Source organism: Ranitomeya imitator, chromosome 5 (genome assembly GCF_032444005.1).
Source record: "Ranitomeya imitator isolate aRanImi1 chromosome 5, aRanImi1.pri, whole genome shotgun sequence".
Classification (NCBI taxonomy): domain Eukaryota; kingdom Metazoa; phylum Chordata; class Amphibia; order Anura; family Dendrobatidae; genus Ranitomeya; species Ranitomeya imitator.
Window position 1 is genome coordinate 652286524 of NC_091286.1, and position 288358 is coordinate 652574881.

Below are 288358 nucleotides of genomic sequence, written 5' to 3' on the forward strand. Positions count from 1 at the left end.
AGGTATAAACCGCTTACACTGCCTATTTAGGATGTTCTTAAACATTTCCCATTTATTATCTGTATTATTAGTTATGAGGATATTGTCCCAGTCTACCAGATTAAGGGCATCTCTAAGCTGGTCAAACTTTGCCTTCCTAAAGTTCAGTGTTTTTGTGACTCCCTGACAAGTCCCCCTAGTGAAAGACAGGTGAAACTGTACAATATTGTGGTCGCTATTTCCTAGATGCCCGACCACCTGCAGATTTGTTATTCTGTCAGGTCTATTAGATAGTCCTCGACTTCTTGTTGGGGACTTGGTGTGGTTGTCTTCTCGTTTTGTTCCTATGAAGGTCTCTTCTCCTAAGTTCAAGCCTCGGTTCATCGGTCCCTATAGGATCTTGGAAATTCTTAACCCTGTGTCGTTTCGTTTGGATCTCCCGGCATCGTTTGCTATTCATAATGTGTTCCATCGGTCGTTGTTGCGGAAGTATGAGGTACCTGTTGTTCCTTCGCTTGAGCCTCCTGCTCCGGTGCTGGTGGAGGGTGAATTGGAGTATGTTGTGGAGAAGATCTTGGATTCTCGTGTTTCCAGACGGAAACTCCAGTATTTGGTCAAGTGGAAGGGTTATGGTCAGGAGGATAATTCTTGGGTGATTGCCTCTGATGTTCATGCTGCCGATTTGGTCCGTGCTTTTCATAGGGCTCATCCTGGTCGCCCTGGTGGTTCTCGTGAGGGTTCGGTGACCCCTCCTCAAGGGGGGGGTACTGTTGTGAGTTCTGTTTTTGGGCTCCCTCTGGTGGTTACTGATGGTACTGGGTGACTTGTGTTCTCTGCGGTCTCTGGTGTCCACCTGTTCCATCAGGTTATGGGAGTTTCCTATTTAACCTGGCCTTTTTGTCATTTCCTCGCCGGCTATCAATGTAATCAGCGTGTCTTTTTACCTCTGCTCCCTGCGTCTGTTATCTTCAGGACAAGCTAAGTTTTGATTTTCCTGTTCCACGTTTTGCTTTATTTTTGTCTTAGTCTAGCTTGCAGATATGTGATTCCTTGCTGCTGGTTGCTCTAGTGGGCTGAAATTACTCCTCATGTTCCATGAGTTGGCACATGAGTTCAAGTAATTTCAGGATGGTTTTTTGAAGGGTTTTTCGCTGACCGCGCAGTTCACTTTTGTATCCTCTGCTATCTAGCTTTAGCGGGCCTCATTTTTGCTGATTCTATTTTCATAACTACGTATGTGCTTTCCTCTCATTTCACCGTTATTACATGTGGGGGGCTGCTATTTCTGTGGGGTGTTTCTCTGGAGGCAAGTGAGGTCTGTGTTTCTTCTGATAGGGGAAGTTAATGCTTCGGCTGGCGCGAGACGTCTAGGAATCATCGTAGGCACGGTCCCCGGCTACTGCTAGTTGTGTGTTTAGGTTCAGGATCGCGGTCAGCTCAGGTTCCATCACCCTAGAGCTTGTTTTGTTTTTGTGCTTGTCCTTTTGTGATCCCCTGCCATTGGGATCATGACAGTTATCCTGGTTGCTTGTGCACCTTTTCCTACCACACTTTTCCTTCCACTCAACTTTCCATTAATATGCTTGGATACAGCACTCTGTGAACAGCCTACTTCTTTAGCAATGACTTTTAGTGGTTTACCTTCCTTGTGGAGTGTGTCAATGACTGCCTTCTGGACATCAGGTCCAGTCAGGTCAGCAGTCTTCCCCATGATTGTGGAGCCTACTGAAAAAAGCTAAGGGACCTTTCTAAATGCTTAGGAAGCCTTTGCAGGTGTTTTTGTTAATTAATTTAACTTACTGAGGTGACTTATGGGTTTTCATTGGCTGTAAGCCATAATCATCAACATTAACAGAAATAAACACTTGAAATAGATCACTCTTTAATGACTCTATATGATATATAAGTTTCACTTTTTTGTGTTGAAGGACTGAAATAAATTAACTTTTTAATGATATTCAAATTTTGTGAGAAGCACCTGTATCATTCACTGGTGGTAGGATTTCAGCCATATATGTTTTATTCTGGAATGCTGCCGAATTGCAGGGAAAAACTTTAGGAGCAAGTGAGAGAGAAAGGAGAGCTGAAAGCAGAGATTTAGCAGAATGATCATAGTGTAGTTGGAAGCTGCAGATGTATTTCAATTATAAATATTGTTTCAATTTTCATGCAGAAGCAAGCCAACAATATTGCCAGAAGAAAAAAAAATTTACACAATGAACCAAGTCAAGGATGATGATTGATGGAGGATGGTGATAATTGTGTGGTTGACAGGACTTGGGAACTAGATCGAGGTGACAAGGAGGTGATACAATTAGGAAAGTAGCAAGGTGTTGGTGATAAAAAGTGAAGCCACTATGGCTCTCCATCAGCATGTAAAGTAACACCACCTACTCCTTTTGAAAAGCAAGCTGTGGACTTCCCTGCAAAATAGATTTAGAGTCATCATCCCATGAACAAACACAACTTGTTCATGAGGAAAAAGCACCTTACACTGACGGAAGGGATGTAGCGTTGCTGACTAGCTTCATTGGCCGAGGGTGCTACAACCTTAAGGGACGTTTTGTAGTTAGTCCAGGCTTGCAAATGCATGGTGGTTAAATGTCTATGCATGCAACTTGTATTTAGACTTTTCAGATTCTGACCTCTGCTTAAAATAGTTGAACATTTTTGACAGATGACTTTGCGCTGATCAATTGGATGTTGTTTAAAAAAATGCCAGACTGCACTCTTTCTAGCATCGGATCCCTTTTCAGGCATTGCAGACTGAGCTTTAACCGGATGGCCACGCTGTCCTCCAACAGGTTTTGGCTTTGCCACGCGTTTTGTGCCATCTACGGGCCCGGCAGATGGAACCTGTTGCGATGTTGATGCCTGCTGCAGCCCCTCCTCCTCCGCTTCAGAACTACTGCCGCCTGCACCCTGTTCCCCCAATGGCTGCCAATCGGGGTCAACAACTGGGTCATCTATAACCTCCTCTTCTAGCTCGTGTGCAACTTCATCTGTGTCACCGTGTAAGTCGGTGGTATAGCGTTCGTGACGGGGCAACATAGTCTCATCAGGGTCTGATTCTGGATCAGTACCCTGCGAGGGCAATGTTGTGGTCTGAGTCAAAGGAACAGCATAGTAGTCTGGCTGTGGCTGTGCATCAGTGCACTCCATGTCAGATTCAACTTGTAATGGGCATGGCCTGTTAACTGTTTCACTTTCTAAGCCAGGGACGGTATGTGTAAAGAGCTCCATGGAGTAACCCGTTGTAACATAGTAACATAGTAACATAGTTAGTAAGGCCGAAAAAAGACATTTGTCCATCCAGTTCAGCCTATATTCCATCATAATAAATCCCCAGATTTACGTCCTTCTACAGAAACTAATAATTGTATGATACAATATTGTTCTGCTCCAGGAAGACATCCAGGCCTCTCTTGAACCCCTCGACTGAGTTCGCCATCACCAACTCCTCAGGCAAGCAATTCCAGATTCTCACTGCCCTAACAGTAAAGAATCCTCTTCTATGTTGGTGGAAAAACCTTCTCTCCTCCAGACGCAAAGAATGCCCCCTTGTGCCCGTCACCTTCCTTGGTATAAACAGATCCTCAGCGAAATATTTGTATTGTCCCCCTATATACTTATACATGGTTATTAGATCGCCCCTCAGTCGTCTTTTTTCTAGACTAAATAATCCTAATTTCGCTAATCTATCTGGGTATTGTAGATCTCCCATCCCCTTTATTAATTTTGTTGCCCTCCTTTGTGTGTCGCCTGCTGCATCCTTCTCTCTTGTTGTTGTTTTTGCTGAAGAGGACAAGGAAGCGACTTGTCCCTGACCGTCAACATCCACTAATGACGCGCTGCTTTTACATTTACCAGTTTCAGAAGAGGAGGCAAAAGAGCTATAGAGGCTGAGTCAGCAAGGTAAGCCAAAACTTGCTCTTGCTGCTCCGGCTTTAAAAGCGGTTTTCCTACTCCCAGAAAAGGGAGCGCTTGAGGCCTTGTGTAGCCAGACGACGAACCTGGCTCCACAGCTCGAGACTTAGGTGATATATTGTTTTTCCTACGACCACCTGATGCTCCACCACCACTACCATCATTACCACCTGGCAATGAACGCCCACGGCCACGACCTCTTCCACCAGACTTCCTCATTGTTTTAAAAACATCACCAAACTACCGGTATTTGTTACTGTCAAACAACTTACAAGGTGAACTCTAACTTCTGTATGATTTAGATATCCCTTTATAGGTGGGTGAGACCGCAAGGAAAATCAGGCACGATGTTACACACTGTTTTCTGTGGCACCAAATGAGAGAGATGCCACACACGCAGGACTGTCACTCAAGCACAAAGGCCAATATTAATCTCCCACTGTTTTTTTTTTTTTTTCAGGGAGAATTTAGATACCAAATTTTTTTAACAAAAAAACTAGGCTTTCTGTGGCCCACTATTTAAGAGAGATGGCACACTCAGGACTGGCAGACAAGCAGAAAGTTAAATATTAATCTCCCACGTTTTTTTTAATTTTTTCTGGGAGAATTTAGATACCAAATTTTAACAAAACAACTAGGCTTTCTAGGGCCCACTATTTAAGAGAGATGGCACACTCAGGGCTGGCAGACAAGCAGAAAGGCCAATATTCATCTCCCACAGGTTTTCTTTGATTTTTTCAGGGAGAATTTAGATACCAAATTTAAAAAAAAACAAAACTAGGCTTTCTATGGCCCACTATTTAAGAGAGATGGCACAATAAGGACTGGCAGACAAGCAGAAAGGCCAATATTAATCTCCCACAGGTTTTTTTTTTCAGGGAGAATTTAGATACCAAATTAAAAAAAAAAAAACTAGGCTTTTTATGGCCCACTATTTAACCCCTTTCTGACATCGGACGTACTATCCCGTCGAGGTGGGGTGGGCCCCTATGACCACGGACGGGATAGTACGTCCAGCGCGATCGGAGGCGCTCATGACATCCGGCACTATGTGCCAGGAGCGGTCACGGACCGCCCCCGGCACATTAACACTTGGCACACCGCGATCAAAGATGATCGCGATGTGCCGGCGGTATAGGGAAGCTTACCGCAGGGCGGGGGCTCCCTGCGGGCTTCCCTGAGCCCCCCGCAGCAACGCGATGTGATCGCGTTGCTGCGAGGATCTTACCTCCCTCCCTGCTTGCTCCAGGCCCGGATCCAAGATGGCCGCGGATTCGGGTCCTTCAGGGAGGGAGGTGGCTTCACAGAGCCTGCTCAGAGCAGGCACTTTGAAGCAGCCTGCACTGCTATCAGATCGGTGATCTGACAGAGTGCTATGTAAACTGTCAGATCATTGATCTGTGATGTTCCCCCCTGGAACAAAGTAAAAAAGTAAAAAAATTTTTTTCCAAATGTGTAAAAAAAAATTAAAAAAAATATTCCTAAATAATGAAAAAAAAAAAAATATATTATTCCCATAAATACATTTCTTTATCTAAATAAATAAAAAAAACAATAAAAGTGCATATATTTAGTATCGCCACGTCCGTAATGGCCCGACCTATAAAACTGGCCCACTAGTTAACCCCTTCAGTAAACACCGTAAGAAAAAAAAAAAAAAAACGAGGCAAAAAACAACGCTTTATTATCATACCGCCGAACAAAAAGTGGAATAACACGCGATCAAAAGGACAGATATAAATAACCATGGTATTGCTGAAAGCGTCATCTTGTCCCGCAAAAAACGAGCCACCATACAGCATCATCAGCAAAAAAAAAAAAAAGTTATAGTCCTGAGAATAAAGCGATGCAAAAATAATAATTTTTTCTATAAAATAGTTTTTATCGTATAAAAGCACCAAAACATAAAAAAATGATATAAATGAGGTGTCGCTGTAATCGTACTGACCCGAAGAATAAAACTGCTTTATCAATTTTACCAAACGCGGAACGGTATAAACGCCTCCCCCAAAAGAAATTCATGAATAGCTGGTTTTTGGTCATTCTGCCTCACAAAAATCGAAGTAAAAAGCGATAAAAAAATGTCACGTGCCGAAAATGTTACCAATAAAAACGTCAACTCATCCCGCAAAAAACAAGACCTCACATGACTCTGTGGACCAAAATATGGAAAAATTATAGCTCTCAAAATGTGGTAAAGCAAAAAATATTTTTTGCAATAAAAAGCGTCTTTCAGTGTGTGACGGCTGCCAATCATAAAAATCCGCTAAATAACCCACTATAAAAGTAAATCAAACCCCCCTTCATCACCCCCTCAGTTAGGGAAAAATTAAAAAAATGTATTTATTTCCATTTTCCCATTAGGGCTAGGGCTAGGGTTAGGGCTACGGTTAGGGCTACGGTTAGGGCTAGGGTTAGGGCTAGGGTTAGGGTTAGGGCTAGGGTTAGGGTTAGGGCTAGGGTTAGGGCTAGGGTTAGGGCTAGGGCTAGGGTTAGGGCTAGGGTAAGGGCTAGGGTTAGGGTTAGGGTTAGGGCTAGGGTTAGGGTTATGGCTAGGGTTAGGGTTAGGGCTAGGGTTAGGGCTAGGGTTACAGTTTGGGTTGGGGCTAAAGTTACAGTTAGGGTTTAGATTACATTTACAGTTGGGAATAGGGTTGGGATTAGGGTTAGGGGTGTGTCAGGGTTAGAGGTGTGGTTAGGGTTACCGTTGGAATTAGGGTTAGGGGTGTGTTTGGATTAGGGTTTCAGTTATAATTGGGGGGTTTCCACTGTTTAGGCACATCGGGGGCTCTCCAAACGCGACATGGCGTCCGATTTCAATTCCAGCCAATTCTGCGTTGAAAAAGTAAAACAGTGCTTCTTCCCTTCCGAGCTCTCCCGTGTGCCCAAACAGGGGTTTACCCCAACATATGGGGTATCAGCGTACTCAGGACAAATAGGACAACGACTGTTGGGGTCCAATTTCTCCTGTTACCCTTGGGAAAATACAAAACTGGGGGCTAAAAAATAATTTTTGTGGGAAAAAAAAGATTTTTTATTTTTACGGCTCTGCGTTATAAACTGTAGTGAAACACTTGGGGGTTCAAAGTTCTCACAACACATCTAGATAAGTTCCCTGGGGGGTCTAGTTTCCAATATGGGGTCACTTGTTGGGGGGTTCTACTGTTTAGGTACATTAGGGGTTCTGCAAACGCAATGTGACGCCTGCAGACCATTCCATCTAAGTCTGCATTCCAAATGGCACTCCTTCCCTTCCGAGCCCTCCCATGCGCCCAAACGGTGGTTCCTCCCAACATATGGGGTATCAGCGTACTCAGGACAAATTGGACAACAACTTTTGGGGTCGAATTTCTCCTCTTACCCTCGGGAAAATACAAAACTGGTGGCTAAAAAATAATTTTAGGGGGAAAGATTTTTTTTTTAATTTTCACAGCTCTGCGTTACAAACTGTAGTGAAACACTTGGGGGTTCAAAGCTCTCACAACATATCTAGATGAGTTCCTTAGGGGGTCTAGTTTCCAAAATGGTGTCACTTGTGGGGGGTTTCTACTGTTTAGGTACATTAGGGGCTTTTCAAACGCAACGTGACACCTGCAGACCATTCCATCTAAGTCTGCATTCAAATGGCACTCCATCCCTTCCGAGCCCTCCCATGCGCCCAAACAGTGGTTTCCCCCCACATATGGGGTATCAGCGCACTCAGGACAAATTGGACAACAAAGTTTGGGGTCCAATTTCTCCTGTTACCCTCGGGAAAATACAAAACTAGGGGCTAAAAAATAATTTTTGTGGGAAAAATTTTTTGTTTTATTTTTACGGCTCTCCATTATAAACTTCTGTGAAGCCCTTGGTGGGTCAATGCGCTCACCACACATCTAGATAAGTTCCTTAGGGGGTCTACTTTCCAAAATGGTGTCACTTGTGAGGGGTTTCTACTATTTAGGTACATTATGGGCTCTGCAAACGCAACATGGCGTCTCATCTCAATTCCTGTCAATTTTGCATTGAAAAGTCAAACGGCGCTCCTTCCTTTCCGAGCTCTCCCATCCGCCCAAACAGTGGTTTACCCCCACATATAGGGTATCAGCGTACTCAGGACAAATTGTACAACTACTTTTGGGGTCCAATTTCTTCTCTTACCCTTGGGAAAATAAAAAATTGGGGGCGAAAAGATAATTTTTGTGAAAAAATATGATTTTTTATTTTTACGGTTCTGCATTATAAACTTCTGTGAAGCACTGGGTGGGTCAAAGTGCTCACCACACCTCTAGATAAGTTCCTTAGGGGGTCTACTTTCCAAAATGGTGTCACTTGTGGGGACTTTCAATGTTTAGGCACATCAGTGGCTCTCCAAACGCAACATGGCGTCCCATCTCAATTCCTGTCAATTTTGCATTGAAAAGTCAAACGGCGCTCCTTCCCTTCCGAGCTCTCCCATCCGCCCAAACAGTGGTTTACCCCCACATATGGGGTATCAGCGTACTCAGGACAAATTGTACAACAACTTTTGGGGTTCAATTTCTTCTCTTACCCTTGGGAAAATAAAAAATTGGGGGCGAAAATATAATTTTTGTGAAAAAATATGATTTTTTATTTTTACGGTTCTACATTATAAACTTCTGTGAAGCACTTGGTGGGTCAAAGTGCTCATCACAACTCTAGATAAGTTCCTTAGGGGGTCTACTTTCCAAAATGGTGTCACTTGTGGGGGGTTTCAATGTTTAGGCACATCAAGGGCTCTCCAAACGAAACATGGCGTCCCATCTCAATTCCAGTCAATTTTGCATTGAAAAGTCAAATGGCGCTCCTTCACTTCCGAGCTGTGCCATGCGCCCAAACAGTGGTTTACCCCCACATGTGGGGTATTGGCGTACACTGTTGTGAATTCTGTGGCAGAGCTTCCTCTTGTGGTCACAAGTGGTACTTCGGCTGATTCTCTCTGTGAGCTTCCGTTGGTGGAGGAAAGTGGTACTGCGGCTTCTGAGTTTCCTTCCTCAGGTGATATGGTGAAGTCGTTAGGTGCTGCTCTATTTAACTCCACCTAGTGCTTTGATCCTGGCCTCCAGTCAATGTTCTAGTATTGGACCTGTCTCCTCCTGGATCGTTCCTGTGGCCTGCTGCTCTGCATAGCTAAGTTATTCTTTGCTATTTGTTTGCTGTTTTTTTCTGTCCAGCTTGTCTATTTGTTTTTTCCTGCTTGCTGGAAGCTCTGGGACGCAGAGGGTGTACCTCCGTGCCGTTAGTTCGGTACGGAGGGTCTTTTTGCCCCCTTTGCGTGGTTTTTGTAGGGTTTTGTGTTGACCGCAAAGTTACCTTTCCTATCCTCGCTCTGTACAGAAAGTTGGGCCTCGATTTGCTAAATCTATTTCATCTCTACGTTTGTCTTTTCATCTTAACTCACAGTCATTATATGTGGGGGCTGCCTTTTCCTTTGGGGATATTTCTCTGAGGCAAGGTAGGCTTATTTTCTATCTTCAGGCTAGCTAGTTTCTCAGGCCGTGCCGAGTTGCATAGGGAGCGTTGGGCGCAATCCACGGCTGCCTTTGGTGTGGTTTGAGAGGATTAGGGATTGCGGTCAACAGAGTTCCCACGTCTCAGAGCTCGTTCTTGTTTTTTTGGTTATTGCCAGGTCACTGTATGTGCGCTGACCTCTATGTCCATTGTGGTACTGAATTACTTTTCATAACAGTACTGGAGGCCAAAAGTACTAATGATTCTCAATAGAGGGAAAAAAGAAGTTCTGAGACCATTTTTTTTTCTTTGCACTGTGTTTTGCCTTTTTTTTCCCCTAGATATTTGGGTAGTTCAGGACACAGGTGTGGACATGGATATTCAGGGTCTGTGCTCTTCATTGGATAATCTCGTTATAAATGTACAAAAGATTCCAGATTTGGTGGTTCAGAAGCCTATGTTAGAACCGAGAATTCCTATTCCTGATTTGTTTTATGGTGATAGAGCCAAGTTTGTGAATTTCAAAAATAATTGCAAACTTCGCTCTTCTGGTGATCCAGTTCAACAAGTGAGAATTGTTATTTCTTTTTTGCGTGGCGATCCTCAGGACTGGGCATTTTCCCTTGCGCCAGGGGATCCTGCATTAAGTAATATTGATGCGTTTTTCCTGGCGCTCGGATTGCTGTACGATGAGCCTAATTCAGTGGATCAGGCAGAGAAGAATTTGCTGGCTCTGTGTCAGGGTCAGGATGAGATAGAGGTATATTGTCAGAAATTTAGAAAGTGGTCTGTACTCACTCAGTGGAATGAAGGTGCGCTCACGGGTATTTTCAGAAGAGGTCTCTCTGAAGCCCTTAAGGATGTCATGGTGGGATTTCCTATGCCTGCTGGTCTGAATGAGTCTATGTCTTTGGCCATTCAGATCGGTCGACGCTTGTGCGAGCGTAAATCTGTGCACCATTTGGCGGTATTACCTGAGCTTAAACCTGAGCCTATGCAGTGCGATAGGACTTTGACCAGAGTTGAACGGCAAGAACACAGACGTCTGAATGGGCTGTGTTTCTACTGTGGTGAGTCCACTCATGCTATCTCTGATTGTCCTAAGTGCACTAAGCGGTTCGCTAGGTCTGCCACCATTGGTATGGTACAGTCAAAATTTCTTCTGTCCGTTACCTTGATCTGCTCTTTGTCGTCGTATTCTGTCATGGCATTTGTGGGCTCAGACGCTGCTCTGAATTTGATGGACTTGGAGTATGCTAGGCGTTGTGGGTTTTTCTTGGAGCCCTTGCAGTGTCCTATTCCATTGAGAGGAATTGATGCTACGCCTTTGGCCAAGAATAAGCCTCAGTACTGGACCCAGCTGACCATGTGCATGGCTCCTGCACATCAGGAGGTTATTCGCTTTCTGGTGTTGCATAATCTGCATGATGTGGTCGTGTTGGGGTTGCCATGGCTACAAGTCCATAATCCAGTATTAGATTGGAAATCCATGTCTGTGTCCAGCTGGGGTTGTCAGGGGGTACATGGTGATGTCCCATTTCTGACTATTTCGTCATCCACCCCTTCTGAGGTTCCTGAGTTCTTGTCTGATTACCGGGAGTTATTTGATGAGCCCAAGTCCGATACCCTACCTCCGCATAGGGATTGTGATTGTGCTATCGATTTGATTCCTGGTAGTAAATTCCCAAAAGGTCAACTGTTTAATTTATCTGTGCCTGAGCACGCCGCTATGCGGAGTTATGTGAAGGAGTCTTTGGAGAAGGGGCATATTCGCCCGTCATCGTCGCCATTAGGAGCAGGGTTCTTTTTTGTAGAAAAGAAGGATGGTTCACTGAGACCTTGTATAGATTACCGCCTTCTAAATAAGATCACGGTTAAATTTCAGTACCCTTTGCCATTATTATCTGATTTGTTTGCTCGCATTAAGGGGGCTAGTTGGTTCACCAAGATAGATCTTCGTGGTGCGTATAATCTTGTGCGTATTAAGCGAGGCGATGAGTGGAAAACTGCATTTAATACGCCCGAGGGCCATTTTGAGTATCTAGTAATGCCATTCGGACTTGCCAATGCTCCATCAGTGTTTCATAGTAACATAGTAACATAGTAACATAGTTAGTAAGGCCGAAAAAAGACATTTGTCCATCCAGTTCAGCCTATATTCCATCATAATAAATACCCAGATCTACGTCCTTCTACAGAACCTAATAATTGTATGATACAATATTGTTCTGCTCCAGGAAGACATCCAGGCCTCTCTTGAACCCCTCGACTGAGTTCGCCATCACCACCTCCTCAGGCAAGCAATTCCAGATTCTCACTGCCCTAACAGTAAAGAATCCTCTTCTATGTTGGTGGAAAAACCTTCTCTCCTCCAGACGCAAAGAATGCCCCCTTGTGCCCGTCACCTTCCTTGGTATAAACAGATCCTCAGCGAGATATTTGTATTGTCCCCTTATATACTTATACATGGTTATTAGATCGCCCCTCAGTCGTCTTTTTTCTAGACTAAATAATCCTAATTTCGCTAATCTATCTGGGTATTGTAGTTCTCCCATCCCCTTTATTAATTTTGTTGCCCTCCTTTGTACTCTCTCTAGTTCCATTATATCCTTCCTGAGCACCGGTGCCCAAAACTGGACACAGTACTCCATGTGCGGTCTAACTAGGGATTTGTACAGAGGCAGTATAATGCTCTCATCATGTGTATCCAGACCTCTTTTAATGCACCCCATGATCCTGTTTGCCTTGGCAGCTGCTGCCTGGCACTGGCTGCTCCAGGTAAGTTTATCATTAACTAGGATCCCCAAGTCCTTCTCCCTGTCAGATTTACCCAGTGGTTTCCCATTCAGTGTGTAATGGTGACATTGATTCCTTCTTCCCATGTGTATAACCTTACATTTATCATTGTTAAACCTCATCTGCCACCTTTCAGCCCAAGTTTCCAACTTATCCAGATCCATCTGTAGCAGAATACTATCTTCTCTTGTATTAACTGCTTTACATAGTTTTGTATCATCTGCAAATATCGATATTTTACTGTGTAAACCTTCTACCAGATCATTAATGAATATGTTGAAGAGAACAGGTCCCAATACCGACCCCTGCGGTACCCCACTGGTCACAGCGACCCAGTTAGAGACTATACCATTTATAACCACCCTCTGCTTTCTATCACTAAGCCAGTTACTAACCCATTTACACACATTTTCCCCCAGACCAAGCATTCTCATTTTGTGTACCAACCTCTTGTGCGGCACGGTATCAAACGCTTTGGAAAAATCGAGATATACCACGTCCAATGACTCACCGTGGTCCAGCCTATAGCTTACCTCTTCATAAAAACTGATTAGATTGGTTTGACAGGAGCGATTTCTCATAAACCCATGCTGATATGGAGTTAAACAGTTATTCTCATTGAGATAATCCAGAATAACATCCCTCAGAAACCCTTCAAATATTTTACCAACAATAGAGGTTAGACTTACTGGCCTATAATTTCCAGGTTCACTTTTAGAGCCCTTTTTGAATATTGGCACCACATTTGCTATGCGCCAGTCCTGCGGAACAGACCCTGTCGCTATAGAGTCACTAAAAATAAGAAATAATGGTTTATCTATTACATTACTTAGTTCTCTTAGTACTCGTGGGTGTATGCCATCCGGACCCGGAGATTTATCTATTTTAATCTTATTTAGCCGGTTTCGCACCTCTTCTTGGGTTAGATTGGTGACCCTTAATATAGGGTTTTCATTGTTTCTTGGGATTTCACCTAGCATTTCATTTTCCACCGTGAATACCGTGGAGAAGAAGGTGTTTAATATGTTAGCTTTTTCCTCGTCATCTACAACCATTCTTTCCTCACTATTTTTTAAGGGGCCTACATTTTCAGTTTTTATTCTTTTACTATTGATATAGTTGAAGAACAGTTTGGGATTAGTTTTACTCTCCTTAGCAATGTGCTTCTCTGTTTCCTTTTTGGCAGCTTTAATTAGTTTTTTAGATAAAGTATTTTTCTCCCTATAGTTTTTTAGAGCTTCAATGGTGCCATCCTGCTTTAGTAGTGCAAATGCTTTCTTTTTACTGTTAATTGCCTGTCTTACTTCTTTGTTTAGCCACATTGGGTTTTTCCTATTTCTAGTCCTTTTATTCCCACAAGGTATAAACCGCTTACACTGCCTATTTAGGATGTTCTTAAACATTTCCCATTTATTATCTGTATTCTTATTTCTGAGGATATTGTCCCAGTCTACCAGATTAAGGGCATCTCTAAGCTGGTCAAACTTTGCCTTCCTAAAGTTCAGTGTTTTTGTGACTCCCTGACAAGTCCCCCTAGTGAAAGACAGGTGAAACTGCACAATATTGTGGTCGCTATTTCCTAAATGCCCAACCACCTGCAGATTTGTTATTCTGTCAGGTCTATTAGATAGTATTAGGTCTAAAAGTGCTGCTCCTCTGGTTGGATTCTGCACCAATTGTGAAAGATAATTTTTCTTGGTTATTAGCAGAAACCTGTTGCCTTTATGGGTTTCACAGGTTTCTGTTTCCCAGTTAATATCCGGGTAGTTAAAGTCCCCTATAACCAGGACCTCATTATGGGTTGCAGCTTCATCTATCTGCTTTAGAAGTAGACTTTCCATGCTTTCTGTTATATTTGGGGGTTTGTAACAGACCCCAATGAGAATTTTGTTACCATTTTTCCCTCCATGAATTTCAACCCATATGGACTCGACATCCTCATTTCCTTCGCTAATATCCTCCCTTAAAGTGGACTTTAGACAAGACTTTACATAGAGACAAACCCCTCCTCCTCTCCGATTTTTACGATCCTTTCTAAACAGACTGTAACCCTGTAAGTTAACTGCCCAGTCATAGCTTTCATCTAACCATGTCTCGGTTATTCCCACTATGTCAAAGTTACCTGTAGATATTTCTGCTTCTAGTTCTTCCATCTTGTTTGTCAGGCTTCTGGCGTTTGCGAGCATGCAGTTTAGAGGATTTTGTTTTGTTCCAATCTCCTCACTGTGGATTGTTTTAGAAATGTTCTTACCTCCCTTCTGAGTATGTTTTCCTGGGTCGTCTTTGTTCGAGTCTAATGTTTTTCTTCCCGTCCCCTCTTCTTCTAGTTTAACGCCCTCCTGATGAGTGTAGCGAGTCTTCTGGCGAATGTGTGTTTCCCAGGTTTGTTGAGGTGTAGTCCGTCTCTGGCGAGGAGTCCATCATACCAGTAATTCACACCGTGGTCCAGGAATCCAAATCCTTGTTGTCTGCACCATCGTCTTAGCCAGTTGTTTGCATCAAGGATCCTGTTCCATCTCCTGGTGCCATGCCCGTCTACTGGAAGGATAGAAGAAAAAACTACCTGTGCATCCAGTTCCTTTACTTTCTTCCCCAACTCTTCAAAGTCCTTGCAGATTGTCGGTAGGTCCTTCCTTGCCGTGTCATTGGTGCCAACATGTATCAGAAGAAATGGGTGGACGTCCTTGGAGCTGAAGAGCTTTGGTATCCTATCGGTCACATCCTTGATCATCGCACCTGGAAGGCAGCATACTTCTCTTGCAGTTATGTCCGGTCTGCAGATGGCTGCTTCTGTGCCTCTCAGTAGTGAGTCTCCCACCACCACCACTCTTCGTTGCTTCTTGGCTGTACTTTTTGCTGTCACTTGTTGCTGTGTGCCCTTTTCTTTTTTGCTTGCTGGTATTGCTTCATTCTTAGGTGTGCCATCTTCATCCTCTACAAAGATTTGATATCGGTTCTTCAGTTGTGTGGTTGGTGATTTCTCCATGGTCTTCTTGCTTCTTTTGGTCACATGCTTCCACTCATCTGCTTTTGGAGGTTCTCTGACACTTTTTTCACCTTCTGTGACCAGTAGAGATGCTTCTGTTCTGTCTAGAAAGTCTTCATTCTCTTTGATGAGTTTCAAAGTTGCTATTCTTTCTTCCAGACCCCGCACCTTTTCTTCTAAAAGGGCCACTAGTCTACACTTCTGACAGGTGAAATTGGATTCTTCTTCTGGTCGATCTGTGAACATGTAGCACATGCTGCAGCTCACCATGTAGGTTGTCACATCTGCCATGTTGCTCCTAGATCCTGCTGACTTGCTGTGTGTTTTCCTTCTTGTGTAATCTACTCAGCCAAGCTCTCTTGCAATAATGTCCTACAGGCAAAAATTCTTACGGCGCGCGGTTTGGTGATGCTTTCGAAGCAGCTGGTCCCGGCTGTACCCAACGATCTTCTAGCTTAGGGAGACTTCGCTTCTCCCAGAAGGCACCTGGAATATGCAAATTAGCCTCCTAAAGCTTGAATCCCTGGTTTGGTGATGCTTTCGAAGCAGCTGGTCCCGGCTGTACCCAACGATCTTCTAGCTTAGGGAGACTTTGCTTCTCCCAGAAGGCACCTGGAATATGCAAATTAGCCTCCTAAAGCTTGAATCCCTGGTTTGGTGATGCTTTCGAAGCAGCTGGTCCCGGCTGTACCCAACGATCTTCAGTCCTTTATGCATGACATCTTCCGAGAGTACCTGGATAAATTCCTGATTGTGTACTTAGATGACATTTTGATCTTCTCGGATGATTGGGAGTCTCATGTGAAGCAGGTCAGAACGGTGTTTCAGGTCCTGCGTGCTAATTCTTTGTTTGTGAAGGGATCAAAGTGTCTCTTTGGTGTCCAGAAGGTTTCATTTTTGGGGTTCATCTTTTCCCCTTCTACTATTGAGATGGACCCTGTTAAGGTCCAAGCCATCCATAATTGGACTCAGCCGACATCTCTGAAAAGTCTGCAAAAGTTCCTGGGCTTTGCTAATTTTTATCGTCGCTTCATCTGCAATTTTTCTAGTATTGCTAAACCATTGACCGATTTGACCAAGAAAGGTGCTGATGTGGTCAATTGGTCTTCTGCTGCTGTGGAAGCTTTTCAAGAGTTGAAGCGTCGTTTTTCTTCTGCCCCTGTGTTGTGTCAACCAGATGTTTCGCTTCCGTTCCAGGTCGAGGTTGATGCTTCTGAGATTGGAGCAGGGGCTGTTTTGTCGCAGAGAAGTTCTGATTGCTCGGTGATGAAACCATGCGCCTTCTTTTCCCGGAAGTTTTCGCCTGCTGAGCGAAATTATGATGTGGGCAATCGAGAGTTGCTGGCCATGAAGTGGGCATTCGAGGAGTGGCGTCATTGGCTTGAAGGAGCTAAGCATCGCGTGGTGGTCTTGACTGATCATAAGAACTTGACTTATCTCGAGTCCGCCAAGCAGTTGTATCCTAGACAAGCTCGTTGGTCGTTGTTTTTTGCCCGTTTTGACTTTGTGATTTCATATCTTCCGGGCTCTAAAAATGTGAAGGCAGATGCTCTGTCTAGGAGTTTTGTGCCCGACTCTCCGGGTGTATCTGAGCCGGCGGGTATCCTCAAAGAGGGAGTAATTGTGTCTGCCATCTCCCCTGATTTGCGGCGGGTGCTGCAAAAATTTCAGGCTGATAAACCTGATCGTTGCCCAGCGGAGAAACTGTTTGTCCCTGATAGGTGGACGAATAAAGTTATCTCTGAGGTTCATTGTTCGGTGTTGGCTGGTCATCCTGGAATCTTTGGTACCAGAGAGTTAGTGGCTAGATCCTTTTGGTGGCCATCTCTGTCGCGGGATGTGCGTACTTTTGTGCAGTCCTGTGGGATTTGTGCTCGGGCTAAGCCCTGCTGTTCTCGTGCCAGTGGGTTGCTTTTGCCCTTGCCGGTCCCGAAGAGACCTTGGACACATATCTCTATGGATTTTATTTCAGAACTTCCCGTCTCTCAAAAGATGTCAGTCATTTGGGTGGTCTGTGATCGCTTCTCTAAGATGGTCCATTTGGTACCCTTGTCTAAATTGCCTTCCTCCTCTGATTTGGTGCCATTGTTTTTCCAGCATGTGGTTCGTTTACATGGCATTCCAGAGAATATCGTTTCTGACAGAGGTTCCCAGTTTGTTTCGAGGTTTTGGCGAGCCTTTTGTGGTAGGATGGGCATTGACTTGTCTTTTTCCTCGGCTTTCCATCCTCAGACTAATGGCCAGACCGAACGAACCAATCAGACCTTGGAAACATATCTGAGATGCTTTGTTTCTGCTGATCAGGATGACTGGGTGTCCTTTTTGCCTTTGGCTGAGTTCGCTCTTAATAATCGGGCCAGCTCGGCTACCTTGGTTTCACCGTTTTTCTGCAACTCTGGGTTCCATCCTCGTTTCTCTTCGGGGCAGGTTGAGTCTTCGGACTGTCCTGGTGTGGATACTGTGGTGGACAGGTTGCAGCAGATTTGGACTCATGTAGTGGACAATTTGACCTTGTCCCAGGAGAAGGCTCAACATTTCGCTAATCGCAGACGCTGTGTGGGTCCCTGACTTCGGGTTGGGGACTTGGCTTGGTTATCTTCTCGTCATATTCCTATGAAGGTTTCCTCTCCTAAGTTTAAACCTCGTTTTATTGGTCCGTATAGGATTTCTGAGGTTCTTAATCCTGTGTCTTTTCGTCTGACCCTTCCAGATTCTTTTTCCATACATAACGTATTCCATAGGTCATTGTTGCGGAGATACGTGGCACCCGTGGCTCCATCTGTTGATCCTCCTGCCCCGGTTTTGGTGGAGGGGGAGTTGGAGTATATTGTGGAGAAGATTTTGGATTCTCGTGTTTCTAGACGGAAACTCCAGTATCTTGTTAAGTGGAAGGGTTATGCTCAGGAAGATAATTCCTGGGTCTTTGCCTCTGATGTCCATGCTCCCGATCTTGTTCGTGCCTTTCATATGGCTCATCCTGGTCGTCCTGGGAGCTCTGGTGAGGGTTCGGTGACCCCTCCTCAAGGGGGGGGGGGTACTGTTGTGAATTCTGTGGCAGAGCTCCCTCTTGTGGTCACAAGTGGTACTTCGGCTGATTCTCTCTGTGAGCTTCCGTTGGTGGAGGAAAGTGGTACTGCGGCTTCTGAGTTTCCTTCCTCAGGTGATATGGTGAAGTCGTTAGGTGCTGCTCTATTTAACGCCACCTAGTGCTTTGATCCTGGCCTCCAGTCAATGTTCTAGTATTGGACCTGTCTCCTCCTGGATCGTTCCTGTGGCCTGCTGCTCTGCATAGCTAAGTTATTCTTTGCTATTTGTTTGCTGTTTTTTTCTGTCCAGCTTGTCTATTTGTTTTTTCCTGCTTGCTGGAAGCTCTGGGACGCAGAGGGTGTACCTCCGTGCCGTTAGTTCGGTACTCAGGACAAATTGTACAACAATGTTTGGGGTCCATTTTCTCCTGTTACCCTTGGTAAAATAAAACAAATTGGAGCTGAATTAAATTTTTTGTGAAAAAAAGTTAAATGTTCATTTTTATTTAAACATTCAAAAAATTCCTGTGAAGCACCAGAAGGGTTAATAAACTTCTTGAATGTGGTTTTGAGCACCTTGAGGGGTGTAGTTTTTAGAATGGTGTCACACTTGGGTATTTTCTATCATATAGACCCCTCAAAATGACTGCAAATGAGATGTGGTCCCTAAAAAAAATGGTGTTGTAGAAATGAGAAATTGCTGGTCAACTTTTCACCCTTATAACTCCCTAACAAAAAAAAATTTTGGTTCCAAAATTGTGCTGATGTAAAGTAGACATGTGGGAAATGTTACTTATTAAGTATTTTATGTGACATATCTCTGTGATTTAATTGCATAAAAATTCAAAGTTGGAAAATTGCAAACTTTTCATAATTTTCGCCAAATTTCCGTTTTTTTCACAAATAAGCGCAGGTACTATCAAAGAATTTTTACCATTGTCATGAAGTACAATATGTCACGAGAAAACAGTGTCAGATTCACTGGGATCCGTTGAAGCGTTCCAGAGTTATAATCTCATAAATGGACAGTGGTCAGAATTGTAAAAATTGGCCCGGTCATTAACGTGCAAACCACCCTTGGGGGTAAAGGGGTTAAGAGAGATGGCACAATCAGGACTGGCAGACAAGCAGAAAGGCCAAAATTAATCTCCCACAGGCTTTTTTTTTTTTTTTTCAGGGAGAATTTAGATACCAAATTTAAAAAAAAAAGAAGGCTTTCTATGGCCCACTATTTAAGAGAGATGGCACAATCAGGACTGGCAGACAAGCAGAAAGGCCAATATTAACCCCTTTCTGACATCGGACGTACTATCCCGTCCATGTGGGGTGGGCCCCTATGACCATGGACGGGATAGTACGTCCAGCGCGCTCGGCGGCGCTCACGGGGGGAGCGCCGCCGATCGCGGCCGGGTGTCAGCTGCCTATCGCAGCTGACATCCGGCACTATGTGCCAGGAGAGGTCACGGACCGCCCCCGGCACATTAACCCCTGGCACACCGCGATCAAAGATGATCGCGATGTGCCGGCGGTGCAGGGAAGCACCGCGCAGGGAGGGGGCTCCCTGCGGGCTTCCCTGAGCCCCCCGCAGCAACGCGATGTGATCGCGTTGCTGCGAGGGTCTTACCTCCCTCCCTCCCTGCTCGAGCCCCGGATCCAAGATGGCCGCGGATCCGGGTCCTGCAGGGAGGGAGGTGGCTTCACAGAGCCTGCTCAGAGCAGGCACTGTTAAGGCTGCAGCGCTGCATGTCAGATCAGTGATCTGACAGAGTGCTGTGCACACTGTCAGATCACTGATCTGTGATGTCCCCCCCTGGGAAAAGTAAAAAAGTAAAAAAAAAAATTTCAAATGTGTAAAAAAAATTAAAAAAAATATTCCAAAATAATGAAAAAAAAAAAAAATATTATTCCCATAAATACATTTCTTTATCTAAATAAAAAAAACAAAACAATAAAAGTACACATATTTAGTATCGCCGCATCCGTAACGGCCCGACCTATAAAACTGGCCCACTAGTTAACCCCTTCAGTAAACACCGTAAGAAAAAAAAAAAAACGAGGCAAAAAACAACGCTTTATTATCATACCGCCGAACAAAAAGTGGAATAACACGCGATCAAAAAGACAGATATAAATAACCATGGTACCGCTGAAAACGTCATCTTGTCCCGCAAAAAACGAGCCGCCATACAGCATCATCAGCAAAAAAATAAAAAAGTTATAGTCCTGAGAATAAAGCGATGCCAAAATAATTATTTTTTCTATAAAATAGTTTTTATCGTATAAAAGCGCCAAAACATAAAAAAATTATATAAATGAGGTATCGCTGTAATCGTACTGACCCGAAGAATAAAACTGCTTTATCCATTTTACCAAACGCGGAACATATAAACGCCTCCCCCAAAAGAAATTCATGAATAGCTGGTTTTTGGTCATTCTGCCTCACAAAAATCGGAATAAAAAGCGATCAAAAAATGTCACGTGCCCGAATATGTTACCAATAAAAACGTCAACTCGTCCCGCAAAAAACAAGACCTTACATGACTCAGTGGACCAAAATATAGAAAAATTATAGCTCTCAAAATGTGGTAACGCAAAAAATATTTTTTGCAATAAAAAGCGTCTTTCAGTGTGTGACGGCTGCCAATCATAAAAATCCGCTAAAAATCCCGCTATAAAAGTAAATCAAACCCCCCTTCATCACCCCCTTAGTTAGGGAAAAAAAAATGTATTTATTTCCATTTTCCCATTAGGGCTAGGGTTAGAGTTAGGGCTAGGGTTAGGGCTAGGGTTAGGGCTAGGGTTAGGGCTAGGGTTAGGGCTAGGGCTAGGGTTAGGGCTAGGGTTAGGGCTAGGGTTAGGGCTAGGGTTAGGGTTAGGGCTAGGGTTAGGGCTAGGGCTAGGGTTAGGGCTAGGGTTAGGGCTAGAGTTAGGGCTAGGGTTAGGGCTAGGGCTACAGTTTGGGTTGGGGCTAAATTTACAGTTAGGGTTTAGATTACATTTACGGTTGGGAATAGGGTTGGGATTAGGGTTAGGGGTGTGTCTGGGTTAGAGGTGTGGTTAGGGTTACTGTTGGGATTAGGGTTAGGGATGTGTTTGGATTAGGGTTTCAGTTATAATTGTGGGGTTTCCACTGTTTAGGCACATCAGGGGCTCTCCAAACGCGACATGGCGTCCGATCTCAATTCCAGCCAATTCTGCGTTGAAAAAGTAAAACAGTGCTTCTTCCCTTCCGAGCTCTCCCGTGTGCCCAAACAGGGGTTTACCCCAACATATGGGGTATCAGCGTACTCAGGACAAATTGGACAACAACTTTTGGGGTCCAATTTCTCCTGTTACCCTTGGGAAAACACAAAACTCGGGGCTAAAACATATTTTTTTTTGTGGGAAAAAAAAAGATTTTTTATTTTCACGGCTCTGCGTTATAAACTGTAGTGAAACACTTGGGGGTTCAAAGTTCTCACAACACATCTAGATTAGTTCCCAGGGGGGTCTAGTTTCCAATATGGGGTCACTTGTGGGGGGTTTCTACTATTTAGGTACATTAGGGGTTCTGCAAACGCAATGTGATGTCTGCAGACCATTCCATCTAAGTCTGCATTCCAAATGGCGCTCCTTCCCTTCCGAGCTCTGCCATGCGCTCAAACGGTGGTTTCCCCCAACATATGGGGTATCAGCGCACTCAGGACAAATTGGACAACAACTTTTGGGGTCGAATTTCTCCTCTTACCCTCGGGAAAATACAAAACTGGGGGCTAAAAAATAATTTTGGGGGGAAAGACTTTTTTTTTTAATTTTCACGGCTCTGCGTTACAAACTGTAGTGAAACACTTGGGGGTTCAAAGCTATCACAACACATCTAGATGAGTTCCTTAGGGGGTCTAGTTTCCAAAATGGTGTCACTTGTGGGAGGTTTCTACTGTTTAGGTACATTAGGGGCTCTGCAAATGCAATGTGACACCTGCAGACCATTCCATCTAAGTCCTCATTCCAAATGGAGCTCCTTCCCTTCCGAGCCCTCCCATACGCCCAAACAGTGGTTCCCCCCACATATGGGATATCAGCGCACTCAGGACAAATTGGACAACAAATTGTGGGGTCGAATTTCTCCTGTTACCCTCGGGAAAATACAAAACTGGGGGCTAAAAAATAATTTTTGTGGGAAAAAATTTTTGTTTTATTTTTACGGCTCTCCATTATAAACTTCTGTGAAGCCCTTGGTGGGTCAAAGCGCTCAGCACACATCTAGATAAGTTCCTAAGGGGGTCTACTTTCCAAAATGGTGTCACTTGTGGGGGGTATCTACTGTTTAGGTACATTAGGGGCTCTGCAAACGCAATGTGACACCTGCAGACCATTCCATCTAAGTCTGCATTCAAATGGCACTCCTTCCCTTCTGAGCCCTCCCATGTGCCCAAACAGTGGTTCCCCCCACATATGGTGTATCATCGCACTCAGGACAAATTGGGCAACAAATTTTGGGGTCCAATTTCTCCTGTTACCCTCAGGAAAATACAAAACTGGGGGCTAAAAAAATAATTTTTGTGGGAAAAAAATTTTGTTTTATTTTTACGGCTCTGCATTATAAACTTCTGTGAAGCACTTGGTGGGTCAAAGTGCTCACCACACCTCTAGATAAGTTCCTTAGGGGGTCTACTTTCCAAAATGGTGTCATTTGTGGGGGGTTTCAATGTTTAGGCACATCAGTGGCTCTCCAAACGCAACATGGCGTCCCATCTCAATTTCTGTCAATTTTGCTTTGAAAAGTCAAACGGCGCTCCTTCCCTTCCGAGCTCTCCCATCCGCCCAAACAGTGGTATACCCCCACATATGGGGTATCAGCGTACTCAGGACAAATTGTACAACAACTTTTGGGGTCCAATTTCTTCTCTTACCCTTGGGAAAATAAAAAATTGGGGGCGAAAAGATAATTTTTGTGAAAAAATATGATTTTTTATTTTTACGGTTCTACATTATAAACTTCTGTGAAGCACTTGGTGGGTCAAAGTGCTCACCACACCTCTAGATAAGTTCCTTAGGGGGTCTACTTTCCAAAATGGTGTCACTTGTGGGGGGTTTCAATGTTTAGGCACATCAGTGGCTCTTCAAACGCAACATGGCGTCCCATCTCAATTCCTGTCAATTTTGCATTGAAAAGTCAAACGGCGCTCCTTCCCTTCCGAGCTCTCCCATCCGCCCAAACAGTGGTTTACCCCCACATATGGGCTATCAGCGTACTCAGGACAAATTGTAAAACATCTTTTGGGGTCCAATTTCTTCTCTTACCCTTGGGAAAATAAAAAATTGGGGGCGAAAAGATAATTTTTGTGAAAAAATATGATTTTTTATTTTTACGGTTCTACATTATAAACTTCTGTGAAGCACTTAGTGGGTCAAAGTGCTCACCACACCTCTAGATAAGTTCCTTAGGGGGTCTACTTTCCAAAATGGTGTCACTTGTGGGGGGTATCAATGTTTAGCCACATCAGGGGCTCTCCAAACGAAACATGGCATCCCATCTCAATTCCAGTCAATTTTGCATTGAAAAGTCAAATGGCGCTCCTTCGCTTCTGAGCTCTGTCATGCGCCCAAACAGTGGTTTACCCCCACATGTGGGGTATTGGCATACTCAGGACAAATTGTACAACAATGTTTGGGGTCCATTTTCTCCTGTTACCCTTGGTAAAATAAAACAAATTGGAGCTGAATTAAATTTTTTGTGAAAAAAAGTTAAATGTTCATTTTTATTTAAACATTCAAAAAATTCCTGTGAAGCACCAGAAGGGTTAATAAACTTCTTGAATATGGCTTTGAGCACCTTGAGGGGTGTAGTTTTTAGAATGGTGTCACACTTGGGTATTTTCTATCATATAGACCCCTCAAAATGACTTCAAATGAGATGTGGTCCCTAAAATAAAATGGTGTTGTAGAAATGAGAAATTGCTGGTCAACTTTTAACCCTTATAACTCCCTAACAAAAAAAAATTTTGGTTCCAAAATTGTGCTGATGTAAAGTAGACATGTGGGAAATGTTACTTATTAAGTATTTTGTGTGACATATCTCTGTGATTTAATTGCATAAAAATTCAAAGTTGGAAAATTGCGTAATTTTCGCCAAATTTCCGTTTTATTCACAAATAAATGCAGGTACTATCAAAGAATTTTTACCATTGTCATGAAGTACAATATGTCACGAGAAAACAATGTCAGAATCACCAGGATCCATTGAAGCGTTCCAGAGTTATAACCTCATAAAGGGACAGTGGTCAGAATTGTAAAAATTGGCCCGGTCATTAACGTGCAAACCACCCTTGGGGGTAAAGGGGTTAATCTCCCACAGGTTTTTTTTTTTTTTTTTCAGGGAGAATTTAGATACCAAATTTAAAAAAAAAAACTAGGCTAAATAAATTAATCCAATAGTTAAACTGCATGAGCAGAAAATTAATAAAAGTTCCGGAAATACGATTTTTTGGTTGCCACAACAAAGCAACAAGAGGTGATAAAAATATCATATCTACCCTAAAATTATATCAAGAAAAACCCCAACTCACGGCACAAAAAATAAACCCTCCCCCAGCACGAGATCCCGAAAAATAATAATGTTACGGGTTTTGTAAAATGGCAACTCCAACAACAAATTTTTTATTACTAATTATTGATTTTTTTTCTCACCATTTAAATAATAATAAAAAGGAACTATACATGTTCGGCATCTGCGTACTCTTAGAATTTGTTCCCCTGCTTTCAGCGCACTAAATGACAAAATGGATGGTGTCATTCAAAAGTACAACTTGTCCTGCAAAAACAAAAATAGCCCTCATACTGCTATGGGGACAGAAAGCGAAAAAAGTTATGGCTCTTGGAATAAGAGGAGGGAAAACAAAAGCGCAAAAACGGAAAAACGGAAAATCCCATGGTCATGACGGGGTTGAACATAAAGAGAAAACCTGACATAATTTTGGGTGCTTTAATAAATATGGGCAAATGTTACAAATGTGCTAAAAACAAAAATCAATATATAATTAACAACGTTTTATAATTCAGTATTTCATTAATTATAAAAACTGTGAGATACAGGGGTCAGCAGTGCACTAGATGGCCAGGAGGTGGCAGTATATCCCCACGCAACGTAACTGATAAGGCGCTAGTTAGTGTAACTATACCTGCAAAGAAAAGGGTGCAGGACATGAAATAAAGAAAACAATAAAAATAACTTATTTATGCACAAGTTTAAGTAAAGCAATATAAAAAAAGCATCTACAATGTCAGACACAAAAAAACGCTATCAGACGAGGCTGCATTTCTCCAGATGAGGAAACACTAGGTATTTACTATATATGCCCAATTCCTTATTGCATTTCCAACATTTTTTGTAGAGTTTTTCACATTTTAACCCTATGTTTGTTCTTCGTCCAAATTATTTTCCGTTGCGCCTATTTCAAAGAGGTTGTCCGACAACATTCGCTGTGGATTTTCTTCATTTAACGTAAGCGTATGGGGAAAATCCGCGCAGATAAGTCGGCGTTCCCGCAAATAGAAAGTGACATGTTGCGGATTTAAAAACCGCACCCCGCAAAGAAACACAAGAGATTAATCCCATCAACTTTGCTAGAACTGTAAGACGCTGAGTTTTGACGCTGCAAAAACACGCAGCTTCGAAAGCTCATCATGGGAAAAAAGAAAAATGCAAAAGACGAAAACAAAGAACATTTTTAATTTTTGGGCAAAATTCCTGAACTTGCGCATGCCATATTGAAGATTTGCATCGAAAAAAACGGCATCAAATACAACAAGACGAAAAAGAAAAGTGACTTAGAGAAGCTACAAACAATGAATTCGGCCCAATATGTGTGTTTATAAATAAAGTAATAGACATAGCGCCTAATTTATCATTTACATTTTTTTTTTAAAGCTAGGCAGAGAAGATGAACATGACCTTGGGCATCGCCTAGTGGACTTTCCCATAATGCCTTGCAGCTGTCGCGTCACAATGTGTAGCACAGTCAGTCAGGTCAGACTATCATAGCCTCTACTAAAGGAGAGGCAGGGAGCAAAGACGCTCGTAATTTAGCAATAGTGCTATGGAAAGAAACACATGATACAGTGAACAGCTGATATGCTTTCCAACTCACAGGCAACATGTACAGGTGCTTCTCACAAAATTAGAAAATAATCAAAAAGTTAATTTAGTTCAGTTCTTTAATACAAAAAGTGAAACTCATATATTATATAAAGTCATTACAAACAGAGTGATCTATTTCAAGTGTTTATTTCTGTTAATGTTGATGATTACAGCCAATGAAAACCCAAAAGTCATTATCTCAGTAAGTTAGAATACTTTATAACACCAGCTTGAAAAATTATTTTAAAATCTGAAATGTTGGCCTCCTGAAAATGTATGTTCAGTAAATGCACTCAATACTTGGTCGTGGCTCCTTTTGCATCAATTACTGCACCAATGCGGCGTGGCATGGAGGCGATCAGCCTGTGGCACTGCTGAGGGGTTATGGAAGCCCAGGTTGCTTTGATAGCAGCTTTCAGCTCATCTGCATTGTTGGGCCCGGTGTCTCTCATCTTCCTCTTGACAATACTCCATAAATTCTCTATGAGGTTAAGGTCAGGCGAGTTTGCTGCCAGTCAAGCACAGTGATACTGTTGTTTTTACACCAAGTATTGGTACTTTTGGCAGTGTGGACAGGTGCCAGGTCCTGCTGGAGAATGATATTTCCATCTCCAAAAAGCTTGTCGGCAGAGGGAAGCACGAAGTGCTCTAAAATTTCCCGGTAGACTTCCAGCAGCTTGGATTGTGGCCTCTCCACTCTTCCCGCAGACTCTGGTACCTTGATTTCCAAATTAAATGCAAAATTTACTTTAATCTGAAAATAACACCTTGGACCACTGACAACAGTCCAGTTCTTTTTCTCCTTGGCCCAGGTAAGACGCTTCTGGCATTGTCTATTGGTCATGAGAAGTGTTGAGCGATACCGTCCGATACTTGAAAGTATCGGTATCGGAGAGTATCGGCCGATACCCGAAAAATATCGGATATCGCCGATACCGATATCCGATACCAATACAAGTCAATGGGACATCAAGTATCGGAAGGTATTCTCATGGTTCCCAGGGTCTGAAGGAGAGGAAACTCTCCTTCAGGCCCTGGGATCCATAGGGATGTGTAAAATAAAGAATTAAAATAAAAAATATTGATATGCTCACCTCTCCGGCGGCCCCTGGACTTCACACTGCTAACCGGGAGGCTTCTTTGTTTAAAAAGCGCGCCTTTCGGACCGGTGAATGACGTCCCGGCTTCTGATTGGTCGCGTGCCGCCCATGTGACCGGCACGCGACCAATCAGAGGCCGCGACGTCATTCGCAGGTCCTCAATTCCTAGAATTAGCAGTTTTGTGAATGAGAATGACGTCGCGGCTTCTGATTGGCCGCGTGCCGGTCACATGGGCGGCACGCAGCCAATCAGAAGCCGCGACGTCATTCTCATTCACAAAACTGCTAATTCTAGGAATTGAGGACCTGCGAATGACGTCGCGGCCTCTGATTGGTCGCGTGCCGGTCACATGGGCGGCACGCGACCAATCAGAAGCCGGGACGTCATTCACCGGTCCGAAAGGCGCGCTTTTTAAACAAAGAAGCCTCCCGGATAGCAGCGTGAAGTCCAGGGGCCGCCGGAGAGGTGAGCATATCAATATTTTTTATTTTAATTCTTTATTTTACACATCCCTATTGATTCGATACCGATACCCGATATCACAAAAATATCGGATCTCGGTATCGGAATTCCGATACCGCAAATATCGGCCGATACCCGATACTTGCGGTATCGGAATGCTCAACACTAGTCATGAGTGGCTTGACACAAGGAATGCGACACTTGTAGCCCATGTCCTGGATACGTCCGTGTGTGTTGGCTCTTGAAGCAATGACTCCAGCAGCAGTCCATTCCTTGTCAAGCTCCACAAAATCTTTGAATGGCCTTTTCTTAACAATCCTTTCAATTATTATTATTATTATTATTATTTATTGTTATAGCGCCATTTATTCCATGGCGCTTTACATGTGAGGAGGGTTATACATAATTAAAACAAGTACAATAATATGGGGTATACATAATATGTACAAGTACAATAATCTTAAACAATACAAGTCATAACTGGTACAGGAGGAATGAGGACCCTGCCCGCGAAGGCTCAAAATCTACAAGGGATGGGTGAGAATACCGTAGGTGAGGGTAGAGCTGGTCGTGCAGCGGTTTGGTCGATCGGTGGTTACTGCAGGTTGTAGGCTTGTCTGAAGAGGTGGGTCTTCAGGTTCTTTTTGAAGGTTTCGATGGTAGGCGAGAGTCTGATGTGTTGTGGTAGAGGGTTCCAGAGTAGGGGTGATACGCGAGAGAAATCTTGTATACGATTGTGGGAAGAGGAGATAAGAGTGGAGTAGAGTAGGAGATCTTGTGAGGATCGGAGGTTGCGGGTAGGTAAGTACCGGGAGACGATGCTGCGGTTATCCCGGTTGCTTGTGCACCTTTTCCTACCACACTTTTCTTTCCCCTCAACTTTCCATTAATATGCTTGGATAAAGCACTCTGTGAACAGCCTACTTCTTTAGCAATGACCTTTAGTGGTTTACCTTTTCCTTGTGGAGTGTGTCAATGACTGCCTTCTGGACATCTGTCAAGTCAGCAGTCTTCCCCATGATTGTGGAGCCTACTGAAAAAAAGCTAAGGGACCTTTCTAAATGCTTAGGAAGCCTTTGCAGGTGTTTTTTGTTAATTAATTTAACCTACTGAGGTGACTTATGGGTTTTCATTGGCTGTAAGCCATAATCATCAATATTAACAGAAATAAACACTTGAAATAGATCACTCTTTAATGACTCTATATGATATATAAGTTTCACTTTTTTTGTATTGAAGAACTGAAATAAATTAACTTTTTGATGATATTCAAATTTTGTGAGAAGCACCTGTATCATTCACTGGTGGTAGGATTTCAGCCATATATGTTTTATTCTGGAATGTTACCGAATTGCAGGGAAAAACTTTAGGAGCAAGTGAGAGAGAAAGGAGAGCTGAAAGCAGAGATTTAGCAGAATGATCATAGTGTAGTTGGAAGCTGCAGATGTATTTCCATTATAAATATTGTTTCAATCTTCATGCAGAAGCAAGCCAACAATATTGCCAGAAGAAAAAAAAAATTACACAATGAACCAAGTCAAGGATGATGATTGATGGAGGATGGTGATAATTGTGTGGTTGACAGGACTTGGGAACTAGATCGAGGTGACAAGGAGGCGATATCATTAGGAAAATAGCAAGGTGTTGGTGATAAAAAGTGAAGCCAATGTCCTTTGGTCAGTTCAGAAACAGGTGATGCCACAACTGCTGTTTGTGAAAGAGGCTTGAACAGTGCTCGAAAACTTTTTTTTATATTCTTTAGCACATTGGCTGCTGATAAATGTGTTGTAGTGAGCAGGTCGTCTAGGAGGAAAATAAACCTTAAATGTCCAGGCTCGAAAAGACTAGCAACTATGGCTCTCCATCAGCATATAAAGTAACACCACCTTTTGAAAAGCAAACTGTGGACTTCCCTGCCAAATAGATTTAGAGTCATCATCCCCTGAACAAACACAACTTGTTCATGAGGAAAAAGCAACGTGGCCAGCAATGAGAACAAGGAACAAGCCGTCCTCCTACCCCGTCTTCTTGAGCTCATCTTTCAGGTATCCAGGCAGCATACTTAAGTAGTATTAGGTTGGTGTCTTCCTTATCTTTTGCTGCCTGTTATACTCAGACCACTTCTATTCTATTACACCATCAGCTATCCATTATATAATATGTCTGGGCCCCCCTCCCTGCCTTGCATGCCACTTACGATGAGGGCATGGGATCTCTGAAGCCCTGGGCTCTGAGAAGCAGGCCAGATTGCCCTCATTATCACCACCTTAATAGTGGGGGCATACATAGAGTTCACAGGGCACCTTAGCAAAAGTTCTATTTGGGCCCCCACACCTCTAAATATATATATATATATATATATATATATATATATATATATATATATATACATATATATATATATATGTATATTCAGTATATATATATATATATATATATATATATATATATATATATATATATGCTCCATTAGGATTCGGCTCCGATGAGCCCAACCATGTATATATTATATTAAATTACATGTCTGGTATCCCTATACCATCTGGTATCTGATAAAGGGCTATTCGCCAAATAGATCAAGTTATCCCCATTCTCGATGATAAGAGTTAACTTATTGACTTTTCAGGGACTGAACCCTGGGACCACCAGCAATCCTGACAGCAGGACTCTGCAGCTCAGACATGAATGGATTTGGGGGGGGGGCGCCCACTTGACTTCTGCTCTATTCATTGTCTATGGAATCGATAGAAATAGCCGAGCGCAGTGCTCAGCAGCTCTATAGATAATGGAGAGAGCAGAGGCCAAGCATGCACAACTCTGCTCCGTTCAGGACAAGATTGCAGACCCCTGTTCTCAGAATCTCTGGGGGGGCATTGGTTGGATCCTATAGATCGGAGATAACTTGATTATTTGGTGAATAATCCTTTAAAGAGCAGGGTTAATTTTGCTATTCTTTACAATTACAGTATCATACATGAACCAAAAACAAATATGTTCACATATGCACAAACACACTCATGCATAAAAACATACATATGTATAGACACACGCATACACATGGATAAACAGATTCACATGTAAAGCTCCATGAAATACATGGTGCTATAATAATAATAATAATAATAATAATAATAAAAAATAACAATAACAATACATACACACATGCATAAACACAGATACATGCATACACACATGTGTAAATACACGCACACATGCACAGACAGACATACAAGGCCGCCTCCAGGTTTTCGTGGGCTCCGGGCGAAGAGTCTCAGTGGGCCCCTTTAACACATACCACAATTCATGATGCACAGATACAGCAGAGAAATATATAGGTACAGTACAATGTCAAAGATTTTACTTCTTACATTACATGAGTGATATCTATTTTAAAGTCTACAATACCATATAGCAGAGGAGTTTCAGGTGATTGAGGATCTACAGGTTTCAGGGTTTCTATAACTGTAGTATTAGAGGTAATCGATGTATTGATAAATGTACTCTACCAGTAGACATTTTCCTCAGCAGTGAACACTTTACAAAAGTCAATTTCCTCCTATATAGTCCTCCATACAACATAATGAGCCCCATATATTGTCCCATACAGTATAATGAGCCCCATATATTGCTCCAGACAGTATAATGGAGAAGATGGCAATCTGCAGAGAAGTTCTGTGGATGTGAAAAGTCATTATTGTAACACCTCAGGGTCCTGGTTGTTACCATGGCATTGTTTTCCTCATGGGGAGAGAGATGTCAAACTTGGAAGCGAAGGAAGATCTTTATCAGATAACCACAAGCATACAACATATTCACACTCCAGGCCAGAAGGGGGAGCCCTGATTCAGCTTATGGGTGGCTCCTACATATATATATATCTGGAGGGAAAATGAGTTAGTTCCTGTCAGAGAGACAGAGGAGAAGGATGCTGAGGGGCTGTGCAGTCATGAGAAGTGCTACAGCTTCTGGATAGAGAGAATACAGAGAGAGGAACACATTGTAGTGAGCATGCAGGAGAGAGGAACACAGGTGAGAGAGAACTCGGGAGAATAGCTGCGACTGAGCTACCTCTTTGTAGAGCACAGATAGCGGTAGCTGGAAGACCGAGGTTGTGTCAGACTCCACGAGGCACAGCAGAAACCGGCAGGCCAGCTGGACTACACGTCACCTGTCCACCCTGAACACAGCGGTTCATAGAGCCCGGGTTGTGAAAGAGACCCTATAAAAAAGGCTCGAGCCACCTGTCATACAGGTTAGTGTCCTACCCTTTAAGGAGGCAAGAGAGAAGAGTGAGGACCTTGACAGAAGCCACAGGCAGCAAGGGACTTCAATACCACCGTGCTAGTAGGAAGGCTTCTAACTCCACCTGGTAAAGGGGACTCCGAACTCGCTTGCAAGCCGGCCGGACCCTGCCTGTACCCATGATTGGTGCCCTGGACTGTGGCTGCCTGACATCTTCAGTAAACCATGTAAAGAGACTGCAAACCAGTGTCCTCCGTTTCTTACTGCACCACCCACCATCTCCATCTACACACCGGGAGCCCCGTGGACCCAACTTCACCTGTGGGAAGTTATACCATCCTAGCTGCCATAACATCACCCCAGAGGACCCCTTTAAGCAGCATCGGTCACCTATGACCAAATACCACAGGCAGCGTCATGAACAAACTGATTCAAAGCCCTTTAAAGATATTCCCTTTTACTTGGGCGCCCAGGGTCACGGACCGGGTCAGAGCCACCAGGACCACCCCTTTAATAGTGACCGGACCTGGAACTGAGTACCACAAGGCCCTGGTGGGCATTCCATTATGGCATCTGAAGAAGATGGAGAAGAAAATAAAAAAAAAGAATTGCCCAGTCAGAGATGTCCCCTGTAAAAGGTACATGGGTGCAATTGTTTATTTCTGATACTGACTGTTTCATCATTTGGCTGGGAGTAACTTCCAGCATCTCCTTACCATTGTTAAGGACATAATGGGAGTTGTAGGGTCAGTTGTATATGGGGATGACCTGACATTACAATTGATTGCTGTACTAAGTTTGACAATGTTTAATGAATTGATGATGGTTCTGGTGCTGTATTTATGTGCTGAGGATGGTTCTGGTGCTGTATTTATGTGCTGATGATGGTTCTGGTGATGTATTTATGTAATATTGGTGGTTCTAGTGATGTATTTATGTGCTGAGGATGGTTCGGGTGCTGTGTTCCTTTATTGTTAATGGTTCTGATCCTGTTCAAATATAGCGATCCATAACCGGTCATATAATGTAATACGTGGCTATGTTGAAGAACTATTGTGCTGTCCAACAAGTTAAAGTTTACCACATCTGTATTTATGTTAGATGCATTAACAATAAATTAAGCACTGTAGCATGCTGAATTCTACGGACTGTAATATACTCAGTCAGGATTTGGCTCTGCTTTCTGATTCCAATAGTCTTCACATGACCATCATGTGATTTCCATATTTTGGATATGTGCACACAATGACTTTTTCAGGAACCTGCCTGAAAATGCACTAAAAAAAAACCCACTACAAAGCAAGGTAAAAATTATTTGCTGTGAAAATGTTCCATCTGTTGTTGCTTTTAACCGGTTCATGCTTCGATAGCTGGGAAGCCGTTATAAAAAAAGAAAGACACTTCATGAAAAACACTGCAGGCATTTTGATGTGTGATCACCTGGGAAAACTCAGTAGGGATGCCGGAGTCTAAAGATGTTATATGTATATACCCTTACGATCATGTGCCAACTAGTTTCTCTTCCTGCTTCTCTCAAAGAAGGGGCTGCAGTTTTTCACTGAGCATTAGAAGAAGTAGGAAGAGCAGCTAGCCAGACGTGACTGTTTTTATGCAATTTGCATACGTACAAACACATGACAACTACTCAAACTGCGTACGAAAAGTATTCAGACCCCTTTACATTGTTCACTCTTTGTTTAATTGCAGCCATTGGGTAAATTCAAAAAAGTTCATTTTTTTCTCATTAATGTACACTCTGCATCCCATCTTCACTGAAAAAAAGACAGAAATGTAGAAATGTTTGCAAATTTAATAAAGAAAAATTGAAATATCACATGGTCATAAGCATTCAGGCCCTTTGCTCAGACACTCATATTTAAGTCACATGCTGTCCATTTCCTTGAGATGGTTCTACTCCTTCATTGGAGTCCAGCTGTGTGTAATTAAACTGATAGGACTTGATTTGGAAAGGCGCACACCTGTCTACATAAGACCTCACAGCTCACAGTGCATGTCAGACCAAATGAGAATCATGAGGTCAAAGGAACTGGCCAAGGAGCTCGGAGGCAGAATTGTGGCAAGGCACAGATCTAGCCAAGGTTTCAACAGAATTTCTGCAGTACTCAAGGTTCTTAAGAGCACAGTGGCATCCATAGTCGTTAAATGCAACCATTAGAAGTCTTCCTAGACCTGGCCGTCCAGCCAAACTGAGCAATCGTGGGAGAAGAGCCTGGGTGAGAGAGGTAAAGTAGATCCCCAAGATCACGGCGGCTGAGCTCCAGAGATGTAGTAGGGAGTTGGAGAAAGAACACATACCAGCTCCAAGACGTGGGGGCGACAGACTAGCCTCCCTCAAACATTGGGAGGCCTATTGGATTCACACCCTGGACACCTTACATCCTAAGGGACTAAATAGGGATTACGACCTTCTTAGTTTCATGGGATAGATTTACACCACTAACATGCCATCCAGATTCGGTTATATACACCTCACCACATCTGAGGTCTGTCCCCTGTAAATGACGACACACTTGTATAATACTTGTATAAAATTTATTGTTCAATGATTTTATGCTCTGTTATTAGGTTCAATGCCTTTATACTGTTTATTAGATGCAATATACTAACACTGTTGTCTGTCTTTCTAGAGTCACCTTTACTGAGGCTTCGCTATTATATCTTCGCCTCCCACTACCTTGGATGGCACATAAATTGTCTTAGAAATGGTCACCACGGTCACAGCCTTCGCAGCACTCTGAAATACACTATGCGCAACATAGACCTGATCACTGGCACATTCATATGCAGCACCTTCTCTTTGTCCCGCCCCGCACCTCTGCTCCTATCTCCTCATTGGCCGACTTACATATGCCAGTCTCTGCTTCTTGGTGATGCACTTCCGGTGCGTCACTTCCAGCCAGCTCCCGGCGCTCACAAAAGGGCGCGCTGTCAGCGCCTCTTCACTCCGGCACGCACACACAGACTAGCGGTGAACACCGCGTCCAGCACCGGATCTAATAAGGTAACTTCAGCATCGCCATCCACACTTAAGCGCCACTATCACCTGGCTGTACCGGACTTTGGGCTGATCTTATAGCGTGGTCCTCAGTTCTTATCTGAATGCTTCCTCTCTCCACAGCTTACAGCCTATTCTATTTACAAGGCACTGGCACCCCAGGTAGAATGGATCTGATTAAGGCACTTATGACACCTGGCCTTTTATTACAAATAACACTCATATGCACGCCCCCCCTTTTTCCTTATTGAGTCCAAGTTGACCTACCCACTACGCTCACAAAGTGACAGGCTGTCTACTCAAAACACGGTACGCTAGCCCTTCCTTTTCTCCTAGCCTCCACTATAACGTGACATACTGAGGGTATAGGATATCTCTGTGGATTCCATGCATTGTCTTCATATGTTTCATATGTCTGCACCAAGATATGACCCATTTTTGTACATTGTATATACTTTTGTTCTTTTATATTTTGTTTTTTATATTTTGGTTATTCATTTTTTTATGTTTATTTTCACACATTGTAGTAACTGAAGAAGGTCATGTGAGACCGAAACGTTTTTGTTGGTTCTACACAATAAAATCCCAAGCTACTAGCATAAGTTGAGTGCGGGGTTTATTTTTACATATGGTCTTAAGGTGCGGGAACCTACCCGGGCACCTCCGTAGCAGTGCGCATGTCTTTGTCCACCACACTCTCTTCAGTGCAAGACATATGAAAGCCCACATAGAGTTTGCTAAAAAACACATGAAGGATTCCCAGACTATGAGAAATAAGATTTTCTGGTCTGATGAGATGAAGATAGACCTTTTTAGTGATAATTCTAAGTGGTATATGTGGAGAACACCAGGCACTACTCATTACCTACGCAACACAATGCCAACAGTGAAACATGGTGGTGGCAGCATCATGCTATGGAGATGTTTTTAGCTGCAGGGACAGGATGACTGGTTGTCATTGAAGGAAACATGAATGCGGCCAAGTACAGAGATATCCTGGATGAAAACCTATTCCAGAGTGCTCTGGACCTCAGACTTGGCTGAAGGTTCAACTTCCAACAAGACAATGACCCTAAGAACACAACTAAAATAGCAAAGGAGTGGCTTCAGAACAACTTTGACCATTCTTGACTGGCCCAGCCAGAGCCCTGAGCTAAACCCGATTGAGCATCTCTGGAGAGACCTGAAAATGGCGTCCACCAACGTTCACCATCCAATCTGATGGAACTGGAGAGGATCTGCAAACAATAATGGCAGAGGATCCCCAAATCCAGGTGTGAAAAACTTGCTGCATCATTCCCAAGATGAGTCATGGCTGTACTAGCTCAAAAGATGCTTCTCCTCAATACTGAGCAAAGGGTCTGAATACTTGTGACCATATGATATTTCAGTTTTTATTTTTTAATAAATTTGCAAAATTTACTACGTTTCTGTTTTTTTCAGTCAAGATGGGGTGCAGAGTGTACATAAATGAGAAAATAAATGAACTTCTTTGAATTTACCAAATGGCTGAAATGGTGGTGGAACCTCTATGCCATGGTCCAGGGAGAGCCTTGAGGGGCATGACTAGGCGAATACCTGACTCTTTGATAGAGCACCTGATGGTGGGGTTAGGCTTTGCTCCAGATGGATGGCAGGTACAACTCCAGAACGGAACAGGGATCAGTGGCAGCTGACCCCGAAAGGGGCAGGGAAGCAGGAACTGGATAAACAGAAAGGAAAAGGCTGGTAGGCAGATGAGAAATCAGGTACTGGAACAAGGGACGGACACAAGTGCGGGATCACTGGTGCAGATTCACTCGGATTAGGACGAGGAGCAGGCAGGATGGATACGGGTATGGGATAAGCAGGACAGACTGGAACAGGTGCAGACAGGGTGGGCAGGATCAAGTAAACAGGACAGATAGGAACAGAGTGCAAGGGTACCAAACAACTAGCCAGCAGAATATTGACTGATTAACTAAAGTTTCTAAAGCACCTCCCAATAGGGGAGGGTATTTTATATCTCCCAGCTATTGGCTGAGGACATCTTTAGAAGTGCGCGCTGGCCCTTAAAGAGTCAAGTAGCGTGCAAGCCTTAAGCACAATCCCAGGAGATCTGCGTGCAATGTGCTGGTCCTGGTGACAACAGAAACTGAGGGAACGCGAATGGGTAAGTGCACACACTGACATCCATGCAGGGGGAGGGAAAGGACACATACAGGGTTGCCGGCACTTTTCTAGCACAAATTGCTATTTTTGGCAGCTGATGAGGGATGCGTTTCTCCTACTGAATTGCTCCAAAGCCAAAGAGGCTACAGTACTAAATGTGTCAGTTGGGCTTTCTGTGGCATCAAATCCGTAATTCTCAGTATTTACCATCAGGTGCGGAATTATGGTGGTCCCAACACAGTTGGTCTTCTCCAGTGCATGGCGGTCAGCACTCTGATCTCAATGTGAACGGTGTGGAAAAAAATGTCCCCTCCATCGGCACAGAAGGGGAACTGAGCACTTGCTGTTATGTCCCCTTAGTGTTTTATGTGGATTCCAGAAATAGAAGGCAAAGAGACCACCTTATTACTAGGACAAAGTCTGCACATGACATAGAATGAGGTACTTCTGTCTGTGATGGTAGTGCCCATAATGAAGATTGCAATAATAATAATATTTATTTATATAGCACCAAATATTCCATGGTACTTTATAATTCAGAGGTGACACGTACAAAGAATATCAGACATTTGACAAATCAAACAAGAGGGGCGAGGGTGTTGCTTACAACAGCTTACAGTGTAGAAGCTATGAGGAAGTCTACTATCTAAATGCTGAGTGTATGATTACAGCATACATAACTATGGGCTAACAATTAATAAATTGGATGACCCCTTAAACATATAGAGAACAAAGGTTTGGAAGAGAAAGAATAAAAGTGTTCCTCCTTCCCGCCTTCTGCTGGATGTTTTTATTTCCCATAATTTGTAGACACTGAAAAGTAAAAAAAAAACAAAACAAAACAAAACAAAAAAGAATTAGAAACAATGAATAATTACAGGATAATAAGTTTTGTTTTCATTATTTTTGGGTAGTATCAGATTTTCTATGTAGCACCTTCTATATTTTCATGGTCCTTGTCTTCACTGAATAGATTTGTTGCCCACTAATCTCTGGTGGATTTGTAGACTGACCTACATCCATGATGGGCCTCTAAAGTTGACTCGATTTGGTTAAAATTATAATATTTAACACTTCAGGAGAGACCCTGGTAATAAAGACACACAATATAGCTATGGGCTAGAGAGTGAAGGAAATAGACGACTGTGAGACATCTGTGATGACCCTTAGAGGTGAGTGACATGTGCAGTTCCACAAGCTGTATAAATAGCTGATTTAAATATGGAATTATTGGTGTTGATGTATACACATGGACTATAAAGATTAATAGTGGATCTAGCTAACATTTCTCTAATTTACATCAACTGCACCGGAGAAAAGTAGAGCAACCATAGACAATAGATTTATATTTGTGGGTACCACATCATGTCTACGGAGCATGTCAACGAGTCCTTTAATATCTATAGTTGGTATTTTTAGCCATCTGAGAACAAATGCTAAACACTTACCAGTGATATAAGAGGCTGTAAATGTATTGGAGGTGGAACTAGCTGTGTTCACAAACTCTACGAGCATGTTTCGCCCAGAAGAAACCAAAGGTGAGATTAGCCCAGATCCGTAGGTTCTGTCCAGCAGGACAGGTGATGATTTAGAGACACCATCATAGACTTTAACATAGTCGGTGGAAGCGATTTTAAGATAGTTAAACAGCAATACAACCTGGGACAAAAATAAAAAAGTGCTATTAGCTTGGACGAATTTAAAAAAAATCCACAAATATCTAATTTTTATGCTCAATGATATTTTTCTGCATTCATTTTACCTTCATGGATGGGACTTGAATAAGCCAGAGACAGTTTCCGCCACCTTGGTTTGCCATGGAACTGTTTCCAGAAAGAGATCCTGAGGTCTTCACCAGCTTTGCTCTACAGAGGTCTTTTTTGTGGTAACAAAAATGGACAAGGTTAGTGAGGAGTGTAAAGTTCACATCAAATGACAGATTAGAATAATTAGGATTTCAGAGAAGACATCAGGCAAAGGAAACTTACTGCAGCCATAGTTGGCATTGATTTTCTTCACGTCCAGACTGCTCATTCCTGATCTTTGTCCAATTGGCACACTAGGATCAGGTTTTGGAACTATAGTAGGCAAAATATTGTTTTTGGAGTAGGCATAACTATTGGAAAAAAAGAGAGTGAAGATGTATTTTGCATAGTAATGGATGTATGCATAAGTAGTCATTCATATTTTCATTACACATAGTGTGCTTTTCTCAGAGTTAAGGTACCTTCACACTAAACGAAGCTGCAGCGATCCAGACAACGATCCGGATCGCTGCAGCGTCGCTGTTTGGTCGCTGGAGAGCTGTCACACAGACAGCTCTCCAGCGACCAACGATGCCGGTAACCAGGGTAAACATCGGGTTACTAAGCGCAGGGCCACGCTTAGTAACCCGATGTTTACCCTGGTTACCATCCTAAAAGTAAAAAAAACAAGCGCTTCATACTTACCTTCCGCTGTCTGTCCCCGGCGCTCTGCTTCTCTGTACTGGCTGTGACGTCACCGCTCTGCTTTCCGGCCGCTGTGCTCACAGTGAGTGCAGGAAAGCACAGCGCTTGAGGACAGACAGCAGAAGGTAAGTATGAAGCGTTTGTTTTTTTTACTTTTAGGATGGTAACCAGGGTAAACATCGGGTTACTAAGCGTGGCCCTGCGCTTAGTAACCCGATGTTTACCCTGGTTACCAGCAAAGACATCGCTGAATCGGTGTCACACACGCCGATTCAGCGATGTCAGCGGGAGATCCAGCGACGAAATAAAGTTCTGGCCTTCTAGCCCCGACCAGCGACATCACAGCAGGATTCTGATCGCTGCTGCGTGTCAAACTGAACGATATCGCTAGCCAGGACGCGGCAACGTCACGGATCGCTAGCGATATCGTTTAGTGTGACGGTACCTTAAGTTACCATCTTGAAATTGCTAAGTAAAACTCTGCCAGGAAGACGTTTCGATGAAGAGCCGTCAATGGGATACAATAAAGTTGAAAAAGTACAAAATTATCTGGGGATCTACGGTTAGCTTAAAGAGAGGTCATTGTGAAACAACCACTTTATCAACCAGGGTGAAGAAGCATAAGAAAGCAGTTCTCCATCTGGCAGATTTGTATTAACCATTTCGATGAGCCCTACTAAAATTTATTTGCCTACCGATATCAGTAGTTGGACTTCTAGCCATTTTCTACAGCTAATACTTCTCTATAAAGGGTTACATTCCAAGCTGACATACTAATAACTTTCTATGTGTTGACCACTACAGAAACAATAGGAGCAGATGGGAATTTAAGGGAAAAGTGTCGCTCAATCGTCATCACTTGGACAGACTTATTAGCAGCGATGAACAGCTGATAGTGGAATGACCCTATACACTCTTTATATAAATCTTTTTGGCATGGTTTAAGGTTTGTAGAAGGGGTGTTGGTATCAAGGTACAATGGGGGTGCCACAAACTCATAATCACCCGTTGAGGGTGTTTAAATATTCTGAATAAGGTGTTTAGAGTCAACACGAGTTCAAATTTTGCCTCCCTACACCTCTGCTCAGTATCTGCATAGGGAATACCTCTAACAATATAATGAAAATTTTACTTTCAGAAGTCCAATATTACAAAATATATCAAGGGTTTTTTTCTTACCTGAAACGTGACATTGTAATAAGAAATAACAGTAAATGGAATAAGGGACAACGAGTTACATTAGTCATCTGGACTTACTTGTTGTAATGCATCACTGAGGCATAGTCATAAGGAATGCTAAAGGTGTTTCCATCAGCAACATCAAAATTACTGTAGTAAGCTGGAAGAGATGAGAACAAGGTTATGTATTTAAGAATGTTAAGTAAAGATTTAGCAGATTCTCTCTAAGGACAATGTAGATATTGGTTGAATGATCCTCATACATGAACCCACTCAAAGGATTGACCACCAACATTTGTAAAACTTCTCACCTTTATCCATGTTCTGCCATAAGATGTCAATGTAGTTATCTCGGTCCATTCTGGTATGTTCATGGAAGAACCCAATATTGTGCATAGCTTCATGTTGGATCACACCGTACACCATACAGCTTGGCCTGGCCAGGCTTACGGTCTGTTTGCCTAATATTCTTCCAATGTAAGACCAGCAGCTATGTATAAAACATGAACAGGAGATCTTACATACTTGTCGTATTGCAATATTAGTAAGATGAACATTTATCTAAGTAGACAAATTTGTGACTCAATTTGCATAAATTCCCAAAGAAATGCCCTGCACCATTTCACACTTTGCCTAGCATTCCACCAGCTAGAGAGCAGCAGGCTCACATGACGTTAAAAAGACTTCCACGTAATGTCTTACATTACATCATATGGTCTAGCACAGCCAATCAGGAGGAATAATCATAGCCACTAAAAAAGAGAAGGCAGGGAAATCAGCGACTATTTTAGGGTGTTACAGACTAGGGAGAGTAGATCAGAATGCACAACACGTGATTAGTGTTTTGCTCTGTTCACCTCTTCCGCCATGATTACACTTAATGTTTTATATAGCAGACATTCAATTAGGGGCAGTACTCCAAAGGCCAAGGAAGAGGTTTCAGCATCAACAAGTTCTTCTAGATAATTTATTGGAAGAAAATAACAGTTAGCCTTATTAGGCAGATGTCTCCAAACAGAGAAAACTGTCAGCTGTATCACGGATGATGGTCCTGTTGTGGACAAGAACTGGGAACCAGATAAGGATGTCGCTGAGGTGATATCATCAGGGGAGGATGGGTGTTGGCCTTGGAAATACCCATTTTGAGGAGCTGGCCTTATTCCAAAGACTACTGTACCAATGGACGTTGAGCGAAATCCATGGCTGTATGGGATGCGGACTTTCTCCAGCGCAGAGCACCAGTTACATCAAACTAATTTTTTTGTTTTATTAGAGATTTGCTTGAGGTGTTTCATTAGAAATTTGCTTGCTCGTCAGCTTAAGTGTACTAATTTCACCTGGAAAGTGTTCACCTCTGGAATCAATGTTTCCAATCAGTGACAATAAGCAAAGGAAGACATGCTGATTGGATCTAATGTACACAGAAGATAAAAATTAAAAGCACTCATTCCATTACTCTTGATCGTGTCTCAGAGGCCTCAGTTGAGCCATTGTTTCATACGAGACTGTACGTTGACTCTTGTATTTTTTTTGTGAATGCATGCTCATTACATAGTGCATCAGATCACTGCAATTTACTAACCTTCAAAGCTTAAGATAAATATGCAGATTATTTGAACAATCGGACAATGAAGTCTCACCTCCCTCACCCTCTTCCTGTGGAAGTACGTCCTGAACGGAAGCGGTGGATTAAATAAAAAGTCTCTGGCTCCCTTTGAAAATAGACCCTCTTCAGGAGCAGGCCAATGAACCATGGCTCCTTCTGGTGGAATACAGGTCTGCTCTTCTGCCCATGACTGAACCCACAATGACATTTAGAGAACCTCGGTTGGGATTGTGCTATATGTAGTTGCCGACTGGAACTTGATACATGTGCTATGGTCATGATATCTATCGTCTGGGTGAGGAACTATCTTAAGGACTGTTGCCAGCTCAGCTGGAGTGGGAGACGTGCTACAGTCATGGTTTGGATCATGGTCTGTGACTAAAGACTATGCTGGGGGGAGATACAAAAGCTGTGGATCAATCAAAAGGCCCGGGATGAAATATTATGGACTTGGAACATTGCACTGCAACCATCTACTCATACTTGCTGTAAGACCACGGATTTAAGGAATACAAAAATTATTGCATTGTTAATCTGACTAGGTGATTATTACAGCCCACATCCTCAGATCATCATACCACTTGAAGGCAACATGAGGCTAAAAGATCCTCCAAAGCAAATTTTGCTTCTTTGGTGTTCAGCTCTGAAGCAGGTGATGCCACACGTGCTGTGGGTAGAGGAGGCTCAACAGTGCCTAAAAGCTCTCGTCACAGTGGGGATAAGTTATATGTACATGTGATAACGGGCATTATTGGTGTGGGAAATCTAATCCACATTGTAGACAGAAGAAATATTTGACAGCATGCAGAAGAAAATGAGGTCCAGGCTTGAATATTTTAAGAACCATGGTTCTCCAACACAGAACGTGACATCACCTGTTCATGTGTGAAAAGTGTGTGAGAAGAAGGAGTTTGAGGACAACTTGAGGCTCTCTAATTGATGGCCTTGTTTCATCTTTGTCACCGACACTGCACCCTCAAGTAGTAACTGGTCAGTGTTCATCATTTACAACGACTGACTATCATTTTTCAGCTATTTATCCTTTACACCTATTGATATAGATTCCAAATTGTATGCCTGTATCCTCTACGTACACTTTTTTCACCGTGTTGCAACTTAACTCCCACCTGATCAAGATGCTGATGATGCAGATGCTGTCATATCATACAGTACAGTCTATTACCTTTCAAGAAATGATGGTGTGAAGATGCCCAGCCAGCATTATTCTCGCAGAAAGTGGTGCCTCATGGATGCGCTTATGTGCAGGAAAACGTTCTCTCAACAAACTGCAATGCACCATAGACACATGGAGCAGCAATTGGGCAAGAACAATGTATTCGGTTTTCATGGAAAAATTGGATGAATGTTTTGAGTGGGAGTGATGCATCAACATAACCAGGGCAGGTGGATAAACTTACGCTACTGTGAACAATGTCTGCTTTCACTGCCAGGAAGTGGATATCCTTCTCCTCTTATACTTGATCCAAATCCTTCTCAAAAGACATGACTGAATAAACAGTCCCAGTTCACAGCATTGATTCCACCCACGACCTTCATTCTATTTGTTCATGCTAGATAAAGTTATTTTACAGCTTGACAGCATGAAGAACAAAAGCCATACAGTGAAGGAGTTTGTGCTTCAAACAGCCAATTTCATGCTGAATGGTTCCCTGCCAGTTGAAACTGAGTATTGACATGAGGCCGGTTTCTCACTTGCATTCCCCTGATGTGTGGCGGGCTGCGGACTTCCTCCGTGAAGCCCCGCCCTCGGCCGCACCTCCCCGCATGCGACCTGCGTACCTATATTTAATATTAGGTACGCAGGTCGTGCGGCTGTATGCCGATGGTGCCGCATGCGTCGTTTTGACGATGTGGCGACCAGCGGAGACGCAGCCATGTAGCATTTTTTTTTTGCCGCATCGTCAAAACGATGCATGCGGCACCATCCGCATACAGCAGCACGACCTGCGTACCTAATGTTAAATATAGGTACGCAGGTCGCATGCAAGCCGCATGCAGATGTAGGCGGAGATAACAGCGGAGATGCGGCCGGGGGCGGGGCTTCCCGGAGGAAGTCCGCAGCCCGCCGCACATCAGGGGAACGCAAGTGAGAAACCGGCCTGAGTCGGAACATTTTGACCGCCTTACGGGCACAGGCTGTGACTGAGGATCACATAGTGAAAATAATGAAGGCAATGATGACGCTGGCCATGACAATCAATTGTCACAACTAGGTGTGGAAAGTGAAAGAATGGGGCAGTCAGTTGTGCTGGTGAGCATAGCAAGCGGTATGCTGCAATGCTTGTGGGATTATTATCTGCTTACGTCTACCCAAGTATGAGTTCACTGACATTGTGTAAGAGCTTGAAAGGTGTGTTCACTACAGTCCTAGGAATCCTCAAAAAGTGATAGACTTGTCTGAGCATTTAAAGTCTTAGCAGTACTCGTGATTTGCTGCAAAGAGACTCATTGCAAATTGAAACTTAATTAAAAATTGTCAAACTAAGCAAATCTCAATCTCTAATATAAAACAGTCATGTCATCGATTATAGACAATAGTCAATAGTAAATATTACCACTTACCCCGTTCCTGGCTCTATACTGAGATAATCCGCTTCAGAGATCCGGTTCACAAACTGCACACAGGTCATCACCTCAAATTCCTTCAAGGCGTCATTGATCAGAGATACTTCTGATGCCGCTGCAGATAAGAAGATTGCATAAATCAGATTTAAAATAAGTAAAATCAGGAGGAGCCGTGTACACAGCGCCTTTAGAATGGCACACAGTGATGCTTGAAAATGTTTGTGAAACCTTCAGAATTTCACATAAGTCCTAAAACGTAAATAAAAACTAACAAAAACTGCAAAAGGATATAAAAAATTGGACTTTTTTAAATGAAGAAAGTGATCCAATATCACAAAAATTTGAATGTGAAGTTAAAATCTAGTATTTTCCCACCAATTTGGATGACAATCATGTGTGAGTGGCAGACCTGCTCTTTATTAAGTCTATATTGGCATGTATCCTTTGAATCTATTTTATCTGATTCTTGCCAATAAAGGATATTTTACTTATTTCATCCTTTTGGTGAATTGCGGCCAGACTTTTGCAACGGTTTTTGCTCCACATGGGTGCTGGCCACTACCAGCATGGAGCTGGTACTCACTGCTGCTGTCAAAGATTGAACGTGTTGAGAGGCCATAAATGTCTGAGTTATCACAAACCCTTCTGGCTTATGGTTAGTGAGTACTATGTAATATTTACAGTTTACCCATTCACAGTACTATCTATCTAAAACTGAACAAGTTCTTGCAGCTGCATCCCATTCACATGGATAGGAAATGCATTTAACTGCAGTACTAGCTACAGCCACAACTGTGGGTGGCGCTGTGCCTGGGTACACAAAGTGGACAATGATCAGCTGTGGCTTCGCTATTCAACTGTCCCAAGGATAATTCATCAAAAATTAAAGTTTTGGAAGACCCGTTTAATACTATTGACATTAGTTTTGTTGCGCCAAGTAAAACAATGAGAAACCAAATAGGAGGCACTTACAGTACTGAGAATCTATGGTATATGGGACTGGGACGATTCCATTGGCGTTCTTCGGCCACTTGCATGTGTTACATTTCCTAGCATTACGTCTGAGGTCAACGGCTACATCACCTTCTTTCAGCAATAAATGAACATCTAATATGGAAACGGATTTAATTTTTTATTTTTTCGCACTAGATATTAGTAAAACAAGTACAGTTGTGCATACAGCTTATATACAAACTTGTGCCTTTATTATTACACTCCTAAACCTAAGCCACCCATGGACATTGGGCCAAACATAGACTACCCCTATATAGAGGGAAGACCCCATCTCTGGATTCCCCTCAATGAACTAGACTGGAGATATACTAACAAATCATCTCACTCGGCGAGATCATGTCCATATTTTAATTTTAGCCACCACCATGTAAAGATATATTTCACCTGCAGTGACCGGCTTTTCTCAATCATTAGAGTTTCGGTAAAAGATGGTGTCTTGATTAGATGTCCTTTCAATATTCTGGTATTATCCATGATGTGATCTATCAATCCTTCATGGACTAGTCAAAGGGAACTTGTCCAGCTACTCTGGAACACTTATGACTAGTGTTGAGCATTCCGATACTGCAAATATCAGGTATCGGCCGATATTTGCTGTATCGGAATTCCGATACCGAGTTCCGATATTTTTGCGATATCGGATATCGGAATTGGAAGTTCCTATAAGTTCCCAGTCATCTTTGGCGTGTGCGGTGCGTATGGTTCCCAGGGTCTGGAGGAGAGGAGACTCTCCTTCAGGCCATGGGATCCATATTTATGTAAAAAATAAAGAATACAAATAAAAAATATGGATATACTCACCCCACCGACGAACCCTGGCTGTCACCGGTGCAAGTGTCTGCCTCCATTCCTAAGAATGCAGAGAGTGAAGGACCTTCGATGACGTCGCGGTCAGGTGACCGGTCACCTGACCGCTCACCTGACCGCGACGTCATCGAAGGTCCTTCACTCACTGCATTCTTAGGAACGGAGGCAGACGCTTGCAGTGGTGACAGCCAGGGTTTGTCGGAGGGGTGAGTATAGCCATATTTTTTATTTTTATTCTTTATTTTTTACATGAATATGGATCCCAGGGCCTGAAGGAGAGTTTCCTCTCCTTCAGACCCTGGGAACCATCCAGGATCACTTCCGATATTTGTGTCCCATTGACTTGCATTGGTATCGGGTATCGGTATCGGCGATATCCGATATTTTTTGGATATCGGCCGATCCCATCCGATACTGATACTTTCAAATATCGGAAGGTATCGCTCAACACTACTTATGACTGAAAGACTTCTGCTCCCAGGAGGAATGAAGTTCACTTACTCCTGAATGACCCACTTTCAGTACATCTGTCGCGCCCTTACATAACCCTACTAACCTGCAGATTAACCCTATATCTCCAGAGTAACAGCATTATCCAACCTAACTAATTTACTTTACTTTTTTTTTTTTTAACACAACAGTTACGTATATGTTCATCAGACAAATAAAGCAATAAGTCAACTTTTTGGATTAATTTTGAAAACTTTACCTCTGTTTGCTGCCTGGATGACTTCAAATACAGTGGGGTCCTGGCGAGAATTACTGTCATCTGTAGGAATAAAATAGGTTAGGTTAAGGAGCCATCGCTATGAACACATCATAATATGATGAGCCCATACAGATTTGTGGGATTATTATATCTGATGAGGTAAAAACTATCCCTTGACATATATAGAAATGTACCAGAGCGGAGTTGGCCACATTCACAGAAGCAAAGCCGAGTTGGTCACTTATCGACAAGCAGCTCTGGTCATTGGCATAAATTAGAGTCATGTTTAGAAAATAGGAGCCTTGGTAACATTTCCAACAAAGGACTGGCAACCTAAATTCACAGACAAGGCTAGGTTCACATTAATACTCTCTGATGGGCACTATGTTGGTGTTTCTGTTGGAATCCCTAAAAAACATTTTGACAAGACCCCATACAGAGTCCCGATGGCGCCATTAACTTAGAGATATTGACACTGTCATTTGTCCTGAGTGTATTAGCCTTTTCCAGACATCCACAAAAATGTGATTTATCAGTTTTTGGGGATTCATATGAGAATCTTGCCAAAGGATGATGTATTGGTACGAAAATAGTCTAAAGTTATCACCGAACTAGACCACCATAAAATATTCCCTTAACTAATTCATTTCCTTAAAGGATGAAAACAAAAATGGAGACCAAGGTTCTCCATTTATCTTGTTACTTGGGTCCTATTTTAAGTCACACTGGTCCTGCAAGGAGGGGACTCATATACATAAATCAGGAGGTAAAATGCAAGATCATTTCAAACATCTGTGGGAGATTTTACTATATACAGACATTAATATTCTGAAAATATGGAGAACTTACCCTGAGAATAAGGTTCATACATCTGTCAGAGGAAGCAAAAAAAGTGACCATTAGTTCTTAGAAGAGAGTTGAAGCCATTCCAGAAAGTGATCCCAGCATGAATCCATGCATTACAATGTGGTACTTGCAAGCATTGCATAAATCCTAGCACCCCAAAGTCATAGGGAAAATAGGCAAGTGGATTAGGACTTACCGGTCTGGGCAGAACTTGGCCAGCCAAACACAGCCAGAAGGCCACCTTCATCAGCTCCATGGTCTTGTACTGTGTATTTATTGACTGGTGAAACACCTGTACAAGATGCTGCATAGATGCTGTATATAAACCCCTCCAGAGGATGAGATCAGCCAATCATTATGCAGAACCATGGATGGTGATGATGGTCCTCGGACCCCTCCTTTACACGCTGATTACTCTAATTATATATTAAAGGAATCACGGAATCATAAACAATAAAAGGGGGCAGAGGTTACCGCTACGCCCAGACCCTAGTGCTTGAGGCAGCCCTTCTGGCACATAAGAGAGCAGTACTATAAATGTCACCTGCTGCTATTAGCCTGGCTACGGTCCTGCTAAATATTTTAGAAAAATCAGGTTACGTATTCTATATGATATATACTATATTGGGGCTGGATAAACACCAAGCTCTGTTGATTTTGCATTGATTTCAGAAGAACTCATAATAAAGAAATGCACAGTAAGCCAGGTAGGGACACCTATTGGGGGAACAAGAGACAATTAGCTTTACATTAAGGAATGTGACAAGTTTAGTGACAACCCGAATGCCAGGGCAGACTGAATATTCCAAGAACACCAGACCTTGTGCTGACCGGTGATCTCCATATAAAAGGTTAAAGCCGCTGTTATATTGTGTCCAGTTTCAGCATTTACACTAAATAGCTCATCCTCTGATCACAGATTACATATGGAAACTAATGTGATGAGGAAAGTGGGAGATTTTCACAAATCACACCCTATAGGCCCACTAAACAGACTCTAATTTATCAATGTTTTGTAACTTAAACAGGGAAAATTAGTTGCCGCATGTGTAACTGTCCGATCTATCATGATATTTCCATCACATTGTGAATGCGGAAAACAAAATCTTAATGGCAGGATTGTATTTTTTCTATTCACCTGACAAAAAAAACTGAAAAAAAAAAAAACTCACCAGAATGTAGAATATACACCAAAATGACAATTTCTCAGCCCAAGCTTCTTAGCCAAATTTTTCTGTAATATTAAATTATCCTCTTCTATGTTGATTACTTTGGGAGAGGTGATTCATTGTGGAATTTCAATGTTAATAAATATATTAAAATGAAGAGGGCCCAACACTGACCTCTGTGCTACCTCTTTATTAACTGGAAACCAATCATCATGTATTACATTAATAATCATCCTCTGTTTCCTATCACAGAGCTGGTTGGTAACCTTATTCTACAATTTTTATTGTTTTATGTACTAACATTTTATGCAACACCATATTGAATGCCTTTAAAAAGTTAACACAATATCCACAGCCTTACATTGGTTATTTATGAACTTACTCCCTTGTAGCATAGCATAGTAGCATAGTAGAAGATGATCAGTTTAGTTTGACAGGACTGATCTATCAAACCCATGTTGAGGCTGGGTTGTAAGTTTATTTTTAATGATAAACTCCAGGATAGCATCGCTCAAAAAAATAACCCTCAAAGATTTTGTCTCTCCCACTGAGGGGAGAAGAAAAGGAACCGCCCACAAAGATGGGTGTGGTGCAGAGAAACCGCGGGACGCAACGCCAAGGAGGCAGAACCGGAAGTCAACATGATGGAGGAAGGTGAGTGGACACCGGGGAGCGGGATGGAGTAAGAGGACTCTCCCAGCCGGGACCCACAACAACCATACCCATCACCGTCGATGAACCCGGACCTCCTGCAGAGAGAAGTGGAGGCGCTGACCCGGCAACTCACGCGCCTACAGCAGGAGACCATGGCCGGGTGGAGAGAGGCCTTCATAGGAAGTCTCGTCAGACGACCGCTGCATACACTGACTGGTCCAGAGCCGAAAAGCAGTTCGGGAGCTCTGGAGGCAGAGGTAAGAGGCAAAACCCTGATGACCTCGACAGTGAAAGGCCCGACAGATGCCGCTGACTCACCTTCTCTGCGATATGCACCACCCGACCAGGGGTACTAGGTCCTCGAGGACACACCACCCTACCTCAAGAGAATCCCAGCCACCAGCTCCATGCCGGCCCCAAGCCTTGACGACACCTTGCTAGGCCCCTTTCCGGTCCCGCCACACCTACACCTGGGCGGGCATGCCGCCGACTACCACGGGACGACAGCATCCAGAGACAGATGACATCTCCACTTATCCCCGTAAGTGAATCCCAGGCTAGCTCCCCAGAGCCCATGCTGTTTGCAGGGGGACCCGCAGGGGAGGACCTGATTGCGCTCCAGGGGGAGATCCCCATGATTACCTGACAGGAGAACTGCAGGCACTGAGAGGAGAGGGAGAGACAGGAGTCCTTGGCCTGTGCAGCGGCGTTTGAAGAGAAAAATCTGGCAGGGAAGGCCCATGTACGTAAGATCCCACGGTCAGAGAGAGGACCACTGCGGCTGGGGGAATGTTGTGAATTCTGTGGTCAAGCTCCCTCCTGTGGTCATGAGTGGTACTTCGGCTGGTTCTGTCTATGAGCTTCCTCTGGTGGATGTAAGTGGGGCTGCGGCTTCTGAGTTTCCTTCCTCAGGTGACGAGGTTAAGTCGTTAGGTGCTGCTCTATTTAACTCCGCCTAGTTCTTTGTTCCTGGCCTCCAGTCAATGTTCCAGTATTGGTCTTGCTCTCTCTCCTGGATCGTTCTTGTGGCCTGTCTGCCCTGCATAAGCTAAGTTTTGCTTGTGTTACTTTTGTTTGCTATTTTTTCTGTCCAGCTTGCTATATTGGTTTTTCTTGCTTGCTGGAAGCTCTGAGACGCAGAGGGAGCACCTCCGTACCGTTAGTCGGTGCGGAGGGTCTTTTTGCACCCTCTGCGTGGTTGTTTGTAGGTTTTTGTGTTGACCGCAAAGCTATCTTTCCTATCCTCGGTCTATTCAGTAAGTCGGGCCTCACTTTGCTAAAATCTATTTCATCTCTGTGTTTGTATTTTCATCTTTACTCACAGTCATTATATGTGGGGGCTGCCTTTTCCTTTGGGGAATTTCTCTGAGGCAAGGTAGGCTTATTTTTCTATCTTCAGGGCTAGCTAGTTTCTCAGGCTGTGCCCGAGGCGCCTAGGTCTGGTCAGGAGCGCTCCACGGCTACCTCTAGTGTGGTGTGATAGAATTAGGGATTGCGGTCAGCAGAGTTCCCACGTCTCAGAGCTCGTCCTATGTTATTAGTAACTATCAGGTCACTTTGTGTGCTCTTAACCACTAGGTCCATTGTGATTCTGAATCACCAGTTCATAACAGTACTGGAGGCCCAAAGTACTAATGCTTCTCAATAGAGGGAAAAGAGAAGTTCTGAGACCATTTTTTTTTCTTTGCACTGTGTTTTGTCTTTCTTTTCCCCTAGACATTTGGGTGGTTCAGGACACAGGTGTAGTGATGGACATTAAACGTCTGTCTTCTTGTGTGGATCATCTCACTGCAAGAGTACAAAATATTCAAGACTTTGTGGTTCAGAATTCTATGTTAGAACCAAGAATTCCTATTCCTGATTTGTTTTATGGAGATATAGCTAAGTTTCTGAGTTTTAAAAATAATTGTAAACTGTTTCTGGCTTTGAAACCCCGCTCCTCTGGTGACTCAGTTCAACAAGTTAAGATCATTATTTCTTTATTACGTGGCGACCCTCAAGACTGGGCATTTTCCCTTGCGCCAGGAGATCCTGCATTACGTAATATTGATGCAATTTTTCTGGCGCTCGGATTGCTTTATGATGAACCTAATTCAGTGGATCAGGCAGAGAAAAATTTGCTGGCTCTGTGTCAGGTTCAGGATGAGGTAGAGATATATTGTCAGAAGTTTAGGAAGTGGTCTGTGCTCACTCAATGGAATGAATGTGCGCTGGCAGCAATTTTCAGAAAGGGTCTCTCTGAAGCCCTTAAGGATGTCATGGTGGGATTTCCTATGCCTGCTGGTCTGAATGAGTCTATGTCTTTGGCCATTCAGATCGATCGACGCTTGCGTGAGCGTAAAACTGTGCACCATTTGGCGGTATTATCTGAGCATAAACCTGAGCCTATGCAATGCGATAGGACTTTGACCAGAGCTGAACGGCAAGAACACAGACGTCAGAATGGGCTGTGTTTTTACTGTGGTGATTCCACTCATGCTATCTCCGATTGTCCTAAGCGCACTAAGCGGTTCACTAGGTCTGCCACCATTGGTACGGTACAGTCGAAATTTCTTTTGTCCGTTACTTTGATCTGCTCTTTGTCATCCTATTCTGTCATGGCATTTGTGGATTCAGCGCTGCCCTGAATTTGATGGACTTGGAGTTTGCTAGTCGCTGTGGGTTTTTCTTGGAGCCCTTGCAGTATCCTATTCCATTGAGAAGAATTTATGCTACGCCTTTGGCCAAGAATAAGCCTCAGTACTGGACCCAACTGACCATTTGCATGGCTCCTGCGCATCAGGAGGATATTCGCTTTTTGGTGTTGCATAATCTGCATGATGTGGTCGTGTTGGGGTTGCCATGGCTACAAGTCCATAACCCAGTATTGGATTGGAAATCAATGTCTGTGTCCAGCTGGGGTTGTCAGGGGGTACATGGTGATGTTCCATTTCTGTCTATTTCATCATCCACCCCTTCTGAGGTCCCAGAGTTCTTGTCGGATTACCGGGATGTATTTGATGAGCCCAAGTCCAGTGCCCTACCTCCGCATAGGGATTGCGATTGTGCTATCAATTTGATTCCTGGTAGTAAGTTTCCTAAAGGTTGACTGTTTAATTTGTCTGTGCCTGAGCACGCCGCTATGCGGAGTTACGTAAAGGAATCCTTGGAGAAGGTCATATTCGCCCGTCGTCGTCGCCATTGGGAGCAGGGTTCTTTTTTGTGGCCAAGAAGGATGGTTCGCTGAGACCTTGTATTGATTACCGCCTTCTAAATAAAATCACAGTCAAATTTCAGTACCCCTTGCCGCTGCTGTCTGATTTGTTTGCTCGGATTAAGGGGGCTAGTTGGTTCACCAAGATAGATCTTCGTGGTGCGTATAATCTTGTGCGTATTAAACAGGGCGATGAATGGAAAACAGCATTTAATACGCCCGAGGGCCATTTTGAGTACCTGGTTATGCCATTCGGGCTTTCTAATGCTCCATCAGTATTTCAGTCCTTTATGCATGACATCTTCCGAGAGTACCTGGATAAATTCCTGATTGTATACTTGGATGATATTTTGGTCTTCCCGGATGATTGGGAGTCTCACGTGAAGCAGGTTAGAATGGTGTTCCAGGTCCTGCGTGCAAATTCTTTGTTTGTGAAGGGGTCAAAGTGTCTCTTTGGTGTTCAGAAGGTTTCATTTTTGGGTTTCATTTTTTCCCCTTCTACTATCGAGATGGATCCGGTTAAGGTCCAAGCCATTTATGATTGGACTCAGCCGACATCTCTGAGGAGTCTGCAAAAGTTCCTGGGCTTTGCTAATTTTTATCGTCGCTTCATCAATAATTTTTCTAGTATTGCTAAACCATTGACTGATTTAACCAAGAAGGGTGCTGATGTGGTCAATTGGTCTTCTGCTGCTGTGGAAGCTTTTCAGGAGTTGAAGCGTCGTTTTTCTTCTGCCCCTGTGTTGTGCCAACCAGATGTTTCGCTCCCGTTCCAGGTCGAGGTTGATGCTTCTGAGATTGGAGCAGGGGCTGTTTTGTCGCAAAGAAGTTCTGATGGCTCGGTGATGAAACCATGCGCCTTCTTTTCCAGGAAGTTTTCGCCTGCTGAGCGTAATTATGATGTTGGCAATCGAGAGTTGCTGGCCATGAAGTGGGCATTCGAGGAGTGGCGTCATTGGCTTGAAGGAGCTAAGCATCGCGTGGTGGTCTTGACTGATCACAAGAACTTGACTTATCTCGAGTCTGCCAAACGGTTGAATCCTAGACAGGCTCGTTGGGCGCTGTTTTTCTCCCGTTTTGACTTTGTGTTTTCGTACCTTCCGGGCTCTAAAAATGTGAAGGTGGATGCCCTGTCTAGGAGTTTTGTGCCCGACTCTCTGGGTTTGCCTGAGCCGGCGGGTATTCTCAAAGAGGGGGTAATTTTGTCTGCCATCTCCCCTGATTTGCGGCGAGTGCTGCAAAAATTTCAGGCTAATAAACCTGATCGTTGCCCAGCGGAGAAACTGTTTGTCCCTGATAGGTGGACGAATAAAGTTATCTCTGAGGTTCATTGTTCGGTGTTGGCTGGTCATCCTGGAATCTTTGGTACCAGAGAGTTAGTGGCTAGATCCTTTTGGTGGCCATCTCTGTCGCGGGATGTGCGTACTTTTGTGCAGTCCTGTGGGATTTGTGCTCGGGCTAAGCCCTGCTGTTCTCGTGCCAGTGGGTTGCTTTTGCCCTTGCCGGTCCCGAAGAGGCCTTGGACACATATCTCTATGGATTTTATTTCAGATCTTCCCATCTCTCAAAAGATGTCAGTCATTTGGGTGGTCTGTGATCGCTTCTCTAAGATGGTCCATTTGGTACCCTTGTCTAAATTGCCTTCCTCCTCTGATTTGGTGCCATTGTTTTTCCAGCATGTGGTTCGTTTACATGGCATTCCGGAGAACATCGTTTCTGACAGAGGTTCCCAGTTTGTTTCGAGGTTTTGGCGAGCCTTTTGTGCTAGGATGGGCATTGATTTGTCTTTTTCCTCGGCTTTCCATCCTCAGAAAAATGGCCAGACTGAACGAACCAATCAGACCTTGGAAACATATCTGAGATGTTTTGTTTCTGCTGATCAGGATGATTGGGTGTCCTTTTTGCCTTTGGCTGAGTTCGCCCTTAATAATCGGGCCAGCTCGGCTACTTTGGTTTCGCCGTTTTTCTGCAATTCTGGTTTCCATCCTCGTTTCTCTTCAGGGCAGGTTGAGTCTTCAGACTGTCCTGGTGTGGATACTGTGGTGGATAGGTTGCAGCAGATTTGGACTCATGTGGTGGACAATTTGACATTGTCCCAGGAGAAGGCTCAACGTTTCGCTAACCGCAGGCGCTGTGTGGGTCCCCGACTTCGTGTTGGGGATTTGGTTTGGTTGTCGTCTCGTTATATTCCTATGAAAGTTTCCTCTCCTAAGTTTAAGCCTCGTTTCATTGGTCCATATAGGATTTCTGAGGTTCTTAATCCTGTGTCTTTTCGTTTGACCCTTTGACCCTTCCCTTCGTTTGACGTATTCCATAGGTCATTGTTGCGGAGATACGTGGTACCTGTGGTTCCATCCGTCGATCCTCCGGCCCCGGTTTTGGTTGAGGGGGAGTTGGAGTATATAGTGGAGAAGATTTTGGATTCTCGTATTTCGAGACGGAAACTCCAGTACCTGGTTAAGTGGAAGGGTTATGGTCAGGAAGATAATTCCTGGGTCTTTGCCTCTGATGTTCATGCTGCCGATCTGGTTCGTGCCTTTTATTTGGCTCATCCTGGTCGGCCTGGGGGTTCTGGTGAGGGTTCGGTGACCCCTCCTCAAGGGGGGGTACTGTTGTGAATTCTGTGGTCAAGCTCCCTCCTGTGGTCATGAGTGGTACTTCGGCTGGTTCTGTCTATGAGCTTCCTCTGGTGGATGTAAGTGGGGCTGCGGCTTCTGAGTTTCCTTCCTCAGGTGACGAGGTTAAGTCGTTAGGTGCTGCTCTATTTAACTCCACCTAGTTCTTTGTTCCTGGCCTCCAGTCAATGTTCCAGTATTGGTCTTGCTCTCTCTCCTGGATCGTTCTTGTGGCCTGTCTGCCCTGCATAAGCTAAGTTTTGCTTGTGTTACTTTTGTTTGCTATTTTTTCTGTCCAGCTTGCTATATTGGTTTTTCTTGCTTGCTGGAAGCTCTGAGACGCAGAGGGAGCACCTCCGTACCGTTAGTCGGTGCGGAGGGTCTTTTTGCACCCTCTGGGTGGTTGTTTGTAGGTTTTTGTGTTGACCGCAAAGCTATCTTTCCTATCCTCGGTCTATTCAGTAAGTCGGGCATCACTTTGCTAAAATCTATTTCATCTCTGTGTTTGTATTTTCATCTTTACTCACAGTCATTATATGTGGGGGCTGCCTTTTGCCTTTGGGGAATTTCTCTGAGGCAAGGTAGGCTTATTTTTCTATCTTCAGGGCTAGCTAGTTTCTCAGGCTGTGCCCGAGGCGCCTAGGTCTGGTCAGGAGCGCTCCACGGCTACCTCTAGTGTGGTGTGATAGGATTAGGGATTGCGGTCAGCAGAGTTCCCACGTCTCAGAGCTCGTCCTATGTTATTAGTAACTATCAGGTCACTTTGTGTGCTCTTAACCACTAGGTCCATTGTGGTTCTGAATCACCAGTTCATAACAGGGGAAGTCGTGATCCTTAACAAGCAACGAGGCTGGGGCTGTATTAAGGAAGCTGGCATAATCAATGAGATTTTCATTAACCTGAGGGATGTGGAATCTCACCTAATAGAAGGACACCCTGATAGGGACCTGAATATTGGTGACTGTGTGACCTACACCCGTCACATTGGAGAAAAAGGATGGTATGCACTAGCCTGCAAAAAGTGTGCACCACCCTCAGCCCCTGTAAAAGTCGCAGCCCAGGCCAGGCCAACGCTCAACGTGACCAGTCTACACAGACTCCAGTAGTAGAACTAGCCAACAGATATTGGTGTGCAGTACCTATGGGGAGGTATGACCCAGAGTGTCCTCGACCAGGGAGTGACAGCCCTACCCAGCTACTTTGGAAAATGAAATAAACAGTTTGTTCTCTAATTTGAATTTAAATATGACTACAGAAATTTCTACCTTTGTGTTCCAGTTTGGAAGTTTCATTAAACCAGATCAGGTTTCCAGTTATAGAGTTCATTTGTTTAAAAAAAAAAGACAATAGGATCATGAACAGTGAATGATTCACAAACTGTACTATAAATAGTTGGCACTTCTTAAGGTGCCTTCTACTGGTTTTACGTAGAACCTTTAAGAAAACTGTTCCTAAGTTGCCTTAATTGTTGATTGTTTACATAAAGACCGAAGCAAAACCCGTTGACGTAGCAGAACATTGGGTCTGGATACGCCTTGTAGCCCGCCCAAGTACTATGTTGGTGGTTGATAACTGGTCCCTCACATCATTCCTGCTGTTCAAGAATGTGATTGTTGGACTTGAATATTGATTTAAATAATACAATTACACTACCTCAGAGTTGAGAAAAATTAGAAAGTTAGAATTAATTTTGATATGGTAGAGAGTTTTGTAGATTAAAGTATGCACTTGTTGACCAGTTAATGTATTGCATTTTTGAATAATATATATATATATATATATATATATGTATATATATATATATATATATATATATATATATATATATATATATATATATATATATATATATATATATATGTGATGTAGCATACCTGAAAAGGTAATTGATGTTATGAGAGAAGATATGCACTCAAAATTGTGAAGATGGTATACCCTTAGAAGGTGACTGCATCATGTTTGAAAGTAATTGATATTGCTAGAAGCGACAGATGGTGTTACATAGTCAGAAAAGCTAATGATCGTTTTTGCACGGTAATTTAAGGAGAATTCTGAGTAGTATACCTGCAGGTGCAGTGCCCCAGGGTCCTGGTTGTTGCAGTAATGTCATTCTTCCACCAGGGGGAGTGATGTTACGTCTGAAGGCAATAAAGGAGATCTCTTTACCAGGTAAACACAATGCATGCAACATGTTCACACTCTAGGCCAGAAGGGGGAGCTCTAAGCCTGTTTAAGGTGAACTCCCCTATAAAACATCCTGATGTGGAGGGAAAAGGGGTTCAGAGTTCAGTTCCTGTCAGGAGGACAGAGGGAGAGTACGGAGTCCTGGAGTCTGAAGTGCTGCAGCTCCTGGAAGAAAACACTAAAGTGAACATATTGCAGAGAGTGTGCAGGAAAGCAGAGCACAGGAGAGAGATATCAGAGGGAGACTGTTGTGAATTCTGTGGCTGAATTCACTCCTGTGGTCACAAGTGGTATTGCAGCTTCTGAGCTTCCTCCCTCAGGTGTTTTGGTGAGCTCGTTGGGCGCTTTGTTATTTAACTCTGCCTGATTCTGTCTTCCTTGCTCCTTGTCAATGTTCCAGTGTTGGATCTAAGCTTCTGGATCTTTCTTGTGGCCTGCTGCTCTGCTTAGATAAGTGCTTCTTTGCTTTTGTTGCTACTTTTTCTGTCCAGCTTGTCAATTGGTTTTGCTGGTAGCTCTGAGACGCAAAGGGTGTACCGCCGTGCCGTTAGTTCGGCACGGTGGGTCTTTTTGCCCCTTTTGCGTGGTTTTTTGCTTTAGGGTTTTTTGTAGACTGCAAAGTTCTCTTTGCTATCCTCGCTCTATCTAGAATATCGGGCCTCACTTTGCTGAATCTATTTCATCCCTACGTTTGTCTTTTCATCTTGCTAACAGTCATTATATGTGGGGGGCTGCCTTTTCCTTTGGGGTATTTCTCTGAGGCAAGTCAGGCTTGTTTTTCTATCTTCAGGCTAGTCAGCTCCTCAGGCTGTGCCGAGTTGCATAGGTAGTGTCAGGCGCAATCCACAGCTGCCTTTAGTTGTGTTTAGGATAGGTTCAGGTATTGCGGTCTACAGAGATTCCACGTCTCAGAGCTCATTCTATTGTTTTTGGGTTATTGTCAGATCACTGTATGTGCTCTGATTGCTGGCACACTGTGTCACTGGATTGCCTACATAACAGTACAAGGAGCCATCCTAATGATTCTCAATAGAGGGAAAAAAGAAGTTCTGACATCATTTTTTTTTCTCAGCTCTGTGTTCAGTCTTTTTTTTCCCCTAGACATTTGGGTGTTTCAGGACACAGCTGTGGACATGGATATTCAGGGTCTGTGCTCTTCAATGGATAATCTCGTTACAAATGTACAAAGGATTCAAGATACTATTGATCAGAAATCTATGTTAGAACCAAGAATTCCTATTCCTGATTTGTTTTTTGGTGATAGAACTAAGTTTCTTAATTTCAAAAATATTTGTAAACTATTTCTGGCCTTGAAACCTCATTCTTCTGGTAATCCTATTCAACAGGTTTTGATTATTATTTCTTTTTTGCGCGGCGACCCTCAGGACTGGGCATTTTCTCTTGCGCCAGGAGACCCTGCATTGAGTAATGTCAATGCGTTTTTCCTGGCGCTCGGATTACTTTACGATGAGCCTAATTCAGTGGATCAGGCTGAGAAAAATTTGCTGGCTTTGTGCCAGGGTCAGGATGATATAGAAGTATATTGTCAGAAATTTAGGAAGTGGTCAGTACTCACTCTGTGGAATGAATCTGCACTGGCAGCTTTGTTCAGAAAGGGTCTCTCTGAGGCTCTTAAGGATGTCATGGTGGGTTTTCCTATGCCTGCTGGTTTGAATGAGTCTATGTCTTTGGCCATTCAGATCGGTCGACGCTTGCGCGAGCGTAAATCTGTGCACCATTTGGCGGTATTGTCTAAGATTAAACCTGAGCCTATGCGCTGCGATAGGACTATGACCAGAGTTGAACGGCAAGAACACAGACGTCTGAATGGTCTGTGTTTCTACTGTGGTGATTCCACTCATGCTATTTCTGATTGTCCTAAGCGCACTAAGCGGTTCGATAGGTCTGCCGTCATTGGTACTGTACAATCCAAATTCCTTCTGTCCATTACCTTGATATGCTCTTTGTCATCGTATTCTGTCATGGCGTTTGTGGATTCAGGCGCTGCCCTGAATCTGATGGATTTGGATTATGCTAAACGTTGTGGGTTTTTCTTGGAGCCTTTGCGGTGTCCTATTCCATTGAGAGGAATTGATGCTACACCTTTGGCCAAGAATAAACCTCAGTACTGGACCCAGCTGACCATGTGCATGGCTCCTGCACATCAGGAAGTTATTCGCTTTCTGGTGCTACATAATCTGCATGATGTGGTCGTGTTGAGGTTGCCATGGCTGCAAACCCATAATCCAGTATTGGATTGGAACTCTATGTCGGTATCCAGCTGGGGTTGTCAGGGGGTACATGGTGATGTTCCATTTCTGTCTATTTCGTCATCCACTCCTTCTGAGGTCCCAGAGTTCTTGTCTGATTATCAGGATGTATTTGAAGAGCCCAAGTCCGATGCCCTACCTCCGCATAGGGATTGTGATTGTGCTATCAATTTGATTCCTGGTAGTAAATTCCCTAAAGGTCGATTATTTAATTTATCCGTGCCTGAACACGCCGCTATGCGCAGTTATGTGAAGGAATCCCTGGAGAAGGGACATATTCGCCCATCGTCATCACCACTGGGAGCAGGGTTCTTTTTTGTAGCCAAGAAGGATGGTTCGCTGAGACCGTGTATTGATTACCGCCTTCTTAATAAGATCACTGTTAAATTTCAGTATCCCTTGCCATTGTTATCTGACTTGTTTGCTCGGATTAAGGGGGCTAGTTGGTTCACTAAGATAGATCTTCGTGGTGCGTATAATCTGGTGAGAATCAGGCAAGGAGATGAATGGAAAACTGCATTTAATACGCCCGAGGGCCATTTTGAGTATCTAGTGATGCCGTTCGGACTTGCCAATGCTCCATCTGTGTTTCAGTCTTTTATGCATGACATCTTCCGTGAGTATCTGGATAAATTCCTGATTGTTTACTTTGATGACATTTTGATCTTCTCAGATGATTGGGACTCTCATGTGAAGCAGGTCAGAATGGTTTTCCAGGTCCTGCGTGATAATTCTTTGTTTGTGAAGGGATCAAAGTGTCTCTTCGGTGTGCAGAAAGTTTCATTTTTGGGGTTCATCTTTTCCCCTTCTACTATCGAGATGGATCCGGTTAAGGTCCAAGCCATCCAGGATTGGACTCAGCCGACATCTCTGAAAAGTCTGCAAAAATTCCTGGGCTTTGCTAATTTTTATCGTCGCTTCATCTGTAATTTTTCTAGCATTGCCAAACCATTGACCGATTTGACCAAGAAGGGTGCTGATTTGGTTAATTGGTCTTCTGCTGCTGTGGAAGCTTTTCAGGAGTTGAAGCATCGTTTTTGTTCTGCCCCTGTGTTGTGTCAACCAGATGTTTCTCTTCCGTTCCAGGTCGAGGTTGATGCTTCTGAGATTGGAGCAGGGGCGGTTTTGTCACAGAGAGGTTCTGGTTGCTCAGTGTTGAAACCATGTGCTTTCTTTTCCAGGAAGTTTTCGGCTGCTGAGCGTAATTATGATGTGGGCAACCGAGAGTTGCTGGCCATGAAGTGGGCATTCGAGGAATGGCGTCATTGGCTTGAAGGAGCTAAGCATCACGTGGTGGTATTGACTGATCATAAGAACCTTACTTATCTCGAGTCTGCCAAGCGCTTGAATCCAAGACAGGCCTGTTGGTCGTTATTTTTTGCCCGCTTCGATTTTGTGATTTCGTACCTTCCGGGCTCTAAAAATGTGAAGGCGGATGCTCTGTCTAGGAGTTTTGTGCCCGACTCTCCGGGTTCATCTGAGCCGGCGAGTATCCTCAAGGAAGGAGTCATTGTGTCTGCCATCTCCCCTGATTTGCGGCGAGTGTTGCAAAAATTTCAGGCGAATAAACCTGATCGTTGTCCGGCGGAGAAACTGTTCGTCCCTGATAGGTGGACTAGTAAAGTTATCTCTGAACTTCATTGTTCGGTGTTGGCTGGTCATCCTGGAATCTTTGGTACCAGAGAGTTAGTGGCTAGATCCTTCTGGTGGCCATCTCTGTCACGGGATGTACGTACTTTTGTGCAGTCCTGTGGGATTTGTGCTAGGGCTAAGCCCTGCTGTTCACGTGCCAGTGGGTTGCTTTTGCCCTTGCCGGTCCCAAAGAGGCCTTGGACACATATTTCGATGGATTTCATTTCTGACCTTCCCGTTTCTCAAAAGATGTCAGTCATTTGGGTGGTCTGTGATCGCTTTTCTAAAATGGTCCATCTGGTGCCCTTGGTTAAATTGCCTTCCTCCTCTGATTTAGTGCCTTTGTTCTTCCAGCATGTGGTTCGTTTGCATGGCATTCCTGAGAATATTGTTTCTGACAGAGGTTCCCAGTTTGTTTCAAGGTTTTGGCGAGCCTTTTGTGGTAGGATGGGCATTGACCTATCTTTTTCCTCGGATTTCCATCCTCAGACTAATGGCCAGACCGAACGAACCAATCAGACCTTGGAAACATATCTGAGATGTTTTGTTTCTGCAGACCAGGATGATTGGGTGTCCTTTTTGCCGTTGGCTGAGTTCGCCCTTAATAATCGGGCCAGCTCGGCTACCTTGGTCTCTCCATTTTTCTGCAATTCTGGGTTCCATCCTCGTTTCTCTTTAGGACAGGTTGAGTCTTCGGACTGTCCTGGTGTGGATTCTGTGGTGGACAGGTTGCAGCAGATCTGGACTCAGGTAGTGGACAATTTGACCTTGTCGCAGGAGAAGGCTCAACTTTTCGCTAATCGCAGACGCCGTGTGGGTCCCCGACTTCGTGTTGGGGATCTGGTTTGGTTATCTTCTCGTCATATTCCTATGAAGGTTTCCTCTCCTAAATTTAAACCTCGTTTTATTGGTCCGTATAGGATTTCTGAGATTCTCAATCCTGTGTCTTTTCGTCTGACCCTCCCAGACTCCTTTTCCATACATAATGTATTCCATAGGTCGTTGTTGCGGAGATACGTGGCACCTATGGTTCCATCTGTTGAGCCTCCTGCCCCGGTTTTGGTGGAGGGGGAATTGGAGTATATTGTGGAGAAAATTTTGGATTCTCGTGTTTCTAGACGGAAACTCCAGTATCTGGTTAAATGGAAGGGTTATGCTCAGGAAGATAATTCCTGGGTTTTTGCCTCTGATGTCCATGCTCCAGATCTTGTTCGTGCCTTTCATGTGGCTCATCCTGGTCGGCCTGGGGGCTCTGGTGAGGGTTCGGTGACCCCTCCTCAAGGGGGGGGTACTGTTGTGAATTCTGTGGCTGAATTCACTCCTGTGGTCACAAGTGGTACTGCAGCTTCTGAGCTTCCTCCCTCAGGTGTTCTGGTGAGCTCGTTGGCTGCTTTGTTATTTAACTCCGCCTGATTCTGTCTTCCTTGCTCCTTGTCAATGTTCCAGTGTTGGATCTGAGCTTCTGGATCTTTCTTGTGGCCTGCTGCTCTGCTTAGATAAGTGCTTCTTTGCTTTTGTTGCTACTTTTTCTGTCCAGCTTGTCAATTCGTTTCGCTGGTAGCTCTGAGACGCAAAGGGTGTACCGCCGTGCCGTTAGTTCGGCACGGTGGGTCTTTTTGCCCCCTTTGCGTGGTTTTTTGCTTTAGGGTTTTTTGTAGACTGCAAAGTTCTCTTTGCTATCCTCGCTCTATCTAGAATATCGGGCCTCACTTTGCTGAATCTATTTCATCCCTACGTTTGTCTTTTCATCTTGCTAACAGTCATTATATGTGGGGGGCTGCCTTTTCCTTTGGGGTATTTCTCTGAGGCAAGTCAGGCTTGTTTTTCTATCTTCAGGCTAGTCAGCTCCTCAGGCTGTGCCGAGTTGCATAGGTAGTGTCAGGCGCAATCCACAGCTGCCTTTAGTTGTGTTTAGGATAGGTTCAGGTATTGCGGTCTACAGAGATTCCACGTCTCAGAGCTCGTTCTATTGTTTTTGGGTTATTGTCAGATCACTGTATGTGCTCTGATTGCTGGCACACTGTGTCACTGGATTGCTTACATAACAGGAGACCAGCCAGGAGCAGACTGCTTCCTTCTGAGGCGCAGGAATCCGGTAGCCAGAATACCGAGGGAGTAAGGATCTCTATGCTTTACTTCAGAGACTGGCAGGACAGATAATTCCACGTTACCTATCCACACCTATACCCAGGAGGCACGGTGGCAACTTGGGGGGCAGGGGCGGGCTAGAGTACCTGTAAAAAGCCTCAGGCCATCAGTCATACGGGTTTGTCCTATAGATCTGGGGGACAGAGAGAGAGACATAACATCTACAATAGTTGTGAGGACCTTACTGAGAAGCTCAGCAGGAAGGGACTACAACAATCAGGAGCTAGAGGAAGGCTACTGATTTCCACCTGGATAAGGGGACTCTGGATTTGCCTTCATACCGGCTGGACTCTGCCTACCCTGTGATCTGGTGCTCTGGACTGTGGTTGCTGAAGCCTTTGTTATGGAAATTTGGTTTGGATAAATCTATCCTGTGTGTGCTGCGGCCGTTCCCAATAAAACTGAATATTTTGAGCGCTCATCAAGAATGGACTGTATATAGAAAGGAGTGGTTAGGGGTGGTTAGTTAATTATCATATTGTCTAGCTCCTCTGTTATTGGTTATCTAAATATATATGGAATATTGTGATTAATGCACATATGAATGCTGATTAAGCAAATAAAATTGAGCTGTCTGCATTTAGGACAAAGTTGAGACATCTCCTCAGCACTTAATACATCTGGCGTGGTTCTGCTTTTGCCTGGAAAACCCCATAAAGTCTGTCTGGCTTACATCAGTTTATGTCAGCAATTTTAAGCAATTGATTATAGTGTACATATGATTATAAAGGAGTATACATGCAAGTGAGATCTACATCATATATATATATTTCTATCACACCTTCAGTGAAGGTAAAGAGACTGCAACTTTGTATCCTCGTTCTTCACTCCGCCTTTCACTATCCACCATCTACACACTGGGAAGCCCTGGGGACACACTTCACCTGTGGGAAGGTATACCATCTAGCTGCCATAATATCACCCCAGTGGACCCCTAAGCAGCATCGGTCACCCTGACCGAATGCCACAGGTGGCGTCACGAACATTATCCCTTTAAAGACCTTTCCCCCAATTTACAACGGACGCCCCTAGGGCCACGGACCGGGTCAGCCACCTTGACATCCCCCATGAGAACCGAAGGGCCCGGCTCCGAGTACCAAACTGCCCTACTGGGGGCGATTCACAGGGGTAATAGCCATTTTATAGTAAATATGTTTGCAACGTTAAAGAAATAAATTCCTTCCATAAAGGGAAGCCAAAGTTACTATTAATTTGTTTTACCAGTTATCAAGCATTCTAAAAATGTTTTGTTCATCTTAAAGTAACCTGTTTATGTTTCTTTTCTTTTCCAAGTCCGGGAGTACTGGAGTTAACGGGGGGGAGGAGTGCAGAACCCCAGGTAGCCGGTTGTAGCAGTAATGTTGCCTTCCCTTCGGGGAGGGTGATGTCACTCTTGGAGGCAAGGGGGATTCTCTCCAGGTGGTGAAGACTACACAGTTTGGATGCTAGGTTTGATTCCAATGCCATGAAGGGCTTATCCACTTCCTCCCGCACATATATTTGTCAACAGACATCACTCCAACATCAACAAGGCAGATTATTTCATCCAGGGGCGGACACTAACAGCTTGGGGCCCCTGGGCAAGAAACATGTCTGGGCCCCCCTCCCTGCCTGGCATGTCACTTACGAGGAGGGCAATCTGGCAATGGGATTCCTGGAGCCTCAGGCTCTGAGAAGCAGGCCAGATTGTCCTCATTATCACCGCCTTGAATGCAGGGGCATACATAGAGTTCACAGGGCACCTTAGCAAAAGCCCCCACACCTCTAAATATATATATATATATACTGTATATATATTGATATATATTCTTTAAGGTACCTTCACACATAACGATATTGTTAATGATATCGTTGCTTTTTGTGACGTAGCAACGATATCGTTAAGGAAATCGTTATGTGTGACAGCGGCCAACGATCAGGCCCCTGCTGGGAGATCGTTGGTCGCTGAAGAAAGTCCAGAACTTTATTTCGTCGCTGGATCTCCCGTGGACATCGCTGGATCGGCGTGTGTGACACCGGTCCAGCGATGTCTTCACTGGTAACCAGGGTAAACATCGGGTAACTAAGCGCAGGGCCGCTCTTAGTAACCCGATGTTTACCCTGGTTACCATCCTAAAAGTAAAAAAAAACAAACAGCACATACTTACCTAACGCTGTCTGTCCTCCAGCGCTGTGCTCTGCACTCCTCCTGTACTGGCTGTGAGCGTCGGTCAGCCGGAAAGCAGAGCGGTGACGTCACCGCTCTGCTTTCTGGCCGCTGTGCTCACACAGACAGTACAGGAGGAGTGCAGAGCACAGCGCTGGAGGACAGACAGCGTTAGGTAAGTATGTGCTGTTTGTTTTTTTTTACTTTTAGGATAGTAACCAGGGTAAACATCGGGTTACTAAGCGCGGCCCTGCGCTTAGTTACCCAATGTTTACCCTGGTTACCGGCATCGTTGGTCGCTGGAGAGCGGTCTGTGTGACAGCTCTCCAGCGACCAAACAGCGACGCTGCAGCGATCCGGATCGTTGTCTGTATCGCTGCAGCGTCGCTTAATGTGAAGGGGCCTTTACTGAGATGGAGATATATAGCTCGATTAGGATTCGGCTCTGCTGAGCCCAACCATATATATTAAATTATATGCCTGATAGCCCTATACTATCTTGCATCTGATAAAGGACTATTCACCACATAGATCAAGTTATCCCCAATCCCGATGATAAGAGTTAAATTATTGACTTTTCAGGGACTGAACCCTGGGACCACCAGCAATCCTGACAGCAGGACTCTGCAGCTCAGACATGAATGGATTGGAAGGGGGGGGGGGGTTGCATGCTTGACATCTGCTCTATTCATTGTCTATGGAACTTATGGAAATAGCAGCGCTCAGCAGCTCCATAAATAATGGAGCAAGCAGAGGCCAAGCATGCACAACTCTGCTCCATTCAGGACAAGATTGCAGACCCCTTATTCTCAGAATCTCTGGTGGGGGGCATTGGTTGGATCCTATGGATCGGAGATAACTTGATTATTTGGTGAATAACCCTTTTAAAGAGCAGGGCTGATTTTCTTATTCTTTACAATTACAGTATCATACATGTGCAGCACCCCAGGTAGCCGGTTGCTGCAGTAATGTTGCCTTCCCTTCGGGGAGGGTGATGTCACACTTGGAGGCAAGGGAGATTTTCTCTATCAGGTAAGGCACTCACATTCAACACATCTGAATCTAGGCCAGGAGGGGGAGCACAAGACTGGGAATCAGGGGAGCTTCCTTGGACTTGATGTATCCTGGTCTGGAGGAGGGGCCAGTGAGTCTTGGTGAGTTGTAGAGGAGTGAGGAGAGGAGAAGGACATCTGGAGCAGATGTGGGGGCCAAGCAGTCACGAGGGAGCTGCTACCCCTGGAAAGAGAGATATCGTGAGGAGTTGAATTGTGAAGGAGCTTAGAGGGAAGAAACACAGTGGAGGAAAGGGCTCAGGAGGGGAACATTGTAAGGACACCCTCAGAGCCAGGGCACAGAAGTTGGGTACTGCGAGCCCGAGGTGGTGTTGCTCTCCAGGACGCGCGACAGAACCGGAGAGCATACTACTATATGTCAAATGCCTGTAACAAGTCTGACGTGAAGCAGTAACCCTAAGTGCCGGGTCATCTAAGAGATCCTATAAACAGGCTCAAACTGCGTATCGTACAGACATCTGTCTTAGGACAGGAGAGAGGGGACTCTGCCAGCAAGCTTTAAACCAGAGGGACCTTGCCATCTGGCGCAAGTAGGAAAGGCTTACTGACCTCACCTGGGAGAGGGATCTCCTATTGCCTCCAAGCCGGCCAGACTACAGCTACCCTACACCTGGTACCCTGGACTGAGGACTGCTACCATCAGTAAACCAGTTAAAAGACTGTAAACTCTGTGTCCTCCACTTATTTGGCAGCTTACACCATCTTGCTATACACTTGAGAAGCCCTGGGGACCCCGCTTCACCTGTGGGAAGCGTTACCATTTTGCTACAAAAACATCACCCCAGAGGACCCCTTAATGCAGAGTCGGTCCCAACTGACTGAACACCACAGGTGGCATCACGAACATAGACATTACAAATCCCCTTAAAGACCTTTCCTTTTAATTGGGCACCTAGGACCACGGACCGGGTCGCAGCCATCGTGACATCCCCTTTGAGAGCGACCGGACCCGGTACCGAGTACCCCGCTGCCCTGGTGGGCGCTCCCCATGAACCAAAAACAAATATGTTCATTGTTCACATATACACAAACACACGCATGCATAAACACATACATACTTATAGACACACACATAGATAAACAGATTCACATGTAAAGCGCCATGGAATAAATGGTGCTATAATAATAAATAACAAAAATACATACACACATGCATAAGACACATACATACACATGTATAAATACACGCACACATGCATAGACAGACACACAAGGCCGCCTCCAGGTTTTCGTGGGCTCCGGGCGAAGAGTCTCAGGAGGCCCCTTTAACACATACCACAATTCATGATGCACAGATACAGCAGAGAAATATAGGTACAGTACAATGTCAAAGATTTTACTTCTTACATTACATGAGTGATATCTATTGTAAAGTCTACAATACCATATAGCAGAGGAGTTTCAGGTGACTGAGGATCCACAGGTTTCAGGGTTTCTATACCTGTAGTATTAGAGGTAATCGATGTATTGATAAATGTACTCTACCAGTAAAAATTGTCCTCAGCAGTGAACACTTTACAAAAGTCAATTTCCTCCTATATAGTCCTCCATACAATATAATGAGCTCCATATAGTGTCCCATACAGTATAATGAGCCCCATATAATGCTCCACATAGAATAATATAACCCTTATATATTACTCCATACAGTATAATGAGCCCCATATTATGCTCCAGACAGTATAATGGAGAAGATGGCAATCTGCAGAGAAGTTTTATGGATGTGAAAAGTCGCTATAGCATCTGAAGAAGATGGAGAAGAAAAGAAAGAATCACCCCAGTCAGAGATGTCCCTTGTAAAAGGTGCCTGAGTGCAATTGTTTACTTGTGAAACTGACTTTCTCATCATTTGGCTGGGAGTAACTTCCAGCATCTCCTTACCATTGTTAAGGACATAAATGGGAGTTGTAGGTTCAGTTGCATATGGGGATGACCTGACATTGCAATTGATTGCTGTACTAAGTTTGACAATGTTTCATGAATTGATGTTGGTTCTGGTGCTGTTTTTATTTGCTTAGGATGGTTCTGGTGCTTTATTTATGTGCTGATGATGGTTCTGGTGATGTATTTATGTAATATTGGTGGTTCTGGTGATGTATTTATGTGCTGAGGATGGTTCGGGTGCTGTGTTCCTTTATTGTTATTGGTTCTGATCCTGTTCAAATGTAGCGATCCATAACCAGTCATATAATGTAATACATGGCTATGTTGATGAAGTAGTGTGCTTTCCAACAAGTTAAAGTTTACTACATCTGTATTTATGCTAGATGCATTAACAATAAATTAAGCACTGTAGCATGCCGAATTCTAAGGACTGTAATATATTCAGTCAGGATTTGGCTCTGCTTGCCGACTCCAGCAGTCTTCACATGACCATCATGCGATTTTCATATTTGATATGTGCACACAATGACTTTTTCAGGAATCTGCCTGAAAATGCACTAAAAAAAACACTACAAAGCAAGGCAAAAATTATTTGCTAGGCAAATGTTCCATCTGTGGTCACTTTTAACCGCTTCAGGCTTTGATAGCTGGGAAGCTGTTATAAAAGAAAAGCTGGCAGGAGACCCACAGAGATACCCCCCAACCAAAAAAAAAAAAACGCACCAAAGAATACACTTCATGAAAAACACTGCAGGCATTTTGAAGTGTGACCACCTGAGAAAACTCAGTAGGGATGCCGGAGTCTAAAGATGTTATATGTATATACCCTTACGATCATGTGCCAACTAGTTTCTCTTCCTGTTTCTCTCAAAGAAGGGGCTGCAGTTTTTCACTGAGCATTAGATGAAGTAGGAAGAGCAGCCAGCCAGACGTGACTGTTTTTATGCAATTTGCATACGTACAAACACATGTCAACTACTCAAACTGGGTATGAAAAGTATTCAGACCCCTTTACATTTTTCACTCTGTTTCATTGCAGCCTTTTGGTAAATTCAAAAAAGTTCATTTTTTTTCTCATTAATGTACACTCTGCACCCCGTCTTGACTGAAAAAAAACAGAAATGAAGACATTTTTTGCAAATTTAATAAAGAAAAATTGAAATATCACATGGTCATAAGCATTCAGACCCTTTGCTCAGACACTCATATTTAAGTCACATGCTGTCCATTTCCTTGTGATCCTCCTTGAGATGGTTCTCCGCCTTCATTGGAGTACAGCTGTGTTTAATTAAACTGATAGGACTTGATTTGGAAAGGCGCACACCTGTCTATATAAGACATCACAGCTCACAGTGCATGTCAGACCAAATGAGAATCATGAGGTCAATGCAACTGGCCAAGGAGCTCAGAAACAGAATTGTTGCACGGCACAGTTCTGGCCAAGGTTTCAAAAGAATTCCTGCAGTACTCAAGGTTCCTAAGAGTGCATTGGCCTCCATAGTCTTTAAATGGAAGAAGTTTGGGACCACTAGAAGTCTTCCTAGACCTGGCGTCCAGCCAAACTGAGCAATCGTGGGAAAAGAGCCTTGGTGAGAGAGGTAAAGAAGAACCCCAAGATCACTGTGGATGAACCCCAGAGATGCAGTAGGGAGAAGTTCCACAAAGTCAACTATCAGTACAGCTTTCCACCAGTTGGGCCTTTATGGCAGAGGGGCCCAACGGAAGCCTCTCTTCAGTGCAAGACATGTGAAAGCCCGCATAGAGTTTACTAAAAAACACATTAAGGACTCCCAGACTATGAGAAATAATATTCTCTGGTCTGATAAGATGAAGATAGATCTTTTTAGCAATAATTCTAAGTGGTATATGTGGCGAAAACCTGGCACTGCTCATCACCTACCCAACACAATCCCAACAGTGAAGCATGGTGGTGGCAGCATCATGCTATGGGGGTGTTTTTCAGCTGCAGGGATAGGATGACTGGTTGTCATTAAAGGAAACATGAAGGTGGCCAAGTACAGAGATATCCTGGATGAAAACCTTTTCCAGAGTGCTCTGGACCTTAGACTTAGCTGAAGGCTCCCCTTCCAACAAGACAATGACCCTAAGCACACAGCTAAAATAAGAAAGGAGTGGCTTTAGAACAACTCTGTGACCATTCTTGACTGGCCCAGCCAGAGCCCTGAGCTAAACCCAATTGAGCATCTCAGGAGAGACCTGAAAATGGCTTTCCACCAAGGTTTACCATCCAACCTGACGGAAATGGAGAGGATCTGCAAGGAAGATGGCAGAGGATCCCCAAATCCAGGTGTGAAAATCGTGTTGCATCATTCCCAAGAAGACTCATGGCTGTACTAGCTCAAAAGGGTGCTTCTGCTCAATACTGGAGCAAAGGGTCTGAATACTTATGACCATGTGATATTAAAGTTTCTTTTTTTAATAAATTTTCAAAAATTACTACATTTCTGTTTTTTTCAGTCAAGATGGGGTGCAGAGTGTAAATTAATGAGAAAAACAATGAACTTTTTTGAATTTACCAAATGGCTGCAATGAAACAAAGTGTGAAAAATTGAAAGGGGTCTGAATACTTTTTGTACCCACTGTATGTGGTCATGGATCCATTATGCCATGGTCCAGGGAGAGCCTGGAGGGCTATGACTAGGTGAATACCTGACTCTTTGACAGAGCACCTGATGGTGGGGTTCGACTTTGCTCCAGATGAATGCAAGATGAAACTCCAGAACAGAACATGGAGCAGTGGCAGCTGACCCCAGTGGCAGCGGACTTCTAGTGGTTCCAAACTTCTTCCATTTAAGGTCTATGGAGGCCACTGCACTCTTATGAACCTTGAGTACTGCAGGAATTCTGTTGAAACCTTGGCCAGATCTGTGCCTTGCCACAATTCTGTCTCTGAGCTCCCTGGCCCGTTCCATTGACCTCATGATTCTCATTTGGTCTGAGATGCACTGTGAGCTGTGAGGGCATATATAGACAGGTGTGCGCCTTTCCAGGGAAACAGGAACTGGATAAACAGAAAGGAAACGGCTGGTAGGCAGATCAGGAATCAGGTACTGGAACACGGGATGGCCACAAGTATGGGATCAATGGTGTAGATTCAGGCGGATTAGGAAGAGGAGCAGACAGGATGGATGCAAGTATGGGATAAGCAGGACAAACTGGAACAGGTGTAGACAGGGTGGACACAATCAGGTAAGCAGGACAGATAGGAACAGAGTGCAAGGGTACCAAACAACTAGCCAGCAGGATATTGACTGATCAACTAAAGTTTCTAAGGGAAATATGGGAGGGTGTTTTAAATACTAGACATCTCCCAGCTATAGTGTGGGGACGTCTTTAGAAGTGTGTAACACCCCAGGTTCCTGGTTGTTACAGTGGTATTGCCTTCCTCACAGGGCGGGTGATGCCATGCTTGGAAGTGAGGAAGGATCCCTTTAACAGGAATCACAAACATGTAGCATGTTCTTACTCCAGGCCAGAATTGGGAGCTCTGATCCAGTTTGTGGGTGGCTCCCCTATATATATTCTGGCTGGAAGGAAAGTAGTTAGTCTGTCAGAGAGAGTCTGCCAGAGGCAGAGACTTAAGGTACCTTCACACATAACGATATTGTTAACGATATCGTTGCTATTTGTGACGTAGCAACGATATCGTTAATGAAATCGTTATGTGTGACAGCGACCAACGATCAGGCCCCTGCTGGGAGATCGTTGGTCGCTGAATAAAGTCCAGAACTTTATTTCGTCGCTGGACTCCCTGGAGACATCGCTGGATCGGCGTGTGCGACACCGATCCAGCGATGTCTTCACTGGTAACCAGGGTAAACATCGGGTAACTAAGCGCAGGGCCGCGCTTAGTAACCCGATGTTTACCCTGGTTACCATGCTAAAAGTAAAAAAAAACAAACACTAGATACTTACCTACCGCTGTCTGTCCTCCAGCGCTGCGCTCTGCACTCCTCCTGTACTGGCTGTGAGCCGGAAAGCAGAGCGGTGACGTCACCGCTCTGCTTTCCGGCTCACAGCCAGTACAGGAGGAGAGCAGAGAAGCAGAGCGCAGCGCTGGAGGACAGACAGCGGTAGGTAAGTATCTAGTGTTTGTTTTTTTTTACTTTTAGCATGGTAACCAGGGCAAACATCGGGTTACTAAGCGCGGCCCTGCGCTTAGTTACCCGATGTTTACCCTGGTTACCGGCATCGTTGGTCGCTGGAGAGCGGTCTGTGTGACAGCTCTCCAGCGACCAAACAGCGACGCTGCAGCGATCCGGATCGTTGTCGGTATCGCTGCAGCGTCGCTTAATGTGAAGGGGCCTTTAGAGCAGTGAGGAAGAGAGGGGTCGTGCAGACGTGAGGTGGTGCAGCTCCTGGAAAGGAAAGAAAGGAACAGAACAGCTTGTAGAGAGCGTGAAGGAGGAAGGAGCAAGGTAAAGTAAAGAGCTGGAGTGAAGCTGCGACTTAGCTTTCTCTATGCTGAAGCACATGAAACCAGTAGCCGAAAGACCCAGGTTGTGGGGGTAACGTCATGCCCCACAGCAGAAACCGGCAGACAGCAGATTGCAAGTCTCCTGTCCACTATTAACACCAGAAGGCACAGTAACACATAAAGCTCGGCGTCATCTAAGAGGCCCTGTAAAAAGGCTCACGTTACCTGCCATGCGGGTAGTGTCCTACCAAAAGGGACAGAGAGAGAGTGAGGACCTTGTGTGAGGCCTAAGGCATCAAGGGACTTCAACACAGTGCAGAGAGGAAGGCTCTCAACCCCACCTGGCTAACGGGATTCCTGAATCGGTTCCAAGCCGGCCGGACCACACCAGCATCTGTGATCCGTAACCTGGACTGTGGCTGCCTTGCACCAGTAAAAAGATAAAGAGACTGCAACCTTGTGTCCTCTGCTTCTTTCTACACCATGTCTATCTGGACACCGGGAGCCCTGGGGACCCAGTTTCACCTGTGGGGAGCCATTCCATCCCTGCTGCCATAACATCACCCCAGAGGACCCCTTTACGTAGCGTTGGTCATTACTGAGCGAATACCACAGGTGGCATCATGAATGCTTTCATAATCTTTATTCCCCTTGTATTGGATGCCCAGGGCCATGGACCGGGTCACTGCCACCGTGACACATCCCCTTAAGAACCAGCCCAGTACCGAGTAACCCCCAGGCCCTGGCAGGCGTTACAAGTGGCCGGCCCTTAAAGAATCAAGCAGCATGCAAGCCTTAAGCACACTCCCAGGAGACCTGCAATGTGCAGGTCCTGGTGACAACAGACACTGAGGGAACGCGAATGGGTAAGTGCCCACAATGACATCCATGCAGGGGGAGGGAAAGGACACATACAGGATTGCCGACACTTTTCTAGCACAAATTGCTATCTCTGGCAGCTGATGAACAGGGAATGAGATGTGTTTCTCTTACTGAAGTCCTCCAAAGAGGCTACTCTACTATAAGTGTCAGTTGGGCTTTCTGTGGCATCAACTACGTAATTCCCCATATTTACCATAAGGTGCAAAATTGTGGTGGTCCCAACACAGTTGGTCCTCTCCAGTGCATGGCGGTCAGCACTCTGATCTCAATGTGAATGGTGTGGAAAAAAATATCCCCTCTATCGGCACATCAGGGGAACTGAGCACTTGCTGTTATGTTCCCTTAGTGTTTTATGTGGATACCAGAAATAGAAGGCAAAGAGACCACCTTATTACTGGGACAAAGTTTGCACATGACATAGAATGAGGTGGGGGCAACCCAATACTTCTGTTACGGTAGCACCCATAGTGAAGATTGGAATAATAATTATGATAATAATAATAATAATATTTATTTATGTAGCACCAAAATATTCCATGGTACTTTACAATTCAGAGGTGACACGTACAAAGAATATCAGACATTTAACAAATCAAACAAGAGGGGCGAGGGTGCTGCTTACAACAGCTTACAGTCTAGAAGCTATGAGGAAGTCTACTTTCTAAATGCTGAGTGTATGATTACAGCATACATAACTATGGGCTAACAATCAGTAAATTTGATGACCTCTTAAATAGAAAACAAAGGTTTGAAAGATGGAATAAAAATTTTCATGCTTCCCATCTTCTGCTGGTGCCTTTCATAGATGATGTTATTTCCAATCTTTTTTTTTACACTAAAAAGTAAAAAAACAACATCAAAGAATTAGAAACAATGAATAGTTACAGGGTAAAAGGTTTTAGTTTTTATTATCTTTGGGTAGTATCAGATTTTCTTTGTAGCCCCTTCTATATTTTCCTGGTTCTTGTCTTCACTGAATAGATTTGTTGGCCACTAATCTCGGGTGGAGGCCGACATACATCCTTGATGGACCTCTAAAGTTGACTCGATTTGGTTAAAATTATAATATTTATCACTTCAGGATAGACCTTGGTATTAAAGACACACAATATAGCTATGGGCTAGAGAGTGAAGGAAATAGACAACTATGAGACATCTGTGATGACCCTTAGAGGTGAGTGACATGTGCAGTTCCACAAGCTGTATAAATAGCTGATTTAGTAAATATGGAATTATTGGTGTTTATTAGTTTTGGGCGAGTGCACTCGTTGCTCCGGTTTTCCAGAGCACGCTCGGGTGATCTCCGAGTATTTGTTAGTGTTCAGAGATTACATTTTCATCTCCTCAGCTGAATGATTTACAGCTACTACCCAGCCTGAGTACATGTGGGGCTTGCCTGGTTGCTAGGGAATCCTCATATGTAATCAAGCTGTCTAGTAGCTGTAAATCATTAGGCTGCCGTGATGAAAACTTAATCTCCGAACACTAACAAATACTCAGAGACCACCCGAGCGTGCTCAGGAAAACCCCAGCAACCAGTACACTTGCTCATCACTAGTGTTCATGTATACACATGGACTATAAAGATTAATAGTGGATCTAGCTAACATTTCTCTAATATTCATGAACTGCACAGTAGAGCAACCATAGACAATAGATTTATATTTTTGGGTACCACTTCAGGTCTACGGAGCATGTCAACAAGTCCTTAAATATCTGTAGTCGGTTACCACAAGGATCGACAAGTTACATTTTTATCTCACGGGCAGAAGTGTTCATCCACCATCTATTTTCTCACCCTATACTTTGGTGAAGCAAAAGATGCTACTGGGATTGGTAGAGACAGTTGTTCATTTTGATCAAGATATTAGGGCCATTCATTTACCATTGGATGAATATTTTTGGACATCTGAGAACAAATGCTAAACACTTACCAGTGACATAAGAGGCTGTGAATGTATTGGAGGTGGAACTAGCTGTGTTCACAAACTCTACGAGCATGTTTCGCCCAGAAGAAACCAAAGGTAAGATTGGCCCAGATCCGTAGGTTCTGTCCAGCAGGACAGGTGATGATTTAGAGAAACCATCATATACTTTAACATAGTCAGTAGAAGCGATGTTAAGATTGCTAAACTGCAATGAAACCTGGGACAAAAAAAAAAAGTGCTATTAGTTTAGATTAAAAAAAAATCCACAAATATCTAATTTTTATGCTCAATGATATTTTTCTGCATTCATTTTACCTTCATGTATGGGACTTGAATAAGCCAGAGACAGTTTCCGCCACCTTGGTTTGCCATGGAACTGCTTCCAGAAAGAGATCCTGAGGTCGTCACCAGCTTTGCTCTACAGAGGTCTTTTTTGTCGTAACAAAAATGGACAAGGTTAGTGAGGAGTGTAAAGTTCACATCAAATGACAGATGAGAATATTTAGGATTTCAGAGAAGACATCAGGCAAAGGAAACTTACTGCAGCCATAGTTGGCATTAATTTTCTTCACGTCCAGACTGCTCATTCCTGATCTCTGTCCAATTGGCACACTAGGATCAGGTTTTGGAACTATAGTAGGCGAAATATAGTCTTTGGAGTAAGCATAACTATTAGAAAAAAAAAAGGGTGAAGATGTATTTTGCATAGTAGTGGGTGTATGCATAAGTAGTCATTCATATTTTCATTACACATAGTGTGCTTTTCTCAGAGTAAATTCCTTTCAGTTTGCATCATGAAATTGTTAAGTAAAACTCTTGGTAGTATGACATTCCGATGAAGAGCCATCAATGGGATGCAATGACGATGACAAAGTACAAAATTATCTGGGGATCTACGGTTAGCTTAAAGAGATGTCATTGTGAAACAACCACTTTATCAACCAGGGTGAAGAAGCATAAGAAAGCAGTTCTCCACCTGGCAGATTTGGATTAACCATGTTTTATATGGTCATTGCTGCCCAAATCGATGAGCCCTTCTTAATTTTATTGGCCTACCAATATCAGCAGATGGACTTCTAGCCATTTTCTTCAGCTAATACTTCTCTATAAAGGGTCACATTCCAAGCTGACATACTAATAACTTTCTATGTGTTGACAACTACAGAAACAGTTGGAGCCGATGGGAATTTAAGGGAAAAGAGTGGCTCAGTCGTCATCACTTGGACAGACGTATTAGCAGCGATGAACAACTGATCATGGAATAACCCTGAACACTTAATATAAATCTTTTTGGCATGGTTTAAGATTCGTAGGAGGGGTGTTGGTATTGAGGTACAATGGGGGTGCCACAAACTCATTATGTCCCGTTGAGGGTGTTTAAGTATTCTGACCAAGGTGTTTAGAGTCAACACAAGTACAAATTTTGACTCCCTACACCTCTGCTTAGTATCTGCCTAGGGAATAAGTCTAACAATATAATGAAAATTTGGCTTTCAGGAGTCCTATATTACAAAATATATCAAGGGTTTTTTTCTTACCCGAAACATGTGACATCGTAATAAGAAATAACAGTAAATGGAATAAGGGACAACGAGTTACATTAGTCATCTGGACTTACTTGTTATAATGCATCACTGAGGCATAGTCATAGGGAATGCTAAAGGTGTTTCCATCAGCAGTATCAAAATTACCATAGTAAGCTGGAAGAGATGAGAACAAGATTATGTATTTAAGAATGTTAAGTAAGGATTTAGCAGATTTTCTCTAAGGACAATGTAGATATTGGTTGAATGATCCTCATACATGAACCCACTCAAAGGATTGACCACCAACATTTGTAAAACTTCTCACCTTTATCCATGTTCTGCCATAAGATGTCAATGTAGTTATCTCGGTCCATTCTGGTATGTTCATGGAAGAACCCAATATTGTGCATAGCTTCATGTTGTATCACTCCGTACACCATACAGCTTGGCCTGGCCAGGCTTACGGTCTGTTTGCCTAATATTCTCCCAATGTAAGACCAGCAGCTATGTATAAAACATAAACAGGAGATCTTACATACTTGTCATATTGCAATATTAGTAAGATGAACATTTATTTGGGTAGATACAATTTGTGACTCAATTTGCATAAACTCCCAAAGAAATGCCCTGCACCAGTTCACACTTTGCCTGGCATTCCACCAGCTAGAGAGCAGCAGGCTCACATGACGTTAAAAGACTTCCCCATAATGCTTTACATCTATTACATCATATGGTCTAGCAGAGCCAATCAGGAGGAATAATCATAGCCACTAAAAAAGAGAAGGCAGGGAAATCAGCGACTATTTTAGGGTATTACAGACTAGGGAGAGTAGATCAGAATGCACAACACCTGATTAGTGTTCTGCTCTGTTCACCTCTTCCGCCATGATAACACTTAATGTTTTATATAGCAGACATTCAATTAGGGGCAGTACTCCAAAGGCCAAGGAAGAAAATTCAGCATCAACAAGTTCTTCTAGATAATTTATTGGAAGAGAATAACAGTTAGCCTTATTAGGCAGATGTTTCCAAATGGAGAAAGCGGTCAGCTGTATCACGGATGATGGTCCTGCCGTGGACAATGCCTGGGAACCAGATAAGGGTGTTGCTGAGGTGATATCATCAGGGGAGGATGAGTGTTGGCCTTGGAAATACACCAATGGCTGGCCTTGTTCTAAAGACTACTGTACCAATGGATGTTGAGCGGAATCCATGGCTGTATGGGATGTGGACTTTCTCCAGCGCAGAGCACCAGTTACATTAAACTTATTGTGTTTCATTAGAGATTTTCTTGCTCGTCAGCTTAAGTGTACTAATTTCACCTGGAAAGTGTTCACGTCTGGAATCAATGTTTCCATTCAGTGACAATAAGCAAAGGAAGACATGCTGACTGGATATAATGTACACAGAAGATAAAAATTAAAAGCACTCATTCCATAAAGGTACCGTCACACTTAGTGACGCTGCAGCGATACCGACAACGATCCGGATCGCTGCAGCATCGCTGTTTGGTCGCTGGAGAGCTGTCACACAGACCGCTCTCCAGCGACCAACGATGCCAGTAACCAGGGTAAACATCGGGTAACTAAGCGCAGGGCCGCGCTTAGTAACCCGATGTTTACCCTGGTTACCATCCTAAAAGTAAAAAAAACAAACACTACATACTTACCTACAGCCGTCTGTCCTCCAGCGCTGTGCTCTGCACTCCTCCTGTACTGTCTGTGTGAGCACAGCGGCCGGAAAGCAGAGCGGTGACGTCACCGCTCTGCTTTCCGGCTGACCGACGCTCACAGCCAGTACAGGAGGAGTGCAGAGCACAGCGCCGGGGACAGACGGCTGTAGGTAAGTATGTAGTGTTTTTTTTTTTTACTTTTAGGATGGTAACCAGGGTAAACATCGGGTTACTAAGCGCGGCCCTGCGCTTAGTTACCCGATGTTTACCCTGGTTACCAGTGAAGACATCGCTGGATCGGTGTCACACACGCCGATTCAGCGATGTCTACGGGGAGTCCAGCGACCAAATAAAGTTCTGGACTTTCTTCCCCGACCAGCGACAGCACAGCAGGGGCCTGATCGCTGCTGCCTGTCACACTGGACGATATCGCTAGCGAGAACGCTGCAACGTCACGGATCGCTAGCGATATCGTCTAGTGTGACGGTACCTTTACTCTTGATCGTGTCTCAGAGGCCTCAATTGAGCCATTATTTCATATGAGACTGTACGTTGACTCTTGTTATATGTTAGTTTGTGAATGCATGCTCATTACATATTGCATCAGATCACTGCAGTTTTCTAACCTACACAGCTTAAGATATATATACAGATTATTTGAACAATCGGACAATCAAGGCTCACCTCCCTCACCCTCTTCCTGTGGAAGTATGTCCTGAACGGAAGTGATGAATTAAAAAAAGAAGTCTCTAGATCCCTTTGAGAATAGACCCTCTTCAGGAGCAGGCCAATGAACCATGGCTCCTTCTGGAGGAAATAAGGCAGCACACTGCAGTGCTAAAACATGCAAATATGAAACACGAAAATTGAACTGCATTACTGCACTAGAAATATGAAAAATGAGAGCGTTTAGCGCATAAAAATGGCCAATTTTATGTGTACCTGGTAGCCACACAGGTACCCATTCAGATGGAGACGTTTATTCTCAGCGAGGAAAGGCAAGTGTAGGACCTGGTATAAGAGAGATGCCGTAAAGTGGATACCAGGTACACATAAAATTGGCCATTTTTATGCGCTAAACGCTCTCATTTTTCATATTTCTAGTGCAGTAATGCAGTTCAATTTTCGTGTTTCATGTTTGCATGTTTTAGCGCTACAGTGTGCTGCCTTATTTACTTGACTATATACGAGTTGGCGACTCTAGGTTCAGCACCTGTTCACACTTAGTCTATGTTTGGATGTGACGGTCAGTTTTTTGAAATGTATCCTTCTGGAGGAAGACAGGTCTGCTCTTCTGCCCATGACTGAACCCATAAAGACATTTGGAGAACCTCGGTTGGGATTGTGGTTGCCGACTGGAGCTTGATACATGTGCTATGGTCATGATATCTATCATCTGGGTGTGAGGAGCCATCTTAAGGACTGTTGTTGCCAGCTGGAGTGGGAGACATGTGCTACGGTCATGGATTGGAGCATGGACTGTGACTAAAGACTATGCTGAAGGGAGATACCAAAGCTGTGGATCAATCAAAAGGCCCGGGATGAAATCTTGTGGACTTGGAACATTGCACTGCAACCATCTACTCATAATTGCTGTAAGCATGAATGTAAGGAATTTACATTACAAAATAGTTGCACTGTTAACCTGATTAAGTGATTATTACAGCCCACATCCTCAGATCATCATACCACTTGAAGGCAACATGAGGCTAAAAGATCCTCCAAAGCATCCATGCTTCTTTGGTGGTCAGTTCTGTAGCAGGTGGTGCCACACATGCTGTTGGTGGAGGAGGCTCAACAGTGCCTAAAAGCTCTTGTCACAGTGGGGATTAGTTGCAAATCTCAATCTCTAATAGGAAACAGTCATGTAATTGATTATAGACAATAGTCAATAGTAAATATTACCACTTACCCCGTTCCAGGTTCTATACTGAGGTAGTCCGCTTCAGAGATCCGGTTCACAAACTGCACACAGGTCATCACCTCAAATTCCTTCAAGGCGTCATTGATCAGAGATACTTCTGATGCCGCTGCAGGTAAGAAGATTGAATAAATCAGATTTAAAATAAGTAACATCAGGAGGAGCCATGTACACAGCGCCTTTAGAATGGCACACAGTGATGCTTGAAAATGTTTGTGAACCCTTCAGAATTTCACATAAGTCCTAAAACGTAAATAAACACTAACAAAAACGGCAAAGCGATAAAAAAATTAGACTTTTTAAAATGAAGTAAGTGATCCAATATCACATGCCCGAGTGGCAAACGTATGTGAACCTATAAAATTAGCCAAAATTTGAATGTGAAATTAAAATCTAGTATTTTGCAATCAATTTGGATGACAATCATGTGTGAGTGGCAGACCTGCTCTTTATCAAGTCTATATTGGCATGTATCCTTTGAATCTATTTTATCTTGCCAATAAAGGATATTTTACTTATTTCATCCTTTTGGTGAATTGCGGCCAAACTTTTGCAGCGGTTTTTGCACCACATGGGTGCTGGCCACTTCCAGCATGGAGCTGGTACTCACTGCTGCTGTCAAAGATTGAACGTGTTGAGAGGCCATAAATGTCTGCGTTGTCACAAACCCTTCTGGCTTATGGTTGGTGAGTCCTATGTAATATTTACAGTTTACCCATTCACAGTACTATCTATCTAGAACTGAACAAGTTCTTGCAGCTGCATCCCATTCACATGGATAGGAAATGCATTTAACTGCAGTACTAGCTACAGCCACAACTGTGGGTGGCGCTGTGCCTGGGTACACAAAGTGGACAATGATCTGCTTTGGCTTCGCCATTCAACTGTCCCAAGGATAGTTAATCAAAAATTAAAGTTTTGGAAGACCTGTTTAATACTATTGACATTAGTTTTGTTGCACCAAGTAAAACAATGAGAAACCAAATAGGAGGCACTTACAGTACTGAGAACCTATGGTATATGGGACTGGGACGATTCCATTGGCGTTCTTCGGCCACTTGCATGTGTTACATTTCCTAGCATTACGTCTGAGGTCAACGGCTACATCACCTTCTTTCAGCAATAAATGAACATCTAAAATGGAAACAGATTTAATTTTTTATTTTTTCACACTAGATATTAGCAAAAAAAAAGTACAGTTGTGCATACAGCTTATATACAAACTTGTGCCTTTATTGTTACACTCCCATTTAGTCTGAATTTACAGTCACATTCTCTTCTATTTGTCCCCTGTTCCTTCACCAGCAGACGCCATCTCCATGTAGATGTAGCATTAAACCTAAGCCACCCATGGACATTGGGCCAAACATAGACTACCCCTACATAGAGGGAAGACCCCATCTCTGGATTCCCCTCAATGAGCTAGACTGGAGATATATTACCACAAATCATCTCACTCGGCGAAATCCGGTCCATATTATAATTTCAGCCACCACCATGTAAAGATATATTTCACCTGCAGTGACCGGCTTTTCTCAACCATTAGAGTTTCGGTAAAAGAGGGTGTCTTGATTAGATGTCCATTCAATATTCTGCTATTATCCATGATGTGGTCTATCAATCCTTCATGGACTAGTCAAAGGGAACTTGTCCAGCTACTCTGGAACACTTTGAACTGAAAGACTTCTGCTCCCGGGAGGGATAAAGTTCACTTACTCCCGGATGACCAACTTTCAGTACATCTGTCGCGCCCTTTCATAACCCTACTAACCTGCAGATTATTATTATTATTATTATTCATTTATATAGCACCATTAATTCCATGGTGCTGTACATGAGAAAGGGGTTACATACAGGGTTATAGATATAATTTACAGTAAACAAGACAGACTGGTACAGAGGGGAGAGGATTAACCCTATATCTCCAGATTAACAGCATTATCCAACCTAGCAGACTAAGGCTGGTTTCACATTTGCGTTTTTTTGGGTGCGTTTTTGCGGTAAAAAACGCAAAAAAACGCATGGTGAAAAAACGCATGTAAACGCATGCAAACGCTGCGTTTTTTTGACGCATGCGTTTTTGCATGTGGTGTAAAAAACGCGGCGTTTTACCGCGTTTACATGCGTTTTTTCATGCGTTTGCGTTTTTTAAGCGCATGCTGAGAAATGTGTGACAGCTGCCAATCATTAAAAAAAAGTAAAAAACCCACTATAAACAGAAATAGTTAGGGTTAGGTGTAGGGGTAGGGTTAGGGGTAGGGATCATAACCCTAACCCTAAAGGGATCCTAACCCTAACCCTACCCCTACCCCTAACCCTACCCCTAACCCTAAGGGATCCTAACCCTAACCCTAACCCTAACCCTACCCCTAACCCTAAGGGATCCTAACCCTACCCCTAACCCTAACCCTACCCCTAACCATAAAGGGGTTAGGGTTAGGGTTAGGGGTAGGGTTAGGGGTAGGGTTAGGATCCCTTAGGGTTAGGGTTAGGGGTAGGGTTAGGGTTAGGGTTAGGGGTAGGGTTAGGATCCCTTAGGGTTAGGGTTAGGGGTAGGGTTAGGGTTAGGGTTAGGGGTAGGGTTAGGATCCCTTAGGGTTAGGGGTAGGGTTAGGATCCCTTAGGGTTAGGGGTAGGGTTAGGGTTAGGGGTAGGGTTAGGATCCCTTTATCACCTTTATGTTGGGTGGTGGCATATTAGTGTGTTTTCAGGGTTTTTAATAAAAAACGCATGTGTTTTTTAACGCAAAAAACGCATGCACCAAAAAACGCATGCGTCCCCATTGACTCCAATGCATTTTTTGACCCCAAAAAAACGCATGAAAACGCATGCGTTTTTTTTTGGTCCAAAAAACGCTTCTAAAAATACTACAAGTAGCATTTTAGAAAAAAAAACGCATGCAGTTAAAAAAACGCATGCGTTGCAAAACGCGACCAAACGCATACACAAAAAAACGCATGCGTTTTCAATGTTAAATATAGGAAAAAAACGCATGCGTTTTTTTGAAAAAAAACGCAGCAGACAAAAACGCAAGTGTGAAACCAGCCTTAGGCCTTAGGCCTTTTTACGCATGCAGTAAAAAAACGCATGCGTTGCAAAACGCGACCAAACGCATACACAAAAAAACGCATGCGTTTTCAATGTTAAATATAGGAAAAAAACGCATGCGTTTTTTTGAAAAAAAACGCAGCAGACAAAAACGCAAGTGTGAAACCAGCCTTAGGCCTTAGGCTGGTTTCACACTTGCGTTTTTGTCTGCTGCGTTTTTTTTTCAAAAAAACGCATGCGTTTTTTTCCTATATTTAACATTGAAAACGCATGCGTTTTTTTGTGTATGCGTTTGGTCGCGTTTTGCAACGCATGCGTTTTTTTACTGCATGCGTTTTTTTTTCTAAAATGCTACTTGTAGTATTTTTAGAAGAGTTTTTTGGACCAAAAAAAAACGCATGCGTTTTCATGCGTTTTTTGGGGGTCAAAAAATGCATTGGAGTCAATGGGGACGCATGCGTTTTTTGGTGCATGCGTTTTTTGCGTTAAAAAACACATGCGTTTTTTATTAAAAACCCTGAAAACACACTAATATGCCACCACCCAACATAAAGGTGATAAAGGGATCCTAACCCTACCCCTAACCCTAACCCTACCCCTAACCCTAACCCTAAGGGATCCTAACCCTACCCCTAACCCTAAGGGATCCTAACCCTACCCCTAACCCTAACCCTAACCCTAACCCTACCCCTAACCCTAAGGGATCCTAACCCTAACCCTAACCCTAACCCTAACCCTAACCCTAAGGGATCCTAACCCTACCCCTAACCCTACCCCTAACCCTAACCCTAACCCCTTTATGGTTAGGGGTAGGGTTAGGGTTAGGGGTAGGGTTAGGATCCCTTAGGGTTAGGGGTAGGGTTAGGGTTAGGGTTAGGGTTAGGATCCCTTAGGGTTAGGGGTAGGGTTAGGGGTAGGGGTAGGGTTAGGGTTAGGATCCCTTTAGGGTTAGGGTTATGATCCCTACCCCTAACCCTACCCCTACACCTAACCCTAACTATTTCTGTTTATAGTGGGTTTTTTACTTTTTTTTAATGATTGGCAGCTGTCACACATTTCTCAGCATGCGTTTAAAAAACGCAAACGCATGAAAAAACGCATGTAAACGCGGTAAAACGCCGCGTTTTTTACACCACATGCAAAAACGCATGCGTCAAAAAAACGCAGCGTTTGCATGCGTTTACATGCGTTTTTTCACCATGCGTTTTTTTGCGTTTTTTACCGCAAAAACGCACCCAAAAAAACGCAAATGTGAAACCAGCCTTACTTTACTTTTTTTTTTTTTTTTTTTTTAAACACAACAGTTACGTATATGTTTATCAGACAAATAAAGCAATAAGTCAACTTTTTGGATCAATTTTGAAAACTTTACCTCTGTTTGCCGCCTGGATGACTTCAAATACAGTGGGGTCCGGGCGAGAATTACTGTCATCTGTAGATATAAAATAGGTTAGGTTAAGGAGCCATCGCTATGAACACAGGATAATATGATGAGCCCATACAGAGTTGTGGGATTATTATATATGATGAGGTAAAAAATATTTGATATATAGAAATGTACCAGAGCGAAGTTGGCCACATACACAGAAGCAAAGCTGAGCTGGTCACTTATCGACGAGCAGCTCTGGTCATTGGCATAAATTGGAGTCATGTTTAGAAAATAGGAGCCTTGGTAACATTTCCGACAAAGGACTGGCAACCTAAATTCACAAACAAGGCTAGGTTCACAATAATACTCTCTGATGAGCACTATGTTGGTGTTTCTGTTGGAATTCCTGAAAAACATTTTGCCGAGACCCCTTACAGAGTCCCGATTGAGCGATGAACATGAACAAAGCTGTGGACACTGGAAAAGACTAATACCGTCAGGACAAATGAGAGGCATCCACAAAAATGTAATTTATCAGTTTTTGGGGATTCACGAGAATCTTGCCAAAGAACAATGTATTGGAATGAAAATAGTCTAAAGTTCTCACCGAACTAGACCACCATAAAATATTCCCTTAACTAATTCATTTCCTTAAAGGATGAAAAAAAATTGAAGACCAAGGTTCTCCATTTATCTTGTTACTTGGGTCCTATTTTAAGTCACACTGGTCCTGCAAGGAGGGGCCTCATATACATAAATCAGGAGGTAAAATGCAAGATCATTTCAAACATCTGTGTGGAGATTTTACTATATAATATACAGACATTAATATTCTGAAAATATGGAGAACTTACCCTGAGAATAAGGTTCATACATCTGTGAGAGGAAGCAAAAAAGTGACCATTAGTTCTTAGAAGAGAGTTGAAGACATTCCAGAAAGTGATCCCAGCATGAATCCATGTATTACAATGTGGTACTTACAAGCATTGCATAAATCCTAGCACCCCAAAGTCATAGGGAAAATAGGCAAGTGGATTAGGACTTACCGGTCTGGGCAGAACTTGGCCAGCCAAACACAGCCAGAAGGCCACCTTCATCAGCTCCATGGTCTTGTACTGTGTATTTAGTGACTGGTGAAACACCTGTACAAGATGCTGCATAGATGCTGTATATAAACCCCTCCAGAGGATGAGATCAGCCAATCATCATGCAGAACCATGGATGGTGGTGATGGTCCTCGGACCCCTCCTTTACACGCTGATTACTCTAATTGTATATTAAAGGAATCACATAATCATAAACAATAAAAGGGGGCAGAGGTTACCGCTACGCCCAGACCCTAGTGCTTGAGGCAGCCCTTCTGGCACATAAGAGAGCAGTACTATAAATGTCACCTGCTGCTATTAGCCTGGCTACGGTCCTGCTAAATATTTTAGAAAAATCAGGTTACGTATTCTATATGATAAATGCTATATTGGGGCTGGATAAACACCAAGCTCTGTTGATTTTGCATTGATTTCAGAAGAACTCATAATAAAGAAATGCACAGTAAGCCAGATAGGGACACCTATTGGGGGAACAAGAGACAATTAGCTTTACATTAAGGAATGTGACAAGTTTAGTGACAACCCGAATGCCAGGGCAGACTGAATATTCCAAGAACACCAGACATTGTGCTGACCGGTGATCTCCATATAGAAGGTTAAAGCCGCTGTTATATTGTGTCCAGTTTCAGTATTTACACTAAATAGCTCATCCTCTGATCACAGATTACATATGGAAACTAGGGTTGAGCGAAATGGATCGGTCATTTTCAAGAGTCGCCGACTTTTGGCACAGTTGGGTTTCATGAAACCCGACCCGATCCCTGTGTGGGGTCGGCCATGCGGTACGCGACTTTCACGCCAAAGTCGCGTTTCAATGACGCGAAAAGCGCCATTTCTCAGCCAATGAAGGTGGACGCAGAGTGTGGGCAGCGTGATGACATAGGTCCTGGTCCCCACCATCTTACAGAAGGGCATTGCAGTGATTGGCTTGCTGTCTGCGGCGTCACAGGGGCTCTAAAGAGGCGTTCCCGCCGACCGCCATGTTACTGCTGCTGATCTGAGCATAGGGAGAGGTTGCTGCAGCTTCGTCAGAAGCAGGGATAGCGTTAGGCAGGGTCCATTAACCCCCAAACCGCTTGTGCTGTAGCTGTCCAACACCACCTTTTGTTTGCAGGGACAGTGGAAGCTAAATTTTTTTTTCCTCAGCGCTGTAGCTCATTGGGCTGCCCTAGAAGGCTCCCTGATAGCTGCACTGCTGTGTGTACACCGCTGTGCAAACCAACTGCTTTTTTCAAAGCACAAATCCTGTTGTTCCTTCCTTTCTGCACAGCTATCTTTTTTGTTTGTCCACACTTTTGATTTAATTTGTGCAGCAGTCCACCCCTTGTTATTGCTGCCTGCCATACCTGGCTGAGATTACTGCAGGGAGATAGTAATTGTAGGACAGTCCCTGTTTTTTTTTTTTTTTTAATTCTCCCTAAAAAAAAAAGTAGTGGGATATTAATATTGGCATTTCTGCTAGAGTGCCAGTCCTGTGTGCCATCTCTCTCAAATAGTGGGCCACAGAAAGCCTAGTGTCTGTTTTTGGTTTTTAAATTCTCCCTGAAAAAAAAAAAAACAGTGGGAGATTAATATTGGCCTTTGTGCTTGTGTGCCAGACCTGTGTGCCATCTCTCTCAAATAGTGGGGCACAGAAAGCCTAGTGTCTGTTTTGGGCTTTTAAATTCTCCCTGAACAAAAAAAAACAGTGGGAGATTAATATTGGCCTTTGTGCCATCCTTGTGCCAGTCCTGTGTGCCATCTCTCTCAAATAGTGGGCCACAGAAAGCCTAGTGTCTGTTTTTGGTTTTTAAATTCTCCCTGAAAAAAAAAAAAACAGTGGGAGATTAATATTGGCCTTTGTGCTTGTGTGCCAGACCTGTGTGCCATCTCTCTCAAATAGTGGGGCACAGAAAGCCTAGTGTCTGTTTTGGGCTTTTAAATTCTCCCTGAACAAAAAAAAACAGTGGGAGATTAATATTGGCCTTTGTGCTTGTGTGCCAGTCCTGTGTGTGCCATCTCTCTCAAATAGTGGGCCACAGAAAGCCTAGTGTCTGTTTTGGGTTTTAAAATTATCCCTGAAAAAAAAAACAGTGGGAGATTAATATTGGCCTTTGTGCTTGTGTGCCAGTCCTGTGTGCCATCTCTCTCAAATAGTGGGCCACAGAAAGCCTAGTGTCTGTTTTGGGTTTTTAAATTCTCCCTGAAAAAAAAAAATAAACATTGGGAGATTAATATTGGCCTTTGTGCTTGTGTGCCAGTCCTGTGTGCCATCTCTCTCAAATAGTGGGCCACAGAAAGCCTAGTGTCTGTTTTGGGTTTTTAAATTCTCCCTGAAAAAAAAAAATCAGTGTGAGATTAATATTGGCATTCGTGCTTGAGTGACAGTCCTACGTGTGTGGCATCTCTCTCATGTGGTGCCACAGAAAACCGAGTGTGTAACATTGTGCCTGATTTTCCTTGCAGTCTCACCCACCTATAAAGGGATATCTAAATCCTACAGAAGTTTGAGTTCACCTTGTAAGTTGTTTTACAGTAACAAATACCGTTACTTTGGTTACGTTTTTAAAACAATGAGGAAGTCTGGTGGAAGAGGTCGTGGCCGGGGGCGTTCATTGCCAGCTGGTAATGAGGGTAGTGGTAGTGGTGGAGCATCAGGTGGTCGTGGGAAAAACAATATAGCACCTAAGTCTCGAGCTGTGGAGCCAGGTTCGTCGTCTGGCTACACAATGCCTCGAACGCTCCCTTTTCTGGGAGTAGGAAAACCGCTTTTAAAGCCGGAGCAGCAAGAGCAAGTTTTGGCTTACCTTGCTGACTAAGCCTCTAGCTCTTTTGCCTCCTCTTCTGAAACTGGTAAATGTAAAAGCAGCGCGTCGTTAGTGGATGTTCACGGTCAGGGACAGGGACAAGTCGCTTCCTTGTCCTCTTCAGCAAAAACAACAACAGAGAAGGATGCGTCAGGCGACACAACGGGTTACTCCATGGAGCTCTTTACACATACTGTCCCTGGGTTAGAAAGTGAAACAGTTAACAGGCCATGCCCATTACAAGTTGAATTGGACATGGAGTGCACTGATGCACAGCCACAGCCAGATTACTATGCTGTTATTTGACTCAGACCACAACATTGCCCTCGCAGTGTACTGATCCAGAATCAGACCCTGATGAGACTATGTTGCCCCATCACGAACGCTATACCACCGACTTACATGGTGACACAGATGAAGTTGCACACGAGATGGAAGAGGAGGTCATAGATGACCCAGTTGTTGACCCCGATTGGCACCCATTGGGGGAACAGGGTGCAGGCGGCAGTAGTTCTGAAGCAGAGGAGGAGGGGCCGCAGCAGCAGGCATCAACATCGCAACAGGTTCCATCTGCCGGGCCCGTATCTGGCCCAAAACGCGTGGCAAAGCCAAAACCTGTTGGAGGACAGCATGGCCATCCGGTTAAAGCTCAGTCTGCAATGCCTGAAAAGGTATCCGATGCTAGAAAGAGTGCAGTCTGGCATTTTTTTTAAACAACATCCAATTGATCAGCGCAAAGTCATCTGTCAAAAATGTTCAACTACCTTAAGCAGAGTGTTGTAAATTCTGTTGTTGAACTCCCTCCTGTGGTCGTGAATGGTACTTCGGCGAGTTCTGTCCATGGACTCCCTCTGGTGGCTGCGAGTGAAGCTGCTGCTTCTGAGGTTCCTTTCACAGGTGACGTGGTTTATCCTTTGGTTGGCTGCTCTATTTAACTCCACTCAGATTGTTACTCCATGCCAGCTGTCAATGTTCCTGCATTGGTTCAGTTCGCTCTTGGATCTTTCTGGTGACCTGTCTTCTCCAGCAGAAGCTAAGTTCCTGATAGTTATTATTTGTTCATTGTTTCCTTGTCCAGCTGGTTATCATGATTTTGTCTTGCTAGCTGGAAGCTCTGGGATGCAGAGTGGCATCTCCGCACCGTTAGTCGGTGCGGAGGTCTTTTTGCACACTCTGCGTGGTCTTTTGTAGTTTTTTGTGCTGACCGCAAAGATACCTTTCCTATCCTCTGTCTGTTTAGTAAGTCTGGCCTCCCTTTGCTGAATCCTGTTTCATTTCTGTGTTTGTGACTTTCATCTTTACTCACAGTCAATATATGTGGGGGGCTGCCTTTTCCTTTGGGGAATTTCTCTGAGGCAAGGAAGGCTTTATTTTCTATCTCTAGGGCTAGCTAGCTCTTAGGCTGTGAAGAGGCGTCTAGGGAGAGTCAGGAACGCTCCACGGCTATTTCTAGTTGTTGTTATAGGATTAGGGCCTGCGGTCAGCAGAGCTCCCACATCCCAGAGCTTGTCCTGTGTGAGTTTAACTATCAGGTCGTGCCGGGTGCTCCTAACCACCAGGTCCATAACAGCAGAGGTCAGAATCTGAAAAGTCTAAATACAAGTTGCATGCATAGACATTTAACCACCATGCATTTGCAAGCCTGGACTAACTACCAAACGTCCCTTAAGGTTATAGCACCCTCGGCCAATGAAGCTAGTCAGCAACGCAACATCCCTTCCGTCACTGTAAGGCCACCATTTTCCGCACCACCTGCAGTATCTGTGCAGGTTTCGTTGCCAGGCCAAAGCAGTCAGGGTCAGGGAATCACCAGATTAGTAGTAGGAAACACTGCATCTAGGGCACCGGCGGCAAGAATACCGTCTCCAACCGTCTCTGTCTGCCATGTCCACCGGCACCCCCGCTAGTTCCACGATCTCCAGCTCTCCAGTCCAGCTCACCCTACATGAGACTCTCGTGAGAAAAAGGAAGTACTTAGCCTCGCATCCGCGTACACAGGGTTTGAACGCCCACATAGCTAGACTAATCTCGTTAGAGATGATGCCCTACCGGTTAGTTGAAAGCGAAGCTTTAAAAGCCCTGATGGACTACGCTGTACCACGCTACGAGCTACCCAGTCGACACTTCTTTTCCAGAAAAGCCATCCCAGCCCTCCACCAGCATGTTAAAGAGCGCATCGTCCATGCACTCAGGCAGTCTGTGAGCACAAAGGTGCACCTGACAACAGATTCATGGACCAGTAGGCATGGCCAGGGACGTTACGTGTCCATCACGGCACATTGGGTGAATGTGGTGGATGCAGGGTCCACAGGGGACAGCAATTTTGGGACCGTTCTGCCTAGCCCACGGTCTAGGAAACAGTTGGCTGTAGCCGTTCGCACCCCCTCCTCCTCATTCTCCTGCAGAAGAGAGAGCTCGTCCACAGACCGCAGTCGCACAACCACTCCATCCGCAGCTGCCACTGTTGCACACCAGGTGTCCCATTATGGGGCAGCTACTGCCAAGCGTCAGCAGGCTGTATTGGCTATGAAGTGTTTGGGCGACAACAGACACACCGCGGAAGTTCTGTCCGAGTTCTTGCAGAAAGAAACGCAGTCGTGGCTGGGCACTGTAGATCTTGAGGCAGGCAAGGTAGTGAGTGATAACGGAAGGAATTTCATGGCTGCCATCTCCCTTTCCCAACTGAAACACATTCCTTGCCTGGCTCACACCTTAAACCTGGTGGTGCAGTGCTTCCTGAAAAGTTATCCGGGGCTATCCGACCTGCTCCTCAAAGTGCGCGGACTTTGCTTGCATATCCGCCGTTCGCCCGTACACTCCAGCCGTATGCAGACCTATCAGCGGTCTTTGAACCTTCCCCAGCATCGCCTAATCATCGACGTTGCAACAAGGTGGAACTCAACACTGCACATGCTTCAGAGACTGTGCGAACAGAGGCGTGCTGTTATGTATTTGTGGGAGGATACACATACACGGGCAGGCAGTAGGATGGCAGACATGGAGTTGTCAGGTGTGCAGTGGTCGAAGATACAAGACATGTGTCAAGTCCTTCAGTGTTTTGAGGAATGCACACGGCTGGTTAGTGCAGACAATGCCATAATAAGCATGAGCATCCCCCTAATGCGTCTGCTGATGCAAAGTTTGACGCACATAAAGGAGCAGGCGTCTGCAGCAGAGGAAGAGGAAAGCCTTGATGACAGTCAGCCATTGTCTGGTCAGGGCAGTGTACAGGACGAGGTAGCGGGCGAACAGGAGGATGAGGAGGACGAGGAGGATGATGGGGATGATTACTTTTGTAATGAGGAAGCTTCTCCGGGGCCAATAGCAACTGGTGGCATTGCAAGGCCGGGGTCAGGTTTTTTTAGGGAGACAAGTGACTTAGATGTGCCTGAAACTGCCCCTCAACCCAGCACAACTGCAGATTTGACAAATGGAACTTTTGCCCACATGGCGGATTATGCCTTACGTATCCTCAAAAGGGACACACGTATTTGTAAAATGATGGCCGATGACGATTACTGGTTGGCCTGCCTCCTTGATCCTCGCTATAAAGGCAAATTGCAAAATATTATGCCACATGAAAACCTGGAACAAATATTAGCAACCAAACAATCAACTCTTGTTGACCGTTTAATTCAGGCATTCCCAGCACACAGCACCGGTGATCGTTATCACACGAGCTGCAGGGGGCAGCAGGCCAGAGGGCAGCATCAATTCAAAATGACAGGAGACAACATTTGTCCAGTATGGTTACTAACTATTTTTCATCCCTTATCGATGTTCTCCCTCAACCGTCATTCCCATTTGATTACTTGGCATCCAAATTAGACACCTGGCCAGAATTGGCAGAATATGCATTGCAGGAGCTTGCTTGCCCAGCAGCTAGTGTCCTATCAGAAAGAGTATTCAGTGCTGCAGGTTCAATATTAACCGAAAAAAGGACTCGTCTGGCTACCCAAAATGTTGATGATCTAACCTTCATTAAAATGAAGCACAACTGGATTTCGAATTCTTTTGCCCCACCTTGCCCGGCTGACACCTAGCTTTCCTATGAAAAGGTCTTGCTTGTGGACTGCTTTGACTGACTTTTCCAATCTCGTAATTTGCAGCAGCTGTTTGTCCAGCATACGTCATGTTTACACCTCCCTAAATGGCCAAACTCCCCCCACGGGGCCGTGGTCTCGCCACTTAGCGGAAGCACCCGTGAGAGTGCCGTTTGTCTGAAGAGGTGGGTGTGCACGCTTTTGGTCGACAGCACTGCCACTGGGTCCCTCATAGTACAATAAAGTGTCTCTGGCGGTGGTGGTGCGCACCCAACGTCAGACACACCGTTGTAACATGAGTGGCCCTGGGCCTGTACCGCCGGCCACAAGAGAGTTCCCCCCCCAGCTCAAACAGTGCTCTACCACTTGCAAAATTATCTCTCACAGTTCCACCAATGTTTAGTCTATGCGCTGACATCTTTCAATGCCTGGCACTGACAATACCAATGTGTTGACATATATGATGTTACTTAAAATAGTCAGGGGCATGTCCTATATTTACACCAGTAAATACTTAGCGCCAAATTACTAGGTATGAAACTCAGCAGAGGAGCCCACCCCTGTACCTTATTATTCCACCATTTTGTGTTTTGGTTTTGTTGTATTGCGAGACATTAACATCTATTTATTTTTTGTGAGTACTAACTGTCAGACTCTCATTACAATCGGCTTCCGCTGACAACACCAATGCTGCCTGTGTACCCCTGCAAGAGAATTCCAAGTGTCTACAGCCCACTTTTGTTATGTTAGGCCTACTAAGCCTGTCTGCGGTCCCTCCTTCCACTGGTCCTCCACTGACCAGACCACTGCTGTTCGTGTACCCCTGGAACCTATTTGAAAGTGCCTACAGCCTAATTTTGTTATGTTAGGCCTACTAAGCCTGTCTGCGGTCCCTCCTCCCACTAGTCCTCCACTGACCAGACCACTGCTGCCCGTGTACCCCTGGAACCTATTTTAAAGTGCCTACAGCCTAATTTTGTTATGTTAGGCCTACTAAGCCTGTCTGCGGTCCCTCCTTCCACTAGTCCTCCACTGACCAGACCACTGCTGCCCGTGTACCCCTGGAACCTATTTGAAAGCGCCTAGAGCCTAATTTTGTTGTTATGTTAGGCCTACTATGCCTGTCTGCGGTCCCTCCTTCCAATAGTCCTCCACTGACCAGACCACTGCTGCCCGTGTACCCCTGGAACCTATTTGAAAGCGCCTAGAGCCTAATTTTGTTGTTATGTTAGGCCTACTAAGCCTGTCTGCGGTCCCTCCTTCCATTAAAAGAGGTCTGGATACACATGATGAGAGCATTATACTGCCTCTGTACAAATCCCTAGTTAGACCGCACATGGAGTACTGTGTCCAGTTTTGGGCACCGGTGCTCAGGAAGGATATAATGGAACTAGAGAGAGTACAAAGGAGGGCAACAAAATTAATAAAGGGGATGGGAGAACTACAATACCCAGATAGATTAGCGAAATTAGGATTATTTAGTCTAGAAAAAAGACGACTGAGGGGCGATCTAATAACCATGTATAAGTATATAAGGGGACAATACAAATATCTCGCTGAGGATCTGTTTATACCAAGGAAGGTGACGGGCACAAGGGGGCATTCTTTGCGTCTGGAGGAGAGAAGGTTTTTCCACCAACATAGAAGAGGATTCTTTACTGTTAGGGCAGTGAGAATCTGGAATTGCTTGCCTGAGGAGGTGGTGATGGCGAACTCAGTCGAGGGGTTCAAGAGAGGCCTGGATGTCTTCCTGGAGCAGAACAATATTGTATCATACAATTATTAGGTTCTGTAGAAGGACGTAGATCTGGGGATTTATTATGATGGAATATAGGCTGAACTGGATGGACAAATGTCTTTTTTCGGCCTTACTATGTTACTATGTTACTATGTTCCACTAGTCCTCCACTGACCAGACCACTGCTGCCCGTGTACCCCTGGAACCTATTTGAAAGTGCCTACAGCCTAATTTTGTTATGTTAGGCCTACTAAGCCTGTCTGCGGTCCCTCCTTCCACTAGTCCTCCACTGACCAGACCACTGCTGCCCGTGTACCCCTGGAACATATTTTAAAGTGCCTACAGCCAAATTTTGTTATGTTAGGCCTACTATGCCTGTCTGCGGTCCCTCCTTCCACTAGTCCTCCACTGACCAGACCACTGCTGCCCGTGTACCACTGGAACCTATTTTAATTTGCATAGAGCATCCTTTTTTTAATAGTAGGCATACAAACTCTGTCCAAGGTGTTTTCCAGGTTTCCTCTCCATTGCTTCAATCTTAATGCTCTTGTTTAGTAGTTGTTGAAAAGAACACTGCATTAGGCCTACAAGTTGGGTCTGGGTTGTAGAGACGGTGTCTTCCACTCCAAGGTGTTACCCAGGTTTCCTCTCCATAGCTTCAATCTTAAAGCTCTTGTTTAGTACTTGTTGAAAACAACACTGCATTAGGCCTAAAAGTTGGGTCTGGGTTGTAGAGACGGTGTCTTCCACTCCAAGGTGTTCCCCATGTTTACTCTCCATAGCTTCGAGCTTCTAGCTCCCGTTTAGTAGTTGTTGAAAACAACACTGCATTAGGCCTACAAGTTGGGTCTGGGTTGTAGAGACGGTGTCTTCCACTCCAAGGTGTTCTCCAGGTTTCCTCTCCATTGCTTCAATCTTAAAGCTCTTGTTTAGTAGTTGTTGAAAACAACACTGCATTAGGCCTACAAGTTGGGTCTGGGTTGTAGAGACGGTGTCTTCCGCTCCAAGGTGTTCCCCAGGTTTCCGCTCCATAGCTTCGATCTTCTAGCTCTCGTTTAGTAGTTGTTGAAAACAACACTGCATTAGGCCTACAAGTTAGGTCTGGGTTGTAGAGACGGTGTCTTCCGCTCCAAGGTGTTCTCCAGGTTTCCTCTCCATAGCTTCGAGCTTCTAGCTCTCGTTTAGTAGTTGTTGAAACAACACTACATTAGGCCTACAAGTTGGGTCTGGGTCGTAGAGACGGTGTCTGCCGCTCCAAGGTGTTCTCCAGGTTGCCACATAATCGAAGCTGCATAGAGCCTATTTTGTAATTTTACGCCTACAAAGTCTTTCTGCGGTCCCTCCTTCCAATTGTCCTCCACTGAGCACACCAATGCAGACCGTGTACCCATGTAACCTTTTTTAAACCTGCGTCGAGCCAACTTTGTGGTTTAAGGCCTACTTGTAGTGTCTGCCTGCGCCACTCAATACAGCTGTCCTCTTTACAAAAAATGACCTACAATTATCTGGTTTTCAGCCTATCGGAATTTTAAAACTGCAGTGGGCCTACTAGTTGGGTTGGGGCCTTCTATCGGTGTCTGCCGCTCCTTGCTGTTCTCCTCCAGTTAACAAAGCTGTGCCGCCTGTTTACTACTGTTGCCAATTTTGAACTGCATTTATACTACTTACTGATTTGGGCCTACTCTCTGTATCAGCCTCTCATTCCAGTTGTCCTCCACTGAACAAAGCAATGCCCCCTGGTTAGTCCTGTTACCAATTTTTAACTGCATTTAGCCCACTTTATTCTTTGGGCCCATATCTGTTTCCCCCTCATCTTGCCCATTGCCCAGCCAGTGATAGATGAGTCTGCTGGTACATTGACCCATAACGCAACATTCCCCGTGCACGCTACACTGCAAGATTGTGACCCTGCTGAAAGTCAGGTTCCCCTTCCCGCATACCATACCACCTTACACGGGGACAAAGAGGAAGGTGCAGATGAAGGTGCAGGTTCCTTCATCTGGTGGGGGGAGGCGCCCCCGCCGTGCAAACACACCGCTGTACTTTGAGGGGCCCTGTGCCAGTGCCAATGCCAACGAGTGGCCCCCCCCCCGCTTGCTCAGGATCACAGCACTTGCAAAGTTGAAATACTTACCTCTCCCTACTCCGCTGCCGTGACGTGGTCCAGATTTCCTGGGCCCACTAAATACTTGAACCAGCCCTACCACAACTTTAGCCAAATGACCCCCAATTTCCAATGCCTTACTATTATTATAAGGTAAATTTAGATTGACAAGCTTCAGTAACAAGAATGTATGTTTTTTGCCATTAAAATGGGCACTGTAGGTGTTTTCCTGGCCTCCACTCACTGCCGACTATGCTCCCCCATTGACTTGCATTGGGTTTCGTGTTTCGGTCGATCCCTGACTTTTCGCGATAATCGGCCGATTCCACTCGACTCGACTTTTGAGATAGTCGGGTTTCGCGAAACCCGACTCGACTCTAAAAAAGTCAAGGTCGCTCAACCCTAATGGAAACTAATGTGATAAGGAAAGTGGGAGATTTTCACAGATCACACCCTATAGGCCCACTAACAGACTCAATGTTTTGTAACCTAAACATGGAAAATTAGTTGCCGCATGTGTAACTGTCCGATCTATCATGATATTTCCATCACATTGTGAATGCGGAAAACAAAATCTCAATGGCAGGATTGTATTTTTTTCTATTCACCTGCCAAAAAAATGGAAAAAAACAACTCATCAGAATGTAGAATATACACCAAAATGACAATTTCTCAGCCAAAGCTTCTTAGCCAAATTTTTCCGTAATATTAAATTATCCTCTTCTATGTTGATTACTTTGGGAGAGGTGAATCATTGTGGAATTTCAATGTTAATAAATATATTAAAATGAAGAGGGCCCAATACTGACCTCTGTGCTACCTCTATTAACTTCAAACCAATCATCGTGTATTACATTAATAACCATCCTCTGTTTCTTATCACGGAGCTGGTTGGTAGCCTTATTCTACAATTTTTATCGCTTTATGTTCTAACCTTTCATGCAACATCATATTGAATGCATTTTAAACGTTAAGACAATATCCACGGCCTTACATTGGTTCATTTTTGAACTTACCCCCTTGTAACATAGCATAGTAGCATAGTAGAAGCTGATCAGATTAGTTTGACAGGACTGATCTATCAAGCTCATGTTGATTCTGGGTTGTAAGCTTAATTTTAATGAGAAACTCCAGGATAGCATCACTTAAAAAAATAACCCTCAAAGATTTTGCCCATAATCGGAGGTTTAACTTGCTGGCCTATAGTTTCAAGGCTAAAGATGAGCAGGTTGGAATTCTACAGATCAACTTCAAGTTGAATTTTAAAATTCTTCATTCCTGGCTAATTTGAAAAATGTCAGATTTCTTTCGTGATGATCAGACAAGAAAAAAAAAATTAAGACTGCAGCAGCCAGGTATCAGGCTAGATATCAGAGGCCACGTATCTTTCTCCATTATGTCTTCAAGCTGTCATACCACCTGATCTAGCGCAGGATATCAGAGGGACCATCACGCAGATGCAAAGAATAAAGTCACCTAATCACTTATGCCGCACGATGAACTGCAAAAAAGAATAAAACCAATTATTCACATGCTGTTGACTTTTCATTCTGCCTCCCAAAGATCGAAGTAAGGCTGGGGTCACGCTTGCGAGTTCAATGTGAGAAACTCACAAGAGTCTCTCACATCAAGTCCCGGAACTGCCTCCGGCTCTCGGGACCAGAGCATTCATCTGCATGTATTTCTATGCAGCTGCACGCTCAGGTCCCAAGTGCAGGTGGCAGCGTCAGGACTTGATGCGAGAGAATTGCTCGAGTATCTTGCATTGAACTTGCAAGTGCGACCCCAGCCTAAGGCTCAGCTCACATTTATCCTGCGCTTTACACCAAGGGCGTAAGCACTAGGGTTGAGCGAAACGGATCGGACAAATTCAAGAATCGACGACTTTCGGCAAAGTTGGGTTTCATGAAACCCGACCCTAGTGTGGGATCGGCCATGAGGTCAGCGATCTTCGCGCCAAAGTCGCGTTTCGTATGACATTTTCAGCGCCATGTTTCAGTCAATGAAGGAGGATGCAGAGTGTGGGCAGCGTGATGACATAGGTCTCGGTCCCCACCATCTTAGAGAAGGGCATGACAGTGATTGGCTTGCTTTCTGCGGCGTCACAGGGGCTATAAATGGGCGTGCACGCCGACTGCCATCTTACTTCTGCCGATCGTAGCATAGGAAGAGGTTGCTGCAGCTTCATCAGAAGAAGGGATATAGTTAGGGAGGGAAGATTAACCCCCAAACTGCTTGTGCTGTAGCGATTTCCACTGTCCAACACCACCATTTGTTTGCAGGGACAGTGGAGTTTATATTTTTGTGCATCAGCTCTGTAGCTTATTAGGCTGCCTTGTAAGCCTCCCTGATAGCTGCATTGCTGTTTGGACGCTGCTGTGTAAACCAACTGCTTTTTTAAAAGCAAAAATCCTGTTGCTCCTTTCTGCACAGTTATCTTGTATATTTGTCCACACTTTTGTGTGCAGCAGTCCTTTTTATTGCTGCCATACTTTTCCTGAGATCATTGTAGGGAGATTGAAATTGTACTACAGTCCTTGTATTTTTTCATATATCTTCCAGCCACTTTCTGCCACTTAGATTGCGTTGTTTTATACACTGGGCCTGAGTTTTGGTTCAGTCTCCCCCCAAAATAGGGAGTTTCAAATTCTCACAAAGTGGATATACTGCAGTCCTGTTAGTTTGTCGTATATCAGCCAGCCACTTTCTGCCACTTACATTGCGTTGTTTTTTGCACAGGGCCTGATTTTTTGTTCAGTCTCCCCCCAAAAAAGGGAGATTTAAAATCTCAACACGTTTATATACACCTTCTACCTTGTTTTACAGTACCATATAACGGTTGTTATTTTGGTTAGATTTTCCAAAAAAGGAAGTCAGGTGGAAGAGGCCGTGGGCGGTGGTTGCCAGCTGGTACTGATGGTGGTGGTGCATCTGGTGGTAGTGGCAAAAGCACAATAGCACCTAAGGCTGGAGGTGTTGAGCCAGCGTCATCGTCTGGCTACACAAGGCCTCGAAGGCTCCCTTATCTGGAAGTAGGAAAACGGCTTTTAAAGCCGGAGCAGCAGGAAAAAGTTTTGGCTTTCCTTGCTGACTCAGCCACTAGCTCTTTCGCCTCCTCTTCAGAAATTTCCAAATATAAAAGCAGCGAGTCGTTAGAGGATGCTCAAGGTCAGGAACAAGACATTTCCTTGTGTCATTCACCCAAACCAAAAGTGAAGGATGCGTCAGGCGACACTACAGGTTACTCCATGGAGCTCTTTACACATACCGTGCCTGGGTTAGAACGGGAAATTGTTAACTGCCCTTTACAAGATGAATCAGACATGGAGTGCACTGATGCACAGCCACAGCTAGATTATAATGCTGTTCCATTGACTCAGATCACTACAATGCACTCGCAGTGTACTGAGCCAGAATCTGACCCTGATGAGACTGTGGTGCCCGTCCCGAATGCTATAGCACCTTACACGGTGACACAGAGGAAGGTGCACATGACATTGAAGAGGAGGTGATAGATGACCCAGTTGTTGACCCAGATTGGCAGCCATTGGGGGAAGAGGGTGCCACTGCCAGTAGCTCTGAAGCGGAGGAGAATGATCCGCAGCAGCCATCTACATCGCAACAGCTGTCATCTGTCAGGCCCGTATCAGGCCAAAAACGTTTGTCAAAAACAGTTTTAGGACAGCGTGGCCATCTGGTGAAAGTAGCACAGCGTGCAATGCCTGAAAAGGTATTCCATAGTAGGAAAAGTGCAGTGTGGCAATTTTTTAACCAAGATCCGAATGATCAGTCAAAAGTTATCTGTAAGAAATGCTCAAAGACCTTAAGCAGAGGAAAGATTCTTCAAAATTTAAATACAACGTGCATGCTTAGACATTAAACCAGCATGCACTTGCAAGCCTGGACTAACTACCAAACGTCCCGTACCATTGGTGCACCTGCTCAGGATGAAGGTATTCAGCAACGCTACATTGCTTCCCTCACTGTAAGCCCACCGGTTAGGACACCACCAGCAGCAAATGTGGAGGTATCGTTGCAAGGCCAAAGCAGTCAGGGAATCACAAGGTTCTTGATAGGAAACACTGTATGTAGGCCAACATCGAGAATACCATCACCAACCCTCTCTCAATCCGCCAGGTCCACCACCACAACCACCGCTAGTTCCACCATATGCACCTCTTCAGTCCAGCTCACCCTACAAGAGACTCTCGTTAGGAAAAGAAAGTACTCATCCTCTCATCCACGTACACAGGGTTTGAACGCCCACATTGCTAAACTAATCTCGTTAGAGATGATGCTCTACCGGTTGGTTGAAAGCGAGGCTTTCAAAGCCCTGATGGCCTACGCAGTACCACGCTATGACCTACCGAGTCGACACTTCTTTGCGAGAAATGCCATCCCAGCCCTCCACCAGCATGTCAAAGACCGCATTGTCCATGAACTGAGGCAATCAGTCAGTAGAAAGGTGCACCTCACAACAGATACATGGACAAGCAGGCATGGCCAGGGACATTACGTGTCCATCACGGCACACTAGGTTAATGTGGTGGATGCAGGGTCCACAGGGGACAGCCATAGTGGAACAGTTCTGCCTAGCCCACGGTCTAGGAAACAGTTGGCTATAGGCGTTCGCCACCCCCTCCTCCTCCTCCTCCAGAAGCGAAAGCTCATCCACAGAGCGCAGTCGCATGACCACTCCATCCGCAGCTGCCAGTGTTGCACACGAGGTGTACCATTATGGAACAGCTAGTGGCAAGCGTCAGCAGGCTGTGTTAGAAATGAAATGTTTGGGTGACAACAGACACACCGCGGAAGTACTGGCCGAGTATTTGCAGCAACAAACTCAGTCATGGCTGGGCAGTGTATATCTTGAGGCAGGCAAGGTAGTCAGTGATAACGGAAGGAATTTTATGGCTGCCGTAGCCCTTTCAGAACTTAAACACATACCTTGCCTGGCTCACACCTTGAACCTGGTGGTGCAGTGCTTCCTCAAAAATTATACGGAGTTACCAGCCCTTCTCCTGAAGGTGTGAAGACTTTGCTCGCACATCCGCCGGTCGCCCGCACATTCCAGCCGTATGCTGAACCATCAGTGATCGTTGAATCTTCCCCAGCACCGCCTAATAATCGACGTTGCAACAAGGTGGAACTCCACACTGCACATGCTTCAGAGGCTGTGCGAACAGAGGTGTGCTGTTATTAATTTGTGGGAGGATACACGGGCAGGCAGTTGGATGGCAGACATGGAGTTGTCTGGTGTGCAATGTTCGAAGCTCCAAGACCTCTGTCAAGTCCTTCAGTGTTTTGAGGAATGCACACGGCTGGTAAGTGCAGACGACGCCATCATAAGCATGAGCATCCCACTAATGCGTCTGCTGATGCAAAGTTTGATGCACATTAAGGAGCTGGCGTCTGCAGCCAAGGAGGAGGGAAGCCTTGATGACAGTCAGCCATTTTCTGCTCAGGGAGCTCTCCTGGAAGAGGTGGTGGATGAAGAGTAGGAGGAGGATGATGGGGATGAATATTTATGGGAGGAGGATGCTTCTCAGGGGGCAATACAAACTGGTGGCGTTGCAAGGTCAGGTACAGGGTTTTTGCGGGACACAAGTGATGTTGATTTGCAAGAAAATGCTCCTCAATCCAGCACAAGCAGTGAATTGACACCTGGGACATTGGCCCACATGGCTGAGTATGCCTTGCATATCCTAAAAAGGGACCCCCGCATTATCAAAATAATGACTGATTACAATTACTGGTTGGCCTGCCTCCTGGATCCGCGATATAAAGGAAAATTACAAAATATCATGCCACATGAGAACCTTGAGCAAATATTGGCTACCAAACAAGCAACTCTTGTAGACCGTTTGGTTCAGGCATTCCCAGCACACAGGGGCGGTGATGGTTCTCACATGAGCCGTAGGGGGCAACATGGCAGAAGTGTTAGAGGTGCACAAATCTGAAGTGGCGTTGGACAGAGGGGTTTTATGACCAGGTTGTGGAGCGATTTCGCAATGACCGCTGACACGACAGGTACTGCTGCATTGATTCAAAGTGTAATATAAGCCAGCTGGTAAGTAATCCAAGAAAAAGATATACAGTAGCTATAGCGGTTGGATACTAATAAAACTTGACCTTTAATGAATCTAGAATAAAAATAGACTAGTATTACATAACAACAACAAAAAAAGGGGGCAAAAAAAGGGGACCAGTGATTAATTGTGCCCTTAGCCCAACACAGAAGGGGTAAGACTGATAAACCTAATCACACAATGTTTAAAAATTGACTGTACTATTAGTCTCAGGGTCATATGGCCAACAGAGACTGAGGCATGTAGCAGATGATACAGAACACAGGGGAATGCCACTGTCTATGCATACACCTCGCCAATTTGTTACTGCAACAGTGTGGTATCCCATGTATACCATTAGGGACAATGCATCCACATAACGAATAGTAGAAAAAGAGGGTGTGTAGACTATTGGCCCCTGTTGTTGTATAGATATTGCTACAAAACACATCACCACCAACGGTTACTTTTTTTATATGCCAGAGTATACCGGGTTATAGTGCCAGTCAATAAGTATTAGCAGCACGTCACTAAGGCTTCAATATGTGAAGACAATACTAGCGCATAATACACTAAACCGCATATGCGAGGGAACCATACATCCTCATTTAAGTTCTCATGAGCGTTCCAAATGTGGTCAGTGTATTGATTATTCCTCCCTTTGTAGCTGAAGCATCCACTGTAGGTGCTCCCTTACACATTGATGCATGGAGAATGCACCATAAACACAGCCCACTACTGTGGGTAAATCACACCACAAATACGCCCACTGCTGTGGGTAGATCTCGCCAGCGTCTGGAGATATACTCTGCTATGGTAGAAACCCTTTGTGTGGTGGGATAATGATGAAGCCGTGACACTGGACAGCGATGACAAAATCATGTGCAGCATTTAGGGTATATAACACCTCCTGTCATTGTTAAGCAGGACGCATGTGAGATTTTTGTGTCCAGCTTACAGGTATATTTAATCACACAGGCTGTCTTTAGCAGTGAGCCTAGGATATTTTCAGGTGTGTGTTTTTTGTTCTGTGGCCATGTTGTAAAATCCGTTCCGCTATCTGGGAGAATTGTTCTTCTTTACTTATTTTTTGTTTCACTTTTTAAATTATTAATAAATATTATGATAATCTTATTATGATAAATATTGTGTTTTAGTCTTTTCTTGTGACTAGTGAAAGACTGATGTGTTGGATTTTTATAGTACTTTGTTGACACAATAATATAATTGGGACCCTTTGCTGTATTGTATTAATTACACTATTTCTGTTTATGACAGATGATCCGTTGTATTTGTTAATCATGGATATGAAAGCTAGGGAGACGGCCTGGATAACTAAAGCGTCAAGTATCTTTAAAGTTAATTCTTCTGGTATTTTTAATGATACTACTATTGCCCATAAAGACTGGATGAGACAATATAAAAATATGTTGTTACGTAAAACCAAATTGTGGTGGACAAAAACATCACTCCAAAACTATTGTGAGCGAAAAATCATCCCTAGGGGACTGCGTATCCAGCTATTTCCCACGTTTAATTTGGATAATGAATTATTAACCAAAAGATGGATCGAAGCAGCTGATTTATGTTCGTTCACTTTTATACAAATTATCATCGAGCATAATGAACTATGCCTTAAAAATCTGGATGAGGAGATCAATAATATCCTATCTAATATCAGAAAGGAAATACAAATAGAGACCTTGGAACAATATCTGAGAGATATTGAGAAAGATCTAGAAAAATATGAATCTAACACCAGCGATGGGAAAAGGAAGAAGTTTGCCTGGGATATCTCTGATTATGAGACAAACAAAGTATATAGGTGGCAGAACCTGGATAAGAAGGGGAAAAATCTTTCTGTCAGAAGTGAATCAGTGCATTCCCTGGCATCATCAGTTGAGACGCGAGGATCACATAGTGATATGGAAGGTGCCGCTGCCTCGGGGCCGGTGACTCGGTATGGCAACAAGAATAAATCCTACCAGCAGTCCAAACAGTTCAGAAAAGAACGAAATTTTGAACAGGATAGAAGCAAGGTAATTAACCTATCCTCTCATATCCTGACCTCCACACAACTGGAAGTTCTAGAAAAGGGTTTAACATTTTCTCCTTCAAACTCTATAGATCCGTTTCTAGCGGTTAAGGATATTCACTTATTTTCTCGGAAAATTATTTTGAAAAGGCTGCATTATAAAAATCCTCCTGGATCTTCTTTTGAAACTGGTGAAGAACTGGAAGCCCTAGAGGCTTTGGAGTCCTTGGTAAGTGAAAATGAGACTGCTTTGGAGTTTAAGGGTTTTCCTCAAAAATTACTCAATAAAACAAAAAAATTTCCTTCATTGAACTTGTGTCCAGCAGTGGACTTCTTTACTAAGATGGTTTCAGCAGACATTGAAAAATTAGCGGAGCAGAAAAACATCAAATTTAATCTCACAAGAGATCAGCAAAAGGCTCTGAAAGAAATGCAGGAATGGTCAGATGTGGTCTTTAAGGCCGCAGATAAGGGGGGGAATTTAGTAATATGGCCGACGGTACTTTATGAAGAACAAGCAGATAAATTGCTAAATGATAGATCCTGTTACCGTAGATTACCATCCAACCCCTTGCCAATGTACCAAATTGAGCTGATTAAAATATTGGATGAGGCCTTTGCTAAAGGGATAATCCCTAAACAATTAGTGGATACAGTACAAAAAATGATACCCAAACTCCCCACGTTTTATCTAATTCCTAAAGTCCACAAAAATTTAGAAAACCCGCCTGGGCGTCCAATTGTGGCGGGTAATGAAGGGCTTTGTGAGATAATTTGTGATACCTTGGACTACTTTCTCAAGCCATTGGTTACCAGTTTGCCGTCGTATATTAGGGACACCACATCTGCCTTGAAGAGGTTGGACAATTTATGTCTGACTGAAGACATGCTGATGGTCACGGCAGATGGGGAGTCCCTTTACACTTCTATTAGGCATGATGGCCTGGCGGCCTCCGAATGGTTTTTGAGAACTAGTAATTTGGACTCAGATTTGATAGATTTGTTTCTGGTCCTGTTGAGATTTATTTTAACTCACAACTGCTTCATTTTTAATAAACGTGTTTATCTACAAAAGCAGGGAACCGCCATGGGTGCTTCGTGTGCCCCATCCTATGCCAACTTATTTTTAGGGGCATGGGAAAGGGATATTTTCATCAGTAATCCCATCCCCGGCATCGATAGCGTACATCATTGGATGCGCTATATCGATGATGTGTGGTTCATTTGGGAGGGCCCCAGGCATCAGTTAGAAGCACTCATGGCGGTTCTAAACAATAACAAACTCAATATCAAATTGACTTATAAAGCAGGCCGAAATTTGGACTTTCTTGATCTTCAGATAAATGTATCGGCTAATGGAAATGTATCAACAGACGTATTTAGAAAAGCAACTGCAACGAACACATTGTTGCATGCAACCTCGTCCCATCCCCCCTCAGTTGTTAAAGGAATCCCGATGGGGCAGTTCCTTAGAGTAAAACGTATATGCTCGAATGAACATTCATTTGAGCGACAAGCAAAGGAACTAAGTACCAGATTTAAAAGTAGAGGATATAGCTGCAAAAACATTAGAATGGGATATCAGAATGCGAAACATAAACCTAGGAATGATCTGCTGTACAAAAATAATCAAAGTAATGGAAATGATTCTGAAGAAAACTTTTATCCACGTCTAATCGCCACTTACAACAACAGATGGCCACAATTTTGTCAAATTGTCCGAAAACATTGGCAAATTTTGCTGACGGACCCGATTCTTAAAAAATGTCTGCCTCCTTCTCCCCTCATTACGGCTAGAAGGGCAAAAAATTTGAAAGATATCCTGGTGCATAGCCATTATGAGCCAGTAAAAGAGAAAAAAGGAACATGGCTGGATACTAAAGGTTTTTACCCCTGTGGTCATTGCAAGGCGTACGAGAATATGCCAAAAAGTCAAACCTTTACAGATGCCAAAGGGAGTAGAATATACTCAATTAGGCATTATATTTCATGTGCCACCAAAGGTGTGGTTTACTGTGCCCAGTGTCCTTGTGGCAAAATATATATTGGACTAACAACCAGGGAGCTTCGAATCCGTACGAGGGAGCACGTTAGAGACATCGATAGAAGTAAAACAGTAGATGATCCGTCGGTGCTTAAAACGATACCTAGGCACTTTTTTGAACATCACAATAGCAATTCGAGCTTGCTAAGAATAAAAGGCATTGACATTGTTCAGATGGGATCTAGAGGTGGGAATTTGGCAAAGAATTTGGCGAGGTTGGAAAGTAAGTGGATATATAGACTAGGGAGCATAGCCCCTCAAGGTCTTAACGAGAATTTTGGTTTTTCAGCCTTTCTAGATTAATACCAACATATGGGCTTAGTGTATTTTTTAGGGGTTTTGGGACATTTAATGGTGATGGTATTTTAGGATTTAGTAGTTTTTTCTTCTTTTCTAGTTCTTATATTATATCTATACTATGATACCTGGACTTTGTGCAATATTCTTCCCCCACCCAAGCTGTTTTGGGACATTAATTGGAGCGGAGTAGTCGAATCGTTGATACATCTTTCAAGATTGAAGACATCTAATAATTTTATATTGAGATATTGCTATTTATTTCCTGTTATTACCCTACGAATTTATTCCATATGTATTTTGGTATAGAAGTTAATACACATATATAGTTATTCACTTTGTTCATCACTAGACCCATTTTATCTATTTTACACTTATTATATATTATTAATAATACTTATTAATTATAATTTATGATGTTTTGTTATAATTTGGAATTTTGATTCATAGTATATTTTTATTTAGCACTTCTCTTATTCAGGATTGATTAATCCATCACTACGCATAGTTCTAGGTTTACACTGTAGTAATTGTTATAGAATTTTGCACTTTATTTATCATGTACTGTTACAATATATATCATAATAGGGATTATGTATTATTTATTCATATATATATGGAGTATCTATGTATCTATTTATTATTCTTAGTTAGAGTATGGATTTTAATTGTACATATGTATTATAAACAGGATTATTGTATAAGCGATATACATTCTCTGCACATTATACGTCTGTGTTAGTCTGGTGACATGCGCTGCCTTCTATCTGGCGGGGCACTGACCTCGTACATCTCCGGCACTCGGGACTGGCTGACACGCACAGCGCTCTTTATTGAGCGCCTGAGTGTTTGCGGTCCACCGCCCGGGGATGGTGAGGTCATTTCCGGTGCGCGGCGGATGCTGTCAGCGCTCTCCAGTTTCCAGGACTACACAGACGCTAGCGTCCTGCATTTTAGTTTTGATTGGCGGAGGTTTTGTATATAAGTCCGGCGTCCCTCTACCCCGACACGCCCCCTGAGGAAGTGTTACGAAACGCACGTCGGGGTAAATGTTGTGAATTCTGTGGCCAAGCTCCCTCCTGTGGTCGTGAGTGGTACTGCGGCTGGTTCTGTCTATAAGCTTCCTTTGGTGGATGAGAGTGGTACTGCGGCTTCTGAGTTTCCTTCCTCAGGTAATGAGGTTAAGTCATTAGGTGCTGCTCTATTTAACTCCACCTGGTGCTTTGATCCTGGCCTCCAGTCAATGTTCTAGTATTGGTCTTGCTTCCTCCTGGATCGTTCCTGTGGCCTGTCTATCCTGCATAAGCTAAGTTCTGCTTATGTTATTTTTGTTTGCTATATTTTCTGTCCAGCTTGTTATATTGGTTTTTCTTGCTTGCTGGAAGCTCTGAGACGCAGAGGGAGCACCTCCGTACCGTTAGTCGGTGCGGAGGGTCTTTTTGCCCCTCTGCGTGGATGTTTGTAGGTTTTTGTGTTGACCGCAAAGCTATCTTTCCTATCCTCGGTCTATTCAGTAAGTCGGGCCTCACTTTGCTAAATCTATTTCATCTCTGTGTTTGTATTTCATCTTTACTCACAGTCATTATATGTGGGGGGCTGCCTTTTCCTTTGGGGAATTTCTCTGAGGCAAGGTAGGCTTATTTTTCTATCTTCAGGGCTAGTTAGTTTCTCAGGCTGTGCCGAGTTGCATAGGGAGCGTTAGGCGCAATCCACGGCTACCTCTAGTGTGGTGTGATAGGATTAGGGATTGTGGTCAGCAGAGTTCCCACGTCTCAGAGCTCGTCATATGTTTTTGGTAAATGTCAGGTCACTTTGTGTGCTCTGAACTTCAAGGTCCATTGTGGTTCTGAATTACCTGTTCATAACAGGTAAAGGAACGGAAACGGGCTCTTCAATACACCATGTAAGTTATGTGTTGCTCACTTGGATCAGCTTTTTGTGTGGCATTCAATTAGTTGTTTACTTTGGGCAGCTTATGTGTGAGTCATATGCCTCGGGCAATGACAAAATCATGTGCAGCATTTAGGGTATATAACACCTCCTGTCATTGTTAAGCAGGACGCATGTGAGATTTTTGTGTCCAGCTGACAGGTATATTTAATCACACAGGCTGTCTTTAGCAGTGAGCCTAGGATATTTTCAGGTGTGTGTTTTTTGTTCTGTGGCCATGTTGTAAAATCCGTTCCGCTATCTGGGAGAATTGTTCTTCTTTACTTATTTTTTGTTTCACTTTTTAAATTATTAATAAATATTATGTAAATCTTATTATGATAAATATTGTGTTTTAGTCTTGTGACTAGTGAAAGACTGATGTGTTGGATTTTTATTATCAAAATGATGACTGATTACAATTACTGGTTGGCCTGCCTCCTGGATCCGCGATATAAAGGAAAATTACAAAATATCATGCCACATGAGAACCTTGAGCAAATATTGGCTACCAAACAAGCAACTCTTGTAGACCGTTTGGTTCAGGCATTCCCAGCACACAGGAGCGGTGATGGTTCTCACATGAGCCGTAGGGGGCAACATGGCAGAGGTGTTAGAGGTGCACAAATCTGAAGTGGCGTTGGACAGAGGGGTTTTATGACCAGGTTGTGGAGCGATTTCGCAATGACCGCTGACACGACAGGTACTGCTGCATTGATTCAAAGTGTAATATAAGCCTGCTGGGTAAGTAATCCAAGAAAAAGATATACAGTAGCTATAGCGGTTGGATACTAATAAAACTTGACCTTTAATGAATCTAGAATAAAAATAGACTAGTATTACATAACAACAACAAAAAAAGGGGGCAAAAAAAGGGGACCAGTGATTAATTGTGCCCTTAGCCCAACACAGAAGGGGTAAGACTGATAAACATAATCACACAATGTTTAAAAATTGACTGTACTATTAGTCTCAGGGTCATATGGCCAACAGAGACTGAGGCATGTAGCAGATGATACAGAACACAGGGGAATGCCACTGTCTATGCATACACCTCACCAATTTGTTACTGCAACAGTGTGGTATCCCATGTATACCATTAGGGACAATGCATCCACATAACGAATAGTAGAAAAAGAGGGTGTGTAGACTATTGGCCCCTGTTGTTGTATAGATATTGCTACAAAACACATCACCACCAACGGTTACTTTTTTATATGCCAGAGTATACCGGGTTATAGTGCCAGTCAATAAGTATTAGCAGCACGTCACTAAGGCTTCAATATGTGAAGACAATACTAGCGCATAATACACTAAACCGCATATGCGAGGGAACCATACATCCTCATTTAAGTTCTCATGAGCGTTCCAAATGTGGTCAGTGTATTGATTATTCCTCCCTTTGTAGCTGAAGCATCCACTGTAGGTGCTCCCTTACACATTGATGCATGGAGAATGCACCATAAACACAGCCCACTACTGTGGGTAAATCACACCACAAATACGCCCACTGCTGTGGGTAGATCTCGCCAGCGTCTGGAGATATACTCTGCTATGGTAGAAACCCTTTGTGTGGTGGGATAATGATGAAGCCGTGACACTGGACAGCGTCTCCCGACGCGTTTCATCCTACTGGAATCATCAGGGGAGTAGCAGGGTCTGACTGAGCCGCCTCCCCTTTATTTGCCCCCTTTTTTTGTTGTTGTTATGTAATACTAGTCTATATTTATTCTAGATTCATTAAAGGCTAAGTTTTATTGGTATCCAACTGCTATAGCTATCGATTCAACGTGACAGGAGACAGCATTTGTCCAGTATGGTTACAAACTACTTTTCCTCCCTTATCGATGTTCTCCCTCACAGATCATTCCCCTTTGATTACTGGGCATCTAAAGTAGACATCTGGCCTGAATTGGCAGAATATGCATTACAGGAACTCGCTTGCCCAGCTGCTAGTGTGCTATCAGAAAGAGTCTTCAGTGCTGCTGGTTCAATACTGGCCTAAAAAAAGGACACGTCTGGCTACCCAGAATGTTGATGATCTAACCTTCATTAAAATGAACCAATCATGGATTTCAAATTATTTTGCCCCACCTTCTCCTGCTGACACGTAGCTTGCCTGAAAAATGTCTTGCTTTTGGCCTCCTCTTACTGACTTCTCCAATTCCTCCATTTGCAGCTGCTGTATGTCCAACATAGGCCATTTTTATACCTCCCTAAATGGGCTGACTCCCCCACAGGGCCGTGGTCACCACCTGGCGCAAGCACCCGTGCGAGTGAAGTTTGCCTGGACAGGTGGGTGCGCCCACTCTTGGGCGACGGCACTGGCACAGACAATGAAGTGTCTCTGACGGTGGTGGTGCACAACCAATGTTAGACACACCGTCGTAATATAAGGGGCCCTGTGCCAGTACCGCCGCCCACGAGAGAGTGTTCCCCCCCCAGCTCGAACAGTGCTCTACCACTTGCAATACTTACTTCTCCCTGCTCCACCACTGTGTAGTCTGTGCTGTTAAATACTTCCATGTCACTGCCAATACATATTTGTTGAAATGATAGATGATAGTTAAAATATACACGGGCCCTGGCCTCCATTTAGACCAGTTAATACTTTGCGCCTACTACCACTGTCTGCTACTCAGCAGAGGAGCCCACCCCAGTACCTTTCTATGCCGCCTGTTTAGTCCTGTTAAAAATTTTGAACTGCATTTAGCCAACTTTTTTATTTTGGGCCTACTAACTGTGTCTGCGCCACTCATTACAATTGTCTTCCACAGAACAAAGCTATGCCGCCTGTTTAGTCCTGTTACCAATTTTGAACTGCTTTTAGCCTACTTTTGTATTTTGGGCCTACTAACTGTGTCTGCGCCACTCATTACAATTGTCCTCCAATGCCGCCTGTTTAGTCCTGTTACCAATTTTTAACTGCATTTAGCCTATTTTTTTATTTTGAGTCTACTATCTGTCTGCGCCGCTCATTACAATTGTCCTCCACAGAACAAAGCTATGCTGCCTGTTTAGTCCTGTTACCAATTTTGAACTGCATTTAGCCTACTTTATTATTTGGGCCTATATCTGTGTTTTCTCCTCATCCTGCCCATTGCCCAGCCACTGCTAGATGAGTCTGCTGGTACATTGACCCAGACCACTACATTTCCCTTGCACTCTACACAGCCTGAATCTGACCCTGCTGAAATTTAGGTTCCCCTTCCCACATACTATACCACCTTACACGGCGACAAAGAGGAAGGTGCAGATGAAACTGCAGGTTCCTTCATCAGGTGGGGGGGCATACTCATTGGCACTGGCACAGGGCCCCTCATAGTACGCAAAAGTGTCTCTGGCAGTGGGAGGTGCCACCCGCCGTCAAACACACCGCCGTACTATGAGGGGCCCTGTGCCAGTACCAACTAGTGGCCCTCCCCCTTGCTTGCTCAGGATCACAGCACTTGCAAAGTTGAAATACTTACCTCTCCCTGCTCCACCGCCGTGACGTATTCCGCGTTTCCTGGGCCCACGAAAATCTTGAGCCAGTCCTACCCCCCCACAACTTTAGCCAAATGACCCTCTGTTTTCAATGCCTAACTATTATTATGAAGTAAATTAAGATTGGCAAGCTTAAGAAATAAGAATTGATGTTTTTGGCATTAAAATGGGCACTGTAGGTGTTTTCCTGTCCTCCACTCACTGCTGACTTTGATTCCCCATTGACTTGCATTGGGTTTCGTGTTTCGGTCAGCCCCCGACTTTTCGAAATAATCGGCCGATTTTACCCGACCTGACATTTGACAAAGTCGGGTTTCTGGAAACCCGACTCGATCCTAAAAAAGTAAAAGTCGCTCAACTCTAGTAAGCAGTACACAGGATTTCTGTGTAATTCTCAGAAACACATGATTCAGATGGAACCCCCTGTGGAAGATTCCCTATAAAGGCAGATGGAGGCACTGAGGATACCGTCTGGCCTGTGATCCGGCAGTGTCCATATTATTAGGCATGCTTAAAAGCACAGTCGGACACAGTTTTGTGCACTTTTTAGGAAAAGGAAACCACTGAACAGAGGACAGATGGAGTCCAGTAACAGTAACTCTGCTGCCTCATTATGGTAAATGGATTCCTCGGGGGTTTCATCTGAATTCCATCATTAGGAGATAAAGATGGAACCCCAAAGTAAGCGCTCAGCATACAGAGCAGGATGAATGTGATCCTAAACGTTTTGTAAAATATTCCCAATAAAAGCTTCAACTCAATGCACAAAAAAAAGTAAATTATCACTCAGGTCTGAGGAAATATTTGTGATCCACTACCATCCATAACTAGTGATGAGCAAACCCAAACTCACATTCAGGGTTCATACCTTACTCCTAGCATTTGTGCACAGACTTTTCCCTGAACTCAATCAAAATGTTAAAGGTTGCCAGCCGAACAAAAGCTTGTTGAAATTCAGCTGGGCATCCAAACAACAAGGTTTTAAGCTGTGGGCACTTCTGAAGCCATCACGGCCATGCCAAGTACTGGCATGGCTGTAATTGGCTGATATAAAAGGCACGTTCACAGTGTGGTTCTCTGTGCCATATTAACCTTGTGCTCTGTGCCTGAAAAGCCTGTCTGTGTGCCATGGGATAGAGGGCATCTCCAGATGGTGACTTGTGAGCAGCTCTACACAAAATAAGTGATCTGAATGCTCCTATTCTGGCCTTGGTTTTGAGATAATTTGAGTATGGTAAGCTGAAGACCAGATGATCCCAAAATATTTCCCAGAGCTGCACATTCCTTAACCTTCAATGTGCAAAAACACTAGTGCATGTCCTCATCTACCGCCTTGACTACTGCAACCTACTGCTCTGTGGCCTCCCCTCTAAGACCACTATAATCTATTATAAGCTCTACTGCCCGACTAATCCACCTGTCCCCCCCGTTATTCTCCGGCTTCTCTTTGTCAATCCCTGCACTGGCTTTCCATTACCCAGAGACTCCAGTTCAAAACCCTAACCATGGCATATAAAGTCTTAGACAGCCAGCTTGTCTCCTCCATACATCTGTGAATTCGTCTCCCGGTACTTACCTGCATGCAACCTCTGATCTTCACAAGATCTCCTTCTCTACTCCCCTCTCATCTCTTCCCACAATTGCATTCAAGATTCCTCCTGCACATCCCAAAAACTCTAGAACTCTCTACCACAACATAGACTCTCACCTACCATGGAAACCTTCAAAAGGAACCTTAAGACCCACCACTTCCAACAAGCCTTCAACCTGCAGTAACCACCGATCCACCAAACCACTGCACGACCAGCTCTACCCTCGCCTACTGTGTCCTGAACCATCCCTTGTAGATTGTGAGCCCTTGCGGGCAGGGTCTTCCCTCATGTACCAGTCGTGACTTGTATTTAAAAGTAATGTGCTTGTTTTTTTTACTATGTATACCGCTCCTCACATGTAACGCACCATGGAATAAATGGCGCTATAATAAAGAACTGACAAAGGAGGAGGCAAAAGTGTGTTGAGAGTGACTAATGCAAGAATACCAAATGAAGGCATTGTAGGAAATTCTGGTTCTTAATGTACTGAGTGTGGGGTTTATGTGGAAAAGCATTGGATGTTATACCAGTAATGAGGGCTGTGTGTTACTACTGTGAGGGATCAGAAGCTGAATCTGGCTCGTGACCCTCTCAAAGCTGAATGTGGCTCTCAAGGGCAGAAAGGCTCTAAACTAGTTGTCCTCAACCTAACAGCTGTGGAAGATGGGATGCCTCAGAGGAAGTTAAGCCCTTATATTTGGGTAATGCCCACAAGTTCATCTCTACAAAAAACAGTGAATACCAACACAAAAAATACCTGAGCAAACAAGAGGAAAAAATTAAAGAGACACTCAAAACTAATCTACCAAGCAACATCTGAAAACGAGTGCACACAAAGGTCTCATAAAAACTAACAGTTTATTAAATATATACTTAAAGATTTAAATACAAAAGACATACATATACTGTACCAAAACTGAACGTTCCTAAATGTGGTACAAGTAGCATGTACAAAGTGAGAGATATGAAGTAACAGGACAGATTCCAAATAGGACGAAGAATGTTTCACCCCTGACGAAGCCTCTTGAGGCTGGTGGACCAGGACACATGTACAACCCCCCTCCACCTTTTTTCACTGACTTACTATCTTGTGTAAGTACTTACCTTATGCATTTTTTCATCTAAATTATTTAGTGCTAGTCATGACACTTGTTAGTTGACTTTAATTATTATGTAGATGGGGTTGTAGATGGGGTTCTTTGTCCTATTTGGAATCTGTCATGTTACTTCATATCTCTCACTTTGTACATGTTACTGGTACCACCTTTCGGAACATTCTGTTTTGGATAGAAATAGGAGGCTCCCCATTTTGGCAGGGTTGATGGACCTAGACTGTTTTAATTTGGATATTCCACTCACAGTAGCCCTACATAGGATCTCCAAAGTGGCCCCAAAATGGAGATTACATTTTATATCAAAATTTGATTTCTACATTGCCTTTCATTGGATTATTTTGTGATACTACAAAGCAGACAGGTGATCTCAATTAGGAGAAAAGAGTGCAATTTGTCATGGGTTGTGGTTACAGTAGGGATGCTAAGGGCCAAATAATCCATGTACACCCTACATTATATTGACCATATGAAACTTTTACACCTGTTACATTATGTCCTGTTTTACCGTTTAATAAGCTCATTATCTAAATCACAAATTACACCTGGAAGCACTAATGTAATGCGACGAGAAAGCGTGGAAGAGCGACAAATTGCATCTTATAGACTCACAGTACAGAATGATTGTACATTGACACCTCGATATAAAGTGGGAAATCAAATAGAAAATAAGCGAAAATTTAAACAGAAAAAAATATAAACATATATTAGTCACAACCAGGGACCTACTAATCATTCGACACAAGGTAGTGAAAATTAAAAAAATAAAAAATTACGGGGCCTGACAGAGGCCCAGGAGGTAACTAAATCCTTTGTGGTGCACCAAAACTTAAAACTGGCAATTTATTTTTGTAATTCTCAGAATTAAAATCTTTATTTTCAATTTTAGGACATCATAGTCATGAGGCAGATGACATCAGCTCACTGGAATATCATCTGCACCCCATGTAGCTGAAAAACTGGCATAGTTGCCTATAGCAGCCAATTACAGCACAGCTTTTTTTATTTTTCCAAAGTCGTTAAGATAAAAGCAGAGCCCTGATTTGTTGCTCTTGGCAGCCAAGGTATTTTCTCCTGACTGCTTAGTTGAGGCCTTTTCACATTTTATTTATTTAGTTCACTTTGTGTTAGGGGCAACGCTTTTTGGATAGGGAGGCTTCTATTGTAATATTGCATTGGCTTTTTTTTTTTTAAACACACTTTCCCCAACTAGGCAATTATACTTTAGCCTTTCCTCCCCTTCCTCCGAAACATAACCTTTCATTAACCCCTTAATGACATGACGTACATGATGCCAATGTCACTATGCATCAATGGGCACATCAGTGACATGATTGCTGGCCACCGATGGATTGACAGTATGCTGAAAAACCCTATACCTGTCATGATGGTACTCTGAAGACCATCCATGGGCTGTTTATAATAGGACTGATTTTTACTATACAGGTCCTTCTCAAAAAATTAGCATATAGTGTTAAATTTCATTATTTACCATAATGTAATGATTACAATTAAACTTTCATATATTATAGATTCATTATCCACCAACTGAAATTTGTCAGGTCTTTTATTGTTTTAATACTGATGATTTTGGCATACAACTCCTGATAACCCAAAAAACCTGTCTCAATAAATTAGCATATCAAGAAAAGGTTCTCTAAACGACCTATTACCCTAATCTTCTGAATCAACTAATTAACTCTAAACACATGCAAAAGATACCTGAGGCTTTTATAAACTCCCTGCCTGGTTCATTACTCAAAACCCCCATCATGGGTAAGACTAGCGACCTGACAGATGTCAAGAAGGCCATCATTGACACCCTCAAGCAAGAGGGTAAGACCCAGAAAGAAATTTCTCAACAAATAGGCTGTTCCCAGAGTGCTGTATCAAGGCACCTCAATGGTAAGTCTGTTGGAAGGAAACAATGTGGCAGAAAACGCTGTACAACGAGAAGAGGAGACCGGACCCTGAGGAAGATTGTGGAGAAGGACCGATTCCAGACCTTGGGGAACCTGAGGAAGCAGTGGACTGAGTCTGGTGTGGAAACATCCAGAGCCACCGTGCACAGGCGTGTGCAGGAAATGGGCTACAGGTGCCGCATTCCCCAGGTAAAGTCACTTTTGAACCATAAACAGCGGCAGAGGCGCCTGACCTGGGCTACAGAGAAGCAGCACTGGACTGTTGCTAAGTGGTCCCAAGTACTTTTTTCTGATGAAAGCAAATTTTGCATGTCATTCGGAAATCAAGGTGCCAGAGTCTGGAGGAAGACTGGGGAGAAGGAAATGCCAAAATGCCTGAAGTCCAGTGTCAAGTACCCACAGTCAGTGATGGTGTGGGGTGCCATGTCAGCTGCTGGTGTTGGTCCACTGTGTTTCATCAAGGGCAGGGTCAATGCAGCTAGCTATCAGGAGATTTTGGAGCACTTCATGCTTCCATCGGCTGAAATGCTTTATGGAGATGAAGATTTCATTTTTCAGCACGACCTGGCACCTGCTCACAGTGCCAAAACCACTGGTAAATGGTTTACTGACCATGGTATTACTGTGCTCAATTGGCCTGCCAACTCTCCTGACCTGAACCCCATAGAGAATCTGTGGGATATTGTGAAGAGAAAGTTGAGAGACGCAAGACCCAACACTCTGGATGAGCTTAAGGCCGCTATTGAAGCATCCTGGGCCTCCATAACATCTCAGCAGTGTCACAGGCTGATTGCCTCCATGCCACGCCGCATTGAAGCAGTCATTTCTGCCAAAGGATTCCCGACCAAGCATTGAGTGCATAACTGAACATTATTATTTGTTGGTTTTTTTGTTTGTTATTAAAAAACACTTTTATTTGATTGGATGGGTGAAATATGCTAATTTATTGAGACAGGTTTTTTGGGTTATCAGGAGTTGTATGCCAAAATCATCAGTATTAAAACAATAAAAGACCTGACAAATTTCAGTTGGTGGATAATGAATCTATAATATATGAAAGTTTAATTGTAATCATTACATTATGGTAAATAATGAAATTTAACACTATATGCTAATTTTTTGAGAAGGACCTGTATATCCCATTAGCTGCATGCATACACAAAGTAATATAGAGGCAGAAAATAAAACCCTTAAAAATTCACAATTAACCCCTTTCTGACATCAGATGTAATAATAATCCATCCATGTGCCCTGGGCCTATTTGACCAGGGACGGATTACTCCGTCTGAGCGATCGCCCGTGCACACTGGAGATGTGTGGTCGATCGCCGCTGGGTGTCAGCAGAATCTGATGGGTGTCATGATGACATCCAGGTCACCAGACATAGGCAGCGTGCTGATCATGTCCAGTATATGATGAGCAAGTTTGTCTGCAGCATGGAGATGCTGCTTCATCTCCATACTGTAGAAGCGATCAGCCTGCAAAAGAAAAAAAAAAGTTTGTCCCATAGTGAAACAAAGTAAAAAATATATATATATTGTAAAGATATATTACAAAAACTATATAAAATATAAAAGATATTGTATCCATAAATATTTGAGTGAAAATAAAACAATAAAAGCGGGGGTGTCAAACTGCATTCCTCGAGGGCTGCAAACAGGTCATGTTTTCAGGATTTCCTTGTACTGCACAGGTGATAATTTAATCACCAACTCATTATTTGTGTAGGTGATTAAATTATCACCTGTGCAGTACAAGGAAATCCTGAAAACATGACCTGTTTGCAGCCCTCGAGGAATGCAGTTTGACACCCCTGATAAAAGTACATATATTTGTCATTTCCACATCCGCAACGACCCGACGTATACAACGGTCTCACTAGTTAACCCCTTTAGTGAACACCATAAAAAAACAAAAAAATGATGCTTTATCATACCACCGAACAAAAAGTAAAATAAAACGCAATGAAAAAGACAGATATAAATAAGCATGATACCGCTGGAAACGTCATCTTGTCCCACAAAAAACAAGCTGCCATAGAGCTTCAGCTTAAAGTTATAGCTTTCAGAATAAATCAATGCAAAAATAATTATTTTTCTATAAAATAGTTTATTGGGTAAAAGCGTGAAAACCTTTAAAAAAAAATTAAGTGATAAATGAGGTATTGCTGTAATCGTACTGACCTGAAGAATAAGACTGCCTTATCAATTTTACTACACATACAAGGAATGGCATAAAGCCCCCAAAAATGAAAAAAAAAATCATGAATTGCTGGTTTTTGTTCAGAATAAAAGGCAATCAAAGTGTCATGTACCCGAAAATAGTACCAATAAAAATGTCAACTCGTCCCGCAAAAAACAAGATCTCACATGACTCTGTAGGACAAAATATGGAAAAATTATAGCTCTCAAAATGTGGTGATGTAAAAACAGGTTTTTTTGCAATAAAAAAGTATCTTTCAGTGTGTGACAGCAGCCAAACATAAAAACCTGATGCAAGTCTGGTATCGCACCGACCTGGAAAATAAATTCACCTAATCACTTTTACTGTACGAGGAACGACGTAAAAAAATTGAAACCAATTCTTCACATACTGTTGATTTTTCCATTCTGCCTCCCAAAAATTGTGCACTTATGAAAAGAAGGACACGGCTGAAGAGAGGCCAGGCAGAGTCCAGAGTAAAGGCCCCTTCACATTAAGCGACGCTGCAGCGATACCGACAACGATCCGGATCGCTGCAGCGTCGCTGTTTGGTCGCTGGAGAGCTGTCACACAGACCGCTCTCCAGCGACCAACTATGCCGGTAACCAGGGTAAACATCGGGTAACTAAGCGCAGGGCCGCGCTTAGTAACCCGATGTTTACCCTGGTTACCATCCTAAAAGTAAAAAAAACAAACAGTACATACTTACCTACCGCTGTCTATCCTCCAGTGCTGTGCTCTGCACTCCTCCTGTACTGTCTGTGTGAGCACAGCGGCCGGAAAGCAGAGCGGTGACGTCACCGCTCTGCTTTCCGGCTGACCGACGCTCACAGCCAGTACAGGAGGAGTGCAGAGCAGAGCGCTGGAGGACAGACAGCGTTAGGTAAGTATGTACTGTTTGTTTTTTTATACTTTTAGGATGGTAACTAGGGTAAACATCGGGTTACTAAGTGCGGCCCTGCGCTTAGTTACCCGATGTTTACCCTGGTTACCAGTGAAGACATCGCTGGATCGGTGTCACACACGCCGATCCAGCGATGTCAGCAGGGAGTCCAGCGACGAAATAAAGTTCTGGACTTTCTTCAGCGACCAACGATCTCCCAGCAGGGGCCTGATCGTTGGTCGCTGTCACACATAACGATTTTATTAACGATATCGTTGCTACGTCACAAAAAGCAACGATATCGTTAACAATATCGTTATGTGTGAAGGTACCTTAACTCTGCAGCCTCATCTTATTGAATGGCTTCCTCAGGGGATTCATCTGAATCATGTCACTCAGAGATGTAGATGGAAACCCCAAAGTAAGTGGTCAGCATAGAGGGCTGGATAAATGTGATCCCAAACGTTATGTAAAATATTCCCAATTACAAAAAAGAGTCAGCGCAAAGCACAAAAAAAAGAAAAAAAGAAAAAAGAAGTGTGGGGTCCCCCCTATTTTTGACAACTAGCCTTGCTAAAGCTCACGGCTAGGGGCTGGTATTCTCAGGCTGGTAAGGGGCAATTCTGGTGCTTTGCCCGGCTCTTCCTTCTTAGGCTGGTTTCACACGTCAGTGGCTCCGGTACATGTGGTGACAGTTTCCTCACGTACCGGAGACACTGACTCACGTAGACACATTAAAATAAATGTGTATCTGCACATGTCAGCGTGTTTTCACGGACCGTGTCTCCGTTTGCAAAACACGGAGACATGTCAGTGTTCGTGGGAGCGCACAGATCCATGGACCCACTAAAGTCAATGGGTCGGTGTAAACACGTACCGCACACGGATGCTGTCCGTGTGCCATCTGTGTGCTTTCCGTGTGCGTTTTTCCTGTCATAGGGTTAAAATTGTAAAAATTGTTGCAATACACGGACACATGTACAGCACACGGACAGAACACGGACCCTAAAAACGTACTCACGGACATCACACGTATCCCACAAGGATGGCCTACGTGAGCACACGGACACAGATAACTCCGGTACCGTTGATGTCACCTTTGTATTGTCAGGTGACATCAAGCCCACGGCTTAGTAATGGAGGTGTCCAACACACCTTTCCTTTACTAATCCTATAGCTACATGGTAAATAAAGACACAGCCAGAATAAAGTATTTTATTAGAAATAAAAGCAGTTTTCTCTTTTATTTTAAAAACAAACATAGCTATACTCACCTAATGCCTTATTCCACATAAAGCTCTCGTCCTCCTGTAATAAACCAAAATGAAAAAAACCCCAAAAAATCCACAACCATACTTGTCAGTTTTTCTGTTCAATGCCGTAATCCATGTCTGGGGGCTAAATAGTTTTCAACCTGGACAGTACCAAGATGCGACCATCCAGGCTGAGAACCACTGACGAATGAGCTGCTGTGAACGCAGCATCAGTGAACAGCGGTGACATCATCAAGTTTACCGCAGGTCAGTGGGGCTGTGTTCCCAGCAGGGCCAAACAGCGGTGACCTCAGCACCGGGGGAAAAAAAAGTCAGTGAAGAGGTCACCGCAGTTCAAGCTTAGTGTCTTCACAGCAGGTCACTAAATTATGCAAGCAAATTTTGCATTCAAAAAGTCAAATGGCGCTCCTTCCATTCTAATCTTTGCCGTGTGCCCAAAGAGTAGTTTTCTCCCTCATATGGTGAAATTGGCATGCTCAGGAGAAATTATACAAATTTTGGGGTACATTTTTACTTGTCAAAATAAATTTTGGATCTGAACTAATTTTTTTGGGGAAAAAAAATAATTGATTCCAAAATTGTGCTGATGTAAATTAGACATGTGGGAAATGTTACTTATTTTGTGTGTAACATCTCTGATTTATGGGCATGAAAATTCAAGTTGGAAAAATGTGACGTTTTTCACTAAATTTCCCTTTTTTTCCCCACAAATAAATGCAAGTCATATCAAAGAAATTTTACTACTATCATGAAATACAACATGTCTCGAAAAAATTCTCAGAATCACCGGGATCCGGGATTCATTGAAGCATTCCAGAGTTCTCATAAAGGGACAGTGGTCAGAATTGTAAAGGATAGCCTGGTCATTAACGTGCAGACCACCCTCGGAGGAAAAGGGGACACGGACACACACAAAAACAGAAAATAAAAAATTAAACAGATAACCGTTAGGCCGTCCTCACACTCTGCATAAAAAAATACGGTCCGTATTTTACGGCCGTAATACGCCACAAAATTCAAAAAATGGTGATCCGTAAGTAAGGCAGGGTTTGTCAGCGTATTTTGCGCATGGCATCCTCCGTATGTAATCCGTATGGCATCCGTTCTGCAAGATTTTCTCGCAGGCTTGCAAAACCGACATACAATGGATCCATGTGCTCAAAAATTCGTAAAAACATATATACTGTCTATCTATAATATAACACTGGGATCGTCACTCTGTCCGAAGCCTTTATAGACTGTGCAAGCGCCGGCGCAGTCTGGACCCCACAGAGTGACGCAGCCCAGGAGATCGTGGTATGCGTAAGCACTGAACGCACACCGCAATCTCCAACGGAGAAGCAGGGATGTGCCAGGAGCATGAGTATGCTATATTCACCTGTCCCGTTCCAGCACTGCGCGCCGCTCCATCTTCCGGGTCCTCTGCCTGTGACGTTCAATTCAGAGGGCGCGATGACGCACTTAATGCGCGCCGCCCTCTCCTTGGGTATTGTGCTATATGTACGGGGTGATCCTATTTGTGTGATAGTACTCTTTCCTTCACCTCATAGCCATTCCCCTTGGGGTAATGTGGGTAGATATACTTTTCTGCTATGGCATGGTAGACATCCTGTGTATTTCTTTGGGTCATGTTAGCGCCTGATGTGCTTTATCCGCAGTACATTTCTCTTTCTGCTACCACTGTTTTGAGGATGGTTGTACCATCTTATTTGTACTCTTTTGATTGATTTTTTGAGATTTTCTATTGTATATCATTATGATTCTATTAATAAAATTTTGCTATATTGGATATTGCTCCTTCAGTTTCTCTTTTTGGTGCGCGCCGCCCTCTGACTGAACAGTCACAGCCAGAGGACCTGGAAGATGGAGCGGCGCGCAGCGCTGGAATGGGACAGGTGAATATAGCAAGTGTCGGGGGCCTGAGCTAGCGGCGACTCCGGCACCTGACCCCCACAGCGCGCCGTGTCCCCACCTGCTCAGGCCCCCCAGCACTTGGCGCCCAGCGACGATAGGTGAGTATGTTATTTTTTTTATATATATCGCAGCAGCATACGGGGCATATAATACTATGGAGCATGTTATGGGGGCCATCAACATTTATGGAGCAGTATACGGGGCATATACTATGGAGCATCTTATGGGGCCATCAACCATAACAGCATATGAGGCATATACTATGGAGCATCTTATGGGGGCCATCAACCATAATGGAGCAGCGTATGAGGCATATACTATGGAGCATCTTATGGGGGCCATCAACCATAATGGAGCAGCATATGAGGCATATACTATGAAGCATCTTATGGGGGCCATCAACCATATTGGAGCAGCATACGGGGCATATACCATGGAGCATCTTATGGGGGCCATCAACCATAATGGAGCAGCATACGGGGCATATACTATGGAGCATCTTATGGGGGCCATCAACCATAATGGAGCAGCATATGAGGCATATACTATGGAGCATCTTATGGGGGCCATCAACCATAATGGAGCAGCATACGGGGCATATACTATGGAGCATCTTATGGGGGCCATCAACCATAGTGGAGCAGCATACGGGGCATATACTATGGAGCATCTTATGGGGGCCATCAACCATAGTGGAGCAGCATACGGGGCATATACTAAGGAGCATCTTATTGGGGCCATCAACCATAATGGAGCAGCATATGAGGCATATACTATGGAGCATCTTATGGGGGCCATCAACATTTATGGAGCAGTATACGGAGCATATACTATGGAGCATCTTATGGGGGCCATCAACCATAATGGTAGAGCATACAGGGCTTATACTATGGAGCATTTTATGGGGGCAATCAACCATAATGGAGCATCTTATGGTGGCCATCAACCATAATGGTGCAGCATACGGGGCATATACTATGGAGCATCTTATGGGGGCCATCAACCATAGTGGAGCAGCATACGGGGCATATACTATGGAGCATCTTATGGGGGCCATCAACCATAGTGGAGCAGCATACGGGGCATATACTAAGGAGCATCTTATTGGGGCCATCAACCATAATGGAGCAGCATATGAGGCATATACTATGGAGCATCTTATGGGGGCCATCAACATTTATGGAGCAGTATACGGAGCATATACTATGGAGCATCTTATGGGGGCCATCAACCATAATGGTAGAGCATACAGGGCTTATACTATGGAGCATTTTATGGGGGCAATCAACCATAATGGAGCATCTTATGGTGGCCATCAACCATAATGGTGCAGCATACGGGGCATATACTATGGAGCATCTTATGGGGGCCATCAACCATAATGCAGCAGCATATGAGGCATATACTATGGAGCATCTTATGGGGCCATGAACCATAATGGAGCAGCATATGAGGCATATACTATCGAGCATCTTATGGGGGCCATCAACCATAATGGAGCAGCATACGGGGCATATACTATGGAGCATCTTATGGGGGCCATCAACCATAATGGAGCAGCATACGTGGCATATACTATGGCGCATCTTATGGGGGCCATCAACCATAATGGAGCAGCATACGGGGCATATACTATGGAGCATCTTATGGGGGCCATCAACCATAATGGAGCAGCATATGAGGCATATACTATGGAGCATCTTATGGGGGCCATCAACATTTATGGAGCAGTATACGGATCATATACTATGGAGCATCTTATGGTGGCCATCAACCATAGTGGTAGAGCATACGGAGCATATACTATGGAGCATCTTATTGGGGCCATCAACCATAATGCAGCAGCATTTGAGGCATATACTGTATAATGGAGCATCTTATGGGGGCCATCAACCATAATGGAGCAGCATATGAGGCATATACTATGGAGCATCTTATGGGGAGCATCTTGGATTAATAATGGATAGGTGTCATAATTGACGCCTCTCCATTATTAACCTGGCTTAATGTCACCCTACAATAGCAAGGTGACATTAACCCTTCATTACCCCATATCCCACCGCTACACGGGAATGGGAAGAGAGTGGCCAAGTGCCAGAATAGGCGCATCTTCCAGATGTGCCTTCTCAGGGGTGGCTGGGGGCAGATGTTTTTAGCCGGGGGGGGGGGCAATAACCATGGACCCTCTCCAGGCTATTAATATCTGCCCTCAATCACTGGCTTTACCACTCTGGCGGAGAAAATTGCGCGGTAGCCCTTGCCAATTTTTTCCGCGATTTAACCCTTTAATTTAATAGCTAGAGACCCCAAATTTTGCACATACACACTACTAACATTAGTAGTGTGGAATATGCAAAAAAAATGGATATGAGATGGTTTACTGTATGTAAACCATGTCTCATATCATGTCGGGTTTGGGAAGGAGATAGCAAAAGCCGACAATTGAATTACCGGCTTTTAAGCTATCTAGCGCTGTATGAAATATTAATATATATACATATATGTGTCTACTGACATATATATGGTATATATACCCCTATACTATGTGTAGACATTCTTAGCTATTCTATTCTAACCGGTCAGTGTGATTTTACTGTACACCGTACTGAATTGCCGGCTTTTCTATAGAACACCGCTGCGTATTTCTCGCAAGTCACACTGTTGGTCCATGTGTAATCCGTATTTTTCTGGCCCCCATAGACTTTCATTGGCGTATTTTTTGCGCAATACGGTGAAAAACGCAGCATGCTGCGATTTTCTACGGCCGTAGAAGACCGTATAATACGGATCAGTAAAATACGGCTGATAGGGGCATAGAGAAGCATTGTACCGTATGCAATCCGTATTTTAAGCACCTCTCTTAAAACACTCCGTAAAACACGCTAGTGTGAGGCCGGCCTTAGGCTGCCATCACTCTGTTCATTGTAAAAGTAGCCCATGTGTTTCTGGTTCTGCCATCATACTAGCAGTATTTGGTCAGTATTTTACATCAGTATTTGTAAGGCCGGCGTCACACTAGCGAGTTTTATGGACGTATGAGCGCATAAAATACGTTCGTAAAACACGCATTACACACGGCCCAATTATTCTCTATGCCCCAGCTCCTATCTGCCGTATTTTACTGATCCGTATTATACGGCTTTCTGCGGCCGTAGAAAATCGCAGCATGCTGCGTTTGTCACCATATTGCGCAAAAAAAAAATCGCCAATGACAGTCTATGGAAGCCAGAAAAATACCAATTACACACGGACCAGCAGTGTGACTTGCGAGAAATACGCAGCGGTGTTAGAGAGAAAAGCCGGCAATTCAGCGCCGTGTACAGTAAAATCACACTGACAGCTTACAATAGGTAGAATAAATGTGTACACATAGAATAGGTATATATATATATATATATATATATATATATATATATATATATATGTGTGTGTATATATATATATATATATATATATATATGTATATATATATATATGTATATGTGTATATATATATATATATATATATATATATATATATATATATATATATATATATATATATATATATATGACACATATACAGTGGGGCAAAAAAGTATTTAGTCAGTCAGCAATAGTGCAAGTTCCACCACTTAAAAAGATGAGAGGCGTCTGTAATTTACATCATAGGTAGACCTCAACTATGGGAGACAAACTGAGAAAAAAAAATCCAGAAAATCACATTGTCTGTTTTTTTAACATTTTATTTGCATATTATGGTGGAAAATAAGTATTTGGTCAGAAACAAAATTTCATCTCAATACTTTGTAATATATCCTTTGTTGGCAATGACAGAGGTCAAACGTTTTCTGTAAGTCTTCACAAGGTTGCCACACACTGTTGTTGGTATGTTGGCCCATTCCTCCATGCAGATCTCCTCTAGAGCAGTGATGTTTTTGGCTTTTCGCTTGGCAACACGGACTTTCAACTCCCTCCAAAGGTTTTCTATAGGGTTGAGATCTGGAGACTGGCTAGGCCACTCCAGGACCTTGAAATGCTTCTTACGAAGCCACTCCTTCGTTGCCCTGGCGGTGTGCTTTGGATCATTGTCATGTTGAAAGACCCAGCCACGTTTCATCTTCAATGCCCTTGCTGATGGAAGGAGGTTTGCACTCAAAATCTCACGATACATGGCCCCATTCATTCTTTCATGTACCCAGATCAGTCGTCCTGGCCCCTTTGCAGAGAAACAGCCCCAAAGCATGATGTTTCCACCACCATGCTTTACAGTAGGTATGGTGTTTGATGGATGCAACTCAGTATTCTTTTTCCTCCAAACACGACAAGTTGTGTTTCTACCAAACAGTTCCAGTTTGGTTTCATCAGACCATAGGGCATTCTCCCAAAACTCCTCTGGATCATCCAAATGCTCTCTAGCAAACTTCAGATGGGCCAGGACATGTACTGGCTTAAGCAGTGGGACACGTCTGGCACTGCAGGATCTGAGTCCATGGTGGCATAGTGTGTTACTTATGGTAGGCCTTGTTACATTGGTCCCAGCTCTCTGCAGTTCATTCACTAGGTCCCCCCGCGTGGTTCTGGGATTTTTGCTCACCGTTCTTGTGATCATTCTGACCCCACGGGGTGGGATTTTGCGTGGAGCCCCAGATCAAGGGAGATTATCAGTGGTCTTGTATGTCTTCCATTTTCTAATTATTGCTCCCACTGTTGATTTCTTCACTCCAAGCTGGTTGGCTATTGCAGATTCAGTCTTCCCAGCCTGGTGCAGGGCTACAATTTTGTTTCTGGTGTCCTTTGACAGCTCTTTGGTCTTCACCATAGTGGAGTTTGGAGTCAGACTGTTTGAGGGTGTGCACAGGTGTCTTTTTATACTGATAACAAGTTTAAACAGGTGCCATTACTACAGGTAATGAGTGGAGGAAAGAGGAGACTCTTAAAGAAGAAGTTACAGGTCTGTGAGAGCCAGAAATCTTGATTGTTTGTTTCTGACCAAATACTTATTTTCCACCATAATATGCAAATAAAATGTTAAAAAAACAGACAATGTGATTTTCTGGATTTTTTTTTCTCAGTTTGTCTCCCATAGTTGAGGTCTACCTATGATGTAAATTACAGACGCCTCTCATCTTTTTAAGTGGTGGAACTTGCACTATTGCTGACTGACTAAATACTTTTTTGCCCCACTGTATATATTAATATTTCATACAGCGCTAGATAGCTTAAAAGCCGGTAATTCAATTACCGGCTTTTGCTATCTCCTTCCTAAACCCGACATGATATGAGACATGGTTTACATACAGTAAACCATCTCATATCCCCATTTTTTTGCATATTCCACACTACTAATGTTAGTAGTGTATATGCAAAATTTGGTTGTTCTAGCTATTAAATTTAAGGGTTAAATGGCGGAAAAAATTGGCGTGGGCTCCCGCGCAATTTTCTCCACCAGAGTAGTAAAGCCAGTGATTGAGGGCAGATATTAATAGCCTGGAGAGGGTCCACGGTTATTGGCCCCCCCTGGCTAAAAACATCTGCCCCCAGCCACCCCAGAAAAGGCACATCTGGAAGATACGCCTATTCTGGCACTTGGCCACTCTCTTCCCATTCCCGTGTAGCGGTGGGATATGGGGTAATGAAGTAATGTCACCTTGCTATTGTAAGATGACATTAAGCCAGATTAATAATGGAGAGGCGTCAATTATGACACCTATCCATTATTAATCCAATTGTATGAAATGGTTAATATAAACACAAACACATTATTAAAAAGTCTTTTAATGAAATAAAAACACAGGTTGTTTGAATATTTTATTATTCTGGTAAATCACCTGAAGACCCTCACTCTGTGACAAAGAAAAAAATAATAAACCAACAATATACATACCTTCCGAGGATCTGTCACGTCCCACGATGTAAATCCATCTGAAGGGATTAATTTTTTTTACAGCCAGGAGCTCTGCTATAATGCAGCTGTGCTCCAGACTGTAAAACCCCAGCGAATGAATGGAAACTAGGTCAATGACCTGTAGTTACCTTCATTCGCGGTGAAGCGCCCTCTGCTGGTTGTCCTCATATGAACTCGAGCCTGGGAACTTTTCTGATTTTTTCCCACGCTCGAAGGACATGGTCTAAAGTATCAACTGCTCCCTTTGTGGCATTATAATCCAAAATAATGTCAGGCTTTCTGTCTTCTCTGTCACTTACGGCATTGTCATGGTGCATTGTGCTCATTAGAATTACCAAAGTTTGGAAAAGAAAAGAATAGTTGTAAAGATATGTATTCACAGCGTCAGTCAATAGACATTTTAGAAACATTTTTATCCAAGTTTTGAAAAAAAAAAAAAGAATACCTGTAAGGGCAGTCTCACACGTCCAGATAATTCTGGTACCGGAAAAATTGGTACCAGAATTATCTGTGTCCGTGTGCCCCTGCGTTCTGTGGCACATCAGTGTGGCACACGTGCGGCACACGTGTGGCGCCCATGTGCCCACTGGGTACCACACGCACCGTGCAGGAGACGGCGCTAAAGTTTAGCGCTGTCCCCTGCATCTGGTGCTGAAGCCACAATTAATATCTTCCCTGCAGCAGCGTTTGCTGTAGAGAAGATATGAATAATCGTGTTTAAAATAAAGCTCCATAGGAAGCTCCCCTATGGGAGGTGGAGCCGCATATTCATGATTGTAATCGTCGGCCCCACGTGACCGCTCATACAGTAGAAGGTGCGGCCAGGACAGGAAGCAGCGCCGGCCAGCGAGGGAGCCGGGTGAGTATTTTAATAACAGCGAGGGAGGGGGGGGGGGGGGCGCACAGGGGGTGGGCACATGGAGCTTTATTTTAAACACGATTATTCATATCTTCTCTACAAATGAATACACATATATGCACAAATAAATATGTAGCGTGCATTAAAGAATAAACAAAACCTACAACATAATGCACAACTCAAAAAATCATAATCAGCATAGTTTTTGTGAATATTAAAAATGGGGGTACATAACATATACAAAAGGGAAAACAAAAACCCGGTGGAAAAAAGTGCAGGATATCACAAAGGACCAATATTACTATATAATCTGACTCCTAAAGTCAGATAAAAATAAGGGTGTGTACCCATTAGACATCACAGGAAATCCTATATCAGCATCCACAGAGTATATGAGTGCCTGTCAGATCTGAAAAAAGGGCCACCATAAAAAGGATCATGTATGATCTCACAAAAAGTGGTTATAGTGCCAAAAGATATATGTTTATTTATCCAAAATACTATCATTAGATCAGTGATGCCAGAGTAATATTTGTTATATATAATGAAAAAAATCGGATAAACACAGAATGTCAAAGTTTCAAACCGTGTGCACAAATCAGTAGTATAACCAAATGCAATTGTTTATATGGCAACACGGCATAAAACAGTGCACGCTGGGTTAATATGGCAACACATAAGGGTTATTTATATACTAGTAGGATAAATAAAACAGCACACTAAGGTTGTATAAATCATAGCACATTGCAAGCAATGCAGTGAAAACAATACATATCAGATAGCATGGTAGCACAATGTGAGCACCTAGCGCTCATAAGACAGACTGATAAGGGAGACTGTACAATAAAGTGGAATACTTAACCATGTGTGTGGTCCAGTGGTAACCCGCACTTGCCCGACGCGCGTTTCGCCTGAGCTTTGACGATATGATTTATACAACCTTAGTGTGCACAGCTACCAGCAGCACGGCCTCCACCAGCACAGCTACCAGCAGCACGGCCTCCGCCAGCACAGCTACCAGCAGCACGGCCTCCGCCAGCACAGCTACCAGCAGCACGGCCTCCGCCAGCACAGCTACCAGCAGCACGGCCTCCGCCAGCACAGCTACCAGCAGCACGGCCTCCACCAGCACAGCTACCAGCAGCACGGCCTCCACCAGCACAGCTACCAGCAGCACGGCCTCCACCAGCACAGCTACCAGCAGCACGGCCTCCACCAGCACAGCTACCAGCAGCACGGCCTCCTCCAGCACAGCTACCAGCAGCACGGCCTCCGCCAGCACAGCTACCAGCAGCACGGCCTCCGCCAGCACAGCTACCAGCAGCACGGCCTCCGCCAGCACAGCTACCAGCAGCACGGCCTCCGCCAGCACAGCTACCAGCAGCACGGCCTCCGCCAGCACAGCTACCAGCAGCACGGCCTCCGCCAGCACAGCTACCAGCAGCACGGCCTCCGCCAGCACAGCTACCAGCAGCACGGCCTCCGCCAGCACAGCTACCAGCAGCACGGCCTCCGCCAGCACAGCTACCAGCAGCACGGCCTCCGCCAGCACAGCTACCAGCAGCACGGCCTCCGCCAGCACAGCTACCAGCAGCACGGCCTCCCCCAGCACAGCTACCAGCAGCACGGCCTCCCCCAGCACAGCTACCAGCAGCACGGCCTCCGCCAGCACAGCTACCAGCAGCACGGCCTCCGCCAGCACAGCTACCAGCAGCACGGCCTCCGCCAGCACAGCTACCAGCAGCACGGCCTCCGCCAGCACAGCTACCAGCAGCACGGCCTCCGCCAGCACAGCTACCAGCAGCACGGCCTCCGCCAGCACAGCTACCAGCAGCACGGCCTCCCCCAGCACAGCTACCAGCAGCACGGCCTCCGCCAGCACAGCTACCAGCAGCACGGCCTCCGCCAGCACAGCTACCAGCAGCACGGCCTCCCCCAGCACAGCTACCAGCAGCACGGCCTCCGCCAGCACAGCTACCAGCAGCACGGCCTCCGCCAGCACAGCTACCAGCAGCACGGCCTCCGCCAGCACAGCTACCAGCAGCACGGCCTCCGCCAGCACAGCTACCAGCAGCACGGCCTCCGCCAGCACAGCTACCAGCAGCACGGCCTCCGCCAGCACAGCTACCAGCAGCACGGCCTCCGCCAGCACAGCTACCAGCAGCACGGCCTCCGCCAGCACAGCTACCAGCAGCACGGCCTCCCCCAGCACAGCTACCAGCAGCACGGCCTCCACCAGCACAGCTACCAGCAGCACGGCCTCCACCAGCACAGCTACCAGCAGCACGGCCTCCACCAGCACAGCTACCAGCAGCACGGCCTCCACCAGCACAGCTACCAGCAGCACGGCCTCCACCAGCACAGCTACCAGCAGCACGGCCTCCCCCAGCACAGCTACCAGAAGCACGGCCTCCACCAGCACAGCTACCAGCAGCACGGCCTCCACCAGCACAGCTACCAGCAGCACGGCCTCCACCAGCACAGCTACCAGCAGCACGGCCTCCACCAGCACAGCTACCAGCAGCACGGCCTCCGCCAGCACAGCTACCAGCAGCACGGCCTCCGCCAGCACAGCTACCAGCAGCACGGCCTCCGCCAGCACAGCTACCAGCAGCACGGCCTCCGCCAGCACAGCTACCAGCAGCACGGCCTCCGCCAGCACAGCTACCAGCAGCACGGCCTCCGCCAGCACAGCTACCAGCAGCACGGCCTCCGCCAGCACAGCTACCAGCAGCACGGCCTCCGCCAGCACAGCTACCAGCAGCACGGCCTCCGCCAGCACAGCTACCAGCAGCACGGCCTCCGCCAGCACAGCTACCAGCAGCACGGCCTCCACCAGCACAGCTACCAGCAGCACCGCCTCCACCAGCACAGCTACCAGCAAAAAAGGAAGAGATGCAGCTTCTGTCCATCTTCCTGTGACAATAAGACTAATCTGACATGTGCTGGATGTTCAAAATATCTGTGTAAAGGACATGTGTCTTATTATTGTGTTCAGTGTAAAAACGCATGAACATGTTCAGTTTTTCTTTTTTCTTTCTAAAAAGGTTCAAGTATTTATGATTTTTCATTTGTTGATTTATAAATATTGTTTTCAAAAAGTTAAATTTCATGTTTTAGTAATAGTAATGTAAAGCTTCTTTGTTATTTGTGTGCAGAATGCCAACAATCAAAGATAATTGTAAAAAGCCTGTGTAACCTTTTTATGAAAAAAAAATAAATTATTAAGATTAAATTTAAATTTTTCATTTGTTTATGATCAACCATGTTCACATACAGTATAATAATGAAAAAAGTATTCAAATAAAACACTTAGAGTAGCTAAAAATCAAGAATTAATAGGTCGGGTCATATTGACCCGGGAACAGTACAAGAGTATAGCAAATGCGAACAGAACAGCAGGGTTAAATAATTAAGAAAACCCTTGTGTAATTTCCTTTACACTTCATAAATCCTAGCTACATTGTGTTATATCACAGATAATCCCAATAAAATTAACTTAAGATTGTGGGTGTAACGGGAAAAAATGTGGATGAGTTCACGGGGTATGAATACTTTTTCAATTCACTATATAGATTACATATATAAATGACACTAGTCTCCTTATAGTGTAACGGAAACCACAATAAAATCCCTTCATTAATGTGTTTGTAGGGCAGAATAATATAATTGTTCCAAAAATTCAATAAAAGTATTAACTGTTCCTACTAAAAAGCAAACCACGACACATCTCAAACAATGGAAAAATAGGCATAGTTCTCAGAATACAGTGTTTAAAAAAAAAAAATTAGAAAAGTGTTTTTTTTTTAACTGTTAAAATTTCTGTTCGCAGCAGAATATTAACTTTATTTTTTTTCAATCTCTTGAGATAGGAATATTGTTGCCTACCCCAATATGGTAAAAAAGTTCTGGACCTTGAAACATAAAACATGTCAGGTTCTTATTGGGTGAAGAAGATTCTTGCTGTCTGTGAATGAAAACACTGTTCACATGCTGCACCCGTGTACATAGCTGGTTCTGCTCTCAGCTATGGAATGACTTCGATTGTTAGGGTTCATACCCATATGTGAGAAAAAAAACCGGTCCGTAATCTGGACCGAAAAACGGATGAGTGTCATGCGAGTACAATGCGATTTTCACACCTAGCATCCGATTTACATCCGAGTGCATTGTGATTGCTATCCAATTGCAATGTGATTTTAACATGAGCTTTTACATACAGCAGTTCTCTATGTCATTTACACATCGTTTTCAAAGGAAATATTGGTCAAAACACACACATATACATCTAATCACTAGGGTTGAGTGAAACGGGTCGGCCATTTTCAGAAGTCGCCGACTTTTGGCAAGGTCGGGTTTCATGAAACCCGACCCGACCCCTGTGTGGGGTCGGCCATGAGGTCGGCGATCTTCTGAATCTGGTATCGGAATTCCGATACCGAGTTCCGATATGTTTGCAATATCAGAAATCGGTATCGGAATCCATATTTAAGTGTAAAAGAAAGAATTAAAATAAAAAATATTGCTATACTTACCCTCTGACGCGCCCTGGTACTAACCGGCAGTCTTCCTTCCTTAGAATCAGCGCTTGAAAGACCTTCGGTGACGTCGCGGCTTGTGATTGGTCGCGTGACGGCCAATGTGACCGCTCACGCGACCAATCACAAGCCGCGACGTCACCGAAGGTCCTTCAAGCGCTGATTCTTAGGTAGGAAGGCTGCCGGAAAGAAGCAGGGCGCGTCCGAGGGCGAGTATATTCTTATTAGGCCGGGGTCACACTAGACCGTAATACGGACAAGTGCAATGAGATAAAAAATCGCATAGCACTCGTCCCAATGTTAATCTATGGGGCAGCTCCCATCATCCGATATTTTCTCGGCCGTATTCAGGATCCGAGTGAAATCGCAGCATGCTGCGATTGTCAGCGTATCTCGACCGAGACTCGCCAATGAAAGTCTATGGGGGTGAGAAAAAAATAGCACAGAACACGGACCATCAGTGTGACTTGCGAGAAATTCTCAGGCATTAGGCAGGTGACAGGAAAGGCTCAGCCATTATTTGCTCATTTTGCAAGTGTGTGAGAAAATCTCGCCATACGGATGCCATACGAATGTCACACGGATGTCACACGGATCATTTGATGCGAGAAAATCGCATCCTCACACTGCACACGGATAACTGTTTTGGTAACATTTGTGCGATTCTCGTCCGTCAAAAACGGACCGTTTTTTAATACGTTGTGTGTGTCCCCGGCCTAAGGTATATACTCACCCTCGGACGCGCCCTGCTTCTTTCCGGCAGCCTTCCTTCCTAAGAATCAGCGCTTGAAGGACCTTCGGTGACGTCGCGGCTTGTGATTGGTCGCGTGAACGGTCATATGGGCCGTCGCGCGACCAATCACAAGCCGCGACTAGAGTTGAGCGACCTTGACCTTTTTAGAGTCGAGCCGGGTTTCGCGAAACCCGACTATCTCAAAAGTCGGGTCGAGTGAAATCGCCCGATTATGACGTAAAGTCGGGATCGACCGAAACACGAAACCCAATGCAAGTCAATGGGGCAGCATAGTCGGCAGTGAGTGGGGGCCAGGAAAACACCTAGAGTGCCCATTTTAATGTCAAAACCATCCATTCTTCTTAATGAAGCTTGTCAAGCGTAATTTACCTTATAATAATTGGAAGGCATTTGAAATTGGGGGTCATTTGGCTAAAGTTGTGGTGGGTAGGGCTGGTTCAAGTAATTAGTGGGCCCAGGAAATCTGGACCACGTCACGGCAGTGGAGCAGGGAGAGGTAAGTATTTCAACTTTGCAAGTGCTGTGAACCTGAGCAACCAGGGGGGGCCCACTCGTTGGCATTGGCACTGGCACAGGGCCCCTCAAAGTACAGCGGTGTGTTTGCACGGCGGGGGCGCCTCCCACCGGCAGCAACACTTTTGCGTACCATGAGAGGCCCTGTGCCAGTGACGTCGCCAACTAGTATTCTTCCCCCCACCTGATGAAGGAACCTGCACTTTCATCTGCACCTTCCTGTTTGTCCCCGTGTAAGGTGGTATGGTATGCGGGAAGGGGGACCTGACTTTCAGCAGGGTCACAATCTTGCAGTGTAGCGTGCACGGGAAATGTTGCGTTATGGGTCAATGTACCAGTAGACTCATCTATCACTGGCTGGGCAATGGGCAGGATGAGGAGGAAACACAGATATAGGCCCAAAGAATAAAGTGGGCTAAATGCAGTTCAAAATTGGTAACACAGGACTAATCAGGGGGCATTGCAGTGGAGGACAACTGGAATGAGAGGCTGACACAGAGAGTAGGCCCAAATCAGTAAGTAGTCGAAATGCAGTTCAAAATTGGCAACAGTAGTAAACAGGCGGCACAGCTTTGTTCAGTGGAGGAGAACAGCAAGGAGTGGCAGACACCGATAGTAGGCCCCAACCCAACTAGTAGGCCAAATGCAGTCTAACATTAACAACTACTTAACGAGCGCCTGAAAACGGAATTTCAGGACAGGAAACCAGGAGAACAGCAAGGAGCGGCAGACACCGATAGTAGGCCCCAAACCAACTAGTACGCCAAATGCAGTTGTTCCGTTTAACCACAATTTAATGAGAGCCTGAAGATAGAAGTTCAGGAAAGGCAACCTGGAGAACACCTTGGAGTGGAACACACCATCTCTCTACACCCCATACCCAATTTGTAGGCCTAATGCAGCGTAGTTTCCAACAACTACTAAACGAGAGCATGATGATCGAAGCATTGGCGAGGAAACCTGGGGAACACCTTGGAGTGGAACACACCATCTCTCTACAGTGGAACACACCATCTCTCTACACCCCATACCCAATTTGTAGGCCTAATGCAGCGTAGTTTCCAACAACTACTAAACGAGAGCCGGAAGATCGAAGCAATGGAGAGGAAACCTGGGGAACACCTTGGAGTGTAACACACCATCTCTCTACACCCCATACCCAATTTGTAGGCCTAATGCAGCGTAGTTTCCAACAACTACTAAACGAGAGCCGGAAGATCGAAGCTCAGGAAAGGCAACCTGGAGAACACCTTGGAGTGGAACACACCATCTCTCTACACCCCATACCCAATTTGTAGGCCCAATGCAGCGTAGTTTCCAACAACTACTAAACGAGAGCCGGAAGATCGAAGCAATGGAGAGGAAACCTGGGGAACACATTGGAGTGTAACACACCATCTCTCTACACCCCATACCCAATTTGTAGGCTTAATGCAGCGTAGTTTCCAACAACTACTAAACGAGAGCCGGAAGATCGAAGCAATGGAGAGGAAACCTGGGGAACACCTTGGAGTGTAACACACCATCTCTCTACACCCCATACCCAATTTGTAGGCCTAATGCAGCGTAGTTTCCAACAACTACTAAACGAGAGCCGGAAGATCGAAGCAATGGAGAGGAAACCTGGGGAACACCTTGGAGTGTAACACACCATCTCTCTACACCCCATACCCAATTTCTAGGCCTAATGCAGCGTAGTTTCCAACAACTACTAAACGAGAGCCGGAAGATCGAAGCAATGGAGAGGAAACCTGGGGAACACCTTGGAGTGGAACACACCATCTCTCTACAGTGGAACACACCATCTCTCTACACCCCATACCCAATTTGTAGGCCTAATGCAGCGTAGTTTCCAACAACTACTAAACGAGAGCCGGAAGATCGAAGCTCAGGAAAGGCAACCTGGGGAACACCTTGGAGTGGAACACACCATCTCTCTACACCCCATACCCAATTTGTAGGCCCAATGCAGCGTAGTTTCCAACAACTACTAAACGAGAGCCGGAAGATCGAAGCTCAGGAAAGGCAACCTGTGGAACACCTTGGAGTGTAACAAACCCTCTCTCTACACCACGGAAGGGCTGATTCTTAGGAAGGAAGGCTGTCGGAAAGAAGCAGGGCGCGTCCGAGGGTGATTATATTCTTATTAGGTATATACTCACCCTCGGACGCGCCCTGCTTCTTTATTTGTAATGAATGTTTATTTGCAATGTGGTTTTGACTTACTCTATTTTTTTGGTAAATAATGATTTTATTATTTTCATTGTTTTGCATCTTCTTGGCAATAATATAAAGAAGACGCGACAGGACAACACTCGGTGGATGCCATATCTGTGTTTAAAATTGAAAAAACCTTTCAGTTAACTACTTGCAGGAGAAAGTTATTGTAGCTGGTGGCCATTTTTAGTACTGTACCAGATTTTTGTTGTATGTGTTTGTTTTTAATGTTAAAATGTCTGCATTTGATATCTCTCCAGTATTTTCTTTTTTATAAGCAAAATACTTATTTTTATATTTTCTGATGTTGGTTTCCTGGGGTACACGGGCAGCAGTGGTGTGGTCAGTGGAGGCCTAGTGGAAGGAGTGACCACAGACAGGCATCGAAGGCCTAAAATAATAACACATGGCTGTAGGCAATTTTAAATTGGTTACAGGGGTACACGGGCAGCAGTGGTGTGGTCAGTGGAGGCCTAGTGGAAGGAGTGACCGCAGACAGGCATCGAAGGCCTAAAATAATAACACATGGCTGTAGGCAATTTTAAATTGGTTCCAGGGGTACACGGGCAGCAGTGGTGTGGTCAGTGGAGGCCTAGTGGAAGGAGTGACCGCAGACAGGCATCGAAGGCCTAAAATAATAACACATGGCTGTAGGCAATTTTAAATTGGTTACAGGGGTACACGGGCAGCAGTGGTGTGGTCAGTGGAGGCCTAGTGGAAGGAGTGACCACAGACAGGCATCGAAGGCCTAAAATAATAACACATGGCTGTAGGCAATTTTAAATTGGTTCCAGGGGCACACGGGCAGCAGTGGTGTGGTCAGTGGAGGCCTAGTGGAAGGAGTGACCGCAGACAGGCATCGAAGGCCTAAAATAATAACACATGGCTGTAGGCAATTTTAAATTGGTTCCAGGGGTACACGGGCAGCAGTGGTGTGGTCAGTGGAGGCCTAGTGGAAGGAGTGACCACAGACAGGCATCGAAGGCCTAAAATAATAACACATGGCTGTAGGCAATTTTAAATTGGTTACAGGGGTACACGGGCAGCAGTGGTGTGGTCAGTGGATGCCTAGTGGAAGTAGTGACCGCAGAGAGGCATCGAAGGCCTAAAATAATAACACATGGCTGTAGGCAATTTTAAATTGGTTCCAGGGGTACACGGGCAGCAGTGGTGTGGTCAGTGGAGGCCTAGTGGAAGGAGTGACCGCAGACAGGCATCGAAGGCCTAAAATAATAACACATGGCTGTAGGCAATTTTAAATTGGTTCCAGGGGTACACGGGCAGCAGTGGTGTGGTCAGTGGAGGCCTAGTGGAAGGAGTCACCGCAGACAGGCATCGAAGGCCTAAAATAATAACACATGGCTGTAGGCAATTTTAAATTGGTTCCAGGGGTACACGGGCAGCAGTGGTGTGGTCAGTGGAGGCCTAGTGGAAGGAGTGACCGCAGACAGGCATCGAAGGCCTAAAATAATAACACATGGCTGTAGGCAATTTTAAATTGGTTACAGGGGTACACGGGCAGCAGTGGTACACGGGCAGCAGTGGTGTGGTCAGTGGAGGCCTAGTGGAAGGAGTGACCACAGACAGGCATCGAAGGCCTAAAATAATAACACATGGCTGTAGGCAATTTTAAATTGGTTACAGGGGTACACGGGCAGCAGTGGTGTGGTCAGTGGAGGCCTAGTGGAAGGAGTGACCGCAGACAGGCATCGAAGGCCTAAAATAATAACACATGGCTGTAGGCAATTTTAAATTGGTTACAGGGGTACACGGGCAGCAGTGGTGTGGTCAGTGGAGGCCTAGTGGAAGGAGTGACCGCAGACAGGCATCGAAGGCCTAAAATAATAACACATGGCTGTAGGCAATTTAAATTGGTTCCAGGGGTACACGGGCAGCAGTGGTGTGGTCAGTGGAGGCCTAGTGGAAGGAGTGACCGCAGACAGGCATCGAAGGCCTAAAATAATAACACATGGCTGTAGGCAATTTTAAATTGGTTCCAGGGGTACACGGGCAGCAGTGGTGTGGTCAGTGGAGGCCTAGTGGAAGGAGTCACCGCAGACAGGCATCGAAGGCCTAAAATAATAACACATGGCTGTAGGCAATTTTAAATTGGTTACAGGGGTACACGGGCAGCAGTGGTGTGGTCAGTGGAGGCCTAGTGGAAGGAGTGACCGCAGACAGGCATCGAAGGCCTAAAATAATAACACATGGCTGTAGGCAATTTTAAATTGGTTCCAGGGGTACACGGGCAGCAGTGGTGTGGTCAGTGGAGGCCTAGTGGAAGGAGTCACCGCAGATAGGCATCGAAGGCCTAAAATAATAACACATGGCTGTAGGCAATTTTAAATTGGTTACAGGGGTACACGGGCAGCAGTGGTGTGGTCAGTGGAGGCCTAGTGGAAGGAGTGACCACAGACAGGCATCGAAGGCCTAAAATAATAACACATGGCTGTAGGCAATTTTAAATTGGTTACAGGGGTACACGGGCAGCAGTGGTGTGGTCAGTGGAGGCCTAGTGGAAGGAGTGACCGCAGACAGGCATCGAAGGCCTAAAATAATAACACATGGCTGTAGGCAATTTTAAATTGGTTCCAGGGGTACACGGGCAGCAGTGGTGTGGTCAGTGGAGGCCTAGTGGAAGGAGTGACCGCAGACAGGCATCGAAGGCCTAAAATAATAACACATGGCTGTAGGCAATTTTAAATTGGTTACAGGGGTACACGGGCAGCAGTGGTGTGGTCAGTGGAGGCCTAGTGGAAGGAGTGACCGCAGACAGGCATCGAAGGCCTAAAATAATAACACATGGCTGTAGGCAATTTTAAATTGGTTCCAGGGGTACACGGGCAGCAGTGGTGTGGTCAGTGGAGGCCTAGTGGAAGGAGTCACCGCAGACAGGCATCGAAGGCCTAAAATAATAACACATGGCTGTAGGCAATTTTAAATTGGTTACAGGGGTACACGGGCAGCAGTGGTGTGGTCAGTGGAGGCCTAGTGGAAGGAGTGACCGCAGACAGGCATCGAAGGCCTAAAATAATAACACATGGCTGTAGGCAATTTTAAATTGGTTCCAGGGGTACACGGGCAGCAGTGGTGTGGTCAGTGGAGGCCTAGTGGAAGGAGTACCTGCAGACAGGCATCGAAGGCCTAAAATAATAACACATGGCTGTAGGCAATTTTAAATTGGTTCCAGGGGTACACGGGCAGCAGTGGTGTGGTCAGTGGAGGCCTAGTGGAAGGAGTCACCGCAGACAGGCATCGAAGGCCTAAAATAATAACACATGGCTGTAGGCAATTTTAAATTGGTTCCAGGGGTACACGGGCAGCAGTGGTGTGGTCAGTGGAGGCCTAGTGGAAGGAGTGACCGCAGACAGGCATCGAAGGCCTAAAATAATAACACATGGCTGTAGGCAATTTTAAATTGGTTACAGGGGTACACGGGCAGCAGTGGTGTGGTCAGTGGAGGCCAAGTGGAAGGAGTGACTACAGACAGGCATCGAAGGCCTAACATAACAAAAATGTCAATACAATGGTATTGTCAGTGGCAGGCATTGAAGGATGTCAGCGCATAGACTAAACATTGGTGGAGCTGTGAGATAATTTTGCAAGTGGTAGAGCACTGTTTGAGCTGGGGTGGGGCGAAACTGTCTTGTGGCCGGCGGTACAGGCCCAGGGCCCCTCATATTACAACGGTGTGTCTGACGTTGGGTGCGCACCACCACCGCCAGAGACACTTTATTGTACTAGGAGGGACCCAGTGGCAGTGCCGTTGACCAAAAGCGGGCTCACCCACCTCTTCAGACAAACTGCACTCTCACGGGTGCTGTCGCCAAGTGTCGATACCACGGCCCCGTGTGGGGAGTTTGGCCATTTAGTGAGGTGTAAACATGTCGTATGCTGGACAATCAGGTGCAGAAAATTACGAGATTGGAAAAGGCATTCAGAATAGTCCACAGGCCAGACCTTTTCATAGGAAAGCTAGGTGTCAGCCGGGCAAGGTGGGGCAAAAGATTTCGAAATCCAGTTGTGGTTCATTTTAATGAAGGTTAGATCATCTACATTTTGGGTAGCCAGACGAGTCCTTTTTTCTGTTAGTATTGAACCTGCAGCACTGAATACTCTTTCTGATAGGACACTAGCTGCCGGGCAAGCAAGCTCCTGCAATGCATATTCTGCCAATTCTGGCCAGGTGTCTAATTTTGATGCCCAGTAATCAAATGGGAATGACGGTTGAGGGAGAACATCGATAAGGGATGAAAAATAGTTTGTAACCATACTGGACAAATGTTGTCTCCTGTCACTTTGAATTGATGCTGCAGTACCTGTCCTGTCTGCGGTCATAGCAAAATCACTCCACAACCTGGTCAGAAAACCCCTCTGGCCAACGCCACTTCTGATTTCTGCCCCTCTAACTCCTCTGGTCTGCTGGCCCCTGCAGCTCGTGTGAGAACGATCACGGGCGCTGTGTGCAGGGAATGCCAGAAGCAAACGGTCAACAAGAGTTGATTGTTTGGTTGCTAATATTAGTTCCAAGTTCTCATGTGGCATTATATTTTGCAATTTGCCTTTATAGCGAGGATCAAGGAGGCAGGCCAACCAGTAATCGTCATCATTCATCATTTTAGTTATGCGTGTGTCCCTTTTGAGGATACGTAAGGCATAATCCGCCATGTGGGCCAAAGTTCCAGTTCTCAAATCTGCGGTTGTGCTTGGTTGAGGGGCAGTTTCAGGCAAATCCACGTCACTTGTGTCCCTCAAAAAACCAGAACCCGGCCTTGCCGCGCCACCAATTTCCAGTGGCCCCGGAAAAGCTTCCTCATTAAAAATATAATCATCCCCATCATCCTCCTCGTCCTCCTCCTCCTCTTCGCCCGCTACCTCGTCCTGTACACTGCCCTGGCCAGACAATGGCTGACTGTCATCAAGGCTTTCCTCTTCCTCAGCTGCAGACGCCTGATCCTTTATGTGCGTCAAACTTTGCATCAGCAGACGCATTAGGGGGATGCTCATGCTTATTATGGCGTTGTCTGCACTAACCAGCCGTGTGCATTCCTCAAAACACTGAAGGACTTGACACATGTCTTGAATCTTCGACCACTGCACACCTGACAACTCCATGTCTGCCATCCTACTGCCTGCCCGTGTATGTGTATCCTCCCACAAAAACATAACAGCCCGCCTCTGTTCACACAGTCTCTGAAGCATGTGCAGTGTTGAGTTCCACCTTGTTGCAACGTCTATGATTAGGCGATGCTGGGGAAGGTTCAAAGAACGCTGATAGGTCTGCATACGGCTGGAGTGTACGGGCGAACGGCGGATATGTGAGCAAAGTCCACGCACTTTGAGGAGCAGGTCGGATAACCCCGGATAACTTTTCAGGAAGCACTGCACCACCAGGTTAAAGGTGTGAGCCAGGCAAGGAATGTGTTTCAGTTGGGAAAGGGAGATGGCAGCCATGAAATTCCTTCCGTTATCACTCACTACCTTGCCTGCCTCAAGATCTACAGTGTCCAGCCACGACTGCGTTTCTTTCTGCAAGAACTCGGACAGAACTTCCGCGGTGTGTCTGTTGTTGCCCAAACACTTCATAGCCAATACAGCCTGCTGACGTTTGCCAGTAGCTGCCCCATAATGGGAGACCTGGTGTGCAACAGTGGCAGCTGCGGATGGAGTGGTTGTGCGACTGCGGTCTGTGGACGAGCTCTCGCTTCTGCAGGAGGACGAAGAGGAGGAGGAGGGGGTGCGAACGGCTACAGCCAATTGTTTCCTAGACCGTGGGCTAGGCAGAACTGTCCAAAACTTGCTGTCCCCTGTGGACCCTGCATCCACCACATTTACCCAGTGTGCCGTGATGGACACGTAACGTCCCTGGCCATGCCTACTGGTCCATGCATCTGTTGTCAGGTGCACCTTTGTGCTCACAGATTGCCTGAGTGCATGGACGATGCGCTCTTTAACATGCTGGTGGAGGGCTGGGATGGCTTTTCTGGAAAAAAAGTGTCGACTGGGTAGCTCGTAGCGTGGTACAGCGTAGTCCATCAGGGCTTTGAAAGCTTCGCTTTCAACTAACCGGTAGGGCATCATCTCTAACGAGATTAGTCTAGCTATGTGTGCGTTCAAACCCTGTGTACGCGGATGCGAGGCTAAGTACTTCCTTTTTCTAACCATAGTCTCATGTAGGGTGAGCTGGACTGGAGAGCTGGAGATCGTGGAACTAGCGGGGGTGCCGGTGGACATGGCAGACTGAGAGACGGTGGGAGATGGTATTGTTGCCACCGGTGCCCTAGATGCAGTGTTTCCTACTACGAAACTGGTGATTCCCTGACCCTGACGGCTTTGGCCTGGCAAAGAAACCTGCACAGATACTGCAGGTGGTGCGGAAAATGGTGGCCCTACACTGCCGGAAGGGATGTTGCGTTGCTGACTAGCTTCATTGGCCGAGGGTGCTACAACCTTAAGGGACGTTTGGTAGTTAGTCCAGGCTTGCAAATGCATGGTGGTTAAATGTCTATGCATGCAACTTGTATTGAGACTTTTCAGATTCTGTCCTCTGCTTAAGGTAGTTGAACATTTTTGACAGATGACTTTGCGCTGATCAATTGGATGTTGTTTAAAAAAATGCCAGACTGCACTCTTTCTAGCATCGGATACCTTTTCAGGCATTGCAGACTGAGCTTTAACCGGATGGCCACGCTGTCCTCCAACAGGTTTTAGCTTTGCCACGCGTTTTGGGCAAGATATGGGCCCGGCAGATGGAACCTGTTGCGATGTTGATGCCTGCTGCGGCCCCTCCTCCTCCGCTTCAGAACTGCTGCCGCCTGCACCCTGTTCCCCCAATGGCTGCCAATCGGGGTCAAGAACTGGGTCATCTATTACCTCTTCTTGTAGCTCGTGTGCAACTTCGTCTGTGTCACCGTGTCGGTCGGTGGTATAGCGTTCGTGATGGGGCAACATAGTCTCATCAGGGTCTGATTCTTGATCAGCACCCTGCGAGGGCAATGTTGTGGTCTGAGTCAAAGGACCAGCATAGTAGTCTGGCTGTGGCTGTGCATCAGTGCACTCCATGTCAGATTCAACTTGTAATGGGCATGGACTGTTAACTGCTTCACTTTCTAAGCCAGGGACGGTATGTGTAAAGAGCTCCATGGAGTAACCCGTTGTGTCGCCTGCTGCATTCTTCTCTGTTGTTGTTTTTGCTGAAGAGGACAAGGAAGCGACTTGTCCCTGACCGTGAACATCCACTAACGACGCGCTGCTTTGACATTTACCAGTTTCACGAGAGGAGGCAAAAGAGCTAGAGGCTGAGTCAGCAAGATAAGCCAAAACTTGCTCTTGCTGCTCCGGCTTTAAAAGCGGTTTTCCTACTCCCAGAAAAGGGAGCGTTCGAGGCCTTGTGTAGCCAGACGACGAACCTGGCTCCACAGCTCCAGACTTAGGTGCAATATTTTTTTTCCCACGACCAGCTGATGCTCCACCACTACCACTACCCTCATTACCAGCTGACAATGAACGCCCCCGGCCACGACCTCTTCCACCATACTTCCTCATTGTTTTAAAAACGTAAACAAACTAACGGTATTTGTTGCTGTCACACAAATTACACGGTGAGCTATAACTTCAGTATGATTTAGCTACCCCTTTACAGGTGAGTGAGACCACAACGAAAATCAGGCACAATGTTACACACTCTGTTGTTGGTGGCAACAAATGAGAGAGATGCCACACACGCAGGACTGTCACTGAAGCACAAATGTAAATATTAATCTCCCACTGATTTGATTTTTTTTTTTTTTCAGGGAGACTTTAGGAAAAAAAAAAAATAGAATAAAATGATTTTTTCAGGAAGAATTTAGAAACCAAAGAAAATAAAATGATTTTTTCAGGGAGAATTTAGAAAACAAATAAAGCAAAAAAAAAAAAAAAAAATGGGCTTTCTATGGCCCACTGAGTGAGTGATGATGCACACAGGAGTCAGGAGTGGCACACAAGCCCTGAGGCCAATATTTTTCTCCCACTGATTGATGTTGTGATTTTTTCAGGTAGATTTTGGAACCCAAATCAAGCTAAAAAAAATAATAGGCTTTCTATGGCCCACAATTGGAGAGAGAGAGAGATGGCACACCCAGGAGTCAAGACTGGCACACAAGCAGAAAGGGCAATATTAATCTCCCACTGATTTGTTTTTTTTTTTTTTTTCAGGGAGACTTTAGGAAAAAAAAATAGAATAAAATGATTTTTTCAGGAAGAATTTAGAAACCAAATAAAATAAAATGATTTTTTCAGGGAGAATTTAGAAAACAAATAAAACAAAAAAAGGCTTTCTATGGCCCACTGAGTGAGAGATGACGCACACAGGAGTCAGGAGTGGCACACAAGCCCAGAGGCCAATATTTATCTCCCACTGATTGATGTAGTGATTTTTTCACATAGATTTTGGAACCCAAATCAAGCTAAAAAAATAATAGGCTTTCTATGGCCCACAATTGGAGAGAGAGAGAGAGATGGCACACCCAGGAGTCAAGACTGGCACACAAGCAGAAAGGGCAATATTAATCTCCCACTGATTTTTTTTTTTTTTTTTTTTCCAGGGAGACTTTAGGAAAAAAAAAATAGAATAAAATGATTTTTTCAGGAAGAATTTAGAAACCAAATAAAATAAAATGATTTTTTCAGGGAGAATTTAGAAAACAAATAAAACAAAAAAAGGCTTTCTATGGCCCACTGAGTGAGAGATGACGCACACAGGAGTCAGGAGTGGCACACAAGCCCAGAGGCCAATATTTATCTCCCACTGATTGATGTAGTGATTTTTTCAGGTAGATTTTGGAACCCAAATCAAGCTAAAAAAATAATAGGCTTTCTATGGCCCACAATTGGAGAGAGAGAGAGAGATGGCACACCCAGGAGTCAAGACTGGCACACAAGCAGAAAGGGCAATATTAATCTCCCACTGATTTGTTTTTTTTTTTTTTTTTTTCAGGGAGACTTTAGGAAAAAAAAAATAGAATAAAATGATTTTTTCAGGAAGAATTTAGAAACCAAATAAAATAAAATGATTTTTTTCAGGGAGAATTTAGAAAACAAATAAAACAAAAAAAGGCTTTCTATGGCCCACTGAGTGAGAGATGACGCACACAGGAGTCAGGAGTGGCACACAAGCCCAGAGGCCAATATTTATCTCCCACTGATTGATGTAGTGATTTTTTCAGGTAGATTTTGGAACCCAAATCAAGCTAAAAAAATAATAGGCTTTCTATGGCCCACAATTGGAGAGAGAGAGAGAGAGATGGCACACCCAGGAGTCAAGACTGGCACACAAGCAGAAAGGGCAATATTAATCTCCCACTGATTTGTTTTTTTTTGTTTTTTTCAGGGAGACTTTAGGAAGAAAAAAAATAGAATAAAATGATTTTTTCAGGAAGAATTTAGAAACCAAATAAAATAAAATGATTTTTTCAGGGAGAATTTAGAAAACAAATAAAACAAAAAAAGGCTTTCTATGGCCCACTGAGTGAGAGATGACGCACACAGGAGTCAGGAGTGGCACACAAGCCCAGAGGCCAATATTTATCTCCCACTTTTTTTTTTTTGTTCCAGGGAAAATTTATAAACCCAATAAAAAAAATAATAAATAGGCTTTCTATGGCCCACTGTCTGAGAGACAGAGAGAGATGGCACGCTTAGGACTGGCACACAAGCCCAAAGGCCAATATTAATCTCCCTTTTTTTTTTAAGGGAGAATTTATAAAACCAAAAAAAAATAAATAAATAGGCTTTCTATGGCCCACTATTTGTGAGAGAGATGGCACGCTCAGGACTGGCACACAAGCCCAGAGGCCAATATTAATCTCCCACTTTTTTTTTTTTTCCAGGGAAAATTTATAAACCCAATAAAAAAAAAAATAAATAAATAGGCTTTCTATGGCCCACTATCTGAGAGAGAGAGATGGCACGCTTAGGACTGGCACACAAGCCCAAAGGCCAATATTAATCTCCCACTGATTGATTTATTGATTTTTTCAGGTAGAATTTAGAACCCAAATAAAGCAAAAAAAAAAAAAATGGGCTTTCTATGGCCCACTGAGTGAGTGATGATGCACACAGGATTCAGGAGTGGCACACAAGCCCTGAGGCCAATATTTTTCTCCCACTGATTGATGTAGTGATTTTTTCAGGTAGATTTTAGAACCAAAATCAAGCAAAAAAATAAATAGGCTTTCTATGGCCCACTGAGTGAGTGATGATGCACACAGGAGTCAAGAGTGGCACACAAGCCCTGAGGCCAATATTTTTCTCCCACTGATTGATGTAGTGATTTTTTCAGGTAGATTTTATAACCCAAATCAAGCAAAAAAATAAATAGGCTTTCTATGGCCCACTGAGTGAGAGATGACACAGACAGGGATGGCACTCTAGCAGAAATGTCAATCTTAATCTCCCACAAAAAAAAACCCAAAAAACAGGGAGTGTCCTTCAATTACTATCTCCCTGCAGTAATCTCAGCCAGGTATGGCAGGCAGCAATAAGGAGTGGACTGATGCACAAATTAAATAAAAAGTGTGTACAAACCAAAAAGATAGCTGTGCAGAAAGGAAGGAACAAGAGGATTTGTGCTTTGAAAAAAGCAGTTGGTTTGCACAGCGGCGTACACACAGCAATGCAGCTATCAGGGAGCCTTCTAGGGCAGCCCAATGAGCTACAGCGCTGAGGGGAAAAAAAAAAAAATGTAGCTTCCACTGTCCCTGCACACCGAAGGTGGTGTTGGGCAGTGGAAATCGCTACAGCACAAGCGGTTTTGTGGTTAATGGACCCTGCCTAACGCTATCCCTGCTTCTGACGAAGCGGCAGCAACCTCTCCCTAAGCTCAGATCAGCAGCAGTAACATGGCGGTCGGCGGGAACTCCCCTTTATAGCCCCTGTGACGCCGCAGACAGCAAGCCAATCACTGCAATGCCCTTCTCTAAGATGGTGGGGACCAGGACCTATGTCATCACGCTGCCCACACTCTGCGTTTACCTTCATTGGCTGAGAAATGGCGCTTTTCGCGTCATTGAAACGCGACTTTGGCGCGAAAGTCGCGTACCGCATGGCCGACCCCGCACAGGGGTCGGATCGGGTTTCATGAAACCCGACTTTGCCAAAAGTCGGCGACTTTTGAAAATGAACGACCCGTTTCGCTCAACCCTAGCCGCGACGTCACCGAAGGTCTTTCAAGCGCTGATTCTAAGGAAGGAAGACTGCCGGTTAGTACCAGGGCGCGTCAGAGGGTGATTATAGCAATATTTTTTATTTTAATTTTTTCTTTTACACTTAAATATGGATCCCAGGGCCTGAAGGAGAGTTTCCTCTCCTTCAGACTCTGGGAACCATAGTAACCCATTGCAATGCATTGGGTTTCGGGTTTCGGCCGACCACGAATTTTTATAGGATCGTCCGATTTCACTCGACCCGACTTTTGAGAAAGTCGGGTTTCGTGAAACCCGACCCGATCCTATAAAAGTAAAGGTCCCTCAACCCTACTAATCACCAATGTCCAAACTGTATAGCTGGCACTTTAAAACACATGATTATCCTGTTCGGTCTAAAAAACACATGATTACCCTGTTCGGTCTAACCTATATAAAATAGCCGAAACAAAGAGATCCGGAATTAAATAAAGTCAACAAAGCTTTATTAAGACAAATATATAATGGTGCAATAGTGCACAGGCACCCTAACATAAGGTGAGAGGCTGAATAATAATATATGATGTAAAAATAACAACACTGGTAAAGAATACCGCAGAGAAATACATATATCCTTATATACTGCCTGGTACAACACTAGCTGCCTAAACATACATAAAGTGCATAAGTATTACAAATATATGTGTAGCCAGGAACAGTAATAATATCTACCTGCAGCAGATTCAGCGTCCCACCTCACCCCAACGCGCGTTTCGCAACCAGCTTCTTCCGGGGGCGTGTCCGGGGTGGGTTAGTGTGGAGTTTTATCATGAAGCTCATCAAGAGAATGCCAAGAGTGTGCAAAGCAGTCATCAAATCAAAAGGTGGCTACTTTGAAGAACCTAGAATATAAGACATAATTTCAGTTGGCTCACGCTTTTTTGTTAAGTATATAATCCCACATGTGTTAATTCATAGTTTTGATGCCTTCAATGTGAATGCACAATTTTCATAGTCATGAAAATACAGAAAAAGCTTTAAATGAGAAGGTGTGTCCAAACTTTTGGTCTGTACTGTGGATAGATAGATAGATAGATAGATAGATAGATAGATAGATAGATAGATAGATAGATAGATAGATAGATAGATAGATAGATAGATAGATAGATAGATAGATGCCAGTTCATTTTCACAATGTCATGAGTTCAGCACAGGTTAGGCTGTTAGGGAGCGCAGCTTCAGTGAAGTCACAACTAGTCACTGAAGCTGCGCTGGCAGCATCTCCTCATTCACCAGTGGTTTTCAGCTGGGGTGGTCGCATCTTGGTACCATCCTGGTTGAAAGCTGTATATACCCCAGATATGGATAACGGCATGGGATAGAATGACGGACAGGTATGGTATATTGTTGCTTTATTATTTTATGTTTATTACAGGAGAATGAGGGCATCGCAGGAATTAGGAGTACAATAAAGATGGGAAAACTGTGTTGTGTTTGAATTCATTAAAAGACTTTTCTGGCTGTATCTTTATTTAACATGTACCAACTATAGGATTAGTAATCCATTACTAAGGCTAGTTTCACATTTGCGTTTAAAATCGCAGCGCTTTAAACGCAAACGCAGGTGGTGAAAAAAGCATGTAAACGTGTGCAAGCGCTGCGTTTTTTTAGACGCATGCGTTTTTGCATGTGGTAAAAAAAATGCGGCATTTTGACGCGTTTACATGCATTTTTCCCTGCGTTTGCATTTTTGAAACGCATGATGAGAAGTGTGTGACAGCTGCCAATCATCAAAATCAACTAGGAAACCCACTATAAACAGAAATAGCTAGGGTTAGGGTTAGGATCTCTAGGTTTAGGATTAGGGTTAGGATCCCTAGGGTTACGGTTAGGGTTAGGATCCCTAGGGTTAGGATCCCTAGCGTTAGAATTAGGGTTAGGATCCCTAGGGTTAGGGTTAGGATCCCTAGGGTTAGGGTTAGGATCCCTAGGGTTAGGATCCCTAGGGTTAGGGTTAGGGTTTGGATCCCTTTATCACCTTTATGGGTTAGGGTTGGCTTATCAGTGTGTATTCTTGTTTTTTTCTATTGAAACGCATGCTTTTAAAAACGCAAGCAAACGCATGTGCTTAAAAACGCATGCGTTTACATAGACAGCAATACATTTTTTTGGCGCAAAAAAAACGCATGCTTTTTTTGCGGCAAAAAATCGCCTCTAGAAATTACTACATGTTGCATTTCCGCAACAAAATGCAAGCATAGAAACGATGCATGCGTCGTCAAAACGCGGAAAAATGCATGCAAAAAAATGCATGCGTTTTTAATGTTAAGTATAGAAAAAAAACGCATGCGCTTTTTTGCGCTAAAACGCAGCGGCAAAAAACGCAAGTGTGAAACCGGCCTCAGTCATGGGCTTGATGTCACCTTTCAATACAACGGTGACATCAACCCCACATTTATTACCCTGCTTACCACCGTTACAGAGCAAATGGGAAGAGGGAGGTTAAGTGCCAGAATTGGCGCATCTCAGAGATGCTCCTTTTCTGGGGCGGCTGAGTGCTGATTTTTTAGTCAGTGGGGGCAATATCCATGGCCAATTCATAGGCTATTAATATGAGCCCACAGCTGTCTGCATAGCCTTTGTTGGTTATTAATTATGCGGTAACCCCACATCACATTTGTGATTGTATCATACAATTATTAGGTTCTGTAGAAGGACGTAGATCTGGGGATTTATTATGATGGAATATAGGCTGAACTGGATGGACAAATGTCTTTTTTCGGCCTTACTAACTATGTTACTATGTTACATTTATTTAAATAGCCAGTAAAGGCTAAGTATACAGCTGTGATCTGATATTAATAGCCTGGGACGCTCCATGGGTATTACCCCCATCCCAGGCTATAAACATCTGCCCCCAGTCGCTGCCTTTCACTCTACTGGTTACAAAAATGGCGCAGGAGCCCACACCATTTTTTCAAAAAAATTACCTTTTACTAATTAATCACATGTCCAGTAATTTGTGCACACACTGTACTAATTGTATTTGTCACTGACATCTATATATCTACCTATTCTAAATGTATTTACTGTATGTAATCCATCTCTTCTATAATGTCAGCTCCTGCAGTGATTTTACAAAAGCTGGCAGATGGATTACCGGCTCTCCTTCGATCTTTCTTTCAATTCAATATATACATATATATATATATACTAGATGGTGGCCCGATTCTAATGCATCGGGTATTCTAGAATATGCATGTCTACATAATATATTGCCCAGCTACGTAGTATATTGCCCAGCCACGTAGTATATAGCCCAGCCACGTATATTGTCCAGCCACGTAGTATATTGCCCAGTGCCATAGTATATTGCACAGCCCACGTAGTACACAATACAGAGCCACGTAGTATATTGCACAGCGACGTAGTATATTGCCCAGTCACGTAGTATATTGCACAGTGACGTAGTATATTGCCCAGTGACATAGTATACAGCACAGAGCCACATAGTATATTGCACAGTGATGTAGTATATTGCCCAGTCACGTAGTATATTGCCCAGCCCACGTAGTATATTTCCCAGCCACGTAGTATATAGCCCAGCCACGTATATTGTCCAGCCACGTAGTATATTGCCCAGTGCCATAGTATATTGCACAGCCCACGTAGTACACAATACAGAGCCACGTAGTATATTGCACAGCGACGTAGTATATTGCCCAGTCACGTAGTATATTGCACAGTGACGTAGTATATTGCCCAGTGACATAGTATACAGCACAGAGCCACATAGTATATTGCACAGTGATGTAGTATATTGCCCAGTCACGTAGTATATTGCCCAGCCCACGTAGTATATTTCCCAGCCACGTAGTATATAGCCCAGCCACGTATATTGTCCAGCCACGTAGTATATTGCCCAGTGACATAGTATATTGCACAGCCCACGTGGTATACAATACAGAGCCACGTAGTATATTGCACAGCCACGTAGTATATTGCCCAGTGACGTAGTATATTGCCCAGCGACGTAGTATATTGCCCAGCGACGTAGTATATTGCCCAGTGACGTAGTATATTGCCCAGCCACGTACTATATTGCCCAGTTATGTAGTATACAGCACAGAGCCACGTAGTATATTGCACAGAGCCACGTAGTATATTGCCAGGTCACGTAGTATATTGCCCAGTGACGTAGTATACAGCACAGAGCCACGTAGTATATTGCACAGCGACATAGTATATTGCACAGCGACATAGTATACAGCATAGAGCCACGTAGTATATTGCACAGAGCCACGTAGTATATTGCCCAGTGACATAGTATACAGCACAGAGCCACATAGTATATTGCACATCGACATAGTACATTGCACAGCGACGTAGTATACAGCATAGAGCCACGTAGTATATTGCACAGTGATGTAGTATACAGCACAGAGCTACGTAGTATATTGCACAGAGACATAGTATATTGCACAGCGACGTAGTATACAGCACAGAGCCACATAGTATATTGCCCAGTGACATACTATATTGCCCAGTCACGTAGTATATTGCCCAGTGATGTAGTATATTGCCCAGCCACATAGTATATTGCCCAGCCACGTAGTATATTGCCTAGTCACGTAGTATACAGCATAGAGCCATGTAGTATATTGCACAGAGCCACATAGTATATTGCCCAGTCACGTAGTATATTGCACAGCCCACGTAGTATACAGCACAGAGCCATGTAGTATATTGCACAGCGACGTAGTATACAGCACAGAGCCACGTAGTATATTGCACAGCGACGTAGTATATTGCCCAGTCACATAGTATATTGCACAGCGACGTAGTATACAGCACAGAGCCACGTAGTATATTGCAGAGCGACGTAGTATATTGCCCAGTGACGTAGTATACAGCACAGAGCCACGTAGTATATTGCCCAGCCACGTAGTATATTGCCCAGCCACGTAGTATATTGCCCAGTGATGTAGTATATTGCCCAGTCACGTAGTATATTGCCCAGCGACGTAGTATATTGCCCAGTGACGTAGTATATTGCCCAGCCACGTAGTATATTGCCCAGTCACGTAGTATATTGCCCAGTCACGTAGTATATTGCCCAGTGATGTAGTATATTGCCCAGTCACGTAGTATATTGCCCAGCGACGTAGTATATTGCCCAGTGACGTAGTATATTGCCCAGCCACGTAGTATATTGCCCAGTTATGTAGTATACAGCGCAGAGCCACGTAGTATGTTGCACAGAGCCACGTAGTACAGTATATTGCCCGGTCACATAGTATATTGCCCAGTGACGTAGTATACAGCACAGAGCCACGTAGTATATTGCCCAGTGACGTAGTATACAGCACAGAGCCATGTAGTATATTGCACAGAGCCACGTAGTATATTGCCCAGTCACGTAGTATATTGCCCAGTGATATAGTATACAGCAAGCACAGAGCCACACGCACAGCGGCGTAGTATAATAATAATAATAATCTTTATTTTTATATAGCGCTAACATATTCCGCTAACATTATCATCACTGTCCCCGATTGGGCTCACAATCTAGAATTCCTATCAGTATGTCTTTGGCATGTGGGAGGAAACCCACGCAAACACGGAGAGAACATACAAACTCTTTGCAGATGTTGTCCTGGGTGGGATTAGAACCCAGGACCCCAGCGCTGCAATGCTAACCACTGCGCCACCATGCTGCCCTGAGATATCATTGAGATATACCACCACAAACCTGCCTATTAAGTGACTAAATATATCATTGACAAAGTGTTGAAACACAGCAGGAGCATTACTTAACCCAAAAGGCATAACCAAGTTCTCGTAATGTCCCTCTGGAGTATTAAACGCTGTCTTCCATTCATCCCCCTCCTTCATCCGAATGAGATTATATGTCCCACTGAGATCTAATTTGGAGAACCATTTAGCCCCCACAATTTGGTTAAAGAGGTCCGGAATAAGAGGGAGCGGAAAAGAATCCCGGACCGTAATCTGATTTAATTCACGGAAGTCTAAGCATGGGCGTAAACCCCCATCCTTCTTAACAAAAAAGAACCCGGCAGCAATGGGTGATGACGAGCTTCTGATATGACCCTTGGCCAGACTCTCCGTGATATAGTCCTTCATGGCCTCTCTGGGGCAGAGATGTTGTATAGCCTACTCTTATAGTACCTTCACACATAACGGTATCGTTAAGGATATCGTTGCAACATCACGCTTTTTGTGACGTAGCAACTATCCCGCTAATGATATCTTTGTGTGACAGCGACCAACGATCAGGCCCTTGCTGGGAGATCGTTGGTCGTGCGGAATGATCAGGACCTTTTTTTGGTCGCTGATCACCCTGCTGTCATCGCTAGATCGGCGAAGTGGTCACCTGTAACCAGGGTAAACATCGGGTTACTAAGTGCAGGGCCGCGCTTAGCAACCCGATATTTACCCTGCTTACCATTGTAAAAGTAAAAAAAAAAAAATATATACAGCACAGAGCCACGTAGTATATTGCCCAGTGACATAGTATATTGCCCAGTCATGTAGTATATTGCCCAGTCACGTAGTATATTGCCTGTTATGAACTGGTGGTTTAGGAGCAACATGGGATGAGCTCTGAAGGAGGTGGTACCTGTACTGACCGCAGTCCCTAAGCTCAACACAACACTAGAAGTAGCCGTGGGATGCTCCTGTCACTCCCTAGGCACCTCGTCACAGCCTGAGAACTAACTACCCCTAAAGATAGAAACAGGAAAACTATCTTGCCTCAGAGAAAATCCCCAAAGGATAGATAGCCCCCCACAAGTAATGACTGTGAGTGGAGAGGGAAAAGACATACGCACAGGAGGCCAGTCTAGCTAGATAGATAGGACAGGACGGAATACTGTGCGGTCAGTATTAAAAACTACAAAAATCCACACAGAGTTTAGAAAAATCTCCACACCTGACTAAAGGTGTGGAGGGTAAATCTGCTTCCCAGAGCTTCCAGCTTAACAGAATTAATCCATACTGACAAGCTGGACAAAACATAGAAAGCACAGAACGAATAAGTCCACAACCTGTGGACAGAAAAGAGCAAGCAAGGACTTAACTTTGCTGAACTGGTCAGGATATCAGGGAAATCCAAGAGAGATGTGAATCCAACCAGGAACCATTGACAAGTGGCACTGCTGAAGGAAAGAGCCAGGCATAAATAGCCGAGCAGAAAGACAATCAGTGGAAGCAGCTGCAGACTGCTAAATCCAAGGAGCAGCCATACCACTTAAAACCACCGGAGGGAGCCCAAGAGCAGAACTCACAAAAGTGCCACTTACAACCACCGGAGGGAGCCCAAGAGCGGAATTCACAACAATTGCCCAGTCACGTAGTATATTGCCCAGTCACGTAGTATATTGCCCAGTCACATAGTATATTGCCCAGCGACGTAGTATATTGGCCAGTCACGTAGTATATTGCCCAGTCACGTAGTATATTGCCCAGTGACGTAGTATATTGCCCAGTGACGTAGTATATTGCCCAGCCACGTAGCATACAGCACAGAGCCATGTAGTATATTGCACAGAGCCACGTAGTATATTGCCCAGTCACGTAGTATATTGCCCAGTGACATAGTATACAGCACAGAGCCACGTAGTATATTGCCCTGTCACGTAGTATATTGCACAGCCCACGTAGTAAACAGCACAGAGCCACGTAGTATATTGCACAGCGATGTAGTATACAGCACAGAGCCACGTAGTATATTGCACAGCGACATAGTATATTGCCCAGTCACGTAGTATATTGCACAGCGACGTAGTATACAGCACAGAGCCACGTAGCATATTGCTCAGTGACATAGTATATTGCCCAGTTACATAGTATACAGCACAGAGCCACGTAGTATATTGCACAGCGATGTAGTATATTACCAAGTAACATAGTATACAGCACAGAGCCACGTTGTATATTGCCCAGTGATGTAGTATATTGGCCAGCTACGTAGTATATTGCCCAGTGACGTAGTATACAGCACAGAGCCAGGTAGTATATTGCCCAGTGACGTAGTATATTGCCCAGTTACATAGTATACAGCACAGAGCCACGTAGTATATTGCCCAGTGACGTAGTATATTGCCCAGTGAAGTAGTATACAGCACAGAGCCACGTAGTATATTGCCCAGTGAAGTAGTATACAGCACAGAGCCACGTAGTATATTGCCCAGTGACGTAGTATATTGCACAGCCACGTATGTCACAGGTTAAAAAATAAAAAATAAACATACTCACCTAACGATCCGAGGGCCCCTTGTAGTCTAACATACTCACCATTCTGGTCGCTGCTCCTCAGCGTCCCGTCTCTCCGCCTCCTGGGATCCAACGGCGCTGTGTCGATGCCGCCATCTTCCGTTCCCAGGATGCATTGCGAAATTACCTAGATGACTTAGCGGTCTCGCGAGACAACTAGGTCTTCTGGGTAATTTCGCAATGCATCGCTGGGAATGGAAGATGGCGGCAGGTGCGAGCGGACAACGGAGGGTGAGTATAGCAGGTTTTTGTTTTTTTACTATTTTTAACATTACATTTTTTACTATTGATGCCGCATAGGCATGTCCCCATAGGTTGGGGACACAGGGTTAATGGCGGCGGTAACGGAGTGCGTTACCCATGGAATAACGCGGTCCGTTACAGCCGGTATTAACCCTGTGTTAGCGGTGACCGGAGGGGAGTATGGAGCGGGCGCCGGGGACAGTGACTGCGGCAAGCATGGAGCGGAGCACCGGGGACACTGCGGGGAGTATGGACCGGATCGCCGGGGACATCGACTGCGGGGAGTAAGGAGCGGCCATTTTCTTCCGGACTGTGCCCGTCGCTGATTGGTCGCGGCAGCCATGACAGGCAGCTGGCGAGACCAATCAGCGAATGAATAACCGTGACAGAAAGACAGACAGACAGATGGAAGTGACCCTTAGACCATTATATAGTAGATATACACATTATATATATATATATATATATATACACATATATATATATATATATATATATATATATATACACACATATATATATATATATATATATATTTACACATACATATATTATATATATATATATACACTATATATACATATACACACACTACTGACATCTATATATCTCTGTATTCTATGTGTGTATATATCTATTCTATCTTTTCTATTCCTAACATGTCAATGTGATTTTACTGCACACTGCAATTGAATTACCGGATTTTCAAAGGACACCAGTGCATAAAAAACAGACAGCACTCGCATGGTGCGAGTGCTGTACGTTTTTTCTTGCATCCACTGACTTGCATTGGCGACTCTCGGCCGAGATACGCAGCAAATCGCAGCATGCTGCGATTTTTTTCTCAGTCCGATTTCAGCTGAGAAAAAAAAAAATCGCACATGAGATGTAACTCATTGAATAATATAGGTCAGAGTGCAATCCGATTTTTTATCAGCTTGCACTCATCCGTTTTTCTCACAAATGTGTATGAGCCCTCAGTCTAGGTCAAGGGTCACAATTAGTTGTTGGATTAGCTCCTTCACGATATTTTATGTACATATAACCTGTTAAGACATGCCGGCACACGGGCGGTGTCATTCTATGCACCCATCAGCTTGCCCCTGACATGATCGAGGGGTGCCAATGGGTTGCAATGACAGTTGAGGGTCTGCTGATGACTTCCATGCTAGTCAGGAAGATCCTACTAGGAAAGTCAGCCTGCAGCTGGTGTTCATAAGAGATCTCGATTTTCGCTATACATAGCACTGCTGATAAACTTCTATGTATAGCACAGGTGAACTAAGGGGATTAACAAATATAGTAAAAGGTGAAATTTAAAAAAAAATATTAAAAACTTAAAAAAAACACAAGTTCAAATCATCTCATATAATAATAATAATCTTTATTTATATAGCGCCACCATATTCCGCAGCATTTACAGTTTATCTTTTTCAAAAACAACAGTCATAAGTAGTGTTGAGCATTCCGATACCGCAAGTATCGGGTATCGGCCGATATTTGCGGTATCGGAATTCCGATACCGAATTCCGATACTTCCCGCGTATCGGATACCGGAATCGGAAGTTCCCAGAATTCAAATTGAACGCAGCAGCCAATGAGGAATGAATGAAAGTGTGGGCACATCCTGTTTAGCATGGTGGGCATGTAAATACTGGCAAGGCTTGGATTGGCTGCTGAAATGATGTCACTCTGCACTATAAAAAAGCGCTGCCGCCATTTTGCGCTCACTCTGCTGTGATTTCAGTTAGGGACAGGACGCTGTGTTCTAACTGAGGGCCAGTTGAGCTTGCTAATTGCTTTATTTTCCTTTCCAAAGGCTAATTTAGCAAAACGCTGTGTGTTCTTCACTGTTCACCTTGCTCTTGCCTTGCAGCGCTGTTTTAACAGCGTTCTGCAAGGTCTCTGTGTGTGTGTGTGTGTGCAGCTCACTCTGTAGTCTGTGTGCAGCCATATACCCGGTTGTATTCAGCTCAGGGGGGGTTCACACTGCCTCACACAGTTGTTCTTTTTTGCTCTTAGTGCAGCCTGCTGCACATTTTTTCTCAAATTTCCTATTAGTGTTTTTCCACCAGTCTCCAGCTCTATTGTGGAAAAACACTACATAGGATAACCTAGAGGGGGTTTTTAGGGCCTTGCAGCGCCGTTTACGGCTGTCTGCACGGTCTCCGTGTGAGCCCAGCTCGCCCTGCAGTCTGTGTGCAGCCATAGCCGGTTGGATTCAGCTCAGGGTTCGTTACTGGCTCATACCTTGAGAAAAATTTTCCTTTTTTTCAAATAGTGCAGCCTGTTTAAAATTTGAAAAAAAAATTCCTATTAGTGTCTTTCCACTCGTATCCAGCTAAATAGTGGAAAAACACTATATAGGATAACCTAGAGGAGGGTTTTTTGGCCTTGCAGCGCCGTTTACGGCTGTCTGCACGGTCTCCGTGTGAGCCCAGCTCGCCCTGTAGTCTGTGTGCAGCCATAGCCGGTTGGATTCAGCTCAGGGTTCGTTACTGGCTCATACCTTGAGAAAAATTTTCCTTTTTTTTCAAATAGTGCAGCCTGTTTAAAATTTGAAAAAAAAAAAATCCTATAAGTGTCTTTCCACTCGTATCCAGCTAAATAGTGGAAAAACACTATATAGGATAACCTAGAGGAGGGTTTTTTGGCCTTGCAGCGCCGTTTACGGCTGTCTGCACGGTCTCCGTGTGAGCCCAGCTCGCCCTGTAGTCTGTGTGCAGCCATAGCCGGTTGGATTCAGCTCAGGGTTCGTTACTGGCTCATACCTTGAGAAAAATTTTCCTTTTTTTGAAATAGTGCAGCCTGTTTAAAATTTGAAAAAAAAAAAAATCCTATTAGTGTCTTTCCACCAATCTCCAGCTCAATTGTGGAAAAACACTACATAGGATAACCTAGAGGGTTTTTTTTGGGCCTTGCAGCGCCGTTTACGGCTGTCTGCACGGTCTCTGTGTGAGCGCAGCTCGCCCTGTAGTCTGTGTGCAGCCATAGCCGGTTGGATTCAGCTCAGGGTGCGTTACTGCCTCATACCTTGAAAAACAATTTCCTTTTTTTCAAATAGTGCAGCCAGTTTAAAATTTGAAAAAAAAAATTCCTATTAGTGTCTTTCCACTTGTATCCAGCTAAATAGTGGAAAAACACTATATAGGATAACCTAGAGGAGGGTTTTTTGGCCTTGCAGCGCCGTTTACGGCTGTCTGCACGGTCTCCGTGTGATTTAAACTAGCTCTGTAGCCCGATCTGCACCAAAAAAAAAGTTAAGTTCACCAAACACAACTTAACACTTGTGTAGGCCACATTTGAAAAATAATAAAGTTTAGTCCACAATTTACAACATTAGTGTTTCTTACACCTGTTAGGAGGAGCATTACAGGAATAAGCACACTAAGGCCTTAGTACTTTTCTGCTTATCTTTATCTGTCAACCAAGATGAAGAGGGCAGGGAGTAAGGCACGTGGGCGTGGGCGCGGAGCAGGGAGAGGAGCAGGGAGAGGACGTGGTGATTCTGTGCCTGCTGCGGGCGCCGGTGACTCGTCGTCACTCAGTTTCAGCAGGGAACAGTCCTTCATGCGCAGCTTTGTCGGAGAGCGCCGTGCACCGCTGCTGCGTGATGACCAAATTGAAGCCGTTGTCGGGTGGATGGCAGCTAACGCCTCGGCATCGACTTCAGTTAGTGCCACATCCTCTCAGGCACAGAGCACTGGAGAGCAGCCATCTGTCTCTTCACCACCTGCCAAATTGGCCAGGCAGTCAGAGAGCCCAGGACAGGAGCCGTCTCTACTTCTGTTCTCTGAATCTCTTGGCTTGGAAACAGGGGGCCAGCCAAGCAGCATTGGAGAAATGGAAGAAGAGGCAGTGTGCAGTGATGCCCAACACCTTTTTCTCTCTGACTCTGAAGAGGCAGGTGGGCCAGTGCCTCCGGTGACCACAGCGCAGTACGCATCTGATGATGAAACTCAGGTGCCGCTTTCTCGTGCGTACTGTGCTGCTGAGACTACCCAGGAGGAGCAGTTGGTGGCAGAGGGTAGTGGAGATGATGAGGTCCTTGACCCATTGTGGCGTGAGGAACAGGAAGGTGGTGGGAGCAGCTCAGAGGAAGAGCTTCCTCTTACGGGCCAAAGAGGGAGAGGGAGGGGGAAGACTGCGGAGCCTGTAGCCTCCACTTTGGCACCCGTTAGGAGCCTGTCTCTTTCCAAAGCCAAAAAGGGCGCTCCCAAGACTTGCAGTGCCTGGTCCTTTTTTGACACAGTTGCAGATGACATTTGTTTTGTCAAATGCAAGCTGTGTCATCATAAAGTAAAAAGAGGGAAGAATGTCAGCAACCTCAATACCACAAATATGTGGAAACATGTGCGGACCAGGCACGCGGTGGAGTTACAGAAACACACTGAAGATGTAGGCCAACCAACAGCGGCAGCTACCACCTCTTCAGCTCGTGTTGCCTCTTCCTCCAGCTCACGCACAGCTGGTTTGGCTTCCTCCCAGAGACCTTGTGTAATTCCACCCACAGCACCACCTTCCCAGTCATCCTCACACTCCCAGTCTACTCTACAGCCATCGGTAGTACAGGCATGGGAGAAAAGGCGGGCATTCTCGGCCAACCACCCCCGAGCACAGGCTCTGAATGCAGGCATTGCCAAACTGTTGTCCCTGGAAATGCTCTCGTTCAGGCTGGTGGAGACTGACAGCTTCCGTGACTTGATGGCATTGGCAGTCCCACAGTACAAGGTGCCCAGCCGCTTTTACTTCAGCAGGCAGGCTGTCCCTGCCCTGCACAGGCATGTTGAGGCAAACATAAAACATGCGCTACTGAACACCATCAGTAGCAAGGTCCACCTCACCACCGATGCGTGGACCAGTCAGCATGGACAGGGGCGATATGTTTCCTTCACTGCCCATTGGGTTAATGTTGTTGAGCCAGGTACAGATCGTGCGAGTGGCGCAGGACGTGTCCTGCCCACTCCAAGGATTGCAGGAATCCAGTCTGTACGCATCGACTCCTCCTCTTACACCAGTTCCTCTGATTCCTCTCTGCAGGATCCGTCACAGTCCACCCCCACATGGACCCGTGAACGTTTACCTATGACCGACATGAGCACAGCCGTGGCCAAACGTCAGCAGGCCGTCTTGAAACTAGTTTCATTGGGGCATCGAAGCCACACAGCGCAGGAGCTCTGGAATGCCATCAAGCAGGAGAGCGATGTGTGGTTACTGCCAGCGAATCTCCAGCCAGGCATGGTAGTGTGTGACAATGGCCGAAATCTGGTGGCAGCTTTGGCCCTTGGCAACCTCACTCACATCCCATGTCTGACACATGTGCTCAATTTGGTTGTGCAGAGTTTTCTGAGGGACTATCCGGATCTTGATGCCCTGCTGCACAAGGTCCGCCTAGAGTGTGCTCACTTGCGGCGTTCCAGCTTGGCCAGATCCCGCATTGCTGCTCTGCAGCGCAGATTCCGCCTTCCGGAACACCGCATCATATGTGACCTACCTACCCGGTGGAATTCCACGTTACATATGTTGGAGCGGTTGTGTGAGCAGCAGCAAGCAGTTATGGAGTACCAGCTGCATCAGGCGCAAAGAAGTCGCAGTCAGCGCCGATCAGACTTCACAACCACAGAGTGGGCCACTCTGAAGGACGTCTGCCAGGTTTTGCGTCCTTTTGATTATTCCACGCGGATGGCAAGTGCAGATGATGCACTAGTCAGCATGACTGTCCCCCTTATCTGCCTGCTTCAGCAAACTTTGCAAGGGTTAAGGGATGATGTGGTGGAAGAGGTGGAGGATGAGGAGTCACCTTTTCCATCAGCTTCTGGAGAGTCAGCGCCACGTGGTTCCTCACAAAGGGGTACGCAGGGGCCAATTTGTGAGGAGGATGAGGAGGAGTCAATGGACGAGGAAGAGCTCCGTCCAGAGGAGGGAGCGACACAATTGTCCAGTGGTCAGTGTGTACATCGAGGGTGGGGTGATGACGAGCGGGCAGAGATCATGTCTCAAGCAGGGGATAGCGTTTCTGGGCCGGTTGGCACTCTGCAGCACATGGTGGATTTTATGCTGCAGTGCCTGAGAAATGACTGCCGCATCGACCACATTGTCAACACGCCTGATTATTGGGTGTTCACCCTCCTCAATCCTCGCTACCGGGACAACGTCCAAAACCTCATCCCTGCGTTGACCCGGGAGCGTAAATTGCGGGAGTACCACGACACACTGGTGAATTCCATCATCTTCTCCTGTCCAACTGAGAGGAGTGCTGCTAGTGCTTTACAAAGCAGCTCAGTGCGTCGAGGCAGTGGGGGAGGCTCTGCCCAAAGAGGGAGCAGAAGCAGTGCCTCTGCCCAAGGCAAGCCGAGTATGGCACAACTCTGGCACACTTTTGTGTGCCCGCCCCAAATGTCTACACCATCACCGGCGGCTCCAGTCAGCAGGAGGCAACGGTTCCGTCAGATGGTGACAGACTACATGGCTTGCCCTCTTACTGTACTCCCCGACGGCTCTTCCCCGTTCAAGTTTTGGGTCTCTAAGCTGGATACATGGCCAGAGCTAAGTCAGTATGCATTGGTGGTGCTGGCTTGCCCTGCGGCTAGTGTCTTATCGGAACGTGTCTTTAGTGCCGCAGGTGGTGTACTAACAGACCGTCGCATGCGACTATCCTCCGATAACGTTGACCGGCTTACTTTCCTGAAAATGAACCAGGCATGGATCTCGCAGGAATTTGCCACTCCTCTGCCTGATTAATTAATTGGGTGTCATCCAGGTCTTCTGCTGTGTTCATCTTTCTACCACCTGAAATGCTATTCCTGGGCTCCAACACCGCCAGTTGCGGCTCAGAAGTGCAGGCTGCACAGTCAAAACATACGACCCAGTGTTATTGGGTTTCAGTAACGTCAGCTGATCCCCAGCTGTGTAGCCGGCAATGTGTCCTGCGACCGCTACGCTGGCACAACAACCTGAATGTAAGGGAACCTGCCCCCCCCCGTCGTTTGTTACCGAAAGAGCCATCTTGTGCAGCATTAATGCTGCACAAGGAAAAGGTAGCTATTTTTTTTGGGCTCCTTGCACACGCAGAACTTAACACTTATAAAATGTGTTCACTGATACCGTTATACCGTCCCAGAGCTGGGACTTTCCTTCGTAATGTGACGCAGCACAGCCGTCATTCCTACCCCCTTGGCGCCATGCGCTGCCTCCTCAGCGTTGTTTTAAGCTGTCACGGAGCCTGCGCTGTTCTGTTATCCCTTGGCCATGCCCTATTTGCGCTGCCTGTCTTCTGACATAATTTGGTGTCAGGCTGGCTGCGCCTGTGCGGCCGCGCTGCCATAGATCCCGCCTCGCAGTGTCTTCTGATTGAGTCACACTGCGGGCCTGGGATCCATGGGCATGCGCAGTGCATATCTTCCCCTCGGGCTCTCGCTCATTCCCCTTTGCCTTCTTTAGACTGTGCGCCGTCAGCTGATCCCTAATAGCATGCCACGGCCGTGACAACGCACAGTCTGAAGAAGAGGGAAGGAGGGGAGTGAGAGTCGAGGATATGCACTGTGCATGCCCATGGATCCAAGGCCCGCAGTGGGATTACGTTAGACGAGACTGCGAGGTGGGATCTGGAGCAGCGTGGACGCACAGGCACTGACAGCCTGACACCAAATTATGTCAGAAGACAGGCAGCGCTAATTGGGCATGGCCAAGGGATAACAGAACAGCGCAGGCTCCGTGACAGTTTAAAACAACGCTGAGGAGGCAGCACATGGCACCAAGGGGATAGGAATGACAGCTGTGCTGTGTCCCATTACGAAGGAAATTCGCACCTCCGTGACGGTTTAACGGTATAAGGGGACACATTTTTAGTGTTTACTTCTGTGTTTGCAAGGAGCATAATTAAAAGAGCAACCTTTTCCTTTTGCATCCTTAGCGCTGCACAAGATGGCTCTTTCAGCTACAAACGTCTTGGGGGGGGGTTAAAGGTTCCCTTTCAACTTGCTCCAATCAGGCTTCGGCCTACACTCTGTTCCTCTGCTCCTCCTGCTGTCCCTGGGCTCTAACACCGCCAGTTGGTGCCTGGAAGTGCTGTGTGCACAGTCAACAGTCGCTCCTCTGTTATTGGGGTTCAGTAACGTCAGCTGATCCCCAGCTGTGTGTGCGGTAATACCTCCAATCTGCTCCTCCTGCTGTCCCTGGGCTCTAACACCGCCAGTTGGTGCCTGGAAGTGCTGTGTGCACAGTCAACAGTCGCTCCTCTGTTATTGGGGTTCAGTAACGTCAGCTGATCCCCAGCTGTGTGTGCGGTAATACCTCCAATCTGCTCCTCCTGCTGTCCCTGGGCTCTAACACCGCCAGTTGGTGCCTGGAAGTGCTGTGTGCACAGTCAACAGTCGCTCCTCTGTTATTGGGGTTCAGTAACGTCAGCTGATCCCCAGCTGTGTGTGCGGTAATACCTCCAATCTGCTCCTCCTGCTGTCCCTGGGCTCTAACACCGCCAGTTGGTGCCTGGAAGTGCTGTGTGCACAGTCAACAGTCGCTCCTCTGTTATTGGGGTTCAGTAACGTCAGCTGATCCCCAGCTGTGTGTGCGGTAATACCTCCAATCTGCTCCTCCTGCTGTCCCTGGGCTCTAACACCGCCAGTTGGTGCCTGGAAGTGCTGTGTGCACAGTCAACAGTCGCTCCTCTGTTATTGGGGTTCAGTAACGTCAGCTGATCCCCAGCTGTGTATCCGGCAACGTGTCATGCGACCGCCACGCTGGCACAACTAAAATGTAAGGGGACCTGTCCCCCCCCCCTAGGCGTTTGTTACTGAAAGAGCCACCATGTGCAGCACTAATACTGCACAAGGGAAAGGTCGCTCTTGAAATTATGCTCCTTGGAAACGCTGAACTACACACTCATGTAATGTGTCCCCTCACACCGTCCAACCGTCCCAGAGGTGGGACTTTCCTTTGTAATGTGACGCAGCACAGCCGTCATTGCTACCCCCTTGGCACCGTGCGCTGCCTCCTTAGCGTTGTTTGATTCCGTCATGGACCCTGCACTGTTATGTTATCCCTTGGCCATGCACAGTTTGCGCTGCCCGTCCTCTGACATCATTTGTTGTCGTCCTGGCTGCGCCTGTGCGTCCACGCTGCCCGAAATCCCACCTCGCAGTGTCGTCTAATGTGATCCCACAGTGGGCCTGGTATCCATGGCCATGCGCAGTGCATATACTACCCTCTCATTCCCCTTCTTCATGCTTCTTCAGACTAGGCGGCGTCAGCTGATCCCTAATAGCATGCCACGGCCGTGACGCGGCACAGTCTGAAGAAGCATGAAGGAGGTGAGTGAGAGGCGATGATATGCACTGCGCATGCCCATGGATCCCTGGCCCGCAGTGGGATTACATTTGATGACACTGCAAGGTTGGATCTCGGGCAGCTTTGACGCACAGGCACTGCCAGCCTGACACCTAAATGATGTCAGAAGACGGGCACCGCTAACTGTGCATGGCCAAGGGATAACATTACAGCGCGGGCTCCGTGACAGAACCAAACAACGTTGAGGAGGTGGCGCACGGCACCAAGGGGGTTGGAATGACGGCTGTGCTGTGTCACATTACAAAGGAAAGTCCCACTTCTGGGATGGTTTGACGGTGTGAGGGGACACATTATATAAGTGTGTACTTCAGCGTTTGCAAGGAGCATAATTTTCGGAGCCACCATTTTCCATGTGCAGTATTACTGCTGTACAAGATGGCTCTTTCAGCAACAAATGCCTGGGGGGGGGGGGGGGTTAAAGGTTCCCTTTCAACTTGCTCCACTGCAGGCTTCGGCCTACACTCTGCTCCTCTTTGATTCCCTGGGTTTCAACACTGTCAGTTGACACCTGGAAGTGTTGTCTACACAGAAAAAACACTAGGTGATGTGTCAGTGGGGTTCTGCACCGCCAGCTGTTCCCCTGCTGTGTAGTCGGCATCGTGTCCAGCACAAGCCACGCTGGCACAACCGACCAAAAGCTTCCACCAGTGCAGGCTTCGGCCTACACTTTGCTCCTCTCCTCCTCCTGCTGACCCTGGGCTCAAACACCGCTAGTTTTTGCCCGGAACTGCTAGCTGCACAGAGAAAAACACCAGCCAATGTGTTAGTGGGGTTCAGCAACGCCAGCTGTTCCCCTGCTGTGTAGCTGGCAACGTGTCCTGCAAACGCCACGCAGGCACATGAACTGAAATTGAAGGGAGCCTGGCCCCCTCTCCCCCAGGTGTTTCTATGTATAACAGCCACCTTGTACAGTAGTACTGCTGCATTTGTACAAGGTGGCTGACTTTTTATCCTTGCCCACGTGGAACTCAACACGTACAAAATGTGTCTCTTTGAGACCATTCCACTGTCCCTGAGGTGTGACTTTCCTTTCTAATGATACGCAGCACCCCCCTTGGTAGCGCTTCCCATCTTCTGACATCATCGGTTGGCTAGTTGCGCCTGTGCGTCCGCCCTGCCTGAATAAAATGCTCCTCGTTGTCTTAATTATTTTGACTGCGGGGGTGTGATTGATGGGCACGAGCAGTGCATATCTTCGCCTGTCTTAACTCATCTCCTTCCGCCTTCTTCAGACTGTGCAGCCTCATGGCCGCGGCATGCGAGAAGGGATCAGATGAGGCCGCCCAGTCTGAAGCAGGTGTAAGGACATGTGTGAGCGGCAAACATATTTAGTGCACCAGGGCACAAATCCCAGCACCGCAGTGTGATTTTTTAAAAACACACTGTGGGTCTGGGATTCATGTCCACCGCTAACCGCAACGGCCAACATGAAATGAGGTCATAAGACAAGAAGCGCTCACAGCGCATGGCCAAAGGATCACAAGAGCGCAGACTCCTGTACAGCAACTAACAACGCTCAGGAAGCTGCGCCCATGCAAAAAGGTGTTGTTTTCGACACCTGTGCTGCTTTTCTTTAAAAAGACAAGTCACGCCTCCACTACTGTTTAACAGTATAATGGGCTAAATAGTGTACGTGTTGCATTCAGCGTGTGCAAGTAGACAAATTAATAGAGCAACTTTTTACTTGTGCAGAATTAATGCTGCAGAAGGAGTGGCTCTTGTACTTTGTAACACCTGAGGGGGGGTTAAAGGTAACCTTTGAAATTGGTTCAACTAGGCTTCGGCCTACACTCTGCTCCTCTCCTCCTCCTGCTGACCCTGGGTTCTAACAACGCTAGTTTTTGCCCGGAAATGCTAGCTGCACAGAGAAAAACGCCAGCCAATGTGTTAGTGGGGTTCAGCAACGCCAGCTGTTTCCCTGCTGTGTAGCTTGCATCGTGTCCAGCACAAGCCACGCTGGCACAACCGACCAAAAGCTGCCACCAGTGCAGGCTTCGGCCTACACTTTGCTCCTCTCCTCCTCCTCCTGCTGACCCTGGGCTCTAACACCGCTAGTTTTTGCCCGGACATGGAATCTGCACAGAGAAAAACACCAGTCAATGTGTCAGTGGGGTTCAGCAACGCCAGCTGTTCCCCTGCTGTGTAGCTTGCAACGTGACCTGCAAACGCCACGCAGGCACATGAACTGAAATTGAAGGGAGCCTGCCCCCCACCCCCAGGTGTTTCTATGTATAACAGCCACCTTGTACAGCAGTACTGCTGCATTTGTACAAGGTGGCTGACTTTTTCTCCTTGCCCACGTGGAACTCAACACGTACAAAATGTGTCTCATTAGAGACCATTACAATGTCCCTGAGGTGTGACTTTCCTTTGTAATGACACGCAGCACCACCCTTGTTAGCGCTGCCCGTCTTTTGACATCATTGGTTAGCTGGCTGCGCCTGTGCATCTCCCCTGCTCGAAACAACGCCCCTCGGTGTCTTATTTTTTTGGACAGCGAGGGTGTGATTGATGGGCATGTGCAGTGCATATGTTTGCCTGTGTTCACTCATCTCCTTCCGCCTTCTTCAGACTGGGTGTCCTCATGGCCGCGGCAGGCGATAAGGGATCAGATGAGGCCGCCCAGTCTGAAGCAGGTGTAAGGACATGTGTGAGCGTCAAACATATTTACTGCACAAGGCCACGAATCCCAGCCACGCAGTGTGATTTTTTGAAAACACACTGTGGGTCTGGGATTCATGTCCACCGCTAACCGCAACGGCCAACATGAAATGAGGTCATAAGACAGGAAGCGCTCACAGCGCATGGCCAAAGGATTACAAGAGCGCAGACTCCTGTACAGCAACTAACAACGCTCAGGAAGCTGCGCACATGCAAAAAGGTGTTGTTTTCGACACCTGTGCTGCTTTTCTTTAAAAAGACAAGTCACGCCTCCACTACTGTTTAACAGTATAATGGGCTAAATAGTGTACGTGTTGCATTCAGCGTGTGCAAGTAGACAAATTAATAGAGCAACCTTTTACTTGTGCAGCATTAATGCTGCACAAGGAGTGGCTCTTGTACTTTGTAACACCTGAGGGGGGGTTAAAGGTAACCTTTGAAATTGGTTCAACTAGGCTTCGGCCTACACTCTGCTCCTCTCCTCCTCCTGCTGACCCTGGGCTCTAACAACGCTAGTTTTTGCCCGGAAATGCTAGCTGCACAGAGAAAAACACCAGCCAATGTGTTAGTGGGGTTCAGCACCGCCAGCTGTTCCCCCGCTGTGTAGCCGGCATCGTGTCCAGCAAAAGCCACGCTGGCACAACCGACCAAAAGCTGCCACCAGTGCAGGCTTCGGCCTACACTTTGCTCCTCTCCTCCTCCTCCTGCTGACCCTGGGCTCTAACACCGCTAGTTTTTGCCCGGACATGCAATCTGCACAGAGAAAAACACCAGTCAATGTGTCAGTGGGGTTCAGCAACGCCAGCTGTTCCCCTGCTGTGTAGCTTGCAACGTGACCTGCAAACGCCACGCAGGCACATGAACTGAAATTGAAGGGAGCCTGCCCCCCACCCCCAGGTGTTTCTATGTATAACAGCCACCTTGTACAGCAGTACTGCTGCATTTGTACAAGGTGGCTGACTTTTTCTCCTTGCCCACGTGGAACTCAACACGTACAAAATGTGTCTCATTAGAGACCAATGCTAATGTCCCTGAGGTGTGACTTTCCTTTTTAATGACACGCAGCACTCCCATTGTTAGCGCTGCCCGTCTTCTGACATCATTGGTTGGCTGCCTGTGCCTGTGCGTCCGCCCTGCCCGACACAACGCCCCTCGTTGTCTCATATTTTGGATGCGAGGGTGTTATTGATGGGCATGTGCAGTGCATATGTTCGCCTGTTTTAAGTCACCTCCTTCCGCCTTCTTCAGACTGGGTGTCCTCATGGCCGCGGCATGCGATAAGGGATCAGATGAGGCTGCCCAGTCTGAAGCAGGTGTAAGGACATGTGTGAGCGTCAAACATATTTACTGCACAAGGCCACGAATCCCAGCCACGCAGTGTGATTTTTTTGAAAACACACTGTGGGTCTGGGATTCATGTCCACCGCTAACCGCAACGGCCAACATGAAATGAGGTCATAAGACAGGAAGCGCTCACAGCGCATGGCCATAGGATCACAAGAGCGCAGACTCCTGTACAGCAACTAACAACGCTCAGGAAGCTGCGCCCATGCAAAAAGGTGTTGTTTTCGACACCTGTGCTGCTTTTCTTTAAAAAGACAAGTCACGCCTCCACTACTGTTTAACAGTATAATGGGCTAAATAGTGTACGTGTTGCATTCAGCTTGTGCAAGTAGACAAATTAATAGAGCAACCTTTTACTTGTGCAGCATTAATGCTGCAGAAGGAGTGGCTCTTGTACTTTGTAACACCTGAGGGGGGGGTTAAAGGTAACCTTTGAAATTGGTTCAACTAGGCTTCGGCCTACACTCTGCTCCTCTCCTCCTCCTGCTGACCCTGGGCTCTAACAACGCTAGTTTTTGCCCGGAAATGCTAGCTGCACAGAGAAAAACACCAGCCAATGTGTTAGTGGGGTTCAGCACCGCCAGCTGTTCCCCCGCTGTGTAGCCGGCATCGTGTCCAGCACAAGCCACGCTGGCACAACCGACCAAAAGCTGCCACCAGTGCAGGCTTCGGCCTACACTTTGCTCCTCTCCTCCTCCTGCTGACCCTGGGCTCAAACACCGCCAGTTTTTGCCCGGACATGCGATCTGCACAGAGAAAAACACCAGCCAATGTGTTAGTGGGGTTCAGCAACGCCAGCTGTTCCCCTGCTGTGTAGCTTGCAACGTGACCTACAAACGCCACGCAGGCACATGAACTGAAATTGAAGGGAGCCTGGCCCCCACCCCCAGGTGTTTCTATGTATAACAGCCACCTTGTACAGCAGTACTGCTGCATTTGTACAAGGTGGCTGATGTTTTCTCCTTGCCCACGTGGAACTCAACACGTACAAAATGTGTCTCTTTGAGACCATTCCACTGTCCCTGAGGTGTGACTTTCCTTTCTAATGATACGCAGCACCCCCCTTGGTAGCGCTTCCCGTCTTCTGACATCATTGGTTGGCTACTTGCGCCTGTTCGTCCGCCCTGCCTGAATAAAATGCTCCTCGTTGTCTTAATTATTTTGACTGTGAGGGTGTGATTGATGGGCACGAGCAGTGCATATCTTCGCCTGTCTTAACTCATCTCCTTCCGCCTTCTTCAGACTGTGCAGCCTCATGGCCGCGGCATGCGAGAAGGGATCAGCAGAGGCCGCCCAGTCTGAAGCAGGTGTAAGGACGTGTGTGAGCGGCCAAAATATTTACTGCTCAAGGCCACGAATCCCAGCACCGCAGTGTGGCTTTATGAAAAGACACTGTGGGTCTGGGATTTATGGCCATCGTTAACCGCACCGGCCAACATGAAATGATGTCATAAGATGGGCAGCGCTAACAGGGCATTGCCAAGGGATAACACAAGAGCGCAGACTCCTGTACAGCAAATAACAACGCTCAGGAAGCTGCGCCAAGCACCAAGGCGTTATTTTGGACACCTGTGCTGCGTCTCATCAAAAAACCAAGTCACGCATCCACTACAGTTTGACTGTAGAATGGGGTAAATTGTGTATGTCTTTCATTCAGCGTGTGCAAGTAGACAAATTAATAGAGCAACCTTTCACTTGTGCAGCATTAATACTGCACAAGGTGTGTCTCTTGTACTTTGTAACACCTGAGGGGGGGGTTAAAGGTTTCCTTTGAAATTGGTTCAACTAGGCTTCGGCCTACACTCTGCTCCTCTCCTCCTCCTCCTGCTTCAACACGGGCTCTAACATCGCTAGTTTTTGCCCGCAAGTGCTAGCTGCACAGAGAAAAACACACGCCATTGTGTTAGTGGGGTTCAGCAACGCCAGCTGTTCCCCCAGTGTGTAGCCGGCAAAGTGTCCTGCAAACGCAACGCAGACACAAAGCTGCCTCCAGTGCAGGCTTCGGCCTACACTCATCTCCCCCTGCTTACCCTTTGCTCCAACACCGCTAGTTGGGGCTCTAGGAAGACAATCTTTAATAGGCAAGGCAACGCATCTGGGTTCCAGCACCGCCAGCTGGTTCTCGGCAGTGTTCTTGTCACAGGTACTCCCTCGTGCCAAGCCTGGTTTCAGCACCGTCAGCTGTTTCCGGGTTGTGTCAACTTCACTGAGACGCCTATGCTTGCCCCGTCGTGGTGCGGTCGAGTTAGCCAACTCCAGGGTGCCTCCAGTTTAGGAGCTTCCTATGTGGGCTGCGTGAACTGGTAGTCAAGGCTGGTTCTGTAGTCCCAGTAGGCCCAGCTCCCCCTGTAGGACTGTTGGGGTTCGGTAACTGCGGCTGCCTCGCGGCCTAGCTGTTCTCTCCTCTCCTGTGGACCTTCGGGTCCACCACCTGGTTCCAGCACCGTCAGCTGGTTCCGGGCCGAGCCTTTGGCTTAGGTGCCTCCTCCTGGGTATCCGAGTTCCGCCAACGCCAGGCGGTCCTTGGTAGTGCTTTTAAGCGCGGGCACCTACAGCTTAGTAACCGGGTTCCAGCACCATCAGCTGGTCCTCGGTCGTGCCATTGGCTCTTGCACACTGGGGCAACGCATCTGGGTTCCAGCACCGCCAGCTGGTTCTCGGCAGTGTTCTTGTCACAGGTACTCCCTCGTGCCAAGCCTGGTTTCAGCACCGTCAGCTGTTTCCGGGTTGTGTCAACTTCACTGAGACGCCTATGCTTGCCCCGTCGTGGTGCGGTCGAGTTAGCCAACTCCAGGGTGCCTCCAGTTTAGGAGCTTCCTATGTGGGCTGCGTGAACTGGTAGTCAAGGCTGGTTCTGTAGTGCCAGTAGGCCCAGCTCCCCCTGTAGGACTGTTGGGGTTCGGTAACTGCGGCTGCCTCGCGGCCTAGCTGTTCTCTCCTCTCCTGTGGACCTTCGGGTCCACCACCTGGTTCCAGCACCGTCAGCTGGTTCCGGGCCGAGCCTTTGGCTTAGGTGCCTCCTCCTGGGTATCCGAGTTCCGCCAACGCCAGGCGGTCCTTGGTAGTGCTTTTAAGCGCGGGCACCTACAGCTTAGTAACCGGGTTCCAGCACCGTCAGCTGGTCCTCGGTCGTGCCATTGGCTCTTGCACACTGGGGCAACGCATCCGGGTTCCAGCACCGCCAGCTGGTTCTCGGCAGTGTTCTTGTCACAGGTACTCCCTCGTGCCAAGCCTGGTTTCAGCACCGTCAGCTGTTTCCGGGTTGTGTCAACTTCACTGAGACGCCTATGCTTGCCCCGTCGTGGTGCGGTCGAGTTAGCCAACTCCAGGGTGCCTCCAGTTTAGGAGCTTCCTATGTGGGCTGCGTGAACTGGTAGTCAAGGCTGGTTCTGTAGTGCCAGTAGGCCCAGCTCCCCCTGTAGGACTGTTGGGGTTCGGTAACTGCGGCTGCCTCGCGGCCTAGCTGTTCTCTCCTCTCCTGTGGACCTTCGGGTCCACCACCTGGTTCCAGCACCGTCAGCTGGTTCCGGGCCGAGCCTTTGGCTTAGGTGCCTCCTCCTGGGTATCCGAGTTCCGCCAACGCCAGGCGGTCCTTGGTAGTGCTTTTAAGCGCGGGCACCTACAGCTTAGTAACCGGGTTCCAGCACCGTCAGCTGGTCCTCGGTCGTGCCATTGGCTCTTGCACACTGGGGCAACGCATCCGGGTTCCAGCACCGCCAGCTGGTTCTCGGCAGTGTTCTTGTCACAGGTACTCCCTCGTGCCAAGCCTGGTTTCAGCACCGTCAGCTGTTTCCGGGTTGTGTCAACTTCACTGAGACGCCTATGCTTGCCCCGTCGTGGTGCGGTCGAGTTAGCCAACTCCAGGGTGCCTCCAGTTTAGGAGCTTCCTATGTGGGCTGCGTGAACTGGTAGTCAAGGCTGGTTCTGTAGTGCCAGTAGGCCCAGCTCCCCCTGTAGGACTGTTGGGGTTCGGTAACTGCGGCTGCCTCGCGGCCTAGCTGTTCTCTCCTCTCCTGTGGACCTTCGGGTCCACCACCTGGTTCCAGCACCGTCAGCTGGTTCCGGGCCGAGCCTTTGGCTTAGGTGCCTCCTCCTGGGTATCCGAGTTCCGCCAACGCCAGGTGGTCCTTGGTAGTGCTTTTAAGCGCGGGCACCTACAGCTTAGTAACCGGGTTCCAGCACCGTCAGCTGGTCCTCGGTCGTGCCATTGGCTCTTGCACACTGGGGCAACGCATCCGGGTTCCAGCACCGCCAGCTGGTTCTCGGCAGTGTTCTTGTCACAGGTACTCCCTCGTGCCAAGCCTGGTTTCAGCACCGTCAGCTGTTTCCGGGTTGTGTCAACTTCACTGAGACGCCTATGCTTGCCCCGTCATGGTGCGGTCGAGTTAGCCAACTCCAGGGTGCCTCCAGTTTAGGAGCTTCCTATGTGGGCTGCGTGAACTGGTAGTCAAGGCTGGTTCTGTAGTGCCAGTAGGCCCAGCTCCCCCTGTAGGACTGTTGGGGTTCGGTAACTGCGGCTGCCTCGCGGCCTAGCTGTTCTCTCCTCTCCTGTGGACCTTCGGGTCCACCACCTGGTTCCAGCACCGTCAGCTGGTTCCGGGCCGAGCCTTTGGCTTAGGTGCCTCCTCCTGGGTATCCGAGTTCCGCCAACGCCAGGCGGTCCTTGGTAGTGCTTTTAAGCGCGGGCACCTACAGCTTAGTAACCGGGTTCCAGCACCATCAGCTGGTCCTCGGTCGTGCCATTGGCTCTTGCACACTGGGGCAACGCATCTGGGTTCCAGCACCGCCAGCTGGTTCTCGGCAGTGTTCTTGTCACAGGTACTCCCTCGTGCCAAGCCTGGTTTCAGCACCGTCAGCTGTTTCCGGGTTGTGTCAACTTCACTGAGACGCCTATGCTTGCCCCGTCGTGGTGCGGTCGAGTTAGCCAACTCCAGGGTGCCTCCAGTTTAGGAGCTTCCTATGTGGGCTGCGTGAACTGGTAGTCAAGGCTGGTTCTGTAGTGCCAGTAGGCCCAGCTCCCCCTGTAGGACTGTTGGGGTTCGGTAACTGCGGCTGCCTCGCGGCCTAGCTGTTCTCTCCTCTCCTGTGGACCTTCGGGTCCACCACCTGGTTCCAGCACCGTCAGCTGGTTCCGGGCCGAGCCTTTGGCTTAGGTGCCTCCTCCTGGGTATCCGAGTTCCGCCAACGCCAGGCGGTCCTTGGTAGTGCTTTTAAGCGCGGGCACCTACAGCTTAGTAACCGGGTTCCAGCACCGTCAGCTGGTCCTCGGTCGTGCCATTGGCTCTTGCACACTGGGGCAACGCATCCGGGTTCCAGCACCGCCAGCTGGTTCTCGGCAGTGTTCTTGTCACAGGTACTCCCTCGTGCCAAGCCTGGTTTCAGCACCGTCAGCTGTTTCCGGGTTGTGTCAACTTCACTGAGACGCCTATGCTTGCCCCGTCGTGGTGCGGTCGAGTTAGCCAACTCCAGGGTGCCTCCAGTTTAGGAGCTTCCTATGTGGGCTGCGTGAACTGGTAGTCAAGGCTGGTTCTGTAGTGCCAGTAGGCCCAGCTCCCCCTGTAGGACTGTTGGGGTTCGGTAACTGCGGCTGCCTCGCGGCCTAGCTGTTCTCTCCTCTCCTGTGGACCTTCGGGTCCACCACCTGGTTCCAGCACCGTCAGCTGGTTCCGGGCCGAGCCTTTGGCTTAGGTGCCTCCTCCTGGGTATCCGAGTTCCGCCAATGCCAGGCGGTCCTTGGTAGTGCTTTTAAGCGCGGGCACCTACAGCTTAGTAACCGGGTTCCAGCACCGTCAGCTGGTCCTCGGTCGTGCCATTGGCTCTTGCACACTGGGGCAACGCATCCGGGTTCCAGCACCGCCAGCTGGTTCTCGGCAGTGTTCTTGTCACAGGTACTCCCTCGTGCCAAGCCTGGTTTCAGCACCGTCAGCTGTTTCCGGGTTGTGTCAACTTCACTGAGACGAATATGCTTGCCCCGTCGTGGTGCGGTCGAGTTAGCCAACTCCAGGGTGCCTCCAGTTTAGGAGCTTCCTATGTGGGCTGCGTGAACTGGTAGTCAAGGCTGGTTCTGTAGTGCCAGTAGGCCCAGCTCCCCCTGTAGGACTGTTGGGGTTCGGTAACTGCGGCTGCCTCGCGGCCTAGCTGTTCTCTCCTCTCCTGTGGGCCTTCGGGTCCACCACCTGGTTCCAGCACCGTCAGCTGGTTCTAGGCAGTGTCTTTTGCTCTTGTACCTTCTGCTCCCCATCCTGGTTCCAGTAACGTCAGCTGGTTCCGGGCAGAGCCTTTGGCTTAGGTGCCTCCTTCTGGGTATCCAAGTTCCACCAACGTCAGGTGGTCCTTGGTAGTGCTTTCAGGCACGGGTACGTCCTGCTTAGTAACCGGGTTCCAGTAACGTCAGCTGGTCCTCGGTAGTTCCATTGGCTCTTGGACCTTCGGCTACCCATCCGGGTTCCAGTACCGTCAGCTGGTTCTCGGCAGTGTCTTTTGCTCTTGTACCTTCTGCTCCCCATCCTGGTTCCAGTAACGTCAGCTGGTTCCGGGCAGAGCCTTTGGCTTAGGTGCCTCCTTCTGGGTATCCGAGTTCCGCCAACGTCAGGCGGTCCTTGGTAGTGCTTTTTAGCACGGGTACCTCCTGCTTAGTAACCAGGTTCCAGTAACATCAGCTGGTCCTCGGTAGTTCCATAGGCTCTTGAACCTTCGGGTAGCCATCCGAGTTCCAGTTCCATCAGCTGGTTCTTGGCATTTTCTCAGCCTTCTTGTACCTTCTGCTACATTTCCAAGTTTAAGACCCTAAAGTCGACGACCCGGAAGACCACCCCGATGACGACGACGACGACGACCCGGAAGACCACCCCGATGACGACGACGACGACGGCGGAGACGACGACGGAGACGACGACTGCGGAGACGACGACGGCGGAGATGACGACACTGAAGACGACGACCCTGGAGACGACGACATGGAAGACCGAGAAGCAGAAGAACAAGAGGCTGCAGAACAAAGAGCAGAAGAACATTAAGCATAACACTTAATATCAGAGCAAAAGATATTATCTAAATTATATGCAGAAGAAGACTAAGCAGTGTATGGGGGTGAGTCCGTTCCTCCTCGTGGTGCCCCTGGATAAAGCCTGATGCTGCAGGCCAAACTGAACGCGGACAAATGTAACTTTTGTGACTGGCAGAACGGAAGGTGTAATCTTCCAACTTTTATAGATAACAACTACGGGAATGCCTGTCACAAATGAGAATATGATGAAGAAGTAGAATAGGAAGAATAATAACAGTGGAATAAAAAGAATATGTAGAATAGGAAGAATAATAATAGTTGAAGAAAATGAATATGAAGAATGTAATAAAAAAAAAAATAGGTAGAAGATGAAGAAGAAGATGAATAAGGTGAAGAAGTTGATGTCAAAGATGCTGATGATGATGAAGATGAAAGTGTGGGAAAAGGAAAAAAAAGAAGGGGAAGGTCGTGGAATAGTGAAACATCAATATCTGACAAAATAAAAAAAATTTTACATAGTCAATATCTTTTTCAATCCGAACGTCTTTAAAAAAAAAAAAATCATGCTATTCTATTTGATTGGACTAATCCTCATTGCCTTTAATGTCTCCGCCACCTCCCCCATACATCCTACATTATTCTTAGTTGTTTTCCTTCATGTAGAATGAACCTACAAGGAAAGAAAGGGTTTATTTTAATTCCGATATTTTGGTCCCATTGACTTGCATTGGGATCGGGTATCGGTATCGGCGATATCCGATATTTTTTGAATATCGGCCGATCCAAACCGATACCGATACTTTCCGATATCGGAAGGTATCGCTCAACACTAGTCATAAGTAACAACTCTAACAATTCAATAATTAAAGTAAAATAAGACGACCCTGCTCAAGAAAGCTTACAATCTACAATGCGTGATGTCACAAATCCCCCATTGGGAAAATTCAATGCGTGAGGTCACAAATCCCCCTATGGGAACATTCTATGCATGATGTCACAAACCCCCCATTGGGAAGATCCTATGCGTGATGTCACAAACCCCACCTTCAGTTGGAACATTCTATGGGTGATGTCACAACCCCTCCCGTGTGAACATTCTATGCGTGATGTCACATATCCCCTCCTGTGGGAAAATTCATTGCGTGATGTCACAAATCCCCGCCATGGGAACATTCTATGCGTGATGTCACAAATCCCTTCCTGTGGGAAAATTCATTGCTTGATGTCACAAATCCTCCCCATGGGAACACTCTATGCATGATGTCACAAACCCGCCCTTCAGTGGGAACATTCTATGCGTGATGTCACAACCCCTCCCGAGTGAACATTCTATGCGTGATGTCACAACCCCTCCCGAGTGAACATTCTATGCGTGATGTCACAAATCCTCTCCTGTGGGAAAATTCATTGCATGATGTCACAAATCCCCCCATGGAACATTCTATGCATGATGTCACAGACCCGCCCTTCAGTGGGAACATTCTATGTGTGATGTCACAACCCCTCCCGAGTGAACATTCTATGCGTGATGTCACAACCCCTCCCGAGTGAACATTCTATGCCTGATGTCACAACCCTTACCATAGGAACATTCTATGCGTGATGTCACAAATATCGTCTGTGGGAACATTCTATGCGTGATGTAACTAATCCCCCTGTGGGAACATTCTATGCGTGATGTCACAAATCCCCCATGTGGGAACATTCTATGCATGATGTCACAAATCCCCCATGTGGGAACATTGTATTTGTGATGTCACAAATACCCTCTGTGTGAACATTCTATCCGTTGTGACAAAACACTCTGGGATCGCCTTTGCTGGGGTCAAAGGACACGTGGTTTGTGCATTGAATCTGAGGCGTACAGCAGGTTTCTGAGCAGGCTGACCTCAGGTCAGATTTATTAACGTGAAAGCAACACAAAAAACAAAACATAAAAATAAATCCTAGCCTGTCCGGCACTAACTAAACAAATACCCAGCTAATATCACACAATTCTTGAGCAGAGCTCTTCACTCACGTTTGTCTCACACAGGCAGGCAATCTGTGTGCCCCAGGCAGACACTGGAAACACCCAGCTGGTCATCTTTTATTCCTGCAATCATTAACCCATTAGCACCCTGAAGATACTGAGTGGCCTAATTCACATAGGACAAACACCTGGGCGAGATATATCTGCCTCCAACTACCACACCAGCATGAGTCTTACATATCCCCCCCCCCCCCCTTGCTCAGACCACTCCGGTCGAGCAAGAACACTTTTGAAACAGTGCACTCGGGATAGGGCATCGGCGTTCCCCATCTGCACCCCAGGTCGGTGCTCCACCGTAAAAGAGTAAGCCTGCAGGGCAAGGAACCACCGGGTTACCCGACTATTACGGTCCTTGTGGAGGTGCATCCACTTGAGAGGGGCATGGTCTGTGACCAGCCTAAACTTCCTACCAGCCAGGTAATACTTGAGGGAGTCGAGAGCCCATTTAATGGCTAGGCACTCTTTTTCAACCACCGCATACCTCTGCTCATGTACATCTCAGTTTCCGACTGAGATAGAGGACCGGGTGTTCGACTCTGTCCCTCACCTGGGAAAGTACAGCTCCGACACCAGTATCAGAGGCATCAGTTTGTACCACAAACTCGCTGCTGAAATCAGGAGTCACTAGTACGGGCTGAGAGCACAAAGCCCGTTTCAGGCTGTGGAAGGCCTCTTCAGCAGCTGAGGTCCATTTTACCATGACGGAACCCTTCCCCTTGGTAAGATCCATCAAGGGAGTAGCCATGGCTGCAAAATTGGGTATGAACCGGCGATAATAGCCGGCAATCCCCAGGAAAGCCTGCACTTGTTTCTTGTTCACTGGTTGTGGCCAGCCCTGAATTGCCTGTATTTTGTCGATCTGGGGTTTAATCACTCCTCGGCCAATCACGTAGCCCAAGTATCGGGCTTCTTCAAGCCCGATGTGGCATTTCTTGGGGTTTGCCGTTAAACCTGCATCTCGCAGGTCATCAATCACCGCTTGTACCTTCTGGAGATGAGTTTCCCAGTCCATGCTGTAAATTACGATGTCATCCAGGTAGGCAGAAGCGTACTGTCTGTGAGGCCTCAAGACTCGATCCATCAATCTCTGGAACGTTGCGGGAGCTCCGTGAAGTCCAAACGGCATATAGACATACTGGAACAGACCTTCCGGTGTAGCAAATGCCGTCTTCTCTCTGGCCGCCTCGGCCAGAGGAATCTGCCAGTACCCCTTTGTTAAATCCAGGGTCGTAATGTATCGGGCTTTACCAAGCCGGTCGATCAACTCATCGACCCGGGGCATAGGGTACGCATCAAATTTAGAAACTGCATTCAGTTTCCTAAAGTTATTACAAAACCGGTTTAGGTATCAACACAATTGGACTGGACCAGGCGCTGTGTGACTCCTCAATGACTCCTAAGTCCAACATTGCCATCACTTCCCGGGAGACGGCTTCACGGCGGGCTTCCGGAATCCGGTAGGGCTTCACATGAACAGTGACGCCAGGCTCTGTGACAATCTCATGTTTCACCAACTTAGTCCGGCCAGGTTTTTCGGAGAAAAACTGTCGGTTCTGTAACAAAAATTGCTTAACCTCAGATTTTTGTCGTTCTGAGAGAGTCTCAGCAACCTGCACCTCTGGTACAGTAGGTGAACAAACCGGACGGGGCAGATCCGCCGTTAGGGCAGAGCGGTCTTTCCAGGATTTTATCAGATTCACATGATAAATCTGTTCCGGTTTTCTCTTACCCGGCTGGTACACTTTATAGTTCACTTCACCAACTCTTTCTCGGACCTCAAATGGGCCCTGCCATTTTGCCAGGAATTTACTATCCACCGTAGGGATTAGGACCAACACCCTATCGCCGGGTGCAAATATACGGACCTTAGCGCCTCTATCATAACTTTGCCTCTGGGCTCCCTGGGCCTGTAACATATGGTCCCTAACAATGGGCATGACAGCGGCAATACGATCCTGCATTTGTGTTACATGGTCGATCACCGTTTTAAGAGTGACTTGACCTTCCCAGGTTTCTTTTGCGACGTCCAGCAGTCCCCGGGGACGACGGGCGTACAACAGTTCGAAAGGCGAAAACCTGTGGAAGACTGGGGAACTTCCCTAATGGCAAACAGCAAATAGGGTAACAAGTAATCCCAGTTCTTCCCATCTTTGTCTATCGCCTTCCGGAGCATCTGTTTTAAGGTTTTGTTGAAGCGCTCAACCAGGCCATCTGTTTGAGGGTGATAGACAGACGTACGCAACGGGTCTATTTGTAAGAGCCTGCAGAGCTCCTTCATTACCCTCGACATAAAGGGAGTCCCCTGGTCGGTGAGTATCTGTTTTGGAATTCCCACCCGACTAAACACTTGTACCAATTCCTTGGCGATCGTCTTGGTAGCTGTGTTACGCAAAGGGACGGCTTCCGGGTAACGAGTGGCATAGTCCATGATGACGAGGATATGTTGGTTCCCACGTGCGGATCGGGGAAGGGGCCCAACCAAATCCATCCCAATTCTCTCAAAAGGGACCCCGATGATAGGAAGGGGTACCAAAGGGCTACGGAACTGAGATTTAGGGGCCGCGACTTGGCACTCTGGACAGGACTCACAATAGTTACGCACATCACAATGTATTCCAGGCCACACAAAACAATGCAATATCCTTTCTGTGGTTTTCTGTACCCCCAGATGCCCCCCCATTATATATCCGTGGGCCAAATCCAGTACCTTCCGCCGATAAGGTTTGGGTACCACTAACCGTTGCACTGTGTCTTCCCCTTTTTTTTCTACCTGGTAGAGCAAATCATTTTCAAGAACCATATACGGGTACGCTAGCCTAGTGTCAGGTTCTACGGGTACCCCATCTATCATTTTTACATTTTTCCTAGCCGGAGTTAGGGTAGGATCTTTCATTTGCTCGCTGTGGAAGTCATCCACCTGGACTCCCAAATCTGGCAGGCAGGGTGCCGGATGGCTGTCTGCCTCCGCCTCTCGCTGAGGTTCCTCAGTTTCCCCCGCCATGACGGAGAAGGGGTACTGAAGGTTAGATTCACCAACCTCCCCAGCAACATCTTCCTGTGGGGTCTCCTCTAGGGACTCGGGACCTCCAGATGGCATGGGAGAAGATTCACGGGTACAGCTACCGTGAAGGAGCAACTGATTCTCCCACAACTGCCAGAAATAGGGAAAATCCCTTCCCAGGATTACATCCTGTAACAATGCGGGGACGAGTCCCACTTTGTGCTGCACTGACCCATAGGGAGTAGAAATCCATATGACCGCTGTTAAGTACGAGCGGGTGTCACCATGCACACACGTCACAGAAAACTTGTCAGACGGACCAGACGGAAGTGCCACCAGACTAGCTTTCACCAGAGTCACCACACTTCCAGAGTCTAGTAATGCCACAACATTTTTCCCATCAACAGATAATTCACACAGGTGTTTCACTGTATCATTTTGACCCGCATTCACACTCACTAGCTGTGTAACCAAAGACATGCGTTTTCTAGAGTCTATAACGTCGCACTGCATGGGTTCAGCGGTAACAGGACAGTTCGCAGAAACATGACCCTTCTCATGGCAGCGGAAACACCTAACAGGTCCCCTACTGAGACCACCGTCCAATACTCTTGGTCTCGGAGTGCGAGCAGTCCCGGACTCCTCCCCCACAGTTTTAAGCGATTTTCCTTCACCCGTGGTCCCTGGAACAGTCTTACCGGTTCCACGAGGAGGAGGCACAGACCGGGGGTTGGCGGTGTCGTCGGGAAGTCCTTCTGCCACGGAATAACGCTCGACCAACTCCACAAGTTGATCCGCTGTCGTGGGATTTCCTTGGCTTACCCACCTTTTCAGCGCTGGGGGTAGTACTCTCAGGTACTTGTCCAGGACAACCCGCTTGATTATTTCGGGTATTGTCAGTACCTCGGGTTGCAGCCATTTCTTTGTCAAGTAGATCAGATCGAACATCTGAGACCTCGCCGGTTTATCTTGCTGATATGTCCACTGATGTACCCTCTGTGCACGGACAGCCGTCGTCACACCCAGCCGGGCCAGGATCTCAGCTTTCAGCTTCTCAAAGTCCTGAGCGACCTCCGGGTCCAAATCATGGTAAGCTTTTTGGGCCTCGCCGGAGAGAAACGGGGCAATCAAATCGGCCCATCGTGCGATCGGCCACTTCTCTCTCAAAGCCGTCCGCTCAAACGTTGTCAGGTATGCCTCGACGTCATCTTCTGCAGTCAGCTTTTGCCAGTATCGACTCACATGGATCCTTCTGGACTCTGCTTCCGGGTCAGCGTCAGGCATGCTCACCAGGCGCTGCGCCACCTGTTGGAGAAGTTGGCGGTCTGCAACTGTCATGTCCACTAACTCCTTCAGCTGTGCGGCCATTAAGCGATTAGCTTCGTGCTGTGCGGCAGTGGCCTGCTGCTGTACGGCAGTGGACTGTACTAAGGCTTTCACCACGTCTTCCATGCTGTTGCCTGTGCCACGGTATGCCCGCGTTCTCCACCACAATGTGACAAAACACTCTGGGATCGCCTTTGCTGGGGTCAAAGGACACGTGGTTTGTGCATTGAATCTGAGGCGTACAGCAGGTTTCTGAGCAGGCTGACCTCAGGTCAGATTTATTAACGTGAAAGCAACACAAAAAACAAAACATAAAAATAAATCCTAGCCTGTCCGGCACTAACTAAACAATTACGTTGCTATCTCAACAACTGGGGGGCTTCTCCCACCCAGCTAACATCACACAATTCTTGAGCAGAGCTCTTCACTCACGTTTGTCTCACACAGGCAGGCAATCTGTGTGCCCCAGGCAGACACTGGAAACACCCAGCTGGTCATCTTTTATTCCTGCAATCATTAACCCATTAGCACCCTGAAGATACTGAGTGGCCTAATTCACATAGGACAAACACCTGGGCGAGATATATCTGCCTCCAACTACCACACCAGCATGAGTCTTACACCGTGATGTCACAAATATTGCCTCTGGGAACATTCTATCTGTGATGTCAAAACCCTCCGTGGGAACATTCTATGTGTGATGTCACAATTCCCCCCAGTGTGAACATTCTATGCGTGATGTCACTAATTGCCATGTGGGAACATTCTATGCGTGATGTCACAAACCCGCTCTTTAGTGAGAACATTCTATGCGTGATGTCAATAATTCCCCTGTCCATGGTCATCCACATTCAATAGAATAAAAAAGGAAGGCGGCACTCCATTTCTTCAGTAAATGAGCAGGATTTATTCAGACCCACATAATGCGACGTTTCAGCTCTAGTGAGCCTTTCTCAAGCAGTGGATACAGCGTTTTAGTGAATATATATAGTGTTAACCTTCCTTAATTGCAGCCATTTGTGATTAATTACATATATATGTTACATTATACTTAATAAAGTGCATCTGTGCATAGTTGTGCCATATATGTGTATAGACTGAACTGTTCTTACCATCGTATGGACCTGCTAATAATGGAGGACGCCATCAGGCTTGTCGGCGTTCTTAGACACCTACTGCGCATGTCTGTTACATCATAATACCATGTTGGACTGCCGGCCAATAGCAGGGATCGGCGCATGTGCAGTAGCGCTAAATTTCGCCATCTTGGTGGTGGCATTATTCCTTTGCCTCTATAAAGATGTATAAACAGGCACAAAAGTGTCCAGCGGCGCCGCTTACCTCAATATGCATATATGGGCAGGCGCAACAGCGCCATCTAGGGCTATATAGCCAGTGACACCACCATTAATCAAATAAGACATTTACATCAGTAGTAAATAGTTCTGCCATATAGTGCAATACTCAATATTAAATGTGTAGCTCTTCTTAATTCGCCATATGGACATTTTACTTTTAAAAAACAGGTAGTCTATAACACCGCCCTGACACTGCGAGCACAGCCCTGAGCAGACTATATCCCGCAGATCACATAGTGTTCAGGTGTGCGCAAGTCCAACCACTAGGTCAAACTGCCCACAGTCCGAACCACTATATGGCGGTAGAGCATATGTCCCGGCGTATTTTATACTTATTTTTAATAACATGACAGATACTATGTTATAATCTTTAATCCTGCTTTATTAATTTGGCCTCAGTCCAACATAGTAAAAAACATTTTTAAAAAAAATCTTTTTTACATAATACATTAATTTCGCATGTTATGTGGGTTTGAATAAATCCTACTCATTTACTGAAGAAATGGAGTGCTGCCTTCCTTTTTTATTTTTTATTCTATATATATATATACACATACTAGATGGTGGCCAGATTCTAACGCATCGGGTATTCTATAATATGCATGTCTACGTAATATATTGCCCAGCTACGTAGTATATTGCCTAGCGACGTAGTATATTGCCCAGCCACGTAGTATATTGCCCAGTCACGTAGTATATTGCCCAGCGACGTAGTATATTGCCCAGCGACGTAGTATATTGCCCAGTCACGTAGTATATTGCCCAGTCACGTAGTATATTGCCCAGCGACGTAGTATATTGCCCAGTCACGTAGTATATTGCCCAGCGACGTAGTATATTGCCCAGTGACATAGTATATTGCCCAGCGACATAGTATATTGCCCAGTGACGTAGTATATTGCCCAGCCACGTAGTATATTGCCCAGCCACGTAGTATATTGCCCAGTGACGTAGTATATTGCCCAGTGATGTAGTATATTGCCCAGCGACGTAGTATATTGCCCAGCGACGTAGTATATTGCCCAGCGACGTAGTATATTGCCCAGCGACGTAGTATATTGCCCAGCCCACGTAATATATTGCCCAGCCACGTAGTATATTGCCCAGCCACGTAGTATATTGCCCAGTGACGTAGTATATTGCCCAGTCACGTAGTATATTGCCCAGCGACGTAGTATATTGCCCAGTCACGTCGTATATTGCCCAGCCACGTAGTATATTGCCCAGTGACGTAGTATATTGCCCAGCGACATAGTATATTGTCCAGTGACGTAGTATATTGCCCAGCCACGTAGTATATTGCCCAGCCATGTAGTATATTGCCCAGCGACGTAGTATATTGCCCAGCGACGTAGTATATTGCCCAGCGACGTAGTATATTGCCCAGCCCACGTAATATATTGCCCAGCCACGTAGTATATTGCCCAGCGACATAGTATATTGCCCAGTCACGTAGTATATTGCCCAGCGACATAGTATATTGCCCAGCCACGTAGTATATTGCCCAGCGACATAGTATATTGCCCAGTCACGTAGTATATTGCCCAGCGACATAGTATATTGCCCAGCCACGTAGTATATTGCCCAGCCACGTAGTATATTGCCCAGGGACGTAGTATATTGCCCAGCGACGTAGTATATTGCCCAGCGACGTAGTATATTGCCCAGCGACGTAGTATATTGCCCAGCCCACGTAATATATTGCCCAGCCACGTAGTATATTGCCCAGCCACGTAGTATATTGCCCAGTGACATAGTATATTGCCCAGTCACGTAGTATATTGCCCAGCGACGTAGCATATTGCCCAGTCACGTAGTATATTGCCTAGCGATGTAGTATATTGCCCAGTGACGTAGTATATTGCCCAGCGACATAGTATATTGCCCAGTGACTTAGTATATTGCCCAGCCACGTAGTATATTGCCCAGCCACGTAGTATATTGCCCAGTGACGTAGTATATTGCCCAGCGACGTAGTATATTGCCCAGCGACTTAGTGTATTGCCCAGCGACGTAGTATATTGCCCAGCGACGTAGTATATTGCCCAGCCACGTAGTATATTGCCCAGCCACGTAGTATATTGCCCAGCGACGTAGTATATTGCCCAGTGAAGTAGTATATTGCCCAGCGACGTAGTATATTGCCCAGCCACGTAGTATATAGCCCAGCCATGCAGTATATTGCCCAGCCACGTATATTGTCCAGCCACGTAGTATATTGCCCAGTGACATAGAATATTGCACAGCCCACGTAGTATACAGCACAGAGCCACGTAGTATATTGCACAGCGACATAGTATATAGCACAGAGCCATGTAGTATATTGCACAGCGACGAAGTATATTGCCCTTTAGTGGGAAAATTCTATGCGTGATGTCACAAATCCCATCGTGTGGGAAAATTCATTGCGTGATGTCTCAAATCCCCTCCATGGGAACACTCTTATGTGCGATGTCACAAACCCACCCTTCAGCGGGAACATTCTATGAGTAATGTCACAAACCCGCCTTTCAGTGCAAACATTCTATGCGTGATGTCACTACCCCTCCCGTGTGAACATTCTATACGTGATGTCACAAATGCCCCCTGTGGGAAAATTATATGTGTGATGTCACAAATCCCCTAGTGGGAACATTCTATGCGTGATGTCACAAAAAATCCCCGTGGGAACATTGTATGCGTGATGTCACAAATCCCCTCCTGTGGAAAAATTCATTGTGTGATGTCACAAATCCCCCCATGGGAACATTCTATGCGTGATGTCACAAACCCAACCTTCAGTGGGAACATTCTATGTGTGATGTCACAAACCCGCCCTTCAGTGGGAACATTCTATGCGTGATGTCACAAACCCAAACTTCAGTGGGAACATTCTATGCGTGATGTCACAAACCCAACCTTCAGTGCGAACATTCTATTCGTGATGTCACAACCCCTCCCGTGTGTACATTCTATGCATGTTGTCACAAATCCCCTAGTAGGAACATTCTATGGATGATGTCACAACCATCCCCATGGGGACATTCTATGCGTGATGTCACAAATCCCCTCCTTTGGGAAAATTTATTGAGTGATGTCACAAATCCTCCGATGGGAACATTCTATGCGTGATGTCACAAAGACGCCCTTCAGTGGGACCATTCTATGCGTGATGTCACAAAGCCGCCTTTCAGTGGGAACATTCTATGCGTGATGTCACAACCTCTCCCATGTGAACATTCTATGCGTGATGTCACAAATTCCCCGACTGGGAACATTCTATGCATGATGTCACTAATCTCCTCCTGTGGGAAAATTCATTGCGTGATGTCATAAATGCCTCCCCTGGGAACATTCTATGCGTGATGTCACAAATGCCTCCACTGGGAACATTCTATGCGTGATTTCACAAATCCCTCAAGTGTAAACATTCTATGCGTGATGTCACAACCATCCCCGTGGGAACATTCTGTATGTTATGTCACAAATCCCCCCAGTGGTAACATTCCATGTGTGATGTCATAAATCCCCCCGTGGGAACATTCTAGGCGTGATGTCACAAACCCGCCCTTCAGTGCGAACATTCTATGCATGATGTCACAAACTCACCCTTCATTGGGAACGTTCTATGCTTGAAGTAACAACCCCTTCAGTGGGAACATTCTATGCGTGATGTTACAAATCCCTTAGTGGGAACATTCTATGCATGATGTCACAACCATCCCTGTGGGAACATTCTATGCGTGATGTCACAAACCCAACCTTCAGTGCGAACATTCTATTCGTGATGTCACAACCCCTCCCGTGTGAACATTCTATGCATGTTGTCACAAATCCCCTAGTAGGAACATTCTATGGATGATGTCACAACCATCCCCATGGGGACATTCTATGCATGATGTCACAAATCCCCTCCTTTGGGAAAATTTATTGAGTGATGTCACAAATCCTCCGATGGGAACATTCTATGCGTGATGTCACAAAGACGCCCTTCAATGGGACCATTCTATGCGTGATGTCACAAAGCCGCCTTTCAGTGGGAACATTCTATGCATGATGTCCCAACCTCTTCCATGTGAACATTCTATGCGTGATGTCACAAATTCCCCGACTGGGAACATTCTATGCATGATGTCACTTATCTCCTCCTGTGGGAAAATTCATTGCGTGATGTCATAAATGCCTCCCCTGGGAACATTCTATGCGTGATGTGACAAATGCCTCCCGTGGGAACATTCTATGCGTGATTTCACAAATCCCTCAAGTGTGAACATTCTATGCGTGATGTCACAACCATCCCCGTGGAAACATTCTGTATGTTATGTCACAAATCCCCCCAGTGGTAACATTCCATGTGTGATGTCATAAATCCCCCCGTGACAAACCCGCCCTTCAGTGGGAACATTCTATGCGTGATGTGACAACCCCTCCCATGTGAACATTCTATGCGTGATGTCACAAATCCCCCCAGTGGGAACATTCTATGCATGATATCACTAAACACCCTGAGGCAACATGCTATGCGTGATGTCACAACCCCTCTCGTGTGCTCATTCTCTGCGTGATGTCACAAATGCCTCCCGTTGGAACATTCTATGCGTGATTTCACAAATCCCCCAAGTGTGAATATTCTATGCGTGATGTCACAACCATCCCCGTGGGAACATTCTATACGTTATGTCACAAATCCGGTAACATTCTATGCGTGATGTCACTAATCCCCCTGTGGGAACATTCTATGCATGATGTCAAAAATTCCCTCCTGTGGGAAAATTCAATGCGTGATGTCACAAACCCACCTTTCATTGGGAACATTCTATGCTTGAAGTCGCAACCCCTCCCATAGGAACATTCTATGCGTGATGTCACAAATCCCCTAGTGGGAACATTCTATGCGTGATGTCACAACCATCCCGGTGGGAACATTCTATGCATGATGTCTCAAATCCCGTGCTGTGGGAAAATTAATTGCGTGATGTCACAAATCCCCCCAATGGGAACATTCTATGCATGATGTCACAAAGCCGCCCTTCACAGGGAACATTCTATGCGTGATGTCACAATATTCCTCCAGTGTGAACATTCTATGCATGATGTCACAAATGCCCCCTGTGGGAACATTCTATGTGTGATGTCACAAACCCACCCTTCATTGGGAACGTTCTATGCTTGAAGTCACAACCCCTCCCGTGGGAACATTCTATGCGTGATGTCACAAATCCCCTAGTGGGAACATTCTATGCATGATGTCACAACCATCCCCATGGGAACATTCTATGCGTGATGTCACAAAGCCGCCATTCAGTGCAAACATTTTATGCATGATGTCACAAACCCGCCCTTCAGTGGGAACATTTATGCGTGATGTGACAACCCCTCCCGTGTGAACATTCTATGCATGATGTCACAAATCCCCCCAGTGGAAACATTCTATGCGTGATGTCACTAAACACCCTGAGGGAACATGCTATGCGTGATGTCACAACCCCTCCCGTGTGAACATTCTTTGCGTGATGTCACAAATGCCTCCCGTGGGAACATTCGATGCGTGATTTCAAAAATCCCCCAAGTGTGAACATTCTATGCGTGATGTCACAACCATACCCGTGGGAACATTCTATACATTATGTCACAAATCCCCCCAGTGGTAACATTCTATGCATGATGTCACTAATCCCCCTGTGGGAACATTCTATGCGTGATGTCACAAATTCCCTCCTGTGGGAAAATTCAATGCGTGATGTCACAAACCCACTCTTCATTGGGAACGTTCTATGCTTAAAGTCACAACCCCTCCCGTGAGAACATTCTATGCGTGATGTCACAAATCCCCTAGTGGGAACATTCTATGCATGATGTCACAACCATCCCCGTGGAACATTCTATGCATGATGTCTCAAATCCCGTTCTGTGGGAAAATTCATTGCGTGATGTCACAAATCCCCCCAATGGGAACATTCAATGCGTGATGTCACAAAGCCACCATTCAGAGGGAACATTCTATGCGTGATGTCACAATATTCCTCCAGTATGAACATTCTATGCGTGATGTCACAAATGGCGCCTGTGGGAACAGTCTATGCGTGATGTCACAAAGCCGCCATTCAGTGCAAACATTTTATGCATGATGTCACAAACCCGCCCTTCAGTGGGAACATTTATGCGTGATGTGACAACCCCTCCCGTGTGAACATTCTATGCATGATGTCACAAATTCCCCCAGTGAAAACATTCTATGCGTGATGTCACTAAACACCCTGAGGGAACATGCTATGCGTGATGTCACAACCCCTCCCGTGTGAACATTCTTTGCGTGATGTCACAAATGCCTCCCGTGGGAACATTCGATGCGTGATTTCAAAAATCCCCCAAGTGTGAACATTCTATGCGTGATGTCACAACCATACCCGTGGGAACATTCTATACATTATGTCACAAATCCCCCCAGTGGTAACATTCTATGCATGATGTCACTAATCCCCCTGTGGGAACATTCTATGCGTGATGTCACAAATTCCCTCCTGTGGGAAAATTCAATGCGTGATGTCACAAACCCACTCTTCATTGGGAACGTTCTATGCTTAAAGTCACAACCCCTCCCGTGAGAACATTCTATGCGTGATGTCACAAATCCCCTAGTGGGAACATTCTATGCATGATGTCACAACCATCCCCGTGGAACATTCTATGCATGATGTCTCAAATCCCGTTCTGTGGGAAAATTCATTGCGTGATGTCACAAATCCCCCCAATGGGAACATTCAATGCGTGATGTCACAAAGCCACCATTCAGAGGGAACATTCTATGCGTGATGTCACAATATTCCTCCAGTATGAACATTCTATGCGTGATGTCACAAATGGCGCCTGTGGGAACAGTCTATGTGTGATGTCACAAATCCCCGTGGGAACATTCCATGTGTGATGTCACAAATCCCCCCATGGGAACATTCTATGCGTGATGTCACAAACCCTCCATTCAGTGGCAACATTCTATACATGATGTCTCAAATGCCCCATGTGGGAACATTCTATGCGTGATGTCACAAAGATGCCCTTCAGTAGGAACATTTTATGTGTGATGTCACAAAGCCGCCTTTCAGTGGGAACATTCTATGCGTGATGACACAACCCCTCCCATGTGAACATTCTATGCGTGATGTCACAAATTCCCCCAGTGGGAGCATTCTATGGGTGATGTCACTAATCCCTTTGTGGCAACATTCTATGCGTGATGTCACAAACCTGCCCTTCAGTGGGAACATTCTATGCATGATGTCACAACCCCTCCCATAGGAACATTCTATGCGTGATGTCACAAATATCGCCTGTGGAAACATTATATGCATGATGTAACAAATCCCCCCCGGGAACATTCTATGCGTGATGTCACAAATCTCCCTTGGGAACATTCTTTGCGTGATGTCACAAATCTACCTCGTGGGAACATTCTATGCATAATGTCACAAAAACTGCCCGTGGAAACATTCTATGCTTGATGTCACAACTCCCCCATGTGGGAACATTCTATGTGTGATGTCACCAATCCCCCCATGGGAACATTCTATACGTGATGTCACAACCCCTCCCGTAGGAACATTCTATGTGTGATATCACAAATCACCTAAGTGGGAACATTCTTTTCATGATGTCACAAATATTGCCTGTGGGAACATTCAATGTGTGATGTCACAACCCCCCGTGGGAAAATTCTATGTGTGATGTCACAAATGACCCCCGTGGGAGCATTCTGTGCATGATGTCACACATCCCCCCGTGGGAACATTCTGTGCGTAATGTCACAAATCCCCCAGGGAACATTCTGTGCATGATGTCGCAAATCCTCCCCATGGGAACATCCTATGCGTGATGTTACAACCCCCCGTGGGAACATTCTATGCGGGATGTCACAAATCTCCTCCTGTGGGAACATTCTATGCGTGATGTCACAAATCCCCCCCCTTGGGAACATCCTATGCATGATGCCACAAATGACCCAGTGGGAACATTCTATTCGTGATGTAACAATTCCCCCGGTGGGAACATTCTATGCGTGATATCACAAATTCCTCTCCCTCGTGGGAACATTCTATCCATGATTTCAGAATTCCCCCCGTGGGAACTTTATATGCGTGATGTCACAACCACCCCCATGGGAACATTCTTTGCGTGATGTCACAAATCCCCCCCCGTGGGAACATTCTAAGCGTAATGTCACAAAAATTGCCTGTGGGAACATTCAATGTGTCAGTTCACAATCCTCAGTGGGAACATTTAACCCCTTCCTGACCCAGCCTATTTTGACCTTAATGACCTGGCCGTTTTTTGCAATTCTGACCAGTGTCCCTTTATGAGGTAATAACTCAGGAATGCTTCAACGGATCCTAGCGGTTCTGAGATTGTTTTTTCGTGACATATTGGGCTTCATGATAGTGGTAAATTTAGGTCAATAAATTCTGTGTTTATTTGTGATAAAAACGGAAATTTGGCGAAAATTTTGAAAATTTCACAATTTTCACATTGTGAATTTTTATTCTGTTAAACCAGAGAGTTATGTGACACAAAATAGTTAATAAATAACATTACCCACGTGTCTACTTTACATCAGCACAATTTTGGAAACAAAATTTTTTTTTGCTAGGAAGTTAAAAGGGTTAAAATTTGACCAGCGATTTCTCATTTTTACAACGAAATTTACAAAACCATTTTTTTAGGGACCACCTCACATTTGAAGTCAGTTTGAGGGGTCTATATGGCTGAAAATACCCAAAAGTGACACCATTCTAAAAACTGCACCCCTCAAGGTGCACAAAACCACATTCAAGAAGTTTATTAACCCTTCAGGTGCTTCGCAGCAGCAGAAGCAACATGGAAGGAAAAAATGAACATTTAACTTTTTAGTCACAAAAATGATCTTTTAGCAACAATTTTTTTTATTTTCCCAATGGTAAAAGGAGAAACTGAACCACGAAAGTTGTTGACCAATTTGCCCTGAGTACGCTAATACCTCATATGTGGGGGTAAACCACTGTTTGGGCGCACGGCAGGGCTTGGAAGGGAAGGAATGCCATTTGACTTTTTGAATGAAAAATTGGCTCCACTCTTTAGCGGACACCATGTTGCGTTTGGAGAGCCCCCGTGTGCCTAAAAATTGGAGCTCCCCCACAAGTGACCCCATTTTGGAAACTAGACACCCCAAGGAACTTATCTAGATGCATAGTGAGCACTTTAAACCCTCAGGTGCTTCACAAATTGATCCGTAAAAATGAAAAAGTACTTTTTTTTTCACCTCACATGTGGGGGTAAACCACTGTTTGGGCACACGGCAGGGCTCGGAAGGGAAGGCGCGCCATTTGACTTTTTGAATGGAAAATTAGCTCCAATTGTTTGCGGACACCATGTCGCGTTTGGAGAGCCCCTGTGTGCCTAAACATTGGAGCTCCCCCACAAGTGACCCCATTTTGGAAACTAGACCCCCCAAGGAACTTATCTAGATGCATATTGAGCACTTTAAACCCCCAGGTGCTTCACAGAAGTTTATAACGCAGAACCATGAAAATAAAAAAAAAAAATTCTCTTCTCAAAAATGATTTTTTAGCCCCCAATTTTTTATTTTCCCAAGGGTAACAGGAGAAATTTGACCCCAAAAGTTGTTGTCCAGTTTCTCCTGAGTACGCTGATACCCCATATGTGGGGGTAAACCACTGTTTGGGCACACGTCGGGGTATGGAAGGAAGTAGTGATGTTTTGAAATGCAGATTTTGATGGAATGCTCTGCGGGCGTCATGTTGCGTTTGCAGAGACCCTGATGTGGCTAAACAGTAGAAACCCCCCACAAGTGACCCCATTTTAGAAACTAGACCCCGAAAGGAACTTATCTAGATGTGTGGTGAGCACTTTGAACCCCCAAGTGCTTCACAGAAGTTTATAACGCAGAGCCTTGAAAATAATAAATACGTTTTCTTTCCTCAAAAATAATTTTTTTAGCCCAGAATTTTTTATTTTCCCAAGGGTTACAGGAGAAATTGGACCCCAAAAGTTGTTGTCCAGTTTCTCCTGAGTATGCTGATTCCCCATGTGTGGGGGTAAACCACTGTTTGGGCACACGTCGGGGCTCAGAAGTTAAGTGACTTTTGAAATGCAGACTTTGATGGAATGGTCAGCGGGCGACACGTTGCGTTTGCAGAGCCCCTGGTGTGCCTAAACAGTAGAAACCCCCCACAAGTAACCCCATTTTGGAAACTAGACTCCCCAAGGAACTTAGCTAGATATGTGGTGAGCACTTTGAACCCCCAAGTGCTTCACAGACGTTTACAACGCAGAGCCGTGAAAAAAAAAAATCATTTTTCTTTCCTCAAAAATGATGTTTTAGCAAGCATTTTTTTTATTTTCACAAGGGTGACAGGAGAAATTGGACCCCAATAATTGTTGTGCAGTTTATCCTGAGTATGCTGGTACCCCTTATGTGGGTGTAAACCACTGTTTGGGCACACGTCGGGGCTCGGAAGTGAGGGAGCACCATTTGACTTTTTGAATACAAGATTGGCTGGAATCAATGGTGGCGCCATGTTGCGTTTGGAGACCCCTGATGTGCCTAAACAGTGGAAACCCCTCAATTCTACCTCCAACACTAACCCCAACACACCCCTAACCCTTATCCCAACTGTAGCCATAATTCTAATCACAACCCTAGCCACAACCCTAATTCCAACCCTAACCCTAAGGCTATGTGCCCACGTTGCGGATTCGTGTGAGATTTTTCCGCACCATTTTTGAAAAATCCGTGGGTAAAAGGCACTGCGTTTTACCTGTGGATTTACCGTGGATTTCCAGTGTTTTTTGTGCGGATTTCACCTGCAGATTCCTATTGAGGAAGAGGTGTAAAACGCTGCGGAATCCGCACAAAGAATTGACATGCTGCGGAAAATACAACGCAGCGTTTCCGTGCTGTATTTTCCGCACCATGGGCACAGCGGATTTGGTTTTCCATAGGTTTACTTGGTACTGTAAACCTGATGGAACTCTGCTGCAAATCCACAGCGGCCAATCCGCTGCGGATCCGCAGCCAAATCCGCACCGTGTGCACATAGCCTAATTCTAATGGTATGTGCACACACTGCGGAAAACGCTGCGGATCCGCAGCAGTTTTCCATGAGTTTACAGTTCAATGTAAACCTATGAGAAACAAAAATCGCTGTACACATGCTGCAGAAAAACTGCACGGAAACGCAGCGGTTTACTTTCCGCAGCATGTCACTTCTTTCTGTGGATTCCGCAGCGGTTTTACAACTGCTCCAATAGTAAACCGCAGTTGTAAAACCGCAGTGAAATGCGCAGAAAAACAGATCGGAGGGCTGGGGGGGCGATCGGTGGGGTGGGGGCACATTAGTGTTTCCAGCCATGGCCGATGATATTGCAGCATCGGCCATGGCTGGATTGTAATATTTCACCAGTTTTTAGGTGAAAATATTACAAATCGCTCTGATTGGCAGTTTCACTTTCAACAGCCAATCAGAGCGATCGTAGCCACGGGGGGGTGAAACCACCCCCCCTGGGCTAAACTACCACTCCCCCTGTCCCTGCAGATCGGGTGAAATGGGAGTTAACCCTTTCACCCGATCTGCAGGGACGCGATCTTTCTGTGACACAGCATATGCGTCACAGGTCGGATTGGCACCGACTTTCATGACGCATACGCTGTGTCACAGGTCGTGAAGGGGTTAATGCGTGAAGTCACAAATCCCCCCTGTGGGAACATTCTGTGCATCATGTCACAAATATTGCCTGTGAGAACATTTTATGCGTGATGTCACAACCTCCCGTGGGAATATTCTATGAGTAATGTCACAAATCCCCCTGTGGGAACATTCTATGCCTGATGTCACAAATCACCCCCGTTGGAGCATTCCATGTGTGATGTCACAAATCCCTCATGTGGGAACATTCTACGCGTGATGTAACAAATCCCCTCCCGTGGGAACATTCTATGTGTGATATCACAAATAGCCCCATGGGAATATTCTATGTGTGATGTCACAAATCCCCCCGTGGGAGCAATCTGTGCGTGATGTCACAAATGCTCCCGTTTGAACATTCTATGTGTAATTTCACAAATATTGCCTGTGGGAACATTCGATGCATCAGGTCACAATCCTCCGAGCGAACATTTAATGCGTGAAGCCACAAATCCCCGCAGTCAGAACATTCTATGCATCATGTCACAAATATTGCCTGTGGGAACATTCTATGTGTGATGTGACAAATTCCCCCGTGGGAACATGACCGCGTATAGCCCATATGGAACATTTCCCCCCCCCCACCCCCAGACCAAATTCTGCCACCCCGTCTCATGCTAAATATGCAAAAAGACATGACACATTAAATTCTTTGGAAATTTTTGGCCACAGCGGCCAGTTTATTAACAAACAACAATTGAAAACATTATAATCATACAGAATTATCTGAAAACCTGAGGGGGAGGGTTCTTGGAGCTAAAAGATCTGGCATCATATATATATAGGCAAAAACCAACACTTTTTACCCTCAGCCGTGACCACCAGCTCGAGGGCACCATGTAACCCTTTTTCAGGGCAGACCAAAAACCCGAAAGCTCCCGAGGACAATCCCCATCCAGAGCGCGTAACCACAAGCCAGATCCATCCCCATCCTTTTTACTTGACCTTCCTCCAATAAACATCACCAACTCCAAGAACCCTGCCCCCCCGCCAACCATGAACAGCCCTGACCACCTCATTCTCGTGAGTGCCCCACCACCGCCAACGCCCTTTCCACACCCTCCTGTATGGCAAGCGCCCACAAGTCAATACCGATATCGTTTAAGTGCACGCCATCCTCTCTCCAGAAGTTACCGCCCCCGGCCTCCAACTCAAAGTGCCTCACTGCAATTCCCCCATTCCTGGATACAAACTTCCCCACAGCCCTATTAAGTTTGATCCTGGCCCTATTAATGCCTGTCAAGGACCGAGCCAACCTCCACTGCTTCCTGGGCACAATGTCGGACCATACCGTCAGAACTCCCGGATAAGAGACCCACAATCTCAAAAAAATCGAAGCGGATGTCCCTGATCAATTCCCTAACCGGCTTCGTACCCAAATCATTCCCCCCCATGTGCACCAGCAAGATATCTGGAGCTCTATCCAGACGAACCGCCCGGGAAAATTCGGGCAACACCCGGTTCCATAACATACCCCGGAACCCCAACCATCGAATCACTACCGTGTAGCGGCGAAAACCCAATTGTCTGCCGTCCGGTCTAGCGTCAGCCCGCGCCGCACCCCAATACACGAACGAATGTCCGAAAATCCATGTCAATAACGGGGGCCGACCTGTAAAACAGAACAATAATTAAATGAACCAGAAGGCTACATAGCCCCCCAAACAAACTAATGCTGTATATAAGTCAAATAACGATTAGAACTCCATCGCCCAATTCGTTTAATCACATCACTCCCTAAACCCAAACCATCCGCAACCGTGGCAGCCCCAATTCTAAAAGAATGAGACCCGTAGGACCGAGGATCCAGTCCCAACTCGACCAAAACCTTTTTCAAAACCGCTGAAAATTGAAAACGTGACAAGAAAGTCCCGTCTTGGTGGCAAAGTAACGGGCCCGACCGAACCGACCACAAACCCCAGTATTCCTCCAAACATCGCTGTGGACACATCAAACATCCATTTACCCTCCCTAAAGCCACCCGCTTACCCTTTCCGAACCTGTCAGTCTTCGACCGCTGAATCAAAAAGGAAATACCTCCTACCCAAAAATCAACATCCTCTGCTGCCAAACCTCCCGCCTTAGCTTTGTTAGGGGACACTAGCTCACCCAATCTCAAAGCCCCAAAAAACGCCCAAGAATATGCCAACCTAAACAAGGCAGCTTCAAACTGAGAACCACAAATTCTCCCAACTGCATCTCCTAACCTAACTAACAAACTAAACGAAATGGGTCTACGCTTGTCAACACTAATGTTCCCGCTCCGAAAACCCCTCAGGGCCTGAACTACGAGAAAATTCTTGATAACATCGACCGACCCCTGCAGCTTGAAACCAAAGGCCAAGCCCGCCATAAATTTGTTAACTTTCGATACAGACCAATTCCACTCGGCTGCCTTGCCCACCAAAAACAATACCGCCATTGTCCTATCGCTGTCAGATTCAGCCACTCCCCATTGGCCAGACCAGCTCTCCCAGATTTCCCAAGCCGATTTGTAAGCAAGCCACGTCGACCTCGAGACCGAGGATTGAATCAACCTTCCTCCTCGTCCGCAACAATTTTCCACAAACGTGAAGGGCATACCACTCCTGAGGCGTCCGCATCTGGGGCCAACTCCCGGAAACGTTCCAACTGTGAACGAGACAAAGCATCTGCTATAGAATTTTGTACACCCGGTACATGTACTGCAGAAATGTATGCATTTAACTCCAAGCAGCGCAACACCAGTTCCCTGACCAGCCTAATCACCGGGGGGGAGGAAGAGGTTAAACTATTGATAATAGCGACCACACTTAAATTATTACAATGAAACCTGACCCTCCGATTGTGAAAAATGTCACCCCAAATCACAACCGACACCACAATTGGGAACAGTTCTAAGAATGAAAGATTCTTAGTTAGACCCTGCTTCCGCCATACTTCTGGCCACACCTCCGCACTCCATCGACCTCCACAATACGCGCCGTATCCGACCGAACCGGCCGCATCTGTGTAAATTTCACAATCAAAGTCATCCACAGCTTCCAACTGAATCAAGGAGCGACCATTATAATTTGACAAAAAATGCTGCCAAACCACCAAATCTTCTCTATGCTCCTTGGTTAAACGAAAAAAATGATGTGCCGCCCTAACTCCGGCCGTTGCCAACGACAACCTACGGCAAAAAATTCGGCCAATGGGCATAATCCGACACGCAAAATTCAAACGCCCCAACAGGGACTGCAATTCCTTCAAAGTCACCTTACACAAACGACCAATCCTGTGTACCTCTTGTACCAGCAACAAAAGTTTGTCCTCAGGTAACCTACACTCCATCTTCTCTGAATCGATAAGGATGCCCAAAAAACTCAGAACCTTACAGGGTCCCTCAGTCTTCTCCTTTGCCAACGGTACGCCAAACAACCCAGCCATCCACTCCATAGTAGCCAACAAATTCCTGCATACGGCAGAATCAGGGGGACCAATAAACAAAAAATCATCCACATAGTGGATGGCGGAAGGAACACCGGACACGTCCCTAATCACCCATTCCAGAAACGTGCTAAACATCTCGAACAGTGAACAAGAAATCGAACATCCCATAGGCAAACATCTGTCCAGATAAAAACCACCTTTCCAACAACAACCCAACAAAGGAATGCTATCCGGGTGCACCGGGAGCAACCGAAAAGCCGATTCAATATCTGTCTTGGCCAGTAAAGCCCCTTCGCCATACCGCCATACCCATTGCACTGCCGTATCAAACGAGGTGTACACCACTGAACATAGCTCTCCATCTATGCCATCATTAACTGACCTCCCCTTCAGATACGACAAATGTTGGATCAACCGAAACTTGTTCGGCTCCTTCTTAGGCACCACCCCCAAAGGTGAAAGGACCATGCCTTCAATGGGCAATGAACTAAATGGCCCAGCCATCCTACCCAGTTCCACCTCCTTCGCCATCTTACTGCTGACTACCTCAGCATGCAAATCCGCTGACTTCAAATTCTTAGTAGTAAAGGGAACCACGTGAGTAGGGGCCGGAATCCGAAAACCCTCAAAAAAACCTCGTAAAAGAATTCCTGCCTTTTCTTGATCAGGGTATCTATTTAAATAAGGGGCCATCCCTTGAAGCCTCACCGGTGTCTCCCCCTTGACTACCACCCGTTCCTGGCTTACCCTTGGCTTTTTTGAAACATTTGGACGCTCCATGGGAGCTCCCGTTGCAATGGGAACAAACGTGCTTAAATTTGCAGGAGTTCCCGTACTTACATTGGCCATCATTGAATTGCCAACAAGTACCGGACTTCTCTTTCCCGCCCTGTGCTCCCTGGCCTCCGCTGGCATGTCCTGATTGCTGAGTGCTGGTGCCCCCGCTACCCTGAAAGGACTGCCCATATCTCACCGGAGCCATGACTTTCAACCAAAGCCCGATATCCTTTTGGTCCCATTTGATTTCGGGCCTGACTGCCTTCCTCTGACGGAACTGCTCGTCATAACGGAGCCACGCCTGAACCCCCATAAGTCCGATATGCCTCACCTATCGAGTCACAGTAACAAAACAGGCCCGAACAGTTATCTGGAAATAAAAGATTTATTTCGTCATGAAACAGCAACGTTTCGACCAGAAACCTGGTCTTTTTCAAGCATGATTTCATGGTGAAATAAATCTTTTTGTGTTTCATGGCGAAATAAATCTTTTATTGATACTATTACACCCGGCTGGAGCGCTGTTCATCTTCTTTTGGACTGTTTGGAATATCCAGGTTGGTTCCCTGGACAAAGAACGAGCGCCCCCTTGAGTGAGTGCTGTCAGCCCCATCTTGTTTTCTACTACATGGATTAAGTCTGTGGCAGAAGAGGGTTCACGGAGCTGTGTAGCCGCAGTGCAACAGTTCCTGGTAAGAGACATTCAGAAAGCCAAATACTTTGCAGTGAACGTGCAGGAGAGCAAAGTGCAGGAGACGATACCAGGGGGGGGGCACAGTGACACCCTTAGAGGCTGGGGCGTGATAGAGTCCCTATAAACTGCCTCAAGTCACTAGCCATACAGGTTGTGTCCTATCCTATATGGGGGACAGAGAAAGAGAGAACACCTGTGAGGACCTTATGTGAAGCCATAGACAGTAAGGGACTACAACACCATGGCACTAGAGGAAGGCTTTGATTTCCACCTGAGTAAGGGGACTCCTAACTTGACTCTAAGCCGGCCGGACCCTGCCTGCCCTGTGATCTTGTGCCCTGGATTGTGGCAGCCTGAAGTCTTCAGTAAACAAGGTAAAGAGACCGCAAACCTGTGTCCTCGTTCCTTACTGCACCATACACCATCTTCCATCTACAAATTGGGAGCCCTGGGGATATACTTCACCTGTGGGAAGTTATACCATCTAGCTGCCATAACATCACCCCAGAGGACCCCTTAAATCAGCGTCGGTCCCCACTGACTGAATACCACAGGTGGCGTCATGAACAAACTCTATTCCCTTTAAAGACCTTTCCCCTTTTACATGGGCACCCAGGGCCACGGACCAGGTAGCCACCGTGACATCCCCCTGTGAACACCGGACCCGGTACCGAGTACCCCATGGCCCAGGCGGGGCGACTCATGTCACAACCCCCCATGGGAGCATTCTATGCATGATATCACAAATCCCCCCATGGGAACATTCTATGCGTGATGTCACATATTCCCCTGTGTGAAATTTCTATACGTGATGTCACAAATCAACCCAGTGGGAACATTCTATTCATGATGTCACAAATATTGACAGTGGGAACATTCTATGCATGATGTCACCATCTTCCGTGGGAACATTCTATGCGTCATGTCACATATCCCCCACTTAGGATTATTCTATGCGTGATGTCACAAATCCCCCATGTGGGAACATTCTATTCATAATGTCAGTCACAAATCCCTTATGAGGGAGCATTATATGCGTCATGTCCCAAATCCCTTATGTGGAACATTCTATGCGTGATGCCACAAATCCACCCCTTTTGGAAATTTCTATGCGTGATATCACAAATCCCCCGTGCGAACATTCTATGCGTGATGTCACAAACGCCCCCGTAGGAACATTTTATGCGTGATGTCACAAATATCACCTGTGGGAATATTCTATGCATGATGTAACAACCGCTCTCCTGTGGGAACATTCTATGCGTGATGACATGAATCCCCCTCTTGGGAACATTCTATGCGTGATGACATGAATCCCTGTCGTGGGAACTTTCTATGCATGAGGACACGAATCAACGTCGTAGGAACATTCTATGCGTGATGTCCCAACCCCGGAGGGAACATTCTATGCGTGCTGTCACAAACTCCCCCAGTGGGAACATTCTATTGGTGATGTCTCAAATCCCCCTCAGTGGGAACATTCTATGCATGTCGTCACACATCCCCCATGGGAACATTCTATGCGTGATGTCACATTCCCCCCCTTCAGTGGGAACATTCTATTTGTGATTTCACAAATCCCTCCCTCTGGGAATATTCTAGACGTGATGTCACAAATCCCCCCATGTGAGAACATTCTATGCATGATGTCACAAATCCCTCCATGGGAACATTCTATGCATGACGTCACAATCCTCCCCTTCAGTGGGAACATTGTATGTGTGATGTCATAAATCCCCCCCCGTGGGAACATTCTGTGGGTGATGTCACAAATCCCCCCCTGTGGCAACATTCTATGGGTGATGCCACAAATCCCTCCTGTGGGAACATTCTATGGGTGATGTCACAAATCCACCCCTGTGGGAGCATTCTATGTGTGATGTCACAAATCCCCCATCGTGGGAACATTCTATGAGTGATGTCACAAATCCCCCTGTGGGAACATTCTTTGCATGATGTCACAACAAACCCCCGAGGGAACATTCTATGCGTGATGTCACAACCCCCCATGGGAACATTCTGTGCATCATGTCATGACCCCCCATGGTAACATTCTATGCGTGCTATCATAAACTCCCCCAGTGAGAACTTTCTATGGGTAATGTCACAACCCCCTCTCCCCTGTGGGAACACTGTGTTATGTCACAAATCCCCCACGTGGAAACATTCTATGCGTGATGTCTCAATTCCCGCTCAGTGGGAACATTCTATGCGTGATGTCTCAATTCCCCTTCAGTGGGAACATTCTATGCATGATGACAACCTCCCTAACCCATGACAACATTCTCTGCGTTATGTCACAAATTGTGGGAACATTCTATGCATGTCGTCACACATCCCCCCATGGGAATATTCTATGCGTGACGTCACAAATCCCCCATGTGGGAACATTCTATTCGTGATGTCAGTCACAAATCCCCCATGTGGAACATTCTATGAGTGATGTCACAAATCCCCCATGTGGGAACATTCTATGCGTGATGTCATAATCCCCCCTTCAGTGGGAACATTCTATGCGTGATTTCACAAATCCCCCCATGGGAATATTCTATGCGTGATATCACAAATATCACCTGTGTGAACATTCTATGTGTGATGAAACAACCCCCCACCTGTGGGAACATTCTATGCGTGATGTCAAAACACATCCCTCCGCGCGGGAAAACTCTTTGCGTGATGTCACAAATACCCCCTCCCCATGGGAAAATTCTAAGCGTGATGTCTCAAATTCCCCTCAGTGGGAATATTCTATGTGTGATGTCACAACCCCCCGTGGGAACATTCTGTGCGTGATGTCACAAATTCCCTCCGTGGGAACATTCTATGCATGATGTCACAAATATTGCCTGTGGGAACATTCAATGCATGATGTCACACCCCCCCGTGGGAAAATTCTATGCGTGATGTCACAAATCCACTCCCTGGGAACAATCTATGCGTGATGTCACAAACCGCACCTGTGGAAACATTCTATGCGTGATGTCACAAACCCCACCCATGGGAACATTCTATGCGTGATATCACAAATCTCCCATGAGGGAACATTCTATGCATGTCGTCACTAGTGTTGAGCATTCCGATACCGCAAGTATCGGGTATCGGCCGATACTTGCGGTATCGGAATTCCGATACCGAGATCCGATACTTTTGTGGTATCGGGTATCGATATCGGGTCAATAGGGATGTGTAAAATAAAGAATTAAAATAAAAAATATTGATATGCTCACCTCTCCGGCGGCCCCTGGACATCACGCTGGTAACCGGCCGGCTTCTTTGTTTAAAATGAGCGCCTTCAGGACCTGCGAATGACGTCGCGGCTTCTGATTGGTCGCGTGCCGCCCATGTGACCGGCACGCGACCAATCAGAAGCCGCGACGTCATTCTCATTCACAAAACTCCTAATTCTAGGAATTAAGGACCTGCGAATGACGTCGCGGCTTCTGATTGGTCGCGTGCCGGTCACATGGGCGGCCCGCGACCAATCAGAAGCCGTGACGTCATTCGCAGGACCTGAAGGCGCTCATTTTAAACAAAGAAGCCGGCCGGTTACCAGCATGATGTCCAGGGGCCGCCGGAGAGGTGAGCATATCAATATTTTTTATTTTAATTCTTTATTTTACACATCCCTATGGATCCCAGGGCCTGATAGAAAAATAAACCTGCTTGGGGACTATTTGACAGATGCCGGTTATGTTCATCCATATGAAACCGCTCTGTACTCTTGGCAGCAGTAAATGGATGAGTACACTATTTTGTGGACATAAATATTATTGCACCCAGTGTACCCGTATTTGGGTTATAGTATTCTATCTATTATAGCATTATTTGCTTGCTCAATATATACATCAGTCTAGTATAGTGAAACTTTTTTTCGTTACTTATATTATTTTGTTTAGGTTTATTTTTCTATTTTGTTTTGTTTTTTTCTCTTCTACGGGTATCGGTGGTGTTTGTGGGACAAAATTTTCTTTGTCTATCCCGTATTATAGGGATTATTAGGGACCCTAGGGTAAGCCGTCGTTGAGTGGGGGCGCCTACCGCAGTAAATTAGGGTGCCAACCTCCACTGATAGGCAGGTTATCATTTTAGGTATTGAGAGTAGTGTCTACTCAGCCTTTCCTATGATATAGGGCCTTTTAGGGCTTGTAAGGGCGAGCCGTCGAGGAGTGGGGGCGCCAACCGCAGTAAAGTAGGGTGCCAACCTCCACTGCCAGGTAGAACTCATTGTAGTTCAATTTAGGGTCCACTAGGTACATTTAATACTGTTTTATTTATTTTGTGGGTAAATATAGTCTTTTTAAATTCATTATTAAAAGTTATTTTTTAGGGATCTCTGTTTTCTTGTTGTGGTTGATATACTTTTTTCTGGGATTCCGCATTATTGTGCTTAGGTGTTTTTGGGTGTTATCTATGTAGCCGAGAGTGTATGTGGTCGCAATGACCTGATGTTCCTTTCCTTGCAAAACATAAAAAATAGATAACACAGAACTAAATCTACAGAATGTGTAATGGATGGAGTCTTTAGAACTTTGTCACTTTATCCTCCGATATAGAGGGCTATTCTTACCGAATATAATTATGTATACACAGTAATCAGCTGACTAAGGTGTTTTTTTTTTTCTTACCTAATTTCTTTTACAAAAAAAGTATTACTGGTCTCTGTTTTCTGTGAATTTATTCAATGGCCACTGGACTGGAGCCCTGAAAGCGGCCTCCTTTCTGCCAGATCCTTTCTTTGATTAAGTGACCTGGCACAATGTGTGTATGTCATACTGCAACCATGAAATCACAACGGGATGACTAATCAAAAGAGAAGCCGGATACGGTGGCAGGTAGGGGGTTCGCTGGGCTTTTGCATAAAAACGTGTTTTTTTGCTAGATTAGTAGGAATCTATTCACATGACCAGGTCCATGGGCCACAACAGTAATCCATGGCTGTAGGAACGGAGACACGAAAACCACCTCTTATCTGACAGCATCTGCCTACCTATTGCAATGTCACATGTGCATCATGTCTCTACTGACAAGAAGTGGTTGATCACAGTGAACAATAAGTTTTTTAATCCAAAAGGACAGAAATGTAGAGAACCTTAAACTAAAATATTTAAAGAAAAAATCCTTGATTTCCAAATATTTTTACCAAATAATGGCTGATGCTACTCTCCACCTTTACTTTTTTCCTAAGTCTCTGAGTTTTGCAGTCCCTTGATACTTGGGGTTTTCACCCGTCAAATATTTATGGCATGTTTTAGTTGTAGTCTACAGTATAATTAACTATTATTGCATAATCCATTGATAGTGAATAGTTACTGACTAACGAGCGGTGGTCTCCACCAGCCATAGACCATCAGTCACAGCCTCATGCAGACAGTGTGTGCAAATCATTATGGAAAGTAAGGAGGGATTAGTGCTAATAAGTGATGTTAGAAGAGGTTAACATAACAGCAACACATCCCAAATGTTATATGAGCTGCCACAACATCCAGCCCTCATGGGGTAATGAGATGTAAACGCCTCATGGACGCTCCATTGTATTTAGGCCCTACAGCGGTGGGTGATACATAAAAGAGGGTTTCACTACTTTCCAATTCAAAGTGTGAGGTATTGTTAGGTGATTTTCTAGCTCATGCAGTTGTTAAAAAAGAGAGAGATGTCCACATCACCTCACCAGCCCCAAGTAAAGGGTCCACAATGGCTGCGGTACACGGAGGAAGCCTTGGGCCGGTTCCACCTGAACAATGATAATTGTAGAAAAAGGAGATCCAGCTCCCGCAGAAAAAATATTTATATAAAAAACATTTTATTAACATTTTGTCTAAAAATAAAAAGGTAAAAAAATATGAAACACTTTCCTACGTATCAACCAAATACCCTGTTTTTTCCATCTTTTTACTAGCACTTGCTGTCCACTGTGATTTTTTTTGTTTGCAACAGAGTGTTTTTGGTTTTACTGTGCTTTTTTGTGTTTTCAAGTCTCTTGGTGGTGTGAACATGTCTCTACTGGCTTGTTCACTGTGCGCGCAGCTCATGTGTTCTGGTTTTACATAATCGTTTTCCTGTTTCCACAAGACTGGGGAGGCCTCCACCCCTCCTTTTGTGAGCTGTGCACACAGGAGCCGTTCTGTCCAGCGTGTCCACATGGACATTCCTTTTCTGAACCCTGCTCATACAGGTATTGTACATATGACCAGGTTTTAAATACATCAGATAGGGATTACATACATTAGTTAGGACTGCTCTGATATGGGTATACCTTGACGTTTGGTAGAGTGGCTTCATATACATTTTTTGCAAAAAATGTATCAACCAAATACCTAATTTTTTCCATCTTTTTACTAGCACTTGCTGTCCACTGTGATTTTTTTGCAACAGAGTGTTTTTGGTTTTACTGTGCTTTTCTGTGTTTTCGTGTTTCGAGAGATGTAATATCTTAATCAAAGCAATGAACTGATAAGAATGAATACTACATTCAGGACACCCTGCCAGTGAATGCCATCTCCATGGGTGAAAATCAATCACACCCACATAAGGAAGAGTGGAAAAGTGAAGAGAAAAGGCATGCTAAGAATAGAGCCAAACCAATAAAAAAATGTTCAAATTAAATAACAAATCTCAAAACCAGATATATAACTATCGATATTATAGGATGTCAAGAATCATCTTAACCCCTTAACAACCTTTGCAAAACAATTTTCATTTTGGCATTTTCATTTTTTGCTCCCCTACTTCCCAAAGCCATAAGGGACATAGGAAGCAGGGAATATGCTGGCAAGGATGCCGGGTGGCCGAGGCAGTGAACATGTCGCCGTTCCTGCATGGAGGAGAAACGGAAACCATGCCGGGGTGCCAGCCTAGGTGTTACATCCATGTCATTTGCCGATTTGTGATGTTGGTTTTTCATTATTGTTTATTAATTTTATATGGAGAAAAAGAATATTTTATTCTCCCTCTAGAAGGCAAAGACATTGAAATAAACTGTTCCGTACAATGTATAAGTGTAATCGGCCTGTGGAGTCAGAGCTTGTAATACAGCTCAAAGATATAAACTTCTCCCAGAGACCTCACCAGAGCCTGTGGATCAATTGGTTTCTCTCCTTCATTTAATGATGAATGTTGTGGGTTAGAGTACAGGGGCAACTTGCAAAAAAAAAAAAAAAAAAAAGACATTCTTGTATTTGCTTTTCATTATTTTTAGTAGTTTTATAGGAACAAAAAAGTCTGACTTTTTCTTCACCTTTAGTATACAGGATACGTAGAAATACACTGTTATGTACAATGTATCTGTATGTACCTGTATAATCGGTTTCTGGGTTCACTGCCTCCAAGACATGAAATGACGACCACATTTTTCTATCTACATTATAATGGGCTTTGGCTAATAGCTACAGTTAAGTATATCTAATCCCATTGTATGATACAACCCACAGAGCCAAGTATCTAATCCCTTCAGGTGATACCTCCAGCAGAGCGGCATATCTAATCCCATCATATGTGATACCATCCGTGACCCGAGCATCTAATCCCATCATGTTTTATATAACCCTCGCAGAGGCGTGCATCTAATCCCAGGGTGTGGTACACTCTGTGTCTAATCCCAGTGTGCAGTACACTGCATATACTGTATAATCCAGCCTGGGAGACACTCCATATACTGTGATACCACCCTCAGAACAAAGTATCTAATGCCAACTTCTGCGATACAGCCCACAGCGCAGCGTGGATAAAGCTATCATATGTGATACCGCCAAAGAGTCATGAATCTAATTCCAGCCTGTGATACAATCCGCGCATCTAGCTCCAGCGAATGATACACTATCTAACCCCCAGCTCTTGGATACACTCCACCTATCTAATTTAAGAACCAAACCAATAAAGAGAATCCAGGAAGTTAATGTCAAGAGTACATAAAATCAGAAAAGATTTTTATTAAGTACAAAAAAACAACATTACCAAACATAACATATTAAGGAATAAAACATATATATACTGTCCCCAGCAGATGTATAATACAGCAATAATCTCGGCAATATTGAAACGCTCATATGACAGGTATATTAAAAATACATGGGGATGAGAATGAATAGAAAATGGGGGCTAGATTATAACCAAGTGGGACTGTAATAGTGGTGTTATACGAAAATGATGGAGACGTAGTTGGAATGCTGTGCATGACTTTGCGCGTGCGGTCCTATATTGCATGTGTATCCCGCTGGGGACAGTATATATATATGTTTTATTCCTTAATATGTGATAATTGCTACATCAAGTTATCTGAACTGGCAATGGACATCTGCATATATGTGCAATACTTCCCTGGGTGCAGATGACGTTTCTGGAACAGGGTGGTGTACACTCCATGGGTCATCCTGGAAGCTCTGATGGATCCATGTCTTTTGTTGTCAATGGCTCCCTGGTCTCTTTTCTCCACTTGTCACGAGGAAGCTGTACATGATATAAGCAGACAGCATTTTTACAGTAATCCAATTCCCAAAAATCTAAATATAAGGCAGTGTTATCCTCCCCAAATTAAAATCCACACATTCCAGTAAGGATCTCTTGTTACTTCCTGCTTTATATATAATAACAAATCCATTACAAAAAAATCCAAAAATAAAAAGGTTAAAAAATTGAAGGTAAAATTGTCGCTTAAAAAAAACAGTAAATTAAGAAGGAAATTAGGAATAATGCAGATTTAAAAAGTGTTTATTCTAAAACTGGATTAAAAAGAAACAATTTTTAAAAAAAAATTTCCTTTAATATTCATTTTTTATTTCTTCCATTCCACGCGTTTCGGCATCAGCCTTCGTCAGGGGAGTGGTATTGTGCCTTCTTTTTGGTTTTCTTTTCCCCCTACCATTTGGTGTACTTATTCCAAAATAAATCTATTTAAATTTATCATTTGGACATTAGTTCGGTTTTTGTGTTCTTTTTCTTTTGCATTTGCAACAGATGCATGAATATAATGCTGATATGTTTCAAATGGATGAATACTAGACAAGAAAACTCAGCTTAAAATGTAGGATGTGAAGAGATAAGTGAAATAGTCATTAAACTTTACTGACGGGTTTCCATTAAATTACAAAGAATAAAAATCAAGTCGTAATCCATAGCCATCAAATGTTCATGGAATACTCACTTTACAAAGCTTCTTTTGCTTCTCATAATTGTTGTCTCATCTGGAATTTTGGCCACCAGTATCAGGTTAGAATGATCGCCCGGCGATGTCATACCATTAGGACTTTTGAAATTTCCACTTTGGATCTAAGAGTCAGTGTGATGCTTTCTGCATGGATCAATATGATTGGACTGTAAACTTCTGCTCCAAGACTTAATGTGCTGCTTTCCCAGATCTGTTTCATCATAGATTGAAGCTATGGGCTGTCCTCCACAACTTCAATTACCAAATCTTCCTCCTGAACCTCCACGTCGGTGCCACACTCCAAGACGTTTATTTTCCAGGGAAAATTGAGGTAATCGAAGACAGACAGAATTGGATGACGATAAGACGGACATTGTCCAAGAAGATTGCCAAACATTTTTACGGCTTCTCTTGAAAACATCTTCCAAAGAGCAGGTGGAGGAGCCTGGTCTGGACATTTCTTCCAGTTGATGTACACTTGGTACATTGTGTCAGTCTCTATTGCTTCCAGCCAGGGAAAAAATCCAGTTGAAATAACAAAGAGAAGAACCCCAAAAGCCCAAGTATCTATAGCAGGGCTCAAGATTAAGTAGTCTCCTTCTTTCAATTCACATAACTCTGGAGCCATGTACGGAATAATATGTGACATGGCCGACACATAGGTTCCCACTGGTTGGGTCAAGCCAAAGTCACTCAGCTTGATTTGATAACAGTCCTTGTCCATGAGCAACACATTGTCCGGCTTCAGGTCCCTGTGCACCAAACCTCTAGCATGCAAATAGTCAAGAGCCCAAGATATCTGCAATGCGCATCTCTTGACTGCCTCCTCGGGAATTCCAACCTGCAGAAAACAAATCAGTATCATGAGATTTCCTTATGTAGTTCCTTCACTAAAGCAAAAATACTAAAATTTGAACATTTTGCTGTTAGGACAGTTGATGCTGCAGTAGGTAAAACTGATGCTGTGATGGTCATGTTGCATCAAAAAGTGTATTCTAATAAAAGCATATTCCACCCTTTGAAAGGCTTATTGTATTCCCAAAAACCCCACACACATTAGTTAGCTAACTGGCTATTATTTATGGGGGTATATAGAAAGTATGGGTATATTGCAAGAGAGCATCTGGAGTCGGTCTTTCTTACCTGACTTTGGATAATATCATCCAAGGTTCCCGCTGTTGCCAACTCCTGAGTCAGCACATAATGGTCCATCGTGCCAATAAAGATGGGATATGTGGTAATAATGTTCGGGTGATCAGAGAGTGTGATTGACAATGACAACTCCATCAGAAAAGTTTGCAGTTGAGTTCGGTCCTTCCTCACTAATTTCATGGCCAGTGGTTGTCCTAGAAAAATACAAAAATTAAGAAAAAATTTATAATAACACGAGTTTAATCCCAAGTTTACCACTATAAAAAGGATGCCACATGTGTTTGACTTATCCCCTTTTTACTTCAAATTTACATACAAATTAGATTAAACAAAACAATTACTTTAGATGAAAGCCTGGGAATCACAGACAGGCTGCCATGAACATTAGAACAAAGTTGACTAAACCAGCTAATTTTGGCAGGTCAGGCTGAATATCTGATGTGCTTCGCGTCCTTCCAACTCTCAGACTGATATCAGGGAACAGAACGTTAGAAATTGAATACACAGTTTTTTTCTTTAACCTAAATGTCACTATCTTGAGGAATACACAAGATCTATCATTTCGCTGGCAGTCACCTCTCCAAACTCACCAGCACATAGAAACATTTGGCTCAGCTGTGGGGATAAAGATTGAGCGGTTGGAGTTAAATCTCGTGATATTTTTTCCTCCTTGGAGATATTTTTGACAGCCGCCATCTAACATTAAACACAGGACCTCTCAAAAGCATTTTTAGGTTCTCTATGGAAGAGCCACTGTCTGAATTATCTTGCAGCCATCTATCTCCAAAAAAATAAAAAAGGACTGAGAGACTGAACTCCAACTTCTTAATACTTTTGTCTCTCAATGTCTTCGGTCAGGTACACAATGGATAGTGCAGCCGATTGATATTTTATTTGGACATTTTGATGACATAAGAGAATAAAGTTGACAATATACATTGATATCTGTCTCCAGGCCATTGGTAGATCCAGCTGAATTTGATGAAAACTGAAGACTATCGGATACTGATACACAGAAGAAATAAAGCCCCACATACTAACAGCTATCCAGGTAACATTTTGCCAACACCTATTTCTCCTGACCTCCCTATTGTGATATGATCCTCATTTAAACCAACTCTACAATTTAGATATTGATTAAAATTTGTCAAATTTGGCAGCTTTGGATGATTTTGCACCTATGTGTATGGTTATTATTCCAGTTGATGTTACCAAAATAATGTGGACCTACCGATGACCTACATATAAATATCTCATCTCCATTGCCAATTAGTCATTGTTAAATTACTATACATGTATATAAATTACCACTTTTATGCCACTAATGTTCATAAATGACAATCTTTGTTTTGCCTTGTTCCCATACCTGTCAGTTTGGTCTCTGCCAGTAGAACTTTTCCATACGACCCTTGGCCCAGCTCCTTGATGACATTGTAGCATTCAGAAATCTCCTGAAGTTCCAAGATTTGGAAGGCGGCCATTGCTGCTTGAAAGTTGGTGATTCTTTGTGCTATCCAATAGAAGCTCAGTACGACTCTATAGGAAAATATAAGGAATACGATTAAAACAACGTCATGTGGTGATCACAATCCTCAGTTCTTTGGTCAGCTATAATAATTTAAAAAACAAACAATCCTAAAACAGAAAGATGTGCCAGTCAGGGAAAGGATGGTCGACAACGCTTGTAGAAAAATATCTTAATTAGCATATTGGTTGTCAGCAACTTTTCCATGAAGCTACAGAAAAGGTCAAAATTAGGAAAAAGCAAAATAGTTCTATGATAATACAGAAGTGTTTGTATCTAGAGATTACTTTTTTATATATTTTTGATGATTAGGAAAAGCAAGAAAAATAGAACATCTAACCAAAGTAATGTTACTACAAATGGGAACAATTGTTGTACGGTAATTTGGAAAGAAGACCCCCAAACTCATAACAAAACACCAATGGATATACTATTGAAGAGTGATCTTACCTGGGTCGGGTTTTTGGTGAAGTTTATAAGTTGGCTTCTGCTCCAAATAGTTGAATAATGTAGCTTTCTTGTGGTTCAGAGAGGTCCTATCTCCACAGAGAAGTTCTCAGGAATAAGTCCACAAGACTCGAACTTCTGGCTTTTATAGGTAGGCAGCTACCTGGCATTGATGCCCATCCTCCTCATTTGCCAATTGGATGTCAAAAAACCTCCATTGAATTACAGATGAATGTGTCACCTAGAACAGGGACATTCAGGAGACTCAACTGTCATTGAATTAGCTGTGAATAGACTCAGTAAAAAGTTGGTTGTGCCACAATGGTGTCAGGGTGGTGCCCACCTTAGCATTGTTTGTATTTCTATTAAATTGCTAATCTACTCAGTACTGAATTTATTTTGCCCACTATAATTACATCTCACCTTCCCAACCCCCTGCTGCTTTCTATGAAAGAGAAACTGGACCCATGTTTTTATATAAATATTCATTTGTCATGTCAGAGGGGCATCTGTTTTTCTCTTGGGCAAAAAAAATTCAAGCTTACCCTACCCATTAAATAGTAGAAATGGACAACATCTGGACAAAAAACCATGGAGGCCATCTGAGCACGGTTTAATTTTATGGACCTTTTGTCTTGCAAAACAGATCAAAAATTGAGATGCCACAACCTATTTTTGTCCTGTTGCTCCAGAGACAAAAAGACACGTGGACAGCCCCATAACCTGTAATGGGCACGTGATCTATCCATGAAAAACAGACTTGTGATTGATAATTAAAGGGTAGGGGCCACAATTTTTTTGTATTAACTTTAAATTTTACATTGTGTTTATTTATATAAACAATTATTTTCAATCCAAAATTAACATTTTATATAATATTTTTATTTTTAATTATTTTTGCTTTATTTTGAGGGAGAAAGGAGCAGCGCGGGCAGTGGAGTGGTGAGTTAAGTATTTCGTGACATATTGTACTTCATGTTAGTGGTAACATTTCTTTGATATTACTTGCGATTATTTATGAAAAAACGGAAATATGGCGAAAATTTTTAAAATTTTGCAATTTTCAAACTTTGTATTTTTATGCCCTTAAATCAGAGAGATATGTCACGAAAAATAGTTAATAAATAACATTTCCCATATGTCTACTTTACATCAGAAAATTTTGGAAACAAAATTTTTTTTGTTAGGGAGTTACAAGGGTTAAAAGTTCACCAGCAATTTCTCATTTTTACAACACTTTTTTTTTTTTAGGGACCACATCACATTTGAAGTCATTTTGAGGGGTCTATATGATAGAAAATAATGAAGTGTGACACCATTCTAAAAACTACACCCCTCAAGGTGCTCAAAACCATATTCAAGAAGTTTATTAACCCTTTACGTGCTTCACAGGAACTGAAACAATGTGGAAGGAAAAAATGAACATTTAACTTTTTTTTCCAAACATTTTAATTCAGAACCATTTTTTTTATTTTCACAAGTGTAAAAACAGAAATGTAACCATAAATTTTGTTATGCAATTTCTCCTGAATAAGCCATTACCCCATATGTGGGGGTAAACCACTGTTTGGGCGCACCGCAGAACTTGGAAGTGAAGGAGCGCCGTTTGACTTTTTCAATGCAGAATTGGCTGGAATTGAGATCGGATGCCATGTCACGTTTAGAGAGCCCCTGATGTGCCTAAACAGTAGAAACCCCCCACAAGTGACACCATTTTGAAAACTAGATAACTTAAGGAACTTATTTAGATGTGTGGTGAGCACTTTGAACCCCCATGTGCTTCACAGAAGTTTATAATGTTGAGCCGTGAAAATAAAAAATCACATTTTTTTCTACAAAAATGATCTTTTTGCCCCCAAATTTTTATTTTCACAAGGGTAACAGGAGAAAATAGACCACAAATGTTGTACTGCAATTTCTCCTGAGTACGTCGATACCCAATTTGTGGGGGTAAACCACTGTTTGGGCGCACCGCAGAGCTTGGAAGAGAAGGAGCGCCGTTTTACTTTTTCAATGTAGAATTGTCTGGAATTGAGATCGGAAGCCATGTCGCGTTTGGAGAGCCCCTGATGTGCCTAAACAGTAGAAACCCTCCAAGTGACCCCATTTTGGAAACTAGACCCCCCAAGGAACTTATCTAGATGTGTGGTGAGAACTTTGAATGCCCAAGTGCTTCACAGAAGTTTAGAATGCAGAGTCGTGAAAATAAAAAAATATTTTTTTTTCCACAAAAAAGATTTTGTAGCCCCCAAATTTTTATTTTCACAAGGGTAACAGGAGAAATTGGACCACTAAAGTTGTTGTCCAATTTATCCCGAGTATGCTGATGCCCCATATGTGGGGGTAACCCACTGTTTGGGCGCACGGCAGAGCTCAGAAGGGAGGGAGCACCATTTGACTTTTTGAGCGCAAAATTGGCTGCCGTGTTTGGAGACCTCCTGATGTAACTAAACAGTGGAAACCCCCCCAATTCTAGCTCCAACCCTAACCCCAACACACTCTTAACCCTAATCCCAACCCGATCCATAATCCTAATCACTAACCCTAACGATAATCACAACCCTTACCCCAAAACAACCCTAATGTCAACCCTAACCATAACCCTAATCAAAACCCTAAATCCAACACACCCCTAATCCTAATCTCATACCTAACCCTAATCCCAATACACCCCTAATCACAACCCTAACCCTAATCCCAAACCTAACCCTAATCCCAAGCGTAACCCTAATGCCAACCCTAACCCTAATACCAACCCTAATCCAAACCCTAACCCTAATCCCAACTCTAACCCTAACTTTAGCCCCAACCCTAACCCTAAGGCTACTTTCACACTTGCGTCGTTTGGCATCCGTCGCAATCCATCGTTTTGGACAAAAATCGGATCCTGCAAATGTACCCGCAGGATGCGTTTTTTGCCCATAGACTTGTATTGCCGACGGATCATGACGGATGGCCACACGTCGCGTCCGTCGTGCACTGGATCAGTTGTGTTTTGGCGGACCATTGGCACAAAAAACGTTCAATGTAATGTTTTTTTGTACGTCGCGTCCGCCATTTCTGACCGTGCATGCGTGGCCATAACTCCGCCCCCTCCTCCCCAGGACAGATTGGGCAGCGGATGCTTTGAAAAACTACATCCGCTGCCCACGTTGTGCACAATTTTCACAACGTGCGTCGGTATGTCGGTTGGTTTAGCCCCAACCCTAGCCCTAACCCTAATTTTAGCCCCAACTGCTCTTCTCCTGCCGGCCGGCAGATGGCGATAGATGGCGGGCGCACTGCGGATGCGCCCGACATCTTCTTTTCCCCGGCAGCCAGGAGGAGCAGCAGGAGGACCCAGGGAAACCGGTGAGTATGATAGGGTCCCCGAATCCCCCTATTTCTCTGTCCTCTGATGTGCGATCACATCAGAGGACAGAGAATTACACTTTGCTTTTTTTTTTTTGCGGTCGCCGGTAAACAGTTAATTACCGGCGATCGCAAAACAGGGGTCGGTAAAACCGACCCCGATCATGTTCTTTGGGGTCTCAGCTACCCCCGGCAGCCGAGACCCCAAAGATCCTCCCAGTGCCGGCCGGCGGGCGTACTGCACATGCGCCCACCATTTTGAAGATGGCAGCGCCCATCGGGAGCCACGAGGAGCACCGGGGGAGATAGGGTAAGTATCGGGGGGCTACCTGGGACCCCATTTCTCTGTCCCCTGATGTGCGATCACATCGGAGGACAGAGAATATAAAAAGAAATAGCGTTTTCTTTTTTTTTGCGATCGCCGGTAAACGGTTAATTACCGGCGATCGCAAATGCGGGGTCGGTAAACCCCCCCGAATCATGTTCTCTGGGGTCTCAGCTACCCCCAGCAGCCGAGACCCCGGAGAAAATCCGACTTTGGGGGGCGCTATTTACTTTTTCCACAGCGCCGTTAATTAACGGCGCTGTGGTTTAAGTACCCTTAGCGGCTGCCATTAAAAGGCGTATCGGCGGTCCCTAAGGGGTTAAGGAAAGAGAGCGCACATAGGGCGATAAAAGTGATAATTTGGATGACAATACGCGGTAGGTGCACTCACCCTTAAAGGTTGTGAAAGGTCACAACCCCCTGCAGGATATGAGAGGAAACAGTGGTCGCTGCAGACTCCCGTGGATACCAATGTCACAAAGAAGGAGGAAGAGAACCGGGTTTTTCCTCAAGGCCAAACACTTACAGTATCTGTTTGCAGCAGTGGCTTTATACAAAACCTTCTTTGCATCACAATTACAAACAAACCGACATCACTTCCTGTGGAAACGCCCCCTCCAATGTCAGAATGTCATACCACAGTTACAATGACTTTATTTCAAAATCTAAACTCTAATGAAACATATTATCCACCTAAACAATCAGTCATTAGTTCAAAAGAAATACATATATATAAAAAACAATGATCACTACATATTAAACATTTTTTTGAAAAATAGAGTTAGCTAGAATCAAACTCACAAGTTTTGGGTGAGCCACAACTCTTCATGCTTCCCATTACCATCATACCATCTCTCCACTTGATGGGAGTAGTTGAGGTTTTATACAAAACCTTCATGACATCACAAGCAAACAAGCATTACTTCCTGCGAAAACGCCCCCTCCAATGTCAAGATGTCACACGACATTCACAATATCTTTATATCAAGATAAAACCTCTGATAAAACACATTAAAACCTAAACAGTTAATCTTTAATTTTAAACCGTGTATAAAACCTATAATCATTATATATTAAGATTTTATAAAAATAAAATGGCTGGACTTGAACTCATAGGTTTTAGGAAAGGAAGAACACCAAAGACTTCCCATGACCATTATGCTAAATTTCCATTTCTGGGGCATGGATTTGTGATTAGGAAATCTGTCGGGCCACTAGGAGCAAGAATTCCTCATCTCCCTGCATATCTCTCTTCTCATGGGTCACTCTCCCTCCTATGCACTCCTCTCCCCTGCATGTCTCTCCCCCCATGGGTTGCTCTCCCTCCTATGCAAACCTCTCCCCCCTGCATGTCTCTCTCCCCATGGGTCGTTCTCCCTCCTATGCACTCCTCTCTCCCCTGCATGTCTCTCTCCCCATGGTTGCTGTCCCTCCTATGCAATCCTCTCCCCCTGCATGTCTATCTCCCCATGGTCGCTTTCCCTCCTATGCACTCCTCTCTCCCCTCCATGTCTCTCTCCCATGGTTGCTGTCCCTCCTATTCAGTCCTCTCCCCCTGCATGTCTCTCTCCCCATGGTCACTCTCCCTCCCATGCACTCCTCTCCCCCCTGCATGTCTCTCCCCATGGTTGCTGTTCCTCCGATGTACTCCTCTCCCCCCTGCATGTCTCTCTCCCCATGGGTCGTTATCCCTCCTATGCACTCCTCTCTCCCCTGCATGTCTCTCCCCATGGTTGCTGTCCCTCCTATTCAGTCCTTTCCCCCTGCATGTCTCTCTCCCCATGGGTCACTCTCCCTCCTATGCACTTCTCTCCCCCTGCATGTCTCTCCCCATGGTTGCTGTTCCTCCTATGTACTCCTTTCCCCCCTGCATGTCTCTCTCCCCATGGGTTGCTCTCCCTCCTATGCACTCCTCTCTCCCCTGCATGTCTCTGTCACCATGGTCGCTCTCCCTCCTATGCACTCCTCTCTCCCCTGCATGTTTCTCTCCCCATGGTTGCTGTCCCTCTTATGCACTCCTCTCTCCCCTGCATGTCTCTCTCCCCATGGGTCACTCTCCCTCCTATGCACTCCTCTCCCCCCTGCATGTCTCTCCCCATGGTTGCTGTTCCTGCTATTGTGAAGGAACAAATTATGAAAGATTATCCATTTTGTGCTAGATTCTCCATTTTGTGCTTTGACTCCATTTTCTTGTTGGTTAAAGATAAATTCTGTTATTTAATTAGGTAAAAGGTTACAGCTGCCATGAAGTAACTTTATCTTGTTTTTCACAAGCCTGTTATTCAACTAGGCTATGGTTCATAATTGGTATAAAGACCTTGAGTGTTCTAACTCGAGCCAGATAAGAGACTCGGGGGTGTATCGTTATACAAGACTGAGGCATCTGTTAGTATGTCTTTTTTATGCCAAGAAGACATGACCATATCTGTAGTTTCCATTTTTTCTGTATCCTCATGGGTTAAGTTTTTCCTGCATTCTTATAGGTTAAGAACTGTGAGCGTGTTCTTATGATGATTGTTTGATGTATAATTTCTATGACTATGAAAAGTCATACACAATAAACGGGGGGCCAGAGATCTGCTCGATCCCCCATACAGAGGCACGAGTCTCCGTCTGGTCATTTTCACTTGCCGGCAACGCCCTGTAGATTAATTTGGAAATCACTGAGTTAACCGTGAAGGATCAATTTAGATCCTCCCTCAACAGTTGGCGCCCGAAACGTAGGGCCCCAAACAGGAACGCCTCTGCCCCCCGGAGGACAACAAGACAAAGGATCCTGGGACCAGACACAGGCACTGAAAATTGGGACTGATCATCCCCCACAACAACCACGGTAAGTTGGCAGTTATACTGTCCAGACTGACCGTTTGGTGTGGTTTTCCTGTTTTTGTTGCTGCAAAGAGGATCTGAGGTTTGTCCCCGATGGTGGGGTGATTTTTGGGTGGAATGATATAGAGGTGTAGTTCCTTGGGAGCCCAGTGCTCGAACCGTACCTCATAAGGGACGGACACCCCAGATTGACCAGTGATTGTAATTCGATTTTTAGTCAAAATATCCTGAATTCCTGATCATTGTAAGAATCAGGCGTGGTGAGGTGATCGAAGATTGGGTAGGATGCGTAACTCAGGAATATATACATATATATGTATATTTCCAGAGGTATCCGGAGGGTTAGGCTGAGACGCACTCCTCCTTTCACTGAGTACCGCGTTTTTGGGTTTAACCAGGGGGGGCCAGGTAGACCCAGTGGAATAGACTATACGGCCGCTCTAGTACTATGCACGACTAAAGTAGGGATATTTAGCTCTAAAGGAGAATCAGTTTCCGTGGAATTAAAAGAAGACTTTAAATTTGTGTGATGAATCTGATATTGTTAGCCCAAAGACTTGGAAATAAATCTGTCAGGAATGGAGGAAAGATATTCTCAATCATTGGTTTTTCTAAGGTGTTCTGGCATATGAATTGTGTGATGAAGGTTTTGTAGAAATTAATTAAGTCTGAGAACTGCTGTATTCTGTTTCTGTGTAAATTTCTAAGATACCCGATGGGAGGGGGGAGTCAAACAGCTGCATTATTGCTTTCTTTTCTGTTGAGGAATAGGGTTGAGCGAAACGGGTCGTTCATTTTCATAAGTCGCCGACTTTTGGCAAAGTCGGGTTTCATGAAACCTGACCCGATCCCTGTGTGGGGTCGGCCATGCGGTACGCGACTTTCGCGCCAAAGTCGCGTTTCAATGACGCAAAAAGCACGATTTCTCAGCCAATGAAGGTGGACACAGAGTGTGGGCAGCGTGATGACATAGGTCTCAGTCCCCACCATCTTAGAGAAGGGCATTGCAGTGATTGGCTTGCTTTCTGCGGCGTCACAGGGGCTATAAAGGGGTGTTCCTGCCAACCGCCATCTTACTGCTGCTGATCTGAGCATAGGGAGGGGTTGCTGCCGCTTCGTCAGAAGCAGGGATAGCGTTAGGCAGGGTCCATTAACCCCCAAACCGCTTGTGCTGTAGCGATTTCCACTGTCCAACACCACCTTTTGTTTGCAGGGACAGTGGAGACTACATTTTTTTTTCCTCAGTGCTGTAGCTCATTGGGCTGCCCTAGAAGGCTCCCTGATAGCTGCATGTTGTGAATTCTGTGGCTGAATTCACTCCTGTGGTCACAAGTGGTATTGCAGCCTCTGGGCTTCCTCCCTCAGGTGTTTTGGTGAGCTCGTTGGCTGCCTTGCTATTTAACTCCACCTGAGTCTGTCTTCCTTGCTCCTTGTCAATGTTCCAGTGTAGGATCTGAGCTACTGCATCTTTCCTGTGGCCTGCTGCTCTGCTAGATAAGTGTTACTTTGTTTTTGTTTCCGTTTTTTCTGTCCAGCTGTGCTATTCTCTTTTGCTGGAAGCTCTGAGACGCAAAGGGTGCACCGCCGTGCCGTTAGTTCGGCACGGTGGGTCTTTTTGCCCCCCTTTGCGTGGTTCTGCTTTACGGTTTTTTGTAGACTGCATAGTTCTCTTTGCTATCCTCGCTCTGTCTAGAATATCGGGCCTCACTTTGCTGAATCTATTTCATTCCTACGTTTTGTCTTTTCATCTTGCTAACAGTCATTATATGTGGGGGGCTGCCTATTCCTTTGGGGTATTTCTCGGAGGCAAGTCAGGCTTGTATTTCTATCTTCAGGCTAGTCAGCTCCTCAGGCAGTGCCGAGTTGCATAGGTAGTGTTAGGCGCAATCCACTGCTGCTTTTAGTTGTGTGAGGATAGGTTCAGGTATTGCAGTCTGCAGAGATTCCACGTCTCAGAGCTTGTTCTATTGTTTTTGGGTTATTGCCATATCACTGTATGTGCGCTGATTACTGCACACTGTGTTGCCTGATAGCACAGCATAACAGTACAAGGAGCCAAAACCAATGATTCTCAATAGAGGGAAAAAAGAAGTCCTGACATCATTTTTTTTTCCTCAGCTCTGTCTTCAGTTTTTTTTTTTTTTTTTTTCCCCTAGACATTAGAGTGCTTCAGGACACAGCTGTGGACATGGATATTCAGGCTCTGTGCTCCTCAATGGATAATCTCGTTATAAATGTACAAAAGATTCAAGATACAATTGATCAGAAATCTATGCTAGAACCAAGAATTCCTATTCCTGATTTGTTTTTTGGTGACAGAACTAAGTTCCTGAGCTTCAAAAATAATTGTAAGCTATTTCTGGCCTTGAAACCTCATTCTTCTGGTAATCCTATTCAACAGGTTTTGATTATTATTTCTTTTTTGCGCGGCGACCCACAGGACTGGGCGTTTTCTCTTGCGCCAGGAGACCCTGCATTGAGTAATGTTGATGCGTTTTTCCAGGCGCTTGGATTGCTTTACGATGAGCCTAATTCAGTGGATCAGGCTGAGAAAAATTTGCTGGCTTTATGCCAGGGTCAGGATGATGTAGAAGTATATTGTCAGAAATTTAGGAAGTGGTCAGTACTCACTGTTGTGAATTCTGTGGCTGAGTTCACTTCTGTGGTCACAAGTGGTATTGCAGTCTCTGGGCTTCCTCCCTCAGGTGTTTTGGTGAGCTCGTTGGCTGCCTTGCTATTTAGCTCCACCTGAGTCTGTCTTCCTTGCTCCTTGTCAATGTTCCAGTGTTGGATCTGAGCTACTGCATCTTTCCTTGGGCCTGCTGCTCTGCTAGATAAGTGCTTCTAGTTTGTTTTCTGTTTTTTCTGTCCAGCTTGTTATTATCTTTTGCTGGAAGCTCTGAGAAGCAAAGGGGTGCACCGCCGTGCTGTTAGTTCGGCACGGTGGGTCTTTTTGCCCCTTTGCGTGGTTTTCGTTTTAGGGTTTTTTGTAGACTGCATAGTTCTCTTTGCTATCCTCGCTCTGTCTAGAATATCGGGCCTCACTTTGCTGAATCTATTTCATTCCTACGTTTGTCTTTTCATCTTGCTAACAGTCATTATATGTGGGGGCTGCCTATTCCTTTGGGGTATTTCTCTGAGGTAAGTCAGGCTTGTATTTCTATCTTCAGGCTAGTCAGCTCCTCAGGCAGTGCCGAGTTGCATAGGTAGTTGATAGGCGCAATCCACTGCTGCTTCCAGTTGTGTGAGGATAGATCAGGTACTGCAGTCTACAGAGATTCCACGTCTCAGAGCTCGTCCTATTGTTTTGGGTTATTGCCAGATCTCTGTATGTGCGCTGATTACTGCACGCTGTGTTGCCTGATTGCCAGCCATAACAGTACAAGGAGCCTTTCAATGATTTCCAATAGAGGGAAAAAAGAAATCCTGACATCATTTTTTTTTCTTGGCTCTGTCTTCAGTCTTTTTTTTCCCCTAGACATTAGAGTGCTTCAGGACACAGCTGTGGACATGGATATTCAGGCTCTGTGCTCCTCAATGGATAATCTCGTTGTAAATGTACAAAAGATTCAAGATACTATTGATCAGAAATCGATGCTAGAACCAAGAATTCCGATTCCTGATTTGTTTTTTGGTGACAGAACTAAGTTCCTGAGCTTCAGAAATAATTGTAAGCTATTTTTGGCCTTGAAACCTCATTCTTCTGGTAATCCTATTCAACAGGTTTTGATTATTATTTCTTTTTTGCGCGGCGACCCACAGGACTGGGCGTTTTCTCTTGCACCAGGAGATTCTGCATTGAGTAATGTTGATGCATTTTTCCAGGCGCTGGGATTGCTTTACGATGAGCCTAATTCAGTGGATCAAGCTGAGAAAAATCTGCTGGCTTTATGCCAGGGTCAGGATGATGTAGAAGTATATTGTCAGAAATTTAGAAAATGGTCAGTACTCACTCTGTGGAATGAATCTGCACTAGCGGCTTTGTTCAGAAAGGGTCTCTCTGAAGCTCTTAAGGATGTAATGGTGGGATTTCCTATGCCTGCTGGTTTGAATGAGTCTATGTCCTTGGCCATTCAGATCGGTCGTCGCTTGCGCGAGCGTAAATCTGTGCACCATCTGGCGGTATTGTCTGAGAGTAAGCCTGAGCCTATGCAGTGCGACAGGACTATGACTAAAGTAGAACGGCACGAACACAGACGTCTGAACAGACTGTGTTTCTATTGTGGTGATTCTACTCATGCTATTTCTAATTGTCCTAAACGCACTAGGCGGTTCGATAGCTCTGCCGTTATTGGTACTGTACAGTCCAAATTCCTTTTGTCCATTACCTTAATGTGCTCTTTGTCATCATATTCTGTCATGGCGTTTGTGGATTCAGGCGCTGCCCTGAATCTGATGGATTTGGATTATGCTAAACGTTGTGGATTTTTCTTGGAGCCTTTGCGGTGTCCTATTCCGTTGAGAGGAATTGATGCTACACCTCTGGCCAAGAATAAGCCTCAGTACTGGGCCCAGCTGACCATGTGCATGGCTCCTGCACATCAGGAAGTTATTCGCTTTTTGGTACTGCATAATTTGCATGATGTGGTCGTGTTGGGGTTGCCATGGCTACAAACCCATAATCCAGTATTGGATTGGAACTCTATGTCGGTAACCAGCTGGGGTTGTCAGGGAGTACATGGTGATGTTCCATTTTTGTCTATTTCGTCATCCATTCCTTCTGACATCCCAGAGTTCTTGTCGGACTTTCAGGATGTATTTGAAGAGTCCAAGTCTGATGCCCTTCCTCCGCATAGGAATTGTGATTGTGCTATCGATTTGATTCCTGGTAGTAAATTCCCTAAGGGTCGTTTATTTAATTTGTCCGTACCTGAACACACCGCTATGCGCAGTTATGTGAAGGAGTCCCTGGAGAAGGGACATATTCGCCCATCGTCGTCACCATTGGGAGCAGGGTTCTTTTTTGTAGCCAAGAAGGATGGTTCGCTAAGACCGTGTATTGATTACCGCCTTCTTAATAAGATCACTGTTAAGTTTCAGTATCCCTTGCCATTGATTTCTGACTTGTTTGCTCGGATTAAGGGGGCTAGTTGGTTTACTAAGATTGATCTTCGTGGTGCGTATAATCTGGTGAGAATCAGGCAGGGAGATGAATGGAAAACGGCATTTAATACGCCCGAGGGTCATTTTGAGTATCTGGTGATGCCGTTCGGACTTGCCAATGCTCCATCTGTTTTTCAGTCTTTTATGCATGACATTTTCCGTGAGTATCTGGATAAATTCTTGATTGTTTACTTGGATGACATTTTGATCTTCTCAGATGATTGGGAGTCTCATGTGAAGCAAGTCAGAATGGTTTTCCAGGTACTGCGTGCTAATTCCTTGTTCGTGAAGGGATCAAAGTGTCTCTTCGGTGTGCAGAAAGTTTCATTTTTGGGGTTCATCTTTTCCCCTTCTACTATCGAGATGGATCCGGTTAAGGTTCAGGCCATCCAGGATTGGACTCAGCCGACATCTCTAAAAAGTTTGCAGAAATTCCTGGGCTTTGCTAATTTTTATCGTCGCTTCATCTGTAATTTTTCTAGCATTGCCAGACCATTGACCGATTTGACCAAGAAGGGAGCTGATTTGGTTAATTGGTCTTCTGCTGCCGTGGAAGCTTTTCAGGAGTTGAAGCGTCGTTTTTGCTGTGCCCCTGTGTTGTGTCAACCTGATGTTTCTCTTCCGTTCCAGGTCGAGGTTGATGCTTCTGAGATTGGTGCAGGGGCGGTTTTGTCACAGAGAGGTTCTGGTTGCTCAGTGTTCAAACCATGTGCTTTCTTTTCCAGGAAATTTTCTGCTGCTGAGCGTAATTATGATGTGGGCAACCGAGAGTTGCTGGCCATGAAGTGGGCATTCGAGGAGTGGCGTCATTGGCTTGAGGGTGCTAAGCATCGCGTGGTGGTTTTGACTGATCATAAGAACCTTACTTATCTTGAGTCTGCCAAGCGCTTGAATCCTAGACAGGCCCGTTGGTCGTTATTTTTTGCTCGTTTTGATTTTGTGATTTCATACCTTCCGGGCTCTAAAGATGTGAAGGCGGATGCTCTGTCTAGGAGTTTTGTGCCCGACTCTCCGGGGTTATCTGAGCCGACGAGTATCCTCAAGGAAGGAGTCATTGTGTCTGCCATCTCCCCTGATTTGCGGAGAGTGTTGCAGAAATTTCAGGCTAATAAACCTGATCGTTGTCCGGCCGAGAAACTGTTCGTCCCTGATAGGTGGACTAGTAAAGTTATCTCTGAACTTCATTGTTCGGTGCTGGCCGGTCATCCAGGAATCTTTGGTACCAGGGAGTTGGTTGCTAGATCCTTCTGGTGGCCATCTCTGTCACGGGATGTGCGTGCTTTTGTGCAGTCCTGTGGAATTTGTGCTAGGGCTAAGCCCTGCTGTTCACGTGCCAGTGGGTTGCTTTTGCCCTTGCCGGTCCCGAAGAGGCCTTGGACACATATTTCGATGGATTTCATTTCTGACCTTCCCGTTTCTCAAAAGATGTCTGTCATTTGGGTGGTCTGTGATCGCTTTTCTAAAATGGTCCATCTGGTGCCCTTGGTTAAATTGCCTTCCTCCTCTGATTTGGTGCCTTTGTTCTTCCAGCATGTGGTTCGTTTACATGGCATTCCTGAGAATATTGTTTCTGACAGAGGTTCCCAGTTTGTCTCGAGGTTCTGGCGAGCCTTTTGTGGTAGGATGGGCATTGACCTATCTTTTTCCTCGGCCTTCCATCCTCAGACTAATGGCCAGACCGAACGAACCAATCAGACCTTGGAAACATATCTGAGATGTTTTGTTTCCGCTGACCAGGATGATTGGGTGTCATTTTTGCCGTTGGCTGAGTTCGCCCTTAATAATCGGGCCAGCTCGGCTACCTTGGTCTCTCCATTTTTCTGCAATTCTGGGTTCCATCCTCGTTTCTCTTCAGGACAGGTTGAGTCTTCGGACTGTCCTGGTGTGGATTATGTGGTGGACAGGTTGCAGCAGATCTGGACTCAGGTAGTGGACAATTTGACCTTGTCCCAGGAGAAGGCTCAGCTTTTCGCTAATCGCAGACGCCGTGTGGGACCCCGACTTCGTGTTGGGGATCTGGTTTGGTTATCTTCTCGTCATATACCTATGAAGGTTTCCTCTCCTAAATTTAAACCTCGTTTTATTGGTCCGTATAGGATTTCTGAGATTCTCAATCCGGTGTCTTTTCGTCTGACCCTCCCAGACTCCTTTTCCATACATAATGTATTCCATAGGTCGTTGTTGAGGAGATACGTGGCACCTATGGTTCCATCTGTGGAGCCTCCTGCCCCTGTTTTGGTGGAGGGGGAATTGGAGTATATTGTGGAGAAGATTTTGGATTCTCGTGTCTCTAGACGGAAACTCCAGTATCTGGTCAAATGGAAGGGTTATGCTCAGGAAGATAATTCCTGGGTTTTTGCCTCTGATGTCCATGCCCCAGATCTTGTTCGTGCCTTTCATGTGGCTCATCCTGGTCGGCCTGGGGGTTCTGGTGAGGGTTCGGTGACCCCTCCTCAAGGGGGGGGTACTGTTGTGAATTCTGTGGCTGAGTTCACTTCTGTGGTCACAAGTGGTATTGCAGTCTCTGGGCTTCCTCCCTCAGGTGTTTTGGTGAGCTCGTTGGCTGCCTTGCTATTTAGCTCCACCTGAGTCTGTCTTCCTTGCTCCTTGTCAATGTTCCAGTGTTGGATCTGAGCTACTGCATCTTTCCTTGGGCCTGCTGCTCTGCTAGATAAGTGCTTCTAGTTTGTTCTCTGTTTTTTCTGTCCAGCTTGTTATTATCTTTTGCTGGAAGCTCTGAGAAGCAAAGGGGTGCACCGCCGTGCTGTTAGTTCGGCACGGTGGGTCTTTTTGCCCCTTTGCGTGGTTTTCGTTTTAGGGTTTTTTGTAGACTGCATAGTTCTCTTTGCTATCCTCGCTCTGTCTAGAATATCGGGCCTCACTTTGCTGAATCTATTTCATTCCTACGTTTGTCTTTTCATCTTGCTAACAGTCATTATATGTGGGGGCTGCCTATTCCTTTGGGGTATTTCTCTGAGGTAAGTCAGGCTTGTATTTCTATCTTCAGGCTAGTCAGCTCCTCAGGCAGTGCCGAGTTGCATAGGTAGTTGATAGGCGCAATCCACTGCTGCTTCCAGTTGTGTGAGGATAGATCAGGTACTGCAGTCTACAGAGATTCCACGTCTCAGAGCTCGTCCTATTGTTTTGGGTTATTGCCAGATCTCTGTATGTGCGCTGATTACTGCACGCTGTGTTGCCTGATTGCCAGCCATAACAACTCACTCTGTGGAATGAATCTGCACTGGCGGCTTGGTTCAGAAAGGGTCTCTCTGAAGCTCTTAAGGATGTCATGGTGGGATTTCCTATGCCTGCTGGTTTGAATGAGTCTATGTCCTTGGCCATTCAGATCGGTCGTCGCTTGCGCGAGCGTAAATCTGTGCACCATCTGGCGGTATTGTCTGAGAGTAAACCTGAGCCTATGCAGTGCGACAGGACTATGACTAAAGTTGAACGGCAAGAACACAGACGTCTGAACAGGCTGTGTTTCTACTGTGGTGATTCCACTCATGCTATTTCTAATTGTCCTAAGCGCACTAGGCGGTTCGATAGCTCTGCCGTCATTGGTACTGTACAGTCCAAATTCCTTCTGTCCATTACCTTGATATGCTCTTTGTCATCGTATTCTGTCATGGCGTTTGTGGATTCAGGCGCTGCCCTGAATCTGATGGATTTGGATTATGCTAAACGTTGTGGATTTTTCTTGGAGCCTTTGCGGTGTCCTATTCCGTTGAGAGGAATTGATGCTACACCTTTGGCCAAGAATAAGCCTCAGTACTGGGCCCAGCTGACCATGTGCATGGCTCCTGCACATCAGGAAGTTATTCGCTTTCTGGTACTGCATAATCTGCATGATGTGGTCGTGTTGGGGTTGCCATGGCTACAAACCCATAATCCAGTATTAGATTGGAACTCTATGTCGGTAACCAGCTGGGGTTTTCAGGGAGTACATGGTGATGTTCCATTTTTGTCTATTTCGTCATCCATTCCTTCTGACATCCCAGAGTTCTTGTCTGACTTTCAGGATGTATTTGAAGAGCCCAAGTCTGATGCCCTACCTCCGCATAGGAATTGTGATTGTGCTATCAATTTGATTCCTGGTAGTAAATTCCCTAAGGGTCGTTTATTTAATTTGTCCGTGCCTGAACACACCGCTATGCGCAGTTATGTGAAAGAATCCCTGGAGAAGGGACATATTCGCCCATCGTCATCACCATTGGGAGCAGGGTTCTTTTTTGTAGCCAAAAAGGATGGTTCGCTAAGACCGTGTATTGATTATCGCCTTCTTAATAAGATCACTGTTAAGTTTCAGTATCCCTTGCCATTGATATCTGACTTGTTTGCTCGGATTAAGGGGGCTAGTTGGTTTACTAAGATTGATCTTCGTGGTGCGTATAATCTGGTGAGAATCAGGCAGGGAGATGAATGGAAAACGGCATTTAATACGCCCGAGGGTCATTTTGAGTATCTGGTGATGCCGTTCGGACTTGCCAATGCTCCATCTGTTTTTCAGTCTTTTATGCATGACATTTTCCGTGAGTATCTGGATAAATTCCTGATTGTTTACTTGGATGACATTTTGATCTTCTCTGATGATTGGGAGTCTCATGTGAAGCAAGTCAGAATGGTTTTCCAGGTACTGCGTGCTAATTCCTTGTTCGTGAAGGGATCAAAGTGTCTCTTCGGTGTGCAGAAAGTTTCATTTTTGGGGTTCATCTTTTCCCCTTCTACTATCGAGATGGATCCGGTTAAGGTCCAGACCATCCAGGATTGGACTCAGCCGACATCTCTGAAAAGTCTGCAGAAATTCCTGGGCTTTGCTAATTTTTATCGTCGCTTCATCTGTAATTTTTCTAGCATTGCCAGACCATTGACCGATTTGACCAAGAAGGGTGCTGATTTGGTTAATTGGTCTTCTGCTGCCGTGGAAGCTTTTCAGGAGTTGAAGCGTCGTTTTTGCTGTGCCCCTGTGTTGTGTCAACCAGATGTTTCTCTTCCGTTCCAGGTCGAGGTTGATGCTTCTGAGATTGGAGCAGGGGCGGTTTTGTCACAGAGAGGTTCTGGTTGCTCAGTGTTGAAACCATGTGCTTTCTTTTCCAGGAAATTTTCTGCTGCTGAGCGTAATTATGATGTGGGCAACCGAGAGTTGCTGGCCATGAAGTGGGCATTCGAGGAGTGGCGTCATTGGCTTGAGGGAACTAAGCATCGCGTGGTGGTATTGACTGATCATAAGAATCTTACTTATCTCGAGTCTGCCAAGCGCTTGAATCCTAGACAGGCCCGTTGGTCGTTATTTTTTGCTCGTTTTGATTTTGTGATTTCGTACCTTCCGGGCTCTAAAAATGTGAAGGCGGATGCTCTGTCTAGGAGTTTTGTGCCCGACTCTCCGGGGTTATCTGAGCCGGCGAGTATCCTCAAGGAAGGAGTCATTGTGTCTGCCATCTCTCCTGATTTGCGGAGAGTGTTGCAGAAATTTCAGGCTAATAAACCTGATCATTGTCCGGCCGAGAAACTGTTCGTCCCTGATAGGTGGACTAGTAAAGTTATCTCTGAACTTCATTGTTCGGTGCTGGCTGGTCATCCAGGAATCTTTGGTACCAGAGAGTTAGTGACTAGATCCTTCTGGTGGCCATCTCTGTCACGGGATGTGCGTGCTTTTGTGCAGTCCTGTGGGATTTGTGCTAGGGCTAAGCCCTGCTGTTCACGTGCCAGTGGGTTGCTTTTGCCCTTGCCGATCCCGAAGAGGCCTTGGACACATATTTCGATGGATTTCATTTCTGACCTTCCCGTTTCTCAAAAGATGTCGGTCATTTGGGTGGTCTGTGATCGCTTTTCTAAAATGGTCCATCTGGTGCCCTTGGTTAAATTGCCTTCCTCCTCTGATTTGGTGCCTTTGTTCTTCCAGCATGTGGTTCGTTTGCATGGTATTCCTGAGAATATTGTTTCTGACAGAGGTTCCCAGTTTGTCTCGAGGTTCTGGCGAGCCTTTTGTGGTAGGATGGGCATTGACCTATCTTTTTCCTCGGCCTTCCATCCTCAGACTAATGGCCAGACCGAACGAACCAATCAGACCTTGGAAACATATCTGAGATGTTTTGTTTCTGCTGACCAGGATGATTGGGTGTCATTTTTGCCGTTGGCTGAGTTCGCCCTTAATAATCGGGCCAGCTCGGCTACCTTGGTCTCTCCATTTTTCTGCAATTCTGGGTTCCATCCTCGTTTCTCTTCAGGACAGGTTGAGTCTTCGGACTGTCCTGGTGTGGATTCTGTGGTGGACAGGTTGCAGCAGATCTGGACTCAGGTAGTGGACAATTTGACCTTGTCCCAGGAGAAGGCTCAGCTTTTCGCTAATCGTAGACGCCGTGTGGGTCCCCGACTTCGTGTTGGGGATCTGGTTTGGTTATCTTCTCGTCATATTCCTATGAAGGTTTCCTCTCCTAAATTTAAACCTCGTTTTATTGGTCCGTATAGGATTTCTGAGATTCTCAATCCGGTGTCTTTTCGTCTGACCCTCCCAGACTCCTTTTCCATAGATAATGTATTCCATAGGTCGTTGTTGAGAAGATACGTGGCACCTATGGTTCCATCTGTGGAGCCTCCTGCCCCTGTTTTGGTGGAGGGGGAATTGGAGTATATTGTGGAGAAAATTTTGGATTCTCGTGTCTCTAGACGGAAACTCCAGTATCTGGTCAAATGGAAGGGTTATGCTCAGGAGGATAATTCCTGGGTTTTTGCCTCTGATGTCCATGCCCCAGATCTTGTTCGTGCCTTTCATGTGGCTCATCCTGGTCGGCCTGGGGGTTCTGGTGAGGGTTCAGTGACCCCTCCTCAAGGGGGGGGTACTGTTGTGAATTCTGTGGCTGAATTCACTCCTGTGGTCACAAGTGGTATTGCAGCCTCTGGGCTTCCTCCCTCAGGTGTTTTGGTGAGCTCGTTGGCTGCCTTGCTATTTAACTCCACCTGAGTCTGTCTTCCTTGCTCCTTGTCAATGTTCCAGTGTAGGATCTGAGCTACTGCATCTTTCCTGTGGCCTGCTGCTCTGCTAGATAAGTGTTACTTTGTTTTTGTTTCCGTTTTTTCTGTCCAGCTGTGCTATTCTCTTTTGCTGGAAGCTCTGAGACGCAAAGGGTGCACCGCCGTGCCGTTAGTTCGGCACGGTGGGTCTTTTTGCCCCCCTTTGCGTGGTTCTGCTTTAGGGTTTTTTGTAGACTGCATAGTTCTCTTTGCTATCCTCGCTCTGTCTAGAATATCGGGCCTCACTTTGCTGAATCTATTTCATTCCTACGTTTTGTCTTTTCATCTTGCTAACAGTCATTATATGTGGGGGGCTGCCTATTCCTTTGGGGTATTTCTCGGAGGCAAGTCAGGCTTGTATTTCTATCTTCAGGCTAGTCAGCTCCTCAGGCAGTGCCGAGTTGCATAGGTAGTGTTAGGCGCAATCCACTGCTGCTTTTAGTTGTGTGAGGATAGGTTCAGGTATTGCAGTCTGCAGAGATTCCACGTCTCAGAGCTTGTTCTATTGTTTTTGGGTTATTGCCATATCACTGTATGTGCGCTGATTACTGCACACTGTGTTGCCTGATAGCACAGCATAACAGCTGCATTGCTGTTTGTACACCGCTGTGCAAACCAACTGCTTTTTTCAAAGCACAAGTCCTGTTGCTCCTTCCTTTCTGCACAGCTTCCTTGTTTGTTTGTCCACACTGTTGACTTTTTTTGTGCAGCAGTCCTTGTTATTGCTGCCTGCCATACATTGCTGAGATTACTGCAGGGAGATAGTAATTGTAGGACAGTCCCTTTTTTTTTTGTTTCATTATATCTCTTCAAGCCACTTTCTGCCACAGAAAATATACTCTAATACAGTGGCCTAGATTTATTCACTAGTCTCCCTGAAGAAGAAAAGAGTGCAGATTAAAATTGGCAAATCTGCTTCAGTGCCACTCCTGTGTGTGCCACCTGTCTCAAATTGTGTGCCACATTAAACCTAGTGTGTAATACTGGGCCAGATTTCTTTTAAATTCTCCCTGAAAAAAATAGTGGGAGATTAAGATTGGCATTTCTGCTTCAGTGCCACTCCTGTGTGTGCCACCTGTCTCAAATTGTGTGCCACATTAAACATAGTGTGTAATACTGGGTCAGATTTATTTTAAATTCTCCCTGAAAAAAAAAAAATTGTGGGAGATTAAGATTGGCATTTCTGCTTCAGTGCCACTCCTGTGTGTGCCACCTGTCTCAAATTGTGTGCCACCTTAAACCTAGTGTGTAATACTGGGTCAGATTTCTTTTAAATTCTCCCTGAAAAAAAAATAGTGGGAGATTAACATTGGCATTTCTGCTTCAGTGCCACTCCTGTGTGTGCCACCTGTCTCAAATTGTGTGCCACATTAAACCTAGTGTGTAATACTGGGTCAGATTTCTTTTAAATTCTCCCTGAAAAAAAAAAATTGTGGGAGATTAAGATTGTCATTTCTGCTTCAGTGCCACTCTTGTGTGTGCCACCTGTCTCAAATTTTGTGCCACAGAACATATACTGTATGAGAGTGGGCCACATTTCTTCAATATTCTCCCAGAAAAAATAAAAAGGGGGAGATTTGAATTGTTAGTGTCTGCATCAGCGTCATTCCTGTTAGTGGCATATCTGTCTGCCACTGAAGCTGTGTACTGTTATACATTGGGCCTGATTTTCCCTGCAGTCTGACCCACCTATAAAGGGATATATAAATCCAACAGAAGTTTAAGTTCACCTTGTAACTGGTTTTACAGTAACAAATACCGTTAGTTTGGTTACGTTTTTCAAACAATGAGGAAGTCTAGTGGAAGAGGTCGTGGCCGTGGGCGGTCATTGCCAGCTGGTAATGATGGTAGTGGTGGTGGAGCATCAGGTGGTCGTGGGAAAAGCAATATAGCACCTAAGTCTCGAGTTGTTGAGCCAGGTTCGTCGTCTGGCTACATAAGGCCTCGAACGCTCCCTTTTCTGGGAGTAGGAAAACCGCTTTTTAAGCCGGAGCAGCAAGAACAAGTTTTGGCTTTCCTTGCTGACTCAGACTCTAGCTCTTTCGCCTCCTCTTCTGAAACTGCTAAATGTAAAAGCAGCGCATCGTTAGTGGATGTTCACGGTCAGGGACAAGTCGCTTCCTTGTCTTCTTCACCAAGAACAACAGAGAAGGATGCGTCAGGCGACACAACGGGTTACTCCATGGAGCTCTTTACACATACCTTTCCTGGGTTAGAAAGTGAAACAGTTAACAGGCCATGCCCATTAGAAGTTGAATCGGACATGGAGTGCACAGATGCACAGCCACAGCCAGATTACTATGCTGTTCCTTTGACTCAGACCAGAACATTGCCCTCGCAGTGTACTGATCCAGAATCAGACCCTGATGAGACTATGGTGCCCCATCACGAACGCTATATCACCGGCTTACACGGTGACACAGACGAAGTTGCACACGAGATAGAAGAGGAGGTCATAGATGACCCAGTTGTTGACCCCGATTGGCAGCCATTGGGGGAACAGGGTGCAGGCGGCAGTAGCTCTGAAGCGGAGGAGGAGGAGCCGCAGAAGGCATCAACATCGCAACAGGTTCCATCTGCCAGGCCCGTATCTGGCCAAAAACGCGTGGAAAACCAGTTGTAGGACAGCGTGGACATCCGGTTTAAGAATCTCAGTCTGCAATGCCTGAAAAGGTATCCGATAGTAGAAAGAGTGCAGTCTGGCATTTTTTTAAACAACATCCAAATGATCAGCGCAAAGTCATCTGTCAAAAATGTTCAACTACCTTAAGCAGAGGTCAGAATCTTAAAAGTCTAAATACAAGTTGCATGCGTAGACATTTAACCACCATGCATTTGCAAGCCTGGACTCACTACCAAACGTCCCTTAAGGTTGTAGCACCCTCGGCCAATGAAGCTAGTCAGCAACGCTACATCCCTTCCGTCACTGTAAGCCCACCATTTCCCGCACCACCTGCAGCAAATGTGCAGATTTCGTCGCCAGGCCAAAGCAGTCAGGGAATCACCAGTTTCGTAGTAGGAAACACTGCATGTAGGGCACCAGCAGGAATACCATCTCCAACCCTCTCTCAGTCTGCCATGTCCACCAGCACCCCCGCTAGTTCCACGATCTGCAGCTCTCCAGTCCAGCTCACCCTACATGAGACTCTCGTTAGGAAAAGGAAGTACTCATTCTCGCATCCACGTACACAGGGGTTGAACGCCCACATTGCTAGACTAATCTCATTAGAGATGATGCCCTACCGGTTAGTTGAAAGCGAAGCTTTCAAAGCCCTGATGGACTACGCAGAACCACGCTACGAGCTACCCAGTCGACACTTCTTTTCGAGAAAAGCCATCCCAGCCCTCCACCAGCATGTAAAAGACCGCATCGTCCATGCACTCAGGCAATCTGTGAGTACAAAGGTGCACCTGACAACAGATGCATGGACCAGTAGGCATGGCCAGGGACGTTACGTGTCCATCACGGCTCACTGGGTTAATGTGGTGGATGCAGGGTCCACAGGGGACAGCAATATTGGGACAGTTCTGCCTAGTAGAAACATCAAAGAAAAATAAGCAAAAAGGGAAAATCAAAAACCGTGTAACATGTTGTCCCCTTAAAAAATTAGATTTTAATCAAATATTCTTAAAAATACCACTTCTCAGTGAGAACAGAAAAAAATTATTAGATATAAACACGAATCCACTAGGTGCATCTGTCCTCATACAATAGCCCTGAGCTCACCTGCTGTCCCTTCCTATCAGTGAAGGTTGGCACCCTGATAGATTATTTGGCGCCCCCACTCCGCGACGGCTAACACCTGCTAGCCCTATTAAGTAGCTAACCAGCTATAGGGGGGAAAACAATGAGCAATTGAAAGAAATGAAAAAAGCGTAGGGTAAAAGAAAACTAAGGTGCACACACAGTATATAATATCAACCTCCTATATTAGAGTCCCAAATAGGACGATAAGACGCTACAGATATATATTTGGAGCATAGAAATAGTTACACTCATAAAGTTTTTTGTGTAGCAGTCCTATTGCACAACTGAAAGAGATACATCTGTGTTCATAGATGGTGAGACATCAGTAGGAGTAAAGACATTAAATAACAAATGACCTGGTTCAGTCCGAGTTAGGACCTGTGCATGACAGCACTCCCCTGGTGGCATTCAGCAATAGTTATAATCAATGCATACAAAAGTGTTTAAACAATATTGCACATCTCAGCATAATTACTGGTGCCCATAGGCACAAAAAAAGATTCCAGATACCATATTGGACAGAAAAAATTGCAAACGAATACATTCAACTGCACATTAAATGAGATAGTATGCAGATGCCAATAAGCATTAGTAACCAGTGGTAGGTGCCTATATTCATGCACAGTGCGGTGGATCAAAGTAAATGGTTTCAAAGGCAGCCAGTGAAGGGGGTATTATCCCCAAAAACAGACACTTAGCTGTCAGTAGAACGCCCAGACGCGTTTCCCCGTCATACGGTTCCTCAGGGGGCAAAACGGATATGATGAACCGGAGGTCAAAGATGCAGGTGCCCTGATACCGAGGTGGACCTGGTTAGATCCCAGGAGAGGGGACTTATATACTGAAGTGTAACACCTGCTGGCCAATCAGCAGGAGGCCAAACACCCCTCCTCTCCCCAAATTTCCGGAAAACACCGGGTGTAGCACAACAACAAACATGGTCCATTGATGTGTACCAATAGATAAACATACGTCCATATCAGTATAGGGCTCCCACCCCCAAACAGACACACGGATCATTGATCAAAGCCTCAAAATACTGTGGACGTCTCTTCATCTGACATAGATACATCGGACACAGAACGGTCTGAACAGGGCCTTGCCCCATTCCACAAATGTCGGCCGACCAAGAACCAACACAGACAAAAGGGAAGGTGGGGAAGGGGAATAAGGGGACCCCCAGGCGTCTTTGGATCTATACCCCAGGCACCCTCCTCCTCGTCTATTGCAGCATCGTCTTTTTTAGACAGCAGACCACTAGCAAACTACGATCTGAGGAGGAGGCCCCAATAGCACAGGGCCAGATTATCAATCTGATCCCGTTTGTATTCTTAAGGGAAGAATATGCTGTCTTGCAGAAGGGTTTGAATTTTGTCCCTACGAATGTGTTTAATTGCTTCAATTGGGTAAAGGACATTAATCTTTTTGGCCGTAACCTCAAGTGGAAACTGTTCTTCCAGAAAAACGATTGGGAGAAGTGTAGAGATTTGGGTCTTAGTGAGGAAGACCTTGAAGGATACAATGCCCTAGTGGGTCTCCTACACGAGAATGAGAGAGGGAGGGGTGAAGGACCTTTTACATCCCTTAGGAGGAGGAGTAAGAAAATGCCACCTACCAGTGACGTCACTAGTGTTGACATTTTTGTCAAACTAGTCGAGGCGGATCTATGTAAGATCTCTAATAATCATCTGGACAGTGATCACAATTTATCAACAAATGAGTCCATAGCTTTAAAGAGGCTGGAAAAGAATACCAACCTGATTTTTAAATCATCTGATAAAGGTGGGAATCTTGTGATTCTAGACCATCCTAAATATCTCCAGGTGTGTGGCTTGCTCCTAAATGATCATCAAACCTATGAAACTCTACCGGGAGACCCCACAAAAATCTATTCTGATGAGCTAATGGGTATATTGGACATAGCTGCAGATAGGAGGCTTATATCTAAAAACGAGTATTCCTTCCTTGCTCCCACTTCTCCTACTGTGCCAACTTTTTATGCCCTCCCAAAAGTGCATAAGGGCTTTGACCCGTTAAAAGGCCGCCCGATTGTGGCAGGGATTGATTCAATATCTCAGAAAATTGGTATATACATAGATCAGATCCTGAGGCCTTTTGTTCTATCACTTCCCTCGTATGTGAGGGACACATCGCATCTTTTGGGTATGCTGGAGGATGTTGTTGTGGAGCCCCATGTGATACTTGCCTCCATTGATGTGGAGGCGCTGTACAGTAGCATCCCCCATGACATTGGTATGAAGGCAGTTGACCACTTCTTGAAGACACGAGCAATCGAATGCGTTGAGCATAACAATTTCGTTAAACAGCTTCTCCTCTTTACCCTCACCCGGAATTTCTTTATTTTCAACGGTAAGTACTTCCACCAGCTCAGGGGCACAGCGATGGGGAGCCCTTGTGCCCCCATGTACGCAAATTTGTTCCTGGGCTGGTGGGAGGAAACCTATATCATTCCGGAAGATGAAAAATGGTGGCAGCCCCATATCAGCCTCTGGGCCAGATACATTGACGATATTTTGATCCTTTGGTCTGGCCCAGGGACTGATTTTGAGAGGTTTGTGAAGGAGATCAATATTAATAATATCGGAATGAGATTCACGTCTGAATATCAGGAACACACTATTGCATTCCTGGACCTCACAATCTCAAAAAACAGTAATGGGGGTATTAGCACAAACACTTATCGCAAGCCGACTGCAACGAATAGCCTGCTACAGTGGCACAGCCATCACCCCACCCCCCTTAAGCGTGGAATACCCAAAGGGCAGTTTCTGCGTATTCGTAGGAACTGCTCCGAGGTGGACACGTTTAAATACCAAGCTGGTGAGTTACACCGCAGATTTAGGGAGAGAGGCTATCCCCCCAAAGTCCTCACCAAATCCTATAGGGAAGCACTTGAGAGTGACAGGTTGACTTTATTAAGAACTCGGGAAAAATCTAGGGAAGCTCCAGACCTGGTTAGACTTATAGGGACCTTCGATAATCAGTCTGATAGAATATATCAGATTACTAGAAGGCACTGGGATGTGCTCCAGGCTGATCCGAACCTTAAGGATTTCATCTCCCCTGCACCCAGTATCACCTATAGAAGGGAGAGATCAATTGGGGATCGGTTGGTACACAGCTTATATCAGAAACCACAGGCAGCAGGCACGTGGCTTGAGAGGAGACCGTTAGGCTTTTTCAGATGTGGCAACTGCTCCAAGTGCCAATATGTCAGACAGACTAAACAATTCAGGAGTGCGGCTAATGGTAGATGCTTCGATATTAGAGATTTTGGCAATTGTAAATCAACAGAAGTAGTGTATAAGATCACCTGCCCTTGTCCTCTTGACTATATTGGCAAAACCAAAAGGGAGCTCAGAATGAGATTTGGGGAACATCTCGGGGACATTAGGCACAACAGGGACACCCCTGTTGCCCGACATGTCAATCAGGTACATGGGGGTGCCGTGGAAGGGATCACTTTCTGTATGATTGAACTGCTGAAACCTAAGACACGAGGAGGTGATTTTGATCAAGCCCTCCTAAAACGAGAAGCAGAATGGACCTTTTGTATGCAATCTATGTCGCCAAGAGGACTGAACGAATCTCTTACCTACACATGCTTTCTATAACATAGCATATTCACTTATTTGTTATACACCATGAGACTATGTCTTTTGCGCCTGTCCCAGGGTGCATTGATGAATGGGGTACCTGAGTTTGGAACCGCTATATTAAATTCTACAGTTTTTATGTAGGTGTCGATTGTGACCAACATCAATTTTGTTTATGTATTATCTCCCTACAATGAATACCGCACGGATACTCCCGATACTGTTTTTCTGGCATTTTTTGTTTATTATTCTTTTTTATATTTTTACATCGTCTCTACCCCCATAGGCTATCGAAGTGGGCGCCCTTGGGGAGTGAGCTCCTTTCATATTATCACACATTTGGAGTGGGCGCTCCCCTGTGACTTTCTTTGCCTATACTACAACACTATCATGCATTTGGAGTGGGTGCTCCTTTTGAGAGTTTATTCCTCCTTTATAATGGAAAATCTGCCATATGGTACTGTACTGAGCCTTTAGTTCGGGGTTGTTCTGCTGCCAGCCTTTAGGGCCCATTTGTTTTTATCCTCCGCCCCGCCGTTTGGGGGGGGGAGCCGGGGTCCTTTGTCTTATTTAACCTAGTCCCAGTGAGCGCGCGCCGATCTTTTTGTCTTTACGGATGACGCGTGCGCACTGGTCTGTTGATCCCTCCTGCCTGATGCGCCTGCGCCGCTCTCACGATTCCTGTGCGAGTAAATCACATCAAATATGGCGGCGCCCAGTACGAACCATGCGTGCCCCGGCTCTTGGAGTTTTTTGGTATGAAGTACACACGCGCCGCCTTCTTGGTTTTGCATAGGGGTCGGGCGCATGCGCTACCTGGCTTCTGATGTCCATGATGGCGGCGTCCAGCGCATACCACACGGTGGGGAACGGACTTGGGGATCAGTGCCTGGTGCAGTATGTGATTCATCCTTCCTTTGATCAATGATCCGTGTGTCTGATTGGGGGTGGGAGCCCTATACTGATATGGACGTATGTTTATCTATTGGTACACATCAATGGACCATATTTGTTGTTGTGCTACACCCGGTGTTTTCCGGAAATTTGGGGAGAGGAGGGGTGTTTGGCCTCCTGCTGATTGGCCAGCAGGTGTTACACTTCAGTATATAAGTCCCCTCTCCTGGGGAAACGCGTCGGGGCGTTCTACTGACAGATAAGTGTCTGTTTTTGGGGATAATACCCCCTTCACTGGCTGCCTTTGACACCATTTACTTTGGTCCACCGCACTGTGCATGAATATAGGCACCTACCACTGGTTACTAATGCTTATTGGCATCTGCATACTATCTCATTTAATGTGCAGTTGAATGTATTCGTTTGCAATTTTTTCTGTCCAATATGGTATCTGGAATCTTTTTTTGTGCCGATGGGCACCAGTAATTATGCTGAGATGTGCAATACTGTTTAAACACTTTTGTATGCATTGATTATAACTATTGCTGAATGCCACCAGGGGAGTGCTGTCATGCACAGGTCCTAACTCGGACTGAACCAGGTCATTTGTTATTTAATGTCTTTCCTCCTACTGATGTCTCACCATCTATGCACATAGGTGTATCTCTTTCAGTTGTGCAATAGGACTGCTACACAAAAAACTTTATGAGTGTAACTATTTCTATGCTCCAAATATATATCTGTAGCATCTTATCGTCCTATTTGGGACTCTAATATAGGAGGTTGATATTATATACTGTGTGTGCACCTTAGTTTTCTTTTACCCTACGCTTTTTTCATTTCTTTCAATTGCTCATTGTTTTCCCCCCTATAGCTGGTTAGCTACTTAATAGGGCTAGCAGGTGTTAGCCATCGCGGAGTGGGGGCGCCAAATAATCTATCAGGGTGCCAACCTCCACTGATAGGAAGGGACAGCAGGTGAGCTCAGGGCTATTGTATGAGGACAGATGCACCTAGTGGATTCGTGTTTATATCTAATAATTTTTTTCTGTTCTCACTGGGAAGTGGTATTTTTAAGAATATTTGATTAAAATCTAATTTTTTAAGGGGACAACATGTTACACAGTTCTGCCTAGCCCACGGTCTAGGAAACAGTTGGCTGTAGGCGTTTGCCCCCCCTCCTCCTCCTCCTCATCCTCCTGCAGAAGCAAGAGCTCGTCCACAGACCGCAGTCGCACGAGCACTCCATCCGCAGTTATGGGACACCTAGTGGCAAGCGTCAGCAGGCTGTATTGGCAATGAAGTGTTTGGGCGACAACAGACACACCGCGGAAGTTCTGTCCGAGTTCTTGCAGAAAGAAACTCAGTCATGGCTGGGCACTGTACATCTTGAGGCAGGCAAGGTAGTGAGTGATAACGGAAGGAATTTTATGGCTGCCATAGCCCTTTCACAACTGAAACACATTCCTTGCCTGGCTCACACCTTAAACCTGGTGGTGCAGTGCTTCCTGAAAAGTTATCCGGGGTTACCTGACCTGCTCCTCCAAGTGCGCAGACTTTGCTCGCATATCCGCCGTTCGCCCGTGCACTTCAGCCGTATGCAGAACCATCAGCGGTCTTTGAATCTTCCCCAGCATCGCCTAATCATCGACGTTGCAACAAGGTGGAACTCCACACTGCACATGCTTCAGAGACTGTGCGAACAGAGGCGTGCTGTTATGTATTTGTGGGAGGATACACATACATGGGCAGGCAGTTGGATGGCAGACATGGAGTTGTCAGATGTGCAGTGGTCGAAGGTACAAGACCAGTGTCAAGTCCTTCAGTGTTTTGAGGAATGCACACGGCTGGTTAGTGCAGACAACGCCATAATAAGCATGAGCATCCCCCTAATGCGTCTGCTGATGCAAAGTTTGACACACATAAAGGAGCAGGCGTCTGCAGCCGAGGAAGAGGGAAGCCTTGATGACAGTTAGCCATTGTCTGGTCAGGGCAGTCTACAGGACGAGGTAGCGGGTGAAGAGGAGGGGGATGAGGGGGATGATGGGGATGAGTATTTTTTGATTGAGGAAGCTTCTCCGGGGCCAATAGCAACTGGTGGCGTTGCAAGGCTGGGTTAAGGGTTTTTCAGGGAGACAAGTGACGTAGATTTGCCTGAAACTGCCCCTCAACCCAGCACAACCGCAGATTTGACAACTGGAACTTTGGCCCACATGGCGAATTATGCCTTATGTATCCTGAAAAGGGACCCACGCATTATTAAAATGATGACCGATGACGATTACTGGTTGGCCTGCCTCCTTGATCCTCGCTATAAAGGTAAATTGCAAAATATCATGCCACATGAGAACCTCGAACAAATATTAGCAACCAAACAAGCAACTCTTGTAGACCGTTTGATTCAAGCATTCCCAGCACACAGCGCCGGTGATGGTTCTCACACGAGCTGCAGGGGGCAACAGGGCAGAGGTGTTAGAGTTACACAAATCAGAAGTGGCGTTGGACAGAGGGGTTTTCTGACCAGGTTGTGGAGTGATTTCGCAATGGCCGCAGACAGGACAGGTACTGCAGCATCAATTCAAAGTGACAGGAGACAACATTTGTCCAGTATGGTTACTAACTATTTTTCATCCCTTATCGATGTTCTCCCTCAACCGTCATTCCCATTTGATTACTGGGCATCCAAAATAGACACCTGGCCTGAATTGGCAGAATATGCATTGCAGGAGCTTGCTTGCCCAGCAGCTAGTGTGCTATCAGAAAGAGTATTCAGTGCTGCTGGTTCAATATTGACCGAAAAAAGGACTCGTCTGGCTACCCAAAATGTTGATGATCTAACCTTCATTAAAATGAACCACTCATGGATTTCGAATTATTTTGCCCCACCTTTCCCGGCTGACACCTAGCTTTCCTATAAAAAAAATCTTGCTTGTGGACTCGTCTTACTGACTGTTCCAATCTCTTAATTTGCAGCAGCTGTTTGTCCAGCATACAACATGTTTACACCTCCCTAAATGGGCTAACTCCCCCCACGGGGCCGTGGTCGCGCCACTTGGCGCAAGCACCCGTGAGAGTGCCGTTTGTCTGAAGAGGTGGGTGTGCCCGCTTTTGGTTGATGGCACTGCAACTGGGTCCCTCATAGTACAATAAAGTGTCTCTGGCGGTGGTGGTGCGCACCCAACGTCAGACACACCGTTGTAACATGAGGGGCCCTGGGTCTGTACCGCCGGCCACAAGAGAGTCCCCCCCCAGCTCAAACAGTGCTCTACCACTTGCAAAATTATCTCTCACAGCTCCACCAATGTTTAGTCTATGCGCTGACATCCTTCAATGCCTGGCACTGACAATACCAATTTGTTGACATGTATGATGCTAGTTAACATAGTCAGGGTCAGTGTCCTATATTGACACCAGTAAATACTTAGCGCCAAATTGCTATGTTTGAAACTCAGCAGAGGAGCCCACCCCTGTACCAAAGTATGCCACCCTTTTGTTTTTTGGTTTTGTTGTTTTGCTAGACATTAACATCTATTTATTTTTTGGGAGTACTAACTGTGTCAGACACTCCTTCCAATCGTCCTCCGCTGACCACACCAATGTTGCCTGTGTACCTCTGCAAGATAATTCAAACTGCTTTGAGCCTAATTTTTTTATTTTAGGCCTACTAAGTCTGTCTGCGGTCCCTCCTTCCAATTGTCCTCCGCTGTACACAACAATGCTGCCTGTGTACCCCTGCAAGATAATTGAAACTGCTTTGAGCCTAATTTTTCTTATTTTAAGCCTACTAAGTCTGTCTGCGGTCCCTCCTTCCAATTGTCCTCCGCTGAACACACCAATGCTGCCTGTGTACCCCTGCAAGATAATTGAAACTGCTTTGAGGCTAATTTTTTTTTATTTTAGGCCTACTAAGTCTGTCTGCGGTCCCTCCTTCCATTTGTCCTCCGCTGAGCACACCAATGTCAACCGTGTACCCATGTAACTTTTTGTCATCCTGCAGTGAGCCTACTAGCAGGTGTCTGTCAGAGGTGTAAGGCCTACTAGCAGTGTCTGTCTGCGCCACTTAATACAGCTGTCCTCCTCAAAAAAAAAATGGCGGATTTTCAGCTTGTCAGAAATATAAAACTGCATTGGGGCCACAAGTTTCGTTCTGGTCTACATACTGAGTCTTCCGCTCCAAGGTGTTCTCTCTGTTGCCTCTCCTTTGCTTCTATCTTGAAGCTCTTGTTAAGTAGTTGTTGAAACAACACTGCATTAGGCCTACAAGTTGGGTCTGGGTCGTAGAGACGATGTCTGCCGCTCCAAGGTGTTCTCCAGGTTGCCTCTCCATAGCTTCAATCTTCATGCTCTTGTTAAGTAGTTGTTGAAACAACACTGCATTAGGCCTACAAGTTGGGTCTGGGTTGTAGAGATGGTGTCTCCCGCTCCAAGATGTTCTCCAGGTTGCCTCTCCATAGCTTCAATCTTCATGCTCTTGTTAAGTAGTTGTTGAAACAACACTGCATTAGGCCTACAAGTTGGGTCTGGGTTGTAGAGACGGTGTCTCCCGCTCCAAGATGTTCTCCAGGTTGCCTCCATAGCTTCAATCTTCATGCTCTTGTTAAGTAGTTGTTGAAACAACACTGCATTAGGCCTACAAGTTGGGTCTGGGTTGTAGAGACGGTGTCTCCCGCTGCAAGGTGTTCTCCAGGTTGCCTCTCCATAGCTTCAATCTTCATGCTCTTGTTAAGTAGTTGTTGAAACAAAACTGCATTAGGCCTACAAGTTGGGTCTGGGTTGTAGAGACGGTGTCTGCCGCTCCAAGGTGTTCTCCAGAGTGCCTCTCCCTAGCTTCAATCTTCATGCTCTTGTTAAGTAGTTGTTGAAACAACACTGCATTAGGCCTACAAGTTGGGTCTGGGTTGTAGAGATGGTGTCTCCCGCTCCAAGGTGTTCTCCAGGTTGCCTCTCCATAGCTTCAATCTTCATGCTCTTGTTAAGTAGTTGTTGAAACAACACTGCATTAGGCCTACAAGTTGGGTCTGGGTTGTAGAGACGGTGTCTCCCACTGCAAGGTGTTCTCCAGGTTGCCTCTCCATAGCTTCAATCTTCATGCTCTTGTTAAGTAGTTGTTGAAACAACACTGCATTAGGCCTACATGTTGGGTCTGGGTTGTAGAGATGGTGCCTGCCGCTCCAAGGTGTTCTCCAGGGTGCCTCTCCCTAGCTTCAATCTTCATGCTCTTGTTAAGTAGTTGTTGAAACAACACTGCATTAGGCCTACAAGTTGGGTCTGGGTTGTAGAGACGGTGTCTCCCGCTCCAAGGTGTTCTCCAGGTTGCCTCTCCATAGCTTCAATCTTCATGCTCTTGTTAAGTAGTTGTTGAAACAACACTGCATTAGGCCTACAAGTTGGGTCTGGTTTGTAGAGACGGTGTCTGCCGCTCCAAGGTGTTCTCCAGGTTGCCTCTCCATGGTGTTCTCCAGGTTGCCTCTCCATAGCTTCTATCTTCTAGCTCTCGTTAAGTAGTTGTTGAAACAACACTGCATTAGGCCTACAAGTTGGGTCTGGCTTGTAGAGATGGTGTCTCCCGCTCCAAGGTGTTCTCCAGGTTGCCACATAATCGAAGCTGCATAGAGCCTATTTTGTTATTTTAGGCCTACTAAGTCTTTCTGCGGTCCCTCCTTCCAATTGTCCTCCACTGAGCACACCAATGAAGACCGTGTACCCATGTAACCTTTTTTAAACCTGCGTCGAGCCAACTTTGTGGTGTAAGGCCTACTTGCAGTATCTGGCTGCGCCACTCAATACAGTTGTCCTCTTTAAAAAAATGACTTGCAATTATCAGGTTTTCAGCCTATCGGAATTTTAAAACTGCAGTGGGGCTACTAGTTTGGTTGGGGCCTACTAACAGTGTCTGCCGCTCCAAGGTGTTCTCCTGGCTGCCTTTGCTGAGCTTCTATCTTCAGGCTCTTGTTAAATAGTTATTAAATGGAGCAACTGCATTTGGCCTACTAGTTGGGTTGGGGCCTACTAACAGTGTCTGCCGCTCCTTGCTGTTCTCCTGGTTTCCTGTCCTGAAATTCCATTTTCAGGCTCTCGTTTAGTAGTTGTTAATGTTAGACTGCATTTGGCCTACTAGTTGGGTTGGGGCCTACTATCGGTGTCTGCCGCTCCTTGATGTTCTCCTCCATTGAACAAACCAGTGCCGCCTGTTTACTTCTGTTACCAATTTTGAACTGCATTTAGCCTACTTACTGATTTGGGCCTACTCACTGTGTCAGCCTCTCATTACAGTTGTACTCCACTGAACAAAGCAATGCCCCCTGGTTAGTCCTGTTACCAATTTTGAACTGCATTAAGCCCACTTTATTCTTTGGGCCTATATCTGTGTTTCCTCCTCATCCTGCCCATTGTCCAGCCAGTGATAGATGAGTCTGCTGGTACATTGACCCATAACGCAACATTCCCCGTGCATGCTACACAGCAAGATTGTGACCCTGCTGAAAGTAAGGTTCCTCTTCCTGCATACCATACCACCTTACACGGGGACAAAGAGGAAGGTGCAGATGAAAGTGCAGGTTCCTTCATCGGGTGGGGGGAGGAATACTCGTTGGCGACGTCACTGGCACAGGGCCCTGTTATGATTAGGTGGCCTTGGAGCAGCATGAAAACCTTCACTGGAGTAGGTGGTAACTATACTGACCGCAAACCCTGATCTTATCACCGCAACTAGAAGTAGCCGTGGGGTGTGCCTAACAAAACCTAGACACCTCGACACAGCCGGAGGACTAAATACCCTAAAGATGGAAATAGGAAAACTATCTTGCCTCAGAGTGGACCCCCAAAGGATAGGCAGCCCCCGACAAATAATGACTGTGAGTTGGAGAGTAGTGTTGAGCATTCCGATACCGCAAGTATCGGGTATCGGCCGATACTTGCGGTATCGGAATTCCGATACCGAGATCCGATACTTTTGTGGTATCGGGTATCGGTATCAGATCCATAGTGAGGTGTAAAATAAAGAATTAAAATAAAAAATATTGATATATTCACCTCTCCGGCGGACCCTGGACATCACCGCGGGTAACCGGCAGGCTTCTTTGTTTAAAATGAGCGCGTTTAGGACCTGAGAATGACGTCGCGGCTTCTGATTGGTCGCGTGCCGCCCATGTGACCGCCACGCGACCAATCAGAAGCCGCGACGTCATTTTCAGGCACTAAACTCCTCATTCTAGGAATTTAGGATCTGAGGAATGACGTCGCGGCTTCTGATTGGTCGCGTGGCGGTCACATGGGCGGCACGCGACCAATCAGAAGCCGCGACGTCATTCCTCAGGTCCTAAACGCGCTCATTTTAAACAAAGAAGACTGCCGGTTACCCGCGGTGATGTCCAGGGGCCGCCGGAGAGGTGAATATATCAATATTTTTTATTTTAATTCTTTATTTTACACATTAATATGGATCCCAGGGCCTGAAGGAGAGTTTCCTCTCCTTCAGACCCTGGGAACCATCAGGATACCTTCCGATACTTGGTGTCCCATTGACTTGTATTGGTATCGGATATCGGTATCGGCGATATCCGATACTTTTTGGGTATCGGCCGATACTATCCGATACCGATACTTTCAAGTATCGGACGGTATCGCTCAACACTATTGGAGAGGAAAAGACACACGTAGGCAGAAAACAGGCTTAGCAAAGGAGGCCACTTCTAGCTAAATAGAAAAGGACAGGACAGGATACTAAGCGGTCAGCAAAAAAATACTACAAAAATATCCACAGCAGAAAATACAAAACTCCACCACCTAACTAAAGATGTGGAGAGTATATCTGCAACTCCAGAGAATCCAACCAGACTGAGGAAAACAACTGACACAGTCTAAGCTGGACAAATAGAAACAAAAGATCAGCACTGAAAATAAGCACACAGCATATGTACTTCAGAAAAAGAAACAGACACTTATCTTTGCTGAACTGGCAGTTAAGCAGGAGAGGCCAGGCAGAGATCCAATACTTCCAAAGAAACATTGACAACTGGAAAGGACTAAAGAGTCCTGCAAAGCTAAATAGCCCAGTCAGAATTGCAATTAGCAGATACACCTGTCCAAGACTGCAGCCCAGAGACAACTGCATTACCATCTACAACCACTAGAGGGAGCCCAAAAGCAGAATTCACAACAGTATTCCCCCTTGAGGAGGGGTCACCGAACCCTCACCAGAGCCCCCAGGCCGATCAGTATGCGCCAGATGAAAGGCACGAACCAAATCAGCAGCATGGACATCAGAGGCAAAAACCCAAGAATTATCCTCCTGGCCATAACCCTTCCATTTGACAATATACTGAAGCTTCCGCCTCGAAAAACGGGAATCCAAAATCTTCTCAACAACATATACCAACTCCCCATCAACCAACACAGGGGCCGGAGGATCAACAGAGGGAACAACAGGCTCCACATATTTCCGCAATAAAGATCTATGGAAGACATTATGGATAGCAAAAGAGGCCGGAAGCGCCAGACGAAAAGACACCGGATTAATAATCTCAGAAATCCTTTAAGGACCAATAAACTGAGTCTTAAACTTAGGAGAAGAAACCTTCATAGGAACATGACGGGAAGACAACCAAACCAGATCCCCAACCCCAAGCCGGGAACCAACACACCGATGACGGTTAGCAAAACGCTGAGCCTCCTCCTGAGACAACACCAAATTGTCCACCACATGAGCCCAAATCTGCTGCAACCTGTCAACCACAGAATCCACACCAGGATAGTCAGAAGGCTCAACCTGCCCAGAAGAAAAACGAGGATGAAAACCAAAATTACAAAAGAAAGGCGAAACCAAAGTAGCCGAACTAGCCCGATTATTAAGGGCAAACTCGGCCAATGGCAAAAATGCCACCCAATCATCCTGATCAGCAGACACAAAGCATCTTAAATAAGTCTCCAAAGTCTGATTAGTTCGTTCGGTCTGGCCGTTTGTCTGAGGATGAAATGCAGAAGAAAAAGACAAATCAATGCCCAGCTTGGCACAAAAGGCCCGCCAAAACCTAGAAACAAACTGGGAACCTCTGTCGGACACAATATTCTCCGGAATACCATGCAAACGAACCACATGCTGGAAAAGCAACGGAACCAAATGAGAAGAAGAAGGCAATTTAGGCAAAGGCACCAAATGAACCATCTTAGAGAATCGGTCACAAACAACCCAGATAACCGACATCCTCTGGGAAACAGGAAGATCGGAAATACAATCCATAGAAATATGCGTCCAGGGCCTCCCAGGGACCGGCAATGGCAAAAGCAACCCACTAGCACGGGAGCAACAAGGCTTGGCCCGCGCACAAGTCCCACAGGACTGCACAAAAGAACGCACATCACGCAACAAAGAAGGCCACCAAAAGGACCTACCAACCAAGTCTCTAGTACCAAAAATGCCAGGATGACCAGCCAACACGGAACAGTGAACCTCAGAATTCACTCTACTAGTCCATCTGTCAAGAACAAACAGTTTCCCCACAGGACAACGGTCAGGTTTGTCAGCCTGAAATTCCTGAAGAACCCGTCGTAAATCAGGAGAAATGGCAGAAAGGACCACTGATATGGCTGGCAATCAGGCAACACAGCGTGCAGTAATCAGCGCACATACAGAGATCTGGCAATAACCCAAAACAATAGGACGAGCTCTGAGATGTGGAATCTCTGTAGACTGCAGTACCTGATCTATCCTCACACAACTGGAAGCAGCAGTGGATTGCGCCTATCAACTACCTATGCAACTCGGCACTGCCTGAGGAGCTGACTAGCCTGAAGATAGAAATACAAGCCTGACTTACCTCAGAGAAATACCCCAAAGGAATAGGCAGCCCCCACATATAATGACTGTTAGCAAGATGAAAAGACAAACGTAGGAATGAAATAGATTCAGCAAAGTGAGGCCCGATATTCTAGACAGAGCGAGGATAGCAAAGAGAACTATGCAGTCTACAAAAAACCCTAAAACGAAAACCACGCAAAGGGGCAAAAAGACCCACCGTGCCGAACTAACAGCACGGCGGTGCACCCCTTTGCTTCTCAGAGCTTCCAGCAAAAGATAATAACAAGCTGGACAGAAAAAACAGAGAACAAACTAGAAGCACTTATCTAGCAGAGCAGCAGGCCCAAGGAAAGATGCAGTAGCTCAGATCCAACACTGGAACATTGACAAGGAGCAAGGAAGACAGACTCAGGTGGAGCTAAATAGCAAGGCAGCCAACGAGCTCACCAAAACACCTGAGGGAGGAAGCCCAGAGACTGCAATACCACTTGTGACCACAGAAGTGAACTCAGCCACAGAATTCACAACAGTACCCCCCCCTTGAGGAGGGGTCACCGAACCCTCACCAGAACCCCCAGGCCGACCAGGATGAGCCACATGAAAGGCACGAACAAGATCTGGGGCATGGACATCAGAGGCAAAAACCCAGGAATTATCTTCCTGAGCATAACCCTTCCATTTGACCAGATACTGGAGTTTCCGTCTAGAGACACGAGAATCCAAAATCTTCTCCACAATATACTCCAATTCCCCCTCCACCAAAACAGGGGCAGGAGGCTCCACAGATGGAACCATAGGTGCCACGTATCTCCTCAACAACGACCTATGGAATACATTATGTATGGAAAAGGAGTCTGGGAGGGTCAGACGAAAAGACACCGGATTGAGAATCTCAGAAATCCTATACGGACCAATAAAACGAGGTTTAAATTTAGGAGAGGAAACCTTCATAGGTATATGACGAGAAGATAACCAAACCAGATCCCCAACACGAAGTCGGGGTCCCACACGGCGTCTGCGATTAGCGAAAAGCTGAGCCTTCTCCTGGGACAAGGTCAAATTGTCCACTACCTGAGTCCAGATCTGCTGCAACCTGTCCACCACATAATCCACACCAGGACAGTCCGAAGACTCAACCTGTCCTGAAGAGAAACGAGGATGGAACCCAGAATTGCAGAAAAATGGAGAGACCAAGGTAGCCGAGCTGGCCCGATTATTAAGGGCGAACTCAGCCAACGGCAAAAATGACACCCAATCATCCTGGTCAGCGGAAACAAAACATCTCAGATATGTTTCCAAGGTCTGATTGGTTCGTTCGGTCTGGCCATTAGTCTGAGGATGGAAGGCCGAGGAAAAAGATAGGTCAATGCCCATCCTACCACAAAAGGCTCGCCAGAACCTCGAGACAAACTGGGAACCTCTGTCAGAAACAATATTCTCAGGAATGCCATGTAAACGAACCACATGCTGGAAGAACAAAGGCACCAAATCAGAGGAGGAAGGCAATTTAACCAAGGGCACCAGATGGACCATTTTAGAAAAGCGATCACAGACCACCCAAATGACAGACATCTTTTGAGAAACGGGAAGGTCAGAAATGAAATCCATCGAAATATGTGTCCAAGGCCTCTTCGGGACCGGCAAGGGCAAAAGCAACCCACTGGCACGTGAACAGCAGGGCTTAGCCCTAGCACAAATTCCACAGGACTGCACAAAAGCACGCACATCCCGTGACAGAGATGGCCACCAGAAGGATCTAGCAACCAACTCCCTGGTACCAAAGATTCCTGGATGACCGGCCAGCACCGAACAATGAAGTTCAGAGATAACTTTACTAGTCCACCTATCAGGGACGAACAGTTTCTCAGCCGGACAACGATCAGGTTTATTAGCCTGAAATTTCTGCAACACTCTCCGCAAATCAGGGGAGATGGCAGACACAATGACTCCTTCCTTGAGGATACTCGCCGGCTCAGATAACCCCGGAGAGTCGGGCACAAAACTCCTAGACAGAGCATCCGCCTTCACATTCTTAGAGCCCGGAAGGTATGAAATCACAAAATCAAAACGAGCAAAAAATAACGACCAACGGGCCTGTCTAGGATTCAAGCGCTTGGCAGACTCAAGATAAGTAAGGTTCTTATGATCAGTCAAAACCACCACGCGATGCTTAGCACCCTCAAGCCAATGACGCCACTCCTCGAATGCCCACTTCATGGCCAGCAACTCTCGGTTGCCCACATCATAATTACGCTCAGCAGCAGAAAATTTCCTGGAAAAGAAAGCACATGGTTTGAACACTGAGCAACCAGAACCTCTCTGTGACAAAACCGCCCCTGCACCAATCTCAGAAGCATCAACCTCGACCTGGAACGGAAGAGAAACATCAGGTTGACACAACACAGGGGCACAGCAAAAACGACGCTTCAACTCCTGAAAAGCTTCCACGGCAGCAGAAGACCAATTAACCAAATCAGCACCCTTCTTGGTCAAATCGGTCAATGGTCTGGCAATGCTAGAAAAATTACAGATGAAGCGACGATAAAAATTAGCAAAGCCCAGGAATTTCTGCAAACTTTTTAGAGATGTCGGCTGAGTCCAATCCTGGATGGCCTGAACCTTAACCGGATCCATCTCGATAGTAGAAGGGGAAAAGATGAACCCCAAAAATGAAACTTTCTGCACACCGAAGAGACACTTTGATCCCTTCACGAACAAGGAATTAGCACGCAGTACCTGGAAAACCATTCTGACTTGCTTCACATGAGACTCCCAATCATCTGAGAAGATCAAAATGTCATCCAAGTAAACAATCAACAATTTATCCAGATACTCACGGAAAATGTCATGCATAAAAGACTGAAAAACAGATGGAGCATTGGCAAGTCCGAACGGCATCACCAGATACTCAAAATGACCCTCGGGCGTATTAAATGCCGTTTTCCATTCATCTCCCTGCCTGATTCTCACCAGATTATACGCACCACGAAGATCAATCTTAGTAAACCAACTAGCCCCCTTAATCCGAGCAAACAAGTCAGAAATCAATGGCAAGGGATACTGAAACTTAACAGTGATCTTATTAAGAAGGCGGTAATCAATACACGGTCTTAGCGAACCATCCTTCTTGGCTACAAAAAAGAACCCTGCTCCCAATGGTGACGACGATGGGCGAATATGTCCCTTCTCCAGGGACTCCTTCACATAACTGCGCATAGCGGTGTGTTCAGGTACGGACGAATTAAATAAACGACCCTTAGGGAATTTACTACCAGGAATCAAATCGATAGCACAATCACAATTCCTATGCGGAGGAAGGGCATCAGACTTGGACTCTTCAAATACATCCTGAAAGTCCGACAAGAACTCTGGGATGTCAGAAGGAATGGATGACGAAATAGACAAAAATGGAACATCACCATGTACTCCCTGACAACCCCAGCTGGTTACCGACATAGAGTTCCAATCCAATACTGGATTATGGGTTTGTAGCCATGGCAACCCCAACACGACCACATCATGCAAATTATGCAGTACCAAAAAGCGAATAACTTCCTGATGTGCAGGAGCCATGCACATGGTCAGCTGGGCCCAGTACTGAGGCTTATTCTTGGCCAGAGGTGTAGCATCAATTCCTCTCAACGGAATAGGACACCGCAAAGGCTCCAAGAAAAATCCACAACGTTTAGCATAATCCAAATCCATCAGATTCAGGGCAGCGCCTGAATCCACAAACGCCATGACAGAATATGATGACAAAGAGCACATTAAGGTAATGGACAAAAGGAATTTGGACTGTACAGTACCAATAACGGCAGAGCTATCGAACCGCCTAGTGCGTTTAGGACAATTAGAAATAGCATGAGTAGAATCACCACAATAGAAACACAGTCTGTTCAGACGTCTGTGTTCGTGCCGTTCTACTTTAGTCATAGTCCTGTCGCACTGCATAGGCTCAGGCTTACTCTCAGACAATACCGCCAGATGGTGCACAGATTTACGCTCGCGCAAGCGACGACCGATCTGAATGGCCAAGGACATAGACTCATTCAAACCAGCAGGCATAGGAAATCCCACCATTACATCCTTAAGAGCTTCAGAGAGACCCTTTCTGAACAAAGCCGCTAGTGCAGATTCATTCCACAGAGTGAGTACTGACCATTTTCTAAATTTCTGACAATATACTTCTACATCATCCTGACCCTGGCATAAAGCCAGCAGATTTTTCTCAGCTTGATCCACTGAATTAGGCTCATCGTAAAGCAATCCCAGCGCCTGGAAAAATGCATCAACATTACTCAATGCAGAATCTCCTGGTGCAAGAGAAAACGCCCAGTCCTGTGGGTCGCCGCGCAAAAAAGAAATAATAATCAAAACCTGTTGAATAGGATTACCAGAAGAATGAGGTTTCAAGGCCAAAAATAGCTTACAATTATTTCTGAAGCTCAGGAACTTAGTTCTGTCACCAAAAAACAAATCAGGAATCGGAATTCTTGGTTCTAGCATCGATTTCTGATCAATAGTATCTTGAATCTTTTGTACATTTACAACGAGATTATCCATTGAGGAGCACAGAGCCTGAATATCCATGTCCACAGCTGTGTCCTGAAGCACTCTAATGTCTAGGGGAAAAAAAAGACTGAAGACAGAGCTAAGAAAAAAAAATGATGTCAGGATTTCTTTTTTCCCTCTATTGGAAATCATTGAATGGCTCCTTGTACTGATATGGCTGGCAATCAGGCAACACAGCGTGCAGTAATCAGCGCACATACAGAGATCTGGCAATAACCCAAAACAATAGGACGAGCTCTGAGATGTGGAATCTCTGTAGACTGCAGTACCTGATCTATCCTCACACAACTGGAAGCAGCAGTGGATTGCGCCTATCAACTACCTATGCAACTCGGCACTGCCTGAGGAGCTGACTAGCCTGAAGATAGAAATACAAGCCTGACTTACCTCAGAGAAATACCCCAAAGGAATAGGCAGCCCCCACATATAATGACTGTTAGCAAGATGAAAAGACAAACGTAGGAATGAAATAGATTCAGCAAAGTGAGGCCCGATATTCTAGACAGAGCGAGGATAGCAAAGAGAACTATGCAGTCTACAAAAAACCCTAAAACGAAAACCACGCAAAGGGGCAAAAAGACCCACCGTGCCGAACTAACAGCACGGCGGTGCACCCCTTTGCTTCTCAGAGCTTCCAGCAAAAGATAATAACAAGCTGGACAGAAAAAACAGAAAACAAACTAGAAGCACTTATCTAGCAGAGCAGCAGGCCCAAGGAAAGATGCAGTAGCTCAGATCCAACACTGGAACATTGACAAGGAGCAAGGAAGACAGACTCAGGTGGAGCTAAATAGCAAGGCAGCCAACGAGCTCACCAAAACACCTGAGGGAGGAAGCCCAGAGACTGCAATACCACTTGTGACCACAGAAGTGAACTCAGCCACAGAATTCACAACAGACCACCCCTTCTTTCAGAATACCGACCGGTTCCAAGACCTCAGAAGAATCAGGCAAAAAACTTATAGAGAGGGCATCAGCCTTAATATTCTTAGAACCCGGAAGGTACGAGAGCACGAAATCAAAATGAGAATAAAACAAGGACCATCGAGCCTGTCTAGGATTCAACTGTTTGGCAGACTCGAGGTAAATCAGATTCTTATGATCGGTCAAGACCACAATACGGTGCTTAGCTCCCTCAAGCCAATGTCGCCACTCCTCAAACGCCCACTTCATAGCCAACAACTCCCGATTGCGGACATCATAATTGCGTTCAGCAGGTGAAAACTTACTGGAAAAGAAGGCACATGGTTTCATTAAGGAACCATCAGGATCCCTCTGAGACAAAACAGCCCCTGCCCCAATCTCAGAAGCGTCAACCTCAACCTGAAACGGAAGAGAAACATCCGGTTGACGCAACACTGGAGCAGAAGTAAAACGACGTTTAAGTTCCTGAAAGGCAGAGACAGCCGCAGGGGACCAATTCACCACATCAGCGTCCTTCTTCGTCAAATCAGTCAAGGGTTTAACCACGCTGGAAAAATTAGCAATGAAACGGCGATAAAAATTAGCAAAACCCAAAAATTTCTGAAGGCTCTTCACGGATGTGGGCTGAATCCAATCATGAATGGCCTGAACCTTAACCGTATCCATCTCTATAGACGAGGGAGAAAAAATAAAGCCCAAAAAGGAAACCTTCTGCACCCCAAAAAGACACTTAGACCCTTTCACAAACAAGGCATTGTCACGAAGGATCTGAAATACCATCCTGACCTGCTGCACATGAGACTCCCAATCATCGGAAAAAATTAAAATATCGTCCAAATATACAATCAAGAATTTATCAAGATAATCCCGGAAGATATCATGCATGAAGGACTGAAAAACAGATGGAGCATTAGAGAGTCCGAATGGCATCACAAGGTATTCAAAATGGCCTTCGGGCGTGTTAAACGCAGTTTTCCATTCATCACCCTGCTTATTACGAACAAGATTATAAGCCCCCGAAGGTCAATCTTAGTAAACCAGAAGCAAACCAAAGAATGGTAGCCGTGCGGCACTAGAACCACAACTTTTCACAGGTGTGTGGATGAGCGTCGGCAGCGTCGGCTGCAACACTATCCAGAGAAAACAGCTCAGGGTGGTGCTCACAGAACAATCCACAGAGGACCAAAGGCTTCACTGACGCTTTGCGCGAAATGGCCGTAGTCCTTACCGGTTCCCCGCACCCTCTCCTGTTCACGTCCTGCCGCCTCTCCATGTGTACCTGATTGCTGTTTGTAGTAAATAAAGGACTTCATCACAGCATTTCTAGAGGTGAGTGCCATATTTCTTCTTCTACCTACAATCTTAGTAAACCAACTAGCTCCCTTAATCCTAGCAAACAAAGCGGAAAGCCAAGGTAAAGGATATTGAAACCTGACCGTGATCTTATTCAAGAGGCGATAATCAATTCAGGATCTTAAGGAACCATCTTTTTTAGCAACAAAAAAGAACCCCGCTCCCAACGGTGAAGAAGATGGCTGAATATGCCCTTTCTCCAAAGACTCCTTAATATAGCTCCACATGGCGGCATGTTCAGGTACAGACAGGTTGAAAAGTCGGCCCTTAGGAAAATTACAGCCTGGAATCAAGTCAATAGCACAATCGCAGTCCCTGTGCGGTGGAAGTGAACTGGACTTGGGCTCATCGAATACATCCTGAAAATCAGACAAAAACTCCGGAATTTCAGAAGAGGGAGAGGGGGCGATAGACATCAGAGGAACATCATTATGAACCCCCTGACAACCCCAACTAGTCACAGACATGGACTTCCAATCCAAAACAGGATTATGTACCTGTAACCAGGGAAAACCCAGCACGATAGCATCATGCAAATTATGCAACCCCAGAAATCGACAATCTTCCTGATGGGCAGGCGCCATGCGCATGGTCACCTGTGTCCAAAACTGAGGCTTATTTTACCTGTGTCCAAAACTGAGGCTTATTTTTAGCCAAGGGTGTAGCATCAATGCCCCTTAACGCCTAGCAAAGTCAAAGTCCATTAAGTTCAATGCAGCGCCTGAATCCACAAACGCCATGACAGAAAATGATGACAATGAACAGATCAAGGACACAGATAACAGAAATTTAGTTTGTACAGTACTGATGGTAAATGAACTGGCGATCCTCTTTGTCCGCTTAGAGCAGACAGAAATGACATGGGAAGCGTCGCCACAATAATAACACAACCTATTGAGACGTCTGAAATCTTGTCGTTCTGTTTTAGACAGAATCCTATCACACTGCATAGGCTCAGGAATTTGCTCTGAGGATAACGCCATAGCGCGCACAGTTCTGCGCTCCCGCAAGCGCCGGTCAATCTGAATGGCCAGAGACATAGAATCACTCAGATTGGAGGGTGTGGGAAACCCCACCATAACATCTTTAATGGATTCAGAAAGACCCTTTCTGAAAATTGCCGCCAAAGCATCATTATTCCATTTAGTCAAAACAGACCATTTTCTGAATTTCTGACAATACAATTCAGCCGCCTCTTGCCCCTGAGACAGGGCCAACAAGGTCTTCTCAGCTTGATCCACCGAATTAGGTTCATCACACAGTAATCCTAACGCCTGAAAGAAGGAGTCTACATTAAGCAAAGCAGGATCCCCAGATTCCAGGGAAAATGCCCAATCCTGTGGATCACCACGCAGCAGGGAGATGATGATTTTAACCTGTTGAATGGAATCACCAGAGGATCGAGGTCTCAAAGCAAAAAACAGTTTACAGTTGTTTTTAAAACTCAAAAATTTGGACCTGTCACCAAAAAACAAATCAGGAGTAGGAATCTTCGGTTCTAAAACAGGAGTCTGAACAATGTAATCAGAAATACCCTGTACTCTAGCAGCAAGCTGGTCTACACGAGAAGCTAATTCCTGAACATTCATGCTAGCACAAGGCTCTTCAGCCACCCAGGGATTAAGAGGGAGGAGTAGACAAAATAGACTGAAGAAAAAAAAAATGGCTCAAGACCTTTCTTCCCTTCTTCTGAGATGCATTTAACTCATTACTGGCCAGTTGTACTGTTATGATTAGGTGGCCTTAGAGCAGCATGAAAACCTTCACTGGAGTAGGTGGTAACTATACTGACCGCAAACTCTGATCTTATCACCGCAACTAGAAGTAGCCGTGGGGTGTGCCTAACAAAACCTAGACACCTCGACACAGCCGGAGGACTAAATACCCTAAAGATGGAAATAGGAAAACTATCTTGCCTCAGAGTAGACCCCCAAAGGACAGGCAGCCCCCGACAAATAATGACTGTGAGTTGGAGAGGAAAAGACACACGTAGGCAGAAAACAGGCTTAGCAAAGGAGGCCACTTCTAGCTAAATAGAAAAGGACAGGACAGGATACTAAGCGGTCAGCAAAAAAATACTACAAAAATATCCACAGCAGAAAATACAAAACTCCACCACCTAACTAAAGATGTGGAGAGTATATCTGCAACTCCAGAGAATCCAACCAGACTGAGGAAAACAACTGACACAGTCTAAGCTGGACAAATAGAAACAAAAGATCAGCACTGAAAATAAGCACACAGCATATGTACTTCAGAAAAAGAAACAGACACTTATCTTTGCTGAACTGGCAGTTAAGCAGGAGAGGCCAGGCAGAGATCCAATACTTCCAAAGAAACATTGACAACTGGCAAGGACTAAAGAGTCCTGCAAAGCTAAATAGCCCAGTCAGAATTGCAATTAGCAGATACACCTGTCCAAGACTGCAGCCCAGAGACAACTGCATTACCATCTACAACCACCGGAGGGAGCCCAAAAGCAGAATTCACAACAGGGCCCCTCATAGTAATCAAAAGTGTCGCTGCCGGTGGGAGGCGCCCCTGCCGTGCAAACACATCGCCGTACTTTGAGGGGCCCTGTGCCAGTGCCAATGCCAACGAGTGGGCCCCCCCTGCTTGCTCAGGATCACAGCACTTGCAAAGTTGAAATACTTACCTCTCCCTGCTCCACTGCCGTGACGTGGTCCAGATTTCCTGGGCCCACTAAATACTTGAACCAGCCCTACCCCCCACAACTTTAGCCAAATGACCCCCAATTTCCAATGCCTTACTATTATTATAAAGTAAATTAAGATTGACAAGCTTCAGTAACAAGAATGGATGTTTTTGCCATTAAAATGGGCACTGTACATGTTTTCCTGGCCTCCACTCACTGCCGACTATGCTCCCCCATTGACTTGCATTGGGTTTCGTGTTTCGGTCGATCCCCGACTTTTCGCGATAATCGGCCGATTCCACTCGACTCGACTTTTGAGATAGTCGGGTTTCGCGAAACCCGACTCGACCCTAAAAAACTAAAAGTAGCTCAACCCTATTGAGGAATGCTGTGATATTCTTATCTCTTCTGTGTCTCTGGTATGGAGGGGGCACTTAGCTGCGTTCCCTCTGAATTTTCTATCCTTGTGTAGTATGTGCTGGGAGATCTGTGTTTTGTTAAAAGCAACAATATTGTTTTGCAGTAGAAAGAAATATTGTAAGTTAAACAAAGGAAAGTTGTCTATTACTATGATAAAGTCCGGATGTTTTGTGGTGCAGGAAGGTATTGAGAAAGTGATTGAGGGTAATGTGTCAGAAAGACAAACAATTAAAAATGATGATCTGGAACAGGGGGTCTCCCTGCTAGATGATAAGGTCCCTCCCCAGGAAATCAAGCCTCTTCTCCCGACTGTAAGCTCTGTGCCCCTTAACCCCAAAGCTCCAATATATACTGGGTTGCCAAAACTTAGTGCGCCCCCACCCTATCATCCTGCCGGGTGGATTTGTGATGTATGCAGAGTTACAAATTCTCAGTGGAGACAGGTCTGTTACAATTGAGAAGCAAGGAGACCCGGAGTTGTAGAACCCACCTTTCCCTTGCTAAACGCTGACGGCACTCATTATCAGCCACTGCCAGCACCAGTCCCTGCTATGCCTAGTATTGCTAGTGGTTATGAGTATTCACCCCCTCCTACTTTAGTCACCCGCTCAGAGACGGGATACACAGAGGAAATAGAAAATTTCCAGGAAATGTATTCCAATGTTATTCCTGGATCCCACCGTCATGATGTGCTCTTTAGGATAGGGACAGGGGATCTTACGAAGCAGCACGTTGGGACCATAGTAAATGCCGCAAATAATCAACTCTACTATGCTGGAGGACTGGCCGCAACAATTTCACAGAAAGGCGGAACTATGATACAGGAAGAATCTAATTCATGTATACAAACTTATGGCCAGGTAGAAACAGGACAGGTTGCAGCAACCAGAGCAGGACAGCTGCCGTGCCAATATGTGATACATGCAGTGGGACCACGATATGATCCTACCAATATCCCAAGATCCCAACAATTACTTACCGAGGCTGTCCAGAATGCAATCTTGTATGTCTCATCTGTCCCCCCCAGTACGATGCCTCTACGTACAATGGTCATCCCATTAACCCCTTTACCCCCAAGGGTGGTTTGCACGTTATGGACCGGGCCAATTTTTACAATTCTGACCACTGTCCCTTTATGAGGTTATAACTCTGGAACGCTTCAACGGATCCCGGTGATTCTGACACTGTTTTCTCGAGACATATTGTACTTCATGATAGTGGCAAAATTTCTTTGATATTACCTGCGTTTATTTGTGAAAAAAAATGGAAATTCGGCAAAAAATTTGAAAATTTCGCAATTTTCCAACTTTGAATTTTTATGCAATTACATCACAGAGATCTGTCACACAAAATACTTAATAAGTAACATTTCCCACATGTCTACATCAGCACAATTTTGGAACCAAAAATTTTTTTTGTTAGGGAGTTATAAGGGTTAAAAGTTGACCAGCAATTTCTCATTTTTACAACACCATTTTTTTTAACGGACCACATCTCATTTGAAGTCATTTTGAGGGGTCTATATGATAGAAAATACCCAAGTGTGACACCATTCTAAAAACTGCACCCCTCAAGGTGCTCAAAACCACATTCATGAAGTTTATTAACCCTTCAGGTGTTTCACAGGAATTTTTGGAATGTTTAAATAAAAATGAACATTTTAACTTTTTTTCACAAAAAATTTACTTCAGCTCCAATTTGTTTTATTTTACCAAGGGTAACAGGAGAAAATGGACCCCAAAAGTTGTTGTACAATTTGTCCGGAGTACGCTGATACCCCATATGTGGGGGTAAACCACTGTTTGGGCGCATGGGAGAGCTTGGAAGGGAAGGAGCGCCGTTTGACTTTTCAATGCAAAATTGACAGGAATTGAGATGTGACGCCATGTTGCGTTTGGAGAGCCAATGATGTGCCTAAACATTGAAACCCCCCACAAGTGACACCATTTTGGAAAGTAAACCCACTAAGGAACTTATCTAGATGTGTGGTGAGCACTTTGACCCACCAAGGGCTTCACAGAAGTTTATAATGCAGAGCCATAAAAATACATTTTTTCCCACAAAAATTATTTTTAGCCCCCAGTTTTGTATTTTCCCGAGGGTAACAGGAGAAATTGGACCCCAAAAGTTGTTGTCCAATTTGTCCTGAGTGCGCTGATACCCCATATGTGGGGGGGAACCACCGTTTGAGCGCATGGCAGAGCTCGGAAGGGAAGGAGCATCATTTGGAATGCAGACTTAGATGGATTGATCTGCAGGCGTCACATTGCGTTTGCAGAGCCCCTAATGTACCTAAACAGTAGAAACCCCCACAAGTGACACCATTTTGGAAAGTAGACCCCCTAAGGAACTCATCTAGATATGATGTGAGAGCTTTGAACCCCCAAGTGTTTCACTACAGTTTACAACGCAGAGCCGTGAAAATAAAAAATCTTTTTTTTTCCCACAAAAATTATTTTTTAGCCCCCAGTTTTCTATTTTCCCAAGGTTAACAAGAGAAATTGGACCCCAAAAGTTGTTGTCCAATTTGTCCTGAATACGTTGATACCCCATATGTTGGGGTAAACCCCTGTTTGGGCACACGTGAGAGCTCGGAAGGGAAGGAGCACTGTTTTACTTTTTCAACGCAGAATTGGCTGGAATTGAGATCGGACGCCATGTCGCGTTTGGAGAGCCCCTGATGTGCCTAAACAGTGGAAACCCCCCAATTATAACTGAAACCCTAATCCAAACACACCCCTAACCCTAATCCCAACGGTAACCCTAACCACACCTCTAACCCAGATACACCCTAACCCTAATCCCAACCCTATTCCCAACCATAAATGTAATCCAAACCCTAACCCTAACTTTAGCCCCAACCCTAACTGTAGCCTTAACCCTAGCCCCAACCCTAGCCGCAACCCTAACCCTAACCCTAGCCTTAGCCCTAACCCTAGCCCTAACCCTAACCCTAGCCCTAACCCTAGCCATAACCGTAACCTTAGCCCTAACCCTAACCCTAGCCCTAACCCTAACCCTAACCCTAGCCCTAACCCTAATGGGAGAATGGAAATAAATGCATTTTTTAAATTTTTTAATTTTTCGCTAACTAAGGGGGTGATGAAGAGTGGTTTGATTTACTTTTATAGCTGTTTTTTTAGCGGATTTTTATGATTGGCAGCCGTCACACACTAAAAGACGCTTTTTATTGCAAAAAATATTTTGAGAGCTATAATTTTTCCATATTTTGGTCCAGAGTCATGTGAGGTCTTGATTTTTGCGGGACGAGTTGACGTTTTTATTGGTAACATTTTCGGGCACGTGACATTTTTTTATTGCTTTTTATTCCGATTTTTGTGAGGCAGGATGACCAAAATCCAGCTATTCATGAATTTCTTTTGGGGGAGGCGTTTATACCGTTCCACGTTTGGTAAAATGGATAAAGCAGTTTTATTCTTCGGGTCAGTACGATTACAGCGATACCTCATTTATATCATTTTTTTATGTTTTGGCGCTTTTATACGATAAAAACTATTTTATAGAAAAAATAATTATTTTTGCATCGCTTTATTCTGATGACTATAACTTTTTTAATTTTTTGCTGATGATGTTGTATGGCGGCTCGTTTTTTGCGAGACAAGACCATGGTTATTTATATCTGTCTTTTTTATCGCGTGTTATTCCACTTTTTGTTCTGCGGTATGATAATAAAGCGTTGTTTTTTGCCTCTTTTTTTTTTTTTCTTACGGTGTTTACTGAAGGGGTTAACTAGTGATATAGTTTTATAGGTGGGGTCGTTACAGACAAGGTGATACTAAATATGTGTACTTTTATTGTTTGTTTTTTTTATTTAGATAAAGAAATGAATTTATGGGAATAATATATATATATTTTTTTTCATTATTTAGGATTTTTTTTAAATTTTTTTTACACGTGTGGAAATTTTTTTTTTAACTTTTTTACTTTGTCCCAGGTGGGGACATCACAGATCGGTGATCTGACAGTGTGCACAGCACTCGGTCAGATCACCGATCTGACTTGCAGCGCTGCAGGCTTCCCAGTGCCTGCTCTGAGCAGGCTCTGTGAAGCCACCTCCCTCCCTGCAGGACCCGGATGCCGCCGCCATTTTGGATCCGGGTCTGGAGCAGGGAGAGAGGTGAGGAGACCCTCGCAGCAACGCGATCACATCGCGTTGCTGCGGGGGGCTCAGGGAAGCTCGCAGGGAGCCCCCTACCTGCGCGATGCTTCCCTGTACTGCCGGCACACCGCGATCATGTTTGATCGCGGTGTGCCAGGGGTTAATGTGCCTGGCACATATTGCCGGATCTCAGCTGTGATAGGCAGCTGACACCCGGCCGCGATCGGCCGCGCTCCCCCCGTGAACGCGGCAGATCGCGCTGGACGTACTATTCCGTCCTTGGGAAGTAGGGCCCACCCCACATGGACGGAATAGTACGTCCATTGGCAGAAAGGGGTTAATCTCCAGGAAGGATGCCGCCATGGTCATAGTATCAGCAATAGAATGGTGTATACAGGAAAACCCCATAATATTGGAGGAGGTCCGATTTGTCCTTGACAGCTGCCTAACGGCCCATCAGGCAATACAATCTCTAACTGTAACAGAGTCTCCTGCCCCGCTTCCGCAGCAGATGCCTCTTGTGCCCGTATTACCGCCACCTCCTCCCGCCTCCGAGTCAGTAACATTAGAGTTTGGACGGGGGAACCTATGAGAGTGGTGTTGATTTCTGTAATGCTTTAAAGGTTTGGGCACAAGATAGGCTAGCGGACCAAGCTACCTCCCTCACAGATGTCACACAGGACAAGGAGGAGACTGCCGAGAAGTTCTATGGGCGTCTTATGGTAGTGTTTAAAGATTTGGAGATTTCACTGTGTAATAAAGCCCATTCACACCTTTTTGTGGCAGCTTTAATGTCCGGCCTTAAATCTGAATTGAAAGGCAATAATGTCAGTTAGACCAAATATTGAAACTTCCATTCCGGACGATGCATTGAAAAAAAGTAGTACAAAGTTTTTAGAAGAATTTAACCCGCTCTGCATCAACAGGGAAAGCAATGGTTAAATCAGTAGCCGCAGCGATTCTTGCTCGCTCTCTAGCCCCCACCGCAGCTACAAGGACACAGCTCCGATCCTTAGCAGTGGCCCACGCAACAGACTCCAGCTCCAGCCCTCCCCACTTTACACAAAACCAGTCCCATACTCCAATATCCCTTTTAACCCTATGTCTGGGAATCTCCATCCCAAGCCCTGCCATGTCAATTCTCAGATCAAGAGCTTGTTTTAATTAGAGTAGATGGCAGACCCAATAAATATACTCTTACAAAACCTATCCCTGTCTGAAGTCACGGCCCAGTTTGTAATCTCCCACATGTCTGGTAAATTTACTGGGGGCAGATTTATTATCACAGTTCCGCTCCAGAATACATTTCCAAGATGATGGTCAGATGGTACTTACGTTATATAACCCCTATGCAGATGAACATAATGAGATGTGCATCTTACATGCCCTTCCCACGGTTATAATGGCCCTTATAGGCCCAGATTCACCCCCAATCATGCCTGTACTGTAGAACCAGTAAGTGTTTCTCAAACCTGGTGCCCCTTTCCCCAAAGTCCATCAGTACCCTTTGAAATATGATCAGGAGTGGGGCCTCAAGGAGCAAATACAAACGTTACTCGATAATGGTGCCCTGGTACCCTGTGTTTCCCCATGTAACACGCCCTTTTTTCCCGTTTAGAAAAAGACCCCACCCGGCCAAGACCCTGTGTACCGGCTGGTACAAGGTCTACGGACAGTTAATGCAGCTACTGTTCTGGAAACTCCGGTGCCTAATCCACATACTCTTTTGTCCCAGATACCTCAGGATGTTGCTTGGTTCACAGTCATCGACCTTGCCAATGCCTTCTTCAGCTTTCCATTACACCCAGATTGCCAGTTTCTGTTTGCATTCACTTATCAGGGACAACAATTGATGTGGACAGTTATGCCACAAGGGGCCCACAACAGTCCCAATCAGTTTGCAAAAAATATGGGAGAGTGTTTTTAACCCTGGCAGTTAGATCACCCCTATGTCACGCTGCTTCAGTATGTGGCTGATCTTTTGTTGAGTGCACGAACAGAGCAGGAAGCCATTGTTGCCACTGTTAGTCTCCTCAAGTATCTGGCAGATCTGAAATGTCGGGTTTCGGCCTCGGAACTTCAGTTCTGCCTTGGTCAAGTGATGTTTTTGGGTCACTATCTCCTTCAGGGTGCCAGACACATCACAGAAAAAAAAAATAGTAGTCAGCTCCCTTCCTTTCCCAAAAGATGAGACTCAACTCCAGCGTTTTCTTCGACTATGTACTTATTTTCGTCAGTGGATACCGGACGTATCCCGCATAATGCAACCTATCTACAATGCCCTGAAAGACGGTTCAAGATATGATGATTTTGGCAGATTCTAAACCGGATATGCTGTTACTACGGAAGACACTGTAGTGCACGGAGCTGCACTCCCTCCCTCACAGTCAGCACAAGAAGCAGAACTTCAGGCTCTGTCTACTGCATGTACTTTGGCCAAAGACAGGCGGGCTATTATATACACGGACTCACAGTATGCAAGTGCAGCGCCCCAGAGATCTGGTCGTTGCAGAATGACACTCTGCCACTAAGGGGAGTGATGGCACATCTGATGGCACTGAAGGAATTCTCCTGACCAGGTATCACCAGAACACATTACACTTCACACTCTGGCCACTAGGGGGAGAAAAAGGCTTTATTTATTGGGCCACTCCTCACACTGGTAAAACTAGGGGCTGGGGAGGAAGTTAGTCAGAAGCTGAATGGGTTGGATTCAGGCAACATCCCGTGGCAGGGGGTGTTGCGGGGAGAAGACACAGGGGGGTCCCTGTCAGGCGTGGGAACCTGGCAGGTGCCTAGCGAACAGAACAGAATGTCACGGAGCCGCACCTGCACCTCCTGCGGCGGCATCCTAAGAAAGATATAAGAAAGGAAGGATATTGTGGAACGGTGTAAACGAGATCAAGCAAAATGGAGTACCAGTAAGAGTCGTGCCATGAGACCGAGGCAACATCTTACTGAGGCGTGTAGCCGGTGGCCGGAACACCGTGGGAGTAACTGACTTCAGGCCTTACTTCGAACTCCGCAGGACAGTTAATTATAGGTTGGCTGTCTACCTTAAATTTCCTAAGAAGACTTAGGGGGCAACATTGGGAGAGGGGCATCTCTAGAGTCCCGGAAGACCTCCAAGCCTTCCCGTCATACGGGTGCGTCCTAGCCAAAACATACCTGGAGGACGAGAAACTAGTAACATCTGGAACTAAAGAGAGAGAGAGAGCGAGCTGTAGAGAACGACGAACGAGAACAGCAGTTGTGAGGACTATTCCGAATGCTCAGCAGGGTAGGACTAAAACACACAGGCGCTAGTGGTAGGCAACGATTTCCATCTGTGAAGGAAACTTTGGAAGTGCCCATCGGACCGGCCGGTCTCAGAGAGCCCTGTTAAACGTACTCTGGATTGAGGATCCTGAAGCCTTCAGTAAAGAGGTAAAGAGACTGCAACCTTGTGTCCTCGTTATTGACTGCACCTCACACCATCACCATCCACCTTACTGGGAAGCCCTGGGGACATACTTCACCTGTGAGAAGGTATACCATCTAGCTGCCATTCCATCACCCCAGTGGACCCCACAGCAGCGTCGGTCACCCTGACCGAACACCACAGGTGGCGTCACGAACCCCTTGACAGACCATACCACCTTTATTGGACGCCCCTTAGCAGGGTCACGGACCGGGTCTAGCCACCGTGACAGCCTCAGAACCGAACCAGAGAGGTCCGGTACCGAGAACTCGTGGCCCTGTGTCTGGGGGCGATCCACATTTAATATTGCTCATGATTTAGGAGCCCTATGGGCCAATCGAGGGTTTGTTACTACCGCCGGGACTCCAGTGGAGAATGATGAAGCTGTTAAAACCCTCATGGACTCAATCAAATTATCTACTCAGGTGGCCATTATCAAAGTTAAGGCGCACGGTACTATGGAACAGTCCACAGACTTTTGGTAACGCCTTTGTGGATATGCAAGCAAAAGCTGCTGCTCTCCTACTCGTTGAACAGACCATACCAACTATGGTGACCACATGCTCTCAGCATAAACAGTTACAAGAAACACTGACTCTACAGGAGCCTGATGATAACATCAGAATGCCAGAAAACCACATACTGACTAAATCCTGTATGAATTAAACAGGAAAATATCTCTCCAACGAGAGCCACATGTTAGGCTACGTTCACATTAGCGTTGCGCGCCGTTGCGTCGGCGACGCAACGCACGACGCACCAAAAACGCGCGCAAAAACGCTGCGTTTTGCGACGCGTGCGTCGTTTTTTGACGAAAATCGGACGCACGAAAAATGCAACTTGTTGCATTTTCGTGCGTCCGACGCTAGCGTCGAAAACGACGTACATGTCGAAAAACGCAAACAAAAAAACGCACGCGTCCCCTATGTTAAACATAGGGGCGCGTCGCCGCTGCGTCGCCGACGCAACAGCGACGCACATTAGCGTAACGCTAATGTGAACGTAGCCTTAACCCACTCCATAAATACATGAAAATAGGAGGAAAACCGAGTATACTGGGTTAAAAGCACAATACTTTATTATAACAACTCTAGTATAACAAACAGTACAAAAATATCTAAAACCAAAGAAGGATATATGGATAATCCCCGGAACTAAATCAATCCACCATGGCTATAGATAATAACCCAATGGTACAGCGCTAGTATCCTATATAACAAACAAATCTAACAACCAAGTGGTTAAATATGAGCACAATGTGCTAACACAGCGCTTACCAAGGGGAAGATTTTATCAGTGATAAAAACACAGAGCCAGGTGGCTGATGGAACCGGGTCGGATCTTGCAGGCGCCTGATGATCCACGACAGACTGAGGTCTTCGGCCGGACCCCACGAGACCGCTTAATGACGATGCAGAGAATGTCCGCAAAGGAAGAAGTGAAGTAGTGAAAGGCTGATGGAGCTTGTATGGACAATGGTCTCTGGAAGAAGGACCAACTTGTGTGTCTCCCTAAGCAGATGTACCCTGCTATTGCCACATGGGCACATGGGCCCACACATCAAGGAAAAAACAGGCCCTAGCCCTGGTAGAAAAATTCTACTGGGCTCCAGGTATTTCTACAGTCCTGACAGCACTCAACCGTGCATGTAATATCTGTCAGACCTGCAATCCCGGTCAACTTCAACGTGTACCCCCAAAGCATCTTGCTAAGCCCGACTATCCATTCCAAAGGCTCCAGGTGGACCACATCACGTTGCCTAAGTCTGGAAGGTATGAGTATTGTCTGGTGGTTGTCAACATGTTCTCCAAATGGCTGGAAGCATTCCCCCTTACCAACATGACTGCAAAGACCACAGCAAAGAAGCTGGTGATGGAAGTTATATGCAGATATGGTGTTCCGGAAGTTGTTGAAAGTGACCAAGGTCCGGCCTTTTCTTCTCATGTGTATCAGGAGGTTCTGACAATGCTTAGATCCACTGCTGCCCTCCATACTCTCCACAATCTAGTGGGAAAGTTGAGAGGCTGAATGGCACACTGAAGGGACAATTGACCAAAATGATGCAGGAGACTACGGCTCCATGGCCAGAGCTTCTACCCATTGTACTGTACCACATTCGTACTACCCCTATTGCAAAATATGGCCTGTCCAATAATGAGATATTGTTTGGTGCTAGGTCCTCACAGTTGCAAATTTCAAACCTCAGTAGTTATTCAGCTTAGTAAAAATGTTGCTAACACCCATGCTTTAGTTTATTCTTCCCTTCCAGATTCAGCTGAAACCGACACTTGTCACAATTTGAAGCCTGGTGGTTTTGTGGTCGTGAAAAGCCATGTCATAAAACACGGACTAGAACCCTTGTATGATGGTCCTTACCAAGTCCTCCTCATTACATCTACATCAGTAACGCTGGAAGGAAGGCCGATGTGGATCCACGCATCGCACTGCAAGCTGGTCAAACAGACTAGTAGCAAATAAGGGGACATAATGTTTTAGTTTTTCGTATTTCCATTTAATAATATTGGTAACCGCATGGGACAGCCTAAATTCTCCAACATCCTTGAATAAGTTTGTACAATATTATGAAATATTAGTAGTACAGATGGGTATAGCCAATAAAATTGTCACTTCTATTTTCATTTACCCTATGATTACACAGATGTGGGATAAATTGCTTAGGGCCTCAGACTATCTAGATGATCACATTTGGGAAATATTGGATATACTTTATACTACTGTTGCTGTCCAAAGCCAACTTATCATAGTCACTAATCAACACACTGTAGTACTAGACTACTTAGCAGCACAGGATGGTATGTGTCAGATTATTGGACGCGTTTTCTGTCATTATACAGATCCCAATAGTACTCTAAAGTTAAAATTAGAAGACATTCAAACACTCAGATATTAATATGATAAAGACAATGACCGTAATAAGGACAGTTGGTGGGCAGATATCTTCTCCTTTCTTAATCCAGCCAATTGGTTTGAGGGACTTGGGGGCTGGATAGCTGGAATCTTGCAAAGTTTGTTACACATCGCTGCCTTTATCCTTGTCATGTATGAAATACTAAAACTTGTTCTTTGGTGCATTTCTGTATGTATTAGGAAATCCTGCACTAAGACAACTAATGATGAAACTAAAAGCGTTGCCACCCCTGCTCTTCTCTACACCGATTTAAAAAAGTTACCTGATGAAGATGTTGAAGCCAAGTGCATGGCTACTTTCAAAAGATCCCCACCACTGTTATAAATAATTGTTAATCATAAATTCTAGTATACAGGGGGGACGGGTACGCCGCAACAGCCATGGCTGGTAACATGGCACCAGTCATGTGAAGACCAGTACCCCTCGAGCTTATTGCTTGGAATAGTACCTCTGATGCTGGACATTACTTAACAAAATTTATCTAGGGGGGAATGTGAAGGAACAAATTATGAAAGATTCTCCATTTTGTGCTAGATTCTCCATTTTGTGCTTTGACCCAATTTTCTTGTTGGTTAAAGATAAATTCTGTTATTTAATTAGGTAAAAGGTTACAGCTGCCATGAAGTAACTTTATCTTGTTTTTCACAAGCCTGTTATTCAACTAGGCTATGGTTCATAATTGGTATAAAGACCTTGAGTGTTCTAACTCGAGCCAGATAAGAGACTCAGGGGGTGTATCATTATACAAGGCTGAGGCATCTGTTAGTATGTCTTTTTTATGCCAAGAAGACATGACCATATCTGTAGTTTCCGTTTTTTCTGTATCCTCATGGGTTAAGTTTTTCCTGCATTCTAATAGGTTAAGAACTGTGAGCGTGTTCTTATGCTGATTGGTTGAAGTATAATTTCTATGAATATGAAAAGTCATACACAATAAACGGGGGGCCAGAGATCTGCTCGATCCCCCATACAGAGGCACTCGTCTCTGTCTGGTCATTTTCAGTTGCCGGCAACGCCCTGTAGATTAATTTGGAAATCACTGAGTCAACCGTGAAGGATCAATTTAGATCCTCCCTCAACACTATGTACTCCTCTCCCCCCTGCATGTCTCTCTCCCCATGGGTTGCTCTCCCTCCTATGCACTCCTCTCTCCCCTGCATGTCTCTCTCCCCATGGTTGCTGTCCCTCCTATGCAATCCTCTCCCCCTGCATGTCTCACTCCCCTTGGTTACTCTCCCTCCTATGCACTCCTCTCTTCCCTGCATGTCTCTCTCCCCATGGTTGCTGTCCTTCCTATGCACTCCTCTCTCCTCTGCATGTCTCTCTCCCCATAGTTGCTCTCCCTCCTATTCAGTCCTTTCCCCCCTGCATGTCTCTCTCCCCATGGTTGCTCTCCCTCCTATTCAGTCCTCTCCCCCCTGCATGTCTATCTCTGGACCAGCAGCCTTCTCTCTCGCCCACCTGACTAACCTCCATTTTACATGAATCTGCTGTTGGGGAACAGTGAAGAGTCCGGACAATATTAATATGATTGTTATGAATAAGGCAGTAACTTTGGGGGTTCGTCAATTAATGTATAGAGGGAAACTCCTCTCATAACTCCGCGGCCAGCTCTGAATTTTCACCCATATGGGGATGAGGTTTATGAAATCTCTATGTGTTTTCATCTGTAAATTGTTGCAGATTTACAACATAAAATCCACACAAGCTTCATCCACAGCTGTACTGTTCAGACGTTTTCCTAAGATGCTCATGTCAGCTTTAGGCCAGAGTCACACATGCGAGAAACACGTCTGTGTCTCGCATGTGAAAGGCAAGCTCTGGGAGCGGAGCGTGCTGCCGCTTAGCAACACATGGAGCCGCACGCTCCGCTCCCGAGTGCCGGCGCCAGAGCTTGCTTTTCACATGTGAGACACGGACGTGTTTCTCGCATGTGTGACTCCGGCCTTACCCCGATACTACAAGACAATTGATTTTCTGATTGCTGGCAGAATAAAGCCACACAGAGATACAGTGGGGCAAAAAAGTATTTAGTCAGTCAGCAATAGTGCAAGTTCCACCACTTAAAAAGATGAGAGGCGTCTGTAATTTACATCATAGGTAGGCCTCAACTAAGGGAGACAAACTGAGAAAAAAAAATCCAGAAAATCACATTGTCTGTTTTTGTAACAATTTATTTGCATATTATGGTGGAAAATAAGTATTTGGTCAAAAACAAACAATCAAGATTTCTGGCTCTCACAGACCTGTAACTTCTTCTTTAAGAGTCTCCTCTTTCCTCTACTCATTACCTGTAGTAATGGCACCTGTTTAAACTTGTTATCAGTATAAAAAGACACCTGTGCACACCCTCAAACTGTCTGACTCCAAACTCCACTATGGTGAAGACCAAAGAGCTGTCAATGGACACCAGAAACAAAATTGTAGCCCTGCACCAGGCTGGGAAGACTGAATCTGCAATAGCCAACCAGCTTGGAATGAAGAAATCAACAGTGGGAGCAATAATTAGAAAATGGAAGACATACAAGACCACTGATAATCTGCCTCGATCTGGGGCTCCACGCAAAATCCCACCCCGTGGGGTCAGAATGATCACAAGAACGGTGAGCAAAAATCCCAGAACCACGCGGGGGGACTTAGTGAATGAACTGCAGAGAGCTGGGACCAATGTAACAAGGCCTACCATAAGTAACACACTACGCCACCATGGACTCAGATCCTGCAGTGCCAGACGTGTCCCACTGCTTAAGCCAGTACATGTCCGGGCCCGTCTGAAGTTTGCTAGAGAGCATTTGGATGATCCAGAGGAGTTTTGGGAGAATGTCCTATGGTCTGATGAAACCAAACTGGAACTGTTTGGTAGAAACACAACTTGTCGTGTTTGGAGAAAAAAGAATACTGAGTTGCATCCATCAAACACCATACCTACTGTAAAGCATGGTGGTGGAAACATCATGCTTTGGGGCTGTTTCTCTGCAAAGGGGCCAGGACGACTGATCCGGGTACATGAAAGAATGAATGGGGCCATGTATCGTGAGATTTTGAGTGCAAACCTCTTTCCATCAGCAAGGGCATTGAAGATGAAACGTGGCTGGGTCTTTCAACATGACAATGATCCAAAGCACACCACCAGGGCAACGAAGGAGTGGCTTCGTAAGAAGCATTTCAAGGTCCTGGAGTGGCCTAGCCAGTCTCCAGATCTCAACCCTATAGAAAACCTTTGAAGGGAGTTGAAAGTCCGTGTTGCCAAACGAAAAGCCAAAAACATCATTGCTCTAGAGGAGATCTGCATGGAGGAAGGGGCCAACATACCAACAACAGTGTGTGGCAACCTTGTGAAGACTTACAGAAAACGTTTGACCTCTGTCATTGCCAACAAAGGATATATTACAAAGTATTGAGATGAAATTTTGTTTCTGACCAAATACTTATTTTCCTCCATAATATGCAAATAAATTGTTAAAAAAACAGACAATGTGATTTTCTGGATTTTTTTTTCTCAGTTTGTCTCCCATAGTTGAGGTCTACCTATGATGTAAATTACAGACGCCTCTCATCTTTTTAAGTGGTGGAACTTGCACTATTGCAATGCTGACTGACTAAATACTTTTTTGCCCCACTGTACATTTCACTTTTCTCCTCTTTATCTCTGTGTTATGTCACATGGATCTCAGATCGTTCAGCTGACTACAATCTAACGTTTGTGGGAGCTTCACGGTATTTGACCTTGCCTCTACTACTGATGTTCCCTCTATTTGGTGTGTGTGTGTATATATATATATATATATATATATATATATATATAATATAATTGTCTAATTGTCACTTCCGTCTTTCTGTCCTTCTGTCTGTCTGTCACGGATATTCATTGGTCGCGGCCTCTGTCTGTCATGGAATCCAAGTCGCTATTTGGTCTCCCCTGCTGCCTGTCATGGCTGCCGCGACCAATCAGCGACGGCCACAGTCCGATTTGTCCCTTCCCTGCAGTCAGCGCTCGGCGCCCGCACCATACTCCCCGCATTCACCGCTCACACAGGGTTAATGCCAGCGGTAACGAACCGCGTTATGCCGTGGGTGACTCACTCCGTTACCACCACTATTAACCCTGTGTGACCAAGTTTTTACTATTGATGCTGCCTATGCAGTGTCAATAGTAAAAACATCTAATGTTTAAAATGATAAAAAAAATAAAAAATCATTAAATATTCACCTTTCGCGACGCTCCAGCAGGTTCCAGTGCCAAGGATTGTATGGGAGAAAGACCTGCCATGACGTCATGGTCATGTGACCGGGACATCATCACAGGCCCTGCACGAGAAGGACCTGCCATGACGTCATGGTCATGTGACAGCGACGTCATGGCAGGTCCTTCTCGCGCAGGGCCTGTGATGACGTTGCAGTCACATGACTGATGTCATGGCAGGTCCTTCTCGCGCAGGGCCTGTGATGACGTTGCGGTAATGTGACCACGCCTTCATCACAGGTCCTGCGAGCCTGCGCGAGAAGGACCTGCCATGATGTCACGGTCATGTGACCGAACTACAAGGGGCCCTCGGAAGGTGAGTATATGTTTATTTTTTATTTACAGCTCTATGCTGTATACTACGCCACTGGTCAATATACTATGTGACTGGGCAATATACTACGTGCCTGGGCAATATACTACGTCACTGGGCAATATACTACGTCACTGGGCAATATAATACGACACTGCGCAATATACTACGTGCCTGGGCAATATACTACGTCACTGGGAAATATACTACGTGGCTGGGCAATATACTACGTGGCTTGTCAATATACTACGTGGGCTGTGCAATATACTACATTGCTGGGCAATATACTACGTGATTGGGCAATATACTACGTGGGCTGTGCAATATACTACGTGGCTGGGCAATATACTACGTGGGCTGTGCAATATAATATGTGGCTGTCCAATATACTATGTGGCTGGGCAATATACTACGTGACTGGGCAATATACTACGTGGGCTGTGCAATATACTCTGTGGCTGGGCAATATACTTTGTGGCTGGGCAATATACTATGTGGGCTGTGCAATATACTACGTGGAAATGTATATTCTAGAATACCCGATGCGTTAGAATAGGGCCACCATCTAGTATATATATATATATATATATATACAGTATATATATATATATATATATATATATATATATATATAAGAAAAAGAAAAAGGAAAACAGCATGGCTTGAGAAAGGATATTACATCCGAAACGTTGCCATGCCGTTCAGGCATTAAAGTCCACTTTTTTTCATTTTGTTGTGCTGTTTTCCTTTTTCTTTTTTATATTTGAACCACCTACAACAGTGGTTTGGAAAGCTTTGCACATTTTTTTAAGGTAATATTTTGATGCTGTTCCTTTTTTCATTTTATATATATATATATATATTTAATATAACGCTGGGAGCGTCACTCTGTCAGAAGCCTTTATAGACTGCGCAAGCGCAAGCGCCGGCGCAGTCTGGCCCCCACAGAGTGATGCTCCCAGGAGATCGCGGTATGCGTAAACACTGAACGCACACCGCGATCTCCACCGGAGAGTCAGGGACCGCCAGGAGGGTAAGTATATTCACCTGTCTCCCGTTTCAGCGCTGCGTGCGGCTCCGTCTCCCGGGTCCTCTGCTGTGATGTTCACAGTTCAGAGGGCGCGCTAATGCGTGCCGGCGCCGCCCTCTGACTGAACAGTCACAGCCAGAGGAGCCGGAAGATGGCGGCTCGCAGCGGTGGAACGGGACAGACAGGTGAGTATAGCAAGTGCTGGGGGCCTGAGCTAGTGGTGATACCGGCACCTGACCCCCACAGCGCGCTGGTGTCCCCGCCTGCTCAGGCCCCCAGCACTCGGCGCCCAGCGACCATAGGTGAGTATGGTATTTTTTTTTATATATGGCAGCAGCATACGGGGCATATACAATGGAGCATCTTATGGGGGGCATATAATACAATGGAGCATCTTATGGGGGGCATATAATACAATGGAGCATCTTATGGGGGCATATAATACAATGGAGCATCTTATGGGGGCATATAATACAATGGAGCATCTTATGGGGCCATCAACCATAATGGAGCAGTGTACCGGGGCATATAATACAATGGAGCATCTTATGGGGCCATCAACCATAATGGAGCAGTGTACGGGGGCATATATTATGGAGCATCTTATGGGGGCCATAAACCTTTATGGAGTAGTGTACGGGGGCATATACACTGGAGCGTCTTATGGGGGCCATAAACCTTTATGGAGCAGTGTACGGGGGCATACACACTGGAGCGTCTTATGAGGACCATAAACCTTTATGGAGCAGTGTACGGGGCATACACACTGGAGCATCTTATGGGGGCCATAAACCTTTATGGAGCAGCGTACGGGGGCATACACACTGGAGCATCTTATGGGGGCCATAAACCTTTATGGAGCAGTGTACGGAGGCATACACTATGGAGCATCTTATGGGGCCATCAACCTTTATGGAGCAGTGTACGGGGGCATACACTATGGTGCATCTTATAGGGGCCATAAACCTTTATGGAGCAGTGTACGGGGGGCATACACTATGGAGCATCTTATGGGGGCCATAAACCATAATGGAGCAGTATACGGGGCATATACTATGGAGTATCTTATGGGGGCCATCAACCATAATGGAGCAGCTTATGGGGCATATGGATGGGAGAAGCAAATTAAAGAATGGTGGCGCAGGATGGGAGCAGCACATGACAGAACGGGGGTGCAGGATGGGAGCAGCACATGACAGAACGGGGGCGCAGGATGGGAGCAGCACATGACAGAATAGGGCAGCACATGACAGAACGGGGGCGCAGGATGGAAGCAGCACATGACAGAACGGGCGCAGGATGGGAGCAGCACAGGACAGAACAGGGGCACAGGATGGGAGCAGCACATGACAGGATGGGGGCACAGGATGGGAGCAGCAAATGACAGAATGGAGGTGCAGGATGGGTGCAGAACATGTCAGAATGGAGGCGCAGGATAGGAGCAGCAAATGTCACAATGGGGGTGCAGGATGGGAGCAGCACATGACAGAATGGGGGCGCAGGATGGGTGCAACACATGGCAGGATGGGGGCGCAGGATGGGTGCAGCACATGACAGGATGGGGACGCAGGATGGAGCAGCACATGTCAGGATGGGGACGCAGGATGGAGCAGCTCATGACAAGATGGGGACGCAGGATGGAGCAGCACATACCAGGATGGAGACCATATACCAATATAAATGCTTGCCACCCGGGCGTAGAACGGGTTCAATAGCTAGTATATATATATACATATAGATAGATATATATAGATATAGATAGATACAGTTAGGGCCAGAAATATTTGGACAGTGACACAATTTTCGCGAGTTGGGCTCTGCATGCCACCACATTGGATTTGAAATGAAACCACTACAACAGAATTCAAGTGCAGATTGTAACGTTTAATTTGAAGGGTTGAACAAAATATCTGACAGAAAATGTAGGAATTGTACACATTTCTTTACAAACACTCCACATTTTAGGAGGTCAAAAGTAATTGGACAAATAAACATAACCCAAACAAAATATTTTTATTTTCAACTAGCTGAAGAGCCCGGCGTTGCTTGGGCATAGTAAATATCTGTGGTTAGTTATAGCACGTCACTTCTCTTATTTTCCCATCACGCCTCTCATTTTCCCAATCACATCTTTAATTTTCCCCCTCACATCTCTCATTTTCTCCCTCACACCTCTCATTTTCTCCCTCACTCCTCTCATTCCCGCCTAACACTTGTCATTTCGACCTCACATCTGTCATTTTCCGATCACTACACTATTTTCCCTCACTCCTCTCATTTTGCACTCACACCTTTTCATTTTCACCTCACACCTCTCATTTTCACCTTAGTATATACATGTTTGTCATCTCCCTTATATATAGTATACACCTGTATGTCATCTCCTGTATATAGTATATACCTGTATGTCATCTCCCCTGTATATAGTATATACCTGCTGTGTGTCATCTCCCCTGTATATAGTATATACCTGTATGTCATCTCCTCCTATATATAGTATATACCTGTATGTCATCTCCTCCTATATATAGTATATACCTGTATGTCATCTCCTTCTATATATAGTATATACCTGTATGTCATCTCCTCCTGTATATAGTATATACCTGGGTGTCATCTCCCCTGTATATAGTATATATCTGTGTGTCATCTCCTCCTGTATATAGTATATACCTGTATGTCATCTTCTATATATAGCATATACCTGTATGTCATCTCCTCCTGTATATAGTATATACCTGTATGTCATCTCCTCCTGTATATAGTATATACCTGTAGGTAATCTCCTCCTTTATATAGTATATACCTGTGTGTCATCTCCTCCTGTATATAGTATGTACCTGTATGTCATCTCCTCCTTTATATAGTATATACCTGTGTGTCATCTCTCCTGTATATAGTATATATCTGTGTGTCATCTCCCCTGTATATAGAGTATACCTGTGTGATCTCCTGTGTTAGACCTCATTAACACGTTATTTGCTCAGTATTTTTACCTCAGTATTTGTAAGATAAATTGGCAGCCTGATAAATCCCCAGCCAAAAGGAAGCCCTCCCCCTGGCAGTATATATTAGCTCACACATACACATAATAGACAGGTTATGTGACTGACAGCTGCCGTATTTCCTATATGGTACATTTGTTGCTCTTGTAGTTTGTCTGCTTATTAATCAGAATTTTATTTTTGAAGGCTAATACCAGACTTGTGTGTGTTTTAGGGCGAGTTTCGTTTGTCAAGTTGTGTGTGTTGAGTTGTGTGTGGCGACATGCATGTAGCGACTTTTGTGAGATGAGTTTTGTGTGGCAACAGGCGTGTAGCAACTTTTTGTGTGTCGAGTTGCATGTGACAGGTTAGTGTAGCAAGTTGTGTGCAGCAAGTTTTGCGCATGGCGAGTTTTGCGCGTGGTGAGTTTTATGTCTGGTGCCTTTTGAGTATGTGCAAGTTTTTTGTGAGGCAACTTTTGCATGTGTTGCAAATTTTGTGCATGTGGCTATTTTTCCGCATGTGCAAGTTTTGCGTGTGGCGAGTTTTCCATGAGGTAAGTTTTGCACTTGTGGCGAGTTTTGCGTGAGCCTATTTTTTGCATGTGGCGAGTTTTGCGCGTGGTGAGTTTTGAGCGGCGACTTTTGTGTTTCGACTTTTATGTGGCGAGGTTGGTGTATGTGTGGTGAAATGTGTGCTGAGGGTGGTATATGTGTTCAAGCACGTGGTAGTGTGTGCCGCATTTTGTGTGTGTGTTCATATCCCCGTGTGTGGTGAGTATCCCATGTTGGGGTCCCACCTTAGCCACTGTACGGTATATGCTCTTTGGCGCCATCGCTCTCACTCTTTAAGTCCCCCCTGTTCACATCTGGCAGCTGTCAATTTGCCTCCAACACTTTTCCTTTTATGTAGATAGGGGAAAAATAGTTTGGTGAATTGGAAAGCGCGGGGTTAAAATTTCACCTCACAACATAGCCTATGACGCTCTCAGGGTCCAGACGTGTGACTGTGCAAAATTTTGTGGCTGTAGCTGCGACGCCTCCAACACTTTTCCTTTCACTTTTTTCCCCATTATGTAGATAGGGGCAAAATTGTTTGGTGAATTGAAAAGCGCGGGGTAAAAAATTCACCTCACAACTTAGCCTATGACGCTCTCAGGGTCCAGACGTGTGACTGTGAAAAATTTTGTTGCTGTAGCTGCGACGCTTCCAACACTTTTCCTTTCACTTTTTTCCCCATTATGTAGATAGGGCCAAAATTGTTTGGTGAATTGGAACGCGCAGGGTTAAAATTTCGCCTCACAATATAGCCTATGACGCTCTCGGGGTCCAGACGTGTGACTGTGCAAAATTTTGTGGCTGTAGCTGCGACGGTGCAGATGCCAATCCCGGACATACACACACACATACACACACACACACATTCAGCTTTATATAGTAGATATTTTGTTGCAAATCCTTTGGAGGCAATCACTGCCTTAAGTCTGGAACCCATGGACATCACCAAACGCTGGGTTTCCTCCTTCTTAATGCTTTGCCAGGCCTTTACAGCCGCAGCCTTCAGGTTTTGCTTGTTTGTGGGTCTTTCCGTCTTAAGTCTGGATTTGAGCAAGTGAAATGCATGCTCAATTGGGTTTAGATCTGGAGATTGACTTGGCCATTGCAGAATGTTCCACTTTTTGGCACTCATGAACTCCTGGGTAGCTTTGGCTGTATGCTTGGGGTCATTGTCCATCTGTACTATGAAGCGCCGTCCAATCAACTTTGCAGCATTTGGCTGAATCTGGGCTGAAAGTATATCCCGGTACACTTCAGAATTCATCCGGCTACTCTTGTCTGCTGTTATGTCATCAATAAACACAAGTGACCCAGTGCCATTGAAAGCCATGCATGCCCATGCCATCACGTTGCCTCCACCATGTTTTACAGAGGATGTGGTGTGCCTTGGATCATGTGCCGTTTCCTTTCTTCTCCAAACTTTTTTCTTCCCATCATTCTGGTACAGGTTGATCTTTGTCTCATCTGTCCATAGAATACTTTTCCAGAACTGAGCTGGCTTCTTGAGGTGTTTTTCTGCAAATTTAACTCTGGCCTGTCTATTTTTGGTATTGATGAATGGTTTGCATCTAGATGTGAACCCTTTGTATTTACTGTCATGGAGTCTTCTCTTTACTGTTGACTTAGAGACAGATACACCTACTTCACTGAGAGTGTTCTGGACTTCAGTTGATGTTGTGAACGGGTTCTTCTTCACCAAATTAAGTATGCGGCGATCATCCACCACTGTTGTCATCCGTGGACGCCCAGGCCTTTTTGAGTTCCCAAGCTCACCAGTCAATTCCTTTTCTCTCAGAATGTACCCAACTGTTGATTTTGCTACTCCAAGCATGTCTGCTATCTCTCTGATGGATTTTTTCTTTTTTTTCAGCCTCAGGATGTTCTGCTTCACCTCAATTGAGAGTTCCTTTGACCGCATGTTGTCTGCTCACAGCAACAGCTTCCAAATGCAAAACCACACACCTGGAATCCACCCCTGACCTTTTAACTACTTCATTGATTACAGGTTAACGAGGGAGACGCCTTCAGAGTTAATTGCAGCCCTTAGAGTCCATTGTCCAATTACTTTTGGTCCCTTGAAAAAGAGGACGCTATGCATTACAGAGCTATGATTCCTAAACCCTTTCTCCGATTTGGATGTGGAAACTATCATATTGCAGCTGGGAGTGTGCACTTTCAGCCCATATTATATATATAATTGTATTTCTGAACATGTTTTTGTAAACAGCTAAAATAACAAAACTTGTGTCACTGTCCAAATATTTCTGGCCCTAACTGTATATAGATAGGTATCTATATATATAATTGTCTAAGAGTTTTTCCATCTGTCTGTCTGTCTGTCTGTCTGTCCTGGAAATCCCGGCTCTCTGATTGGTCGAGGCCGCCAGGCCTCGACCAATCAGAGACCGGCACAGCATCGACGTAGAAATCCCGCGTCTCTGATTGGACCAATCACAAGTCGCTACGTCTTTGAAAGTCATTACCGCGCTCATTTTTAAAAATGAGCGCGTTAATAGCTTGCGGTGACGTCGCGGCTTGTGATTGGTCGCGACCACGCGACCAATCACAAGTCGCTACGTCTTTGAAAGCCATTAACGCGCTCATTTTTAAAAATGAGCGCGTTAATAGCTTGCGGTGACGTCGCGGCTTGTGATTGGTCGCGTGGCCGCGACCAATCACAAGCCGCTACGTCTTTGAAAGCCATTAACGCGCTCATTTTTAAAAATGAGCGCGTTAATAGCTTGCGGTGACGTCGCGGCTTGTGATTGGTCGCGTGGCCGCGACCAATCAGAAGCCGCTACGTCTTTGAAAGCCATTAACGCGCTCATTTTTAAAAATGAGCGCGTTAATAGCTTGCGGTGACGTCGCGGCTTGTGATTGGTCGCGTGGCGGTCACATGGGCGGCCCGCGACCAATCAGAAGCCGGGACGTGATTCTCAGGTCCTAAAAGCGCTGATTTTGAACAACGAAGCCTGCCGGTTACCCGCGCTGAGTTCAGGGGCCGCCGGAGAGGTAAATATATCAATATTTTTTATTTTAATTCTTTATTTTACACATCCCTATGGATCCCAGGGCCTGAAGGAGAGTTTCCTCTCCTTCAGACCCTGGGAACCATGAGAATACCTTCCGATACTTGATGTCCCATTGACTTGTATTGGTATCGGATATCGGTATCGGCGATATCCGATATTTTTCGGATATCGGCCGATACTATCCGATACCGATACTTTCAAGTATCGGACGGTATCGCTCAACACTAGTCATAAAGGTTGCCTCGACCAATCAGCGACGGGCACAGTCTGCCGCGAATTCTGGAATCATCTTTGTCCATATACTACGGGGACATGCATATTCTAGAATACCCAATGCGTTAGAATCGGGCCACAATCTAGTATAGATATAATTACGTGAACAATGCTTTCATGTTTGGTTTTTACACTTCTATTTTTTTGCACTTTTTTTTCTATCAATCAGGAACTTGCCACATATGTAATCAATATTGAGTGATAGGCCGGGGACACACACAACGTATAAAAAAACGGTCCTTTTTTGATGGACGAGAATCGCACAAATGTTGCCAAAACAGTGATCCGTGTGCAGTGCGAGGATGCGATTTTCTCACATCAAATGATCCGTTTGGCATCCGTATGGTGAGATTTTCTGACACACTTGCAAAATGAGCAAATAATGGCTGAGCCTTTCCTGTCACCTGCCCAATGCATGAGAATTTCTCGCAAGTCACACTGATGGTCCGTGTGCTGTGCTATTTTTTCTCGCCCCCATAGACTTTCATTGGCGATTCTTGGCCGAGATACACTGACAATCGCAGCATGCTGCGATTTCACTCGGATCCTGAATACGGCCGAGAAAATATCGGATGATAGGAGCTGCCCCATAGATTAACATTGGGACGAGCGCTATGCGATTTTCTATCGCATTGCACTCGTCCGTATTATGGTCTAGTGTGACCCCGGCCATAGTCTCACGCTCTACACAGATCCATCTGAGATCTCGTCCAAACAATTTATTGAGATCGAACCTAATACGATACATTTTAAAGAAATTCACAGGACACAATTTTCTTTTTCTTTATGAATAATTGTTTTTTTTTACCGACTTTATTTAATGATAAAATGATACTTGTGTTTTTTGTTATATTTATTTTTGATGTATGAACTTTATCCTCTACAGGCAGCACGGTGGCGCAGTGGATAGCACAGCAGCATTGCAGCGCTGGAGTTCTGGGTTCCAATCCCACCTTGGATAACATCTGCAAGGAGTTTGGTTTGTATGTTCTCTCAGTGTTTGTGTGGGTTTTCCTCCAGGTTTTCAGGTTTCCTCCCACATTCCAAAGACATACTGATAGGGAATTTAGATTGTGAACCCGAATGGGGACATTGATGATATTGTGTGCAACCTGTAAAGTGCTGCGGATTATGTTAGCGCTATATAAAAATAAAGATTATTATTACCACATTTTTCCATTTTTCCTTGGCGCCCTTTTTGAATTTATGATTTTTTCATCCGCATGCTATGTGGTTTTAATTTGTGTTTGTCCTGAAGGAGACGAGTGACTCTGAAACGTGTGGACATTAAACCAGAATTCCTTCCTTCCATCTTAGCTTGTCATTCATTCAGCAGTGCAGGATACTTCCATCTTCCTTGACGTATTCCGCATAGGTGTCGTTTGGAAGCTGTGGCAGCTGGGATTTATGCATCATTTACCCTTTGATTCCTCTTTACTACTCAGATAAGACCCTATTTTGCGTTTGCATTTTTTTAATGAAAAAATCTCCATTGAATTACTGACTAAGGCGTCTCCTAGAAGATGGAAAAATATTTAGAATTGAGAGTCCTCAGTGGTTGATACCTTTTAATGGCTAACTGAAAATATGGTGTGGTCCATCTTTTCAGTTAGCCATTAAAAAGTATTAACCTCTGAGGACTCTCAATTCTAAATATTTTTCTATCTACCGGCTAACACGGTACCAAGATATATTTCTTTCCTGTCCTAGAAGATGGACATTCAAGTAGATCTAATTGATATTTAAGTAGTTAATAGACAAAGGAGCTGGTTGCGCCACATTGGTACCAGGGAGGCCCCACCTTAGTATTGTTCGTGTAGTTGGTAAATTGCCAATGTAATCAGCTCTGAATTCATTCTTCCCCCACAGTCACATCTCACCATCCTGACCGCCTGCTGCTTTCACCAAAAGAGAATCTGGCCCCATGTTTTTATATAAATTAGTCATTTTTTTTTTCTTTTCCAATGTTTTTATTTTCATTTTAGCAACATAACAAGATTCAAGTTTGAAGGCATTGTTTGTCATTAGGTAACATATAACATATAATATTCCATATTATAATAGACATTTGACATATAATGGGTGTTTATAAGACTTTGTATTGTTTCATTAACAATTTTAAGTGTATCAAACGCTTCATATCGTTTTAAAGATATAGAAAAAGTACAGAAAAAGTACATTCCAATATTTTTGTTTTCGTAACAAAACATGACTCATTTTTATAGGCATTTTTGCCGATATGTAACATAACATACCATATAATATTTTTATATTTAATCATTCTCTATAAAGCTTTATTTTGCTTCAATATCAATTTTGGGTATTATAAACGCTTTATATCACTTTATAGATATACAGTAAAAATAAACTGAAATGTACAAAAATAAAGTAAACTTTATACAACAATTTTTAAGGTACGTATATTAGATATACAGTGGGGCAAAAAAGTATTTAGTCAGTCAGCAATAGTGCAAGTTCCACCACTTAAAAAGATGAGAGGCGTCTGTAATTTACATCATAGGTAGACCTCAACTATGGGAGACAAACTGAGAAAAAAAATCCAGAAAATCACATTGTCTGTTTTTTTAACAATTTATTTGCATATTATGGTGGAAAATAAGTATTTGGTCAGAAACAAAATTTCATCTCAATACTTTGTAATATATCCTTTGTTG

The 288358-nt window shown here is 45.2% G+C and overlaps 1 protein-coding gene and 1 pseudogene across 2 annotated transcripts; both read right to left on the reverse strand.

The window, feature by feature from the left end:
- Positions 1–37759: 37759 nt before the first annotated feature.
- Positions 37760–187091, reverse strand: LOC138638685 (astacin-like metalloendopeptidase). 2 transcript variants are annotated; one of them, XM_069728179.1, is made up of 12 exons: positions 187036–187091; positions 151403–151572; positions 87060–87081; positions 86209–86268; positions 82788–82922; positions 81780–81897; positions 78521–78699; positions 78288–78369; positions 39245–39372; positions 39019–39131; positions 38705–38915; positions 37760–38069 (listed from the first exon to the last, which is right to left on the reverse strand). In XM_069728179.1, exons 3-12 carry the CDS (start codon positions 87079–87081, stop codon positions 38047–38049), a joined length of 1071 nt encoding a protein of 356 aa, XP_069584280.1. In that variant the 5' UTR covers positions 151403–151572; positions 187036–187091; the 3' UTR covers positions 37760–38046. The 2 variants fall into 2 exon arrangements, with proteins under 2 accessions (XP_069584280.1, XP_069584281.1); XM_069728180.1 differs by lacking the exons at positions 37760–38069; positions 38705–38915; positions 39019–39131; positions 39245–39372 and adding exons at positions 75145–75576; positions 76676–76886; positions 76985–77097; positions 77211–77338.
- On the reverse strand, positions 119805–215652 carry LOC138637899 (serine/threonine-protein kinase SBK1-like; annotated as a pseudogene).
- Positions 215653–288358: the final 72706 nt, after the last annotated feature.

Bases quoted from the DNA above. Each gene is read 5' to 3' on its own strand.
- LOC138638685 (XM_069728179.1), bottom strand. From the start codon at position 87,081: ATGTATGAACCTTATTCTCAGG. The intron at 39,132-39,244 runs GTAAGTTTCCTT...ACCACAAAAAAG, and splicing joins CAATGCCAACTATGGCTGCA to ACCTCTGTAGAGCAAAGCTG. The intron at 38,070-38,704 runs GTAAGTGTTTAG...TTTACTTTTCAG, and splicing joins TACAGCCTCTTATATCACTG to TGTCTACAAATTATGGGAAA.